The sequence below is a fragment of the Nomascus leucogenys genome, chromosome 16, assembly GCF_006542625.1.
Source record: "Nomascus leucogenys isolate Asia chromosome 16, Asia_NLE_v1, whole genome shotgun sequence".
NCBI classification, from domain to species: Eukaryota; Metazoa; Chordata; class Mammalia; order Primates; family Hylobatidae; genus Nomascus; species Nomascus leucogenys.
This window is the reverse complement of record NC_044396.1, coordinates 14293246-14581603: the sequence shown is the minus strand read 5'-3', so window position 1 is coordinate 14581603 and position 288358 is coordinate 14293246. Positions and strand designations below refer to the sequence as shown.

General features: G+C 39.6%; 3 protein-coding genes and 1 long non-coding RNA gene across 14 annotated transcripts; 3 read left to right on the top strand and 1 right to left on the bottom strand.

Moving 5' to 3' along the window:
• Window positions 1–156266: 156266 nt before the first annotated feature.
• FAM92A (family with sequence similarity 92 member A) lies at window positions 156267–181441 on the top strand. 6 transcript variants are annotated; one of them, XM_030795031.1, is made up of 11 exons: window positions 156281–156428; window positions 156668–156858; window positions 156977–157211; window positions 158281–158304; window positions 159385–159453; window positions 160673–160774; window positions 163764–163769; window positions 165516–165620; window positions 170854–170967; window positions 178610–178729; window positions 180394–181207. In XM_030795031.1, the coding sequence occupies exons 2-11, from the start codon at window positions 156821–156823 to the stop codon at window positions 180481–180483; spliced, it is 903 nt and encodes a 300-aa protein (XP_030650891.1). In that variant the 5' UTR covers window positions 156281–156428; window positions 156668–156820; the 3' UTR covers window positions 180484–181207. The 6 variants fall into 6 exon arrangements, with proteins under 6 accessions (XP_030650894.1, XP_030650896.1, XP_030650895.1 ...); XM_030795032.1 differs by lacking the exon at window positions 156668–156858; XM_030795034.1 differs by lacking the exons at window positions 156668–156858; window positions 158281–158304 and having other exon boundaries at window positions 156267–156428; window positions 180394–181441.
• A 1325-nt stretch (window positions 181442–182766) lies between these two features.
• Window positions 182767–193218, bottom strand: RBM12B (RNA binding motif protein 12B). Of its 4 annotated transcripts, XM_003268304.4 has the most exons (4): window positions 193081–193196; window positions 192829–192896; window positions 189510–189558; window positions 182767–188643 (listed from the first exon to the last, which is right to left on the bottom strand). In XM_003268304.4, the coding sequence occupies exon 4, from the start codon at window positions 188613–188615 to the stop codon at window positions 185610–185612; it is 3006 nt and encodes a 1001-aa protein (XP_003268352.2). In that variant the 5' UTR covers window positions 188616–188643; window positions 189510–189558; window positions 192829–192896; window positions 193081–193196; the 3' UTR covers window positions 182767–185609. The 4 variants fall into 4 exon arrangements, with proteins under 4 accessions (XP_003268352.2, XP_003268351.2, XP_030650888.1 ...); XM_003268303.3 differs by lacking the exon at window positions 192829–192896 and having other exon boundaries at window positions 193081–193218; XM_030795028.1 differs by having other exon boundaries at window positions 192829–193196.
• A 150-nt stretch (window positions 193219–193368) lies between these two features.
• LOC115830632 lies at window positions 193369–196805 on the top strand. The gene is made up of 2 exons (XR_004026160.1): window positions 193369–193643; window positions 196465–196805. It is a non-coding gene; the product is annotated as an uncharacterized LOC115830632 (long non-coding RNA).
• Window positions 196806–207330: 10525 nt separating this feature from the next.
• TMEM67 (transmembrane protein 67) lies at window positions 207331–274862 on the top strand. 3 transcript variants are annotated; one of them, XM_030795258.1, is made up of 28 exons: window positions 207331–207599; window positions 208239–208327; window positions 210927–211020; window positions 216239–216338; window positions 217802–217871; window positions 217968–218042; window positions 224974–225036; window positions 232956–233110; window positions 233237–233345; window positions 234019–234105; window positions 234763–234828; window positions 237582–237738; window positions 238598–238721; window positions 240208–240313; window positions 242366–242422; window positions 244301–244399; window positions 246488–246586; window positions 246951–247037; window positions 248174–248273; window positions 248371–248510; window positions 250959–251099; window positions 255264–255344; window positions 256393–256509; window positions 265460–265576; window positions 265677–265781; window positions 266406–266508; window positions 272026–272168; window positions 273113–274862. In XM_030795258.1, exons 1-28 carry the CDS (start codon window positions 207377–207379, stop codon window positions 273191–273193), a joined length of 2988 nt encoding a protein of 995 aa, XP_030651118.1. In that variant the 5' UTR covers window positions 207331–207376; the 3' UTR covers window positions 273194–274862. The 3 variants fall into 3 exon arrangements, 2 of the variants coding, with proteins under 2 accessions (XP_030651118.1, XP_030651117.1); XM_030795257.1 differs by lacking the exons at window positions 207331–207599; window positions 208239–208327; window positions 210927–211020; window positions 217802–217871 and having other exon boundaries at window positions 216249–216338; XR_004026216.1 differs by lacking the exons at window positions 207331–207599; window positions 208239–208327; window positions 210927–211020; window positions 216239–216338 and having other exon boundaries at window positions 217716–218042; window positions 273113–273257; window positions 274452–274862.
• The last annotated feature ends 13496 nt before the right edge of the window (window positions 274863–288358 follow it).

The following is a 288358-nucleotide window of genomic DNA, read 5'->3' as shown; positions in this document are numbered from 1 at the left end:
TAATGATAACCAACACTTAATTATACAACATTGACTATCCATCCAGCACTATTCTAAGGATCGCATCTACATTAACTCATATAACCCTCACATAAGGTACAATTACCCTCTCCACCTTACAGATGAAGAAACAGAGGTACACAGGGGTTAAGTAACTTGTGCAGGGATTTGAACCCATGCCACCTGGCTATGCCACCTGCGTTGAATAATTGCAATACATTCATGTCCGTCAAGTTTAGTATTTTCAGCCCAGTATTATTCACTCCCATTCACCAGGCCAAGTAACTTAGATCATTTTTGACTTGTCCCCTGCTGGCACACCTCACTCCCCCACACCCAGACCATCTTGGATTCTAGAATCCTGATTCGTTTTCATTTCCTGGTGATGGAATCTAATGATGCCCCCTTGAAGATAATTTATAAAATTCTCAATTATGTTAATGCTTCAAAACTTGAAGCCTCTGATCTCTGTTGGTGAGGGTCAGAGCGGGGGCTGGGGGGAGGATGAGAGTGAGTTTGAAGGGGAGAGGGCACTCCAGCATCTTCTGCCTCTTGTTTTTATGGGTTTGACTTTATAAAATTTGCTAGAGCAGCCTTTGGTTTCTTTATCAAGCACTGTGCCTGCAATGGTGGTGCCACCAAGATGGAACTGATTAATCCTTTCCCTCTTTCCCTGCTGTTGCTCCAGCTTAACTCTATCCTAACACTTTATTTCTTGCCTGTTGGTCTCCTTCCAAAACTTGGAAGCTAGAGGTAATGATAAGGACTGTGGCTGATGCAAAACTGTATCCTCAAGGCCTCAAATCGTGTCTGATTCATTAGTGCTCAATAAATGATTGATGATTGAGTGAGTTCACAAATGACTGAAAATAGGCCAGCCCCTCATCAAGAAGCATAAATGAGAGTATACAGCATGTTCTAGTCATATTTTTTTCAGCATTACACAATTAGATTATAAGCGTCTCAAAACAGGGTCCAGAAAGAAAGCCTTGTCTATATATCCTACAGCATCTGAGTGTCACCCACGTAATCTGCAAGGAAAGAGCAAAGTAGACGTTCCAAAAGCTGAGTCAAGCTGAACACATTTGTTCTTACATCATAATCACCAAATCAAGGAGAAAATGCAATAAAAGCATAACCGAGAACTAGAACCAAATGTGGAAGACAGGAGACAACAAAATGTGCATCAAACTAGAGGACAAGGCAAAGGCATGAATAAATGATACAGGGAAAGGTCGGTAACAAAGGACATTAAAAGGAAGTAGTGAAATGAGTTAGCAACCATACACTTATTTCCCAGTTCTGTCTGCTGAGAGGGCCTAAAGATAATGATACCCCAGTATCAATGGGGCACAACCAGCACCCAGGTCTTGGTCTCTACCACTCTCTAATAAAATGAACCAGGGCTCTTTGAGGAAATAGATGATTCTAGGACTGGGACAGAGAATACACAAGATGAGAGTGGACCACCTTGTAGAGCCAGAAAGTAAGGAGGTATTCAAAAACCAAAAGTCTGAGAGCATGGCAAAGGGACAGAGGGGCCCAGTGAAAGAGCTCACAATTGCTAAAGCTTGGACAATGTGAGCAACAAAATAAATAATGCAGTGCTGAATTATAGCCCAAAGTATAAAATAAATATCCATGGGTCTATACTGACATGAACAAGTGATTGAATAGATAAATCAATAAATGGGGAAGAGACAAATCTCCCACACAGCAGAATTCCAAACAATTCTAAATAATTGATGTAGATCCTCCTCCTCTCAAGAAAGTGAAGCTTAGCTCCCCACCTCTTGCGTGAGCTGTGCTTAGTGACTTGCTTCAAATAGTAGAATATGGGAAAAGGGAGAAAAAAAGGGATTTGACAGCAGGGAGACCTGGCAAACACTACTTTATCCCAGGGTTCAAGGTCAACATCAACAGGGATAAGTAATGTTGATAATATGTGTGCTTAGCATGAGGTGATGAGAAGACACCTTACCTCTGAGGGCTTCTTCCCCAAAATTAATAACCCAGTCTCATCATGAGAAAAACACCAGACAAACCCAAATTGAGGGACATTTTACAAAATATTTGGCCAGAACTTCTAAAAACTATAAAGGTCATCAAAACTAAGGAAAGCCTGAGAAATGTCAGGCAGGAGGGGACAAACAAGACATGTCAACTAAATTTAACAGGATAATTTGAATGGGATCCTAGAACAGAAAAAGGATATTAGGGAAAAATTAGTGAAAGCTCAAGAAACTGTGGGGATTAATTAGTTAACTAATTAACCCATGTAGGTTCCTTCGTTGTGACAAATGTACCACGGTAATGTAAGATGTTAACAATAGGGAAAATGGACGATGTGGTATATGTGAAGGCTTTTTTCTTTCTTTTTCTTTGACACAAGGTCTCACTCTGTTGCCCAGGCTGGAGTGCAATGATGCAAACACAGCTCACTGCAGCCTCAATCTCTTGAGCTCAAGCAATCCTCCCGCCTCAGCTTCCAAATAGCTAAGACAACAAGCGTGCACCACCACACCTGGATAATTTTTATTTTTTATTTTTTGGAGAGATGGGGTTTCACCATGTTTCCCAGGCTGGCCTCGAACTCCTGAGCTCAAGCAATCCTCCCACCTCAGCCTCCCAAAGTGCTGAGATTTCAGTTGTGAGCAAGAACTCTTTACACTATCCATGCAATTTGTCTACAAATTTAAAACTATTCCAGAATTTAAAAGATATTTTTTCAAAAGCGATAAATAAAAGAGTAAGGAGCAACATATAGGCAGAGAATTATGCACCTAGTTCAGCATCTAAGTAACCGAAAATTGAGCATCCGCCCAACATTTCTTTGTGTCAGTCTTGGTGCTTCTCAGTGGGCCTAGAAAAAAGACATGAAGAAGTTAAACTGGTCTGGACACATGGCAGGCTTTTAAAAATTTTATCATATTGCAAAATAAACAACAGTGTATAGATACTGTTTATATTTTTGTCTTCCCATATCATTTTCTTTTGCAAACTGTCCCCAGGAACTACCCCCAAGGAAATTTTTAATTAAGGAAGCTTACTTTTCATTACTTTTCATTAGTGTTTGCATGTGACCTGAACTGACCAATCAGAACACCCTATCACCCTAGGAACAGTTACTGGTCCAAGGGTGAATGTCATGTGGAGCCCAAGTAGAGCCAAGCATAGTCATTTTGAGTGGCTTCCTGTAGATATTTAGTATCCTTCTGAAATTGTGAGTTGTGCTGCACTATATAAGCCTAGAGCTACCAGGACCATCCTTTATAGTAGAAAGAGTCCTTGCTGGATAAAATCACCCCAGAGGAAAAAGAAATTAGATCTGCAGAGAGACAGATTTCTGATGGCATCATCTGAGACTTGGATCCAATATGTCCATAGTTCGCACCCCTCTTTAGACTCTTACTTATTTAAAGTGGTAAATTCCTGATTGTCCTATAGTGAATTTGAGATGTTTTTGTTACAAGTTAAAAATCTTGACTAATAAAAACAGATTGAGATTGAATATATGAATACTCAACTGATAAATCACTTGTTCATTAATTTTAGTTATTTGTATATTGAAATATTCAACATTAATAAGTACCTACTATTTGCCAAGTACTGTGGTAGGTCCTGGAAATACAAACATGTAAGAATCAATATCTCCCTCAAGGAACTTATAATCTACAAGGGAGACAGACAAGCAGCTGAGCAAAAACCACAATACAATGTGATAAAGACATAGATAAATGTGTTACTGAATGCAATGGACCTCACAAGATGGGCATTCATTGCAGACTAGCGTGACGTCCTGACAAAGAGACCTCGGAACTGGGTTTAGAAGAATGAATTAGTTACCAAGCTCAGTCAGGGGTTGGGGAGAATGCTGGGATGGGACAAGGCTGATATCAAGCTGTAAGAGCAGCCCATGTGATACATAGGTGTGAGGAAGCCTGACTGCTTTTAGGAACTGCAAGTAATTCAGCACTACTGATCTGCGGGGCAGAAGGAAGGAACTCCCAGCAGGTCAATTATTTCTGTCAGTGTGGATAAATGATCCACATCTTTTAATGTTTATTCACACACATGCGTGCGCACGTGCACACACACACAGACACACCTACCTGCAGCTAACTGAGCAACATATGCTTTTCCAGATCTTGTCCTGACAGGTTACCAGCTCAGAATCAAGGGGATTGCCTTGATCAGCAAGGAATCAGGACAGACATGGCAGACAGGTTCCAGTTGTAGCAGATAAACTATTAATGGATAACTTAGAGCTGATATTCATTCTTGCACATTTGATCAGTACACACTTCAAGTTCTTTTTTTTTTATATATATACTTTAGGTTTTAGGGTACATGTGCACAATGTGCAGGTTTGTTACATATGTATCCATGTGCCATGTTGATTTCCTGCACCCATTAACTCATCATTTAGCATTAGGTATATCTCCTAATGCTGTCCCTCCCCCCTCCCCCCACCCCACAACAGTCCCTGGAATGTGATGTTCCCCTTCCTGTGTCCATGAGTTCTCATTGTTCAATTCCCACCTATGAGAGAGAACATGCGGTGTTTGGTTTTTTGTCCTTGGGATAGTTTACTGAGAATGATGTTTTCCAGTTTCATCCATGTCCCTACAAAGGACACGAACTCATCATTTTTTATGGCTGCATAGTATTCCATGGTGTATATGTGCCACATTTTCTTAATCCAGTCTATCGTTGTTGGACATTTGGGTTGGTTCCAACTCTTTGCTATTGTGAATAGTGCCGCAATAAACATTCAAGTTCTTAATAACAATTTTTGTAAAACTTTTCCCTTGATTCAGATAGGTATTCATCATTGTCTTTTCTCCCTTAGGCAATGGACCCTAGCCTAGCAAAAGTTCACTTACTACTTAAGGGGACAGAGAACATATTACCACTGATTCATGACATGCAATGAGAATTTACTAACAAGAAGTGTTGTGTCTGAGAACTAATTAAAAAAAAAACAAAACTGTAGATCTGGTTCAACTGGTTCAATCCAAAAACTGCCCATCAGTTTCTACCCTGTGAGAGCCCCTGTTCTAGAGACTCTGGGGTACGAGCTGAATTCCCCATGCAAAAACAAATTCTCTCAATCATGCCACGAAGGGTTCTTTATATATCAAAGTTGGCAGGAAATAGAGGACTAAAATTGTTTCAAACTGTTGTTGGCAGTAAGCTTCTGTCTGTGTTAATTACACTCTATGTTTGGTGCTCATCATTCAGTCAACAGTTAACGCATTGTAGCCTTTCTGTGATTGACTAAATACCAAATTACTGTATGCAGCTTTTTGGATTTCTGAGTTTATCAAATTTATATCATTCACAGACTTGATGATCTAATAGTTTGGGGGTTTTTCCAGCCCTACCTCCTTTGATAAACAACTAGTCAATGAAAATATTAGGTACACTCATGAGGATGGCCCTAAAAGCTTAGAACCCTAAAGAAATACAGATATTTAAGGAAGTTCTTTTAACTTTAAATTTGAAAGGATAGGTGACTTAAGAAAAAACAAATTTGCACCACATTTTATTATAATCTACTTATACATGGTTACATAATGCATAGACATCCCAAAAAAATTTTAACAAAATTTTGGTAAGTGTATGTACATATACGTGTTTGTGTGTGTATGTATTTGGCATAAGGTAAGAAAGTTATTTAAAAATAATTCCAAGTAAAGACCATAATAAACAGAAATCAAATAAAAAACACATTTTGTGTTCTTAGTTTTACATTCAGTATGCAGTTCTCAAACTATATATTAAAATAGGTATTTTATACTGGCAAGCCAAATCCAGCAGCACATCGAAAAGCTTACCCACCACAATCAAGTTGGCTTCATACCCAGGATGCAAGGTTTGTTCAACACATGCAAATCAATAAATGTGATTCATCACATAAATGGAACTAAAGACAAAAAACACATGATTATCTCAATAGATGCAGAAAAGGCCTTCAATAAAATTCAACATCCCTTCATATTAAAAACTGTCAATAAACTAGGTATTGAAGGAACATACTTCGAAATAATGAGTCATATATGACAAACACACAACCAATATCTTTCTCAATCGGCAAAAATGGAAGCATTCCCCTTGAAAACTGGCACAAGACAAGGATGCCCTCTCTCACTACTCCTGTTCAACATAATATTGGAAGCTCTGGCCAGGGCAATCAGGCAATAGAAAGAAATAAACGGTATTCAAATAGAAAGAGAGGAAGTAAAATTATCTTTATTTGCAGATGACATGATACTATATCCAGAAAACCCCATCGTCTCAGCTCAAAAGCTTCTTAAGCTGATAAGCAAATTCAGCAAAGTCTCAGGATACAAAATCGATGTGCAAAAATTGCTAGCATTCCTATATATCAACAACAAGCAAGCAGAGAGCCAAATTATGAATGAATTCCCATTCACAATTGCTACAAAAAGAATAAGATACCTAGGAATATAGCTAACAAGGGAAGTGAAGGGCCTCTTCAAGAAGAATTACAAAAAACTGCTCAAGGAAATAAGAGAGGACAAAAACAAATGGAAGAACATTCCATGCTCATGGATAGGAAGAATAAATATTGTAAAAATGGCCATACTGCCAAAAGCAATGTATAGATTCAATGCTATTCCCATTAAACTACCACTGACATTCTTCACAGAATTAGAAAAAAAACTATTTTAAAATTCATATGGAACCAAACAAGAGCCTGAATAGTCAAGACGATCCTAAGCAAAAAGAACAAAGCTGTAGGAACTATACTACAAGGCTATAGTAACCAAAACATCATGGTATTGGTACAAAAACGGACACATCGACCAATGGAACAGAACAGAGAACACAAACCTGAGAAATCTGACAAAAACAAGCAATGTGGAAAGGATTTTCTTTTTAATAAATGGTGCTGGGAGAACTGGTTAGCTATATGCAGAAAATTGAAACTGGACCCCTTCCTTATACCTTACACAAAAATCAACTCAAGATGGATTAAAGACTTAAATATAAAATATAAAACTATAAAAACTCTAGAAGAAAATCTAGACAATACCATTCAGGACATAGGCATGGGCAAAGATTTCATTACAAAAATGCCACAAGCAATTGCAAGAAAAGCAAAAATTGACAAATGAGATGTAATTAAACTAAAGAGTTTCTGCACAGCAAAAAAGACTATCATCAGAGTGAACAGACAACCTACAGAATGGGAGAAAATACAATCTATCCATTTGGCAAAGGTCTAATATCCAGAACCTATAAGGAACTTAAACACATTTACAAGAAAAAAAAAAACCATTAAAAAGTGGGCAAAGGACATAAACAGGCACTTCTCAAAAGAAGACATTTATGTGGCCAAGAAACATATGAAAAAAAAGCTTAACATCACTGATCATTAGAGAAATGCAAATCAAAACCACAATGAGATACTATCTCATGCCAGTCAGAATAGCTATTAATAAAAGTTAAAAAACAACAGATGCTGGTGAAGTTGTGCCAAAAAAAAAAAAAAAGAATGCTTTTACACTGTTGGTGGGAGTGTAATTAGTTCAACCATAGTGGAAGACAGTGTGGTGATTCCTCAAAGATCTAGGGGCAGAAAAACCATTTGAAGCAGCAATCCTGTTACTGGGTATATACCCAAAGGAGCATACATCATTCTATTATAAAGATACATGCACACGTATGTTCATTGCACCACTATTTGCAATAGCAAAGACATGGAATTAACCCAAATGCCCATCAATGATAGACTGGATAAAGAAAACGTGGTATATATCCACCATGGAATACTGTGCAGCCATAAAGAGGAATGAGATCATGTCCTCTGCAGGGACATGGATGGAGCTGGAAGCCATTATCCTCAGCAAATTAAGGCAGGAACAGAAAACCAAACATTACATGTTCTCACTTATAAGTGGGAGCTAAATCATGAGAACACATGGACACTTTGTGGGGGGAACAACACACTGGGGCCTGCCAGGGGTAGGTGGGGAAAGGGAGAGCATCAGGAAGAATAGCTAATGAACACTGGTCTTAATACCTAGGTGACGGATGATCTGTGCAGCAAACCACGATGGCACACATTTAGCTATGTAACAAACCTGCACCTCCAGCACATATACCACTGAACTTAAAACAAAAGTCGAAGAAAAAAATCGGTATTTCAGACCAAACACTGCATGTTTTCACTTATAACTGGGAGCTGAACAATGAGAACACATGGACACAGAGAGGGAAACGACACACACTGGGGCCTGTCAGGGGGTCGGGGAGAGGGAGAGCATCAGGATAAATAGCTTATGCATGTGGTGCTTAATACCTAGGCGGTGGGTTGATAGGTGCAGCAAACCATGATGGCACACGTTTACCTGTGTAACAAACCTGCACGTTCTGCATATGTAGCCTGGAACTTAAAATAAAATTAAATTTAATTTTTAAAAATAGGTATTTTAGCATAAAAGAGAGATGGTAGCACCCAACAGTCTATATTCAGTGGTGTGCTCCAACCAACTTGTATTGCCTTGCAAGAGAGTCTAGTTTGTGTATCTTTTCTCAGCTCCACGTTCAGTGACTCAACTTGAGTAGCTTGAATTGGCTATGGTGAGAGTAGTTACACCACAGAAACTGGCAAACGCTATAAATCAGGGCTTTTTTCTTCCAGGAGGGCTGACTGGAAAACATTTATAAAACACCACTGCATATATATTTGTGCGTGAGTCTGTGTGTGTGTGTGTGTGTGTGTGTGTATATAGGTATGTGTATATACTTATACATGTATATAGATGTATACATATGTGTATGTACATATATGTAGTATATATGTGCACAAATACATATACACAAAACATACATAGGGATTGTTTTATTTTTGTGTCCTTACATTGAACATTGGGCAGCTTTTCTTTTTAGTATTTATATAGGTAGATAGTATATAGGTGATAGATTACGAAAAACAGAGATATAATGAGTAACAAAATTATTACTATAAAGAAAAATAATAAGACTGAAATGAAAAGACACAGTAGCTAACAAGTATAGAAAAATACTAATGGCTTTACTAAAAAGAAAGAAAGTTTCTTAAGCACCACAAAAACTTCTTAGAGCTAGAAAGGTAACTTAATCCAACTACCTTTAGTCTAATCCAACTGTCCTTTTCACCATTAAGGAGACAGAGGCGCAGAACATTTAAGTGGCTTGCCTACAACTTAAAACTAGTCAAATGGCTGGGAGCGGTGACTCAGGCCTGTAATCCCAGCACTTTGAGAGGCCAAGGTGGGCAGATGGCTTGAGCCAAAGAGTTCAAGACCAGCTTGGGCAACGTGGTGAAACCCCATCTCTACCAAAAATACAAAAATTAGCCAGGCATGGTGGTGCAGGCCTGTAGTCCCAGCTACTCCAGAGGCTGAGGTGGGAGGAGGGTTTGAGCCTTGGAGGCAGATGTTGCAATGAGCGATAGAGCCTGGGCAATAGAGCCAGACCTTATCTCAAAAATAAATAAGTAAATAAATAAATATAAATAAATAAATAAAATAAGACTAGGCAAGTGAGAAGGTCAGAACTGGACTCATGTCTTCTAACTCAGGTTTCTAACAGCCCCATTAGACCTGTTGTGCTCCCTCTTGAGGCATCTTAACAGACTGAATGAAATTGCCAAAGCCAGCATCAATTTTTCCAGTAAATGTTTTTCATTATTATAACGAAAACAACAGTTGCCTTTAGGGCCTGTTAACAGATCAGAAATATACTACACACTGTTTAAGCCACCTGCTATGGGTTCTTCCAAGTCTTAACCAGAATCACCAGTACCTTCTAGATGGAAGACTAGAGCACAAAATTTGAGATAGGCAAAGTGTCTTCTTGTACAAAATTTATCTTGTAATTGATCATGTTTGCAGTTTCCTCATAATTTAATGCAACCACACAGACATAGTTTTTCTCATCTCAGAGTGTTAAGCTATTTTCAATCTTTAAGGAGATTAGAAACTGCCCAATACCACTGTAACATATTATCTTAATTTTGTGCTGCTGTAACAGAATGCCACAGACTAAGTAATTTATAATGGACAGAAATTTTTTGGCTCATGGTTCTGGAGGGCTGAGAAGTCCAAGATCAAGGCATTTGGTGAAGGTCCTCTTGTTGTGTCAAAACATGGCAAAAGACACCACAAAGTGAGAGACAGAGAGCAAGAGGGGGCTGAACACCTCATTTTATAAAGAACCTACTAACCGAGATAATGGCATTAATCCATTTATGAGGGCAGTGCCCATGTCCCAAAGATCTTTTATATGTCCCACCTCCTAACACCTCTACATTGGTTATCAAGTTTCCAACACATAAACTTTGGGGACGCATTGAAACCACAGGAGACATGAATTTTTCAAGGTACAATAAAAAGATCTGCCAGATTTAAGGCTAATTCATGAATTGCCTAATGTTATCTAAAATACCCTCTGTTCACAGGAATGTTTACACAGGATGGTTTACATAAACTGCTAGATTACTGGAAACTTCATTTCTAGGAAAAGGAGGAAGCTGATTCCATCTCTTCCAGTTGAAGACTTCCCTTATCAGGCATTTCTGATGGCACTCTATCTACTCTGTTGACTAAAACATCTGTTCATTCACTAAAAATAAACTAGGCAGCAGTGCAGAAAAAAAGTATAGGTTTTAGAGTGAGACACACAGGTTCAAATCCTTATTCAGCCATTTCCTAACTGTGTAAACTTGAAAATGTTACTGAGCCATTCTGAGTCTCAATTTCCTTATCTGCCAAATGGAAATGACACTACCTAGAATTAATTTGATTTCTTAGGATTAAAGAGAAAATATTTCTAAAGTATCTGACACAGTATCTGATGCACAGTAGATATTCAAATGAAAATTTATTCCTTCTTCTTTCCCTTCCTACCCTCTTCATTGGCTAGGTGCTGAAGATACATAAATTAATAAAGTATAATCTCTATACTCTAGATATTGACAATATAGGAAGAGGAAAGATTTCCAAATGACCAGTTTCCAGATAACTTGATTAGGATCTCATCAAGAAACAGATGGTATCTCAAACTGGGTAATTTGAGGAGGGTTTAATACGGTGACTATTTACAAAGGTATCATTTTGGTGAGGAAAACCACAGGAGACAGTGCAGTGTCCCAGGGCTAAAAATAGTGTGGCACAGACAGGCCTGAAAGAACAGGACTGAAGGGCTGGGGAAGAATGGAGACAATTCACTGGAGGGAAAGAATGGGACAGTGGTGTGCTGGATCTGACTCATGCCAGCTGGAGGGAACAGACAATACCTTGAATGACATCACATTGGTAGCTTGAAATTGGCCATGTTAAGAGTATTTACACCATAGAAATTGGCAAACACTAGAAATCAAGACTTCTCCAACCTCCACACCGATTAATCATGCACCAGCACATCACTATGTGTAATCTTTGTGGTGGGAAGTAACCAACCCAGAGCAATCCCACAGGAAGGAAACTAAATAAACAAATACCCCAATTTTATTCTCTATATTCCCCCTTTTCTCCTAACAATGGCCAAGCCCAATCAGAAGCCATAGGTCAAGAGAGTCCATTGCTATCCATTCAGGCTGACCTGACCCATTCAGGCCAACCTGATCCATGCGGGCCAACAGCAAAGCAGAAAGGATGGGAGAGTAGATCTGGAGGTGCAAACAAAAGTACACGAGCATGGGCAATAGTGGAAGAGAGGATGAAGATCTACTGAAAACTAACCAGGTTGTGACCTAAGAAATAAATAAGGTACTATTGTAGCTCAGAACTTTGTGCATTCAAAAGACATTGTTCCTGTGCAGTTAAAGTCTAAGATCTATCTCTTTGGGATGACATCACATATTTCTTAAGGAAGGAATAATATATTCCCTGGGAAAGTCAGGTAAGATAGAGAAGAGATGGGTCTTGAAAGGTTACTAGGAGTTTACCAAATGCAGAAGACAGCAAAGGACATTGCAGACAGGGAAAATTTGGAGGAAAATCCTCCAAAAGGCTGGTTTTCCTCCAAAGGGCTAGCCGGACATCCCTGTCCTCATGCAGTCTCCTGGCCTCTCGGTGTGGTCTCTCCACCTGGCCATCCTCACAGCACAGTGGCCTCAGGCATTGTGACTGCTTACCTGGCAGCTTAGGGATCCACAGTAAGTACTCCAGTGATTTACGGAGAAGCCGCACCACCTTTTATGATCTAGTCTCGAAGTCACATGAAATCATAGTGGCCGCAATCACGAGCCCACCCAGATTCAAGAGGCAGGAACATAGACCCCCGTGTCTCAGAGTGTCACATTGTAAGAAGAGCATGTGAGAGGGAACTATTGCTGCAACTGTCTGTGGAACAGACAGTCTGTCAAAGACACCAAGACAGGGCTGCTCCAAAAATATCTCTCCCCCAAAACAGCCACGGTCCCCAACTTCTACCATTAATTTCCCATCACTTACTATTTGTACATAGGTAAGATCTCATGAAAGAAGGTACAGAATATGATTCCAACTTGGCAGCAAGATGCCAAGAAGAAAGGAAGAGATTTTACCTTCTTGAGTCACACAGTAAGTTTTTTAATGAACCATCACTCTATGTTGCAGAAAATAAATTGGAGAAAAAAACCAGAGGTAGGAAAATCAAATTGGATGTTGTTTGACTTTTGCCTCTAGTCTCTCTAAGTGTGCCTCAGTTTGCTTGTTTTTAAAATGAGAAAAATAATGGTACTTAGCTCAAAAGGTAACTATGAGAATTAAATGTAGGTAAGCTCATATGGGTCAGGTGCGAGGTACAGTGTTAGGCACATAGTAAATGCTTGACGCACACATATGCATTTGCTATTATCATGTTCTCATTTCATTAATATTCATGTGAAAGATAATGATGGTCTAAACTAAGGAAATTGATACATTTTAAATATCTATTGTGCGGAGGGTGAGAAAGAGGGAAGAATCAAGGATGACTGCTGTTTCGAGTTTGATCAAGCAGTTGGGTGATAATGGATAAAAAACACAGAGGGAGACAGCTCTCCCAGGCCAGCCACAAGCCTACACATTCCCCAGGGCTTGCTTTCAGAATGCTTCGTTGTTAAAGCTTAGAGAAGCTGACAAGTTTCTGAACTGCTCTAAGCTTCAATTTCTTCATCTGTGAAAAGGAGATAACAATAAAGTGGAAATGTGCACTTAGTTAATGCGAACTTAACTGTGATCTCAGCCAAAGAGAGAGAATAAGAGTAAGTATAAGCACAGGAAAAAAAAATAATTTAAATGCTGTAACCACAATTTAAAACATTTCACTCAATGAGCAGAACTCTAAAATGAACGTAATAAGAATGAGAAGAACCTGCTATTGCTTCAGTCAACTGGATTCCCCATGCCCCTCCCATACTGTTTGATTGCCAAGGTATAACATACATGTTTTTACATAACATGGTCCTAAATCAGATCTAGTACAACTGGGACCAATCTTTAGTAGGTTGATCAAAATGCCATCTAAGCAAGAAATTATAAAAAATAAAACACATATATTTTAATAATTTATTTTAGCTTAAAACCAGTGATAAATTTATCTTGCTTTTTCCTACAGAGACAAGACTTTAACATTTTTGTTTTAATGTCTTTATTCTTTCCTAGTATGTGGATGCACTGATAGGAGTTCCACACCACATTCCTAGAGTAAACTTTAATGCTTTTAAGTTTGCAGCAATAATGCAACCTTGAGAGTCAAAAGTAGCAAGGTTGAGACCTAAGAAATAAATAAGGTGGTATGGTAGCTCAGACCTTTGTGAGTTCAAAAGACATTGTCCCTATGCAGTTACAGTCTAAGGTCTACCTTTTTGGGATGACATCACACCTTTCTTCAAGCGTGTTTTCTGCCTATACACCCCTCATGCTATTTCCATTCCTGCCTGGCAGAGCCTCTCCCTGGGTTCAAACACACTGGACTGGATGCATTGCTGGATTGGTGCTGTGCTGCTATGTATTTCTCCTTCTCTGGATTTTAATCATAACTCGGACATCCAGTGAGCAAATAAACCACCCATATAAAATGCTTCCCAAAGGATGCACAGGAATGATATGACTCCATTTCAAATGATCAAACTAAACAGAATACTCAGGAAGCATCAGGGAGGATGCTGAGCAGAGTGTCTTCTAGCCACCAGCAGAATCAGAGCAACTCCCCATCACCAGCTGAAGGGAGAGCCAGAAATGAAAAATAAACAAATGTAGGCAGGCACTGGAGCAAAAGACCTCTCAGCTGGGACATTCTGGGCTGACAAGAGTGACTGTTGGACCCCGGGCAGCCAATGAAGCCATTTAGCCCACCTCCACTGTTGAGCTGGACACTCATATTCATATCTTTCCCTTTCCACAAACCACTATCCAACGTGTCCCTCGCCCTCCCTCCCTGTCTCTCTTCCTCTCCTCCCCCTTCTTCTCTTTCTCTCTCTGAGTTGACTCTGTTTGCCATTCTAAGGCTAGGTACAAGAGGAATATTGTAGATTTTCAAAGCCTTCTACAAGCTGTCTGGAGTGCAGTTGCCATCCTAGTTCACACATCACTTGACTACAGCTCCCTATGTTCCCTCAACTTGGTGTCCCATCAGTTTCCAAGCGCAGTGCATTCCCTCATTTCCTCTTCTGTATTCCCACAGCCACATTCTTAGGCCAAGCTCCATGAGCTCTTCTGTGGGCTTAGGCAACAGTTTCCTCTGGAGGCTCCCAGCCACCCACTCCTTTCCAACGGCATCGTGCAAGTTGAGTTTCCATCTCATTATGTAAGTCTCTTTCTTAAAACCATGGTTCCAATGCTTGGGATAAAGGCACAATGTTCCAGCAAGACATACAAGGCTTTTAACAGTGTCCCATATGACATGTTCAGCCTCTTCTGTAGCCAGTCCACCTCCCCATCACTCTTCGCTTGGGCCTCAGTGATGTACCAATTTATACTGGCCCTTTCTCCATATGGCTCATGCTATTGCTGTCCTTCCAAAATGCCTTTCTCCCCATTCCCACAATGACCTCCTGCTGATCTACCACGATCCAGGTTAAATGGCACCTTTTCCTTGATGCATCCATCCTCTTATATACTCATTCACTGAGCCCCAGCCCTGGGCCAGGTACTTCCCTGGGCCCTAGCAGTGCAGTCGTCTGCAGAACTGGCAGGCAGAGCTTACAGTCAAGCAAGAGACCCAGGCTTAAAACACACAAACATAGAACTTCAATGACACAGCAAGGGTAAGACTGAAACTGTGACCAGTCTGAAAAAGAAAAGAAGTGCTTCCAGCTGAAGAAACAGCATGGGCAAAAGCCCTCTGATGCAAGAGACCCCAGCAAGCAGGAGACAGCAAGAAAAAGCTAGCATGGGGAGAGGAGAGAGCTGCAGGGAGTGGCTATGAGTGCAGCTGAGGCCACATGAGGGCTTGATGTTCACAAGAAACTGTTTCATATTTTTTAGAGCAATGGGAAGATGTTGCAGAGCATTCCATGGAAGAGAGTCTGCTCAGTTTTGCTCTCCGAAAAGATCTTTTTGGCTGCCATCTAGAGAATGGATGTGGAGGGGGCCCTGGCAATGCAGGATGTACAGGGGGCTGGGGTGAATAGTGACTAAAGAGGAAATTAAGTGTAATTTCTCTACCACATACCAACTGAAAGTGTGGAAAAGAGACCCAACCTATTCTGCATGGTATAGAAAACCACCTCGAAATTCTATATTTGCTGTGAATAATCCCCAAATTAGGATGAAGTCTTCATCTGGTTCTGACCAAGAGACCTCCATCCCAGCATCCCTGTGCCTGTCTCACACCAGCCTAGAATTAGAGAAGATTGTCACCTCGCTCCCAATCTCCAGGACAAAGAAAAATCACCAAATATACCAGCCAGGCATGGTGGCTCACACTTGTAATCCCAGCACTTTCGGATGCCAAGGCCGGCAGAGCACTTGAGGTCAGGAGTTCGAGACCAGCCTGGCAAACATGGTGAAACCCCATATCTACTTAAAAAAAAAAAAAAAATATATATATATATATATATATACAAAAATTAACCAGGTGCCATGGTTCATGCCTGTAATCCCAGCTTCTCAGAAGGCTGAGGCACAAGAATCGCTTAAACCCAGGAGGCAGAGGTTGCAGTGAGTCGAGATCATGTCACTGCACTCCAGCCTGGTTGACAGAGCGAGGCTCCGCTCAAAAAAAAAAAGAAAAAAGGCCAGGCGCGGTGGCTTACGCCTGTAATCCCAGCACTTTGAGAGGCCGAGGCAGGCCGATCACGACGTCAGGAGATACAGACCATCCTGGCTAACGCAGTGAAACCCCGTCTCTACTAAAAATACAAAAATTAGCCGGATGTGATGGCAGGCACCTGTGGTCCCAGCTGCTCAGGAGGCTGAGGCAGGAGAATGGTGTGAACCCGGGAGGCAGAGCTTGCAGTGAACTGAGATCGCGCTACTTCACTCCAGCCTGGGTGACAGAGTGAGACTCCGTCTCCAAAAAAAAAAAAAGAAAGGAAAGAAAAATCACTAAATATTTATATTCACTTAACCATTATATTTCTGTGTTGATATAACCATGAATATTTCCTTCTCAAAACAAAAATGTTATGTTGACCCTTTCTTACAGATGGTTCTTGAGATGATGTCATCATTAATATTCCTAAATACCTGTATGTTTGGCATTATTTATTTTACAAAACATTTTTATATTTGAGAATTTTGTTCCTTATATGAATACTTGTTATGTTAGTTGCCAAAATACACACACACACACACACACACACGCACATATACAGCAGGAAGAAATAAAAAGTATTTGTGGCAGATTAATAACCTGAGACATCAAGCAACAGGTAGTATTCATATTCCCTGCAACATCCCCATTCAGTCCATGAGACACTGAGTTGCCATTTGCCATGGGGAAGTAGTTGCCTAGGAGGAGTCAGAAGAAATGCCTAAGTCTTGAGTTTGCGGTAAAAGCCTCAGATGTGAGAAAGGAGACTGATGCATATTTTTAAAGCAAAGGAGCTAGTCTCTACCCTTCCTGCCCTCCCCACACAGCACCCCCGTCCTGCGTCCTGCTGCCATTCCATAAGAGTTTGAGCACATGAGAAGAGGAGAGATAGAGAAATCCAGATGAAAAGAGCAACGAGGATTTTTTTTACTCTTTTCTTCCTCTGGCCAAATTAGAAACCTGAGGAATACTAGGGCATTCTCCTGTGATGTTTGAGAATGTGTGAGAGAAAAAAAAAAGATTGCAAATATATTTTCCAGATACAGTTGGAGGGCAGCAGTCTTTCCAACCATATTCAGCCCTATGAGACTTAAAGGAAATAAAAGTGTGGGTGGCATGTACACACAGATGTGAGAAAGGCCCTGACCACCATCATCAGCCACAAGCCGGCTGTGGAGGTCTGTGAGTATCTCATGGGCCCAACACAAGGACAAGCCAACAAGCAATCCTGGGAGACCACCTGGGGAAGAATTCCCAAAAAGAGAAAAAGGAGAATGTAGCCACCTGTAGCATGAGGAGAGGAATATTTGCTTCTCTGTGTGATTTCCCCGGATGTCAACCAGCATAGGATAACAGACAACAGGAACATCAGCAGAATAGAAAAATGGATGCAGCATCTCTCCACCATCAATTTCAGGAAAGCCATTCCCTCTCTTCTTGGGATAATAAAGAAATTGGATTAGGAGAAAGGAAGAGGAAGCAATATGGTTTGGATGTTTGTCCCCTTCAAATCTCATGTTGAAATGTGATTCTCAGTGTTGGAAGTGGGCCTGGTGAAGAGTAGTTGGATCATGGGAGCAGATGAATGGTTTAGTACCATCCCGTTGATGATAAGTGAGTTTTTGCTCAGTTAGTTCACACGATATCTGGTTGTTAAAAAGAGTCTGGGACCTCCCCCTTCTCTCTCTCTTGCTCTTGCTCTCACCGTGTAATATGCCAGCTCCCAGTTTTCCTTCTGCCACGATTGTAAACTTCCTGAGGCCCTCACCAGCAGCAGATGCTGACTGACATGCTTCTCATACAGTCTGCAGAACTGTGAGCCAAAATAAAAAAACTTTTTGGTTGGGCGCGATGGCTCACACCTGTAATCCCAGCACTTTGGGAGGCTGAAGCAGGTGGATCGCTTGAGACCAGAAATTTGAGACCAGCCTAGCCAACATGGTGAAACTCCATCTCTACTAAAAATACAAAAATTACCCCCGTGTGGTGGTGCACGCATGTAATCCCAGCTACTCATAAGGCTGACACACAAGAATTGCTTAAATCCAGGAGGTGGAGGTTGCAGTGAGCTGAGATCACGCCACTGCACTCCAGGCTGGATGGCAGAGTGAGACTCTGTATCAATAAAAAATTTAAAAAAAAAACTTTTCTTTATAAATTACCCAGCCTCAGGTATTTCCTTACAGCAACACAAGAACAAACTAACACAGGAAGAAACTCGATGGGGAAAACAGTCTTGATACAGTTGAACACTGAACTCATTAAGCTTTGAGCTGGACTATATTTTATACATCTTGATCAAGAAATGAGGAAACTGGACTGGTTTAATTTAAAAACAGGTTGAATATTCAGTGGCAGAAATTAAAATTCATCTAGAAATAAAGTTCCTTTTTGGAACAAAAATATACAACCATAAACTAATACCAATTTCATGTAGACATCACACACTACAGGATAATATAGGCGTTTCCTGGCACACACTTTTGGCCTGACTACTTTGGAGGTGAGTGAATGAGACGTTAGCATGATAAAAAGAAATGCTTAAAGGTCCATTTGATTGAGAATATAAGTACTATTTGCTGCTGAGGTTTGGTTTGCCAACAAGAATCAGAAGCCATGAGATTGAGCCAGGTAATCCAAAAGTTGAAGCTTTAGTCTGTTAAAAAGCAACACTCCTTATGCGACAGCAACCCAAAGGGGCAAATAAAATTCTTATTATACATCTCAGAGAAAATATAGTTGATTTATGGGTGTAAGACGTCCTCCTCTCAACCGAATCCTGGCCCCTCCATAAGATTCACTATAATTGTTGGCAAAAGTGCCACTTGAGACAATTACGGTAATCTAGTCTGGCTGCAATCAAAGAAGACGACTTTGTTTTCAAATCTACTGAAGCCAACCAGCATCTCTTTCTTCTATATTTTGAAGATGATCATATGTATGTTAACTACATTTAAACTACTCTTTTCAAAGCTCCTAAAAGGTGTAATTTCCCCCACTCCATCCCCCTCATGAGAAAGAGAGAGAACAAAACCAACATCAAAGTCCCATTTACTAAAATCTGTGAAAGTCAGCTTTGGTTAGTTGTTTTTACTGCCGAAATTCAAATGACTGTCCCCTTCCACCTCTTTACCACCTCTATTCGGGCTCTGTCCACTGGAAATCATCAGGGATTCACACCTCAGCACCAACGGGATGTGGCGGGGAAGGGTTTTGCACTGAGGCAGGGAGGAAAAGGAGGATGCCTCCCAGCTAAAGTCGGAATCAAAACATTCATAAAGGCAAGCACCATCTGCAAGACAGAGTGCTGCTTCTCGGGAATGGCTCCTAAGGGCAGTGCAGAAACACGAAACAATAAAGAGGCAGACACCTGCTGGGCAGCAGGAAGAACAAGTGCAGAGATGGGCACCTCCAATATCAAGGTGAAATCGGTCACGCGGATGTTCTTTACAGAAAGCTAACATGCTGCCTGAAAGAGCCCGTGCAGCTCTCCAAGTGAGAAATGCTCCTGGATTGTTATTATTTATCTAGAGCCCCAGGTGTACATTGAGCTCTATAATAGGTAGCATGTGCCAAAACAAAGAGCAGAGCCCTTGCCCCAAAGAGTTTGCTGTCTAAAGGCACATTTGGGTACAGTTATACTCCACGAATCAGCAAAGCAGAAAATAAACACAGCACAGACAGACACCAAGGAATAGATCTTTGCTGAATGTGTCAGAGCTTTTGGAAACAGGAAGGCTTTTAAAGGAGTTGTGGTTTGTATTTCATGCTGTATTGAATTTTTTCTGAAAAAAAGAAAAAAGAAGAATCTGCTGTCAATAAGAATTTAAAGAGATTTTGACAGGCTAGAGCAATAGGTTAAATATACCAAGATGACTTTAAATAAGATGTGAAAATCTACATTTGGGGACAAAATATAAAAACAGCTTAGGAGCTGATTACAAGTTAATACCATCAACACCACGTTATATTTGAACACCCCAAACAGTAAGTTAGTATCAGGATGAACTCATAAAAGGAAAGTCTCTAGGATGAGAGAAGTGAGTTGGTTCAGGGCAGTCTCTGAACAGGGTCTGGCTCAGATATAACATCCCAGATCAGATTACTGAGATGCCATGTGGCACAGTCATTACAAGACCAAGCTCTGGACAGTTTATAGATCAGGTCTCTATCTGCCAGTTATGTCATCTTGGGAGAGTGCATTTACATCTCTGTGTTACTGTTTCCTCATTTGTAACACCCAAAAAAAGGAATACGGAAAGAAAAGAAAGAGAAAAAAGAAAAGAAGGATGCTAAGAACACTGAATGTATGGGAAAATCCTCACAGTGTCTGCCATGCAGTGAGCTCTTCTTATAGCTAAGCCTCTGAAACCACCCAGTCTCTCCTTTCCCTCCTCCACTGAAACCTTGTTGCAACTGAATCTCCCTTGGCCCTGTTTCTGAGCTTCAACTCTGATAACCTTCAGGTTGGGAAGCAAGCCCAATGCAGCAGCAATATAGCACTCCATGACATGCCCTTCCCCGGGTCTTCTTTGTCCTTAATTTTCAGCTTGGTGAAAATTCACCCATATTTATACTTCTGCAAAATAAACAGAACCAAGACTTATGTTTCACAATTTACATCATTGATTACATGTGCAGTCACGGTTCATGACTAATGGGCTTCTAGCAGTTTCAGAAATGTTTCTTTCTCTGTAATTTTGAGACACTGGGAGTGGGTGTGCTACAGTATAAATGGGAAATTTATAATGTAGGAGATCTTGTGTCCCACCAGTTTGGCCTTTGCCTAGGATGCGTGCCCTGTCTGGTTCTCACAACTCTTCCTTCTGGGCCCAAGCCACTGCCATTTGTTGACGGGACCTCTAAGATGTTGCCCTATCTCTGTACTTCATCTACCTGTTGGCGTAGTCCCCTCTTCTATTGGTGTATTAGCCAGGGTTCTCCACAGAAATGCAACAAATAGGATATATATATATATATAGAGAGAGAGAGAGAGAGAGAGAAAGATTTGTCACAAAAATTAGCTCATACAATTATGTGGGTCGAGAAGTCCCATGATCTGCCATCTGCAAGCTGGAGAACCTGGAAAGCCAGTGGTGTAATTAAGTCCAAATCCAAAGGCATGAGAATTAACAGCACTCATGTCTGAGGGCAGGAGAGGATGGATATCCCAGCCCAAGCGGAGAACAAATTTGCCCTTCCTCAACCTTTTTGTTCTATTTGGGCCCTCAATGGATTGGAAGATACCCAACCACATTGGTGAAGGAGATTTTCTTTGCTCAATCTACTGATTCAAACACTAATCTCTCCCAGAAACAACTTCCCAGACACATCCAGAAATAATACTTTATTAGCTATTTGGGCATATCTTAGCTCAGTCAAGTTGACACATAAAATTAGCCATCACAGTTGGGATCCCTCTTGGTCTACCGTCTGCCTAAACTGGGACCTGCAATCTCCACTCTCCCTTAGGCATGGTGTTTCCCTGCAAACTGAGCTTGCAATGGCATTGATTCTGCCAGGACCCCATGCCAGCCCTGATCTGCCATAAGTAGTCTGCTTCACCAATTCCTAAGTTGCCCAACCTCAGCTAGTCAATACTTCAAAGCCCCTGCCTCTCTTAGCAGACACTTGTCTGGCTGAGGGAGGGAATGTGCCCCAATAAGACATCTCAGTCTCTTCTTGAATCTTGTATCACACCATTACTTCCAACAGCCTGTTATTGCTACCACAATGAAAAGAACACTGTATCAACAGAAGACAAGCTTCAACTCCAATTTCTCATTGGATGCTACATGTTGATTCTATTGTTATTAAAAGGCATTTGTGTTGTCTAACTTGTAATAACATTTTCTCATTGCTGTTTGCCATTTTTCCCAGTGACTGCTTGTGCCATCACAGCCTGCTCAGAGTCCTAGTATCATTACCTATTCATGCATTCTACATGCCATCTTCCTCCTTTCTCATTATTGGGTGACTTTTCACTTGGCCTTTTCTGCAGATCAGCCCCTCAGAATATGCCATCTGGAAAAATGGAGAGTGAAACACTGCTTTAAATTAAAAAGAAAAAAAGAGAGAAAGAGACTTTTCATCACCCTGAATTAGACCCAATTTTCCCACTCTGTCACCACCCTCACAGGAGCTGGCACACTCTTCAGAAGCTGTCCGTGTTTCTTCTAACTATGACAGAGGGGGCTGAGGAGAAACAGGAAAGGAGGGGAAAGAGACAGAGAAAGAGAGAGAGAGCCATCCAATCCAATGCATTGATAGATTTGGCTAGATTGATGTCATTGCTCATTAAGAAAACAGGCAATCTGCTTCTCGTTCTCATTGGAGAAAATAAATTTGCACAGAGCCCAGCCAAATAATGTGTAGCAAATGATCAATGTTATCTGAGGGAGAAGATGATTGATCCTTTATTTCTTACACCCTCTCATGCATAATGCATACAACCCAGGATGTCCTCAGCTTGCCTCAGGACCTAGCAGGGATGTACCGCATTACCATGCAGAACACTCATGCTGAATTTCTAGGGACCGTCTCCACATCCCTAAGCAAGTGAGAGCCAGGAATGCTTCAGAAATCAAGAGTCCCTGATAACGGTGTGATGGATTCTTGAATCTTTTCCAGGCCTTTTTACAAACATATGCATGACTCAGGGAAAGTCTCAGAGAGACTTCAGACCTCAGCATCCCTTAATGCAAAACATAATTGGTAATATTGGCTTCTTTCAGAATATCAGTTAAAAGATTAGAAAAATGGAAATCTTTCAAAGAACCAAAAATGCGGGAGATCTCTATAAAGGAAAATGAACTGTGTTAACTTTGTATTATAAGGATTCCATTTCAGAGAACCAAGGAAATCATTTGTGATTTTGAAGAAAGCTGGCTTTTCAAATGTTGTATGTTAAGTTTAGACTATTGTTGCTAATTCTGTATACCCATTAAATAGTGATGATGATGGTGATGATAACAATAATGGCAGCTAACATTTTTAAACTCCTATTTGCCAGGCTTTAAGTTAAGGACTGTACATCTGTTATCTCATGTAATGTAAACTGAGGTTTAGAGAATTTCATTAATTTGCCCAACGTTCATAGCTAATAATCAATAAATTCCAGAGCCAAGAGTACCAGTTCCTACACGTGAATGCTACTAGTCTGGGGTTGGGGTCAAAATAGAGGAATGAGAATATAAAGTGGAACTGGCCATCCTCAATAACTACAACTGGCTGGCAGAAGATTTTGTAAACTAACAAAAATTGAAAAAAACTGATGAGTTTCAGTCCTTACTATGAGCCTGTCGCAATACTAGATTCTTCACATAAATTTTAATAATAATAATGAATAAACTGATAACCAATCTATAGAGTAGATGATATCTCGCCGTGTTGGTTATTAAGTGAGCGTTTCTCAGTTTAAAACCAGCTCCTCTACTCTGCTCACAAGATACTGGGGCTGCAACCCTGGAACTCTGCAGACCACGTCGTTTCCGTTTGGCCAGAGGCTCCATTAGGCTCTGCCAAGAGGGGGCGCCAGAGAGACCACGACGCTAAAGGAGTAAGAGGGATTTTGATCCTTCTTGTTTTACTTCCTGTTCTTGTCAGCAGCATCTCAGCAATACTTCTTAGCCCTGACAGCAGCAGCTCATTCCAGCTTCCAGTAGCAGTTTTCATTCCAGTAGCAGCAGTGATTCAAGTGTGCAGATTTTCTAACACTCGCTGAACCGGCCTCATTGTGCCACCTCTGGGGACCAGCCCAGCCAGACCATACACCCTCCTCAGAGACCTGCATCCCAGCTCTGTAAGACCCTTCTCCTCCAACCTTCTGAGTTCTAAGTAATCCCAACTTCTGTCTTCTGTTTCCTCGGCTGGGAAGTGGTAGCTGCCTCCTGCACGATCATCTCCATTATATCTAGTTGTTTGTTTTTTATCTTTTCATTTCTCTATTACCCGATTAACATGTTTTAATACTAAATTATCTTTGTTACTAGAACTAGTAAGGTTTCTGTCTGCTCTCTGGAACCCCAGTGATATAACCCCCAATTCAGTGCTAAGGATAAATTGCTCATATTTACTACTAAGTCAATAAAGGAGTTGAAATGGAATCCAACCCCAGGTGTTTCTGGTTCTCAATCATATGCTCTTTTCAGTACCCCAGGATGCCTCCCCAAACTAGGCAATGGTATCTCCTCTGCCTATGTTGAATAAGAGGACACACACAAAAAAAAAAAAATACATCGTGCAAATGAAAGTCTAAGAAATACCTGGATAGAATGTAAAATGGTGTGATTGCACACACTGACATTTCTTTTCAATATTATTAGTGACAGTAATGACTATTGTGTATATACAAAGTAGGTTCCATTGCCCTGAAGTACCTTGTCCAATAACTTAACCTGCTTCTGTGCTTGATACAATGTCAGTTCTTCTCAGGGTTCAAGAATATGTCATGGCATTCCTCTACCTGGGTAGCTTCAAACTCCGCTAAAATACTTTGAGCAAAGAATGAGAAATGACTTGTAACTAAAGCCATCATCATTCTCACAGTAAAAGAAGTACTCAGAACTTCAAAGAGATTATGGTAGACTTGTCACTTTTGAGTATATAGCAGGCCTCCATTCTGTAACAACAGATACCCCAGAGACCAAAAGAAAGTAGGATCAAAAGATACATAGTGTGTGCTGACATAGACAGACACCTCAGACCCACTAGCCCAATAGGGTGATTGTAAAGCACAGCTACATCTACACTGTGAGACTTAAGATGATTGTTGAATCCAAAGACCAGGAAAAGTGAGAATTCAGAATCTATTCTGATCAGAAGCCAGGAAGTCAGAAACTATCCCTGGAAGAGAATATTAAGGCCTCACCAGAAATTTCAGCATATCATGTGTAATAAAGTAAGCTAAGTTTATTTCAGCTAATAAGTCTAGAAATGTTTACAACTCTCATATTAAGTTCTACAGCATACATATTAAAATGGAAGTAGAAGTTTTTATGCCACTTGAAATGCACACACACACACAGATGGCACACATGTAATTTCTTTCTCCTTTCTCAAAAAGCTATGCTGCTTTCCAAATCATTGGTGCAAGGTACCAGTGTTTCTTGCCTTTCGTTGTATGTTAAAGTTAAAATAAAAAGGGAGGGACTATCTTTTCTTATTACATTTGCAAATTCATATAGAGGCCATATTGCACTGAGCCCATCTAAAACACATGACAAATGCACTCATATTTCTAGGAAACCCTAACAGGGTCTAGGTGACAAAATGAGCAATTACAACAACTTGTTAATCTAAACCACAATGAAGCGTAGAGCCGTGGGCTGTAGAGAAAAAGTCACCCTTCCTGCCTTCTTTGTGATGCTTCTTTCTAAATAAGAACCCCAGACAGTGCCTTTCCCAATGTCATTCATCCAGTGGATGCCTGAAAATTTCTCTGATAACACTGTCAGAACACAAGGCATTATAATGAATAGTAGGTGATAAATATATAGGTAATGCCTTAGCAGTGATTGTATCTTTCTACAGCAGTTTAAAACAATAAAGCCCGGGCTGGGCATGGTGGCTCACACCTGTAATCCCAGCACTCTGGGAGGCCAAGATGAGCAGATCGCTGAGCCCAAGAGTTCGAGACCAGCCTGGACAACAGAGTTCGAGACCAGCCTGGACAATATAGTGAGACCTTGTCTCTACAAAAAACAAACCTCTAAAAATTATCCAAGCATGGTGGTGGGCGCCTGTAGTCCCAGCTACCTTAGAGGCTGAGGTGAGAGAATTGCTTGAGCCCAGGAGGCAGAGGTTGAACTAAGCCAAGATCACACCACTGCACTCCAGCCTGGAAGACAGAAACAGACTCTCTTTCAAAAAAATAAATAAAGAAAATACAGCCTGTTATTATGATATAGATAGATAACGCTAGATGTGAAAAGCTGTAACTCCCTTGTCTTGTGTCACCCCAGGAAAATGGAACTAGGATGCAACCACAGGATTCCACTTAGTAACATAAAAGAAGTCCCTCTACTCACTTGGGGGGCTGTACTCAAATGTCCACACCCTCTGAACTTGGAGACAGCATCAGGAAACAACCACCCACTGAAACTGAAGGTAGAAAAAGTTGGCATATAAAGGATTAACATATTCATATTCAGTGATTGTAAGACTTGGTATGTAAATGGCTTGCTGCATAGACTTAGGAATCCAACAAGTTCAACAGCTAGAATGTAGGGAATGAAAGTTATAACCTAATCAACTGTATTTGAGAATAAATATAAAGGAGAGATGTATCCACAGAAGAGAGGTCTGTGTGTAGTAAAGGAAAAAGAAGGCTAAAGAATATAAATTTGCCAATGCATTTTCAGTAGTGAATGAGGGACGGCCAAGCGCAGTGGCTCATGTCTGTAATCCCAGCACTTTGGGAGTCGGGGCAGGTAGATCACTTGAAGTCAGGAGTTCGAGACCAGCCTAGCCAACATGGTGAAACCCCATCTCTACTAAAAATACAAAAATTAGCTAGGCGTGGTGGTGGGTGCCTGTAATCCTAGCTACTGGGGAGGCTGAGGCAGGAGAATCACTTGAACCCAGGAGGTGGAGGTTGCAGTGAGCCGAGATCGCACCACTGCACTCCAGCCTGGGCGACAGAGCAAGACTCCCTCTCAAAAAAAAAAAAAAAAAATAGTGAATGATGGATAGACACTGTATTAATAAATAAATATTCCTGTTACTGAAAGAATTACTCTATTTCAGGGTGCAGGTATAATTAATCCAGGATGGGTGGCTAGCATAGGAAATAGCTGAGGAACAGAAAAGGAGTCTAATAAGTAGGTCATATCAAGTCATTTTAGAGTCACCTAGGGCATTGAAGGCAAGCCCTATAGTCAAAGGAAATTCATACCATAAATAATGCAGATGACCCAGATTCCATGAGGGAGAGGGTACCAGGTAAGTTACAACTGCATCTGAACACCTGCAGTGTGCACCACCCATCTGATTCAGGAAACTTGGACATCATAGTGATTGGTAGATGGAGAAAATGGGGAGGAGGACTTGTGCTGTGCTTATAAAAATGGCCAGCAACCAGCACAGTAGTTCATGCCTATAGTCCCAGCTACTCAGGAGGCTGAGGTGGGAGGATCACTTGAGACCAGGGGTTGCAGGCTACAGTGAGCTATGACTATGCTAGTGAATAGTCACTGCACTCCAGCGTGGTCCACATAGCAAGCCTCCATCTCAAAAACAAACAAACAAAAAACTAGCCAGCAGAAAACAGGTCTCTACACTTTCTCAACAGGGCATATGATCTGAAAGTAAGCCCTGTTTAATTAGGGTTGTGCATCATCTTGGATCAGATTAACACTCAAAACATATATTTAGTGGATGTAACTTGGTACTCCAAATCTCAACTGACTCCAGATCAACGAGAACACAAAAGCTGAGAATCAATTCCTGGACAAGAGTTACCAAACCAAGGCCCCACTTGCCTGAAATACCTGGCTTGAGTAGCCAGCCACCTTACCACATCTCTGTACCTGCTATAGTGGCCCCGAGTCGGCCTCCTCCTAGGAATAATGGCTGGAATGTGAGTATTTACCTTACGGTGTATTATCATCTCCCTTTTCACATCTATGTCTAATCTCTCCAATGAAGTCATAGGCAAAATCATAAGAAGGACCATGTCCTAAATTCTTTCCATTATGAACTAACCATGATTGTGGAGCATACTATATTCTAGGCCGTACACTAAGAGCTTTACTTTATTTCACTTGTCACAACAACTCTGTAAGCTAAGTATTATTTTCTTGATTTTACAAGGGAAGAAATAAATGCATGAGTTATTTAAGAGACAGTTGGATAATATCACCGTGATTTTATTTAGTAAGTAATGGGGTTGGATTCAAGTCCAGGCAATCTTAACTCCTAAACTCATGCTCATAACTACTATGGAAATGTGGTGTAATGTAATGGCTAAATAGACAAAAAGATATGCCTCCCAGTTACTCAATATATTCTGTTACAGTTTTTTGAAAGGGCATGGTACTGGTACCAGAATTGATGGATTGATAGAAGAGTAAATTTAGAAATAGACCCATAATGTATCAGAATTAATAATCTGATAAAGAAAGTATCTCAAAACAATAAAGAAATTAAGAAAAATTCAACAAATAATAATGGAGAACCTGGCTAACCATTTACAGAGAAAAAAATTAAATTCTTGACTTATGCTGTATACCATGAAACATTCCAGTTAAAGATTCAAATAGGAACAAACAAATAATAAAAGTATTAGAAGAAAATATAAGAGAAATTGATGTAATCTTGTACTGGGAATTACACCAAAAGTAGAACTTATGAAGGGAAGAGATGGATAAATGTGATTACATATCATTTTTAAAGTTTCTGCTTGATCCAAAACATCACTCACAAAGTTTTAGAAAACAATTGCCAGACAAACTGAGACTTATAAGGTAGAATTAATGACAAAATAATTAACCTTAATACATAACAAACTTAAAAATCAATAAGGAAAATATAAACAACCATATAGAAAAAAGTGAGCAAAAGTTATGAAGAGGCAGACCATAGAGAAAGAATAAAAATGGCAACAAGAATATAAAAATATTTTCTTACAATTGTATGGTAAGAAAATAAATGAAAATCAGAAAAACAAACTGATAATATTTTTAATCTAACAGAGTAATGTAGTTTAAAAAAAAACACACACAAAATCTAATGTTGGCAAGGGTTTCAAGGAACACAGGCATTCCCATATACTATTGGAAAGAATATAAATTAGTTTAACATCTTTTGATGACAGTTTGGCTATAGTATTAATTTTTTTCCAGAAACTATGTTTCCTAATATAATTTGTCAAATGTTTTTTAAAAAGTATTGCAAAGGTATTCATCGTAGAACTTGAGGCCAGGTGCAGTGGCTCACACCTTTAATCCCAACACTTTGGGAGGCCAAGGCAGGCGGATCATTGGAGGTCAGGAGTTCAAGACCAGCCTGGCCAAATGGCAAAACCCCATCTCTACTACAAATACAAAAATTAGCCAGGCGTGGTGGTGTGTGCCTGTAATCCCAGCTACTCAGGAGGCTGAGGCAAGAGAATCTCTTGAACCCAGGAAGTGGAGGCTACAGTGAGCCAAGATCATGCCACTGCACTCCAGCCTGGGTAACAGAGTGAGACTCTGCCTCAAAAAAACAAAAAGAATTTGTTATAATAGCAAAATAGTAAAAACAAATGAAACGTCTATTGGTAGGGAAACAGGCAAGTAAATAACAATAGATCCATAACATTGAGGACCACGTGGCTATGAAAAATTATGACATATGCTTAATGTATTGACATGAAATAATGACCATGGTGTATTGTCAAGTGAAAGTAGCAGATTGTCAGACAATATGGATGTGATTATCTCATTATCATAAAACAATGTAAGTGTATGTGTAAGGGGTGCTTTACACATGCATAAGAAACAGTATGAAAAAAACATACACCAAGATATGAACAAGAATTACCATTGGATGATGGCATTACAATGCAGAGATACTTTATTCTCTTCATTTTTTTCTTTCTTTTTGTAATCAGCATATTTCACTTTTACCATTAAAAAGGTAGACAAAATTGATAGTACTTTATGAAAAATGAGATTTTTCTCATCTCCTGAGACTCTTTTCATTACAGATATTACACCCATATGTAATTTGTTCATCCACCAAAGTGCAAAAAGTGTTCAGTCATTGGAAGGGATCAAGCCTGGCACTTGGGTGGTTGGGAAGCTTCTGTCACCTGCTATACTAAGAGTAGAATTAAGCTTCATGGATCAGATTATTTTGAGCAAAAGTTCTCAGATGTTGTCCAGAGAGATTATCTGAGTGAACTCTTGTTCTCTGCCCATGAAAACTCTATAATGAACAAGGTATTTGATTCATCCTCGCACATTTTCCATTTACTTCTGAGTTGTTGATTGGCAGGTGGATTAGCAGTGAGTATTGAATTGTTTAAGTAAAGTCAAAGACTGGACTCTCAGTGCTATTCTTATGCCATAAGTGTCTTAAATTTGGGAAACAAAGGAAAAGCTAATAAAACATTGTGTGACCCTCAAATCTACCACCTGCCACCCTCCCTGTTTGCCCATACATACATCAATATATACCCACGGACATTATTATTCTTGCCTCTCAGAAGTCTCAGGCAGAAAAGCCAGAGATGTCATAGAGAATCCTCCTAGGGGTACAACCTGTGTTCTCTCCTGGAGTAATTACAGCCTGTGTTCATCCCGGCTGGGCAGGCTGACCTCGTCTCTTAAGTTCTTTATTAAACAACATCTGTACCTCACTCTCCTATTGTGGTGAGGTAAGACATAGATTCTCACACAGCCTGATAACAGCTGTTTTATCATTCCTTCTACAATCTCTGAGAACACCAAGGAAAAACTCCCAACTGTGAAGCTAGGATGATTGGAAACACCCTGAGCTCCAGATTAAAAGCAAGAAAATTGCACCAAACCTCAGAGAGGTTTTTTTTTCTATACTTCACACAGAGGCCCCCCACCATCCCTGATTCCTTGATTAAATTGTTAAAGTTTAATAAATTATCATGTTCCTGTGGAAAACTATAACTGAAAACTGTTTTGTTTGTTTTTTAACTAAAAGCTTTATGTACCAGCTGGCAATTTTTCCACTAATGCTGATTTTTTAAAAAATTCACATAAAAACACTCCCCACAACATACCTAATGACTGCATTCCTCAGGCATACCTGACTCAGTTAGATTCCAGATAAGTAAAATTATAGTTCATCCTCACATCAGCGATTGTTACATCAAAAAGAAAAGACAGAAACATAAGTGAATTGCACAGAGAAAGCCAAGTGGATAGAGAGAGACAGCTTTCATTTGCACATTTATATAGTTCAGGAATCTACCAAAGGTGTATAAGAAATGAAATCTGAAAACTTGTTACCTATGGTTTTTTTTTTGCATTTGTTAGAAAACTTCAGTTTTATAAAGGTAAAGGATAAATAGTTGAAGGGAAAAGACTATATGGTGAATTATTCATTCTAGCTGGGCCATTCCAGGTCACAAGACAGGAGACTTCTTATAATCTTACACATAATAGAGATCTGGGATGACAGAAGCTCAGTTAAATCAACCCATACTGCATACAATTCTTCAGAACGCAGTACTGATAAGGCACTGGTAGACCCAGGAGAAAAATATCTGAGACGAATTGTCAGGAATCACAGAAAAGCAGGTCAGAATGGAAGCCTGTTTTATATAGCAATTTGTCCAAAAGGCCAGACAAAGAGAAAATATTGTCAAAACTTCCTTCTCTTTCCCTGACTTCATGTCCCCACTATTAAGGTGACTGCAATAATAGGCTAAACAGCATATTTTTAGGGGAAAGGGGAAAGGGAAGAAATCCAGGCCATGATTGGTTTGCAGGACATTTTGAATGATTGTAAAAATATTATGTGTGCATAGAGGAAATTTTGAAAAATACAGAAAACCAGAAGAAATAAGTAATTTCTCCTCTCACAATTCAGAAATAAAAACAATCATTAATACTTGGTATAATAAAATAGACCAAATCCTTTTGGTCTATTTTACTTGGAGATATATGTATTTGATGGTGATAATAAATCTAAAATATACATTATATATGTATGTATACATACACAGAAATATACATACATAATTCTCCCCCAAATTAGATAAAGATATATATATACATATATATACAATTCTCCCAAAAGTTTGATTTACACTATATATACTGTTTGTGATCTGCTTTTTTCTCTATTCAGTATTTTAAATTCTGAGTATTTTAATTAAAATATTACAATGCTTTAGATTTATCACCACCATCAAAATGGTTTTAAGCACCAATACGCATATAATAGGTTAATATCGTTTAAGGCTTTAAAAAAAACTTGATACAGAATCAAGCAATTTTCTGGCATTTAAGGAATGTATTTCCAATCTCCGTTTTGCAGTATCCCATTGTGTATCATGGAACTGTCTGGTAAAAGAATACAAGGTACGTAACTTCTCTAAGTTTCAGTTTCCTGTTTATAAAATGCAATGGTAGTATTGCAGGCTCCTTATTCTGCACAATTCAGTCCTGGAAGTGGTCATAATATCAGTTAAAATAGGAGTCCCAAAATGATATAAATATACCTAAAACATTTTACAATAACTAAAAACACATCAGTGAACATTCACTAAGCTTTCGAAATAGTACTAATGCTTTTTTTTTGTTGGGGGGGATACAAATCTTAAAGAGTCGTCCTTCTTGCATAAACCATACCCATAATGTATCTACAATTTCCAGCTCTAAATTTTTTTAAGGAGGAACAAGAATATACAAACACTTGTGAAACAATCGAAGTACAAAATCCTTCCAGATTTTCTTACTTTTTCCCTGTACTAAAGTTAAGAGCAACTTGTTTAATGACTTTCCTTATCAAGGCCTTTCAAACTTTCCACTTGGTTTTCATAAAAACAATACTTCTTCCTTTCCCATTCGTATATCATTATTGTATATAATATTTAATAAATTCATATAATTTCAACAACACCACACATTTGAAAAACAGATTGGGAACAAACTCAACTGGCCCTCCTGAGCTAATCCCCCTCAGCTGAGGGAGGCTGAGAAGTGCAACACACCAGAGAGCCACCCACTGGCCTTGAGCATTCAGTGTGCTGGGAATACCAGTCAATATGTTTTGGAGCAGCAGCCCTCAATCCTTTTGGCACCAGGGAGTGGTTTTGTGGAAGACACTTTTTCCATGGACAGTGGGAGAAGGGAATGGTTTGGGGATGAAACTGTTCCACCTCAGATCATCAGGCATTAGATTCTCATAAGAAGTGTGCAACCTACATCCCTCGCAAGCATAATTCACAATAGAGTTTGCGCTCCTATGATAGTCTAATGCCCTCGCTGATCTGACAGGAGGAGAGCTCAGGCCAGAATGCTCACTTGCCCACGCTCACCTCCCACTGTGTGGCCTGGTTCCTAACAGGCCATGGGCCAGTACCAGTCTGTGGCCTGGGGGTTGGGGACCCTTGTTTTACAGGGATGGGAAGCTTCAGATAAGACAGCCATGGGCTAAGTGCTTAAGGTTGATGTAAATATTAAATGAGTCAATGCACTCAAAATGCTCGGCACCATCCTTGGCACTTAATTAGCTCTCAATAAACATTAGCTGAAAAGAAGTAGAAAATAAGAAAATGACAACAACCCTTTCTACAGTTTTCTCACAATCATTGGAATCTAGTCAGGTTTTAGCCAAGATCAAGAAAAAAGAAAAAAAGCCTAGATGTAGAAGACTTGCTGTCAGGCTAGATCATCTGTGAGGATGACGATCTGATAAAAATCAGCTGCAGCAAGCTGAAAGTACTATCCAGAGCGTAAGTTGTCCAACTCGGATGACAAGGTATCTTAGGACATTGGATCCCAGACTCAGATGGAACCATACAGACTTACATGTAATGAAGCACCCATGAAGACTTAACTTAGAAAAAATTCTAAACCTGCATCATTTTGGTTTTAATCAATTTTTATAATCAGCTTTCTCTTTTCTAGAAAATATACCTCATACCACCAACCTAAGCAGAGCTGATTTCTTTTAAATTTTACCATCATCAAAAAGGATAATAGTTAATATTGGGTTTCACCTAGCTGCACTAAAAGGACATGGGAATGCAATGCAAGAGCAAGTAGACAGAGCTCAACTTTCTATCAAATACAGAAGTAACAGAGAAGACACTAACAATCAGTGGTGGAATGTCAATGATGTAAATAAATAATAATAGTTTGACAAATTCAGCCAAAATCCTAGAAAGCAAGAGTTGAAGCTGATTTCTTTTGCAGATAATCAATGCTGAGAAGATTGGAAGATGTATAGAAGGAGTTAGGACCACAGTTGTAAATAACAAGGAAATGTAATCAAAGAACTTGTTCAAGTTTTAGTATGACATGCCCATGAGTAGCCGAAGAAAGACTGAAAAGAGAGCAGTTTCCTTATTTAACAACTTCAAGCAAATTTATCCTGGGTCCCAGGCCAAATTTGGGTCATGTCGATTTGGTTCAACCATCTTAGAGTCACAGCCCCCTTTGATAACCTGTGAGAAAGCTATGGACCCCAAGATAGTTTCTCAGCATTTTGTAAAGCTGCATGCACTTACCATGTGATCTAGCAACTGCACTGTTGGGCATTTATCCCAAAGAAATGAAAACTTACATCCACACAAAACCCTGTAAACTAATGTTCATGGCAGCTTTTTTGTAACAGCCCAAAACTGGAAACAATTTAAATGGCCTTCAGTGGGCAAATGGTTAAATAAACTATGGTCCATCCCAATTGTGAATACTGTTCAGCAATAAAATGGAAGGAACTATTGATACACTTAACAGCTTGGATGAATCTCAAGGGACAACATTGAGTTAAAAAAAAAAAGTGAATCTCGACTGCAAATTATATAATTCCATTATATAACATTCTTGAAATAAAATTATAGAGATGAAGGCCACATTAGTGGAATATTAGTGGCTGCCAAGGATTAGAAATGGCAGGGAGGGAGGTGTCTGTGGTTATAAAAGGGGAAGCAGAAAGAATCCCTGTGGTTATGGAATAGTTCTGTGCCTTGGCTATGTTGGTGGTTACTCTTATCTACATGTAACACAATTGCACAGAGCTACACACACATACACGCACACACGTGCACCCACATGCATACACATGTGAGTACATGTAAAACGTGAATTTCAATAAGCTCATGGATTGTATCAATGTCAGTTTTCTTGATTAGGTACTGAACTACAGTTATGCAAGATGTTACCTTTGGAGTAAACACAGGACGTCCTTTCTTTTAATTGCCTGTGAATCTCTAATTACTGCAAAATAAAGTTTTAAGAAGATACATATGTATACTGATAGAGAAATGTGTACTTATATTACTAAACTCAATTGCCAAATAGAATGACAGTTTGATCCCCTTATAAGGAGGGCACCTGACGATGAAAAGAGTGAAAAGCAAAGAAAAAGGGCTTCTAACTTTGTATTTGATATACTTCTGTGCTCTTGAATTTTTTTAGTTGATATTCTCTGTACGGTTTGAATTTTTATAGTGTGAATATATTACTTTTATTATTTAAAAAGGCAAATGAGGATAAAATGAGAAATTCTTTTGAAAAAAATCTGTGGAGTCTCTTCCCCCAAAAAAATTCACAAAAATTCTGTACACAATTATAGCAATCTTGTGGACCCCAAAGCCTATCTGTGAATCTCCTGAAGGGTTCATGTCCCTGACTAGGAGCTCCTGCTTTCAAAAATGGATGCCTGTACAAATGGAGAGAAGTGAGGTCAGGGGACCTATTAAATATATTGTGTAATCACCCTGGGCTCTATTTGCTATGATGCTCTCAGCCTTCCTCAAGCGGGAAATAAAGATGCAATCCTTTGTTTCTTTGGAAGTGACTAGATGGAGAACTCTGTATTGGAACTTTAGGAGCCACACCAAGGGTGATCATAACAAACATGTGGGAATACATTAACATATAAATAACTTATTACTAAGAGTACTTAGAACAACATGAGGAAATAGAATAGTTCTTTGAGCATTTGTTTACTAGCCATATTCTGGGCAATATGCTAGACACTGAAAATAAGGCAGTGAGAAAAACAAGCTTGTTTTCTACCCAGAAACTACTGAGTGCCTAAAGGCACAGGAAGGTTCTTTCCCTGCTTAATGCAAGATGTCCCATCTTGTTAAAAATCTGCAGTTTATGAACTACTTATGTAAAGGATACATAAGAATTATAGAACCAGAGTCAAAATATTTTATCATATCAGTCCTTGAAGAACATATAATATGCAAATATATGAAGAAATATCGGATATATATATTTTATTATTTTACACTGTATTTTATATACATTGCATTAAATATATATGAATATATAGACACATATAGCTTTTCAGAAAAACATTGGTTTTAATCTTCTGACTCAAATATGTCAAAGAAAGCTAAATGATTCAATAATCCAGCCAAAAGATATCTTGTTGGTGTTTTCTTTTTTGTTTAATGGATGGTTTGGTAGAGAACTGTAGTAATATGTTAATAGGAACAAGATTGGTGGGAAGACACATGAAATATTTAAAATTTTGAAGTTGAGAAGCAGTATGGCCCAGAACACATGAGGCTAATATTACCGATTCTGCAGCCAAACTAACTGTCTGGGTTAGAATCTCGAATCTTCCACCTAACAGCCGTCTGACCAAGAGAAGTACCTACTCTCTGTGGCTCAGTTTCCTCATCTATAGAATGGATGCACGATTGAGTTGTAATAAAGGTTGAATAAATTCGAGGGCTATGAAAGTGCTTGTGAAATTTTTCAACAAGTATTTTGTATTAGTCAGCGTTCTCCAGAGAAACAGAATCAATAGGATATAAAGATAGAAAGAATCCATTATGAGGGATTGGCTCACATGATTATGGAGACTTGGGAAGTCCTTTGTACTGCCATTTGCAAGCTTCGGACCCAGGAAACTCAATGGTGTCATTCAGTCTGAATTTAAAGGCTTAGGAACCAGGGAAGACAATGGTATGAGTTTCCGTCTGAGGGCAGGAGAAAACTGAAGTCCTAGCTCAAGAAAGTCAGGCAGAGAGAATACTTCTTTGTTCTATTCAGGCCCTCAACAGATTGGATGATGTTCAGCCACACACTGGGATGGGAAAACTGCTTTACTCAGGTCACCAGTTTAAATAGTAATGTGTTCCAGAAACACCCTCACAGACACACCCAAAAATAATGTTTAACCAGATATCTGGGCATCCTGTGGCCCAGCCAAGTGGACACATAAAATTAACCATCATACATCTGTTGAACTAAAACCAAATACTATGTGTGTTCAGTGAAAACAAATTCCTGGAAGATGAATTATTTGAATGGGAAGGAATTCACCAGGTGGGGGGTGTGCGGCGGTGCACTCTCCCAGATGGAATCCAAGCAAAGGCCAAGGCAGGAAGGTGAGAGCAGGTTTGGGAAAAAGTGGACAAGCACACTTAGCTACAGCCCTGGAGCTGTGCCTCAAGAAGACAGACACTGGCCTGAAAGAGTAGATTAGAGGCTTAGCAACACCCTGGCTGCCAACTAAGGATTAGGATTTCACTGAAAGATTTTAAATAAAGGAGACCCCTGACCAGTGCTATACTTGGGGAAAGTCAACCTGTCCCATTGATTAGATGAGGACATGGGGACACCAGTTATGAAACCATTGTGTAACAAAATATCAGGAGAAGTATAGTACAGGCTAAAGCAGAATTTGAGGGCGAAATAAATAAGAAACGGAAATGAACAGTAACTGAGTAAAGAGAGTGATGGAAGAAATGGCATCCCCAATACACCAAGCCCAAGGTGTCATTCATTCCAAGTTTGAAGGCTTAGAACCTAGGGAGCCAGAAATAGAAGAGAAGACATAGAAAACAATGACAAGAAAGCTGAGAAGTAGAAAAGAAAGAAATAGAAAACTGTGGAAAGAAACCTAAGAACATGCTACATGTCAAACATACTGATCACTTTTCTGTAAGTTTTCCCTTTTGATACATAAAGATAACTGTGGAAACTGGTAAAACTATCCCCTTGTTTACCCAGCAAGAAGCCGAGGCTCAGAAAAGTGAAATTATTTGCCTATATCACATGGCCAGTTAGAAGCAAAGCCAGGGTTTAAACCCAAAGCTTCCTCGCTCCAGAGTTCATGCTTACTACACTAGACCACGCTAGTTAGGGGATGCAGAGGGTAGGAGATTCCGCCTCTTTTTTGGACACATCACTGGACTTCCAGATGAATTTGTTGAATGGGTGGCAGCTGTAAAAGCATGAAGAGGTCTGAGGGGAGAAATGAGGGTTAGAGAATGGAATCCAGAAGCTTCATGGAGGTTTTGTAAGAATTAGTGAAGCCACTGAAGTGAATAATCAATAACAGATCATTTATAATTATTAACTTGCACGTTCATGTGCTGGAATGTAATCATGTTTGTCTGAAGGGCCAACACAGCAGTTTTAAAGGGATTCACAAACAGAAGAAAGCTGCCGTTCTCTCCAGTAAGCAATATTTTAGTGGCAAAACACTCTGTGAATGGTTTGTGAGTACAAAGCAGCAGCATGTGAATAGCTTTTTACAATATCACGTTCTCTCCTTCCACTTGGGAAGGAAGCACAATGCTACCATAAGCAGATACTAACAGAGCACAGATGCTGGCGCTGATGTCAGCGTAAATGCTGTCCCGCACCAAAAAAAAAAAAAAAAAACTCTCAAAGTACTGTGCCTGCATAAATCTTATATTTTTATGAATCACTGCCATCACTGCAACCTCACACTGAAAATTTGTGTTTTAGATGTGAATGGATTATTCCAGATAGTTTAGTTTCTCTTAGGCTCATAATTTATACTTGTCCACATATCATATCCAAACAGGGCTTTGCTTCCTAGGTTGCCCAAGTGGCAGCCTGTACCCAGTGTGGCTAAAGTTCGAAAATATCATTTAATTTTAATCCAGAGGAGCAAAATCGGTCTGATGCCTCTGTTGTAAACATCCAACCACAGATTCAACATCAATATTTCCACTTCTTATCAAAAGCAGTTTTCCAGAGCCAACAAATACATTCCACTATACAATTTTATGCTTTGTAAAAGGTGACCTATACTTTCTTTTTCAAATGCAGTTTCTTTAATGAAAATATTGTAATGTCAGTCCATGCAAAGCAAATGCATATTAATATGCGTTTACATCTGTCTCATATTAATATTCATGCCTGAATCCACATCCCTACACAAAGCCAATTTTCTGACCATCTGTGTGATGGCTGGTGGATGCAATGAATAAATTTTATTTGTGAGGGGAGTGATAAATCATGTATCTTCAGTTTTTCACCCACAATCTTTCCTCTTAGGTGCAAAAATGTTTTTATCATGGTTTGGAATATTTAAGTAAACGAAATGGATTAACCCTTTAACATTCCTACAGATACTGGCAATTTTATAAAGGCCATGAAAATACAGTCTCAACAATTCTAACTAAAAATACGAAAAAGGAACTATGGATTTACTTGCTTAGATTAGACATCCTTTGTTCCTATGTGAGTTCCAGTCTTTTACATTAATCTTTGATATTGTTTAAAATGTACTCTACTTGTTTTTGAAAATTTCACAGATGAAAACAAGACCCCTGCAGAAAGAGTGTATTCCTAAAGAAACTCCTGATAGTCATCAAGTATCTTAAAAATCCTACTATGAAGTGTAACCATACATAAAGAAGATTTCAAACAGGAAAGATTATGAACAAAGAAAGTGTATTAGTATTTACACAATGATCTTGGTACTTTCAATTTCACCCTAGTGAAATATCAACATTTCAGTGGCAACAATGTGTTTGTCAATTTGGTGATCTGTTGAGGAATATCACATCCTAATCTAAGAAGCAATTACCTTTCAGGATGCAACAAATACAGTTAATTAACCTGGCAAACAGAGCTCAAAGGATTAAATTGAAAAGTAATCATATCATGATAGGGAGAGCATGAAAATATTGCACGCCGAAGAAAGAAGCATGATCTGATGTCTTAAATAATGAAAACCATGCCAGGTGGTCTAAGATGGTTTCCTTGCCTCTTCCAGAAATGCTTTCTATGAATTCTAGATGAACGGGCCACTAGATTGAATACAAACCCAAAGTTTCAATTTGATTTCATTTACCTTCTCTGAGTTAGACAGGGCTTTTCTAAGGTCACTAAAATTGTCCACAGTCACAAGTAGCACAAACCATAACTTCCAGGTCAAAGCAGAAATAAATTGGAACTTACTGTTCTCACTTACAGGCTGCTGAAAGTTTCTACTTCTATTGTAATGTCACTGAACCAAATGACAAGGTCAAATGAGAACTCTCAGAGCTATCAATCTACTGTAGATACCCACGTGGGCCAATGGATAGTCAAGTCATAAATGCAGTAGGATCAGAGAATTGTTAGCTCAAATAAGCAAGTTACTTATTGAACACCTGTTACTGGCGAGGCACTGTGCTGAGATGCAGATCAAGATGCCACATTGGCCTCAGAAAGCTTACCACCTCACTAATAACACAGACAGGTTCTCCCACAAGATTCTCAGCCATTAAGTTGGTGTATGATAAATATGAACTAAATACTATAAAAGGAATTTAAAAGATGATGAGATTCCCGCTGTCCCAGATAATTAAGGAACTTCTTTAAGAGGAATTTAAGATCAACCTCGAAGGCTGAAAAAGTTCAGATGGTTTTAGAAGTCTCATCAGGTGGGAGAAGCTTTACAACGGTTCAGGGCAGGAAGTATTTAGTGGGAGAAGTAGGAATAATTGGGAGGAATTGCAGGTAGGCCACTCTGGTTACAGCTGAGAATTAATGTCCAAAACAATGGGAGTTCAAGGAAATGATTTTAGGCAGTACCACAAGTAGGCATTAAATAACACTGAATTACAAAGTCAGAAAAATAATCCCATAGTAACTCTGTTAATTCTCTTCATTGCCTCGAGAAGGTAGTCTGTTTGGTGCCAATATAACTTTAACACCGCTGCAGTACTTGCTAAATCCCCGTTCTTAACAGAGAGCCAGGCCCAAGGCTCAAAGTCTACAGACTAAAACTTGATAACATTGTTTGGTTTCATGTGTTTATTTTTAGTATTACCTCATGTTATACCAAGTAGTACTCACAGGTCTTCCATTTGCGTGGTAATATAAAATTTCCTTTCAAGAAGTGTATTTAAAATGTTAAAGATTAGTTGTTTTTTTAAAAAAATAGATGATAGAACTGGTGATAATGAAGGCAAGTAATTTAAAATTTGTATCTAACAGGATAGAGTAACCAGCAAGATACAGAGATGAGTTGGTCTCAGGCCAGATTTGACTCAAACCAGATTTGACTGGTTTCTAGTCTAGCCTTTGATTTCAATTCAATTTGATAATTCTAAGTACCTCTGTTTTCCTCATATGTGTGGTGCTAAAAGAGGCATTGCTGAGGTCACGTTTGTGAAATCTCCTTCAGGCCTAGAATTTTAACAAAAATATACCTAAACCAATTATATATAAATGCAAAAGAAACATTATTTATACTGGCAAGAGAGAGAAAAGCATAATAGGTCACCAAGCCTTAGAGATTTACCATAAAAGATATAAACTAAAATACTTCACCTGAAGCAAAAGGATATTGCTTTCATTAGATCACTCAGAATTTCACACCATATACTTAAGTATGATTTAGCATAATATTGATACTTGTTTATATTTGCCACCTACCTATTTCACGGTAACATTGTAAGGATTAGTGATATGTAATGTTTCTTAAGCTTTCTCAGCTCTTAAAAGAAAATATACACCATAAAATCAAGGTAATAGTAATAATAGTCATCATCATAATAGCAATAACTGCTCATGCATTTTCAAACATGGGTTCTGGGTTGATGGAAAAGGAAATTAGGTTGCAAGCTAAAAATGCAGGCTTATCAGCTGATTAGAACAGAAAGGCTTAGGATGGGATAAGAGTGATGCTATCTACAGTTTATCAAGGTCTCAGATGGGTTCTGAGATTTGGCATTTGTAACAACTCCCAGTTTGCTGATGCTGCTGGTGTGAGGCCACCCTTCGAGTAGTAAGACCTTTTCCACTCTTTCAGGGTCAGGTCTAAGATATACACCATTGACCGTCAGAGGACTTAAGGGAGTGTGTCTGAATACATCTTGGCGAATCTATCACCACTGCTTAGACTGCCCCATTTGGGTCACCTTTGTACCTGGCATTCTGTCTCCATTGTCCAATCTACCTCCTACAACAAAATTATTTTTCTCATTTTCTCCCTGTTCCACCCTCACTCCCAAACAAGATGTGAACTTTTTAAGAGCAGAAAGCATGATACATTTTAAAAACTGATCATGAGTAAACAGACAACCTATAGAATGGGAGAAAATATTTGCAAAGTATGCATTTGACAAAGGTCTAATATCCAGCATCTACAAGAACTTAAACAAATTTACAAGAAAAAAAAAATCCCTGACTTGATCATGACACATTCTATGCATGTAACAAAACATCACATGTACCCCACAAATATGTAAAATATTAAGAATCAATAAAAATTATATTTTAAAAGGTGTTAACATCTTTAGTGTTTCAGTCATAGCAAGAGTGAGCAAGCTGAACCTTTATAGGATGGGGATGATTTAAGGGTCATGTGGGGCATGGCCCAGACTCAAGGAAAGAGTTGGATTCCTGAAGCCTGGGGAGAAGCAGGAGTCCAGGGATGAGCTGCTGCTCCCTGGCCCTCTTTGATGTGTCCCACGTGGGCATGGCTCATGGAGACCTGAGGCCTGAACAGCAGTCCCTGGTGAACCATAACACCTGGTTGCCTCCATCATTGAATGGTCCCTGAGGGCTGGGGCCACAATGGGCTAGAAATCAGAAGGCTTCCCAATTTTCCCAGATGGTGGAAGCTTTTGGGGTCCTTTACAACCTCATGGGAACAACCAGACAACCCAAAACCAAGTAGGTTAGGGGCTATGTCAGATTTAATGAAAAGTGGTTTAATGAAAAAACCTACGTGATTTTTTTTCTTACTTGACAGATTATAGAGCAGTACATATACATGCACATGAAACACTGGGGAAAAACATGCCAAGTTGTTAGTAGTTAACACTTGGGGGTTGGTTTATAAGTGATTTGGTTTTCTTCTTTAAACATTTCTATATTTTTCGGAAATTCCTAACAACACCTAAGTTGCATTTAGAATTAGGAAGAGAAAATACAAGAAATGTCATTCTTTAAAATCAAGTGGCACTTTGGGAAGCTAAGGCAGGCAGATCACCTGAGATCAGGAGTTTGAGACCAGCCTAGCCAACATGGTGAAACCCCGTCTCTACTAAAAATACAAAAAATTAGCCAGGCATGGTGGTGCGTGCCTATAGTTCCAGCTACTCAGGAGGCTGAGGAAGGAAAATCACATGAACCCGGGAGGTGGAGGTTGCAGGGAGCCAAGATCGCACCATTGCACTCCAGCCTGGGTGACAAGAGCAAAAGTCCATCTCAAAAAAAAAAATCAAAATCAAAGTGCATATCTTATTCACCTTTTTTATATGCAGCACCTAACACTGTGCTGGTATACAGCAGGCAGTGAAAAAATGATAACTAATTAAATAAACAATTCAAAGCCCATGTCATAATGGTAAGTTAATACAATTTTTCTGGTATGCAAGAAATAGTCCATGCACATTTGAAAGAAAATAAGTTATTCTCAGAATAGCTATTCTGAGAATAACATTTTATGTAAGATTATTAAAAATTATGAGAGAGGTGTTATGGAAAGCATTAAGTAAAGGCAGCCTGGGCTCAGGAACAATGTCCTTTATTTGATGACAGAGGCTTTGTTTAGGTTTCTGTGTTACCTGCTAAGTGTATCCCTTTGGCAAGTCACTGACCTCTCCAAGCCTCTGATATCTCATCTACAAACATAAGTTCTATCAATTTAAGTAAGGCATCATTAAAATCAAGTGAAGTATAGAAAAGTGAAAGCAATTTTAAAACTATGATGTACTATATCAGGCTATTTTGATTATTAGAGCCTATGTTTGGTAGAACGCAAAAGAAAGACTAAAAATATAGGTAATTCTTTTTACATCATTTATCAAGTTGAAAAGTCAAACTAAACATGTATCTCATGTTCCTGCCTCTTTGTCTAGTGAGTGATTTTACAAGTCAACTTGCAATATAACCACCAACAAATGTGATAATAAATAAATAAATTTAGACAGAAATGGAGGTTCGTTAGTAACTTCCATACTTTGCCATTTGGTTCACTCATGTATTTATTGTTTCAACAATACTTTTTGTGTCAGACACTCTTCTAGGAGCTAGAGATTCAGAAGTGAGTGAGATCAAGATCTCTGTCCTAGTATAACTCTCATTCTAGTGGGCAAGAGATTAATAATCAACAAATAAACAAGAGAATTCAAGATTGGGATAAGTGCTATGAAGAAAATAAGCAGGACCATGGTCAGCAGCCTCCAAGATGGCCCCAGTGCACCACCCTTGGAAAGAGCATGGATACCTGGAGGCAGGAGCACTGAGGCCATCTTGAAGAGTTGGTGACCACAGTCAGTGGCCCACCTTGTAGAGTCGGTCTGACTGGCCAATAGAATATAGTGGAGGTGATGGTGTGTTATCTTCAAGATTTGGTTATAGAAGATACCGTCGTTTCCATTTTGGTCACTCTCATGCTCTGTCTCCCTCTGAGAGAGAAGCCAAATGTCATGTGATGAGGAAACTCAGACCCTCTGGAGAAGCCCGTGTGGCCAACAACCATATGAACAGTCTCAGAAGTGGATCTCCATTCCTTCAGATGGCCCAAGCCCCAGCTGACCACTTGACCACAACCTCAGGAGAGATCCTGAGTTGGAACCACTGGATCCCAGATTCCTGTCACACAGAAAGTGTGCGACAGTAGATCTTGTTGTTTTAAGCTGCTGAATTTGGGGGCAATTTTACATAGCAATGGATAACTAAAACAAGGATAATGCAAAGAACTGCATCATGGTTCGAAAAGACCTACTTGAGGAGATTGTATTTGCTCTAAAACCTGAAGGACAAGAATGAACTGTGCAAGGAAAAGCCAGCTTAAGGGAACAACCAGCAGAAGAGGGAAAGGACATGGAATGTCTGAGAAGCAAACACACATTTCTCCCCAGAGTGAGTCTGTACATTAACCAGACACATCTCCATTCTGCTCCCATGGACCTACTGCTGGTGATTCCCATCTGCAGTCGCCTAACCTACTACCCTTATGCTGCTCTCTGCAGTGTTCCACAACCATCAGCATTTGGGGCAATTCTTCACAGCACAGGACTGCCCTCATATCGCGGAATATTTTGCACCGTAAATCTCTCCCACTAAATGCTGAGAGAACCTCCAATTCATATGATAACCCCAAACTTCCCCCCGCCCCCACTTTTCAAAACACCCTCCAGGGGGCAGTATTGTCCCCCATGTAAAACCACATGGTCTGGACTACAGAGACCACAAGGTACAGCAACCAAAAACACTCGTGGGCGTCCGAGGTTCTTAGATATGAAACGCAGCCCCACTACCCATCAGAAAATGGACTTTCTCTCTCTCAACTTCATTTTGCTTAGTTGTTAAATAAGCCTTCCAAGGATTAAATCGAATAACATGTGTAAAATAGCACAGGTCTGGCACATAGTAAATACTTAGAATGGGAGCTATCATTAAATATTTCTCCTACTGGCCTAGCCAAATCCCTCTCACTCTTTAAAATCAAAATGAAGCCAAATCTCTTCCGAGAAGCTTCAGTGGCTCCTCTTACTCTTTTCTTTGAATTTATAATGCATGCATTGCTGATTGATGCCTTCTTTGGGGACAAACAGCACATGACGGCTATTGCTCTCTGTGGAAACCACAAGGTTTCTTAATTTCTTAAGCCACATATGCAGGCTTCCTTTTTGTCCCCACTGCAGGCCACAGTGCTGGAAAGTCGGCTTGCTCTCCTGTTCTCCTATATCACCCTGTCAATCCCTTGAGGTTTTTTTCCTTCAAGGTTGGTTGTTGAGTTGGATGGTCTCTGTAGTACCCAACACTCCTTCCTTGCTGCTCAGAGAAAAATGCAGGGGATTTTATAACCAAATAATTAACCATCAGATGTCCCCATAAAACTTCCTGGCACTGCGGGGGCAAGGGTGTTGGGACAGCCTAAGCTTCAATTTAAAAAAAAAAAAAATCCTCAAGCATGAATTAACATCACCCCCACTATCTCAGGACTCTTCGAAGAATTCTGTTTCCCTGGTTCCCTTTTGCTTTGATTTTCTGCTTTCAGTAGTTCTCACTATCTCAGTTTTGTATCTTTCCTCCTTCATTCTCTTCTCTTCAGCCCACATCACCAGTGTGACATGTGGCCCCCACTTCCCTTTTACCCTCCCACAAATTGTCAACAACATACAAAGGTGCGAGGCAGAGCTTTGGAGTGACAGAGGGAAGTCCAGCACAGCCAACAGCCGAACACTTATTATTAGAATTCCTGTAGTAACAAGCCACCAGCCCCCAATCTCCTGAAATGTGTTTCTCTCCCCAAACCATACTGATAATCACTGTGGAGAAAAAAAGCTTAAAAAATAAAATGCAGGAAGCTTAAAAGATAAGAAATGTTACAAATTCTTAGCATGGATCTTAGATCTATCATTCTTTCTTTCTCAAATCATATCACAGTTCAATTAACCAAAGATTTGCCTTCTTTTCATTGTTGCTATTTTTTTGGTTTTTTTTTTTTAAAGAATGAAGCCCAGGCTGGGCATGGTGGCTCCACACCTGTAAACCCAGCACTTTGAGAGGTTGAGGCAGGCAGATCACCTGAGGTAAGGAGCTCAAGACCAGCCTGGTCAACATGGTAAAACCCCGTCTCTACTAAAAATACAAAAAATTAGCTGGGTATGGTAGTGCACTCCTGTAGTCCTAGCTACTGGGAAGGTTGAAGCAGGAGAATAGCTTGAACCCGGGAGGCAGACGTTGCAGTGAGCTGAGAATACGCCACTGCACTTCAGCCTGGGCAATAGAGCGAAACTCCATCTCAAAAAAAAAAAAAAAAAAAAAAAGAATGAAGCCAAAATTGCCTTTCCACAATCACTTACCTTACATTGGATGAAACCATTCATTTTTTCTTTTTTTTATGAATCCTTAACCAGAAGCCAAGTCAGAGGTGTAAACCATTGTCTTTGGTCAGGTGCAGGCATGGTGGCTCATGCCTGTAATCCCACCACTTTGGAAGGCCAAGGCAGGAGGGTCACTTGAGGCCAGGAGTTCAAGACCAGCCTGGGCAACATAGCAAGACCCTGTTTCTACTTTTAAAAAAAAGAAACAAAAACTGATTAAAAAAAAAAAAACTATTGTATTTTACGTGCGTACCTTCCTCCAGCATGCAGGCTTGACCCTGCCAGGCTCCTCCATACCGGAGGGTCTCACTTCCATGGGTTTCCAAGTTCTCACCTACTCTAATGACTCCTCAGCTTAGCCCTCCTTTCCCTTGCTATCCCTTGGGGCTGGAGCCTACGCTTTTTACTTCATTTGTCCCTGGGTCCCTAACACCTTGTTCCAGTCATAGAAGAAGGCCTTAATGTACTTTCTGAATGATTGATCCTTAAAATCACACCCAGGTATCAATCAGTTTTTGCTTACTTCGTAACTGACCTCAACCACATGTACCCATGGCAAAGGCACCATATGTTAGTTCTTATGTTGGACTAAATAAAGAAAAGAAATTTAGAAAGTTTCACACATCATCTGGGTAATCATCCTGTATTTATAAGAGAGCAGATTAATGTCCCTGCTTTAATATATGACTCAAATGCTGCCATGAGGTCTGAGCATGATTATCTGAGCTTGTTACTTAACCCACTCAATTTTTTAAAAAATTCTGCAATCTGATGTGGCAGAACAGACTCCAAATGTTCTTGAACTTCAGCAAGGAGCAAAGCTACCTAAATGTGGGAGTGGGGAATGGTCGGCTGATCTGCAAGCACAGCCACAAGAGCCCTAAAGAGAGGGTGGTTTTGTGGTGGGTCTTGGCTTTCCGTCTGGCTTCTTTCTTCAAACCTAAATCCAGGAAAGCCTTTACTGTGAAATCTGTCTCTGCTGCAGTCTGACACCAGGCTTGCCCTCTTGCCCTAAACTGGGGAAGCACAAGTAGCCTTAAGCCACCAGCCTGGGCATTGGTAGGACTTCATTCTGGTTTCCAGGTTCACCCTGGCATTGGCCGATAAATGGGTTTCCCAGATGAATGGGTTTCTGCGTTGTAACCTGTGGCAGTATCTGCCCAAGAGGTAAGTCCCAGCCCCCAAACCCACTGGCTGGAGTAGAATTTTCACCTTCAAACTCCAGGCTTCATCTGACCTGACAGCTAGACCCCCATACAGGATCTCTTGCATTGTACAACTTCAGGGGGCACCATTCACAGTGTGCTCTATCTGGGCAACTCTGGCAACGAAGTTGTCTTTCTGGAAACCTGGAATTCATCTATGCTGTCCCTGCTTGTGCATGATAAATCTTGAATATAGTTTGAGCTTTTTAATGATACTTTACCCCTCACTTTCCTCCTTCATAGACAATCCTGCCTGTTATAGGCCTAAAGTGCTCAATCCTTCAGTCATAGCTTCAGAACCTTTTTCACATCATGGCACACATGAAAAATAATTTTTGTCCTTGCTGGCACAGGCACAGTAGCTCACTCCTATAATCCCAGCACTTTGGGAGGCCAAAGCAAGAGGATCACTTAAGGCCAGGAGTTTGAGGCCAGCCTGGGCAACACAGCAAGACCCTGTCTCTATATACAATTTTTAAAAATTAGCCAGGCATAATGAAGTGAGCCTATTGTCCCAGCTACTGAGGAGGCTGAGACGAGAGGATCACTTAAGTCCAGGCATTGAAGGTTACAGTGAACTGTGATTGCACCACTGCACTCCAGCCTGGGCAACAGAATGAAACTTTCATCTCTTTAAAAAAAAAAAAAAAAATTGTCCTTGATGATACAGCTGTTACCAGTCAGAGGCAACTGGTCCAGGGAGGAGCCTCCAGCTGGCTTGGGCCCTTCTTCAACCACCCTTAGGCTGGGGGTGCCACTATTTTGTCACATTGTAACCCATCCACAGCCTGTCTGCATACTCAGTCTTTGGATAGCCCTGCCTTAAGGCGCTAGCTGGCCGCCAGCCTGGGTCCATTGTTCTAATTGTATGTCTTTGGGTCAGCCTGCATTTTAAGGCCTTCCTATTCTTTAGGCTTGATTTTCTCTGTAAAGTAATAATGTTTCTATATCATATATCAACTCAGAGAAAAGCATGAGGGGTACTGGCAGGAAATTAGGAATTTTTTTCCAACCTAAATTGGCCAGTGAAAAAGCTTTCCAATTCAAAAGAATGAGAATCTCAGAGATAAGGCAGAAGACTTGAAAAATAAATCTCTGTTTTCCTACCTCCAATTGCCCTATTTCCCTCATACACTTATTGTATTACATTTCCCACATACGTTTATTGTGCTTTTAAATAATATGAATAGCTCCCAAAGATTTTGCACCCACTCTATGCCAGACGATATGCTAAGCCAGGGGTGTCCAATCTTTTGGCTTCCCTGGGCCACATTCAGAAAAGAAGAATTGTCTTGGGCCACACATAAAATGCACTATCACTAACAATAGCTGATGAGCTAAAAACAAACCAAAAAATGCCATAAAGATCTCATGATGTTTTAAGAAAGTTTACAAATTTGTGTTGGGCTGCATTCAAAGCCATACTGGGTCACATGGGGCCTGTGGGCCGCAGGTTGGACAAGCTTGTCTAAGCTCTTTTCATGTATCACCTCACCGATTCCTCAATCATATTTGAGGCAGAAATTATTAGTACCATTTCACAGGTGAGCAAACAGAAGGTAAAGAGTTAAATGACTTGTCCAGGAAGTGGTGACCATTATTTGAACTCAGATCTGGCTGACTCCAAAATTCATGCTCTTAAGTGAGATAAATCGCGTGAAGCATACAGTAGGTGTAAAACTTATTCCACGGACTCTGCTTTTAAGAAATGTCATATTTCTATATTTCTTTATTTTCTTTAAACCAGACTAAATCTGATTTCAAGTCTCTATTCCATGACAGGATTTCAACCTCAATCCATGTTGAAGTTCCTTCTGTTGGGAGATGGTTCTCCATGGGTCTTTTGGGTTTCTGTACATTTTGTGAGGCACTGACTGCCCTTTGTCTCAGATGATCTTTTCAAAAATATTTCTATAGCAAACAGCCTTGAAAGGTAGCGATGGTGTCTCCTTCAGAGCAAAGGGCAAGCATGCTGACTGCCCATGATACAAGATTGGCAATCCCTAGGCTCAGACGTCCTCTCCTGTCATGCAATCTATTTCATGTGCAGGTATCATCCAGCCCTGTTCATATCACCCTATGGGCACTGGGCCCCAGGGAATCAATGCAAAAGTGCTAATACTCTGGCTTCTGGTATTGCTGTGAGTAATAAACTACCCTCCATCTCTGCCCCAAGAGTCTCATATCTGCCAGATTTATGAAACAGTCATAAGTTAACTTATCAGCTTGCAGGTAGGGTAAGCTCTCAGACCCTTCTTAGTTCTTGACACCTTACTGTCTCCAGAATCTTACAGAAACCTGAGAAGCTTACATGGTATCCAGAAAATAGAGATAAGCTGCCAGTTTTCCATCCCTCTGATGACAGCTGGTTCTTTACAGTCCAGGCTCACTTTGTTCATAGAGGGACATTGACCCCACGGGTCTTGTGTCAAAATAGACAATGAAATCTTTGCCTTGACTGGCGAACCCTATGCTTAGGATCTAGCTTTCCATATTTCCATTCCCCTCTGAGGCCCTGCCACCTCCTGCCACTATATGGGAACAGAGCACAGATATCCACTACTCCAAGATCTGGTCAGTCTTGGAGGATCCCATCTCTCTCCTGTTATTCCTTCTTTTACCTGTCCTTTTACATCTCTCTCCTGACATCCAGGGCACATTAGTATAATCGCCTCAAGTTAAGGCTTTCACCAAAGACAAGAAGAGAAGTTCCCTTCTGGTCCAAACTTTCCCTAAGGCAAGTGGACCCAAAGAGCAGCCTCCTTCTTTTTGTGCACAGGAAAGGCAAAACAGGTCATAGCTCAACAAATTATCTACCACAGCAGTAAGCATTCTGTGTGATGAACTGTGGCTAACTTTTGTTTACTCGTGGCATCTCTTTACCTTTTGTGTCTTTGGCTTTAGTTGTAGGAAATGTTTCCCTTGGTCTCCCCCTCAGTTACATTGAGCTAGTGGTTAGGAAACTATCTCAGCTGTCTTTCTTCTGGTCCATCAAATTAAGAAGAATACTATCTGAAGTACCACAAACACAAAAAATACATAAAATAATAATGATGATGATATAACAATGAACACCCTCTTTCTCTCCTATGTATATTTCTTCTTCCTGCCTGGCTGCCCCCAGCAAAGAGGTGTAGAAAAATGAAGAGAAATAAAGTGAAACCAAGTCTGCTTTGAAAGGATTCTGGGCAGCCTTTGGATTTTGCCTTATTTGCAACCAGTTATGTCAGTGTTAGTGTCCTTTTAGCCGTGGGTTTTATGCTGAAATATCTGTGACAGTTAATATAACTGGAGTGGCAAGATTTCCTGTAGGTGCCAACTCTTGTTCTCCCAGGTTTAAATAAATCCTCAATTCTCCTAGTCCCCAAACAGTCCTCAGTATGTGTTCACTATTGGCAGTAATGGCATTGTCTACATCTACCTCTCCTGTGAGGCACTGGCAATGCATACACCCATGGGGATACAAGCTTGTCTAGTTATGAAGAAATGTGGCCCTAGTTATATTTTCAGAAATCTCACATAGATAATTCTGGCCTGCAAAAAAGAAAAAACAATTAAGTCATCTGTCTCATGTTTTATATCCTTTTGGAACCTTGGGGTTGTAAACTCCCTCTTGTATGAGGACAGAATCTTGGCTTATCTTGTTCATGTTGTGTCTCCTAAGCCTAGAGCAGTGCTTTGCCCACAAAAAGTGTTCAATCACTATTTGTTGACCAAATGAATGGCCATGAAAATAAATGAATAAATTGTGTGAAGAACTAGAAGATTAAAATATCCTTGATTCAGATACAAAAGTTAAAATGCTACCATTTTAGGTTTCTGTGGAATCAACTCTTAAATAAATTATTCCCTGTAAGTCTGACGCTTAGAGAGGGTCAAGAGAAAATATTTTCTTCCCTTATTAATAATATTTGGTAAATATATAAAAGTATTCACTTCTTGGACCCTGTAAATATTTGGGGGCTTTCTTTCAAGCTTTTAGTTAGAGTTTTTATGCGATATTTCTCAACTGGGGTTCTCACTGCATGTTGTGTTGAATTGTTCCATGCACTGCAGTACATTTAGCACAATTTCTGTCCCCCACCAAATGTCGGAGGTGCTGCTAGTCAGCATGACCTCCCAGGGCACCCCCACATACTACTCAAGCCTCTCCTTAAGAACCTATTCTAAATGTTGGTTGAATGAGTGATATCCAAGGACACTCCCATTTCCTTAAGGAGAGAGTTCAAATCTCATCACACCTGATCAAGTCCTTCATGGCTTGTCCCCATTGCTGCTGGCAGATTTATCTCCTATGATGGCCCCATATACCCTTGCCTCCAGCATCACCAATATTCATGCCATCACACGAGCATACCTTGTCCCTTCACACCCCTGAACCTCCACCCATACTGTTCCCTCTGCCCAGAATACCCTTCCAATTCCTGCTTCCCACACTCGTCTGACTAGCCAGTACTTATCCTGCAAGGGCAGCTCAAGAATCTCCTCATCTTGCCTGCATTTTCTGACAATTTTCCCACCTCGGCTTCCACTCAGAGGCTTGCATCTGTTTGTTTCCTTGTCAGTCTCCCAGATAAACATTGAGCTCTCTGAAAATAGACAGCATGGCTTCCTCATTTCTGTATCCCCAGTACTTACTACTGTGTGCACTGGAATATTTGACATACCACCCTGTTAGCATGTAGTATGCACTATACACATAAAGCATATTAATCAGGAACACTGCACTGGGAGCTTGCCATGTGCCACCCCTATGCTGGGAGCTGGGGGAGCCGTGATGAGGGAATAAGACAGACGTGAACCCTTTCCTCATGATGCTTACAGTCTAGATAGAAGGGGAGACATGAAACAAGTAATTTCAACTTCAGTGTGAGCAATGAAAGAGGAGGTAGAGAGGGAAGGGAAGGAGAGAGGACAGCTAGGGCCCTGTCATTATAGGCCCCCACAAGGAAAGAGCAGTGTGGGATGAGTCGGTGTTAGCTAGGCAAGGAAGGGCAAAAGGAGTGTCCCAGGCAGTTAATGGAGGAGTCAAGAGTGACAGACAATGCATTCCCTTTCACAGATTCATTAATTCATTGAGTCAAGTTCTGTGGTCCAGCTGTCCAGGTCAGAATGCAGGGACCACTATTCACCATCTGCATGACTTTGGGCAGGTTGCCAATCAGCCTCATTCCCCATTCAGCAAAATGGGAATAATGATCTTATGCTTGGTAGATTTACTGTTAGGATTAAATGTAAGAATCCATTTAAAGTGCCTACCACATGGTCTGGTGCCCAGCAAGTGCCCCCTAAATACGATCTTTGTCATTTTCTCTTATTATTACTCCACAAATAGTTACAACCATGCCCACCATGTGCCAGGCATCAAGCTAATCACAGAATAAAGAGGAGTAAGACATTATTTTTGCACTAGAAAGGCAAGAGACACATGTGGGCAAAACAAGGGTAATGCACACACAGAAAACAGTCAAAGATGGCTTAGGTTGCTGTTGTTGTTGGAGCGAACAGTAATAATACACAAGTGCAATAAAGTACCCCTAGAGCTATGATAGAAGCTGGGAACTCAGGAGAAAAGATGTCTCCTGGTTTTGTCTGATGGATCCTACCTGGCATCTCCGCCCTACCACCAAGGCTCTGGCCAGGTGGCCTCTCCACCCACTCTCTACTGTCCTCCTGCTGGCATCTGCCACCTTTGAGTGTCAAAGACCTTACTCCAGGCCCACCTTCTCCACAAAACTCCCCACCTATTCCAAGCCTCATTGGCCTCCCTCTCACCACTCTGATTTAGTGTTAAATGAGAGTGTTCTTGTCTTGTTTGCTGCTTTTTCACAAGTGGGACTAGAAAGACAGATATCCCCTTAAGTGGTGTGTTGCACAATCATAAAATAAGGGAAACAATGGGTCCATGGGCCCATTCCAAGTAATCAAAGAAATATGTTTGTCATGAAAAATTTATAGATCAAAATTGGCCAACAAATCATGTGGCATCTTAGAGTCATTTTCATACAGTTAATTTTCCATACTGTTTGTTAAGAACAGATTTCTCCACAAAGTGGTACAAGGAATATAAAAAAAAAAAGAGAGAAAGAAAAAAGAAAGAAAGAAAGAAAGAGAGAGAGAGAGAGAGAAAGAAAGAAAGAAAAAAGAAAGAAAGAAAGAAAGGAAGGAAAAACAGATTTCTCCACCATCACCCCACCCTCAGATTATTAAGTCAGAAACTTCCATGGGTGAAATGCAGGAATTTATTTTTAACATATTCCCCAAGTAATAATTATTTTAAAATAAGTTGAGGAAATCTTGATTTGTCCCAGTCACTACTGTTACAAACCAAATACCCCAAAACTTAGCAGAATAAAATATAAAATAACAACTTGATTACTCTCACCTATTTTTTTTTTTTTTTTCTGAGACAGAGTCTCACTCTTGTCACCTAGGCTGGAGTACAGTGGCGTGATCTCAGCTCACTGCAAACTCTGCCTTCCTGGTTCAAGCTATTCTCCTGCCTCAGCCTCCTGAGTAGCTAGGATTACAGGCACCCGCCACCACGCCTGGCTAATTTTTGTATTTTTAGTAGAAATGGAGTTTCGTCATGTTGGCCAGGCTGGTCTCGAACTCCTGACCTTAGGTGATCCGCCCACCTCGGCCTCCCAAAGTGCTGCAATTACAGGTGTCAGCCACCACACCTGGCCTATTCTCACCCTTCTATGGGTTGAAATTTGGATAAGGAAAACAGAGTATGGCTTTGTCTGTGCACCTCAATGCCTGGGTCTTTGTAAAAATGCATACTGCAGCAACCTGGAGGCTCAACTGGACGTCCGTGTCGGCTCACTCACAGCTGGCAGTCGATGCTGCCTGTCAACTAGTGCACTTATATGTGCCTCTCCAGCCTGGCAGTCTCACGGTGACAGCACTTCCTTACATGGCAGCTGGTTTCTTTGAGAGTGAGTATCCCAAGAGAACTGGGTGGAAGCTGCATGGCCTTTACTGACCAAGCCTCAGAACCAAGTGGCACCACTTTCACTGCATCCAAGGGGCTGAAGCAGTGACACAGCCACCTAGATTCAAAGGCAAGGATCACAGACCCCTCCTCTCAATGGGTGGAGTATCAAGGAATTTGGGGCCAATTAGTTAAACAGTCACATGTCTTGTTTTAATCCTTAGTGGGCACCTACAAACTTTCTCTTTCTCTAGATATTCTTCAATTTTGTAAGATTTTGACAAATACCAGAGCAAAGCTATGGGTTACTGGTTCCTTGGGACCCATCAATAGTCCCAAATTGTGCCCAAATCCACTTGTGAGAATACACTGCTTTGTAAAGTTGGCTTCTAATGCCTTCAATTCAGGAGCAACTCTTGTTAATCCTGTCTTTGAATCCATTGTCACTAATCCATCCTCTCTTTGGACCTCTTCAGAGAGGTTTAAAAACACTAACAATGTTTTATTCATCTTTTTGGTTTGCATAAAACTAAGGATTAAAATCCTTGTAGTTCACAGGTTATAGATTATGCCTTTTTTCCCAGATATTTCCCATAAAGTATTTAGACTTGTATAAAATATTGTGATCCAAAGTCTAGAAGAGATTAAAGGATGAATTTTCATCCTAATTCATCATGCACATATACAATTATTTTGGCTGGTGTCTGCCTTATGTATGCATTTAAACATGTTTTATTCATGTTCCTGTATATAATTGTCCACGCTTATGTCACACAATCCATTCAAATGCCTAAGCATTATAAATACACGTATAATTTTTTACTACTTAGGATTACATAGAAATTAGATTTGTCAGGTTTTTGTGTATTTTGATGATATGACACTAAAATAGTTGAGTCCATAAGTTCAAATTTTGAAGCATATTAATCACTTTGTTACAGTAAAATGCACAGACACAGTAGAATAATAGCAGTCTGTGTGATTACTCTAGCAAGTTCTATTAGAAATATGTGTATTTGTTCCTGAAAGCCATCTTTATTTCTTTCTTTCAATATAAAATTGGTTCGGGAAAAAAAAAAGATTCAAATCCATATTGGCATTTTCAAGGAATCACACTATCTAATGTGAGACATCTTATCACATTAGTAATCATATTCAGAGAAAAAATTTTTTTGGACATGTGAAATTTTCCATTCAGATCTAGAAGCAAATCAGTGCCCTGCAGCAAATATAACCACATAGGCCCAGTCACAGACTAATAACCCTTCCATACCACTCCACTAATTTGATATTGCTGCCCATTCTAAATTACTAAGGAGTTTTTAAAAATACCATCTATTTGCTTTTGAATACACAGTATATTTTCTTCTAACTGCATTCTGATCACATTTCACAGAGGAAAATACATCTGGCCTATCAGGGGCATAAAATGGGTATTTCCTCAGGGGTGTGTAAAGTGTATATAAATCTCAGCTTCTGCCTGAGATTTGCAGAGATGCTAATACACAGGTCACTTGTGCGCTGATTTTTCTTTGTGATTTGGGAGCTATGCTTGCAAGCTCTCTGTGGTGTAATGAGATCATGGGCAGTTTAGCTTACATGCATAAAGATTTCAGTCTTTTGCAAGTAGTCCCTCTGCCCCTGTACATTAGGTTCCTACATTGCCTTAATGTACCAGCCTCCCATCTACATTTATTTGGAAAAGAATAAAAGCATTATTTTCTTTCGTTTACTCAGACTAAGAGAAATAAATTCATATCTATGCATACAGTTGTGTGCTATGCCGATAATATTAAATAAATACATTATAGCAGCTCTTTTTTTAATGGCTCAATTTTTTTTCCTTTGATTGCTTTCACCAATAAAAGTGTAGTCTGTGGAAAAGCACCCTTCTGGATAATCCGTTGCCTCATTTTAACTCATTTTTATCAGGGAATTCCCCCTGCAGCAATCCCCACTGCCAGCCATTAGCTGTGCACATCTGCCCGCAGTAATGACCGATCCTGTGTACATACCTGACTGCCATCTAATTTAGTCTTCACCCATAGGACACTAATGCAGCATCTCCAGGGCCATCTAAATTCTGGACTGTTGACACATTATGGTTATCACTTCATTCAGTCTTTGGAAGTGAATTAAGAGCGCCTGAGGTCGCAAATAGGTCAAATGCCTATGCCATGGGCCCTCAGCTTACCCATGCCCAGCTTCATGTATGTTCAGACAGAATGTGTGTCACATCACAGCCCCCATAACTTTATTGCAGTCATGACCTAAATTAAAGATGTTTTCATCCATTCCCTTCTTCTATGCAATACAAACTATTATGAGTATGTCAGTGTGATCACAAAGAAACATGTATCTCACATCAATAAATAGAAAGGCCATATATTAAAATTTGTTCTACCTGAATTTTATTCCTCTTTAATCTGTTTTCATCTTTAAACATGTTCTGGTTTAAAGAGATCATTTAATTAAAGCAATGGAAATGAGAGCAATTATTTTAAAGTTGTTATAAAACACATTCACAACATTGTCTCCAGACCCTGAGCCTTTGGTCTTTTCTACTAGATTGCAAGGGACTAAAGGACAAGGGCAGTAGCAGGATGCCATATCTATACTAAGAGGGCTAGACAGTCCTAAGACAAGACCTAGAGGATCTCCTGAACAAGTACGTTACTGCAGATGAGGAGAATGGTCAGCAGACCACTGCAATGATTCAGACAAAAAGTCACCATGCCCTGAACTAAAGCCGAGGATGTCTCAAGAGATATTTTGGAAATAGACATAATAAGATTTGGATATGGAAGACAAGAGACTAGGAGTTGAAACAGACTTAGATCTCAGCTCTGACATGTAAAGATCTTGGAAACCACCACTCCTATCCTTAAAACAAGAAAAAGCAAACTGAAAATCAACAACTTTTCTTGGACCTATCATAGAATGAAGGCAGCAGATCAAACCACCATCCCAAAACCTGGAAAAATAGGTGCATCCTAAAGATACAACAACCAAGATCTGTTTACTTAGAGCAGCAGCTGCAGGAATGGGGAAACTGGTGGAAACACCTAATTGGTAAGTTTGATGAATTGCTAGAGGCTGAGTGTGAAATTCCTGGGGGCCATAGTCTTGGGGGGTCACACTGTCTTGGATTTTTTCCCTTCAGATCCCTTTCAAGAATCCACTAGGTTTTCACAGTGAGGATCTGAGCAAGATCTCCTTCTCGCCCTGGCACAGGGAAGGGAAGAGTCATTGCCATGAAGCCCACCCAGAGCCTTCCCCAAAATGAAGGCCTATTCTCTAGGGAAAAGACTTCACCTGTGTACAATTCCAAAACCTTATCTCACCTGGAGGAAAGGAATTCTCCTCACTCCAGCTCCCTCAGCCTTTCCATCTCACTTAAGACAGAAAAGCAATCCCATAGTCATCAAGGGACAGTGCTTCAAGGAAATAGACTGGGAAAGCTGCAGCCAGGGATTGACCAAGGACAAGGTGGGAAAGGCTATGCCATGGGAGGAGGGATAGAAACACATGTGAAGGCCACAGCCTCAAGACACAGGCCCCCCAAACGACTGAGACCTAATCAGAAGATTGTAGAATGCTCCCCTTCCTTTCCCCATACCCTACCGCCACGCCAACAGGCTCCAGTGTAATAACTGCCAATTACAGCTGAAAGAGGTGCAAGACCCACACTGTCTCTAAGAAACAGTGTATAGGGACGCCTCAAAGCCAAGAGAGAGGATAGAAATAAGGACACTAGAGAAAACTGATCCTCTGGCACCTGCAAGTAAAATCAAGATTTAACACAGCCCAACTCCTTGCCAGATTAACATAAATCCTTCCACTAAAGACCTATTTATCACACTTCCTATTACCCAACATAATGTGTCCAGCTTTCAACAAAAAATTCCAGCGCATGCCAAAAGGCAGGAAAAAACACAGTCTGTAGAGAAAAGGCCATCATCAGAATCAGACTCAGATATGACACAGATGTTGGAATTATCACACAGTGAATTTATTTCATACAAGAACTCTGTTAAGGGCTCTAAGGGAAAAAGTGGGTAGGTGATATGCAAGATGAGATGGACAATATAAGTAGAGAGATGGAAACTCTAAGAAAGAATCTAAAGGAAATGCTAGAAATCAAAAACGCAGTAACAGAAGTGAAGAGTACCTTTGACTGGCTCACTAGTGGGGAGCTGAGTCTCACTCTCAGGTGATAGGATAGATGGTGCTGGCATTCATCAAGATAGAGATATATAGGGGGAGGAACCGGGTTAGAGCAAAGATGATGTTTTGTTGTGGTTGTTGTTGTTGTTGTTGTTTTGCCTAAAAGAGATGGTTTCCAAAGTAGATATATATAGGCCATGAGTGTTAACAAAGAGGTGAGCTGAAAGAAGACATTCAAAAAAAAGGAATGGTCAAGATACCAGAGAGAGATTGACTAAAATGGGCAGTAGAAAGTGTGCTCCGGATTTGGCATTAGGTGATTGTTGGTCATTAGAGCCACAGCACTAAAGCCGGGGCAGCTTCCATGGAAATCTGAGTGTCTGGAAATCTTCTGATGGAAGAGAGAAATGACAGCTGACAGCCTGACAGCTAGGGAGGTGACAGCAAAGCTTTCACCAAAAATGCAGGGCTGCTGCCACTAGCTTGGAATTATCAGGTTTGTCTGCAAGGTCAGGACAGACTCAGTGGGGACTGCCTGCAGATGCGACACACAGGAAGGGGACATTAGAGGGCAGAATTCGGATTGCAGGGCAAGAGAGGTAAAAAGAAGGGAGAGAGTGTAGACAGGGAGCTCAGGCTTCACTTGCAAAAACTTGGCAGGGTGTTGTGGGGGAAAAGGACAAGAGATTCAAGATGAGAGTTGGAGAGTGTTTCTTAAGATGGAAGAGTTGTGAAACTATTCATACATTGAGCCAAAAAGCAGTTAACATGTGAGTGAGGGAGAGAGAACATATTTATGAAGTAAGGCTTCAAAATTAACTGGTGGGGCTGGGACCCTGAATGCAAGTGGAGGAACCACCCTCAGAAGGAGGGCAACTGGCCACTCCTTCCATTAAAACACATCTTTTCCATAGAAGAGGCATGAAGGGGGAAAACAAGGTTATGGATATGGGTACATTTGCACATAAAGTTGGAAGAAGGAAATTGAAAGAATTCATGTAGGTTGTTGGATCAGGCTATATTACTCTGTAGGCCAGTCATTTCCAAACACTGTTTATTTAGTACTTGAGTTGAGCACACCCCCAAATATATGTATATTTATTTATAAGTTTCACGCAAATGCTGTCAATTTTTATTTAATTAAAGCTTAATTTCTTTCTACATTTGTATAAAAAGGTGTTAAATGCTGTACATATCACTTAGCTAAGATTATCACGTGCCCTTCCTAGAGGGTACATTCTCCATGTTGAAAGTACTGGTCTATGCCAAATTTTTTTAAATAGCTATATAAAAGGAACCCTGCCACAAAAACCCAAACTCTTTAATTGTAGGGACAGGGTCTCTCTATGTTGGCCAGGTTGATCTTGAACTCCTGGACTCAAGTGATCCTCCTGTCTCAGCCTCCCAAAGTGCTGGGATTACAGGCATACAGGCATGAGCCACTGTGCCAGCCCCAAACCCTTCTATTTTAGTTTCTAAACAACCCAACCACCCACAATCACCTTAATCTACTTACTAGCATTCATGCCCACCTACCTTGGAAACCGTATCTTTTGATCTTCCAGCATCCAGTTTGTGCCAAGAAATATTTACTCAGTTTCCCTATCGCAGCTTCTTCCCCAGGCATAGCTCTTTAACTTGGCAAATTCATAAACACTTATAGAGATTAACATCCTCCCACCTTAAGCCATGCCCTCTAATGTCCCTTCCCGTGTGTTACATCTGCAGGCAGTCCCCACTGAGTCTGTCCTGGCTTTGCAGACAAACCCGACAATTCCAAGCTAGTGGCAGCAGCCCTGCATTTCTGGTGAAAGCTTTGCTGTCACCTCCCTAGCTGTCAGGCTGTCAGCTGTCATTTCACTCTTCCATCAGAGTGATTCCAACTTGCAACCTCCTCTGCCCTCTGCTTCTTAGCTTCTCTGGGCTGGGAAACAAGACAATTGGAAAGGCTGAAAGTAGAATACTAAACGGAAATCAGTGAAGATTTTAGGAAGTGCTAAAGAGCTTGGCTTTAACACAGGGACAATGAGTCTATTGCTTTGTATCTCGAAGGCCTTTTTCACTTATTGTTTCAGATCAAAGCTGTCTTCCAGACTGACCTCTATATGCAGGAGATGCTACAATATTTATCTTGGGTTTTCTTAGAGCAAATACATACTGGCATTCCTAATGATGCCAGCATCATAATAAAGCTACAGTAAGCATTGCATTGCCCCCTAAGACCTGGGTGAAGGGAATATGTCTTAACAAAACATATTTTTCATCCTGTATTGGCAAAATATATTCCTAAAATTAGTATAAATTGCCACAATCTATAACATATTCTCTTTCAAGCTTTTATGTTGGGAGGTGGTCCTAATCCTTTCATCTGTTTTCTCACTGTACAATATGAACCAATCCACAGAATTGATGTCCACCTTCCAGATGACCCCAACTTAGTGAAACCCAGAGAAGAGTTAAGGAAGCAAATACCCATTTTTCTGATTCCCCAGGAGTGCGCCAGCTACAAGACAGAGAGGAGAGTCTAGTAACTGCTTCATCTGTGCCTGCTGTCCTCATTTCCATTATGAGCCGCGAATGGCAAAATCAATGGGGAGAGATGAAACTAGAATACAAAGAGACCTAAAACTGCTATAAATCACTGCTCTACCCTGGGAGGCCTGGGCAGAAACTCCTTGGAGAGTTTCCCTGAGAAAGACTCTGCTATTCAACCAAAGTATGAAGTTTCTCCTAAAGGACTTTGGTCCCAACGGACAAACAGGCTCTCAGTGCCTGCTAGCCCATCCTAAGGAGGGAAAGTCATCCTATGCACCAAGCTCCTGTAAGCCCTTTCTTGGAGAGACCCTTTGCAGAGCAGAACTGCAAAAAAGCAGCGCTGCTCTGCTCAGTGATGGCCAATCAGGTGCTTTCCCCTAAGCCTCCAACTCACAGACTAGGGGTCGCACAGGCAGGCAATAGGTGGGTAAGATGGAACTGGGTAAGATGGAACGAGGTGGGGAGGGCTCCCTCAATCAGGCTTGCTTTGTTCCCTGAGGGAGGCAAGTTTCCTTTTGCTGTCGAGGGAAGGGACTCACTCCCAGATACTGCCTTCCATCTCCCTTGCTTCTCTCACCAGAAGTTTTTTTGGAAATATCCAACTCCCTTCTCCCACATTCATTTTTAATTCTTCAAAAATGCATTCATTCATTGATTCCAAATATTTAGTAAAGTCTTAATATGTGCAGTTGTTTTTCCAGGTGCTGAATTCCTGATGCCATGGAGCTTATATTATAGAGAGAGAACAGAAAACCAAATAAATGTATAGCAAAAAAGTCAGGTGCCTTGAAGGAAAACAGAGTTAGAAGACAGCAGAGACTTGAAGAATAAGGAGGAGCAGTCATGGGCAGGTCTGAGAGAAAAGTATTCCAGGCTGCAGGAGAGCTGGCGGACAAAGAGTCTCTGAGGTGGTAGGCAGCTGTGAGTGAGGCTGGAGCAGGAGGGAGGAGGCCAGTGGACCTGAGACAGCAGGCAGGGGAGAGATGAAGTAATGACGATGGGGAGGCAGCCATGGGCCTGGCTGTGAGGACCTTGGAGGCCACAGTGAGACACCAGGCTGTGTCTTGAAAGTGACACAAAGCCACCGGAGTTGACTAAGAGCAATGGCATGATCACACTGGCTGCCTGCGGAGAACATACTGGAAGGAGCGAGGGAGGAAGAGACCAAAAAGAGGCTCTTGTAGTGGTCCGGGCAAGAAGCAATTGTGGTATGGACCTGCCTGGGAATGGAGAAGGAGAAATTGTTTGAATCAGGACAAGCTAGGAAGGTAGAACTGACGGGATCTGTAGAGAATGAGATGTGGGTTAAGGGAGCAAGAGAGTAGTCAGGAAAAACTCCAAGGTAGTGGACCTTGAAACAGAGATGGGTGGTATCTTCCCAACAGAGACAGGACAGACTGAATGCAGGGATGGGAGGTGGTCCTTCCAACAGAGATGGGACGGCCTGAACACGGGGATGGGAGGTGATCCTCCCAACAGAGACGGGGCAGCCTAAACACAGGGATGAGCGGTGGTCTTCCCAACAGATACAGGGCAGCCTGAACACAGAGATGGGCAGTGGTCCTCCCAACAGAGACAGGGCGGCCTGAACACAGGGATGAGCAGTGGCTCCCCCAACAGAGACAGGGCAGCCTGAACACAGGGATGGGAAGTGGTCCTTCCAACAGAGACGGGGAAGACACCCTGAGAAGCACAGATAAAGGGGAGGAAAATACAAACCCTATTTAGGCCTTTGCATTAAAATTTATCAATTCCCACTGTTAAGGAAATTGTGGCCATTAGAATTCTGTCACTCTGAAATATATTCATAACATAATACTTTCCCCACTGGGAACGAACAAGTGAAGAACAGAGAAGAATATATACTAGGCCCAGCATACTTGTACAAGGTCATGAGACACAAAGAAGACCAGAAAGAGAGAGACCAACAGGGAGCAATGAGATCAGGTCTGTAACATAGGACCTGACCTTAAAGGCAAACTAGCTGTGTGGACAAGTTATTTCACTTTTCTGTGCTTCAGTTTCCTCATCTGCAAAATGGGGCTAATTATAATAGTACCTACCTCACAGAATTAGATGAGTTAAAATTTGCAAAGTTCCTAGAACAGTGCCTGATATGCAATAAGGGTTATAGAAATATTTTTTATAAATTTAATGAACAAAGTTTTATTTTTTGCCTAAACAATGGGAAGAAATGGAAAAGGGAATAGCTGAATGGATCCTACACATTAAATGGAAATAAATTAACATTTAAATACACTTTTGGGTGATAGATAAAATGGTGATGAAGATTATGCTGTCTGTATTTCAGAAGTCACAAAGATAACTAGTAATACATTCCTTTTAAGTACACTAAATTATAGCTTAATAACCTAAAGGATCTTAGGCCTATAAATCATGTATTTGGAAACCAAAGCTTATATCCATGGTATCTTCCAGTATCTTCACAGGGAGAGTGTCTCCAGAGCCCTTCCATGGATTTCTGCAAATCCTCTAGGCTTTGCTTTCATTCCTCCTGTGTACACCTTGGTAAAAATGGAATATTTACGAGGTGAAAAGTGCAATGGAAGCAGAAATTAATGGTCCCAGAGAGTGAGGTTCTAGTCCCCCTCAATCTCTGACCATTTGTTCTGAGTAACCTCAGTGTTGGGGGCTCCCTTACCCAGGTGTTAGTGCACCCCATCCAGCCACCACCAGCATACTCATGTACTCCAGAGATAACACAAGATTACTGCCACCAAAGGCACATCTTCTTCCTTAGACAGAATGTAATGACAAAAAGGGCAAGATTCCACAGGGCCTTGCTAAAAGCAGTGTAAAGGTAAGGGAGTTTTCATGAGAAAAAAGTATTTCGGCTTATGTTTTGGACAGATAACCAGCAGCTGTGTGGAGTTTAGAGAGGCGGAGAGGAGTTAAAAGGCTGTACCTATCATCCAAGCCTGCTGATGAGGACCTGAACTAAATCCTCAGCCATAAGAAAACAGAGAGCAAGATGAATTCTATTGACTTTATAGAGGTAGACCCAAGAGAGCTTGGCAATTGTTTGAATACGGGTGTGAGGTGTCCATATTAGGATGCTGGGGGAATAGCAAAGATGTGAACAGAGGTTCAGAAAAGAGACATGGTTCAGAGATGGTAGTTACTGATTTAGAGGTCCATGTGGCATCTCCACATTCTCAAGGAAAGCTCAGGGAACATACACGATGCCTACCTCAAGCTCCATAAGGAAATGCAAGCCAAAGAAATCAAGTGGCTTAGCCCAAGCCACCATACCAATTATCATCACAGACAGAAACAAAATCTGTGGTTCCAACTCCTAACACAGTGAGCTTTCCACTATAGCATGCCGACTCCATGTTCTGCTCTCCTCTAGGTCACTGTGAACAGTCACTTTGATCATGCAATCCTATTAGTAAAAAAAAAAAAAAAAAAAAAGGAAACATGCTATGTGCAAATTATATAACATTCTACTATACTAACACATTAATTACATCACAAAACCTTAAAAGAACTGTAAGTTTAAAAGTTGAGATGATATATTTTTTTCCTTACCTCAACAGATCATCTTATGCACACCCTGGAGTGGATGGCCCTGACTCCCTTAGAAGACCACAGCACTGGATGTTGTCCCAGGCAGCCAGTGAAAACAGTGTGGAATTTGGCATCACCTGCATCACCACTGAACAACTTTGTGATTACACTCTTTCTATTTCTACTGTTACAAATACCACAAACTTAGTGGCTTAAAACAATAAATTTATTATCCCACAATGCCCATGGATCATAAGTCCAGGCACCACCTGGCTCAGATGGTCCGCTGGTAAGAGTCTTAGAGAGCCGAAATCAAGCTGTCAACAGAGGTGGTTCCTTTCTAGAGGTTCTAGGAGAAAATATGCTTCTAGGTTCATCCAGGTGGTTGGCAGAATTCAGGGGTTGTTCTTAGCTTCTAGAAGCCATGTTCCCTGACTTGTGGCCCCTTCATCTTCAAAGCCAGCGGCAGTGGATTGAATCCTTCCCGCACTTTGAATCTCTCTGACTTCTCCTTCTGCCTCATCCCACCAATAGTCACATCATTTCAACAAGTCTCAACTTCTTCAACAGCAAAATGGAAAGAATAAACCCCTACCTCAGATGACTGGTTTGAGAATTACATAGAGTAATTGATATGAAATTATTTGAATATTCTAAAGCAATAGGTGTGGGGAAAGGTGGGAACTGGGAGAAATTAAAAAAGAAAAGGAAGGACAAGAGATTTCAGTGCACTTAAGATGACCAGTATGATTCTGACAATAGAATAGGTTGAGTGTCAACAGAACACTAAAATTAAGGGAGATATTGCCTATAAAAGCACTTCATGAATACTACAGTGGCATATAAATGTTGAGAATTTTCATAAAATATTATATGCCATACTAAACGCAAATTAACCTTAAGGTTTTTTGTTTTGTTTTTTTGTTCTTTGTTTGTTTGTTTTCTGAAACAGGGTCTTACTTTGTCGCCCAGGCTGGAGTGCAGTGGCATGATCATGGCTCACTGCAGCCTCAATCTCTCAGGCTCAAGCAAATCTTCCCACCACAGTATCTTGAGTAGCTGGGACTACAGGCATGCACTACCACATCTGGCTTATTTTTTTTTTTAATTTTTAGTAGAGACAATGTTTCACTATGTTGCCCAGGCTGTCCTCGAAAGAACTCCTGAGCTCAAGAAATCCTACCCACCTCGGCCTCCCAAAGTGCTAGCATTACAGGTGTGAGCCACTGCGCCTGGCCAACTTTTAGGCTTTTTGAGATTTAGTCTGTACCCACAAAAAAGTCATAATTTAAAACATTTATAAGTAAAAACGGAATGTAAGCTAGCACAATACCATAGAGCCTGTAGATATCCTGCCATTTGATGATAATGATTATGCCCTGGGCTGTACAGATATTGTCATGGGGCCTGAAGTAGTCAAGGTTCTCCAGAGAAGTGGAATCAATAGGATATATATAAATTTATAGAAAGAGATTTATTATGAGAGATTAGCTCACATGATGATGGAGATAGAGAAGTCCCATGATCTACTGTCTGCAATCTGGAGAAGGAGAAAAGCCATGAGTGTAATTCCAAGCCCAAAGACCTGAGGACCAGGGGAGTCAATGGTGAAACTCCCAGTGTCCATGCCCAAAGGCCCGAGAACCAGGATATCAAAGAGCAGGAGAAGATGGCTGTCCCAGTTCAAGCAGAGAGCAAATTCCTCCTTCCTCTGCCTTTTCTATTGGGGCCTTCAATGGATTGGAGGATGCCTACCCACATTGGTGAGGGTGATCTGTACTCAGTCTAGCAATGCAAATGCTAATCTCTTCCAGAGACATCCTCTCAAACACAGCTAGAAATAAATTTTACCTGATATCTGAGTATTCCTTAGCACAGTCGAGTGGACACATAAAATTAACCATCACAGGGTCAGTTACTCAAGTTCATTACTCATCTGTAAAATGGGAATAATAATGGCACCTACCTTAAAATTTTGTGAGGATTAAATAAGAGTACATGTGGAATACTCAAAACAATGCCGGACTGGTAAATATTATCTATTATTTTATCATTGAATTGAGAAGAATGATGTTATGATCATAAGGCCAAAAATATGACAACAAATCATCTACTTCTAGCTCACAGCCCTTCTTAAGACAATGAAAAGACTCATATCTCCCAAAAGCTAACGTGCAAGAGAATAAATAAGAATAAAAATATATCTTTCAGGTCACGGTAAGAAATAGGTATGTTAACTATTTGACCCAGCAATCCCATTACTGGGTATATACCTGAAGGATTATAAATCATTCTACTATAAAGACACATGCACACATATGTTTATTGCAGCATTGTTCACAATAGCAAAGATTGGAACCAACCCAAATGCTCATCAATGATAAACTGAATAAAGAAAATGTGACACATATACACCATGGAATACTATGCAGCCGTGAAAAAGGATGAGTTCATGTCCTTTGCAGGGACACGGATGAAGCTGGAAATCATCATTCTCAGCAAACTAACACAAGAACAGAAAACCAAACACTGCCATGTTCTCACTCATAAGTGCGAGTTGAACAATGAGAACATATGGGCACAGGAAGTGGAACATCACACACTGGGGCCTGTTGGGGGGTTGGGGGGCTAGGGGAAGGATAGCATTAGGAGAAATACCTAATGTAGATGATGGATTGATGGGTGCAGCAAACCACCATGGCACGCGTATACCTATGTAACAAACCTGCACATTCTGCACATGTATCCCAGAACTTAAAGTATAATAAAAAATAAAAATAAAGAAATAGGTATTTTACCCATTATGTCCTCTAACCTGATTCTGTCTTTTTATAGCTTGCAGGACACAGAGCAATGATTTAGCTAAAAGCAAGGGTTATGTGAATTTGCAGCTTCAGCAACTAGCAGTTCTGGAAGATGCTTCCAGCAGGTGCACCCTCATCCTGAGAAGATTTAGTCAGGGCATGGTTGCCTAGATTGTTGACACCTGGTGTTTATTACAGCAAATTTTCAACTAAGAGTAATGCCAAAAGAGAAGAGTGGATTTAGGCAGATGCATTACACTGTGGGCTTGTGTAGACCCCACATTTTCCAGCTGCACTGCACACATTCAAGTACTACCCACACCACTGCAACTCCGTCCAGTCCTCAAGGGGCATATAAGTTCAAGATGCTCTGAACTTATATGCCCCCCAAGAGACCTGTTGAGGAACTAAAAGGAAGTAAAAAGGGAGATTTAAAATATCAAATGCATTACTACTTGTTGTATTGCTGTTTAACGGATGTAATTTAAAATGAAAATCCAAGGACTTTTCTCTTCACTATGACAGGCTCTGGGGAAATTCTTAAATAGAAAACATGAAGCAAACCCAAGTAAAGAGCCTAAGAGAAAAAAGGTGTAAAGAAAACACCAAACAGAAGTTCAGTGAAAGAAGAAAAACTGTAAGGGAACAACAGTGAGATTTTACAGAATGGCTGTAATTGAGAGAAGAAAAGCAATTTGAAAAACCTTGGTTATTTCTTCATAAAACAAACATTTATTAAACATGTACTATGTGTCAAGCACTATGCTAGGAGTCCTGAAAGAGCGCACCTAGTGGAGGAGACAGAAAACAGGCAATTATAAAATAGAAAGGGAAATTTTGTGACATGGATAAGTAAAAACAGGATGATGTGGAATGGGTCAGGGGTGGAGGAACACTGTCAAACCCATTTTGTATTGCTATAATAGAATGACACAGACTGGGTAATTGATAATGAACAGAAATGTATTGACTCACATTTCTGGAGGCTGTGAAGTCCAAGATCAAGGGGCTGGCATCTGGTGGGGGCCTTCTGTTGTGTCATCCCATGGCAGAAGGCAAAAGGGGAAGAGAGAGCAAGAGATCAAACTGCCAGCCTCAAGCCCTTTTATAATCAGCATTAATTCATTCCTGAAGGCAGAGCCCTCATGGCCTAAACACCTCCCATTAGACCCCACATCCCAACAATATTGCATTCGGGATTCAGTTTTCAGCACATGCTTTTGGGAGCACACATTCAAACCATGGCAGGCACCTAGCTCTGTGGACTCACAGAAGCAAGAAGATTAACTCAAAAGAGCAAAGGACAGTAAATGGAAAAGGGAGACAGAGCTGTGCCTTCTAGACCAGGTGCAGCCATTCCTTGCTGCTGGGACCTGGAACAAGTCACTCCTCTTACTTCTCTCATACTTCAAAGAAGGTTCTTCGGCTATGTGATTAGCCTGGGAACTCTGTGAACCCTATGAGCAGACAGGCATCCTTGACTCCTCTCATTCTTCATACTTCACATTTATTCTGTCAGAAATACCTATTGGTGCCACGTTCAAAATATATATCCAGGATGTGTCCTCTATCCCTTTCTCTATCCATCACTATTACCATGGTGCGGCCTGAGCCAACATCACGTCTCATCTGGATCCATGCAATGGCCTCCTAACAAGTCTGCTTCTGCACTCCATTATCAAGAGCAGCTAGAACAAGCCTATTCTCTTGAGCATGGTGTTGATCTGTTCAGAATACTACAATGGCTCCCCATTGCACTTGAGCTAAACGACCCATGCATGATCTCTCTCCCATCCTCACCTCATCTTTTCTTCTTCTTTTTTTTTTTTTTTTGAGACAGAGTCTTGCTCTGTCACCCAGGCTGGAGTGTAGTGGCATGATCTTAGCTCACTGCAACCTCTGCCTCCCTGGTTCAAGCAACTCTCCCTCCTCAGCCTCCTGAGTAGCTGGGATTACAGGCACATGCCACCATGCCTGGCTAATTTTTGTATTTTTTTAGTAGAGATGGAGCTTCACCATGTTGGCCAAGCTTGATCTCGAACTCCTGACCTTGTGATTCACCCGCCTCAGCCTCCCAAAGTGCTGGGATTATAGGCATGAGCCACTGGGCCCGGCCCCTCACCTCATCTTCTGCTCCACACGTACACACTCCTGTCTGCTGTCTAGCATACTGGAGCATTAGAATAAGAAAACAACCAGATCATGGGATCTGCTGAAAGGACTCCTCAACACTCCCTCTTCCACCCAGCTCACTCACTGTACAACTTGAAAAACAAGAGGGGGGAAAGGCCAAGGCCCTAGCAAAGCCAGCACGTCAGACAGCATGGTAGAATGGAGACAATACTCCATAGGATGTCTGAAGCAGGATTCCCGTGTTGATTTTGCCACTATCATGTGACCTAAGCCTCGGTTGTCTTATTTATAAGAGGAATGGTTAGGTTAGACCAACAGGCAAACATCTGCACTCAGACCAAATCCCTACCACTTCCTGGTTTTGTAAATAAAGTTTTGTTAGAACACAATCATGCCCACTCATTTCCACATTGTTTACAGCTGGTTAAGTGCTACAACAGCAGAGTTGGGTAGTGATGATAGAGCCCCCTATGGTTCACAAAGCCTAAAATATTTACCACCTGGCCCTTTACAGAAAAAATTTGCCAACCTCTGGGCTAGACCACAGGACTATAAGAGCCAAAAAAAATAAAGACTGTGTTTTGTTCACCACCATGTCCCCCGCACTTCGAACTGTACCTGTCACATAGTAGGTATTCAATAAATATTTGAATAATTCAGAGGTTTTCAAGCTGCTTCACTGAGTCCTTACATAGGTCAAATAATAATAGCAGTAGCTGATAGAAAGTACCAAATGCAAAACATTATTCTAAGCTTAACTTACATTAAGTCCTTTCTTTAATGCTTAGCAAAACCCTACGAGGTAGCTTCTATTATATCATCCCCAACATAAGATGGATAAACTGAGGCACAAAGAGGTTAAATGACTTGCCTAGTTCCATAAGGAGGAAAAACTTGGGACCCAAACCCATTCAGTCCGACACCACAATTTATTCTTTTAACCACTGCATCACACTGCCTCTTAACTGCCCAGAGAGACTAAAGTGGCTACTATTTTATCTGTTTCATCTGTTGGCTTCTATATACACGTTTCTGTAAAGAAGGGATATGTGGATTTTTAAGAGTATGAAAACTACTGAACTCAATCTAATTAAGTCACTTTCCACCTTTACATTCTAAAATCTCCTTCTAACAAGAGCTACTCTAAAGAAAAAATTTAATGAAATTACAACCCGCATCCCTGATCTTCCCTCTTCTCTTCACATCCCAAACGACAACCTTGCAAGGGTCCACTACAGAAGACTCACCCCCAACTGCAGAAAAGGAGAAGGCTAATTGCTTCTGAAAGAAAGAGTAGCTCAAAAAAATCAATTGCAACTTTTATGTCCATTGCGCTTTCCAAAAAAATATAGAAAGAAATAGAATCAAAGGGATTCAAAATCTAATCTAATTTTTAATTGCTTCACTTTTTGCAAAAGCTTAGAGGATGAGCTGGAAAGGTGACGACACATGCAGAATCCCAAAGATCAGCTCTGCAATTCCAAGGCTGCTGCTCTCAGCCCTGAACTGCTCTTACCCTTCAGCATGTGAGCACATGTTTTCCAACACACAGACATCAATAAGTCAGGCCAAGGATAATCTAGGTCATTAATTAAACCCTGTGTACAGGCATGCACACGATATCATCATACATAGCATACGGAGCCATAAACACTATGTGGAACCAGCAACTATAAATTATGAGTGTATAATTCCCTTGAGCTTCATAAACCATAAAAATGGTTTGTGTAGTCATTTGAATCCCAGAAGGAAATACAGCACCGTGATTCAAAAGTTGCTTATTGTTTATTTTTTTATAATGGATGAATCCTACTTCTCAATTCACGTGCCCCTCCTCCCACTGGGACCATCCATCTGCACACTGACTTGCCCTGTCAGCCATCCCCTCCCAGCCTGACTCCCTGCAAAGCTCTCCCCTCTGAACAGAAAAGGTCCCTCCATGGCAAGACAGAAACAGCAGCCTGGTGGGAGTTTTGGTCTGCTTGTCATCTCATTAGCAAATTTTAATAATTCACAAGAGCAATGTAATTCTTGTGAATAATCAATAGCTTTTTGCATGGAATGCAGCATATTTAACATGCCATGTATTATGACACACAGACTTGGAAAAACAATGAGAATTGAGCACTGATTTATTTGTTAAAGTATTATTTTAAATCATTTCTTTCCATTCCCCTGTCCTCAAAGTCCTCAAGTCTCCATTCAGAACTATTCTATCCTTTCCCTGAACTCTATACATTTGTCCACTTTTTAACCTAACTATGAGAAATCAAATATTTAATGATCATTGGCTATGTGCTGAGAAATGTGCAGTAATCAGAAGGAAGTTTTCTTCTCTCAAGAGTGTGTGATCCAGTAGAAGAAATAAAACAAAATAAAGATACTCGGCAGGGGAAAGAGCATGGGAACTGGAGTCAGGTGAAGCAAGGGTGCATTTGATTTCTGCTGTTTCTGAACTGTGTGGTATCAGATATGCCACTTGGTTTCTCTGATAGTGATTTTCTCATCTGAATACATGAAAACGGTAACATTTGTCTTTCTGGGTTGCCGTGAGAGTTGATGAAACGTGCCCCTTACTAGCTATGTGTCCTTGGGAACATTGTGCAACTGCCCAGTGTCTCCATTTTCTCCTCTGGGGATAATAAGTGTTCATCTCATGATGTTATTCTCAAGATTAGATGTGTTACTACATGTAAAGCCTTGAGAACAGTGTCTAGTACATAGTAAGTGCTCAATCCGTGTTAGTGGCTATGGTTGTTGCTGTACATGAAGTGCCTATTCCATAACACTTAGTAGGTGTTCAATAGCATTATAAAATAATATCAGCAATAAATGAGACAATTAATGATTTCATACCAAATTCTTAGCAGAGACGAGGTCTCGCTTTGTTGCCCAGGCTGGTCTCAAACTCCTGGGCTCAAGCGATCCTTCTGCCTTGCCCTCCCAAAGTGCTGGGATTACAGATGTAAGCCATCACTTCTGGCCTGAAAAATCTTTCAAAAGTTTAAAAACACCCCCAAAAAAGTGAAGGCAGAGACCCAAACAGGTATGTGTACACCCATGTTCACAGATGAATGGATAAATAAAAGGTGGTACGTACAATGGAAAATTACTCAGTCTTGAAAAGGAAGGGAATTCTGCAACATAGATGAAACTTGCTATGCTATTAATACAGATGAACCTTGAAGACATTATGGTAAGTGAAAGAAGCCAGTCACAAAATGGCAAATCTTTTATGCTTCCACTCATATGAGGTACCTAGACTAGTCATAGAGACAGAAAGTAGAACAGTGGTTGCCAGGGGCTGGGAGAAGGGGGAAACAGAAAGTTCTCGTTTAATGCGTATAGAGCTTCAATTGCGGAAGATAAAAAAGTGTTTGATATGGACAATGGTCAAGGTTGTACAATATTGTGACTGTACTTGATGCCACTGAACTGTACACCTTAAAATGATTATAATACCTTTTATCTTATGTAAATTTTATTATCCACAACAAATTTTAGAAACAGAAGTACTGTAAAGAGGACCATAGAAATCTAGGCAAGCTGTTTCGAGCAGGTGGCTTAAGAATCACACCTTAAAAGATAGGAAGATCTGGGAAAATGGCACATTCCTACTGAGGGAAACCTGAGTGAGGGCCCAGGCGCCAGAAGGAGCAAAATGGCAGGAGATGGGCCTGGTGGGAGCTGAGGTCCTCTGCTGGGAAGATAAGAACCATGGTCGGCCCAGCCAGGCTCCAGCCACCCCTCTTTCCCACCCTTCTCACTTGCAGCCCCTCCTATTCAAGTCATCCTGAGCTAACCTGTAAAATCATGCCAGCTCTCTATTCGGTGGCCTTTTGTCTCTCTTCACACACTTCCTTCTTCTTGGAAAAATCCCCTTTATCTGATAAATTCCACTCCCTCAAGACCAGATTCTAAGGGCACCTCCTTTGCAAAGCCTTCCCTGATTCTGGAACTTCCTCCCTTATTACATATCTCTTTTCTCAACAAGAATCGATGCTCATCAAAAGTGAGGCTCATAGCCGGGCACGGTGGCGCATGCCTGTTATCCCAGCACTTTGGAAGGCTAAGGCGGGGGGCATCACCTGAGGCCAGGAGTTAGAAACCAACCTGGGCAACTTGGTGAAACCCTGTCTCTATCAAAATTACAAAAATTAGCCAGGGGTGGTGGCATGTGCCTGTAGTCCCAGCTACTTTGGCAGCTGAGGCAGGAGGATCACTTGAGCCTGGGAGGTCAAGGCTGTAAATGAGCTCTGATCACGCCACTGCACTCCAGCCTGCACAACATAGCAAGACCCCCTCTCAAAAAATAAAAATAAAAAAGAAGGAAAGAAAAAAAAAGGTGAGTTTTTTTTTTTTTTAATACAGAGTCTCGCTCTGTCACCCAGGTTGGAGTGCAGTGTCGTGACCTCGGCTCACTGCAACCTCCATCTCCCGGGTTCAAGCAATTCTCCTGCCTCAGCCTCTTGAGTAGCTGGGATTACAGGTGCCCACCACCACACCCAGCCAGTTTTTGTCTTTTACTAGAGATGGAGTTTCATCATGTTGGCCAGGCTGGTCTCAAACTCCCGAGGTCTGATGATCCACCCGCCTCAGCCTCCCAAAGTATTAGGATTACAGGTGTGAGCCACCGCACCCAGCCGAAACTTGTATCCTATATCTAGGTCCTGGCACCATGCCCGATGCATTGTTGATTCTCAGTAAGTGCATGTGGAGGACACGCATCATGGAGAAGCCAAGTATTAGAGTTGAGACTTGACACACTGGATACCAGTTAATTTAGGGACGATGATGATATGATGGGGGTGGAGAAAAGATAAATCCAAAAACAAATACATAGAGTGAACTGGAAGGGAAAGAGACTGAGGTTGAGGAAGCAAACTAGGAGAGTCATGCCTGAGTCCAGTCAAGAAGTTATGAGGACCTAGATTACGTAATTATGATGAGAATGGAGATAAATACTTGGAAAGAAGCCTCCTACACTTAGTAAATGATTGTGAAAAGTTGAGAGCAGGGATAGATTTTTTAATGGATTAAAATGTGTGCTGTGGGCGGCTGAAATTAGATGGTCTCATCATTTAAGGCCTAGGGATTTGCAGGATAAAAATTGTTAAGAGTTCTAGTTTGAGTGAAACTGGGCTTCTGTTTCTAGGAAGAAGGAAGTATACAACACAAGAGGAGTGGTTGGAGGTCTTGGCTGAACAAACACACATCATTTTCTAGGCTGCCACTCTCTCAATCTATTACATGCCCCTTTTCTTTGTTTTCCCACCTTTGAAGGGTCCTGCCTTCACCAAACAAAGAAGCTATTTTTCAAAGCTAATCCATTACCAAGACGAAACTTTAAAAAAAAACAAAAAGACAATATTCTTAATTATATATGACATTCAATTGGAGGAAAGTAGAATGAAATTTCCACTTAATGAACTTAACATCCTTCTTTGAGGGAAAGAGTAACCTAGTATAAACATCAGAAGGATGACTTTTAAGCCCCCGGTGTGACTTTAAACAAAGGGAGACATGTCTTTTACCTAACTTCTCCCCACTGCACCATGCCTATGGGTCAAGACTAACTTTGGCCTTTTGCCTACCAAAATGGACTGACCAGAAAAAGTCCAGGACCCAGAGGACTAACATATGCTAACAGCAATAATCCAAGGTAATTTCTAGTTTCTCTTAAGGAACATTTATTATTATACCACTATACATACTATGACTTTGCAGAAGAAATTCTGGCTTCAGCTAATGGGAAACTCCTACAGTAAATATACATTGGTAGGGAACTCAGTAACGTCAGAGAATCCGGAAGGGGCAGAAGGAGGCTCTTATCCATGCCGCCAGGAAATAACTGTCTGGTTGTTATCATCCTTCCAGATACAAATGGGGGAGAAAACTGAGCCCCATCCAGCAGGCTTTCACACTCAAGTGTAGCCTGATTCACACAGACAGTACTACTAGTTCAACGTTATTGAGTGCCCTCAGAACACAGAAAGGCTACCTACCCATGATCACAAAGCTATGGGAAAATAAGCACAATGGCTTAACAATTAAATCAGTGCTATGTCAATGTTAGTCTTCCTTGGGGAAAAATTATTTCTCAGACAATCAACATATAATTTTAGATGGGTGGGCTACCCGCCGACCGATAATAGAGATTTTCGCAAAATTCAAGTCATAAAACTCCAGGAAATGAAATAAAAAGGCAAGGTAAATCACCATCAGTTTATTTATGTTATTCATACCATTCTAATTGTAGAACTCGATCTAAAGATGATAATCCCAGCAGGGTTACAAAGGTTCCATCTCAGTGCTCCCCACTGTGTCCAAAGACACATGTGCTCATACACGCATTCCCTCCGCACACAAAGAGCAGCTCAGCTAGTTTCCCTAGAAGATTACAAACACAGAGTTCTTCTTCCCCTCCCCACCCTGGATTAATAACAGCCTAGACATTAGCCTCAGGATTTTACACAAGGCTAGGAGAGCTTCGCCCAATTGCTCTCCCCCAGAAAATACAAACAAGACTCATAGAATGTAATTCTGGAAAAGACTCATTGGTTTCCAAATGCCAGTCTTAGGACCCATAACCATATAAAATGACTCTTTTTATCAGCTCAAGAAAAAGCAAGAAAAATAAGGACAATGAGATGAGTTTTCCAGAAGGTAAACTTTGAATTCAGAGGACTGTCTTTTTTCTGATAATATATGCTTCTCATATTTTATGTATTTGAATGTCATTTTTTGTATAAAATGAAGGTAATACACTAGATTGTTTATGTCCTTACTAAATACAATTTGTCGATTCTCAAACATTGCTCTTGCGTGTGACTAGTTGGTGAGATTTAAAAGATTGGGAACCACTTGTTTTGTCCAGCTCTCTTTTTTTGTTTCTTCATTTTTTTAAAAATTTTGGGCCCAGCCAGGGCAACATAGTGAGACTCCACCTCTACAAATAAATAAATAAATTAGCTGGCATGGTGGTGCATGTCTGTAGTGCTGAGGTGGGAGGATCACTTGAGCCCAGAAGGTCGAGGCTGCAGTGACCCATGATCACACCACTGCACTCCAGCCCAGGTCAAAGATGGAGACCCTTTCTCAAAAAAAGGGGGGGCGGGGCCTGAGTAAAGAGAGTTGAGCTAGTAACACTCCTGGGCCCACAGCACTCTGTTGTTATCAGTGAACATAATGCTCCCTCTCCTATATTGTATTTCCCCTTCATCTCTGATCCACACTGTATTCCACTCACCCGCTTAAGTATCCACTTCATAGTGATGAATGGAAAAGATATGCAACAGTCTATGTACATTGAAAACATATTTACATGCAAAAAGCATAATGTATTTTTATGTATTCATACAAATCTAAGCACCTATGTCAGCATTCTCATTTTAAGAATGAAGCAACTGAGGATCAGGGAAGCCAACTGACTTGCCCATGGCCACAAGAAGGTCAGGTCAAAGCTGAGCTAAAACCTAAGCCATTTTGTACTCTCTGTTTTTCAGTAAGATCTTTGGCTATTTCCCTAAATAAAAACACAAACATACACACTTTTTAAAAAGATGGAAAAAAATGAAATTAATCACAAACATTCATGAAAACATCTGTAAAATCCCAAAGCAAAAACAACGAGTCTAGCTATTTCTAAAAGGTTCTGACAGTCACTTGAAAAGTCTTATGGACTTGATCAATCTAGGATATTGTGAGTTAGAAGACAATTTATTAGGCATATTTTTAAGAACCCTCCGCATGTTATTTACATAAATCCCTTACAGGTAGGTCATCAGAGGTGTTTTTGAAAAAAAAAAGTGAGGGGCATATTAATCACAACAATCTAGAAACTTGTCTAGGATGATGTTCTGAGTTCGCCTTGGCACTTGCAAGCCTGGCATCTCCTTTCCAGATCCCAAAAAGAAAGCAATTTTCTCAAGTCCCACCAACACTTGCGGTCTGTTTTTACCTTCAAGGTTGGCATGCAAAATTGTCTCCTTCATTTACGTCAGTGTCTGTCAGAATCTATTGAGACTCTGCCATGGGTATATCCTGCAGAAGCTATAGGCTGAGGCATTGCATAATCTTTTTGCACACTCATATTAGAATTCATGAAGTGACTGATTCTATTATATGCTCCTAAAACATTTTCTTTGTCACTTCCAAGTATATATTGTAGGGTAATTTTATTGAACTGTTCAAAAAATTACTATAAAATAGCATCCAGTTTCCACAAGCCCTTCATCCACAAGAAACAATGCATTCATTGATGGGCCCCCTGCCTCTGTAGGCTCTGACAAAGGAAATCACTTCACTGGAGACTTATTTATTTTATAGTTAACAGTGAGGAGGGGACACCACTTTTAATTTGGAGATTCCAAATTTAAATGGAATGCCCTCCAAAAGCTAGTAACCAATTCTATTACCTAACAGAGTCCCACAATGTATCGCCATAAGTCTGTAAAGCCAATAGCAACCTTAAACAGCCACATTATCTGAAGAGCTTTAGTACTCTTTGGTTGAGAAGTGTCCCAAGAATTAGGTTCTCCAGTCACCAACCTGAGACTAACACTGTACAGTTTATTTCAGCATAAGTGATGATAGTTACACAGCAAGGCTGGCTTTCAGTGCCATATGAAATAACTTCCTTGCTTTTACTATTTGCATCTAGCATTAATTGTAGCGTCTGATATGGTTAAGCTCCCTGTGTCCCCACCCAAATATCTTGAATTGTAATCCCCATAATCCCCATAATGCCCACGTGTCAAGGGAGAGACCAGGTGGAGATAATTGAATCATGGGGATCATTTCCCACATGCTGTTCTCATGACAGTGAGTGAGTTCTCATGAGATCTGATGGTTTTATAAGGGGCTCTTCCCACTTCACTCGGCTCTTCTCCTTCCTTCCACCTTATGAAGAAGGTGCCTTGCTTCCCCTTCACCTTCCACTGTGATTGTGAGTTTCCTGAGGCCTTCCCAGCCATGGGGAACTGTGAGTCAATTAAACCTCTTTCCTTTATAAATCACCCAGTCTCAGTCAGTTCTTTATGGCAATATGAAAGCAGAATAATAAACCATCCTACTCCTTTCTGTGAACCACTCTGATCTTGGTGGGACTATACATCTATTAAAATGCTTTTTGCTTAGATTCACCCTTCTTACCCTAATGAAGTATGCTTTAGTCTCTTATACATTGCTTCCACTGTATTTGTATAAGACAAATCTTCACATACAGTATTCTACCTTTTAAAAGACAAAAAGTCTCTACAAAAAAATTTTAAAAAAATACAAATAGTCTTCAAAGTGAACATATTTCAAAACTTTCTCATACAACTTGATTAGTTTACTATAACCACATAATCACTAATCTGGCCTCTATATCATTTAAGAAAGAATGTCTCAGTGCCTGTCTGCTTTTACCCTTTATTGGAAGGAAGGAAAGAAGGGAGGGAGGGAAGGAGGAACCTGCTGGAATAAAGTTATTTTCCCAAGACAAAAATATGTCACAAAACAGAAAAGTCAAACCTAGACAATAGAAAAAAAACTACTGCACTGAGTTAAAAGTTATTCTGTAGATAGAATTGAATATATTAATCAGAATTAATGAGGAGTTTCTTTCCATCTAGTTTATCACAAATAACAGTACACAAAATATATATATATGTATATGTATGTATGTGTGCACATGTGCATGTATACACACATTCCAGTTTTCTCTATACTATAGGCACAGTCCAAAGCAAAGCATTGGAGTTATCCTTCATATTTCATATCTACTAAGATCTACCAGTTCTGTGACCTTGAGTAAGTTACTTGTGACCTTGGCAGTAACTTAGTATCTCTGAACTTCAGTTTCCTTATCTATTAAAAAAAATTATCCTGGCATAATAGGACATCTCTGTAGTCCCAGCTATTCAGAAGGCCAAGGTGGGAGGATTTCTTGAGCCCAGGATATCAAGATTACAGTGAGCTGTGATCATGCCACTATACTCCAGCCTGGGTGACAGAGCAAGATTCTGCCTCTTAAAAAAAAAAAAAAGATTATAGTTATTCCTAGCTCATGAGTCATTGTGAGGATCATATGAGATAATGCTGGCCCAGTGCTGGCATGTAGTTAAGACTGTAAGTGCTAGCCATCATCATCGTCATTGCTATTACTGTTATCATCATCATTGTCATCATCATCAGACTACAGTTAGAACCTAGACTACCAAAGAGAGTGGTGTGTTTGAGAAAAATGCTCCAGGGAAATTCTTCTCCATGCCTTCCTGTTCTCTGCTACCCTGTCTTGAGACAGATAAATTCTCCAAGTATATAGGTTGGTTCCTGTCTCAAAGAGAAATGCCGAATCCTTTGGAGAATGTCTGTAGACATGACACAGTGATTTATATAGTGCTCCCTAAGAATATAACTAGTGATGCTACTGAATTTAGAAAGTCAGCAAGTCACTCCAGTTATCAGTGGACAAATCTCTGTTAAGTGTGGCTCATATATAACTCACCATACTAGAGTCAATAGCCTACACCAAAAAAAATACAAGGCATGGGCTGTGTTCTCAAAGACATTAGAAACCACCTGCACAGTTAGGAACATAAGATACATACTTAACTAGCAGTACATAGCAACATAAAGTAAACATGTGCCACACTGTGGATGTGATTAGTCAGGAAGTGCTCTCCAACGTAAACAGAACTCAAGATTAACCTTGAAGGAGCCAAAATAAGGCACTGGTAGGAGCTAACGACCCTTATCTCATTTAATCCTCATACCAACACTTCAAAGATTATATATTTATCCACATTTTACACATGAAGAAAGTGAGGAGCAGACATGTAAAGTCACCTGCCTACAGAGACACTAATGAGAACTAGAATAGTGACTCAAAGCTAGGGTTTTCACTCCAGCCTCCAACTATGTCATCCTGGGGACACTTCAGTCATCACCTTGAGTAAATTACACCAGCGTCTAATAATGGCAATTACAGTTTGCACATGGTCTCTTCTTCCTCAAGTTTGTTCTTGTCTTTTGAAAAGTTAGACTAGCATTGACCTAATGTCTAAGTATATCAAAATAATAAATGCAGCAAATGTTATAGAAGACCATTAAGAAAGATTAGTTATAACCAAGAAATGGTTAGTTATGACCAGAGCCACTTAGACAGTTTTTCTAGGATCAGCCCACCTCTGTCTCCTGGGGTACCAGAGGCAGGTGGAATACTCCATTCGAGCTGCTTACCACCTTTTTGAGCCTCTTCTTTTTCCCTCATGCCCTTAACATCAGAGAAGAGAACATCAGAGAAGGGAATCAGACATCCAATGCCTGCTTTGAAGGCAGGATGTATGTCCCCTACCTGTATGCCTTGTCATGTATTTCTCCATGGGATAGAAACCCGGACTGGTGCACACGAATTGCTAATCTTTCTTCAAATCCAATTTCCCACCATTCTGAACAATCTTAAACTAGGATGCTGATGGGAAAATAAACAGAAACTACCGATGGCCCAGCGGGGCCTGCAGGGTCATGATTCCTGACTTCTTTGTTTCTGCATCCACAGCTTTTTTAGCATTCACTAACCATGTGAGTCAAAAGCCACATTACCAACTCTAGGCAAAGCTGCAACATCAGGAGTGGCTGCCCCTCTCCTGCAGGCCACTGCCAGGCTTAAAAATTGGTGAGCAGAAGAATGAAATAGAATGGAATGAAGAAAGGAACAGAATAGAATAGAATAGAATAGAATAGAATAGAATAGAATAGAATAGAATAGAATAGAATAGAATAGAATAGAATACGTTTTCATCCTTCCAGACATATAAGCCTCTTTTATTAAGTAGAAATAAAATATATTAAAACTATATGAAAACAATGCCTCATAATCTTGTCATATATTCTTTTTTTCTTGTCATTCATGTTACAAACAGCATAGATATCTTTAGCCTAAAATGACATGATTTGGGAGTAGGTAAAATGTCACACAATTCTCCCTAAGAAAAGATAAATAATTGTGGAAATAGAAAGGCGTGGATACAGAGGAAATGTAATTTTCCTCTTTTTTTTTTTAAGGGAGATAAAGAGAGAGAGAGGAAAAGAAACAAAGAAACATTGCCAGAGTCCTCAGTGACCCACACATATCAAATTATACAGGATGGGGTAATGTGATTGCCCATTCTCAAATCAGCCAGCAGATGTGCCGCTGCATTCTGCATGAGCAGCAAGTGACAGAAAAGCCCTGCTGGAGGTCCTACTAAAAGAGAATTACAATAATCAAGCCTGCGCGCCATCAGGGCATGCGTTACTGCAGCAAAATTAAATACAGGAGCACACCCTGCCTAAGGCCTAAAAAACACAAAGCCATTGTTTTAACCTTCTAAATACCGTTTATCGAAAGAAGGAGCAGCGTTAAAAAAAAAAAAAAAAAAAATGAGATCAAGCACAGCAACGTGATTGGGTTTTATTTTTCTTTGTGCCATTAAATCATTGGCTTCCACAATCTCTGCTCTTTTTTTCCTCCTGATGGCCTTTTCCCTTGTTTATGCTGCCCCCGCGATCTTGACTTTCAATCATGAGATGTCAATCATGAGGCCGAAAGTAAGGATTTAGAAATTATTTCCTCCACACAACACTTTAAATAAAACATGTGGTAAACAGTTTTTTTGTACCTCAGAAAATACACTTCCATCATCAAAAACTGTCTTGTAACTTTGGAATATGACAAACTAGAATTTTAGCTTTAGAACTGCAGATCTAACCACTAGGTAATGTGATCAGTTCAGTCAAATTATTGTTACGTGTCTGAAGTTTGCAGTCAACCTCTTTTTGCACGCTATGAATTAATGCTTTTCAAACTGCATTCCCAGAGCAAAGGGCTCTGCAGTGGTGAACCATAAGGACAAGCAGAGAACCACTCCCACACTCAGCCTTGCTGATTCTATGGGCACAGTCAGCCGCATCCCCACTCCGTCCTGTCACCCCCCAACATAAGCCACCGTCCTTTCATGCAGACCAGTACAGGAGCCTCCTTACCGCTCTCCTTGCCTCTTCTTCTGCTGCCTCCATCTGTTTGTCACACAGTAGCCCTGTATTCTTTTTAAAATATAAATTAGCTTATATTTCTCATCCTGCCTAAGCTCCTTGAACCACCTCCAAATTCATTTCAAAGAAACTCCAAACTCCTTGCCTCACCTTGAAAGACCCTACAGTCCTGGGTACAGTGGCTTACACCTGTAATCCCAGCACTTTGGCGGGCTGAGGTGGGAGGATTGTTAAAGCCAGTAGTTCAAGACCAGCCTGGGCAACACACCAAGACCCCATCTCTCCAAAAAAAAAAAATTTGTTTAAATTAGCCAGGGGTGGGGACGAACACCTGTAGTTCCAGTTCCTAGGGAGGCTGAGGTGGGCGGATCACTTGAGGTCAGGAGTTGGAGACCAGCCTGGCCAACATGGTAAAACCCCGTCTCTACTAAAAATACAAAAAATAGCCAGGCATCATGGCGGGCATCTGTAATCCCAGCTACTCAAGAGGCAGGAGAATCACTTGAACCCGGAAGGCAGAGGTTGCAGTGAGCCAAGATGGCACCACTGCACTCCAGCCTGGGCGCAGAGTGACACTATGTCTCAAAAAAAAAAAGACCCTGTATGGTCTGCATGCACCTACCCATCCTCCCAGTTTGTGTCACTCTCCCTTACTCACAAAAAAGCTCCAACTGTGTAAGAAAGTCATTTTCTGTGCCTTGAAAGTATCAAGTTCCTTTGTACCCCAAAGATTTCAGAGCTCAAGGCTTTTGCCCCTGGTACTCCCTCTGCCTGGAATGTTTTCTTCCTCCTTCTCTGCATGGCTGACTTCTCCCCATCTTCAGGTTGAGCCTCCATGTCCCTTCCTCAAAGAGGCTGTCCCTGACCACCATGGACATTTGAAACCATGGATATTAACTCCTATTTACAAGCCCCTCATGGGCTGGACCACTGCCCTTTTTAAACTTTAGCTCCTAGCAAAATGATAACACAGTTAACATTTGACAGCTGAATGAAGGAAGAAAGGAAGAAATGAAGAAATGAATGAATCAATCAGCCAATTGGTAATGGATGCTAAAAAGGAGGACATAGGCTGGGTGTGGTAGCTCACACCTGTAATCCCAGCACTTTAAGAGGGGGAGGTGGAAGAAGCGCTTGAGACCAAGAGTTGGAGACTAGCCTGGGCAACATATTGAGGTCCCATCACTACAAAAAAAAAAAAAAAACCTGTTTTGAATTAGCTGGGCATGATGGTGCATGCCTATAGTCCTAGCTACTCAGGAGGCTGAGGCAGGGGCACTGCTTGAGCCCAGGAGTTTGAGGCTGCAGTGAGCTATGATAGCACCACTGCACTTTAGCCTGGGCAACAGAGTGAGACACTGTCTCTAAAAAAATAATTAAGAAATAAAATAAAAAGGATGACATATATAACAGGCAGGCCTAACTATTTCAGTGATGTCACTAGGGCCTGAAATTTAAAATTGAACTGAATTCTGCATAATCTGAACGATTTATTTGCATGGCCTTTCCTCCCACATCCTCAGGGAAGAGGACATCGAATGGAATTGGGAATAAGCTTTGGATCTGGTTCGGCACACCCTGAGTAGCCTTGCCTCCTATTTGATGGGGCAAACTAACACAAGCATCTGGGGGGCTCCTGAGCTTCCTCCTACAGCAGCTTTTGGCAGGCTTGATTTATGCGGCAATCTTTCCTTATTGGCCCGTGGTCCCTCCTTGTGTGTGGCTCAGGCAGCATATTCTTACCCAATTCTGTGAGGTCTCCTGGAACACATATAACATCTGGCAGCATCCTGAAATCACACGTCTGGATGCTGCAAAGGTATCTCCATATATTACCTTCCTGCTTTGCAGGGAGAAATGTTATTTTTGGTTGAAATCACTTTTTCATTTATCCCAGGTCAAAGGAAGTTCATTTTCCCCATTGTTCAATTTTCATCTAAGTCAAATTTTTTAGTTTTGTCTCATTTTAAAATAAACCATTTCTAAATGTGCTATTTTACATATATATGTAGTTAGAAACAAGGGCATGTGATTAGACAACTGATAATGATTGTTATTATTATAACTATCATTTCATCATGTATCAGGCACTTACTCTAGGCCAGCCTCTGTACAAGGCACTTCACATTTATTATATTTAAACATTCTATCAACAAATGTAACTTATGAGAATATACATACATATTATGAAAATTAAGTCATTTTAAATTGTAATTCACCATGCAATGTCAAGGCTTTTCCTCACACACAATTTATCAATACACTTACCATTTTTTCCATTTCGAAAAGATTGTTAATTCAAGTCTGCCATCATTCATATTGGGCAGAAACTCACCTACCAGAAAGTTTCAGCTCAGTAGAAAAAAGAAAGAAGAAAACGATTTATTGTAAAAATTCTAGTACCAAGTGATATAACAACTTTCACAAAAGATGTTGGTTTTAAAATTGAAAGTCCACACCCAGATTTTATGACAAAACTATAGAGCCTTCCTTCACCTCCACAAGCTGACCAAATTATAAAGTAATGCTCAGGCCATTTGGAAGAAATCCATGTTTTTCCATTTCTGTTTCAATAATTTGATCAAATGTTGAGAAGATGGAATCTGAAAAAATCATAAAGTATAAAATAGAATGATGATTTAGGTCTTTTAAATACTGAAGCTAAGATGAAGCCAAATGGATTTTCTTGAAAAATAATGTGTGGCATATATAATTTAGCCCCCAAAATATTTTGGAGAGGAACAAGTTATTCAAGAGGACCTGATATGTTTGCATAGAAAAGTATCTGGTGGTCAGTCCCAACTCTGTTATAATTATTTCTTAACCCTTTATCCTTATGTCCTTGCCAATCTGTACGTACTTTTCCTTCTTGTGCTTTAAATTCTTTCTTTTCCATGTTTTTCATTGCTTCCTGGGGGAATGCGAGGGGAATTAGGGGCAGGGGAAGGATTCATCAATTCGTAGTTTTTCCTGGCTCATGTGATGAGTAGTAAGCACCAGGATATTTCCTATCAGAGCCAGTCGCCTGCAACCTCAGGGCCCGAGAGCATTGTCTTTAGCAGTCCTGCAACTCCCTTCCTAGGGTCCTCCTCACAGCTGAAGAAAGGCCCCTTCCTCTCCCCAAGAGACACACACTCCACCCCAACCTTGCTCATGACCTATTACTTCAAGGCTTGTTCTCTAAGAGGTGCCTGGCTGTGGCTTGCTCACTCTCCACCTCTTTACTTACAGTTATTTTGTGGCTCATTCTTCCAAAAATTGCCTTTCCAGGAGTCACTGAGCCTAAGTGGAAAAGACATGGGCTTTCAAGCTCAATGTCACTAGATTTGAATCCTAGCTATGCAGCACATAGCTGTGTAATTTTGGGCAACTTACTTCATATTTCTGAGACCCAGGATGTAAAATGTCTCCTGGATATAAAATTCAGTCTCCCTGGATGTAAAATGAGACTAATAATTTTTTCTACATTTGTTGATAGAATGTTTAAATATAATAAATGTGAAGTGTCTTGTACAGAGGCTGGCCTAGAGTGCCTGATACATGATGGAATGATAGCTATAATGATAACAATCATTATCAGTTGTCTAACTTTCAGGTTGGAAAATGTCTAATCAACAAATAAATGTAAGCATATGAGGAGTTATCATCAGGTTGGCACTAAAGCTATCTAGGAGCATTTTTGACCCAGGGCCATTAAGGTTCTTTGAAGAAATACTACGCAAACCTTCATCTACCATTTTTCATCCTAAGATCAGGCTTAATTCATTCCCATAAATATCATTTAAAAAGGTTTTGTACCCAGCAGATTCTAGAAAACATTGGTTGCAAATTAGGGTGACAAAACTGAGATGAACAAACATCTAGAAAAAGAGCACCAGAAAATAAAACCCAGAAATGATCCATGAACCAAGAAATTTAGTCATTTATTCAATAGTGTTCATGTCAGGGCAGCAAACCTTTATAAAGTACCTACTGCCTACCAGACACTGGGAATACAGAAATGATTAAAACATGCGCCCTGCCACCAAGGAATTTGCATACCAGTGAGGGGACACACACCCAGATTAACTCAAAATGATGAGTGACGTGATAGAAGTGAGCAAGAGGTCTCATGGGAGTACAGAAGAGGGGTCTTCACCTAACCTGTGGTCAAGGAAAGCCTTTCTGAAAAAGATGACACCTGGACTGTCTTGAAAGAAAAATCAAAATTACCTATGCAAAGAAAGATGGAAGGACAACCACTGCAGGAATATGAACTGTGTGAAGAGAAGCATGAAAAATTATGGTGTGTGCAGAGAAGCATACAGCAGTAAAGTGTTCATAAAACATCAAATGTGTGGGGAGATTGGCAGGAAATTGGGCCAAGGTATGAGCAGAGGGCAGGACACGGGGGGCTTTGTCTGCTCTGTTGAGAAGCTTGGCCTTTGTTCTCGTGGTGGAGACACATTGAAGGAAACTGACGTGGGTGGATTTAGTTTCGAGGGATCACTCTGGCTACCTAGTGAGGATAGGCTCAGGGCTGGAGTCAGGGGAACGGGCACAAGAGTGGAAGCTGGAATATAAGTGAGGATTGTCCTACTAAAAAAAATCCAAGAGAAAGATAATGAGGACTTGAGAGCTGGGCAATGATAAGAGGACAGACTCAAAAAAGATTTAGAAGGGCTGGGTGCGGTGGCTCACACTGTAATCTAAACACTTTGGGAGGCCAAGGCAGGTGGATCACTTTAGCCCGAGTTCGAGACAAGCCTGGGCAACACGGCGAAACCCCATCTCTACTAAAAATACAAAAATTAGCTGAGCGTGGTGGTGTGTGCCTGTAATCCCAGCTACTCAGAAGGCTGAGGCAGGAGAATTGCTTGAACCCAGGAGGCGGAGGTTGCAGTGAGCTGAAATTGCACCACTGCATTCCAGCCCAGGCAACAGAGTGAGACTCAACAAATAACAACGGAAAAAGATTTAGAAGGTAAAATCCACAGGCTACACACAAAACCCTGAAGAAGTAATAAAGAAATAAACAAATCAATATGTCAGCCTCTGACGAATGGTTTCCAAATATTAGAAGTAGTCACAAGTGCATAAGGTACCTAGATTGACTGCAAGTCCCGATTTGCCGTCTACAAATCAGTGTCTTTACTTGCTACCACGCCTATCTGTCAAATAAAATGTTTTAAATTACTATTGTCAATTTTCGATAAACACATGAAGCTTTGGAGTGAGACACATAGCTAGGTTCCTAAGTGATACTCCTTTCAAATTATTTGTTATATTATGTCCTATGTCTCTGCCACCAACTTTTTAATTAATTAATGCAGATGTAAGACTATATGCACACAAATTATGTGATAATTTTGAATAAAACAGCAATTGTTTTTGATCAAATAATCACTTTTTTCAGTGTTGTAAAAATCAAGTGGACTTATCTGTTCAATAAAGATGATTGAATTAGTTGTCCTATTGACAAAAGTTTCTCGTTAAAAAAAATCTACAATTGCATAAGAAGTGAATGTTCTTACATATTGGAGTTTGATGTATCAAAAAACAAACAAAATTTCTAAAACTGGAATACCCAAACAATAGCTTGAAGCATTCATAAGTGGTGGGGAAATTTATAATAGAGTAAAAGATCCATCAAAAATTGGTTAATAGTTGTGAGGTCTAGACTTCTGTATGTAAATTTAAAAAAAAGAAAAAGAAAGAAAAGAAAAAGGAAATTGGTTAATAGTGTTCCCTCTCATCAGTAGCCATACTATTGAATGGAGACTTTGCGAATCACTCACTGTTTTAAAATATTGGTGTGTTAAATGCCAGTCGATAAGGGAGTGACTAAACATGGGAACAACATTTCTTCTGGAGGTCATGGAAATATTCTCAAATTAGGTTGTGGTGGAGGTTACACAACTCTGTAGATACACTAAATTTCATTGACTTGTACACTTAAAACAGGTGCATTTTATGATATGTGAATTACATTCTCAACAAAGCTGTTGAGAAAAGTCAATCAGTAGAAGCTATGTTTCCAATCACACACCAGTCCTCTTTCTTTCTTCAAAAGAAAGGAACCTGCAAACAAATAGCCACCACCTTCTCCTGTGTGAAGAGTGCTCCAGGGAGCAGTCCTTGGAATCCTGAGGGAGAAAACAAATGTCATCAACAACCACAACAAAAACATGGTGGGCGACTTGGAAGATTATCAATAGTCTCAGCCTTCACAAGTTTGAAATATTCTTGGAGATGTAGCAGCAGTCATGGGAGGCCATAGGAAGAATGCAAGGAAAGCCATGGAATGTCCATCAGAGATGCTAGCAAGAACTTCCAATAGGAAAAGGGTCGGTTGGGCACTCTCAGGGGAACAATGCAGCACTGGGACTTGCAATGTGACTGGAATGAAAAAATACTGAATTTGAATGGGCAAAAAGAAAACTTGGGCAGAGATGGCATGAACTACGGCCAAGAGGTGGAACAATCGCAGAAAGAGGTGCAAGGCAGGGAGGAGGTGTGGTGTAAGAGCAGCCTTACCATTGTTGGGGGAAGAGTGAGGACCATAACAGTCATGTCATGGTCTTCAAACTATACCAGCAATGGCCGGGCTCAGTGGTTCACTCACACCTGTAATCGCATTTTGGGAGGCTGAGGCAGGCAGATCACTAGAGCCCAGAAGTTCGATACCAGTTTGAACAACGTAGCAAAACCCCATCTTTACAAAAAACACAAGAAATTAGCTGGGCATGGTGGTGCAGGCCTGTGGTCGCAGCTACACAGGAGGCCAAGGTAGGAGGATCACTTGAGCCTGGGAAGTCAAGGCTGCAGCGAGCTATGATCATGCCACTGCACTCCAGCCTGTGCAACAGAGTGAGACCCTGTCTCAGAAAAAATAAAAATCTACGAGAAAAGTCAGTATTTGCTCTCACCAGCAATAGGGTCTAAACTCTAAGTTCTAGAAAAGATGAAGAAAAAGATAAAAAGCAATGTTGTAGATAAACTAATTTGAATCTGACCTGTCAAATCCAGTGTGAGAAGGAGAGAATGACATTTATTTTAATGATCCCAAAGAGGAAATATTTTAGAGAAAGAATGTAGTGAAGGTTTACAGGAGGATCAAAGGAGAGGAAAGATTTCAAATGGCCACTGATTTTTGAACCTGATGAAAGAAACAGAAATAAATTTTATTAAAAATACTATTGTTTGGAAGAGAGAAAGTTTGGTTTATGTCTCCAATATTGAAATTGAAAACAGAACTTCTGAGCAAAACTATTCTATCCAATAGTGACTGCTTCTGAGAAGGGGAAGGGAGAAAGAGGAAATAATATAATACCTGCATCCTTACCCTTCCTTGTCTCATTCTTAGGTATGAGGCACTGAGTCTGGCTCCAGAAAATATTCTGAGTCCTCAGAACTTCAGCTTTTAAAGATATTTGGTTTCTTCAAGTAAGTTGAGTTATGAAAGAGTTAAAGTATAAATTAACAAGAATTCCAATGTCTTGAACATATAATTCAATAACTGTGTTATTTCTAGTTAAAGCACTTTTCAAGGCATGCAACTGTATTGGTTCTACAAGTAGATTTGCTTCATGTGATTTTCCTCTAGAAAATTAATAATTTTGGCACTGTGTTTTCGATGTTCTTTCTAACCTGTGTTGTAGTAGGATATTGTTACAACTGCTGCTTTGTGTATTCTGGCTCTTGAAAATGATTTCTCACTTACTAAGTTTGAAATCTAAATCATGGGTTTCGCTGAGGCTGTTGCCAGACAGCAATATCGCCGAGTTAGGATGAAGTTAAAAAATTTGTGTTGTCGTTTTGGATTTTTAACTTTATTCAGAAAAAAAAATCCTGCATAATCTTAGAACTGCAGGCATGTGAGGTGTAGACTAATATTTTGTCTCAGATGAACAGTTTTTGCTCGTTCTGAAGGATCTGCAGGGCATGCGCTACCGAAACGGCTCATTCCCAAACTAAGCAATAAATCTAGAATTGACAGCTACACGATTCCATCATAAGTCAAGGAGGCATTGTGTTCGGTGCTCAGGCAGTCAGGTAACTAGAAACTAAGAGGGGAACAGGAATAGCCTCTCCACTGTTAGGAGAGATGTCAGAGATCATTTTTAGATTATAATCTATTCAAAATCACTAGATTTGAGAATATATGGGATACTTTTAAGTGTTCTTAATGCTAATAGCAGAACTCATCAAAAATTCAGCTTAGCTCCTAAAATTTAGTTAGCTTACCCTCTTAAATAACAGCATCAAGAACTGATTGATTGATTTTTTAATTAGACATTTTTAAGAAAAACCAATATGATTCAAGGTTTTGTGAAAAACAATGAATTTTTTTAAACCTTTTAATGGAAGTTAAATCCTCCTTATTCTAATTAATGCATTTAGGTTTGGGGCTATAAATATCATTTGGTCAAATACCACCCTCCCTAAAAAAAGAACTTATATTTTAAATACACAGATTCACATTTATATAAATATAATACATTTATACTTAACTAAGAAAAAATCGCTAAAGTAGATTTAATTTATACTTAAACCAACATTTAGTAAAATAAATAAAATTATATATTGGAATCATCAGTCACTAGAGTTACAAAAATTACAAGTTTATTAATGATAAATTTTCTTCACAATTTTGTTTTTCATGAAAATGCTTAAGACATTTTTCATGAAGTCATCTTTGGAATTTTTACAAAATGTAGGCAGATATTTCTAATGGTGGTATATCATTTTATTTATCTATTGTGCAGATGTATACATCTGCTCTGTAACACTCTCTTTAGCTTATTGCCACAGCATTAGAAAGAAAATGGCAAGCTGTTTCCAGAAAACTGATTCTCATCTGCATCCTTTAAGACTAAAGGATGTCTTCTGGCTTAAAAAGAAAGGGAAATATACAAAGACAAAAAAATCAAATGGGTGATACAATTTGAAGTTTCTTTAAAAACTATTGTTGGAACCAGAATTGCGAATTTTAGCTGGAAGATATTGTCAATTATACAGATTTTAAAACAACAACAACAACAACAACAACAACTCCAAAAGGCAACTCATGGGGAATGGCATGATTTAATGAAGATCTCTAAGGCAGAGAGCTAGTTTTCCCTACCACTTGGCATCAGAATCAGAAAATAACTCTTCTATAGAAATATCCAAAATGCGGAGGGACTATTTGCAAATTTTACATAAATTTGTGAAGTTACTTCCTAGAAGATGTGATTACAAACAAGTAAAAATCTAGCACATCTAACTCTCAGGTAGTTCGACATCGAATTTGTTATATGAGACATCAGAACATTTATAAATGGACAATCAGGAAGGCTTTTTTGACAGTAAACCAGCAACATCTACTGTCTGGAAATGGAAATAGCAATGGAAGGCATTTCCTACACTGTATGAATGGGGCCCTGGGAAAAGGCAGTGCGTTGTCACAGGTGCAGCTAAGATGTGAAGCAAAGTGAGCCTGGCTGGTGAGAGGTTGAGTACTCTGCAGAATAAAGAGGAGGAAGAGAAGAAAAACAGAAAGAGGGGGGTTACTTAGCACAAGCACTGAACCTGCAAAGATACCAAGTAAGGAGGGAGAAAGGCAGTGTGCTGGGGACAGTGTCACCAGCAAGAATTATTTTTTTTTCTCTGAGCACTTAGCTCTTTTCAGAGAAAATCTCCCTCCTGTGCCATCTACTTTATATCTTTCTGTTCTCTCCTTTCCGACTCTCCTCCCTAACTGCATCTCCTGCAAATCTTTTTGAACTGAAAACTATTGATGATCTGAGGTTTTTTAAATTGCTTCATAAATCAAGGAATTTCTAGCTTTAAGATAATACAGAGAACATTTACAGCTAGACCCACCCTTGCAGGCCATCTACTCTGTATTTAACAGATGAAGAAACAAGCTAAGAAAATTTGGGTGATGTTGGGGTCACTCCACTGGTGAGCGACAAAACGCAATCTGGATACCAGATTTCCTCACGGATTGGGCCCAGTAAGAATAAATTTCCCTGTAAGGTGGCCATACCTACAAAAGAGTCCTCAAAAGTTTCCACACCCCTACTTTGTTTCTATTTCTTTTGCATATGCTTGGAATTTCAGAAGCTAAACAGAATTATACATTTTCCTCATACACACTTTCCTCATTTTCTTTGAACTATTTTGAGGAAAATCAGAATTTAGTATGAATACATAGCTTAGAAAGAAAATAAAATGGGCAGTTATCTCTAAGTCAATGTATCTAATATGATATATTTCTGAAAAGAAGAAATCTAAATTTTAAGTTTTTATGGTCTTTTTTTAACACACACAACAAAAGGAAACACGTAGCTTTTTATCTTTAATTCCTTCTATCTTTATGCAATTTTCTGCCATAACACTGTCACTCATTGTGGAATGAAATTTCCTAGACGATCAGGAAATAGTCTTTTTTTTTTTAAAAAGCAAGTAGCTTAAGATGGGCTGGGTGTTTGGCTTTATGGTAAAGTTTCTAAATGATAATTTTAATTAATCAGTGTTCTAAAGATGATGTATCTCCTAATATGTACTTTATCTGCAAGTATAAAGCTCTAAACAAACCTTTCCTTTTTAACACCCTTTTATTGTAAATTAGTTCAACCATTGTGAAAGACAGTGTGGCGATTCCTCAAGGATCTAGAACCAGAAATACCATTTGACCCAGCAATCCCATTACTGGGTATATACCCAAAGGATTATAAATCATGCTACTATAAAGACACATGCACACGTATGTTTATTGTGGCACTATTGACAATAGCAAAGACTTGGAACCAACCCAAATGCCATCAATGATAGACTGGATTAAGAAAATGTGGCACATATACACCATGGAATACTATGCAGCCATAAAAAAGGATGAGTTCATGTCCTTTGCAGGCACATGGATGAAGCTGGAAACCATCATTCTCAGCAAACTAACACAGGAACAGAAAACCAAACACCGCATGTTCTCACTCATGAGTGGGTGTTGAACAATGGGAACACATGGACACAGGGCGGGGAACATCACACACTGGGGCCTCTCAGAGGGTGGGGGGCTAGGCAAGGGATAGCATTAGGAGAAATGTAGATGACAAGTTGATGGATGCAGCAAACCACCATGGCAAGTGTATACCTATGTAACACACCTGCACGTTCTGCATATGTGAAAAAAGAAAGGCTTTATTCCCCTTTTTTTCCAGAAACACCCTGGAGAGGAAATTTTGAATGTCAAAATTTAAGAGCTATCCAGTTGTTTTTTGTGGTCCTTCTATAAACAACAGATAACAAGGCCAGGGTATTATTCAAATCCATTCTAGGTTTAGAAGATAACAGTGTTGAATTTTACCTGACCCCTGTCCTCCCAGAAGATATCTAAGGTTAAATGATTAATGCCCCCACCTTTTTGTGTTCCATAAAATTGTTTCCTGCAAAGAACCACCCTTTCTACAGGACATAGGTAAGACTTATGGACACCTCTTTTTCACCTATGACAAGATCAGACACAGACCCTCCAAAGTATCTTTTTTTGGCTCATAAATGATTAGCTTACAGTAAATGAACTTCTTGTCCCTATTGATCAATAGGAACAAAATGATTGTTGGCCAAACTAATCCTTCCCCCGGGTCCCTGAACTTTAGCCCACCCTCTGCCTAAGCCAGGGTCTCACCCCTATTTATGGCTGTTTACTGGAAAATAGGCTGGATCACGATAAAACGCTCCCTGTTCCATGGTCCTATACACTACTTTCATTCCACTTCCTCACACCAGCTCTTTCTTGCCTCATTCACTCCTCTTATTTAAAAAACAGAACAAAAAAAAAAAAAAACCTTTTTAGGGCTGGGCATGGTGGCTCATGCGTGTAATCCCAGCACTTTGGGAGGCTGAGGCAGGTGAATCACCTGAGGTCAGGAGTTCGAGACTAGCCTGGCCAACATGGTGAAACTTCGTCTCTACTAAAAATACAAAAAATTAGCCAGGCATAGTGCCAGGTGCCTGTAATCCCAGCTACTCGGGAGGCTGAGACAGAAGAATCTATTGAACCTGGGAGGCAGAGATTGCAGTGAGCAGGAAAAACATCCTTTTAACCTAATTCTTGAAATACCAGAAGATTTTATGGTCTCAGCATTCTCCTTATTGCAACAGTTCCCCTCTCCCTACTGCAATAATCTCTTCCCCTCCTTGCAATAAAACTTTTGAATAAACTGTCTCCTTAGTAAGCCTGGATTTGTTTTTTATTTGACAAAACCAAGAATTCTAATTTAAGCTGAAGTTAATCGACTAAATAAATCAGAGTTTAATAAGATAAAGCCTTCTTGCTCTAGAAGCAAAACTCTATAATGTTCCTAAGATTATTCCTATTTCTCTTATTTTTTTCTTTACTCCAAAATAAAATTGCAAAACTTTTCAAGGGCAAGGCTTTATGGGAAATATTTGCATTCAGATTAATGAAAGGTGAAATTAATTTTCATTTTACAAATTCTACTAAAACTCTCAGTATTTTCCAAGTCTCATCGTGGCATATCAAGTTACCCAAATTTGCCCAGATCCAAGTTTACCTTCAATGAATGAAAGAACTGCTTCTTTAGTATAGGCTCACTAGAACTTCATGCAACTCACTATTTTGCAATAGAGTGAGAAATCTAAATGTTTCCATTCAAAATTCCTGTCAACAGGCTTAGTTCTCAGTTGTTTACCAGCAAAGAAATCTAATTTTTCAATGACAGAAAACCACATTGTGAGGGCTAGTACTACCGCAAATCTTCAGGACACTTCTACGGCCAGAAGTGACCAATACCATATGCCACATTATGTAAACAAATATGTACCAATGGGCTCAATTGTATAAACCACAGGAGGAAACAAAAATGATGAGCTGAACAGATGTCTTTGAAACATAATCATTTCTCTGGCAATCCAGGAGACAAAGACCCTTTGGTCTGTGGAAATAAGTTGGAAATCTTTATACACTCACTCTTTATTAAAAAAAAAAAAAAGATTGCAAACACCAATGAGACAATTAGTTGGCTTTTCATAAACTTAACTGATCTAGGTAAATGTGAATTAATTTAGCTAGTGCCTTTCTACACATGTTGGAAGGAATATTCATTTCCCTTGACATTAGTTCTAGGCTCAGATCCAATGCCTATATACTCTGATTCATTTCTACTGTATTTATTTAATGCTGTGATCTATTTATTCCTTTATTTATTAAATATTTGTAGGCCTCCTACTGTGTGCTAAGCACTAGGGATACAGCTGTGAACAAAATACACAAAAATCTCTATCCTCATGGAACTTGCAATCTAGACAGGAAATAAACCAGATGAGTTTTTAAAATATAGAATGCTAGATGTATGATGTGCTAAGGAAAAAATAGTAATGAAGCAGAAAAAGGAGCTACAAAATGTTGTGGTACAGGATGATTTTAGTCACTGAAACGGTGACTTCTTTATTTTTATTTTTTTTTTATTATTTTATTTGAGACAGGGTCTCACTTTGTCACCCAGGCTGGAGTGCAGTGGAGCAATCATGGCTCACTGCACCCTCAACCTCCTGGGCTCAAGCGATCTCCTGGCCTCAGCCTCTCGAGTAGCTGGGACTACAGGTTCCTGCCACCATGCCTGGCTAATTTTTGTATTTTTTATAGAGATGGGGTTTCACCACCTTGTCCAGGCTGGTCTCAAGGGATCTACACATCTCAGCCTCCCAAAGTGCTGGGATTACAACTGTCAGCCACTGAACCCAGCCAAAAAGGTGATTTTTGAGTTAAGATCTCAATGAAGAGAAAAAAAACTAGCCATGCCAGTATGTGGGGGCAACACTCCTGGCCAAGGGAGCAGCAAGTGCAAAGGCCTGGAGGTAGAAACTCTGCTACCTGCAGTGCTGAGCACCACAGAGGATAGAAGGAGAAATCAACTCCAAGAGCTTAACATCTAGTCAAGAAGGTTAGCACACAAAAGTCCCGAAACTAACACCATGTAAACTTTTTAAGAGTTAAAAGAAAGATGCAAACATGACTCCATAGCAGTTCAGGAAAGGAAGCAATCATATTGTTGAGAAGGCTCAGCTGGTAGGGCCAGGTGGGGTTGGGAGTTAAAAACACTCCATAGAGGGGCCAGGCACAGTGGTTCACACCTGTAGTCCCACACTTTGGGAGGCTGAGGCAAGAGGATCACTTGAGCCCAGGAGGTCAAGACCAGCCCGGGCAACATAGTGAGATGTGAGACCCCATCTCTACAAAAAAATTAAAAATTAGCCAGACTTGGTGACCCACAACTGTAGTCCCAGCGACTTGGGAGTCTGAGGTGGGAGGATCACTTGAGCCCAGGAGGTTGAGGCTGCAGTGAAATATAATCACACCCTGCAATAGAGTGAGACTGTCTCAAAAACAAGTTAAAAAATAAAATTAATATTTTTTTCAACACTCCATAGGAGCTTAAGTTTAAGAGGAGTCTTTACAGAGGATGTGGGTCAATGAAGTGGGACCCAGAGGCCAACTAGAGTCAGGACCAAAAAAGGGAAAAACATATAAATATTAAATATTATGCAGATATATAAATGTACAAATATTATATGTAATATGTATTGTACATATAAAATGTCGTAATATAGATATATATTGTACATATAAAATGTTATATTACATATAAAGTGTACAAATACTATATGTAATACAAATATGCATTTATATTATGTAATATTTGTATTACATATAAAATGTTTGGCCATATATTAAATATATACTATTTCCCCATGCATAGAACTTTCCTTGGTATCTCAAATGTGTTATGAGTAGGGCTTCTTCTTACATTCATTAATTGAGAAAAAGAGGTGGAAAGTTATTTGTCAAATATAAAGTCCTCACTGAGTTCAGTGGCTCACACCTGTAATCCCAGCACATTGGGAGGCCAAGGCAGGTGGATCACTTCAGGCCAGGAGTTTGAGGCCAGCCTGGCCAACATGGCAAGACTAAAAATACAAAAATTAGCCGGGTGTGGTGGCGCACGCCTATAATCCCAGCTACTCAGGAGGCTGAGGCACAAGAACTGCTTGAACCTGGGAGGTGGAGGTTGCAGTGAGCCAAGATTGCACCACTGCATTCCAGCCTGGGTGACAGGGTGAGACCCTGTCCCACAAAAAAATAAAAAAAATAAAGTCCTATAAGTGGAAGGTGAGGGGAGGAGAGAAAATGGAAGCCAGCTCTTAATTTGGAACCCAAAACGGTCCAGATAATTATTTTCTCTCCCTTTGGCCAAAGACAACTATTGAGCAATATCAGGAAATGTATACCTCCTTTCATAGTTCCCTTCATACCAACTCTAGACCTCTGACTTTACTACAATCATCCTTTCTTATGTCCAGAATCGATACCTTCCCTCCCTTGGCGGGAAAACATCTCTCTTCCTCCTCATCCTTGTGGACTCCTTTCCCTTCAGTTATCAGTCTGTGCCAGGCATTTACTAGGGTCTGGGGAATTTAATTATGAACAAGAAATAATTATTGGCCTCAACGAGGTGGAGGCCAAGACAAGTAAACAGACAACTGAAACATCGTGCGACAGTGATGACAATACAGAATGATGCCACCTACAGGGCTGTGGAAGCATAGGAGAGGAGAGAGGAAGACCCCAGGAGCAAGGGATTTACAAGCTAAGACATGGGGAATGAGTCTTGGAAGAAAGGCTAACTCTTCTTCCCTAATCTGAAGAAGGTTGGCCAAGAAAATAAGCCTCCTAAAGTGTTAATAATGAATGGTAGGATAATGCATTTTCCTTCAGGAGTGTTTACTTTTTTTTTCTCTTTTTTCTTTTTTTTTTTTTTTTTGGACAAATTCTCACTCTTGTCTCCCAGGCTGGAGTGCAATGGTGCAGTCTCGGCTCACTGCAACATCCGCCTCCCGGGTTCAAGCGATTCTCCTGCCTCAGCCTCCCAAGCAGCTGGTATTACAGGCGCCTGCCACCACGTCTGGCTAATTTTTGTATTTTTAGTAGACACGGGGTTTCACCATGTCGGCAAGGCTGGTCTTGAACTCCTGACCTCAGGCAATCCACCCGCCTCAGCCTCCCAAAGTGCTGGGATTGCAGGTGTGAGCCACCACACGCGGCCTCTTTTCTTTTTGCAAGGCAAGTGGTTTGGCTGGGATAGTCAAGAGTGGGGTTCTCTCGACTTCCTTTCTGGTGTTTTGCACATTTCTTATTTTTAAAGAGTAGTCGCTGCTCTTTTAAAGTCATTAAAAACAGCTAATATGAGAGTTATTCTAAATAAAAGAAATGGACCCCGGGTGGTGGCCCTATGAGAGGAGACATTTTGGAAGAAAGTCTTTAGATAATACCAAGAAGCCCCCTCCTAGCATAAGGCTGCCTTAGTTATGCCCGTGCCATCAATAACCCAGCCCGAAAAAGAGCCTCGGCAGGAGTTAGACCTCTCCCACCACTCAGCAGCCTGGAGGGTAAAATTCTTCCAAGGCCCCCCTCCACCCTTCCTGTAGCACTGACTGTCCCGGCCCAGGCACCCCTACTCTTCTTCATGAGTAATGCCTACCCTCCTCACTTTGGGTTAGTGTCTGCACAGTGGTTAATAGAGAACTATGGATTTCCTCAACTTTAAAATTCATGTCCTTTAGAATGCTAGGGATCTTGTGTCTCACTTCCAATTCTTCCATTTGATTTAAGGAAATTAGATTTAAGGCTAAGTTTGCCCATAAGGTTATCTAAGAATTAGTGATAAAATCTAGTAATTGATAGCACAACAGGGTGACTACAGTCAACAGTAATTTATTGTACATTTTTAAGTAACTAAAAGTACAACTGGATTGTTTGCAACACAAGGAAGAATAAATGCTTGAGAGGACGGATATCTTACTTACCCTGATGTGATTATTATGAATTGCATGCCCATATCAAATTATCTCATGTGCCCCATGAATATATATACCTACTATGCACCCACAAAAAATAAAAACAAAAGTAAAACTTGTAAAAAAAAAAAAAAGAATTAATAAGTTGCTATTTATTGCTATTTTAAGTTCTTTAAAGACTAAACAGAGATAGTACTATTCTATGTATTATCTCTTTTAAAATGCTCTAAAGGTACCCCCTAAATCTTTATTTATAGTATGTGCAAACATACTTTTTTACAACCTAGAAAACCTAAATTAATACTTACGTTGGTGGTCATTTTTTATACTTCTTTCCTTCTTTAATATTTGAAAAAATATTTTTACATACATGAATTTTTTTATAGAGAGAGACAGGGGTCTTGCTGTGTTGCCCAGGCTGGTTTTGAACTCCTGGACTCAAGTGATCTTCCCACTTCAGCCTCCCCAAAGTGCTGGGATTACAGGCACGAATCACCATGCCCAGCCAATATATGGATTTTTTTTTTTTTTTTGAAGAGGCAAGGTCTTGCTCTGTCACAGGCTGAAGTGCAGTGATAAGATCATAGCTCACTGCAACCTCAAACTTCTGGGCTCAAATGATCTTCCTGCCTCAGCCTCTTGCATAGCTGGGACTACAGGCATGTGCCACCACGCCCAGCTAATTTTTATTTTTATTTTTGTAGAGACAGGGTCTTGCTATGTTGCCCAGACTAGACTCGAACTCCTGGCCTCAAGGGATCCTCCCACCTCAGCCTCCCAAAGTGTTGCAATTACAGGCATGAGCCATAGTACCAGGCCATGAATTTTAAATTGCATTGCTAATTAAAAATATATCAGCATAAATACATACCCATTTTATTCCATTCTCTAGTTGTGATAAAAGCAATTAAAATATTTTTAAACAATACTCAAGACCTGGCATATTAACATATTATAAAATCAAAGTGAAAAAATATTAGTGATGCTGACATTTATATTAAGATTCAGATCAAGATGACATTACATATTCTTTGTGTAAATTTAATATTTTAAAGCAATACTTTAAAGTTTTACTTTTAGCTTGAAAGTAATTTTATTCTGAAAGAATAAAGAAAAGACCAAGGAAGATTTCCATTGTCTTATTTGGGGGCTTATTAATTACAATTAAACAGAAAGGCTACATCTACAATTTTCATTTGCCCTATACATAGTTCAAAAGCAATCGTTTGCTGCCCCCTGCTGTAAAGATTCCTTATCTTTCAATAAAACTGACTTTAAAAGAAAAAAATTACTTTTGCAAAGAATTGCAGTATCATACTTTATTGTATTTTAAGTCTAAATATCAAATATCATGGCTTCTTTGGCATGCGGATTTAGAATTTTTTCTTTTAATTTTCATTTCTATGACTTTTTTTCTGGTTATCTTTTGGTCATTGTTTGCTAACTTCATTGCTCTGTGGTCAAGCATTTTCTGGGACAAACGTGGCCCCATGTGTGGTTGGATTTTATAGTTAGGAAATGCTGTTTCATCATGTTCAATCTGCATGTAGTTATTGAACTGCCTGCTTGAACTGTATTTATGAGAGCTCTGGTGGTGGCTTCATCATTTCTCCTTAGAGTTTTGTCCCTTTATTTTTTTGTTTTCATTTTTTTGAGGCTATGTTTTATACATACACACACCTCTTTCTTGATCTTTTTATTATGTAATACTTTATTTTTCTCTGTGAGCCTTTTTGCCTTAATCTATTGTTTGATACTAACATTCGAAGCAGCTTTCTTTTCTTTTTCCTTACCTTATATATTCTTTTATTTCCATTCTTACTGTATTCTATTTTAGATGTCTCTTGTACATAACACAAAATTGGATTGATCTATTCTGTGAATATTTATATTTTAGTTAAAGCATTTAATCCATTAACATCTTCTGTATTAATATATTTGAATGTTACATTTGTCTTCTATTTTTTCTTTTCTCTAGCTTCATTTGCATATTTTTGTCATTTTCCTTTTTTATTTCCTGTACATTTTGAATTTATTTACTCTATTATTTCAGTGGTTGTTCTAAACAATTCTTACCCATGCTTGTTCATTAAATCTAGGTTCAGATATATCTTAGTCTCCTGATTTACATGATTTTCTTATCATGCATTTTTGGGTTTTTTTATTGATATATCATAGTTGCACATATTTAGTTCTGTCTTTTTTTAAATATCAGAAGAAATTTTTATTGTTGCTGCATACTGTCATTTCTTGTTTCATTATACTTTCACATTTGCCATTTTGAGTGCTTTACTTGATTCTTACACTCTGATGTAATTCTTATACTCTTTGCTTTGGTTAAGTAATCAAAGGATTAGTTCTTTCTCCCTGAAGTACATCTTTGATAATGTCTCTTTTCTGTGGGTTGCAAGCCCAAAGATACTGTTTTTCCCTCTTTCTCGTGGACATTTTTGGTGGTTATAAGATTTTATATTTTATTTCAGAACTATGAAGATGTTCCACTATCTTCTGGCTTCCACGGTTGCTAATGAGAAGTCAGATGTTGGTCTAATGTTTGTTTCTTTAAAGTAGTGGTTCTTGGGGTGTGGTCTCCTGACCAGCAGCATCAGCATCACCTGGGAACTTGTTAGAAATACATACTCTTTGACCCCACACCCCAGATCTTCTGAATCAGAAACCTGGGGATGGGGCCTAGAAATGTGAGATTTTTGTTTTGTTTTGTTTTGAAACAGGGTCTTGCTATGTTGCCCAGTCCGGTCTCGAACTCCTGCGTGCAAGTGATCCACCCACCTTGGCCCCCCAACATGCTGGGATTACAGGTGTGAGCCACTGTGCCTGGGATTGGTTTGTTTCTTAATAGAGAGATATTTACAGTGTGTTTTAACAAGACCTCCAGGTGACTTTGATGTAACTTAAAGTTTGAGAACTATTGCTTAAAAGGTAACCTGTCTTTTTTCCTCTGGTTGCTGCTAAGATATTCTTTTTACCATTGGTATTCTCTGGTTCCTTGTGCCTAAGATTTCTTTTTATCTCTTCAATCTGTTTACATTTTTCCTCCTGAAATGAAAAATCTACAGCCACTATATTTTGCATTAATTGCCTGTGCGCCTTCTCTGTCTCTCATAGGTAACTCCAGTTAGAAATGGTTCAGTTCTTTATCTTCTGCCCCCCCATGGTTCTTAGCTGTATTTATGTTTCTCAACTCTTTTTCTGCTTGCCTTTCATTTATTGCTATGAGTAGCTTTTAAACTTCAGCCTTCATAAAAATTTCATGTAGAGTTTGTTAAAGTACTAATTCATCAGCCCGCCCCAAAGAGTCTTACTTAATTGAATGTCGATATGATCTGGGTATCAGAATTACTTAAAGTGCTCCAGGGGACATTTATGCAGCAGACTGTATTTAAGAAACAACTTCTTCTTTTTTTTTTTTTTTTTTTTTGGCTGTGTGTAATCTAAAAGCTAGTTACTTAGGGCTTTTGTTGTGGGTTTCCATTTTGCTTTTATTTTAGCAGTTGTAATTGTCCTTTAGAAATCATAAATTTTTAATTTATATATTTATTTATATATTTATATATTTTATATATATAATTTAATATATATATTTTGGGGGGGGTTGAGACAGGGTCTCATTCTGTCACCCAGGCTGGAAGTGCAGTGGCATGATCTCGGCTCACTGCAACCTCCACCTCTCAGGTTCAAGTGATCCTCCCACCTCAGCCTCCCAAATAGCTGGGACTACAGGCATGCACCACCATGCTTGGCTAATTGTTTTGTATTTTTAGTAGAGATAGGGTTTTACCATGTTGGCCAGGCTGGTCTTGAACTCCTGACCTCAAATGACCTTCCTGCCTCAGTCCCCCAAAGTGCTGGGATTACAGGCATAAGCCACCCTGCCGGGCCTACATTTATGTGAATAAAAGTGGTAGAAATAGTCCTAGCAAGGACAGAAATACCAATCAGCAAAAGTAACAAAAGAATTATTCTCTCTGTAATATTTACATCTGCAAATTCTGAATATCCTGGGACACTGTGATTAAGTTGAATATGGGGATAAAATCAAATATTGCAAGAATTATGGTCACAAGAGAGCTCATAATGGAACAGTTTGGAGCAACATTTGTTTTGGACTACAAACTTGATGGAGGAGGAAGATCTAAAACTGAGGAGCAGGGCTGGGTCGAGGGGGAGGTTTGTGAATGCAGTGTCAGACGCCACTCACTCTGAGCCAGCCCTGTGCTTGTCTGACTGGCACTGGAAGTGCCTCCTTAAATACTGCACACTTATCTAGCAGCCTGGGTTGCCTCATCCCAGTCCTGGCCCTGGTGAAAAGAAAAACAGATCCCAATAAGAATAGAGTAAGATTTGTAGAAACAGAAAAATAGAACTGCTTTTGCCATGCTGTAAAGAAAATTAAAAGAGAAATTAAGCAGCCTTAACAGCTCTGAAAAAATTAACCTATCTGTTCTAACTTATCCATGGTGACAGTATTCTGATTATCCTGGTTTTGTTTCTTGTATCACATAGAAACGGGGCAGAACGTCTCTGAGTTCATAGATCCTACAGCTGTTCCAGACTCCCTATTCCACATCCTGCCAGAGTCACTTAGATGCCGAAATCTTTTGCATTTGTATTCAGGGCCACTAGTTCTTTGAGACCCTCTGATATAGTTTGGATGTGTATCCCCACGCAAATCTCATATGGAAATGTAATTCCCAATGTTGGAGGTGGGGCCTGGTAGGAGGTGATTGGATTGTGGGGGCGGATTTCTCAGGAACAGTTTAGGAGAATACACACCAGGGAGAAGGGTTACGAGTGCAGCGACTGCGGAAAAGCCTTCAACGACCCTTCAACCCGTAGGAGCCATGCAAGAACTCACCTCAAAGAGAAGCCCTTTGACTGCAGTCAGTGTGGAAATGCATTCTGGACCCTCTCAGCCCTGAAAATCCACATGAGACTTCACACTGGTGAGAGCCCTTACAAGTGTGATAAATGCAGGAAGGCATACGGCCGGAGCTGCCACCTCATTGCACACAAAAGAACGCACACTGGAGAGAGGCCCTGTAAGTGTCACGACAGTGGGAAAGTTTTCCGGCATCTCTCCACCTCAAAAAGCACGCGAGGAATCACACGCGGGAGAAGTCCTACGCATGCGCGCAGTGCGGCAAAGCCTTCCGCTGGAAGTCGAACTTTAATTTGCACAAGAAGAACCACATGGCGGAGAAGACCTATCGTGTCCCGGAGGAAACACATCAGAATTCACAACGTCAAGAAAGCCGTGGAATGTCGGCAGTGGAGGAAAACCTTCCGAAACCAGTCCATCCTTAAGACTCACAGGAACTCTCACGCTGGAGAGAAACTATACGGGTGCGATCTCGGCGGGAAAGCCTTCAGCGGGAGCTCAAGCCTCACTACGCGCAGGAAGATACACGCACAAGAGAGACGTTACGAATGCTTCACCTGCAGGAAAGTCTTCAGTGATTATTTATCCCGGCGGAGGCACACGAGCATTCACCTTGTAAAGAAACGCGTTGAGAGTAGGCAGTGTGACAAAGCCTTCAGGAACCAGTCAACGCTGAAGACGCACATGCAAAGCCACATGAGAGAGAAACCGTAGGAATGCCATCACTGCGGGAAAGCCTCCAGCATCAGCTCCAACCTGAACGTGCACAGAAGGATCCACACCGGGGAGAAACCCTATGAATGCCTTGTCTGAGGGAAAGCCTTCAGGAGCCACGTGAAAACTCACGGGGGAGAGAAGCTCTTTGAGTCGTCCGTGTGGAAAAGGCTCCAGTGAGCAGGCCTGCTTTAAAGAAACAGGATTACTCAGACCAGAAACAGATCTCACGGGTGTAGGAGGAAGCCTCTGTGAGCCCGCACCTTACTGGGTGCAAAAGAATCCAAGTAACTTGGGAAAAGTCCAATTCCTGTAAAAACTGTGGGAAGACGAGGTGTTCTCATCCCATAGGAGATTTGTGAGAACTCACGCTGGGTGAGAGAGGGTGAAAATGTACATCTGTAGCATGGAGAAGCCTTCAGGGCACATTCAGCTCTTAACAAACACAGAAGGACTTAAGGCGAGAAACCCTAGCTTGGCATTTAATGTCAAAATGACTTCAGCACCACTTCTAGCCTCTGGGCCCATGAGTAATAACAAGCACACTAGGGAGAATCTCTGTAAATGCAGTGGCTGGGGAAACCCTTCCTGGTCTCACTCTATTCCTCATGACAGAAATCACACTGAAGAGAAATCAGTGAAATAAGGAATGTGGGAAGGTCATGAAGAGGTCCGCAACCATGGCTGGCTGTCTATGGTATGGTTTGCAAGCTAACAATAGCTGGTCCATCTTTAAAGAGGAAGAATGTGTGATAGAGAACATATATGGCCAACGAAGTCTGAAATACTTCCTGTCATCTGTCCCTTTCCGGAGAAACTTGGCTGACCCTTTGTCTACAGCAGGGGTCCTCAGCCAGGCCGCAATTTTTCTGTCCAGGTGTCATTTGGCAATGTCTGGAGACATTTTTGGTGTTAGAACTGGGAGAAGATGCTCCTGACTTGTAGTAGGAAGATATCAGGGATGCTGCTGAGTACCCTCCAGTGCACAGGAGCCCCCCACAACAAAGAGTTATGTGCCCCCAAACGTCACTGTTGCTGAGGTTGAAAATAATCATGCAGCCATTCTTCAATTATTGCCTGCAACAATTCCTCAGTTTTCTGAATCTTCTGAGCACTTACACTAGGAGAAATTTCTTTTACAAAACCTTTAAAATACAATCAGTGCTGATATTTCCTATGTGGAAATGATTCCAGCCATGGTCCCCTCAGTTGTGCATGGGAATATTCTCCCCGGGGGATAACCCCAACAGGATTTTTGTGTGAATACAGGATTGCACTTATTCTCTCATCATGAAAACAGAGCCCCGCTCATAAATTTTTCATCTTTATTTTTAAGGTTACACTCCTCTAAATAACCCTAAAGCCTCATCACAAAACGTTTGTATATAGTATTTTTACTATAGCTTCATCCTTGGTAACGTCCTAATTGCCTTTTGGACAACCTACTCGACCAATCACGTATTTAGATCCATGTGACATGTGGGTATTTCTCAGTATTGGTTTGTTACTGGCACCTAATTCACACGCATTGTGACCAGAGCATGATGTCTCCATCAAGTGGTGGTATGTTTGCAGCCTGCTGTCCAGCCAAGAGTGGCAGATACTTCTAGTGGCTTCCCCGGTGTCCATTCTCATCTTCTTCCCATATCAAGAAAATCCAGGTTCTGTCAGATTAGTAAGGTGTGCTATTTTAAAAAAATCTCTTACAGGTTTTCTTGCAACTAGACCATCCATATCCCACAACCCTGGCCACTGACAAATCAGCAGATTCGCTGGATGGGCTTCTGAGAAAGCTCTTGAACGGGGGTCGTTGTTAAACCTGAATTCTTCCCTGTATGTTTTGCTCTTTGCTTTACCCCCTACTTCTCACCTTGCAAGGAGATCCAGTACCTAGTGTTGGAAGATCCACCTTATGACCATGCGGATGAAAGCCACAGTCTAAGGAAGTGACTGCAGAAAGCCCACAGCGACCCTGGCCTACCCTGTGGTTTCTTTGATGTCTGCACCAGCCCTGGACTTGTTACTTCCAGACGTCCTATCACATGAGAAAAAATAAAACTGATTATTGGTTTAAGTTGCTATGGCTATTTCATTGTTTTTCTTTTAAATTTATGTATTTTGAGATGGGGATCTCACTATGTTGCCTAGGCCAGACTCAAACTCCTGGGCTCAAACAATCTTCCTGCCTCAGCCTCCTAAATAGCTGAGAATACAGGCATGTGCCACCACACCCCAGCTTTTCCATTTAATTTATTTATTGGTGGGAGGGGGGCTCTACAACCAGCTGGATGCTGCCTGGAGCCCATACACCTGGTCATTGATGAGTTTTATAACTAGTACCTAAATGTGTGGGCACAGCATGTATACTTTTAATTGTAGGATATAGGTTTTTTCATTTGTTTAAACCAATCTTTTACATTGTATTTCAGGTCTTTGATATACCTTCATATTTTCTTGACTTATTGATAGTAGTATATTGGTTTTCACAAAAGCTCATGGAGACAGGTACTGTCAGCATCTCTGTTTTGCATATGGGAAATCTGAGGCCTGAAAGCTGAGATTTACTTGTCTGAGGTTAACCTGTTAGCTGGTAGCAGTGTTTGCCTTTGAACCCTGGTGTCTGGCTCTGGAGCTTATACCTCCTTTATGCCTGGCACAGGCACTGCTCTGTGGTGTCCAGGGTCTATAGCAGAGATTCCAGATTTTTGCCCTGGTGGTGCTTGGGGCTGGGGCACCTGATAAACAAACCAGTAAATATATTGTGTATCGGGTGGTGGTAAATGCAATGGAAACAACTATGGAGGGAGCATGTAGGTTGAAGGAAGCTATAGGGTGGGTAGGGAAAGCCTTGCATTTAAGCAGAGGTGTCAGGGAACTGCAAGCATGTGCCCTTAATCTCAGGAAGAGCACCCTTGGCAGCTCAAAGGCCATGAAGAAGAATTGTGCTTGGGGAAGCCATGCAACAGCAGAGGGGTTGGTGTGGTGGAGTGAGGCAAGCTTGGGCATCGTAAGAGGATGATGATGTCAAAGCTGCATCAGAGACTGTTCAGAAGGGCATCTAGCTGGTTAACTAGATCTTGAACAGAAGAATGACAACTATCCGATTTCAGTTTTCAAAAGGATCACAGTGGCTTCTGGGTTGATAAGCTAAAGAGGGATGAGATATGAACAGAAACCAGTTAGAAGGTCATTGGAGAATTCAAGTGAAATGTAATGGCAGCCAGATTAAGTAGTAGGAGGAGTGGTTTGAGAGTCACATTGATGAATATAGTCGGAGTTTCATTTTAACTTCCAGACTGTGATAATTTTATCGTTATCCCACTATTATGCTTTGTACTGCTAAAGAACAGTCAGTTTTTCCCATTTTTCCCAATTATGAACAGTGGTGCTGTAATGTGACATGCCTTCCGGAGCACTGGTACGTTTTTCCAGGAGTGCGAGGTTGCTGGGTTGTAAGGTCTCTGCATGTTCATCTTATCAGTATAATGCCAAGGTCATTTCTACAGTGGTCATGTAATAATACCGTGTGTGTGTGTGTGTGTGTGTGTGTGTGTGTGTGTGTGTGTGTGTTTTAAAACAGGTTTTATTGAAATGTAACATACATATAGAAATGTGCTTAATTCATAAGTGAACAAACCAGTTATCACATGAACACTTCCACATAACCACCAGGTCAAGAAAGAATATTACCAGTATTCCAGATAACTCCTCTTTTTTCCTCCAAATTACACACTCTTCTCTACTCTGTAGGTAACCAGTATTCCGACTCTGATAGTATGGTTTGACTTTTTGTTTTGAGCCCTGTGCAAATGCAGCCATACAGTATGCATTCTTTCTTTTTTCCTTTTGTCCATCTTAATTTTTCCAATATTTTCGTGAAATGATACATATTGTTCCCTGTATCTCTAACTAGTACATTTTATTCTGTTCCTTTGTTTGAATATTCCACAATTCATTAAAGCATCTTATATTGATGAACATTGAACTTTGCAGTTTGGGGTTATTGTGATTAATACTGCTATGAGCACATTTTAATATTTCTGGTTGTGCATGGTGTGTGTACTTATCTTGGGTGCATAACTTGGACAGAAATTGCTGAGTCGTATGAGACACATTTGTTCATTTTCGGTGGATACTGCCAGTTTTCTACAGTTTATATTCCAACAAACTATTTTGTGCAGTTAGACAAGAAGATACTCACGTTGCCTTCCTTGTCTTATTGATTTATATACATGTGAGCCCATTGGGTGGATGTATGTTTTGTAGGTATTTTCTCCCACTCTGTGGCATGTCTCTTCATGTTCACTGATTCTTTGGCCATGTTCAGATGATTAGCCTATCAAAGGCATTCTTCCATTTCTCTTATGGTGGCTTTGATTTCTAATATTTCCTTCTGATTCTTTGAGTTTCCATTTTTCTACTGATAATACAGGGCAGATGAGTCCCCAAACTGGGGATTAGCCCAGGTGATTCTCAGCTTTGCTCAGGAAAGAATTGAAGAGCCAGCGGTAGAGAAAGAAATTGGGTTTATTAAAACAGCAGGGCACAGCGGAATAGCTGCCCCTTGTGGAGCAGGGGTTAATCATAGGCAGTGTGCCCAGAGTAGCAGCATTTGGGCTGTTGGCTAGCAGTATTTATACCCACTTTTAATTACATGCAAATTAAGGGATGGGCTATTCAGATAGCTCTAGAAAAGGAGTGGTAACTTCTTGGTTTGCCATGGCCATCGTAAACCGTCATGGTGCTGGTGTGAGTGTCTTATGCTGATGGGCAGTGAGCGCACCTGGAGTAGCCTTCAGCACCATTTGCTGGTTCTGCCACTTTCTTTATTTCATTCTGTCTAGACTAGGAAATAAGCCCTGCCTGTCTCCTACCACATTTAGATTACCCACCTGTTCTTGCGTGTTGTCCACTTTTTCCGTTAGAACCCTTAGTATATTAACTATAGTTATTTTAAACTCCCAATCTGATGATTGCACAATCTCTGCCATATCTGAGGCTGGTTCTAATGCTTTCTCTGTTGGCTTAGACTTATGTGTTTCCTTGCCTTTTAATGTGCCTTGAGCTTGTTATTGAAAGCTGGGCATGGTGCATTCCGTGATAGGAACAGCAGTAAAAAAGGCCTTCACTGTGGTTGTTCTGGCTAGAAGTTAGCCTCTGTGTACTGCTTGCTGTAGTGATGTTGTCAGAGGCTAAAATTTCCTCTAGTGTCTTTACTCTTATTCCCTTTGTTGTCTTTCAGTGTTCCTAGAGACTTGAAATAGGAGCTAAGGCTTGCAATGCTTCTAACTGTAGTCCTATTACTATATAGGAGCCCTACTGATGTGGTGGTTACAGTGCAGAGAGTGAAGTGTCTATAATACCAGGAGTAGGTCTCAGTCTTTAGTGAGCCTAGTTGGATATTTCTCTTCCCCTAGGTAAGTTAGGTTTTGTTAAAACCCTGGTAGTTTAGTCTCTGGCAACATCATTTCCCTTGAGGGCAGACCTTACCAAGAACAGAATGCTCTGGGTGTAAATCAGAAATACTCTTTCCTCCCCTAGGTCAATCTTCACAGTAAGAACCTAGTTGGGTTCCTGGAGGGAAAACTCAAGAAAGGTAAAAGAGTGGTTGTGAGTCTTTCAATTTGGTGTTTGTCTTGGAAGACTGTAAAATTTTCTCTTTTTCCTTCACCACCCAATTGCCAAAGGATCCTTCTCCCTTTGTTTCTGTCTTCCAGAAGCCTTGTGTTTAGAAGGCTCTTTGATATGGTTTGGCTGTGTCCTCACCCAAATCTCATCTTGGATTGAGCTCTCATAACTCCCATGTGTTGTGGGAGGGACCCAGTGGGAGGTAATTGAATCATGGGGGCGGGTCTTTCCTGTGCTGTTCTTGTGATAAGTGAGTAAGTCTAACGAGATCTGATGGTTTAAAAAGGGGAGTTCCCCTGCACAAGCTCTCTTGCCTGCCACCATGTAAGACGTAACTTTGCTCCTCATTCACCTGCTGCCATGTAAGACATAATTTTCCTCCTCATTCGCCTTCCACCGTGATTGTGAGGCCTCCCAACCATGTGGAACTGTGAGTCCATTAAGCCTCTTTATAAAGTCTTGGACATGTCTTTATTAGCAGTGTGAGACACACAGTTGCTCCGGCCTATAAATGACACATAGTTTTAAGTCCATTTCCTCAGTTCTCTTATGATTGGCCAGGGTTTTTTTGTTTTTTTTTTTTTTTTTGCATTTTCAAATTAAGGGTAGATCAGTTAGAGGGTCTTGCTCCAGCTCTGTCTCAGGCCTCCCACCAGCTCTCCCCCTTTCTTGCAGTTTACCTCACAGAGCCTTGGGGTGGGCATGTGTGGAATGGTGGTGCTAAGATTTCATGCTTTATCTCATTTTACTCATAGTTTTTTGCAATTTTGGTCTTCTCTCTGTCTTAAAGGCAGTGTTGAAGGTATAGTTTTCTGCAGAAGATTCATAGTTGTGGAGTTACTTCATAGCATTTAAGAGATTTGGGGAGGTTGCTTACCACTCAGTGGCCATTGTTTTTAGTTATCTGGAAGTCTCCTCACCTTAGTTTTTGAAAATACTTTGGCTGGATATACTTTTTTATTTTATTTTATTTTATTTTATTTATTTTTTTTTTTTTGAGACAGAGTCTCTGTCACACAGGCTGGAGTGCCATGGCATGATCTCAGTTCGCTGCAACCTCCACCTCCCAGGTTCAAATGATTCTTGCACCTCAGCCACCTGAGTAGCTAGGATTACAGGCGTGCACCACCACACCCAGCTAATGTTTGTATTTTTAGTAGAGATGGGGTTTCACCAGGTTAGCCAGGCTGGTCTCAAACTCGTGACCCCAGATGATCTGCCTGCCTTGGACTCCCAAAGTGCTGGGGTTACAGGGATGAGCCATCACAGCCAGCCTGGATATGATTTAAAGAGGTCATTTCTTTGTCTTCTGGCCCCCATTGTTTCTGACTAAAAGTTAGTGCTATTCTTAACAATACCCCCTGTATGTAATGTGTTGTTTGTCAAACAAGAGAAGCCAGTGACAAACAACACATAAATGTATATGCTTTTATCTTTTTAACCTAATCATATATCAGTTTAATTCTTGGGCCCAGCTAGGATCCTAAGATGATGTAGGTGAAATTTTGTTGCCCCTACAATATGGACATTAGTTTGCAAGTGTCTGTTTGATTTCCTGCTTTCAATTCTCATGAATTTTCATAAATTGTTTTCTTCCTCATTTTATCCTTTTGGGACTCCAGTTGTGCCACAGGACTCTGAGATTCCTGTTTCATTCTTCTAATGTGTTTGTTTTCCAGTTTGTATGACTTCTACTGATATATCTTAAAGTTTACTAAATCTTCTGTCCTTTTCATCTGTCGAATCCATTTAGTGACTCCTTAAAATTTAGATGTCTGGGGTCCTTAGGAAAACAGGTGCTTCTCCCCAGTGTAGCTTGGATTTGCTCTGAATGTGGCGGTCCCCTAAGCCAATAACACACTGCCTGCTGGCCTGCCCTGGCCACCCAGGAAGGAGTGAAGGGAGAGATAAGTGTAGTGGTAATAAGCTTTGCTGTGCACAGCCTTGTGTAACAACTAGAAAAGGCAATGTGTTTTTCTGCTCCCATCCCCAAGCTTGATTTCTTCAAGATGCAGTAACTGACACCCCCACACATGCCCTCCCCTCTACCTCCCATTATTCCACCAAGAACCCTGTCTAAGGAACAAGGAAATCTTACAAAAGAAGATGTCTCAGTTACCCATCAGCAGCCATGACGTCATGACAAGTGGGTCTGGTGTCATTAAAAAGGTTGTCTTCAGCCGGGCACGGTGGCTCACGCCTATAATCCTAGCACTTTGAGAGGCCGAGGTGGGTGGATCATGAGGTCAGCAGATCAAGACCATCCTGGCTAACACAGTGAAACCCCGTCTCTACTAAAAATACAAAAAATTAGCCGGGCGTGGTGGCAAGCGCCTGTAGTCCCAGCTGCTTGGGAGGCTAAGGCAGGAGAATGGCATGAACCTAGGATGCGGAGCTTGCAGTGAGCCGAGATAGTGCCACTGCAGTCCGGCCTGGGTGAAAGAGCGAGACTCCGACTCAAAAAAAAAAAAAAAAAAAAAAAATTGTCTTCAAACTACCTTCTGCTGCAAGCAGAACCCAGTTGCATAGGAATCAAGCTCCATGACAGAGAGGCTAAGATTGAGCCTGGAGGGCCGGTGGGGACCTCATGGCTGTGAAGACCCTGGACTCCTGTGTTGCTGGAGATGGTGTCCATGTCCTCACATGGTCTGCTCAGCCCTCTTTCTGACTTATGGAGAGGCAGCTGCTGCGGTTCAGCACAAACAGAAGATGTAGTGTGTCTCCAGGGTGGGAGCCTGCGAGTGGTGGACTCTGACTTTGACTTTAAGGACAGATTTATTCCTTAATGTTCTTCCTTATATGATTGGTTCTTCTAAGGGCCTCAGACTCCCTCTCCAATAGCCTTCTGCCCTCTCCCATTTTCACATTTTCATTTTCGAGCTTCCTTAGCTAAGTGATCTTACTTTTTTTTTTTTTTTTTTTTGGAGACAGGGTCTGGCTCTGTTGCCTAGGCTGGAGTGCAATGGCATGATCTCAGCTCACTGCAACTTCCACCTCCTGGGTTCAAGAGATTCTCCTGCCTCAGCCTCCAAAGTAGCTGGGACTACAAGTGTGCACCACCATACCAAGCTAATTTTTGTATTTTTTATAGAGACAGGGTATCACCATGTTGGCCAGGCTGGTCTCGAACTTCTGACCTCAAGTGATCCTACCACTTTGGCCTCAAGTGCTGGGGTTACAGGTGTGAGCCACCACACCTGGCCTTACATTCTTATTCTGTGCATATTGGCCATTGTGGGCATCATTCCTCACCTGAGTGAACACATCCATGAGTGAACATCCTGAGTGAACACATTCTTAATATTTGTGTCCTGGGATCTGGGTTTGGAGTTTGGAGTTAAGAGGCCAAGGGTTTGCAGTTAGGCAGTTTATATCCAAAATATTTATGTATTGTGCTTTCTTCTTTATAAAAACCCTTGGGGGACTGTTAAGTGTGTGTCTAAGCATGGATTTGGGTTTTCTAGACCAGAGATCCCTAGTCCCTTTAAAGCTGTGAGTGTGAGGGTATTGTGTTTCTTGAGAAGGTCTAAGAGTTGCTCTCAGTGTGGTTGCAGAGTATGTTGTACTTAGAGACCTCATCAGAATGGATAACCCATTTTCCTCCATCACTTACGAAACAACGACTTTTAACAGCTACATTAAAATGCCACCGGTGTCATACTACATTCTCATAAATACTGGGAATTAACTGATGACTTTCTTGTCCAGGTATTCATAGGCTTTGGCAATGCAGCAGTACAAAAAACAGGTCACATTCATAGGATTCTTGACGTTAAACTTTGGAGCCAGAGTACAAGCAAATATATAAACACTAGGAAGAAAAGTAAATACTGGCAAGAATAAATGCTATGAGGAAGAGTGAAGTTGAATAGGAGTATAGACAGATGGGATTGACCCATTAAATTTGTACAGGGTACAGCATATACTCATTTTTGGTCCCTTTAGCTTTTTAGGAAACAAAATCATCACAGAAATTCTCAAGAGGCAGCTTTCCTGTATATTTCAGTTTCCCCTAAAACAGACGAGGGCTCAGAATCCTTACTGAGGAATCACCCAAGCATTTCTTTCTGTCATGACAAGAGCAATTTCAGTTTGCTCCATGACACCCTGTTTCTCTCACTATATCTGGTTTTCAGGTTGCAAGATTTGAAAAATGCTTGCAAAACTTGATGGTTATTTTTGTTTTCAAAGGCAGTTGGATCTGCATTTTCTTCCAGTCCACTCAGTTCTACCTGGTTTGGCCTCCAAGATCTTAATCTTTTGCCCAAGAAAATCCTTCCATCTAAGCAACATGAGTTCCTTGATTTGTCTTTAACTAGCCCACTGCTACTTTTCTGACTTCAGAATAAAAGCTTATTATTATTTTTAATTATTATTATTTTGAGACAGAGTCCTGCTCTGTCACCCAGGCTGGAGTGCAGTAGCATTATCCCAGCTCACTGCAACCTCTGCCTCCTGGGCTCAAGCAATTCTCCTGCCTCAGCCTCCCGAGTAGCTGGGATTACAGGCATGCGCCACCACGCCCAGCTAATTTTTTTTGTATGTTTAGTAGAGACAGGGTTTTGCCATGTTGGCCAGGCTGGTCTCTAACTCCTGGCCTTAAGTGATCCGCCCACCTTGGCCTCCCAAAGTGCTGGGATTACAGGCGTGAGCCACCATGCGAAGCCTAAAAACTGATTGTTAACCCGATCTAGCTACTCCTCAAGAATCTAAATCAATCAATTTGCTTCCTAGAGACAGAAGTTCCAGCCTTGGACCTTGACAGTTATTTTGACCTAACATTGGTGATAATTTTTCTCCACCTCATCCAAGAAGATGGCAGATTGGAGCTCTTTTTACATAGCTTCACCAGTCTTCCCAGTAACACGGGGGGTTAGTCATTTATTTTCTGCAGAGAAAGAGACAGGTGCAAAGAGTTAACTTACCAGCTGGAAACTGGGACGAGTATCAATTTCTTACTGTGACATTCAGCCCTCACTTCACCTCTTGATCCCTTTCATGCCTGCATCAACCAGTAGTTCTGTTGGGCTCAGAGGTCAAGACAGAGGGGCTCACAGTCTTCCATTTGGCTTCCTGAAATCCCTTCCTTTCCCCCTTGCAGTGCTTCCATGCAGGACTTTGGGTGTGTAGTAAGGGCAATTTACATACCTGAGAGAAAATGCTGAATGTTCAGCAAGACTTGGTCAAAAGATTTCCTAGGCTCATTAGTGAAGAAATAGCAATTATTCACTGGATGTTGCTGGGTTTGAAAAAAAAAGAATGTGTACCCTAGAGGCCAGGCCCAAAGGGAAGAGCGTACTTTCTCTCAGCATTGAGTAAAATGCATTGAGTAAAATTTCTCTCAGCATTGAGTAAAATCGGCCATTTTTTAAATGAGCCTTGGAATCCAGCATAACTATTCCCTCTATGCCCAATTTCTCTGTCACAATAATGAATTCCATGGACAACCTAAGTGACCCATGACTGTTGGATCTCACTGCACTTCGCTACCAATTCTCAGAATAGACAGAGTATCACACAGTCTCTGGAGGGAACTTCTAATTACAGGAACACAGTCTTCTTGTCTGAGTCTTGTTTTCAGTTCTTGGAGCCTCTCCAGCAGGGACCATCTCTGTCTTGTGTAACATTTGGGTAACATCCAATCCACTCAGGAATTCTTCCCTGCTAGGGAACCTACTATATACACCCAATGAATATCAGCTAACTGCCCTCCACTTTTAATTAGGTTTTGGGAAGAAAGATCAATAAGACATAGTCCTGCCTTTAAGGGACTAAAGGTCTAGGAGAAGAGGGATATCAACAGTAAATAGTATGGCAGGTGAATCCATTTGGGAGGCCCCAAATGGGGAGGATGTTGAACTTGGATCATAAAGAAAATCTAAGTAGAAGAAATGATACAAGCTAAGTGTAGGCTTAGTAAGAGTTCAGGAGTAGAATCAAATAAGCATGCTAATCCTGAGTGCAAAGGCACAGAAAAAAATGACAGTGTGTTACATTCTGTAGATAAAAGACAATCTTTGGAGTAGGAGGCAGGCTTGAAGGGTAATATGGGATAGATTGTAGAACACACACATATCCTTTTTCTTTTCTTTTTTTTTTCTAAAGACCGTCTCATTCTGTCGCCCAGATTGGAGTGCAGTGGCATGATCATATCTCTCTGCAACCTCAACCTCCTGGGCTTAAGCAATCCTCCAACCTCAGCCTCTCAAGCACTTGGACTATATGCACATGCCACCATGCCTGACTAATTCTGTTTTTTATTTTTGTAGAGACAGGGTCTTGTTATGTTGCCCAGGCTAGTCTCAAACTCCTGGGCTCAAGCAATCCTCCCACCTCAGCCTCCCAAAGTGCTGGGATTAGTCATGAGCCACTGTGCCCAGCCCACACACATATATCAATATGTTAGTCTATCAGTTTCAATTTAAGTGTTAGTTGGAAATTGATGAAAATCGATTGACATTTGATGAAATTTGCAATTGAGCAAAGTAACTGGTTCCCAGTTGGGGAATGGAATGAAGAGTCCTGTTTCTATGAGCTTTTGTTTCATAGCCACCCTAAACATAGTAGTTTAAAACAACCACCAGACTGGGCTCAGTGGCTCATGCCTATAATCCCACTATTTTTGGAGGCCAGGCGTGAGGATCACTTGAGTCCAGGAGTTCAAGACCAGCCTGGGCAACATGGCAAAACCCTGTCTCTCAAACAACAACAACACCCCACCACCATTTATTTAGGGTTTGTTGGTTGACATTTTAGGCTGTGCTTGGCCTGAGAGTTCTATTGACTGGCTTCTGCAGTCAGTTTCTAGGTAGGATGGGGTTTATTGTTCTTCACTCAATGTCTCATCCCCCAGCCATCCAGGTTAGGCCTGTTCACACATTGCTGGAGGGTTCCATTGTATTGGGTTTGCCTATACCCCATCAGCCAGTGCAATCATGGGTGAGCCCAAAGTGAAAGGGCCCTCAGTTACATGGAAGGGGCTTGGATATAGGAAAGAAAAGACACAGTGGCCATTCTTTTCTGCAGTTGGCCACAAGGCCAGTGTATTATTGCAAGAATCTAAGTAAGGGGAACAGCTTTATTGAGATATGATTAACATGTGGGAAATTCGCATTTTTTAAGTACACAACCTGATAAATTTCAGCCTGTGTATACACCTATGAAGCCATTATGAAAATCAAGATTGTGAACCATTGGCCAGGCATGATGGTGTGTGCCCATAATCCCAGCTACTCAGGAGGCTGAGGTGGGAGGGTCACTTGAGCTCATGAATTCAAGACCAGCCTGGGCAACATAGCAAGACTCCATCTAAAAAAATAGGAACCCTCCAAAATTTCCTAATGCTCCTTTATGTTAACAATTAATATAAACAATAATAATAATTTTCCCCATTCCTTCTCCAGGCAACCAATGGGAGAGGATCACACTTCTCCCAGTGGCTCATTCCGTTATTGAACAGCCATAACCATGTTTTCCTGTAAAGAATCAAAGCCTGACTTCCAACCACTGCTTTCCCTTCCCTGCTCTTCTCCTCCCCTCTCCCCCAATCCTTTTCTCACCACCAACTTAGTACACTGTGGAGCCTCTCACAGTGGAGGTCTTATTGTGCCCTTAGTGGAAGGTGTGGAGCTGCAGAGATATGGGCAGGCACTCAATTAGAGTCCTTCTTGTTTCATTGGAAATTACACATGGAAAGAGCCACAAAGAGCATCCTAGAGATGGAAACAGAACATTGCACACAGGTGGAAGAAAATTTGGTTTATGATTCTGGGAGGCTGAACATGAAATCATGCCAGCAGACCAAAGCAGCTTATTTTATGTGACTGAAATTCTTTATAGAGATACTCAGATCCTAGGAATAAACAGCTCATGTTTAAAAGGCCTTGAAACCATAAATCTCACTAATTTCTTGGTTTCTCTTTATGGCTGGTACACAGCAAATCCTGCCAGGGCTACTCAGCAGCCCTAGGCTTCTGCCCCTTTAGATATCAAAGCGTGCAGGTGAAAGCACAGCATTTTCAAGACACCTGAGGGCCACCATTCATTTGTTTTTAGAGACATTAGACCTCCTACTTTATAGATATATATATGTGTGTATACATATATATGTGTGTGTGTATATATATATATATATATATATTTTGACAGATGCTACTGTGTGGAAGATCCTAAGTAGATATTTGCTTGCAGGTGTTGGAGATAGGAGTTGTCCACAGATGGTATCCTATCTGGTTAAATGATAGAAGTCTCCTCTCTTCTGCAGAATAGTATGACCCAGAATTGGAAGACAGTAGCCTTTGCTCCTGTGTTTCTCTTCCTGGGCTGGTCTTCCATATTTGGAGTGGGATTTGTAGTTTACAGTGAAGTTAGGAGATGGTCCTGTCTGATATGGTTTGGCTGTGTCCCCACTCAAATCTCATCTTGAATTGTAGTTCCCATAATCCCCATGTGTAGTGGGAGGGACATGGTCGGAGGTAATTGAATCTTGGGGGTGGGTTTTTGCCATGCTGTTCTCGTGATAGTAAATAAGCCTCAAGAGATCTGATGGTTTTATAAAGGGTGGTTCCTCTGCACATGCTCTCTTGCCTGCAGCCATGTAAGACGTGCCTTTGCTCCTCCTTCACCTTCCACCATGATTGTGGAGCCTCCCCTGCCATGTGGAACTGTGGGTCCATTAAACCTCTTTTTCTTTATAAATTACCCAGTCGTGGGTATGTCTTTATTAGCAGTGTGAGAATGGACTAATACACTGTCCTGGATAGAATTGAGTTTGGCCAGTTGATAGAACTATGGAGTGGGAGACTCCACATCCCTAAATAAAGGCCATGGAGACTCAGCCAACTTCATGCAGACATACTCCTCAGTCCTTCAGCTGGTAGAAGGAATTGCAACCTATAGGCTGCTGGAACCTACTTCCTGCACCAGACCTAAGGAGTACAGAACTCCTCCAAGAAGATGGGAGGTTAGCAGGAGGAAAGACATGTATCTTTCCCTCAAACAGTCCCCAAAGCAGAATTTATGGGAAAGTCTTGCCTTAAAGATCAGCCAGTGGACATTTTTTAGATAATATAGTGACAAGTCAGTGATTTCCATGAATCATTTTGTGTTGCTATTTCTCTTTTTGCAAAATGGAGATAACAGTGGGACCCACCCCATCCAGTTTAGATTTGTGTCCCTTCTAAATCTCATGTTGAAATGTAATCCCCAATGTTGGAGGTGTGGCCTGGTGAGAGGTGTTTTGGTCATGGGGGCAGATGGTCCCTTATGGTTTGGTGCTGTCCTTGCAATAGTGAGTCGCAAGATCTGGTTGTTTGAAAATATGCGGCACCTCCCCTGACCCTCTTTTGTTCCTGCTTTCACCATGAGCCGTGCCTGCTCCCCCTTCACCTTCTGCCATGAATAAAAGCTTCCTGGGGCCTCCCCAGAATCTGAGCAAATGCCAGCACCAGGCTTCCCATCAAGTCTGCAGAACCATGAGCCAATTAAACCTCTTTTCTTAGAAATTACCTAGTTTCAGATATTTATTTATAGCAAGAATGGCCTAATACAATGCCACATAGGCAGTTGTGAAGATTAACTGAGTTAACATGTGTAAAACACTTAGAGTAATGGCCTAACATACTGAGCACAGAATGAATATTCAATTTAGCAAATATTTATTTAAAATCTTCCACACAGTAGCATCAGGGTTAAAAGCAGATATCAAGAACAAACAAGGGGCCAGGCATGGTGGCTCACGCCTGTAATCCCAGCACTTTGGGAGGCTGAAGCGAGTGGATCATGAGGTCAGGAGATCGAGACCATCATGATGGGGTCATGAAACCCTGTCTATACTAAAAATACAAAAAGTTATCTGGGCATGGTGGCAGGTGCCTGTAGTCCCAGCTATTCGGGAGGCTGAGGCAGGAGAATGGCTTGAACCCAGGAGGTGGAGCTTGCAGTGAGCCAAGATCGCATCACTGCACTCCAGCCTGGGTGACAGAGCGAGACTCTGTCTCAAAAAAAAAAATAAACAAAAACAACAACAACAACAAAACAAACAAACGAACAAAAAAAATAACAAACAAGGTTTCAGCCAGGCATGGTGGCTCATGCCTGTAATCCCAGCCCTTTGGGAGACTCAGGCGGGTGGATCACTTGAGCTCAGCAGCTTAAGACCAGCCTGGCCAACATGGTAAAACCCCATCTCTACTAAAAATGCAAAAATGAGTTGGGTGTGGTGACGTGCACCTGTAATCCCAGCTACCTGGGATGCTGTGGCAGGAGAATCACTTGGACCCAGGAGGCAGAGGCTGCAGTGAGCTGAGATCATGCCACTGCACTCCAGCCTGGGCAACAGAGCGAGACTCCATCTTAAAAAAGAATAAAGAACAGGCAAGGAGGCCGGGTGCGGTGGCTCTCGCCTGCAGTCCCAGCACTTTGGGAGGCTGAGACGGGCGGATCACAAGGTTAGGAGATCGAGACCATCCTGGCTAACATGGTGAAACCCCATCTCTACTAGAAATACAAAAAAATTAGCCAGGTGTGGTGGTAGGCGCCTGTAGTCCCAGCTACTCGGGAGGCTGAGGCAGGAGAATGACATGAACCTGGGAGGCGGAGCTTGCAGTGAGCTGAGATAGCACCACTGCACTCCAGCCTGGGCAACAGAGCAAGACTCCGTCTCAAAAAAAAAAAAAAAGAACAGACAAGGTTTCTTGTCTTCTGGAGTTTTGAGATCAACCTAAAAATGTTTATCTGTTTATTCAGCAAATGTGCTTTGGTGTTTCTTCTACTCTGGACCTAAGGCCTCATTCTTCATGAAAAGACTCTCTTAACTAGAGGCCAGTATCTTAGGTCCACTCTGTTCTGGGCTGTAAGACACCCAGGGTCTTCCCCTCACTTTTTCCTGCATTTTCCTTTCCCTTGACTGTTCTGGGTCATGGCAGATCAGTGACTCTCATCCATGGGCAACTTTGCCCCAAGGGGGACACTGACAATGTCTGGAGACTTCTTTGGTATCCATGACTTGACACTGGGGAAGTAAAAGGGGATTGCTAATGGGTTGAGGCCACATATGCTGCTAAATGTCCTACAGTGTACAGTTTTATAATTTTATAATGTATCATTTTACTATTTAACAGAGACAGGGTCTTCCTATGGTGCCCAGGCTGGTCTCAAACTCCCGGGCTCAAGTGATCCTCCTGCTTCAGCCTTCCAAAGTGCTGGGATTAAAGGTGCCCCTGGCCAATGTCTTACAATATACAGAACAGCATGCCCCATGGGGAATTATCTGTCAACAGTTCTCAGGTTGAGGAACTCTGTGATAGAATAACAGTTTCTGGACCAGTAATTAAGGGAAAGATGGAGGGTAGTCAGCTACTCCTTAAGGCTCATAGGATGATACTCTTCTGGTCCCATCTAGTTATACCCAGCTCACCAGGCCCAGGGGTTCCACAGAGTAGTTGGAAGCTAAGACCTTATTGCACCAAATAAAACCTTTTTTTCTCTCCCAGTAGCAATCAATTTGTATCTCACCTTTACTCACCTGCCAGAGAAGAATGCATCCAGACAGAGCTTCCAGGGGTTCAGGATCCTGCCAATAGATTTTCGCATTTTTCTTTTAATGAGCTTTCCCGGTTTGAAAGAACCTGCCAATAGATGTGCCTCTTGGAACAAATTGAATAGTCAAGAAACACGCTAGCCAATGTAAACAAAAAATAAAACTCTAAGCGCCCCAACAATCTAAATGAACCCCTCCTTTTGGCCAAGGACATTCCAAAGTTAACCTAAAAAACTAGTCCAGGCCATGATGAAAAGTGGGGGTCAAACATGACTCTATCCCTCCTCCCTTTGGAATTCATTATACCCTTCTCTCATTGGAAAATATCTTCAATATTCCTGCTAACATCACAGTGGGTGTACACCCTGGGATATTATGCAGAATACATCTCTGATATTCCTGCTAATATCACAATGTGTATACACCTACACCCTATGATATTTTGCAGGATATATCTTCAATATTCTTGCTAATATCACAATGGGTGTACATCCTGTGATATTTTGCAGAATATATTTTCTATATTTCTGCTAATATCACAGTGGGTGTACACCCTGTGATATTATGCAAAATTTATCTTCAATTTTCCTGCTAATATCACAGTGGGTTTACACCCTATGATATTATACAGAATATATCTTCAATATTCCTACTAATATCACAGTAAGTGTATACAGTGTGTGTGCACCCTATGATATTATGCAGAATATATCTTTGATATTCATGCTAACATCAGCTTGGGTGTACACCCTGTGACATTATCCAGAATATATCTTCAATATTCCTGCCAGTATTACAGTGGGTGTACACCCTGCGATGTTACGCAGAATGTGTCTTTGACATTTCTGCTAATATGCCAGTGGGTGTACACCCTGTGTGTGAACCTGGTGATATTATGCAGAATGTATCTTCGATATTCCTGCTAATATCACAGTTTGTGTAAACCCTGTGACGTTATGCAGAATATATCTTCGATATTCCTGCTAATATCACAGTGGGTGTACACCCTGTGTGTACACCTTGTGATATTATGCAGAATATATCTTGAATATTCCTGCTAATATTATAGTGGGTGCACACCCTGTGATATAATGCAGAATACACCTTCGGTATTCCTGCTAACATCACAGTGGGTGTACACCCTGTGATATTATGCAGAATACATCTCCAATATTCCTGCTAATATTACAGTGGATGTACACCCTGTGATATTATGCAGAATATGTCTTCGATATTTCTGCTAACATCACAATGGATGTACACCCTGTGATATTATGCAGAATACATCTCTGAAATTCCTGCTAACATCACAGTGGGTGTACACCCTGTGATATTATGCAGAATATATTTCTGATATTCCTGCTAATATTATAGTGGATGTACACCCTTTGATACAGAATATATCTTTGATATTCCTGCTAATGGAACCGTGGATGTACACCCTGTGTGTATACTGGGTGATATTATGCAGAATATATTTTTGATATTCTTGCTAATATCATCCATATTCCTGCTAATATGGATGTATCATATCTGTAATATGCAGAATGTATCATCCATATTCCTACTAATATCACAGTGGGTGTACACCCTGTAATACTATGCAGAATATGTCTCTCATATTCCTGCTAATATCGCAGTGGGTGTACAGCCTGTGGTATTATTCAGAATATATCTTCAATATTCCTGCTGATGTCACAGTGGATGTACACTCCATGATTTTATGCAGAATATATCTTTGATATTTCTGCTAATGTCACAGTGGGTGTACACCAGGTGGTATTATGCAGAATATACCTTCAATATTCATGCTAATATCACTGTGGGTGTACACTCTGTGATATTATGCAGAATATATATTTGACATTCCTGCTCATATCACAGTGGATGTACACCCTGTGATATTATTCAGAATATCTTTGATATTCCTGCTAATACCACAGTTGGTGTAAACTCTGTGTGTACACCCTGTGATATTATTCAGAATATCTTGGAGAGATATTTTTGCTAACATCACACAATGTGTACAAACAAGGTGTACACCCACTGATATTAGTCAGAATATCTTGGATAGATACTCCTGCTAATATCACAGTGGGTGTCCATGTGTGTACACCTGGTGACATTAGTCTGAATATCTTGGATAGATACTCCTGCTAATATCACAGTGGGTGTACACCTTGTGTGTACCCTCGATGATATTAGCCAAAATATCTTGGATAGATACTCCTGCTAATATCACAGTGATAGTACACCCTGTGTGTACACCCTGTGATATTATTCAGCATATCTTCGATATTCCTAATTTCACTGTGAGATAGTTGATAAACACCTGAGCAATATTTCTTTCATTCATATCACAGTGAGTAAACACTCTGTGTAAATACTGTGAGATGACTGATGAACATCTAAGTGATATTTCTTTCATTCATATCACAGTGAGTAAACACTCTGTGTAAATACTGTGAGATGATTGATAAACATCCAAGCGATACTTCTTTCATTCATATCACAGTGAGTAAACATTCTGTATAAACACCATGAGATGATTGATAAACATCCGAGTGAATTTATTTCATTCATCTCACAGTTTGTAAACAGTCCATGTTAACACTGTGAGATGATATGACTATTGGAGAGATATTTCATTAGTATCACAGTGTGTAAACACTGTGATATGATATGAATATCAGAAGGATATTTTATTAATATCACAGTATATAAACACTGTGATATGATGAACATCCGAGTGATGTCTCATTAATATCACAGTGTGTACACACTCTCTGTACACACTATGATATGATGAATATCAGAGTGATATTTCTTTAATATGACAGTGTGTAAACACTGTGATATGATGAATATCGGAACAATATTTCATTCACACTGTGTGTACACACTATGATACTTCATTAATATCAGTGTGTAAACACTGTGATATGATGAATATTGGAGCGATATTTCATTCACACTGTGTGTACACACTATGATACTTCATTAATATCAGTGTGTAAACACTGTGATATGAATATTGGAGCGATATTTCATTCACACTGTGTGTACACACTATGATACTTCATTAATATCAGTGTGTAAACACTTTGATATGATGAATATCAGTGCAATATTTCATTCACACTGTGTGTACACACTATGATACTTCATTAATATCATTGTGTAAACACTGTGATATGATGAATATCGGAGCGATATTTCATTCACACTGTGTGTACACACTATGATACTTCATTAATATCAGTGTGTAAACACTGTGATATGATGAATATTGGAGCAATATTTCATTCACACTGTGTGTACACACTATGATACTTCATTAATATCAGTGTGTAAACACTGTGATATGATGAATATCGGAGCAATATTTCATTCACACTGTGTGTACACACTAACTATAATATCGGAATGATATTATCATTCACACTGTGTAACACTATGATACTTCATTAATATCAGTGTGTAAACACTGTGATATGATGAATATCGGAGCGATATTTCATTCACACTGTGTGTACACACTATGATACTTCATTAATATCAATGTGTACACACTGTGATATGATGATTATCAGACCGATATTTTGAGTCTCTGTACATTCTCTGTACATGCTGTGATAGAATGAAATATCGCTATGATATTCATCATATCAGAGTGTGTACACAGAAGATGAATATCAGAGCTACAGTTCATTAATTACTATCACAGTGTGTACACACTCTGTGTAACCAGTGTGAAATGATGAATATCAGAGTGATATTTCATTACTATCACAATGTGTACATACTGTGATATGATGAATATCAGAGCAATATTTCATTAATATCACAGTGTATACACACTGTGATATGTACACACAAATACACAGGGTACACACTGTGATATGATAAATATCAGAGCAATATTTTATTAATATCACCGTGTGTAAACTCTCTGTGTAAACACTGTGATATGATAAATATCAGAGCGATATTTCATTAATATCACAGTTTGTAAACTGTGTAAACACTGTGATATGATTACTATCATCAGACAGATATATCATTAATGTCACAGTGTGTAAACACTGTGATACGATAACTATCATCAGAAAGATATTTCGTTAATATCACAGTGTGTAAACTCTGGATATTATAAATATCTGAGTGATATCTCATTAATATCACATTATGTGAACATTGTGTGTAAACTTTGGCTATTATAATTATCAGAGCGATATTTCATTAATATCACAGTGTGTCAACACTGTGTGTAAACCTTGGATATTAAAAATATCAGAGTGATATTCCATTAATATCACAGTGTGTAAACTCTGTGTGTAAACCCTGGATATTATAAATATTAGAGCAATATTCCATTAATATCACAGTGTGTAAACACTGTGCATAAGTACTGGATATTATAAATATCAGAACGATATTTAATTAATATCACAGTGTGTAAACACTGCATGTAATTACAAATACCAGAGCAATATGTCATCAATATCACAGTGTGTAAACACTGGATATTATAAATATCAGAACGATATATCACCAATATCACAGTGTGTAAACACTGTGCTTAATTACAAATATCAGAGCAATATATCACAGTGTGAAAACACTGTGCATAATTAAAAATATCAGAGCGATATGTCATCAATATCACAGTGCATAAACACTGCGTGTAATTACAAATATCAGAGTGATATATTGTCAATATCACAGTGTGTAAACACTGTGTGTAATTACAAATATCAGAGCTATATGTCATCAGTATCACAGTGTGTAAATACTGCGTGTAATTACAAATATCAGAGCAACATATCACCAGTATCACAGTGTGTAAACACTGTGCATAATTACAAATATCAGAGCGATATGTCAATATCACAGTATGTAAACATTGTGTGTAATTACAAATATCAGAGCGATATGTCGTGAATATCACAGTGTGTTAACACTGCATGTAATTACAAATATCATAGTGATATGTCACCAATATCACAGCGTGTAAATACTGCGTGTAATTACAAATATCAGAGCAATATGTCATCAATATCACAGTGTGTAAACACTGCACGTAATGGCAAATATCATAGCGATATGTCACCAATATCACAGTGTGTAAACACTGCATGTAATTACAAATATCAGAGCAATATGTCGTCAGTATCACACCGTGTAAACACTGCGCGTAATTACAAATATCAGAGCGATATGTCATCAGTATCACAGTGTGTAAACACTGCACGTAATTACAAATATAGCGATATGTCATCAATATCACAGTGTGTAAACACTGCGTGTAATTACAAATATCAGAGCGATATGTTGTCAGTATCACAGTGTGTAAACACTGCATGTAATTACAAATGTCAGAGCAACATGTCACCAGTATCACAGTGTGTAAACCATGCATGTAATTACAAATATCAGAGCGATATGTCATCAGTATCACAGTGTGTGAACACTGCACATAATTACAAATATCAGAGCGATATGTCACAACATCACAGTGTGTAAAAGCAGCACGTAATTACAAATATCAGAGCGATATGTCGTCAATATCACAGTGTGTAAATACTGCACGTAATTACAAATATCAGAGCGATATATTGTCAATATCACAGTGTGTAAACACTGCGTGTAATTACAAATAACAGAGCGATATATTGCGAGTATCACAGTGTGTAAACACTGAGTGTGATTACAAATATCAGAGCGATATATTGTCAGTATCACAGTGTGTAAACACTGGGCATAATTACAAATATCAGAGCCATACATCGCCACTATCACAGTGTGTAAACACTGTGTGTAATTACAAATATCAGAGCGATATGTCAGCAATATCACGGTGCGTAAACACTGCACATAATTATAAATATCATAGTGATATGTCACCAATATCACAGTGTGTAAACACTGCACGTAATTACAAATATCAGAGCGATATGTCGTCAGTTTCACAGTGTGTAAACACTGCGCATAATTACAAATATCAGAGCGAAGGAGTGATGTATCGCCAATATCACAGTGTGTAAACACTGCGTGTAATTACAAATATCAGAGCGATATACTGTCAATATTACGGTGTGTAAACACTGTGCATAATTACAAATTTCAGAGTGAGGGAGCAATGTATCGCCAATATCACCATGTGTAAACACTACGTGTAATTACAAATATCAGAGCGATATGTCATCAATATCACAATGTGTAAACACTGAATATTATAAATATCAGAGTGATATTTCATTAATATCACAGTGTGTTTTCACTGGATATTAGAATATCAGGGTGATATTTTATTAATTTTTTCCTTAAATTCTTTAAGCGATGTAAAGAATTTAGGGCATTTATCACCTCCCATAGATATTCGGGTGCTAATTAATACTAACTAAGAACCTGAACTTCTAGATCAGACTGCCTGGGTTCAAATTCCGGTTGTACCATGTGTGACCTCGGTCAAGTTGCTGAACCTCTCTTCTCTTCATTTCCTAATCTGTATAACGAGAACGATATGATTAATATCTGCCCCATGTGGCTATTATGACCAGTATGAGAATTAAATGAGCTCAGAAAGTGCCTAGACTATTTGGCTCAACTGTTGGATTTTACTGGATACTGTACTTAGAAAGCAACAATGGGGGGACTCCAAGTTGCCCACCATGACACAGTGCTCCTCATTATTTTTCTTTTGTTGTAGCACCTCTTTCCTTCTAATATACTGTAGAATTGAATTATTTATTACATCTATGATTCTTTGCCTGCATTCGTCACTCCAAGAGTACAGGGATCTTTGTTTTGTTCACGGACATATGCCAAGCAGTTTATCAGAGTCTGGCACATAGTAGGTGCTTAACAAATATTTGGTACTGAATAAATTTGCTGTCATAATTTCCCTGACATTCGTAGAAACTTCAACTCTTAAGACTGCCAGAAATTTTAAAGGGCAGCACATTCATTCAATAACCTCGTGTCAAAGATGTATTCTGTGATTAGTGTACAAGGCACCTGGTATACAAAATGACTAATGCATGATTTGTGATCAAGAAGCAAACCAAGCTCAAAAATGAAGCATTTCAATACAATAAACAGTAATAGATTTAAGAACAAAATGAGGATTGAAAAGGAGAGAGTATAAATCTCTCCAGGAGAGTCAGAGACGACTGAGCTGGGATAAGAGGTATTCCCCAGGCAGAGAGTGCAGGGTACAGACAAACAGAGCAACAGCATGAAGCAGAACCAGGAAAGAACACAGTGTGTCTGGGAGACACAGAGCAGTGTAGGGTGCTCGTGATGGGGAAGATTTATTACTGTGATTATTGGCTGAGATGGCCTCAGTTCTGCAAGGACCATGTTTGCGATTATAGGCATTAACAAAGATTGGTTTGGTTTGGTTTCAATCAGGCATGACTAAATACTGAGAAATGGGGTATCAGTGAGGGGCTGGGACCATGCAAACAGAGGCCAGACTGTCAGCAGCAGGTATGCAAGATCAGAACTCAGCAAATACAAAGAAATGAGAGTCAGAGGAAATCCTGGGCAAGATATCAAGGAGATGACAATGGCTCTCTTTTGTGTGGGGGTCTAAAGAAATATAAAAGTGTTTTATGAAAGAAAACAGAAAAAATTATGGGTCTGTCAGAACAACCAGACTGGCCAAAGCTGGGATAACTTCAGAAGAAAAGCAGAGGAGCCTTGGGCCAGAGGAAAGCCTAGCTAAGTAGCCCCACAAGAGCAACGGCATTGAGGAGGATTTCCTGTTAATCCAGCACCACCCCCACTGTTATGGCTGGATATTATCATAACCTTGTTTTATATTTTTTAATACTTACATCACCTAGTTATCTAACTATAACTCATTTCCACAATGTGAATACAATTTTTCTCAATAAATCATTCTGACATCTCTGAAATCTCAAGTTAAACAGTCTCTCCTATTATTAAAAAGAGGAGCCTGAACTGAGTGAACTTATCATTGCAGTCACCATCTTAGGGTCCAGAGAGAGCAAACCAGCAAACTTCAGACTATCCCTGACTAGGCGTAGTACTACCCCCTTCAAAGGCCGGGCAATGCACTGAAAGCCAGGTGAGCCTGCTGACAACACAGTAACAAGAAGGCCAGAGTTTATTGAATCACAGAATAATTCAATGGTAGGCTAGCACTGAGCTTTAATGAGCATCGCGTCCAGCCTTCTCACTCTGGGAACCTTATGATGTTCATTACCCGGCTAACTAGTAACTCTTACTACACTGCCACCTTGATTCGAGCAAGACAAGGCAGTTGCTTTAGTGAGTTCAGGAAAATAAAAAAAAATTTTAAAAACTTCAAACTTCAAACCAGTTACTTTGTGTACAAAATAATGAATTGGTTGATTAATTTTTCCATCTGTATAATTGCTTTTCTTGGCACAGAATGAATCTATAATATGATCATTTTCATAGGAAAATGGAATGGATCATATTAAAAATCATGTTTATATATATCCTGGATGATCTTTATGCCAAGTTTCTTAAAGGCGGGGCATTTCAACAAACATACCATTGAGAATATTTTCAGGTTTACAATTGCAAAATGGTGTACGTAGTTTGCAATTATTTCCTATTCTTCTAAAACTAGTAAAAGTTGTATAACGCAGATAGTAGCATACAGGGCCAAGCACAATATCTTGTAAAGGGCCGAATAGTAACTATTTTCTGGTTTTCAACCCATATGGTCTCTACAGCAACTGCTCAACTCAGCCATCACAGCACAAAACCAACCGTGGACAATATGTCAGTGAAGAGGCTGTGTTCAAATAAAACTTTATTTACAAAAACAGGCAGCAACTGGATTGTTTGCCAACTCCTAATCTAGATCATGTGTCATGTTTTTCTGTCTTAACAATTTTTTTTTTTTTTTTTTTGAGACAGAGTCTCGCTCTGTCGCCCAGGCTGGAGTGCAGTGGCGCGATCTCAGCTCACTGCAAGCTCCGCCTTCCGAGTTCACGCCATTCTCCCACAGGCGCCTGCCACTACGCCCGGCTAATTTTTTTGTGTTTTTAATAGAGATGGGGTTTCACCGTGTTAGCCAGGATGGTCGCAATCTCCTGACCTCGTGATCTGCCCGCCTCGGCCTCCCAAAGTGCTGGGATTACAGGCGTGAGCCACCGTGCCCAGCCTGTCTTAACAATATATCTAAAAGTAAATTTTATATCAGGACATCAGAGACGTCTCATTTTTAAAGGAATACATAGTAATACTATATGGATGTATCATGATTTATTTAGCCAATCCTATAATGATGGATGTTTTGGTTGTTTTCCAGTTTTTTGCTATTATAAATATTTGCTGCAGTGAATTACATTTTACATATTTCTGTGTTCACATGTATGAACAATATATATGTTGTTTTTTGTTTTTTGTTTCAGAGACGGGGTCTTGGAAGGGCACGGTGGCTTACGCGTGTAATCCCAACACTTTGGGAGGCCAAAGTGTGCTGATTGCTTGAGTCCAGGAGTTCCAGATCAGCCTGGCCAACGTGGTGAAACCCTGTCTCTACTAAAAAATACAAAAATTAGCCGGGCATGGTGGCTCGCACCTGTAGTCCCAGCTATTCAGAAGGCTGAAGTGGAAGGATTTCTAGAGCCCGGGAGGCAGAGATTGCAGGGAGCCAAGCTCTTTGCCACTGCACTCCAGCCTAGGTGACAGAGAGAGACCCCATCACAAAAAACGAAAAAAGAGATGGGGTCTCCTTCTGTCACCCAGGCTGAAGTGCAGTGATGCAATCACAACTCACTCCACCCTTGAACCCCTGGACTCGAGTGATCCTCCCACCTCAGTCTCCCAAATATTGGACCACGCAATAGCCACTAGCCACACATGGATATTGAGCACTTCAAATTTGGATAGTGCTCAACAGGCAGCACCATGCTGGGCTTTTTTTTTTTTTTTCTGTAGAGACAAGGATGCACTATGTTATCTAGGCTGGTCTCAAACTTCTGGCCTCAAGCAATCCTCCCACCTCAGCCTCCTAAAGTCTTACCATTATAGGCATGAGCCAGCCAAATATGCATGTTGAATAAATTCATAAAATTGCAAGCATACAAGTTTCATCAATATTGCCAAATTTCCCTCCAATTTTCATACCCCTCCAACCATGTGTGAGAAAAAATGTTCTAGTTCCACATGGCACTATGTCAGTATAGAAGAAAATTTGAGATCCAACTTTATTATTTTACAGTTCCACATATGAGTGCTCAGTTGTCCCAAGATAATTTATTAATTATATTGTCTTCACCCACTAATTTAAAACGTTACCTTATTAAAGGCTTCTACCTTTTATAGCAGCCAAGAAAAATGTTCCCTATTGACGTATTTAATAAAGAATTTAAAATCTGAATGTCAGGTTGGGTGCGGTGGCTCACGCTTGTAATCCCAGGACTTTGCAAGGCCAAGGCAGGTGGATCACGAGGTCAGGAGTTCGAGACGAGTCTGGCCAACATAGTGAAACCCCGTCTCTACTAAAAATGCAAAAAATTAGCTGGGCATGGTGGCATGCACCTGTAATCCCAGCTACTTGGGAGGCTGAGGCAGGAGAATCACGTGAACCTGGGAGGTGGAGGTTGCTGTGAGCCGAGATCGCACCATTGCACTCCAGCCTGGGGGACAGTGTGAGACTCTGTCTCAAAAAAAAAAAAAAAATCTGAATGTCATTTTCACCAAAGCTACCTTTCTTCTTCCCCTACTCAAATCTAGGAGTGAGCAATTTTATTCTGAAGTTGTATTATATCAATCTATTAAGGGATATGGAAATCAATTTAGATAAACATATTATCCATGATCTAATTTTGAAAACATCACAATTAGCTGTTGATACCATAAGCATGAGAAGCAAGTCGTTACATGTGTATTTTTTTATTAAAGTACTACTATGTTGTCCTATCCATCTCCAAAATGCTGCAGTTCTATGTAAAGATTTGTACACACAACCCTGAGATTATGTCAAAGTCAGGTGGAGAGAAGAAACCCTTCTCTGGGTCATTTGCCCTATGGCAGCTGATACTGAATAATGCAAAGCACAAAGATGACGGATTATCAAGGGTCATTCTATACCTGCACTGTCCATTATACATACTGAATATTGGACCACGCAGTAACCAGTAGCCACATGCAGATACTGAGCACTTCAAATTTGGATAGTCAAAATTGAAATGGGCTGTAAAATACACACCAAATTCATAAGACAGTATGAAAAAATAATATAAAATATCTCAATTTTATATTGTTTACATTTTGAAATGCTAAAATTTTTGATATATTTATTAGCTAAAATGTATTATCAAAATTAATTTGACTCTTTTTTTGTAATATGACTACTATAAAATTTATAACTACAATCATGGTTCATATTATAGTTTTATCAGACAGAGCTATTGTTTTTTTTTTTTTCAACTTTTATTTTAGGTTCAGCAGGTACATGTGCAGGTTTGTTACATGGGTAAATTGTGTGTAACAGAGGTTTGGGGTACAGATAATTTTGTCATCCAGGTAATCAGCATAGTACTCAATAGCTGGTTTTCCATCCTCACCCTCCTCCTATCCTCCATCCTCAGATACGCCCTGGTGTCTATTGTCCCTTTCTTTGTGTCCATTTGTAGCTCCCACTTATGAGCGAGAACATGCGGCATTTCGTTTTTTGTTTCTGCATTAATTTGCTTAGGATAATGACCTCCACCACCATCCATGTTGCTGCAAAAGACATTATTTCATTTGTTTTTGTAGCTGTGTAATATTCTGTGGTGTATATGTACCACAGTTTCTTTATCCAGTCCACCACTGATGGGCATCTAGGTTGATTCCACGTCTTTGCTATTGTGAATAGTGCTGCAATGAATATTCGTGTGCATGTGTCTTTATGGTAGAATGATTTCTGTTGCTTTGGGTATACACCCAGTAATGGGATTGCTGAGTCAAATGGTAGTTCCATTTTAAGTTCTTTGAGAAATTTCCAGACTGCTTTCCATGGTGGCTGAGCTAATTTACATTCCCACCAGCAGTGTATAAGTGTTCCCTTTCTCCACAACCTTGCCAGCATCTCAGACAGAGCTATTTTACATGATTCACACCAACAGAAATTGGAACTTCAGTATATGGCTTAGAGGATTAGCTGTGACTTCCTAAAAGTTCCTAAAGCTTCCTAAAAGTTCAGCATGGATAGTGGAAATCACAATGCACTAGGAGGAAAGAGTATCATTCACTCCGCAAATACAGACTGAGTACCAGTTACTGCCAGGAAGAGGCTTGGCATTGAATCAGGGTTATAGAGTCCTAGATGACCACATAGCCTTGAACTGGTTGAGGCATTAAACTTCTCTGAGCCTCAAGGCCTCATCTCTAAAATTGGCTTCTGCTCAAAGAGAAGGAATTGGAATGGATGAACTCCTGAAATTGTTTTCTACATTAAGATCTATGATTCTGTACATACTTCAATTTCATAATCAAGGTCTCTAACTGAATATAAAACTACATCAGAAAAGCTTATATCATAAACTTATATACCACATTTGTACACGTAATTTACTATGAGCATTTTCTCTCAGCACGTAAATATATTTTCTTAGTATTTAAAACATTTAAAGCAATAAGATTCTGTCATCAATGGTAAGCTAAAAAGAGAGATACAATTAAATAATCTACATGCCATATTTTGACATCAGTTTTATTTGGGGGCACATAGACTTTTATTTTCATTCATTTATTCAATGCTTAGTTAATGAGCATAAGGCAAAGTGCCATGTAGCATAAAACATCTATAAACGTGGTCCCTATTCATGAATGGTTTATTTCTGTGAAGCTTCCCCAACATCCCTGACTAGAGTTACTCCTGAGGGTAGATTTAGTTACTTCACTGTCCATGCTTCCATTATAGCACTCAACAATGCTATTGTCATTTTTCTGTTACATTTTTGCTTCATCTCTAGGCTATAATCTCATTAGCAAAGGAATTATCTTATTCATCTTTCAACCTAGAACTTCATATATATCTGCCATATAGGACAAGCTCATTAGAGACTTGACATAAGACTATTACAGTCACCAATAAGAACTATTGGCCACGACCAGGCATGGTGGCTCACCCCTGTAATCCCAGCACTTTGGGAGGCCGAGGCAGGAGGATCACTTGAAGCCAGGAGTTTGGGACCAGCCTGGCCAACATGGTGAAATCCCATCTCTACTAAAAAAATACAAAAATTAGCAGGGTGGGGTGGCAAATGCTTGTAATCCCAGCTACTTGGTCGGCTGAGGTAGGAGGATTGTTTGAGCCCAGGAGGTGGAGGTTGCAGTGAGCCAAGATCCCACCACTGCTCTCCAGCCTAGACAACAGAGCAAGACTCTGTCTCAAGAAAAAAAAAAAATTACCATCACCAATAACGGAGAGATGAACAACATGTGCCTCCAGATGTGATATCCTGAGAATGGCACAATATTAACTATGCAGAACCCCGGCCAAGAATGCATAACTCCAACTTATTGTAAGAAAACATCAGACAAGGACAAAATGATGAAAATTCTACCATATAAATTTCTTTCTTAGAAAGTCAGTTGGGGAGGATAGAAACTATATTTTTATAAAATATCAATGACATAAAAGACAAAGAAAGGCTGTGAAAATGTTTCATATTAAAAGAGGCTGAAGAGACATGACAAATGTAATAACTTGCCCTAGACTGGATTTTTTTTGCTGGAGGGGAAAAATGCTATCAAGAACATAATTAGGTCAGTGAACAAAATTGGGATATGAATGGTAGATTAAAGTATTGCATTTTAGATGAGATATATGCATCCAAAAAAAGAAAAAGTATATTTTTAAAAAGTATTATACCAATGTAAGCTTACAAAATTGATAGGTTCGTTGAGGTTATGCAAGAATATTCCTTTTCTTATAAAATATACATGGAAATACTTAGGAGTAAAGGACTATAATATTTGTAACCTTCAAATGGTTCAGTAAAAAATTACACACACAACACACACACACACACACACACACAGAGCTATGCATGCATACACATAGAGAGCAAATGATAAAGCAAGTGGGGTAAAATGTTAGCAATTCAGGAACCTAGGTAAAGGGTGTATGTCCCTTGTATTGTTTTTTATACTTGCAACTTTAGTTAAGTTTGAAATTATTTCCAAATAAATTGTTTTTAAAAGGAACCAGAAATCATGTATTTTAAAAGATGCTCAACTTCACTACTATTCAAAGAAATGTGAATTAAAATATGAGAGAGTGGGCCAAGCAAGGTGGCTCACACCCATAATCCCAGAACTTTGGGAAGCAGAGGATCACTTGAGCCCAGGAGTTCAAGAACAGCCTGGCAATATAATGAGACCCCATCTCTAAAGATGATAGATAGATAGATAGATAGATAGATAGATAGATAGATACACATACATACACACACACACACACACACACACACACACACACACACACACGGTAAAACCACATCCCTCCAAAAAAAATACATATATACAAAAATTAGCTGGGCATAGTGGCAAGTGCCTGTAGTCCCAGTCACTCAGGAGGCTGAGATGAGAGAATAGATTGAGCCTGGGAGGTCAAGCCTGTAGTAAACTGTGATGGCACCACTGCATTCCAGTCTAGAACACAGAGTGAGATCCTATCTCAAAAAAAAATTACAATTAAATTTTTTTTAAAAAATTCTAGCCAATAGAAATGAAATATTAATGTAAAAAATGACCACAATAATACAGTGGCTGGTAGAGTAGCCATGTTGCCCGTTTGGCAGACAGTTCTTTGAAGTACCAGGATATTGTGCAGAAGAGGGTCTTAACAGGGCAGACCAAAGAGCCAGAGCTGGTAAGCCACATAGCAGTGGTCAGTGGAATGACTCACAATGAAGTAATCTGGGCTGTGAAGTCCAGAAGATCAGGGACTTTGACAATAGACAATTTTTGGAAAGCCAAGCAGAGAAGACTCTTCCAAAGTTGTGGAAAGGGGATGTGATAGTGGAAGAATTTGTTGCGTGCTGACCTTCAATATATGATCTCTGACCTGGCAAGGTGGCTCAGGCCGATAATCCTGACCCTTTGGGAGGCCAAGGTGGGTGGATCTCTTGAGCTCAGAAGTTTGAGACCAGCCTGAGCAACATGGCAAAACCCCATCTCTACAAAAATTAGCTGGGAGTGGTGGTGGTGCATACCTGTAGGATCAGCTACTGGGGAGGCTGAGGTGTGAAGACCACTTGAGCCCAAGAGGTCAAGGTTGCAGTGAGCCATGATCTCAACTATGCTCCAGCCTGGGAGACACAGTGAAACCCTGCCTCAAAAAAAAAAAAAATATATGATCTCTAAGTAGCCTTGTCTATTGTACACAGTCTCATTTTATGTGCATACATTCTGAAAAGAAACAAATAAAATTGTGCAATACTTTTTAAAAGAAATGTCTATGTAGGCACCAACTAGCTCATTGTTGACAGTGGAGTATGTATCCATTGTAAGAGCTTATAGGAGCATGAAGTCAGAATTCACCAATGTCTATCATACAAATAGGAAGGTGTACTAATTCTCTAGATGTCTTTCTTCATCAAATAACAATAATGATGGAGGCAAAGAATCCATGCCAGAGTGGCTGAGTTTGAGTCTACATAATGAAGACTCTTGGATATTTTGTACACAAGGACTGGATACAGAATCCAACAACCTGCTAGCTGAAAGTGGATTTGCTGATTTCCCATATCTTTCAGTGTATCCACTTTCAGTTACATGCCATCTTTCTGTGCCCTTGCTATGGTTTGAATGTGTCCCTCAAAGTTCATGTGTTAGAAACTTGATCTCCAATATGATGGTGTTGGGAGGTGGGGCTTGATGGGAAGTGTTTGGGACATGGAGGGAGCACCATCCTCAAGAATGGATTGATGTCATTATGTCAGGAGTGGGTTCGTTATCACAGGAGTGGGTTCATTACAAGAGGGCAAGTTCAGCCCCCTTTTCTCTTTCTCTATCACTCTCTCACCTTCCACCATAGGATGACACAGCAAGAAGGCCCTCATCAGATGCCAGCACTTGCTTTTGAACTTCTCAGCCTTCAGAACTGTGAGAAATAAGTTTCTGCTCATTATAAAATACCCAGTGTCAGATACTACGTTATAGCAACAGAAAACAGACTAAGACACCCCCATCATGGCATTGACCATACTTTGAAAAGCAGGAAGCCTGTTTAAGGAATCTACAATTTGGTAGGTGCACCAGAAAATACTATTGTCCATGTCAGATTCATTCTTCTCTTCTTTATTAATAGGACCCCAATTTTATTCAGATAAACAATGTTCTCTGCTAAAAGACCACATTTCTTAGCTTTCCTTGCAGCCAAATGTGACCATGTGGCTAATTTTGGCCAAGGATATGTAAGCTGAGGTTGTGTGGGACTTTTAAAAGACTCCCTTAAAAGACCTTTAGGGAACACCCTTTTTGCTCTTAGCCTTTCCAAAAATTGGTGGAAACCAGAATTCTATATGTAATGGTAACTCTCTGCAAAACAGAAAGAATTCTACATTCTAGAACTCTGTGGAGCCTACATAAAAGACGCAATGCCTACCTGTGTAAATCTTTGATGTGAGAGAAAAATAAATTTTGATCTTGTCTGAGGCACTTGCATCCCTGTTATCTGCTGTTGAATGCAATTCCCAAAGAAGGAATGCCAGAATATTATCTATTTAAAAAATGAAAACTTTTCTCAAGGCAGACCTGACAACACAGAGCTAGCTGGGTGTCCAAAGTGACCAGAAGTTCAGTGCCTGTTTCCACTGTTTCTAACAACTCCAGCATTCCTGGAGCAAAGTGTGCAAAAATGAAGATCAGGATAGGGTCAAAAACACTTTTGTGATTGAGGATTTGAGTCTTATTTCTAGGCCTATACTTTAGAAAACCATCTGTGAGACTAATGGGAGGGAAAGAAATTATACATGGGGCCCCAAATTATCAGGGAAGGGACACATTACTAAACCAATGGTACTGGGGGAAATTACCATTTAGAGATATCATATAACACTGTTCCCTCCCAACTTACAACAAAATAACTTTTGGATGGGTTTAAAAGTTAATTGCATAAAACAAAACCTTACAAATGCTATAGGGGAGAAAAAGTGAACATTTAACTGATATCAATTTGGAACAGCATTTTCAAAATATAAAAGGCAAATTACAACAGAAAATATTACCACTAAAATGGACTGCATCAATTTAATAATCTGCTAGTTTGAAAGCATAAATTTAAGAGGCAAATTACAAACTGGACAAAATATTTTAGCAAATATGTGTTCAACAAAAATTTATTGACCATCTAGTACATATAAGAACTGCCCAGTGCCAGGCACAGTGGCTCATGCCTGTAATCCCAACACTTTGGGAAGCTGAGACAGAAGGATTACTTGAGGTCAGGAGTTTGAGACCAGCCTGAGCAACATAGTGAGACCCCACCTCCACAAAAAATACAAAAATTAGCTGGGTTTGGTAGCACCAGCCTACAGTCCTAGCTACTGGGGAGGTTGAGGCGGTAGGATTGCTTGAGCCCAGGAGTTCAAGACTTCAATGAGCCATAATCACACCACTGCACTCCACCCTGGACAACAGAGCAAGATCCTGTCTCCAGAAAAAAAAAAAAAGACACTGGAGACTACAAGAAGGAAGGAGGGAGAGAGGAGAAGAAAGGGTTGAAAAACTACTTAATGGGTACTATGCTAGCTACCTGGGTGAGGGGTTCAGTCATACTCCATACCTCAGCATCATGCAATATAACTTTGTAACAAACCTGCAAATGTACCCCCAGAATCTAACTAAAAGTTGAAAAAGGAAAAAAAAGTGCCCTAGTTCCTGGGCATCCAGTGGTGAACAGTGCAGCCACATCTGCAGAGATGCAATCTACAATCTTAGAGAGTGACAGGCACAAATAGTGCTCATTACCAAAAAGTATTTACTTAGAACTGTGATCAGTGCTACAGAGGAGAATTATGACCTATCAGATACCGAATGATTAACAGTGGTTCTACACCTCCCAGGGTTTTTTTTTTTTTTTTTTTTTTTTTGAGACGAAATCTCGCTCTTGTTCCTCAGGCTGGAGTGCAATGGTGCAATCTCGGCTCACTCCAACCTCCGCCTCCCGGGTTCAGGCGATTCTCCTGCCTCGGCCGCCCGAGTAGCTGGGATTACAGGCGCCTGCCACCAGGCCCAGCTAATTTTTGTGTTTTCAGTTAAGACGGGGTTTCGCCATGTTGGCCAGGCTGTTCTCGAACTCCTGACCTCAGGTGATCCACCCTCCTCGGCCTCCCAAAATGCTGGGATTACAGGTGTGAGCCACCACGCCCAGTCTAAGTATTACAACTTTTATAGTAATTACAAAGCAACAGATACGTGGGAAATTTTTTTTAGAAAATAAAAGTTTGAAGTACACTGTCATTTTTAAAAATGAAAAAATATATTTTTATATAACATCATCTGGATTAAAAAGTAAATGTTTCTGAAAATTATGTAAATGCTTCAGTTAGTAGATCTAGACACATTCTGATAAATTACTAAAACTTCTTACTTCACGGTATTTGTAAACACTGTATTTATTAGATTCTCTAACTACCAGAATGAGAAGTATTTGTAAAAACTGATGATCTGAAGAAACATTACTTTCTTCCCATTCAGCTAATTCTGTATGTTAAAGTGCATAAACGTGCACACAGATGATTTTAGAATTTCGCTACCTTAGGTCAAGAGTATAACAGCCCAATGAGCTATAGATTTATCTCAGTTTTTTCTTACTGTGACAGTCTATTATTAAAAAGATACACATGTTGTTTCAGTGACCAGTGCAGCTAGCAGTCAAAATGGATGCTTTCAACTCTACTCAGCAAGCTAGCTATTCCCAAAATAATCTTGAGAGAATAGTTCAATAAGGAATTTGGAGTTTTCAGTTTAAAACGATGTCTAGCTGTTTCTTGGAGAACTGGCTGTTTTCAATTCTTGAGCAGAAAAGTTACAAGGTGAGCCTGACACATCTTGTACCAAAACACAGGACAAATTTAAGAAAAAATGGAAATGTGTCACCACCAGTGCCAGCTGGATGGGCTCCCACCAGCCAACTCTTGGATTATTGGAGCAACAAAAAGAATAATAATTGCAATTGGTTGTCATACACTGATTAAGTTAAAAATTCAACTGCTCACTTAAAATATCTCTAAAAACTCAGAAAAAGAGAAAACTCATACCAACGTTGAAAATAAAGAAAAAATGAATGTGGGTAGAACGATGAAGCTAAAATGTAAACTACAGTTGATTGCTAATACACGCTTTTCTAGTTGAGAAAGATAATCTTCTAGTCCAAAGGACAGAGAAAAAAAAACTTATAAAATGAACCAAAATAGAGTAGTTTGAGTATTTTTACATTTTTCTCAGAAAAAAATAATTTTTATATCTAATTCTATCCTTTTTTAAAATTAGTGTGACCAGTAAATAAAACTAATGGGCCATGAGTAGAACACAGATAGTCTGCCCTTACATGGAAGAATGACTTAGTTAACATTCACTGAGCACTGGTTATGTTCTGGGCATTATGAAAAATGTCTTACACACATTATTTCATTTCATCTTCACATCCACACATGAGATAGGCACCATTACTGTCGCCTTTTTGCAAATGAGAAAACAGGAATCCGTACAATGAAAAATCAGTAACTATAGTAATTGATAACTACTAGTAATAATAGTAGTTATGGCCAGGCACGGTGGCTCATGCCTGTAATCCCAACACTTTGGGAGGCCGAGGGGGGCAGATCATGAGTTCAGGAGATCGAGACCATCCTGGCTAACATGGTGAAACCCTATCTCTACTAAAAATACAAAAAAAATTGAGCCGGGGATGGTGGTGGGCGCCCATAGTCCCAGCTACTCGGGAGGCTGAGGCAAGAGAATGGCGTGAACCCGGGAGGCAGAGCTTGCAGTGAGCCAAGATTGTGCCACTGCACTCCAGGCTGGGCGACAGTGAGACTTCATCTCAAAAATAATAATAAATAAATAATAATAATAATAGTTGTAGCAGCAACTTCATAAGGTTATTGTGAGGATTAGAGAAAGGAGTATAATTCAATAAGAAGTTTAAAGAATTTCAGGTAAAGATGATAGAATAAAGTTAGATCACAGAATCCTTTACTTCCAATATCTAACAAAATAAACAAATAAATAAAGGTTGTAAAAAAATAACCAAAAAATACAATAAAAAATCAAACACAGTAAGAGATACTGAATTATGTTATAGACTGAAAAGTTTCAGCCAAGACAGGATCATAATCCCCATACCTTCTTCCAAGGAATGGTTATGAAGAAAAATGTTAATTTCAACTAAATCCCAGGAATTCCCCCAAACTTTGAGAGAAGTGAGAAAAGGTAGTCGGCAGCTCAGAGAAACATCAAGGAAAATCCATGAAAGTAGAATTTTCTGCTTCTCATTCATCATCTGCCCAGAGGCTACAATCTAGTCGCACGCTAGAATCATCTGGGAAGCTTTTAAAATTATCAATTGCCAGGATACAATCCAGATAAATTATAATTTTTATTGGTAGGATACAGGCATTGGTATTTTTAAAAGCCCTTCAGGTAATGAATGTGCATTCAGAGTTGACCACCACTATGACAGAGCAATCCCTTGTGGTAATCATTTCCCATGGCCACATGCTGAAGTGGAGCCAGAAGATGTCTCCCATTATAGGCATAGTATAAACTCCAATTACATGCAGTAAGCCTGACTCAGGACATTAACAAAAATGTCAAGAGGCAGTAAGACCTAGGTCTTTCAACAAAGGATACATAGAATATATTTTTAAAAACAACTAGAAAGATGGTAGATTTTAATATTACTAGATCCATTATCACATTAAATATAAATGGTTGGCCGGGCGTGGTGGCTCATGCCTGTAATTCCAGCACTTTGGGAGGCCGAGGTGGGTGGATCACAAGGTCAGGGGTTCAAGACTAGCCTGACCAACATGGTGAAACCCTGTCTCTACCAAAAATACAAAAATGAGCTGGGCATGGTGGCAGGCGCCTGTAATCCCAGCTACTCAGGAGGCTGAGGCAGGAGAATTGCTTGAACCTGGGAGGTAGAGGTTGCAGTGAACTGAGATCGTGCCACAGCACTCCAGCCTGGGCAACAGAGCAAGACTCTGTCTCAAAAAAAAAAAAAAATATATATATATATATGGTTTAGGCTAGGTGTGGTGGCTAATGCTTGTAATCCCAACACTTTGGGAGGCTGAGGCAGGAGGATCAGGAGTTTTGAGACCAGCCTGAGCAACATAACAAGACCCTGTCTCAAAAAACAAACAAACAAAAAGGTAAATGGCCTAAACACACCAATTAAAGGCAAAGATTATCAAACTGGATACAGAAACAATACATAACTATATTTTCTATATAAAACAATACATAACTATATAGTTTCTACATAAAAACACAGATAAAAGTAACAGGAAAAAAGAAAATTGGAACTCTGATATATTGCTGCTATTAGAGCACTGTAATGTAAAATGGTGCAGCCATTTTGAAAAGTGAAGTGGCAGCCAGGCACGGTGGCTCATGCCTGTAATGCCAGCACTTTGGGAGGCTGAGGTGGGCCGACGACCTGAGGTCAGAAGTTCGAGAACAGCCTGACCAACATAGCGAAACCCCGTCTCTAATAAAAATACAAAAATTAGCCAGGTGTGGTGGTGGGCGCCTATAATCCCAACTACTCAGGAGGCTGAGGCAGGAGAATCGTTTGAATCTGGAAGGTGGAGGTTGCAGTGAGCCAAGGTCATGCCACTGCACTCCAGCCTGGGAGACAGAGGGAGACTCCGTCTCAAAAAAAAAAAAAAGAAAGAAAAAAAGAAAAAGAAAAGTGAAGTGGCTGCACCACTTCACAGTCTAGAAGTTCCTCAAAAGATTAAACATAGTATTACCATATGATACAGCAATTTTACTTTTTTTCTCCCCAAAAGTAAATAACCAACCAAAGTAATTTCACTCTTAAGTGTATATCCGAGAGAAATGCTAACATATGTCCACACAAAAACTTGTGATACACAAATACTCATAGCAGCATTATTCATAATAGCTAAAAAATATAAACAAGCCAAATATCTATCAACTGATGAACGGATAAATCAATCCGGAATATGCATACAATAGAATATTAGTCAGTGATAAGAATGAAGTATTAAAACACATTACAACATGAATGAACCTTGAAAACATTATGCTCAGTAAAAGATGTCAATCACAGGTGACCACATATTTTATGATTCCATTTGTATGATATGCAGAAGAGGCAAATCTACAAAGACAGAAAGGAGATTCCTGATTTCCTAGAACTGGGAGGTCTGGAGGGAAATAGGAAGTGAGTGTTAATGTGCGCAGTTTCTTTTTGGGGTGTTGAAAACGTTCTAAAATTGATTGTGGTGATGGTTGCACAACTCTGTGAATATACAAAAAATGATTAAATTGTACATTTTAAATATGAAATATATACTGGGTAAATTATGTCTCAATAAAGCTATACAAAAAAGTAGACTAGGAAAATAAACTATGTTTGCATCCATTAAAAGATTTATTCAAGTTAAAGCTAACGTGATTTATCTTACAAATCTATAAACAAGTTTCTCATGGTTTTGAGTAACTTGATCTATTCAGAATATCCCTAATTAAAATGGGTCGTTATTGGCACAGCAATAGACAAATAGGCCAGTAAAAGAGAATGCCTAGAAAAAGGCCAACCTATGTCTAGAAATTTGGTATATCACAATAGTAGTAATAAGAATCAGTTGGTATGGGAATAAACAATTCAATAAACAAATTTGGCACAAATGGCTACCCATATGGAAAAAGATAAAGTTAGATCCTTAGCTCACAGGATATACAAAAATAAATTTCCAGCTAGATTGAAAATCCAAAATTGAAAACTCCTAGGCCAGGTGCAGTGGCTTACACCTGTAATCCCAGCACTTTGGGAGGCCGAGGCAGGTGGATCACCTGAGGTCAGGAGTTCGAGACCAGCCTGGCCAACATGGCGAAACCCTTCGCTACTGAAAAAAAAAAAAAAGTTAGCCAGGTGTGGTGGCATGCACCTGTAATCCCAGCTACTCGGGAGGCTGAGGCAGGAGAATCACTTGAAATTGGGAGGCAGAGGTTGCAGTGAGCTGAGATGGTGCCATTGCACTCCAGCCTGGGCAAAAAGAGTGAAACTCCGTCTCAAAAAAAAAAAAGAAAAGAAAACTCCTGTTCTGCAAAACTTATTACAAACAATAGACAAGCCTATTCTATGTAGATCCTGTAGAGAAAATCAATTACATATGCATTGCAGCATATTTGGCAATAGAAAAAATTGGAAACAACTGATATCCATCAGAAGAAAGCAACCATTGTGAATTATTCATAGGATAGAAATCTATACAATACTAAATGTAACAACATGGATCAGTCTCTAAGATCTAATGTTGTGTTAAGAAAGTAAATTTCAAAAAGGTATATTAAATATTATACCAATTATATAAAGTTTAAAAACAAATATATATGTATAGATCATGAATACATACATACATATAAAGGAAAGTATAAAAGTAGACATGGAAAGAATACACACCATCTTGAAGATAGTGATCATCATGAGAAAAAATCTACTGGTCCGAAGAGTACTTTTTATCATGAGAACTTTTGATTATTAAAATTCTGAAACAAATTTAGTAAAATCTTCCCAGTGAATGTATAGGTGTCTGTTATTTTCTGTATGTTTGATATATTTCATAATGTGAAAACATTTTAAAACCCTAAAGTAAATTTAGAAATCAAACACAAAAATTATATTTTTATAATCCTATTTTTATAAGATCTTCCTGTCTGCTCTACATATAACTATATAACCTGTATAACCTATATATAACTATAACTATATAACATATATACATATATAACTATATAACTTATATAGATATGTTATATATATGTAGACAGGAAGAGACATGTGTGTAACATATATATTATATATAACATATCTATATGTGTTATATATGTATACATATGTATATGTAACTTATATGTATCTTACTGCACAATCATGGCTCATTGCAGCCTTGACCTCCTGGGCCCAAGTGATCCTCCCACCTCAGCCCTCCAAGTACCTAGGAAAACACGCAAGTGCCACCACACTTGGCTAAGTTTTTTTTATTTTTGTAGAGCTGAGATCTCCCTATGTTGCCCAGGTTGGTCTCAAACTCCCAGGCTCAAGTGATCTTCTTGGGAGGATATACCTTATCAGAATTTTATCTGAATTGTATTCAGATTTCCATATATATGCAAATTTGAATAAAATATGGAGAAACAAAAAAGCAAAGCTTTTTGTCTTTTATTTTATGTATTTATATGTTCCTCTCATTATAAATACACATATATAACATATATATAACATACGCATATATAAGTTCTACCTTTACCTTCCAGATAAATACATAGATCTAGAAAAATGTTCACGCAATATTAACATTTTATAATGAAAACTGGTATTTTTTCCTATATTATGCTTCTCAGTATTAATGAAATTTCTAATAATGATCATGTATCAATATTTTTTCTAAAAGACAAAAAGGCTAGGTGCTGTAGCTCACACCTATAATCCCAACACTCTGGGAGGCTGACACAGGAGGATCACTTGAGCTGTGGAGTTTGAGATCAGCCTGGGCAACATAGGGAGATATCATCTCTATAAAAATTTTTTAAAATTGCCAGCCATGGTGGCTCACATCTGTAATCCCAGCACTTTGGGAGGCCGAGGCGGGCAGATCACCTGAGGTCAGGAGTTCGAGACCAGCCTGGCCAACATGGTGAAACCCTGTCTCTACTAAAAATACAAAAATTAGCCAGGCATAGTGGTGTGCACCTGTAGTCTCAGCTACTCAGGAGGCTGAGGCACAAGAATCGCTTGAACCCAAGAGGCAGAGGTCGCAGTGAGCTGAGATTGTGCTGCTGCACTCCGGCCTGGGCAACAGAGTAAGACACTGTCTCAAAAACATAAAATATACCTAGGACCACTTGCCTGTGGTCCTAGGTACTTGGAGGGTTGAGGTGGGAGGATCACTTGGGGCCAGGAAGTAGAGGCTGCAATGAGCCATGACCATACCACTACACTCCAGCCTGGGTGATGGAATGAGACCCTATCTCAAAAATAATTAATTAATTAAAAGAAAAAAGGCTTTGCTTTATTTTTCCCCATATTGTATTTAGATTTCTTTAGTTTTACCTGATGCCCATTTTCTGTTCTGGGTTGCCACATTACACTTAGTAGAAGTTTATGTCTCCTTAGGTTCCTCTTAACTATAATGGTCTCTCAAATTATCCTTGTTTTTTGATGATCTTGACAGTTTTGAGGTGTACTAGTCAAGTATTTTGTAAAATCTCCCCCTATTGGAATTTATCTGTCATTTTTCTCAAAATTACACTGGGGTCATGGATTCGGAGGTGGAAAATCACAGGTGTAAGATACTATTTTCATCATGTCATGAAAAGGGTACATACTAGGAACATAACCCATAGCTGTTGATACTGACCTTGATCACCTGGCTGAGGTAGTGTTTGTCATGTTTCTCCATGGGAAAATTACTTTTTTTTCTTCCTTCCATACTGTGCTTTTTGGAAAGAGGTCACTACGTGCAGCCCACACTTAAGGAGACAGGACTTTTACTCCACCTCCTTGAGGATGGAGTAGCTACATAAATTATTTGGAATTATTCTGTGGGAGATTTGTCTCTTCTTCTCCATTCATTTATTAATTTAATCTCAGCATGGACTCAAGAATATTTAATTTTTTACTTTGGGTTATAATTCATTACTACTTTATTTTCTTGCTCAAATTGTTGGAGCTTTGGCCATCCAGAGCTCTTTTAATTGACTCCCATGTCTCCTTAACATACCCTCCCATGTGTGTTTTTTCTTTTGTGTTGTATCAATTTTTCAAATCAATTCACAAAAAGGTTTAATGTATTAATAATTAGACTGATGCTAATAGGTTTATTAACGGTGCTTATGTAGTGTTAGGCACATAGACCTTAATGATAAGACGATTATACATACAAATCAAACTTTTTTTTTCCAGCAAAAGATTGAGTGTGTGTTTATTTACTTAGCTAACAATATTAGCTCAACAATATTACAAAGTTCTCCCTTTTTGAATTCTCCAAGTTAGAGAAACACTGACAAATCTATGGTATTAGTAGGCGCTAACATTTGTGGACCACTTACTATTTCAGGCACCATACTAAGCACTTAACATCTAGTACTCTGCTTAATCTTCACAACCCCAGAGCTAACCCCTGAGGAATGTGAGGCACTCCAGGAGTCTAGGCCAGCAGTTCCCAAAATGTGGTAGAGACCAGCAGGTTCAGTGTCACCTGAGAATTTGTTATAAAGGCATATTCTTGATCCTCACCTCAGACCTAAATGAGAAACTCCGGGGCTGGGGCCTAGAAAACTGTGTTTTAACATGTCCTGCAAGTAATTCTTGCTAATGCTTGAGAGCGTGGTGGAGCCAGACTTTAAATCCAGATATTAGACATCAGAGCCCATCAAAGCCCATGTACTTAATTACTTAATTGAACTCTCTCCCTGTTATACTAAGAAGAAGACCAGTAATAGGTGATTTCTAGTTAAAAACTGGTCATAAAAGACATAGTAGTCCAGGGCAGTTTCATTCTATTCCCTTTGTCTTCCAGTGCTTGACCAAGTAACTTTAAGTATTAAATTTACCACTAGAGGGAGTCCCGACATTCCTCAAATGCTGAACCTTTTAAAAGCATGTAAATAAACACACACTCAATCTTTTGCTGGAAAAAAAAAAGTTTGATTTGTATGTATCATCGTGAAAACAATTTGTTTAAGCTACTTAACGTGGAACAGCTGCATTTGGAGTGATATTGTTAGGCACAAATCTACTTTTAACAAATAAATACAATATACCATGATTGGTCACTTAACATCTTCATTTCTAAAACAGAACTGGAGAAGGGAAGGAGGAAACTCCAATTAGCAAAATAATAATATACTTTAAATTAAAATAATCTGGTTTAAACTACATCATCATCTCTAAATTCCTGATGAAATAAGACTGGAAAAGAATTCAACAAAATTAGCCAGTTGCCTCTATAGTGTCTCTTTCCACATTGCTCTGAGCACTTGAGTTCAGGAATGTTAAATTCAGCACCTAGTACATGCCAAGTTCTCAGCAAGTAATGCTGAATAAATATGTAAATAAAGCTAATGCAACTCTCCGCCTCCACTAGGACCCCCTTAAAACATGCTAAATAAATTGGAGTTCATTCAATGTTACATGAAAAATATTGTGCTGTTTTCACAACAAATATACAAATATCACATAGTAGTTCAGAAAAGTCAGAACCTATAATGCTTATAACCTGAAACAATAATTTCCAGAGATTTTGAAATGCTACACTCAGCGACAGATGGATCCTATAACACATACCCTCCTTCTTCCAAATATGGAATGACATTAAAATGTTTCAACTTGCTTACCATCTTTGCAAAAAAATCACTTTTTTGTATTTTATTTAATTTTCCATTTCAATAGGTGTTTGGAGAGCAGGTGGTGTTTGGTTACCTGAATAAGTTCTTTAGTGGTGATTTCTAATATTTTGGTGCACCCATCACCTGGGCAGTGTACGCTGTGCCCAATGTGTAGTCTTTTATTCCTCGTCTCCTCCTCCCAATTTTCCACCGAGTCCCCAGAGTCCATTGTATCATTATTATGCCTTTGTGACCTCATAGTTTAGCTCCTACTTGTGAGTGAGAACATCTGATGTTTGGATTTCTATTGCTGAGTAACTTCACTTAGAATAATGGTCTCCAATTCCATCCAGGTTGCTGCAAATGTCATTATTTTGTTCCTTTCCATGGCTGAGTATAATCCACTCATATTCCATGGTATATATACACATTTTCTTTATCCACTCATTGATTGATGGACATTTGGGCTGGTTCCATATTTTTGCAGTTGTGAATTGTGCTGCTATAAACATGCATGTACAAGTATCTTTTTTGTATAATGACTTCTTTTCCTCTGGGTAGATACCCAGGAGTGGGATTGCTGGATCAAGTGGTAGATCTACCTCTAGTTCTTTAAGGAATCTCCACACTGTTTTCCATAGTGGTTGCACTAGTTTACATTCCCATCAGCAGTGTAAAAGTGTTCCCTTTTCACCACATCCACGCCAACATCTATTATTTTTCGATTTTTTGATTATGGCCATTCTTGCAGGAGTAAGGTGGTATTGCATTGTGGCTTTGATTTGCCAAAAAAAAAAAAAAATCACTTTTAAGAGAGAAAGAGATCCTGGTACTCTGGAAAGAACATTGAAGAAAGAAGACAAAGATTCAGTTCTAGCTCTTCTGCTATCTAATCATGCAATTCTGGCCAAGGCACTTGTCCTCCTAGGCCCCCAGCTCCTCTTTGATGAGATAATGTATCCTTGGAAAAAGTATAGCCTATAAGAAAGAACATGCCTCCAAGTAGTAAAAAGATTTGAGAACAATTGCGTTAATGCATATTTTTTAGATATCTGTTGACAGAAGAGTAAAATCAAGAGCCCATATCTTAGGAGGAAGTTTCCTTGAGCACTTTCATCTCCATATATTGAGTGCAGATTGAAGAGGGATAATTCAATATACATCTGTTCAACAATCATGATACCATTTACCAAGCATTTGCTAACAGCTTTAAGAGTTACACAATAGATCCCAGCACTTTGGGAGGCCAAGGCGGGCAGATCACCTGAGGTCGGGAGTTTCTGACCAGCCTGACCAACATGGAGAAACCCCGTCTCTACACCCGGGAGGCAGAGGTTGCAGTGAGCTGAGATCACGTCATTGCACTCCAGCCTGGGCAACAAGAGTGAAACTCCATCTCAAAAAAAAAAAAAAAAAAAAAACAGAGCTACACAATAAATAACTTGCTTTAACACATCAATAGCTTCACATTGATACAAAGACAATGACTGTAATGGTTAATTTTATGTGTCATTAGGCGTTCCACCAAACATAATTCTGCATGTCTGTGAGGGTGTTTATGGATGAGACTAACATTTGCATAAAGGAGAGCGCCCTTCTTAATGTGGGCAGGCCTCATCCAGTCAACCGAAGGCCTGAATAGGAAAAAGTCTCAGTAGGAGGAAGCTGCTCCCACCAGACTGATTGACTTGGGACATCATCTTTTCTAGCCTTCCTAGTAGGACTCAGTCATCTGTTTTCCTTGGGTCTCCACTCTGTTTGCTTTCAGACGGGAAATAAACCATCAGCTCTTCTGGTTCTCCAGCCTTTGGACTTGAACTGAAATGACATATTGGCTCTCCTGGGTCTCCAGCTTGTGAACTGCAGATTTTGGGACTTCTCAGCCTACATAATTACTTGAGCCAATTCCTTATGATAAAATTATACAATATATTTTGTATTATATTATATTATATTTACAAACACAGACTATTAGTTCTGTTTCTCTAAAGAACCTTGACTAATACAAGAACCAATCTCTAAACTCCTTAGCATGGCCAAAATGCCTTATACAACCTGGTCCCCATCTACCCCTCCAACTAAATCTCAGACAGAACATGATGCCACCTCCTCCACTCCACCCTCATCGGCTTTCTTCCATGTCCTCACACATACTGTGTTCCCTCTGTCATGGGGTTTTCACTCATTTATTTATTTATTTATTCATTGATAAACTCAACTAATTATTGAATTTCTACTATGAGCCAAGCACTGAGGTTGTACTGGGAATATAAAGTGAACAGGTAACAACATGGCTAGTTTCATGGAGAATATATTCTAGTCACAGAAGACAGAAATAGATCGACAGCCATACCTGAACATGCCTGATCTTGGAAGCTAAGTGGGGTCCAGCCTGGTTAGTACGTGGATGGGAGAAGACAGAAATAGCATGTAAATAAACAGGTTAATTTCAGGACGTGACATATGCTTCAAAGGAAAAAAAATAGGGTGAAAGAATCATTTGGTGATCAGAGAAAGCCCCACTCATAGGTGTTTTTTAAGCACAATTTTATATGAAGGGGCCATCCATGTGAAGACTTGAAGAAGGAGCATTCCAGGCAGAGAGAATTACAAACACAGAACTAATTGTGAGATAAGTTTATCTATAGATAAACAGAGAGAGAGAGAAGCTTACATATATGTGTGTATATATATATATATATATATACACACATATATATATATGGCGTGTGTCTATAGCACAGTGGGGCAGCAAGAGAAGGTAGATGGGTAAGCAGAAATGAGATAAAGCCTTAATAGCCAGAATAGGATTTAAATTTTTATTTGACACACACTGAGAGGCTTTGGAGGGTTGACATCATCTGATTTAATGTTTGATTTCACACTGCAATGTTTAACAGTGGACATGGGGGGACTAGTAAGGGAGATTTGCAGTAAGGATGACTGGTGGTAGTAGTTTGGATTATGGGGATATAGAAAAAAATGAAGAAAGAATGATTCAGGATATATTTTGGAGATGGAACAGATAGGAATTGCCCATGTGGCTGGAGAAAAGAAAGGGTAACTCCTAGGTTTTTGACTTGAACAATCAACTGGGCAATAGCACCATTTTCTGAGATATGAAATTCTGGGTAGAGATGGGAATGGGGCTAGGGGAGGCAAGGGGGCAAACTGCTCATACTGTCCTTCTCTCGGGACTGTTTTTCACTCCCTCTTCACCTAGTTGACTCCTTCCTATTCTTTGGATCTCAGCTCAAATGTCACTTTCTCAATGAAGTCCTTCCCCGACGAGTTCAAACCAAAGCTCTATATTAAGTATACACTCAATTGCTGCCATGTAGTTTCCCCTAATAGTAGACTGGAAAAGTAGCCACCAATTCCTCTACCAACCACACCATCCATAACATTTCCACTGCCCTCTCACTCTGATCCCTCTAGTCTAGGCCACATGGCTTGCATACGCCAATAGGGTTTCAGCAAACATAACATACGCAGAGACTTGAAAGGCACTTGGGCAGTTGACTTGTCCTGCTCCACTGTTTTGGAACTCTGAAACCATGGAAAGAAGCCTGGCTGACGTGCTAGACAATGAGAAACACGTGGCCCCTGCTGACGACCTGCCAATGCCATGACACAGAAGTGAGGCCCCTTAGATCACCCAGCCGCCAGCTGACCAGAAAGGCAAGTAAGAGCGCAACTGAGCAGAACCAAGGTAAAAGAACCACCCAGCCCACTCAGAATCCCAAGCTAGCCAAACGATTGTAAAAAGTCACTAAGTTTTGTGGTGATTTGTTACACTGCAAAAGTGGATACAGTAGCACATACCTCAGTGGCAATTTTACACATCTTTGTTTGATTAGCTTCTATCACTGCCACATGACTGTGAGCTCTCTAAAAGCATAGACTATTCTGACCTTAGGTTACTGTGCCAACCTCAAAGCCGAGCATAATACCTGGAACACACCAGGCATCCAACCAATAACATGCTGAGCGAATGCAAGGAGCAAAAAGACGTACACAAGCGAATAGGGGAAGTTCAAAACAAAGGATTTGAAGACATCTATTCGTCCAAAATAAAAACTGTTAATCAGGGCCGGGCGCGGTGGCTCACGCTTGTAATCCCAGCACTTTGGGAGGCCAAGGCGGGCGGATCACGAGGTCAGGAGATCGCGACCACGGTGAAACCCCGTCTCTACTAAAAATACAAAAAATTAGCCGGGCGTGGTGGCGGGCGCCTGTAGTCCCAGCTACTCGGAGAGGCTGAGGCAGGAGAATGGCGTGAACCCGGGAGGCGGAGCTTGCAGTGAGCCCAGATCGCGCCACTGCACTCCAGCCTGGGCGACAGAGCGAGACTCAGTCTCCAAAAAAAAAAAAAAAGAAAAAGAAAAAAAACTGTTAATCAGCAGCACACGGCAGCGAGGAATACAAGACCAAAATCACACTTCCTCTGTCTCAAACGGCTCAAATCAACAAAGTGTACTGTTTGAGCATTCCAACACTTCGCTCCTTCAGACAGTATTAGGGCCCCGTCCCAAAGCGTTAGGGCAAAGCCCTAACGCTGTCTGAAAAAGCGAAGTGCAGGAGGATCCCAGAGAGGTTTCTTGAAGCAGATAAAGTCTGAATTGAGGCCGGGCCCGGTGGCTCACGCCTGTAATCCCAGCACTTTGGGAGGCTGAAGGGGGGCGGATCACTTGAGGCCAAGAGTTCAAGACCAGCCTGGCCAACATGGCGAAACCCCGTCTCTACTAAAAATACAAAAAAATCAGGCCAGCATAGTGGTGCACGCCTGTAATCCCAGCTATTTGAGAGGCTGAGGCAGGAGAATTGCTTGAACCCAGGAGGCGGAGGTTGCAGTGAGCCGAGATGGTGCCACTACACTCCAGCCTGGGCAACAGAGCGAGACTCCATCTAAAAAATATATATAAATAAACAAAGTCTGAATGGAGTCCTTGCAGTATTTACTGGGAAAAGCAGCACACGCCAAGGCCAGGAGGGTCAAAGGGACGGAGGCGTTCAAAGGACAAAGGAGAGCCTCCTGTTTGTTTGGGTTTTTTTTTTTTTTTTTTTTGAATTTTTGTTCCCCCAGGCCAACCCTAAGAGCCAGAACTGTTCGTTATTTGTCTCAGCACAGGTTCCGTGTAAGCGACGCCTCCTTATCCGACGCTCAGGCCCTTCAGGTACGGGACCCCTGCTTCTTAATTATGTTTCTATTATTCCCAGTGTCTAACACAATCTCTTCCCCGAAGTCGCACCTTGATATATATTTGCTGAATAAATGAAAAGTTAAAGATGAGGCAGAAAGCACCGCTCCTTCCAATGGCAGCTCTCAAGAGCCCACGTTTACAGATTCAGCAGCGAAGCGGACGCGTCTGGTAAGAGACTACAAGTCGCAAAGGCGGAGAGGGGGCCCCCGGGCCTCTGGTTTCACGTCTCCCTCCCGGTCCCCGGCTAACCGGCGTCTTTTCTTCCCTGCTCCGAGTAGCCGAGCAGCGCTGGAGGCTGGGTGTCTGGTAAGCGCGGCTGTTAGAGAGGATGGAGGCGCCGTAGCCCCGCGGTACTTCTCACAGGCTTGGGCGGCAGGGACGCGCGGGACAACCGCGCAGGCGGCTCTGCAGGGGTGGGCGCGCCATCACCCCGCTCGGTCCCTCCCTGCTTTGCGCTTTCGGAGCCCCAGCCGCGCTCAGGCTGTCTCGGGCATTGACCGCGGGGGCGCGCGCCCCGTTTCCATAGAAACGCCCGGGCTGGCGCGGCGGCGCGAGGGGCGGGCTCTCAGGCTCCCGGCGGCTGCTTGCGCCCCAGCGCGCGCCCAGGCGCCTTGGAATCCCCTTCCTTGGGCCCCCGCAAGGTCCCCTGCCGTGCGCGAGGCAGCATGATGAGGCGCACCCTGGAAAACCGGTAACAGCCCGAGCCCAGCTGCCCAGGGCCGCCCACACTGGAGGACTGGGGTGAGGGAAGTGGAGCCTCTGTCCGTGGGGCCTCTGCGCCGAATTCCGACCCTGGGCGGGAGGCTGCACGGTCCCCGCTGTGGCCTGGGGCCTAATTCCCTGGGCTACAGCGACCGCCGGCGGCGAAGGGGAGCCTAGGGCCCGGCCGGCTGCCACCCACCCACGCCTCCGGGTCTCAGGTCCCCACAGTGCCGGAAGGCTAGGAGGCAGCCGGGCGCCCAGGCCGCGCTGCGCGGAGCAGCCGGAGCAGCCACAGCAGCCACCTCCCCAGTTAAGGCCAGGCCCACCCGGCCTGGGCCTTTTCCTGTGCCTACACTGTCCGGATAGTGAGGTCAGGACCCCATGGAGAGCACTCCGCGCCGGGAGACGCTGGATCGTCGGTGGGTTTGCACCTTCAGAGCTGCAGAATGCCCGGGAAATGTTTGCATGTTAAATTAACGTGAAGCCTTCTCATCTCTAAGGAGAATGTTTTGCCTTTTGTGTCACCTTTTTCTGTAGGAACGCTCAAACGAAACAACTGCAAACAGCTGTCTCAAATGTGGAGAAGCATTTTGGAGAACTGTGCCAAATCTTCGCTGCCTATGTGAGGAAAACTGCCAGGCTGAGAGACAAAGCAGACCTCCTGGTTAATGAAATCAACGAGTATGCTGCTACAGAGACCCCGCATTTAAAGCTGGGCCTGATGAACTTTGCAGATGAGTTTGCCAAACTTCAGGATTATCGACAAGCAGAGGTATGAAGTGAATCACAGTGTGATTGTTATGAATGAGCCATCAAGTAGTGGATGAAGGAACGGTGGAAACTTTCACTTGTAATCTACCTAACTGCACAGGTGGATACAAACTTGGTAAAACGTAACATTTTCATGTCTATAAGACTGTTTGAGTCTATTAAAGAGAAGCTTTCTGTGTTTTATTTTACCGTTTTCAAGCTAACCTTTAGGGCATCTTGAAGTCTTGAATTTCCCCACTTTATTTGCCAACTTTTGGCCAAGGGATGGCTGTTTACTGGGGGTAGTGGGAATAGTACCCAGGGGGAAGAAAATAAGCATAACTTAATGTCTTGTGTGGCACGTAAGTACGTTTTAAAGAATGACTGGAGATGGAAATGTTGGGAATGGTAATGTGGATGGATAAATTATTAATAAATGGGCAAGAGACCATTGCTGCATCCATGCTCTGGAAAATTGACCAATGGTTTACTAACAACAACCAAATGCTATGAATTATTTCATGGAAGCAAACCAATACTGAGATACCGTGTGGACATTTTGCTCTGTGTAGCAGGAGAAGTGTCCTTGTGATTGTTTTCTTTCTAAAAGCCCATTTTTTTCCTTTAAATACTTAATAAGCACTTTTACTTGTATTTATTTCCAGTTTCACGGCATAGGTTAGCTTATCAAAAGTTACCCAGTTGGAACTGCGTTGCTTTTTTGTACTTTTCTCATCAGAACCTAAAACGGAAATTTCAATTTTCAAAAAATAGAATGAGTATAAAAAAAAATTGAACTCATCATTGCTATCCATACAAATTTGAAGAGTAATCATATTTGGAGGTACTTTTGGAAAAATGTTGAGTCCTTGTCATGAAACTTCTGTAATAAGTAACTCTCAATTATATATGATAACTGGGGACTTACTGTTTCAAAGATAATTTATATTCACAGGTAATCCTAAAATCTTATTTTAGCCAATAATTTCAATGCCCCTTTGTAGAAAACCTTTATGCTATTTATCAAATAGCAAAGTGAATTGATTTGCATTTGTTCTCCTTTTATTTCCCTTGCTTACCAAATGGTGGAGGTCCTAATGAACAATGACAAAAAGGTAGGCAACAAAATGGAGAACAGAAAAAAGACTTAGATAATCCTTAAACTGAATAATCAGTATGGATTATAAGAAATGGTGTAAACCAAACTGTCCTGAATATCCATGATTTTAGGATTCCTAATATTTGAATACTTGATGGGAAGTCGATTTTTATTTTCCTAACATATTTTAAAATGAAACATTCATATACATTTTGTTTACAGAAATTAAAGAAAAATCAATATGAAATTAAGCGTATTTGTCAGTTATATAAATATGTATCATTAAAAAGCCCTTTTCCTGCTATTAAAATAATGTTCATTTTAAGCAATTGAATACATGTCACCTATCTTGAGAAAAAAAATTTTAATGTCCAAGAGAGTTATTTTTCTTATGCTATATTTAAATACTTGCCTTAAAAAAAAAATCTGTCTCTTCAGTGCCTTCCACTAGTACTACTTGTAAAAGAAGTAATTACTCAAAATGTGATTTAAAAACCTATAATGTTTAAGAAAAACTAATTCTAAATGAAACAGAGATGAGACATACAGTTTGACAGCTCAGCAACGCAGACCATTTATCTTGTTCTGTAGGCTTCGATAATTCACAAATGGCTTCTCAGAAAAAAAATGCAGCAAATACAATGATCTCTAAGCTTTTTTGCTTTTCAAGGTTATGTTGCTTTAAATGTTTCCAAGATGCTCTGGCTTTCAGCTTTGATTTTCTTTTCTGAAAAGTTGAGCTATTACAGTTCAGAGATAATATACACAAAGTATCCATTACTGTGCTGAACACACTGAAAATGTTAGCTGTATTAAAATTTGAGCTGTCTTAACACCCTTAAACTACTACTTTAAGGTAAAAAAGTAATCCTAAGATGATGATGTGGCCAGGATGAGCTCCTGGGAAACCTGAGACATTTTCGTGTCATTTTGCTCACCAGGTGCTTTTCTACTTTTACTATTACTGTGCAGCTTAACAGTTTTTAATGTGTTTTGAGTTTAGATTCTGAGTCTTATCAATTTCTAGTGATTAACCTTTTATTTATAGGTTAAAAGGTTAAACATTCTAATTTAAAATTTTAATAATTTTCAATAGGTTGAAAGACTTGAAGCCAAAGTAGTTGAACCCTTGAAAGCTTATGGGACCATTGTGAAAATGAAACGGGTAAGTAAATCCATTTTCTCACTTACTGTGAGTTACTCTGGCAAAGAGTATGAGGTTTCCAATTGTTTTTTTAAATAAGAAATACAAAGTAGTGGCCAGGAGTGGTGGCTTACGCCTGTAATCCCAACACTTTGGGAGGCCGAGGCGGGCAGATCACGAGGTCAGGAGTTTGAGACCAGCCTGGCCAAGATAGTGAAACCCTGTCTCTACTAAAAATACAAAAAATTAGCTGGGCATGGTGGCATGCGCCTGTAATCCCAGCTACTCAGGAGGCTGAGGCAAGAAAATCGCTTGAACCCAGGAGGCAGAGGTTGCAGTGAGCTGAGATAGCGTCACTGCACTCCAGCACAGGCGACAGTGTGAGACTCTGTCTCAAAAAAAAAAAAAAGAAAAGAAATACAAAGTAGTATATAGTCATTCTTTTTACTCTGAAAGATCACTTAGATCTTTAAGAATAATGAAATAGTTTTAGTGAGCTTATTAAGTATAAGCAACATAGACATTATTATGGAAACCTTAAAATAATTATCATGAAAAATATATGGACAGAAATTGCTTTACTATATAAGTTTTTCTTTAAAGCAGGTGATAGCATTTAGACTTTTAAAATGTGTGAGAGAGTTCTATTTTTAAAACTAACTTTATTGAAGTGTAATTTACATCAGCAGTCCCCAACCTTTTTGGCACCAGGGACTGGTTTTGTGGAAGACAATTTTTCTTTAGTTCACAATAGGGTTTGCACTCCTATGAGAATCTGATGCTGCCTCTGATCTAACAAGAGGCAGAGCTCAGGCTTTAATGCCAGCTCGCCCACCACTCACCTGCTGTGCTGGCCCAGTTCCTAATAGACCTGGGGGTTGGGAGCCCTTGATTTAATGCAATAAAATTCTTCCATTTTAAGTGATCATTGAGTTTCGACAAATGTTTATACCCATGTAACCACTACCGCAATCAAAATTACACATTTATATACATATATCTATTATGGTTAATAGTTTTGCACTGAAATTGTATCATTATTTTGAGAGAATATTAAACACATTCTCACATACATAGACACTAATTATGTAATACTTGTAATTCCTGTGGTAATGGTACCAGGATCACACAAGAAGTATTCTTCCATTCTTAAAACAATTCTTAAAAGAATTCTTCCATTCTTAAAACTGAATTTTCTTAAGTCAGACATTTTTACTAACAAAAAAATGCCAATTTGCAGGATGACCTCAAGGCAACATTCACAGCAAGGAATCGAGAAGCTAAGCAATTAACTCAGTTAGAAAGAACACGTCAGCGAAACCCATCTGATCGACATGTTATTGTATCCTTTGAATTTGGGTCTTTAAAAAAAATTTTAAGGTATGGAGTACAAAAGTAAATGTATATAGAAATTGTGCATTTTTATTTTTATACGAGTAGAGAATTTGAATATAAAGATTGAAAAGAAATACATTTAGGAATTCTCACTATAGAAATTGGCTAATTTTAAAGAGGTTACACCACCTAATTCAAATCCCCTTATATCGTTTTACACAGTAGACTTTGCAAACAACAAACAAAAAATTCAGATGTTTTTATAAAGAGTAAATTCAAATTTCTGAATTTTATTTTCACATGGTGATGACTAAATATTAATTCTACAATTAACTTAAAGATCTATTGTTAATCCTAATATATCAGCGTTCTCTATGCCCTGCTCTGAGAAAAGGAAAGAAAATTTTCCTGTTTAATTTCCTTCATCTTTTAGAAATAAAACAACTATGTGACATCATGACTTCCAGCCAGTTAACCTCAGGAGACTTAAGAGTATAATTAAGATCCAAGTTGGACACAAAGAAACCTAGATAGGACTGTCTACTATAACGAGGTTTTTCTGTTAAACATGACTGTTTCTTAAACTACAATGTGCCTTGTTCGTGAGTAAACAAAAGCATGCAAAATAGTGCCTAATTGCCAGCAACTGAGATAGGTAGGACTGTGTAGAAAGCACTAACATCTGGCTGGGCGTGTTGGTTCACGCCTGTAATTCCAGCACTTTGGGAGGCCGAGGCGGGCAGATCATGAGGTCAGGAGTTCGAGACCAGCCTAGCCAACATAGTGAAACCCTGTCTTTACTAAAAATACGAAAATTAGCCAGGCATAGTAGCACGTGCCTGTAGTCCCAGCGACTTGGGAGGCTGAGGCAAGAGAATCGCTTGAACCCGGGAGATGGAGGTTGTGGTGAGCTGAGATCGCACCACTGAACTCCAGCCTGGAAAACAAAGCGAGACTGTCTCAAAAAAAAGAGAAAGAGAAAGAAAGCACTAACATCCCTACTGCCTCTTTTTTCCATTCCTTCTTCTATGTGTCTCCTTCCTGCTTCCTTAAGGTTGTTACTGCCCAGCTCAGCCAGAAACTACATGAGGAGTGGCTCTTTGAGAGCATTTGAGGTTCCAGAACACCTCCATTCCTGAGGGGAGTCTCTTGAGCAGCGATTTGGGGCTGCGCCAATTGCTTGGTCCTTCTTCCTTTGGACCAAAGGTACAGAAGCCCAACTTTGTACTAAACAAAAATGGGCAGCCATAGGGCTGGGAGTGCCCACTGGAGACTGGGACAGAAACATCTAGATAGTCATAGTGGCATAAGATCCGCAAATGGAGATGATAGAATCTGTGTTTTAAGCAAGTCGGACAAACCAGAGAATGCTGGAAAATTTATGACTGATAACTAGAGATCAAGGCAGAGGCTATGGGGCAGGGCCCGGGGGGTTCACCAGTGTTTAAGAATTAAGCTAGGGATGAAAATTTTTTGTTTTGTTTTGTTCTTTTGTGGCCTGGAGTGGGGGAGGTGGTGATAATATGAAGACATCTGGAATCCTGAGTAGTTGGCAAGATTGAATCAGGAGTACTGGTGTCTACACTAAACACAGAAATGAATCTATTCCTAAGACAAACATTTTTCTGACTTGGATGCTGTGCTGTAAACACTGCTGTGGAAGGGAGATAATCTTAGAGCACAGATGAAGCAGGTCTGTGGGTTCACATGGTGGGGAAATAAATATAACCTAAGAGATTATTGCCACAGGTGAATCAGTGTGCTCACTGGGTAAGATCTGCAACTTGTGTATTTTGACAACCTGAGACCAAAACATGAAGGACAATCTACATACAAATGTAGTCAATATAAATATACAAATATTCAATCATAGTATTATGGAAAATTCATCTGTGTAGAAGTATGTTGAAGTTTGATATGTAAGATAAAATGGAGTCCCTCTGATAGAGAGGATAGGGAAAAGAAGAATCCCAGGGCTCTGCCTGCTCACCCCCCAAGTAGGGCTCCAGGTGGCTTCTGAACAAGCTTCCTGTAATGCAGTGTGAGAAATACCAATCTGGCTTACCCTTTTAAAAATCATTTTGAACTCTTAATTAATTCCATTTAATATACCGATATCTTTATTCATGGAGTTGTATCTTAGTATTTTAATCCAAAGCATTTCCTACTCAAGTTGGTATATTATAGAATTTTGAAGAATTTTCAATGAAAAGAAGAAATATTAGAAATCCATATTCTGTTTGCTAAAAATGGATGTGTTACTTTAGGTGAGTTGCTATGCTCAGGTAAAGGGATTTGAGACTTTCAGAAATAAATAGTAGTTGCTGGAGGGTAATAGAAGATGAAGCTACACATATCCCAGTTACGGCTTCTGTTTCCCCATGCTTTCCTGATTTAGCCAACTCTACTTACCCTTCTAAATTTTAAAATGAAAATATCAATAAATGAGGAGGGTAAAGACATGAGTCAAAAGGAAGTAGTCACAAGTAAAGAGCTGCATCAGTCATGTGTAGTAAACAGTATTAGGAATTAGTCAGCTTGAATATTCTCATTAGCACAAGGTTAATGTGTATCAAATAACTGTTAAGAGATTTTTTCATAGTAGTAAGTCTTCAAAGGAGTTCTATTTTATCTTTGAATTTCCTGTAATGAAGTTGTAGTTTAAAGAATCTCAAACACAGAAATATAGAGAATTGTTTTTGATTCCTGGTTATGATTAAGTTGAAAGTTTGTATGATTTTTAAAAACTCTACACCCCATATTGTAAATGTATATACAAACACAGAGAGGTATAAATGAATATAATTTTAAGTACTTAGTATCTTGAAAATGTGTAGTTGAATGAACTGAATTACATAAGTAACCATAATTGATATATGGTTACAATTAATATATAACCTAATTGTAAGTGTATGTAATTCTATGAGTATATAAATTTATTGAAAAAACTGTTATACTCTCTTTGAAATGTATTTTTTCCTTTATGAAAATTTCAGTCACAGGTGGGTAATAAAGTGGTGTGTCAAGAAATGGATCCTTATAGTAAACCCTTTTACTTGTTTCAATTTATACATTTTCTTGAAAAAGAAAGCAAAAGCTAAATGTCACAGTATTACCTATCACAGAACTTTGACAACAAATGCAAACTTTTTCTATGATTAATTATTAAATGATGATATATGTGACTTTTGAGTAAATATAATATTAGCACAAGAAACAAAACTTTATTAGGAAGAATTTAATCCGAAAACTGGGCTGTGTCTTTTTAAATTTCTGTGTTACCTTTTAAGAAAAACTCTTAAATGTTTTTGGGCAACTTTTGTTCTAGCAGACGAGATGCTTAAAGACAGATACACAATTAGATTAGAAATATTACTATAGCCACTGACTATATATGGCTATTGAGTTCTTGAAATACAACTAGAGTAACTTTGCAGTTAGTTTTTAATTTTTTATTTAATTTTAATTAGTTTTAATGAAAATAGCCCCGTATGGCTAGTGGCCACCATATTGATTGGACAGTACAGATCAGATAATATGAGTACATGTCCGAGTGTGTTAGACTTGCCATCTAATTCATTAGTTACTAGTGTGTTTATTTTTTGTAATAAGCATTAACTAAATAGAAGCAGTGTAACATGGTTGTCTTGTAAAGAAGAATCTGCAAGTAGAAATCCCATGCTGAAATATTTGTAGTGTATATTGTATTCTACCTGATGAGGATATTATAGAATTAGGAATATTTAATGCATTTGGAGAACAAGTAGAAGTAAGCAAGGTAGAAAGAAAGAGTCTTTGGTTATATACCTGCTAACCCAAAATACCTCAATGTTGTAATGATTTTAAAAATCAAACTCTCAGTGGTAGAAATTGTCATAGCTGTCTCTCTACTGTGTGCCACTCTCCTTAGTCCTTTCCAAAGATGATTTAATGTAATCCATACAATAGTCCTATAAGATAAGCATAAAGAGTAAGAGATAATAGGCCAGGTGCGGTGGCTTACACCTGTAATCCGTGCACTTTGGGAGGCTGAGACTGATGGATCACTTGAGGTCAGGAATTCAAGACCAGCCTGGCCAATGTGATGAAACCCCATCTCTTCTAAAAATACAAAAAATTAGCTGGGCGTGGTGGCATGCACCTGTAATCCTAGCTACTCAGGAGGCTGAGGCAGAAGAATCGCTTGGGAGGCGGAGGTTGCAGTGAGCTGAGATTGTGCCACTGCACTGTAGCCTGGGCAACAAGAGCAAAACTCTATCTCAAAAAAATATAAATAAATAAGAGATAATCTGTAATTGAGAGAATTGAAATAATTTTTTACTAAGTCATAAGTCCTTTTCAGGGGAGAAATGGCTAACGGAGAGAGACAAAAGAAAAATAATTTTTGATAAATGGCACAGGTAGTGAAATAGAGGGAAGCAGTAGAAAATATGGGAAATGGTTTTACAGTAGGTTATCCTAAGGTGTCTGGAAAAAAAATGATTTTGTAGACAGAAAGGGAAGGATTTGGGGGTAGTTTTTGTTCTTGGGGTTTTTTTTCTAGATCGTGAATCGTATCACCAAATAAGTTCTTTATTCTGCATGTGCTTACATACATCATTTTATTATATATGGTAAAATATAACATTAACAATTTACACTGTTATGCCAAAAAGCCAGTACTGCAATGGTAGAATTTACCAGTAGGCTCAACTGAATGAATTCTCATTTGATTTTTTTATATCTTTGGTTGGGGAATACTTTTGTAGGCAGAAACGGAATTGCAGAGAGCTGCAATGGATGCTAGCCGAACAAGTCGTCATCTGGAGGAAACTATTAACAACTTTGAAAGGCAGAAAATGAAGGATATAAAGGTAATAAAGTAATTGTTAGGGTTCAAAACATGTTTTTAACCTTATTTTTTACTTTAAACTCATGAAAAATTTAAATTACTCTAAATTTGAAAGCCCGTAATACCCCTTATAAAGAAAATATGATTAATAAGGGGGTGGGCACAGTGGCTTATGCCTGTAACCCTAGCACTTTGGGAGGCCAAGGCAGGTGGATCAGTTGAGGCCAGGAGTTTGGGATGAGCCTGGGCAACATGGAAAAACCCTGTCTAGTTGCAGCACCATTTGTTGAAGAGACTATTCTTTCCTCAATTGAATGGTCTTGGCATCTTTGTTGAAAATCAGTTGACGTGGTTTTACTTCTGGGCTCCCATTCCTTTTCATTGATCTGTGTGTCTATCCTTATGCCAATACCACACTGTCCTAACATTGCTTTATGGTACGTTTTTAAATCAGGTAATGTGAGTCTTTGTACTTTCTTCTTTTTTAAAATTGATGTGGCTATTCTGGATCTATTGCAATCCTGTATGAATCTTAGAATCAATTTGTCAATTTCTACAAAGAAGTCAGTTCAGGTTCTTATAAGGATTGTATCAGATATGTAGATCAATTTGAGGAGTATTGACATCTTAAGAGTAATTCTTCCAGTCCATGAACATGGGATGTTTTTCCATTTATTTTAATATTCTTTAATTTCTTTAAACACTATTTGTAGTTTTCAGAATATAAATTGTGCATATCTTTTGTTAAACTTCTTCCTAAGTATTTTATACTTCCTGTTGCTATCGTAAATGGATTTGTTTTCCTAATTTCATTTTCAGATTGCTTGTCACAAATGTATAGAAATACAATTGTTTTTTGTGTACTGACTTATGTCTTACAACCTTGCCAAACTTGATTATTAATTCTAATAGTTTTTTAGTGGATACGTTACAATTTTCCACATATAAATTTTGTTTTCTGCAACAACCTACAATTTAAATGCAAACTCCCATAACCCTAGCAGACTCCCAGAAATATGAGCATTAATCAATACCAGTCTGTTAGGGTTCTGAATCTCCATTCTGCACATCATTCCTCATCACTGTCAAATTGCTTCCTTTCCAAGTAAGGCCACATTTGGGATCTTTTATAATAAAGAGGGATGTAGAAATCTCACAATGGTGGCCTCAAAGATCAGTCAAAAGGGTTACATTACAGCCCCCTTACTTTTTTTTTTTTTTTTTAATATAGAGCTGGTGTCTCCCTGTGTTGCCCAGGCTAGTCTCAAACTCCTGGGCTCAAGCAGTCCTCCCACCTCGACCTCCCCAGGTGCTGGGATTACAGGCGTGAGCTACCGTGCCTGGCTGGCCCCCTTATTTCTAATAAAAACAACATTCAGATATTGCCATGTTGATCTTAGCATGTCTCATAAACATTTCTGTGAGATAAATACTTGGAAAAGTCAGATTATTGATACCACTCTTAATGTGGGGAGAAACAGAACATTCCTATTCTTACCTGTTATCAGGCTACTGCTTCTGATAAGGGCAGAGTTTGTGGCTCCTTTAACCACTCTGGAAGCAGAAATGATTGGCAGTAGCGAGCACTGCTCATAACCATGTGTGCATTAACTGTGTTTGAGGTGAGTTTAATTGATAAGTCCATTTGAATTTTGGTATTGGTATTAAACAGCAAGGTAATACATTTTTGACAGACTTTTCATAGGAACTTTGCAGAGTGTCTCTCTGAAATCAACTGGCACAGAACTTAGTGTACAAAATGAGAGAAAAATCACAATCCCGTTTGTTTCCATGTATTAGGAAAAGTCATCAGTATATGATGAATGTCAAGGGAATTTCACAATTACAAAAAAGGTACTTAACCAGGAGTTACTCCTGTAACAAACAGGGATGGGAACTCAGTATGTAGTGAAGTAGCTGACATGAACAAGAAACATCATAATTAATTTTTATAGCTTTATTTTTATTATAAATATAAATCATAAAACTTATCATAAAATTACAGAGAAAAATTTAGTCTCACCACCCAAAAATATTTACCATTTTTTATTTTATCCTTCCAGATTTTTCCTGTGCATATATACAGAGACATAATAATAACAATAACAAGCATTTCTTAAACATTGACTGTGTGCCAGGTACCATTCTAAGCATTTTGCATGAATAAACTCATTAATTCCTCAAAATATCATTATGAGGAAGGTACTATCTTTAGCCCTAACAGTTATACATTAATGGGACCACTGTATATATAGCATCTCTTATTAAAACTTATGGATATATTTATGCCAAGAAACAGATCCATATCATTTTTTGTTATCTTTATGGTATTCTGCAGTATGGTTATACTAGTTCATTTAACCAGTCCTCATTGGTGAATGTCTAGGTTATTTTTGCAATTGTAGCTGTCACTGCATCAATACACATTGTTAAACAGCAGCCTTTGTGCTGGCCCAGTTATTCTCTTGAGATAAATTACCAGAAGTGGAGCTCCTCCTTCAGAGCATACTTTTAATTTTAATATATATTTTTAAAACTTCTGTCCACAAAAGTTAAACCAGTTTACATTCCTACGAAACCTTGCATAAGCACAGGTACAATGATGAGTTTGTTTTTTTGTTGTTGTTTTGAGACCAAGTCTCACTCTGTCACACAGTCTGTAGTATGGTGGCATGATCTTGGCTTACTGCAACCTCAGCCTCACAGATTCAAGTGATTCTCCTGCCTCAGCCTCCCGAGTAGCTGGGATTACAGGCATGCACCACCATGCCCAGCTAATTTTTGTATTTTTAGTAGAAACGGGGTTTCACCATGTTGGCCGGGGTAATCTAGAACTCCTGACCTCAGGTGATCCACCTGCCTTGGCCTCCCAAGGTGCCAGGATTACAGGCATGAGCCACTGCACCCAGCGTGTTTTTGTTCTTTTTGTTTTTGTTTTTTGTTTGTTTGTTTGTTTTTATGACAATGTTGACACCATAAGTTGCAGTATTTTTAATAAGATGATAGGTAAAAGATCAGTATCATTTGCATATTACTGCTGAGCTTTTTAAATGTATTTAGCGATACATTTCTTTAGTAAATTATATTTTTCCTTAACCTGTATTTCTGTTGGATGTTGGAATTTCTTACTAATTTCTAAAAATTCTTTATATGGAGAAAATTAGCCCTTCAAATTAAAGAGAAAGTATATTGCAAATGTATTTTCTCATTTTACTGTTTACAGTGTTTTTGCCACCTCTAAGTTTTCTTTTTATTGCCAAATCTGTCTTCTTTTTGGTTTCTTCCTTGGTGTCATGCTTAGAAAGGTTTTCATCTCCTAGGTTATATAAATACTTGCTTATATTTTCTTGAGTTTTAAGATATTTTAAACATTAAATATTTAGCTGGCAACTGTGTTTTGCATGTGGTATGACATGGATATATAACTTTAATTTTCAAATGGATAGACAGTTCTCCTACATCCTTTATTGAATATCCTATACTCTGGAGAGCTGTCATTTCCTCTTTCAAAATGTTCTTAAAACCTTTTCTTTAAAGATCTCTTTTGTTTATCAAACAAGATGGAGGCTTTACTGTTAGTCACTACGTCCAATTTAGCTAGTTGACTTTGTTGTTCTTGTTGAGACAGAAGTCTCCAAACATTGCCCAAGCTGGTCTGGGACACCTGGACCCAAGGGAACCTCCTCCCTCAGCCTGCCAAGTAGCTGGGATTATAGGCACATGCTATTGTGCCTGGCTAGTTTACTTCTTGAGCATTAAAAATGGGTGTTTTGGCTTGTCATCAACTCTTAGTTCAGTTTTCCCTCTAGGAGTTTCCACACTCAAGAAAACCTGACTGCTTTCTGGTTTGCAACTATCATAAGGACACTAACAACTAAGAGTAGGTCTCAGCCCTGGTCAGAAGCCATTCCTCCTCTAAGGTATTCCTGGGTATCTAGAGATACTTTAATATGAAATCCAAAATTGTATTTTAGCATAATCCCGTTTATCAGTCAGTTGCCAGCCCGGTATACCTGAGCCCTCTATAATTTACATGAAGTGACAATAAGGGTCATTGTGAATCATAGTTACAAGTCTTTTTTACCTAGGCCCTGTCCTCTCAGACTGACATATATCACTGAGTAGCAGTCAAAGCCTCTTAATGCTCCCTTAAGTGTTTTTCCAATCATCTAGGAAGAATGGGACTGGAGGAAGGAATCACAGGCCACTGATAATTATCTATATGGCTATCCTCCAAAGTATATGACCACTCCTTTCTGGGTTATCTTAGGAGAGCAGGGATGAAGGGAAATGTGTATTTGACTACTGCCTTCTAATTAATCCATGCTTGAGTATTGTCTGCCTTGTTCTTATTCAGCCCAGTTCTCTCTACATTGCTTATTTTGTTATAATTAACAAAATAAGATCATGTTTATTAAAAACTTGCCTGGTTTCCATCTTTTCCGTACCTACTGATTACCTCACCCCCTGCTTAGATCAACAGGCACGTCTTCACTCATACTCTTTGTTCATGATCTTCCTTGTCATAGGTTTCCATCATGCTTATAGAGGTTACCTGCACAGTTTATCTGTGAAGGAAATTACTGATTCCAGCAAGAACAGCACAGTTCAGTGGGCAATAGAAAAAAACCTTAAATGAGCTATAACCTTATAGCCTTAGAATAAGATCTGTGTCTAAAGAGTCTTACCTGTGAGCAACACTGGGCAAGTCAATATTTGTAAACTAGAACGCTGTATGCAAATATGTGGTGTTATCATCAGTGGCAGGGTGTCATTACTACCAAGTAACTCCTTTATATTTAGAGAATACAAGTAGCATACAGTGTGGAACATAATTCCTGTTTAAAAAACATTCTACTGTTTAAACATCAGTTGGAATTGCTAAAACACCAGCTTCGTAACTGAACTGCTCTAATACTTAATAAGCATATGGTATTAAAAGTATATAGTAGCATACATTTTAGTCAGATCTTATGTTATTATAAATGTCAATTACTAGGTATAAAGAGAACTAACTAAAATAAAAAATAAGAGGGAAGTGAATGGTGATAAAGGAAATACTTTGTATAATTTGAAGGTTTGGCAGCAAAAGGTCTTCATAACTGTTTTTCAGTTATCTTTTGTACTTTATTTGCCCTATAGAAAAACAGATACTTATGTATTTTATAAAATACCAAGACTATAATGAGGAATGAAGTTACTATATTCATAAAGAAATTTAAATCATTGTTTAAATTCAATTCTTTGTTTTTTAGACTATATTTTCTGAATTTATCACAATCGAAATGTTATTTCACGGCAAAGCTTTAGAGGTCTACACTGCTGCCTACCAGAATATACAAAACATTGATGAAGATGAAGATTTAGAGGTAGGACTATGTCTAAGCTCAGTTCTTCTGTTAATGTGGAAATATTTAAAAGAGAACATTAGTATGTGATTAATGTCTTTTTTTTTTTTTTTTTGAGACAGAGTCTCACTCTGTTGCCCAGGTTGGAGTGCAGTAGCGTGATCTCAGCTCACTGCAACTACCGTCTCGTGGGTTTAAGCAATTCTCCTGCCTCAACCTCCCAACTAGCTTGGATTATAGGTGCCCGCCACCATGCCCAGCTAATTTTTGTGTTTTTAGTAGAGATGCGGTTTCACCATGTTAGCCAGACTGGTCTTAAACTCCTGATCTCAAGTGATGCGCCCACCTCGGCCTCCCAAAGTGCTGGGATTACAGGCATGAACCACCGCGCCCAGCCATGATTAGTATCTTAAATTTGAACACTACAGTGGTTATTATCCACTGTAATGGTAATATCCAGTGTAATCCAAAATAGATGAACTTTTATGATTTTCTGTTTATTTTCAATTTTTCAAATTAACCATGGCAAAAGTTCCAAGAGTTAATTTATTAATAGCTAGTAAAATATAATTTACATAAAGCCATTAAATAAAATACACAATAAAGCCACAATAAAATAAAATGTGTATCATTTTGACTGGTGATAGAAGCCCACTGAAGTCTGCTAAAAAATAGCTAATGTTTGTTGACTTCAGTAACATTTGAGTATTTACATCATGCACAATGCCCAAAGCTTTACATGCATTTTCTCATTCAAACTTCAAAATCTTAGGTGGTAGGTGCTGCTATAACTCTCATTTTACAACTACAGAAACAGGCTTAGAGGATTTAAATAACTTATTTGTGGCCACTTAGTAAATAGCAGAATCAGGATTCTGACTATGTAATGTAATCACTAAGCTATGAAATAAATGTAGGTTATGTAAGCTTGCTTTATGCTGATGGTTTTAGTTAAATGCAAATAATTCTGATTGGCCAACTAACATTAGAGCAAGTAAATATCAAAGCCTGGTCCTCAATGAGCAATTCTGTAAATATCCAACCCTCTTACCTTCCAAACGGAAAAAATAAAGGTACGAAAGTATTTATGCTGAAGTAAACTGTTCAAGACATACTTTCCCCATCTCATCTCTAATATAGAAGTGAAAAAAGCCATGTAATCCCAACATATAACAAGAGTTCTGTATTAATAAAATATGGAAGTGTCTACCACTTAACAATTTGAAGACTCCCCCAAATTTTTTTTTTTTATATCTCCCCCCCCCTTCCAAGACAGAGTCTTGCTCTGTCACCCAGTCTGGAGTGCAGTGGTGCGATCTCGGCTCACTGCAACCTCCAGTCCTGGGTTCAAGTGATTCTCCTGCCTCAGCCTCCCTAGTAGCTGGGAATACAGATGCCTGCCACCATGCCCGGCTAATTTTTCTATTTTTAGTAGAGATGGGGTTTCACCATGTTGGCCAGGCTGCTCTCAAACTCCTGACCTTGTAATCCGCCCGCCTCAGCCTCCCAAAGTGCTGGAATCACATGCGTGAGCCACTGCCCCGGCCTAATTTTTTTTGTATCTTAACTGTCAGTAAAGGGACCCTCTGAGCCTTCCTGTCCCATTACTCCACGGGCTCCAGGAAACTTAAAACCAGAATATAGGTTAAAGAAAATGAAGAAAGTACATATTACAGTATATGTATATATGTTTCTAATGTCAAAATCTATTTGTTCTATATCAGTTATATATACATATTTATATTTCTCTATTTGTCATTAATGACTTCCCAAGTGTTACTTCCAAACACTACAGCTAAGGTTTCTTAACTTTCACTCCTTTTCATGTCCTGCTTTTAAAAATTGATTATGAAGGCCAGGCGCGGTGGCTCACGCCTGCAATCCCAGCACTTTGGGAGCCCAAGGCAGGTGGATCACCTGAGGTCAGGAGTTCAAGACCAGCCTGGCCAACATGGTGAAACCCCATCTCTACTAAAAATACAAAAATTAGCCAGGCTTGGTGGTACGCGCCTGTAATCCCAGCTACTCGGGAGGCTGAGGCAGGAGAATCGGTTGAATCTGGGAGTTGGAGGTTGCAGTGAGCCAAGATTGTGCCACTGCACTCTAGCCTGGCAACAGAGTGAGACTCCATCCAAAAAAAAAAAAAAAAAAATTGATTATCAAGCTTTCATCTGTCATTTATAAAATAATAAAATAGCAAATGTTTATATAATTGAGTCAGCTACTGATCTTTGCATTTTAACTATATCATTTTAATCCTCTCAACAACTTTGATAAAAGTACTTATATCTGATTTCTGTGGATGAGAAAACTGAAGCACATTGAGGTTAAGAAACTTCCCAGAGATCTCATAGCTAGTAAGTAGCAGAGCTAGAAGTCTAATCCGGAAGTCTGACTACAAGGCCCATTATGCTTTAATCCTCTCTACATTAGACTTCCACAAGTATGGTTCTTGATGAGTGACATTAACCATTTCCTGCAAGAAATAACACTGCATTTAGTGGCAGGTTCAAAAGTGATCCCCCAATTCTCCTTCAAGACTGTAGTCCACTTTATAAGTATTTTCATTCTTCTTTGTATAATACCTTTGACATACCATTTGTTAACTGACCTTAAAGTTCCTTCAAGCCCTTCAGTCCCCAAGGTTTTCCTTCTCATCCCAGAGGTCCTAGATATTTTTTTGTCACACCACTTCCTTTATAACTTTTTACCACTACTCTTAATCAGCCATCTAAGTAGTTTGTGGGAGAAGAGCTCTATGTAAAACTAAAGGTCTCAGGAATATGTGGTAGATTTTTTTTTTAATATCAACTCCCCTACTTTCTAGTGAAGTAATACTGAGCAAGTTAACTTCGCTCTTCAGCTTCCTCCCTTCTAAAATGGAGATACTGTAGTACTTACCTCATATAGTGTTTGTTCAACAACTGTTTATCGAGCACCTCATATGCACCAAGCACCATTCTAAGTGTGAAGGATGTAGCATTCTAAGTTAGAAACAGTCCAAGTTGTCAAAGCAGTAACTTTAAATCTACCAGGGAATTCAGACATTAAAAACTGTGTAATGATTTTTTTATATGACCAGTCCTATAAATAAAAAAAAAATGTATTGTGTGTGATGGAGGGTTACAAATAGTCTGGAGAATCAGAGTGATTTCTTAGAATCTTGAGGGATGCATGGGAGGATGCCTGGCAAAAACTTTCAGGTAGAGGGCATAGATAGATATACAAAGGTCCTGAGGCAGGACTGTTGTGAAGAAAGAACAGTGTATTTAAAACAACACAGTTGAGAATCATGGCATGTCATGGAAAAAAACAAAACAGCACAGTATAGGGCACGAGCACTTGTTCAATAAACCACGGGCATAAACTATTATTATGCCATTATTGTGGAGAGAACAGGCTGGAGAGAATTGTGGGACCAGGGGAAGTAACTAATTGATGTAACTGATATAATATCAAACAGGTACCTACCAAGAGGAAGGATCCTGTAAATACAGGTTTCTTGGAAAGAAGTAAAGAAAACATGCAGAAAAGACTGAGAAATAACTTGTTATTCTTACAGATAGTCCATGCTTTATAAGAACCACTGAGATTTATTCCAGCTGCAGCCAGTGTTTTGTAGTTAGGTACCTCTAGTTATATCACAAACCATCTTAATGGTTCTTCACATAAAAAGTATTGTCGGCCAGGCGCGGTGCCTCATGCCTGTAATCCCAGCACTTTGGGAGGCTGAGGTGGGTGGATCATGAGGTCAGGAGTTCGAGACCATCCTGGCCAACATGGTGAAACTCTGTCTCTACTAAAGATATAAAAAATTAGCCAGGCATGGTGGAGGGTGCCTGTAATCCCAGCTACTCGGGAGGCTGAGATGGAAGAATCACTTGAACCTGGGAGGCAGAGGTTGCAGTGAGCCGAGATCGCACCAGTTGCACTCCAGCCTGGGTGACAGGGTGAGACTCCATCTCACAAAAAAAAAAAAAAAGTAGTCAGGTCACCTCTGTATTAACTTCAGAGCACATTCAGATCTTGAGAACTGCTCTTAGAAGAGATCTTGGACCATGTTGGGAAATGTATTATTGCCAATAAATTGGAGTAAAATGTTAATTGTAATAAATATTTAACTGGTATAGACTTGTATCCCAAGGGTTACATACTGTTTTCCATTTCCCACTTTAAATTCCATCTTTGCTAGAAAAGTTAATGTTTTAAGAAAAATATTTCTCCTCCAAATACCAGTTGATTAATGAGTCATTGCATTTATTTTTAATTTTTTTTTTTTTGAGACGGAGTCTCGCTCTGTCGCCCAGGCTGGAGTGCAGTGGCACTATCTCAGCTCACTGCAAGCTCCGCCTCCTGGGTTCACGCCATTCTCCTGCTTCAGCCTCCCAAGTAGCTGGGACTACAGGCACCCACCACCTCGCCTGGCTAATTTTTTGTATTTTTAGTAGAGACAGGGTTTCACCATGTTAGCCAGGATGGTCTCGATCTCCTGACCTCATGATCCACCTGCTTTGGCCTCCCAAAGTGCTGGGACTGCAGGCATAAGCCATGGTGCCCGGCCCAAGTCACTGCATTTTTATATCATACCAGGATGTCAGTGGTCCATGTCTGGCACCAAAATTGAATTTGGTCGTTGGTAACGTGTTAACCTAATTAGCACCCCTGAATTACTTTAAAACATAAGTCTCACCTCCTGTCTTTTATCCTTGATTCCTTCCGTGTCCTGCAGTTCTCTTAAAGGAATGTGTAGCCATCCCCTAATTTAGGTCTCCTTTTCCCCCCCATAGAAGATGTTAATTAAATTCACTTTTGCCAAATGATGTTAACTGTGTTTGCAACTTAACTGTTAACATCATTCATTTGGCAAAAGTGAATTTAATTAACATCTTCTATTTGCCAGGGAGGAGATGCATAGATAAAACAGGGCTCCGTTGCTCTACAGAACTTAAGACTCGTTGAGACAGATATGTAATCAATTACAAAACACTGAGTTAAAAGCAATACTTGAGGGTATGAACAGTAGGTGCTACTCAGACAATAGGGGAATGCAGAAGAAAGATGGCGTTTTACATTGTTCTTGAAGGACAAGTAATTCTTGAAGGACAGTTTGTTGTAATTCTAGGCTAAGGAACCAGCATTGCAAAGGCATAGTATAACTTAGGTTCTGCATTTACAGTCAAGAGCCACAAAAAGTTTTAGAATAGAGAAAGAGGCCAAGCGTGGTGGCCCACGCTTGTAATCTCAGCATTACAGGAGGCTGAAGCAGGATTACTTGCGGCCAGGAGTTTGTGACCAGCCTGGGCAACATAGCGAGACACTTGTCTGCACAAAAAATGAAAAAATTAGCCAGAGTACACCTGTGGTCCCAGCTACTCAGGAGGCTGAAGCAGGAGAATCACTTGAGCCCGGGTGTTCGAGGCTACAGTGAGCTATGACTGCACTACTGCAATTCAGCCTAAGTGACAGAGTGGGTCCCTGTCTAAAAAAAAAGAGCAATAACATATTTTGGCCTTAAATAAAAAGTAAGCTATAAAGGGTATGTAGAGTAAATAAAAGAGAAGTGCCTCAGGTGAGAAATGTATAAGTTTTATATACATATATATTTTTTTAAGGCAGGGTCTCATCCTGTTGCCCATGCTGGCATGCGGTGGCACAGTCGCGGCTCACTGCAGCCTTGACCTCTCAGCTTAGGTGATCCTCCCACCTCAGCCTCCCAAGTAGCTGGAATTATAGGCACGTCCCACTGTGCCTGGCTAATTTTCATATTTTTTGTAGAGATGGAGTTTCGCCATGTTGCCCAGGCTGGTCTTGAACTCCTGGGGCTCAAGCGATGTGCCTGCGTTGGCCTCCCAAAGTGTCAGGTGAGAAATTTAGGGAGAATGCCCAGGCTTATAGTTCGGTCTTCTAGGTAAAAGATAATGTCTTTCATTTTAATAGCTAATCCAGAGCTACACTGTTCAGTAAAGTAGCCATTAGGCATATATATATAACTATTTAAAGTTCAATTTAAAAATTCAGCTCCTCAGCCACATGAACCACATTTCAAGTGCTTAGCAGCCACACATGGCCAGTGGCTACGTTTCTGTACAGTACAGAACAGCAAGCATTTCCATCATCTCAGAAAGTTCTTCTGGACAGTGCTGGTCTAGAGCAGGAGATAGTTGGGAGCATGAATACAGCTGTCACAGGGTATGCTTGTCAGGGGATTAGTTGAAGGGTAGTCATTAACAGTGTAGATAAGATCTTTCAGAGAAACTTTTTTTTTGAGACAGGGTCTCACTCTGTTGCCCAGGATGGAGTGCAGTGGCGTGATCTTGGCTCACTGCAACCTCTGCCTCCCAGGCTCAAGTGATTCTCCTGCCTCAGCCTCCCAAGTAGCTGGGACTACAAGCATGCACCACCACCCCTGGCTGATTGTTTTTTTAATTGTTTGAAGAGATGGGGTTTTGCCATGTTGCCCAGGCTGGTCTCAAACTCCTAGGCTCAAGTGATCCTCCTGCCTTGGCCTCCCAAAGTGCTGGGATTATAGGCATGAGCCACGGTGCACAGCAGCATTGTTTTTATATATAATAAGTGGCCTAAAGGAAACCCTTTAAAAATATTTTAGGTGTAAGTAGTAGAAAAGGAGATATAAAGAAATAGAGAAGCCAGGACAATGAAAGAGTTTAGTAGCATTTAAGTTTCAGGAAGGGGGTCAGTGAGGATGAAGAGGAAAAAAAGACCTTGGTGATGTGAGCAAGACCAATTTTAGTGGGAGGTGAAAAGCTCAATTGTAGTTTGTTGATAAATAAATGGAAAAGAAATTTTTTAAAAAAGAAAATGGAGATGAAGTTGAATATTCAAGAAAGTTTTTTAAGAAGTTATACCTTGAGATAACTAACAAAAAAAAAAAAGACTGATCTTGAGCTTGTTTTCTAGGAGAGGGGACCTGTGGACAACAAAAGCTTTTGTTTGTTGGTTGGGTTTGAAGTTTTGGTTAAAGGAAAAATGCACATTGGAAATAAATCAGAATGGTATTTTTTGAGAGAAGGAAAAGGAGGGGCGAAAAGCTTGAGGGAAAGGAGGAAAGTTGAAGAGATTCGTATCTGATAACCTTACCTATTAGTCTATATAGAGACATGGTGGGGGTAGGGTAGAAAAGATGGAGCTAGAAAGGCTTAAGAGTTAACATTTGGAAATAGTGCCTTAAGGAAAGAGAACTGACAAGTCATGGCATTACAGATCCTAGTAAGGTTGGAATCCATAAATTATAATGGTTTCAATTTACTCTTAGGTAATTTTCATAGCAGTACTGCAGAGTTAAATTGGTAAGAGTTGAGAATATGCAGAACAGAAAGATTCAAAGGTATGAGTCGCAGCCTCCCTACTAGCTTGCATGCTCTTTAAGGGTCTCAACTTTTGCAGTTCTCCTGGCAAAAGCATTTAAATGATTGTTTCATGACTAATTACTGTTTAATATCTGTCATCATCTTACATAGTTCAAATAGAATTTTTAGCTTTCATCTTTCTAGCTTATTTTTTTTATTTTACATTTACAATAATTGGAATTTTGTCCATTTGGGGGGAGTTGTTTTTTAAAAAAAATCTTAATTAAGGAACTTAATTTGACTGTCTTGATTTTGTTTAGCATCTACTTTATAATGGTATTTTATCATTACAATAGGTTTTCCGAAATTCTCTGTATGCACCAGATTATTCATCTCGTTTAGATATTGTAAGAGCAAATTCAAAGTCACCTCTTCAGAGATCACTGTCAGCTAAGTGTGTATCTGGAACAGGACAGGTGAGCAAGAAACCGTACTCTAAAGGAATTTGGGCTCTGCTGCCTTTGGAATTGTTGAGTTCTAAAAATGTTTCCCCTCAGTCGTATCACCTCGGTAAATTACCCTCCCCTGGACCTATTTCTACTCTTCTATAACATGACGGAAGATTGCACTAAGTGCAGCTCTGTTACTTCTTAATTATCTTTTATACTGTAATTACATATTACTCTCTAAAGCATAACACTTGAGAGCAGAAGTGGAAAAGACGAAAGAATGCTAATGCAGATGTGTTATCTGCTATAATATGAAGAGCACAGATTCTGAAGTCCAACTTAGTATCAAAACTTAGTGGATCTCATTAAATTATAAAGTTAAATACCAAATTATACCAAAAAAGGGCTTTTACTGAACACAGAAATCATTTCATTTTTTTCTATATACAGAAAGCCTGAGTTTCCCAGTATCTAGAGCAGGGGCTGACAAACTTTTTCTGTAAGATGTGGAGACTAAAGTTCTTAGGCTTTGTGGGCCATATGGTTTCTACCCCAACAACTATAAATAACAACTATGAGTAACACATAAAGCAGTATGACTGTGTTCTAATAAAATTCTATTTATTTACAAAAGCAGGAGGCTGACTGGGCCACAACTTGCCAAACCCTGATCTAGAGAGCTATGCCTTTTTCATATCTAGCCTTCAGAATATAAAATTCAACAAACTATTTTCAAGATACAACTTTTAGGTAAATTTGATACCATACCTTCTATTTTCATTTGATTCTCCTGTAAGCATTTATTTTGTTTTATATGTATGTATCTGTCCCCCAACCCAATTATATTTTTATTATTCCGGCATTAAGTGCCTTGAACATAAATTCCATAAATTTATTTTTACAGTCCATATAAAGTTTTGAAACCTAATAATGTTACCTTAGCTGACACTTGTATAGCACTTCAGAATGCATTATCCCAGGGTTTCTCAACCTCAGCACTGCTGACTTTGGGACAAATAATTGGGCCCACCAGGGAGGAAAAAGGGGACGGAATACTGTCCTGTATATTGTGACGATATTAAGCAGATATTAGCATCCCCCGCCTCTACCCACAACATGCCAGTAGCACACATAAACAGCCCCAGTAGTGACAAACAACAGTGTCTCTAGACAGTCCCAAATGTCCCCTGGGTTAATCATCCTCAGAGAAGTTTTAAGCAATATGTCCCACGTGGCAGCAGTCAGGCAACTTAAAACTGGTGAATTCAGATTCTCAACTCATTCCATTTAAATCACACTACTTTTACATCAGTATTTCTGTCCCACTGCCTAGCTGAAATATCCTTCTATTTTTGCCATCCATTTTATGATTCTCAAATGCTGTTTTTGTGACCCAAAATTTACTTTTAACTCATAATATAGTCTATACTTCTAATGTTTTTGAAGTATTGATGGCTATCCAACTAAAATCAAATGGCTACACATTTTTATTCAAAAAAAATGATGAATGAAAAACCTGGCTTCTGAGCTTAAAATTCATAGGGAATTTTCACTACTAAAAGTTACGACATGGACTTTTTTTGAAATATTTGTTGTGTGCCCTTTTCTTTAACAGCATAAAAAGATACCAAGCATGTAAAATTTTTTTAAGTTAGTATTTTTATTTTAAAAAGAGTGTTAACTTTTAACAGGTATCCACTTGTCGACTAAGAAAGGATCAACAAGCAGAAGATGATGAGGATGAAGAGTTAGATGTTACAGAAGAAGAAAATTTTAAGTAAACTACACATTCCCATTTTCATCATAAACGACATGAAATCCACAATGACTAAATTGTAGAACTTTATACTCACTTTGCTATGTTAAGCCTCAAAGTGAAGTCCAACTGGAAACAGAAAAATAATTAAAGGAAACTTATGCTGACCAAAAATGAAGGCTTTAAAAAATATTGCATACCAGTCATTTCAACATCCTACCTAGTGTTACATGATTTTTGTGTAAGTGCCTTTTTTTTTAAAGATGGTGTATTTCACAGTATTTCATATTAATGTACTATATCTACTTGAAGTTCCAATAGTACATTATGACAGAAACCAAAAAATCTAACAATTCTGCTTAGCTTTTTGGTTAAGACTCCATGCTTTCATTACCAGAAAAGGGTCTTATGTAGTCATTCTGATTACATGTAATTCTATTCCATGAAACCTTAAGAAAAAATATTTTTAACTTTCCCTAAAACTTTATCATTTGATAAGTAAATTTACTTTTCAAGAAGAGTATAATCAAAGAGTAAAGATAATGTGACACTAAGATATCAATGTTTTATGAATACACATAAGGCATAAATTTCAGCTGTGAAAAAGCCACATTCAATCTGACTCTGGTTTTCAAACAAAACTGCTGTCATAATTATACATGATACTGCAACTTTTGGAAGGCTAATTTGGTGGAATGTTGCCTCATCATAGAACACCATAGATCATTAAAAATTCCATCAAAATTTTACCAAGCTACCATATAGTTTTTAATAAAAGGGTATACAGTCACTTTTATTTCTGAAAATATAAAACATGGAGCCGAATTTCAGTGTATCTGATGCTTCTCTTTTGGTAAGGAATTATACTTTTATTTCATGGATCCCAGGCAGGCATATAAAAGTTACGGAATTTGTAAAATCATTTGGGATAATTAGAAAGTGCAATTATTCATAACAGAAAAATAAAGACTTTCTAGAAAGCTTTTGACTTTGTCATTCGTGGCTCTGTTCTTAACAAAGCACTCCTTCCTGAGAGTAGTCCTAAGTGACAAAGTTATTTCAGTACTTTTTTGTAAAATATTTAAAACATTTTAAAACCCTAAATTGATATTCTTAAGAAACTCAAGATATCACTGGATATTTACTGCTTCCTCACTCAGTATTTAAATTTGGTTGTAGTTCGGAGGAAAACAACCAACAGAGTTATTATTTTGCTGCTTACTAAATAGCAACTTCTCTTGAGCATTATTTGCCTTATTTGTAAAGTTAAAACTGCATAAAACAATAATTCTGGAATAAAACATACATTCTGCCTACCTCAAAGAAAAATTCTAACAACAAAAGGAATACTATCCATGAAAATACTTTCATTAATGTAAAATTTTCATTATTTAGACCAGTCCTAGGTTGGCAAACTTCTTAAAGGGCCAGATAGCAAATATTTTTATTCTTCGTGGGTTGAAGCAAATTCAAGACTATTATACGGGTACCTATGTAACCATTTAAGACTTAAGTACACTTAAAAATGTAAAAAACCATTCCTAGCTTCCCACTACAACAACAACAAAAAAACAGGCAACCAATCCAACCAACCCAGCCTGTAAGTCTCCAACTCTTAGCTCCAAAATAGGAATACAAATTGAGTATCCTTCATCTGAAGTGCTTGGGACCAGAAGTATTTAAGACTGGATTTCTTCAGATTTTGGAGTATTTGCATTATACCAGTTCAACATTCCTTACCCAAAAATCTGAAATCTTAAATGCTTCAATGAGCATTTTCTTTGAGCATCATGTTGGCACTCAAAAAGTTTGTGATTTTCGGAGCATCTGAAATTTCAGATTACCAGATTAGGAATACTCGACCTGTAGTACATTTACTAGGATTATCAGAATTAAATGATAGTTAATTCATACATAATTATACATCATATAGTATCTAATACAGCTCAATAAACAACAGCTAATATTTACTGCAAAAACAGAGGCAGTAAGGTCACTACTTAACAGGTGATATATGGATCAAGAATCACTACTGTTAACAGTGATCTCAGTCAATTAATAGAAATGCACTCCTAACATGATTTTTACCTATCTCTTGGTTGTGGGATTGACTTTCTAGACATGATCTACATTTTTTTAGATAATTTCTAGACAAAAATGTTTGGCTTTAAGACAAATGCCACTGGATATCAGGCTAGAGAATACACCTCCAGTGTACCTGGTATACCTTGAGGAAAGGAGAGGAAAAACTGGCTATGAGATGACAATTACTGAAGCTGAGTGATGTGTACATGAAAATTTACTATTCTTTTTTTATATTTGAAATTGATGAGGTGCTGGGAAGCTGGCTGTCTGAGCGGACAACGGGAGGGGAATTCCTTGATTTGCTGCATTTATCAATTTCCATGGTGTAAAATACTCCTGCCATGGCCAATTTGTTATTGACATATCACTAAAGGCAGAGTTGGAGAGAGATGTGTGAAGATGGCTCCCAACTAGAAGATACCACTTTCTGTAATCAACTTTTTATAATGAAGTTTAAAAATATTAAGCCCTGATATAGAGTAAAAGCAAATATTCACATAAATTAATTTAAAAATCAAAATACAAGGCTGGGCACAGTGGCTTACACTTGTAATGCCAACACATTCTGGGAGACCAAGGAGGGAGGATTGTTTGAGGCCAGAAATTTGAGAACAGCCTGGGCAACACAGTGAGACCCTGTCTCTACAAATAATTAAAAAATTAGCCAGACAAGGTGCACGCACCTGTAGTCCCAGCTCTCAGGAGGCTGAGGCAGGAAGACAGCTTAAGCCCAGAAGTTAGAAGCAGCAGTGAACCATTATCAGACCACTGCACTCCAGCCTGGCCAGCAGAACAAGACTCTGACTCTTAAAATAATAAAACTACAAAGCTTATGTTTACTCTAGCTGGCCTGTTATCTACCACCACCATCCCACCTCAGCCCAGTTTGAAATGCAATTCCACAGTAAGTAATCCCTCATGTTAAACTTCATCTTAGCTTTATTCCTTTGTATTTGAGAAGTATTTTTTAACTTTCCATATATTATTCAAGATGGGTGATCAAATGAACCATCTATACAATCTTTGCTCAATTAAAAATATCATTTCTTTCTACTTTCTTCATTGTGCTTGGTTTGGATAGTCCAAACAATCAATTTAACATTATCCTAGCTACTTACAAGCTTATACTTTAAAGAATCATACTGAGGTGCTTGTTCATATCAAATTTACCTGTTTATTCATTCCATAGTGAGCAGGATATTCACTATTTAAAACAAATTTAAGCAGATTTCTGTTAGATTTCTTTAAATCACTGAAAAGTAACACAAAAATACATACAGGTAGTAACTAAGTACTAACAAAGTATTCTGCCTATGCAATATCCTATTAAATGTCTAAATTACCATATGTAAATTTAATTGTATTATTTACTCAATGGGGAAAATCTGGATTACAGAACGGAGGAAAATTATGTTTTATGTAAATTATAAAAGGCCAACCAAAGTCAATCATGTTGAATAAAATGAACAATTTTGAAATATAAGCCAGTAATACACAATGTGAGTATCCCAAGAGAAACCCTGGATAGAGAAACTTTTAAAGTCACTCGGTTTTTTTTTTTTTATTAATAATGTTTGAGCATGTTTGAGCTCAGTGTTTGAGCATGCTGGTTTTACCTATTTATGCTAATTTTAAACCAACAATTGAAGTGAGAAAATAATCACTTATCCTTGAAAGTATCTTTAGCATGGTCTTCCTAATTAAAAATACCATTTAAAAAAGGCAGCAAAAGCATGAACTGGAGTCAGTGGTCTGTCTGGGTTAAAACAGGCCCCATGATTTACTACCTATGACTTCAAGCAAGTTGCTTAACCTCCCACTTCATCCCACGTCATTATCTCATTTGTGAAATAGAGGTAAATAATTAACCCTGTACTCATAGGGAATACCGAGATTATGCATGTAAAGTGCTTACAGTGCCTAGCACATAGTAAGTGCCTAATAAATGTTAGCCATAAATATTATTATGGGTATAGAAAATCAAATTCCCTAGTTGCAAAATGTATGCACTAAATGCTGAATATCAAAGAAGTCAAAATTCAACCACACAAGTCTTAACAGTTATAGAGTCTTTGCATGGACACAAAGTTTTGAAGCTAAAAAATCAGAACCTAATATTACATGCAAGTTATGTGACTCATCAGTAAATTCTTCCTAGAAAAACAAACTATACCATTTGTCAGATTCTTCCCAGCATAAGCCTGAGTCCCCTTGCACCTATAATTAGATTCTTATTTTGCTGTCTTTTGCGTATGTTGTATTTATTAATTTTACTTGGTTGATAAGATGTTGAAGAAACCATGGAATTATACACAGCACTATACATTATTAGTATAGAATGTCTGGTCCCTCCCATCATAAATATGGTTTAATGAAGTTATTGAAAAACTTCACAATATCAAGCTGCAATTCTTTTTTCTTTTTATACAAATACAAGTTAATTAGTTCTATTAAGCTGCAATTTTATTTTTATAAAACTTTGTAAAGTTATGAACATGGAAACCCTAAGAATCACCTAAGGTTTTTACATAAGTAAATTTCAAGTTGACAGTCTGTCCATTTTGAACTATTTATAATTAACAGGACACTTAACACAGTAATATCTCAGACAAGGAAGAGGGCATTAATTCTGCCGGCAGGTAGCAATGAAAATGCCAAACCTGAACAATCGGTCACTATTTCCTTATACAGTTTGAGTAAAAGATGTAGACTACAGAATGAAAAAAAAAGTGAATATAAAATGCATCTTCCCCAAATACAACTCTACTTCAATAAGTCTTGAAGCTTACCCATGACATCAACAAAAATGAATGAACTCAGGGAATTAGTTCTTTCTCCCCATCAAAGAGAAAAACAGCATGTGTAATTTTAAATTAGAAAAAAAAATGAATGGCAATTTGCAAGCAAAAGAAAACCAGATTCACATTCTACTATTTACATTTGTTCTATTCACAGGTCAAAATATTTCATTAGATAATTAAAAGAAAAAAAAACCACTTTTTTAAAACAAATGTATTTTACTCCAATACTGCAAGGAAGATAACTGAATTTAGAAATGCTCTCTCTCTACAGCAAAGTTAACTTAACTTTTCGGGGCCCAACTGGCCTATCATTTAGATCTTTAATAGCAGCCATAGCTTCATTATAGTTTATCACAGCAACAATGGCTTCCCCTGTAGGTAAGCCTTGCTCATTATACTGTATTGAAACTGAATCAGGTATGATTCTGTAACCATGGAAAAAGTCTAAAATTTCATTAACATTAGCTTTAAATGGAAGATTCATTATCTTAATAGGAGTTACTCTACCTGAACCACAATTTATCTTTGGATCAGGCATAAATCTCCCCTCAGGAAAACTTCCCATGTTATGCTTTCCAAAATCAAACTTGCCACCTTCTGGACGACCAAAATTCACAAAAGGGCGGTGACTTCTAAAATCATCAGGCGGGCTCCTAAAATCCTCACCAGGAGGTCTAAAATTGTCAGGAAGTCTAGGGTCCTCCTCTGGAGCTTCCCTAAGGTCTTCCTCTGGGAGCTGCCTGAAGTCCTCATCAGAAGGGCATCTAAAATCTTCCTCCTGGGGGCTCCTGAAGTCCTCATCAGGAGGGTGCCTAAAGTCTTCATCGGGAGGGCCCCTGAAGTCTTCATCTGGTGGGTGCCTGAAATCTTCCTCTCGGGAGCGCCTGAAATGCTCCTGAGGCGGCCGCCTGAAATGATCCTGGGGCGGTCTCCGGAAGTGCTCCGGGGGCGGGCGCCTGAAATGCTCCGGGGGTGGCCGCCTGAAATGCTCTGGGGGTGGCCGCCGGAAATGCTCTGGGGGAGGCCGCCTAAAATGCTCTGGAGGTGGTCTCCGGAAATGCTCTGGGGGTGGCCGACGGAAATGCTCCTGAGGTGGCCTCCGGAAATGCTCCTGGGGTGACTGCCTGAAGTCCTCCTCAGGGGAATGCCTGAAATCCTCCTCTGGGGGCCGCCTGAAGTCATCCTCAGGTGGTCGCCTCCATTCTCCCTGAAGAGGCCGCCTAAAGTCTTCCTCTGGGGGCCGTCTCCAGTCCTCCTCAGGTGGCCGCCTGAAATCTTCCTCTGGGAGCCACCTGAAGTCCTCCTCAGGGGGTTGCCTGAAGTCCTCCTCGGGGAGCTGCCTGAAGTCCTCCGTGGGAGACCGCCTGAAATCCTCCTCCAGTGGCCGCCTCCAATCCTCCTCAAGGGGCCTCCTCCAGTCCTCCTCCCTAGGGTGCCTGAAGTCATCCTCCGGAGGGCGCCTGAAATCTTCCTCCCAAGGACGCCTGAAGTCCTCCTCAGAAGGCCGCCTGAAGTCTTCCTCCCTAGGTCGCCTGAAGTCCTCTGGGGAGTGCCTGAAGTCCTCCGGGGGAAAGCTTAAGTCCTCTGAGGAGTGCCGGAAGTCTTCTGGAGGGTGCCTGTCAGGCTGCCGGAAATCCCTCTGGGGATGCTTGAAGTTATCCAGTTGCCTCAAGTCCTCTAGCTGATGTCTAAAGTTTTCAAAAGCACCAACTGAGTATATTGGTGGGTCTTTTGAGTCAAATAAATGGGAATGGTCACCTCGCTCACGTGACTGTGAGCGAGCTTGCATTTTTTCACTGGACATCAAGGAAAAATTTACACCAAACTCCTGCATTTGTGCCTCAGATATAAGTCTTAATAATACCTCTGTCCCTAAGAATCTTCGTCGGTTTAAACGTTCAGCTTTCATGGCCTGTTCTTCTGATTTAAATTTCACTAATGCTTCTCCCAGACCAACACCTTTGTCATCATAAAGCAAGTAAATGTCATCCTCAGCAAGGAGAAAGTCTGCAAAGAACTTCTGCACTTCAACTTTTGTAACATCAAATGGAAAATTTCTTATATAGATGCACAGCTTCTGGCCAGAGTTACCTTCTTGAGAGTATTTTTGTGAAACATGTCCAGGCCTCTCTCTCTCTGGTGACCCTGATCTCTTCTTTTCATAACGTGCAATGAACTTCAGCATTTGTTTTCTAGAAATTGGATCAATATGAACTGGACGATACTGTAAAACAGTCTTATGTAAACTCAGAGCAGTATTATAGTCTTTCAGAGTCTTGAACATCACAAAGGCATATCTTGTTCTATTTTCATCTTTATATAAAAACCTAATCTGTTCATCAGTCAGATCAGTACCTCTAAAGAAATTTCTTAAATCTCTTTCGTCAATACTGAGGGACAGATTTTTTAAGTGAACATAAAATCCAAGAGGGGAACGAGAACGTGTTCTTCTGGGAGATTTTGAATGAGACCGTTTTCGAAAATGTCTATCATTAATTCCTCTTGGTGGAGAATGTTCTTCAGATCTCCTAAGAACGTCACCCTCCTTAACTGCATTACCACCAAACTCAATCCACTGTTGTTCTGATCCTTGCATTACTTCTATAAATCTTGAACCCATAAAACTTCTATGACATTTAAGACCTCCTGAAGCATCAACACATGAAGCAAATTTTACTATGGCATCACCATTATTTCGGCCATCGTGATGTTTTAAGAAAATTACTCCATCCACGCACAAACCAGAGAAAAAGACACGTACATCATCTTCATTTACTAGGTAAGGCAAACCTCGTAGAAACAAGTAAGGATTCTCGGCCTTCAATGGCCTTGTCTTTCTTGGCTTTAAATTACCATGTCCTGTACCATTAGTATGAAACCCAGCATCTTGATTAATTGAAGAGCCATATCCAGAATTACTTGCTTCTTCCTTAACAGATTCAATAAAATTAGACAGGCTGCCAACCCCTGATGTCCCAGATCCTGGACGCCCTCTTCCTACACGATCAGTTCTTTTCATTTCTATAGTCTTCTGCATTTCTGTCTTGCTACTAAGAAAGAGCTCTACAGATGAATCCTTGATAAACCCTCCTGAACGACTTATGGCACGTCTTGCATCTTCATCTGTTGCAAAAATAATAAAAGCCTCCCCAATTTCCCCTCCAATTATATGCACTCCTCCATCAGGAATAGTCAATCCCGTGAAGAAGTGACGAATATCCACAGGCCCCGCAATAAAAGGAAGCCCCAGTAAACGGATGACTACAGCCATGCTGAGCTCAAACCACAGCAATAATGACCTGCAGACAAAAAGGTACAAATAGCAAGTCTTATTTTTGAAGTACCTTAGCCCAAACTAAGCTTAATAATTACCTGGTTCCTGCTTCCTTCAACATTTATAAATGAAAACAAGATACAAGTTCACAAAAATACTGATCATATCTACTTATTAAAGAAAACAAGGGATAAACTTTCTCCCATCTAAAAATACAAATCAACTACCTTGAAGAAACATTTCGTATCACCTATTCTATACAATAGGAACATCAAAAATATCAAATCTTCCTTTGTAAGTCTGCCAAATGCTGCTTCACAAGAAGACCAAACTACTTTCAGACTCATTTAGAATCTTATCTTCTACTGAAACATGAGAGCTTTGTAGATTACTTTATCAACTGCAATGAATTTTACATATTTAGAAAAGTCATCTATGGTTAGTATATAATTTCTGCTCATGATAATAAATTGCCTACCACTGGCCAGACACAGAGAACAAAAGCCAGGGCCAGCATGATGACTCATGCCTGTAATTCCAGGCTTTGGAAGGCCAAGGCAAGAGGATCGCTTGAGGCCAGGAGTTCAAGACCAGCCTTGGCAACAGAGCGAGAGCCCGTCTCTAAAAAGAAAAAATTAGCCGGGCATGGTGGCATGCACCTGTAGTCCCAGCTACTCAGGAGGCTGAGGCAGGAAGACTGCCTGAGCCCAATTTGAAATTTTCAGGATACAGCAGGCTGCAGCTGTGCCATTCCACTCCAGCCTAGAGGACAGTGAGGCCCTGTCTTTAAAAAAAAAAAGAACAGAAGCCATGGATACCTAGATTTACTATTCTACTTCACATGTTTTTTGTCAAGCCTCTGTAAAAAGCCTTAAACTCTGGATATCTTACCTTTTTTAAAATTTCTTGGAGACCTGTTAATTCTGTAAAAGCAACTTAACTGTGGAAAGAAAATGAAATACAATTAATCCTTGAACCCTGTAATTTATCTTAAACAACGCCAGATTAGGATATCCATTTCAGAATTACCTATCAAAAGTGAAGCAGAATAAGGAACCACAATTACGGGTGTTACAAAATGGTCTTTTGTTCCAAGGGGAAATTAATCATCCTTCTGCAAAAAGGAGATACAATATCCAAATAGACATAGAAAAATTATTTAAAAATTTGAAACTTGCCGAAAATTGAACAACTGCTCCTTGATTGGAAGTAGCATGAAGGAAGGAGTGACGGAAATGTTACATATTTTGAGTGCAGTAGTAGCTACATGGGTGTATAAATTTATCAAGGTTTACTGAATTCTGTCCTTAGGGTCTATACATTTTGCTGTACACAAGTTTTACATCTACTTCAAAAAACTGTTCTACAAGTAAAATCTCAATACCCAAAGTTCAAAAAAAAGACCTTCAATCATTTTGCCACATGAAAATCCAAAAATCTAGTACATATTTATATCCAACTCTCGTGCTGTTCTCCTCCCTTTCAAAACATAAGACCAAATCAAATTAAGGCAACCATTCAAAATTACACAATAATGAATAAAACAGCAAAGCCTGAAATTCAAAAATCAATTTTTAAAACAATAAATCCAAACCTATGGGCTACTGTTTGGATACAATTTAAAGGTCTACATAAACAGCTCATATGTCCAAGCACAGAACCAAATTTCATGAAGCCAGTATAATTAAGGCAAATACTACAATATCCCTAAAGTTAAAAATCTCAATACCACTCCTTCTATTGCAAAAATAGTAACTGTTAAAATTCATCTCTAGCCAAACAGAAAATGCTATTTATCTTATTAATGGCAATAGCAGATTTCCATTTCAAACAACTATTCTGCACTCTACTAAGGAAACCCAAATGATGATGTAGAAAAGTAAAATTAAAAATTAACTTGGAATACTGGGATTATCCATTTACTGAAAAATCTCAATGTATTTTTTTTAAAGAAGTTTGTGTTTAATACTTTCAGGGATACCCAAACTATTTCATGAAGACTTGCCAAATAAATAATTATAATTTACACTCACTTTTTTTGGTGGGGGAGACAGGGTCTCTCTCGCTGTGCTACCCAGGCTGGAATGCACTGGTGCGATCTTGGCTCACTACAGCCTCGAATTACCCAGGCTCAGGAAATCCTCCCACCTCAGCCTCCCAAGTAGCTGGGACTATAGGTGTGCACCACCACGCCCGGCTTATTTTTGTATTTTTTGTAGAGCCAGGGTTTCACCATGTTACCCAGGCTGGTAGGGAACTCGTGGGCTCAAGCAATCAGCTCGCCTCAGCCTCCCACAGTGCTAGGATTTACAGATATGAGCCACTGCACCTGGAGTAATTTACACGTTTTTAATGTACAAATAAACGTTGCGTTAATCCAGAATCCAGTACTTACACTTAAGTACCACTGTTCCCCAAAGTGGGGGTCTGAAGATAGATTCACTGAGGTCTGTTTTCCGTTAAAAAGTGTACGTAGATTAACTAGAAGCTAAACTAGCAAAGACATCAAATCACTTCACACATTCTACATCTGAAAAATATTAATCAGGTTTGCTATTAAAGTATTTGCACAGTAACAAAAAAAGAAAAAAAGCCTATTTTCTTCAACAAATCAATATCCATACTAACACTTCAACAAAAACTACAAATGGCTTCTGGAATACTTATCCATATTAAAGTCCCAAGACTCCCTCCTATGCAAATTGGCTTAGCTACTCTTTTACTTTTAAGATATTTTAGAAAGCACCATAAGCTATACATATTCTTGTCTCTCCTAAGATTTTTAAAAAATTTTAAAGGGATTTACCCTGGGAACATAAATTCATCTACAAGAGAAATTAGAGACGTTTCAAGGAATAATTATATCTCAAATTCAAAAAAACTCTAGTAATTTATCCTACCTCACTTAAAAATTATCTTTTAACTAAGTAGTTTCATGAGCACAAATCTCATGAATTCCAATTCAAGCAGACTATTTAAAAAGTTTATTCTCATTTGCCACAGTTAAACAAAACTAATGCTTAAACTTCTCTGCCCTTGAGACAGTAGGGTAATGTACCATTTATGCCTCTACAATAACACACCTTGGAGACCAACTGTTAAGAGACCAGTTCTCAAAATGGGCACTTCTGTGGTTCCAACATGCTGTACTTCCTTAAGCAAATTCTCCAGAAATTCAACTCTTAACACACTAAATTACACAAAAGCAAAACACGAAAATTACCCTCAAGTAGTCTGCAATTAAAATTTTGCATTTTTCTAGTTATGAATGCAAAAAGTATTTTTGTGCCTTTGTGTTCATTTGAAGACAATAATCTGTTAAAATTTCTATGAAAAGAAGAGTGGGTCCCTAAAAGGTCACTTAAGAGTAAGTCAGTGAAATTAAAAGCGCATTTTAAATAACTGCTATTTTTATCCAACGATTCATCCCACTTAATCACCATTATAACTAAACAATATGTAATGTGCATCTTCTAATCAAGACTTAAGGTGATACGGAGAGGTAAACAGGGGAGGGAGGCAGAATTTGAATAAGAAATATCTCATCAGATCCACTTGATTTTTAACTAGCGAAGAAAAAGTCATTTTCCAGATATGGTGAGGGAGAGAATTTTTTTAACTCTGCGACTACTTCGTAAAGCCCAAAGTCATGATGTAGCATATTCACACCCTAAACGTGAGTTTCCCCTGCCGAAAATAATCTACACCAACCCATAATTATTCTTTACGATGATCCACCTTTTATAATGTAGATGTTTAAAATAAAAACCAAAGGAATGACCAATGAGAGCCACAGTCCCTAAGAAGAACTGTAAATGAAGACGAATCCACATGGCACAGGATTTCTCCCAACATCCTCAAACGGGAATCATCCGAAGGCATCGATTCTACAGCCCAAAGCCTTTGTCCACAACTCCCAGGGGTCAGAGCTTCCTTCTTTCGCGCCAGGCCAAAGTTGCTACGTGGGATCCGATGTTGTCGCCAGACTTTCAGCCAAAATCAGCCTTCAAATTAACCTGGACCGCCCAACCTCTGTGCCTTTCCGTTATTCCGTCTCAAGGGCAAACATTCCACCCTAACTCGCCAGAGGGTGAACTGCCCCCAAATCTAACTGAAAACACTTGCCCTTCTCAAGCCTAACGAGCCGGGCCTAGCAATGCTTATCTGCCACCACTGACTACGATGACATATAGCAAAGAAAAAAAAATACCTATTAAATCCTTCGAGATCTTCACTCTCAAGATCCCTGGGAAGCGCAAATACACCACCACATGGAAGCTGACGGGAAAGGGAGAGTTGGTGTTTTAGCAAGAAAAGAGAGTGCCCTAACGGCAGGAGCTACGCTAGATACTGGAGCGGCCGCCGGTCCCGCCTTTCCCCGTTCTTCCGGCTTGGTCGCCCGGCCCTCCCCACCCCCGGCGCCCCGAGGGGAACTGCTTCGCACTTGGCAATAAACACACACCACTGCTGCCGAGTCGGACACACAAAGCCGGAGGCCGAGGGAACTCCTCGTCGCAGCAGCCTCCCCAAAACAGGTGGAACCCTCAGTGAGCCTAGAAGAAGATGGCGCCCACTGCCCCTCCGGTCCGGACAAACGGACGTACGGTTTGTCTGCCCATGCGCTCTCCAGGCGCAACCCACCACCACGCTTGCGCACGCGCGCTGCCGCGCACCCGTTTCCCCTTCCTAGAGGAGGGGAGACGGGGCCCCGGGTTGGCTGAGCTTCTGCGCATGCCCAAGGACCTGGACTTTCAACGGGAGAAATTCGGAGACGCATTCAGGGCTCAGCCGGTAGATGTGCTGAGAATCTTCGGTAGACAACTGTCGAAGTACGGCGGACAAATTTTCAAGATTTCCAGAAGTTAAGGAAAGAGATGCAAAAGCAGAGAAAAGGCGACTTGTCTTTTCAGTGTTGCATTGCTGTGTGGCGTAAAGCATCTTCTAAAAATCTCCTGTGGCCGGGCGCGGTGGCTCACGTCTGTAATCCCAGCACTTTGGGAGGCCGAAGCGGGCGGATCACTTGAGGTCAGTAGTTCGAGACCAGCCCACCCAAAGGGCGAAACCCCCGTCTCTACTAAAAATACAAAAAAAAATAGCCTGGCATGGTGGCGGGCGCCTGTAATCCCAGCTACTCGGGAGGCTGAGGCAGGAGAATCGCTTGAACCCGAGAGATGGAGGCTGTAGTGAGCCGAGATCGCACCGCTGCACTCCAATCTCGTCAAAAGAGTGAAACTCCATCTCAAAACATAAAAATAAAAAAGCTCCTGTAGACCCTAGAATACCACAGAAAAGGTAATTTTACTGCCTTAGATCTTCGCCAAGTACAATCCCAACACCTAGGGGCTTAATAAATGCATGCTTAGTCGGTTTTATAGATATTAATAACCTTGTGAAGTGTCTTTATAAATTTGTTCCCATCTTCTGGATTTTTAAAACAAGAGAACAGATGAGCCAATACTGAAATTTCAGTAATGAAAAAGCACTGTTACAGGTATACTCTATGATGCCTGCTACATAATAGCTGGTGAACAACCTTGTGTTTGGTTTTATCATTCGCAAATAACAAAGTTTCCCACCATGTTGTATAGCTACTTGATACATTTGTGGATGGATTCAAAGCTCATTAAGCAGAAAGTACGTTTTAAAAACATTGTTACAGATGACAGAAAAAGTGAGTTGTGGATCCCTTTCTCACTGCAAAATACCCATTCTTAAATGATATGATTATAAGAAAGAAGAGGTAGTTTAATAAGTAAATAAAAAGATAGTTAACACAAATGAGAGCCATCTTTTACTCACTGGACAAATTATTCAGCTTCTCTGTGCCTCAGTTTCCTCATCTGTAAAATGGGGATACTACTAGTACCTACCTCTTAGGGTTGTGGGAAACATTCAGTAAATATGTATGTCTCAGATATATGTAAATAAGTGAGACTATTATAAGTATTTGTGACTTGTTTGAAATGTCAAGGTGATCTATACAGAAGCAGAGGATGTCACTCTGAGGAGGTAGGCTCATTGACTAGATATCATTTACTGTGATAATCCATAGTTTGGTCCTGGCCTTGCAGTCTCAGGAACAGTACCTTAAAAGTTAACATTTATTGGCCAGGCATGGTGACTTACGCCTGTAATCCTAGCATTTTGGGAGGCCGAGGTGATCGAATCACCTGAGTTCAGGAGTTCGAGACCAGCCTGGCCAACATGGTGAAACCCTGTCTCTACTAAAATTACAAAAATTAGCTGGGTGTGGTGGCGGGCACCTATAATCCCAGCTACTCAGGAGGCTGAGGCAGAGGAATCACTTGAACCTGGGAGGAGGAGGTTGCAGTGAGCCGAGACTGTGCCACTGCACGCCAGCCTGGGCGACAAGAGCAAAGCTCTATCTCAAAAAAAAAAAAAAGTGAACATTTATTGAGAGTTTATTATGTGCCAGGACGTATGCATTGTCTCAATTTATTCTTACAACTACTTTTGGAGGTAGGTACTATTATTATTCCTATTTTATAGATAAGGGAAACTGAGGCATAGAGGATTACATAGCTTGCACAAAAAAGCCAGGCAAAATTGAACCCTGCTTGTTTGCCTGCAGAAGCCATTACTCTGTGTTGCACAGAAAGAGGACTCTGTCCTCAGAAGCAGACTCCTTTAAACAAGTATACAGAAGCATTACTCTAAGAAATAGAACATGAGTTACCTAGTCTCAAAAGGTGATTCTCAGTTAAGGCTCCCTGGAGACATCCTCACTCATCTTAACAAAAATAACAGTCATCATTTAATGACCACTTACTGTAGGACTCACCTGGCCAAGTGTGCTCAGGTCAGACTCTGTCCCCTGAGCAAGCTCTGACAGGCGTTTCCAGCCTCCCATGGCCTCATTCATTGTTCTGGGCTGACCATCCTCCTTCTATTCACACAGACTTTCTCCAGCAAGGACACTATATTGAATGTCTCTCCATTTTGGGTTTTTTTGAGACAGAGTCTCACTCTGTTACCCGGGCTGGAGTACAATGGTACAATCCTGGCTCACTGCAACCTCTGCCTCCTGGGTTCAAAGGATTCTCATGCCTCAGCCTCCTGAGTAGCTGGGATTACAGGCATATGCCACCATGCCTGGCTAATTTTTTCTGTATTTTCAGTAGAGATGAGGTTTTGCCATGTTGCCCAGGCTGGTCTTGAACTTCTGGCCTCAAGTGATCCACCCGCCTCTGTCTCCCAAAATGCTGGGATTATAGGCATGAGCCACCGCACCCGGCCTGAATGTCTTTTCTAGTCTGCCCGTTGCCTTTCTTAGATGATCCTACCATTATAATCAGAACAAGAAAATTCTGATCAAGGTAATTTGAGCATAATCACATGATATTCTGGTTATTGAACAGTTTCCTGTGCCTTTGGTGTGTCAGCATGAAAACCTAATCATTTTGGGGAATCGAGAGAAAATGAATTTTCTCGAATGGAAAAACAGAAGATTAGCCCCTAAACATGGTGGCCACATTGAGCTGTGACCATTCTGTGACTCTGCTTGGATAATTAGCCTTCTGGGTGTTTTGCCACACTGCACCACCACCCACCCTTCTTGGACAATTTTGGTGTCAGAGAGTTTTCAGTTGCCCTTCCTAGGTCTTCAGCATCCACACGAAGAGCCTTTTATCACTTGGTCTAGAGTTCCTTAATCTTCTCAACTCCTGGGACCTTTATCTTCTCAACTCATGCCTTGATTTCTACTCTGAGAGCCTCCATACCTTGACTTCCAGTCAATTTGTAACCCAAGGTACTGGGTTTTGGTTATGCACGGTGAAAAAGTACCCACTTGTAACTGTTGCACCTTGCATTCTTGTTGTCTCAGAAAAGTTCTAGGAAGAATCCCAGCCCCAGAAAAAAACCAAAACGCTTGGATCCAGAAATGCCTGAGTGAAGATGAACTTTGGTGAACTCCCCTGCAATCCTGCTAAAATCCCCGCCCAGGGAAGAGCTTATTCACCATTTTCTATACATGCAACGTATGTAGAAGCATGATTGGCAATTGTGTCTTTGCTGCCTTTACTCCACCTGTACGTACAATGACTGAGCTAACCAGCCCAATAAAAGCACTGTTTTCACTGTTGCTTGGAGAAGCACTGCTTTAGGAACTATCCCCAGTGTCCTCCTTACTTGTTGCAAGTAATGAAATCCCCTTGTTAAATCCTCTTTGGTTGTGATCATTGGACTGTCACCTTCCAAGCTAACAAATCCACCTGTTGTGTAGGTAACAAATCTAGCATTTATTAAGCATCATTGACTATGAGTCAAGAACTTTGCTAAGTCCTCTGTATCACAGTTCCATTAAAAAAAAAGAAGAAGAAGAACCTTGCTAAGGCTCCTGAAAGACAAAGATAAAAAAGGTATTGTCCTCTTTCCTCAAAAAGCTTACATTCTAGCAGAGGAGAAAGCACACACAATCCACTGGTCATTACACACAGGAAGATGTGTGTATAATGAGATTAAGAGAGTGGGCTCTCAGGGCAGGCAGACCCAAGTGTGAATACAGCTCTGCCACTTCATGACTGTGAACAAATTCCTTATATTTCTTCATTGAAAAAGATAAGGCCGGGCACAGTGGTTCATGCCTGTAATCCCAGCACTTTGGGAGGCCAAGGTGGGTGGATCACCAGGTCAGGAGATGAAGACCATTCTGGCTAATATGGTGAAACCAAGTCTCTACTAAAAATACAAAAAATTAGCCAGGCGTGGTGGCACGTGCCTATAGTCCCAGCTACTCAGGAGGCTGAGACAGGAGAATCACTTGAACCCAGGAAGCGGAGGTTGCAGTGAGCCGAGATCGCGCCACTGCACTCCAGCCTGGGCGACAGAGCGAGACTCTGTCTCAAAAATAAAAAATAATAAAAAAAAAAAAAGCAAAAGAGTAAAGATAATAGTACCTGCTGTACAGGGCAGTCATGAAAAATGAATGAAATCATTAACACTCAGCACAATCCCCAGCACATAGTGAACTCCAGTATAACTTAGAAATCAAGAAGGTTGGCTCAGAAATCAGAATATCATAATTCCAAGCCTAACTCTGCTACTTGCCAGCTATATCACTTTAGTTGCTGAATCTCTCTGTGCCTCAATTTCATCATGTATCAAATGAAGATGACAATAGTAGAGTTGTTGTGTAGAAACAATTAGCACACATGTACATATACATATAAACATTAAGCAAGACATGTAGTAAAACACCAAGAAAGCCAGATAGCATGTTTCTCTGATGTCCCTCTGCTCTTTACCAACTTGTCCCCTGCAGTGGTCTTCAGAGATGCAACTACAAAACTCCTAGGGATTACTGGAGCACAGGTTGGACTCTGCTGATCAAATAAAGGAGCTTGGTCTGGTCAGTTGTGTGTGACAGAAGCTAGATTCAAGAGACTCAACAGAGTTAAATGATTTATGGTAAATAGAACTGAACAGGACCTCCACATTCCAACTTGGATAATTTTTTGCCTGAGTTAAATGGGAGTCTTGTCTCTGGGGTCTTGACTGACAATCTATCAATGTTATAGGTTCAGAAAGGAGGTATGTAGGAAGGATACTGGATGAAATCTCTTGGTTTACTGCTGGAGCTTTGGATCACAAATCTCAGGAGAATCCATTTAGTGAATGGGGCAAGACCCCATGTAAAACAGGATGTCCTTCTGCTTAGCGTTCCTTTCTCCCTGGGTACCATCCAATCCCAGGTATATAAAACAAAAGGAAGCAGCAAGAGGAAGACCTAAGGATCTAAAGACAAACTCTAAAGAGAGAGAATTTAAGGAGAAAACCAAAAAGTGTAAACTCAAATGTTAACAGCAATAGGTTCTTGGACTCCCAATGCAATGTAATAGAAATTGACATGAGGCCAAAAAAGTTTTCCCAGGCAAGGCTTCATTGGAGCTTACACCAAGGCATAAGAGAGAGAGAATTCCCTGACTGACTCTCCAAAGAAAAGAATCAGTTGGGCTTTTTTATTAGGCGAAGCGTGGGAATTGTCATCAGGGATAGGGTGTGCAGGTCAGCATTATTGGTTGCAATGCTTATCTTCAGTAATGGGCCACCTGGTGGATTGGCCTGAGGCAACAAGGCTATAAATAATTTTGTTTAGTATTCATTCTCAAGGTAGGGCACTGCACAACCTTGCTTATCTCCTAAGGCCGATTCCTGGAATTCTTTAAGTAAAAGGACTATTAGCATTGTGATAGTGGTGTGGATTTTGTGATCAGTGGGAATGCATGAAAGAATACTCTAAGTGAGGGTGAGCTGAAACCGTGTCCTGTTCCTACTCTGTCTCACAAAGACCATGTCATATGGTCAAAAAAAAACTTCTGTCCTTTAGGACAGTGGCCAGAGATGTGGTCGCCTGAGAAGTTTCTACTGCCCACTGCACTGACAAAACCAATTCACTGAGCCCATGGTATTGCAGTAAAGAAAGAGTTTATTATGCAAGACTGGCCATATGAGAGATGGAGTTATTATTCAAATAGTCACCCCAAAGGCTTGGAGGTTAGAGTTTTTCAAGGATAGTTTGGTGGACAGGTGATTAGGGAATGGGTGCAGCTGAATGGTTGGGGATGAAATCATAGAGGTATGGAAAACAGTCCTCTTGCACTGAGTCCACCTCTAGGTGGGGGAGGGGTTGGGGGTGGGCATAGGGCCAATTGAGTCATGAGTCATGAATCCAGATGGAGTCAGTCTGAAAAATATCTTGAAAGACCAATCTTAGGTTTTACAATAGTGATGTTTTCTATGGGAGCAATTGAGGAAGTCACAAATCTTATGACCTCTGGCCACATGACTCCTGGGCAATAAGGGATTATAGAAACTACATTTACAGTTTAGCAAAATTCAGGCCCCTCTCATAATCTTAATCTTGTGGCCTTTCATTAGTTTCACAAGGGCAATTTTTGGGCCCTGAGCAAGGGGGGTTAGTTTTAGGAAAGGGCTATTATCATCCTTGCTTTGAAGTTAAACTAGAAACTAAATTCCTCCCATAGTTAGCTTGGCCTTCACCCAGGAATGAGCACCCCCAGCCTGTGAGGCTAGAAGCAAAATGGGGTGAAGCCATGTTAGATTTCTCTCACTGTCATAATCTTTGCAAAGGCAGTTTCAGAGGCTCTGTTGTCCTGGACCCAAACCCACATTGGCCCTCTATCCTCTTCCTTGTGATGAAATGAGAGGAGAAGACATCAAGTTCCCCTCAGGGTTTGGAAGTCAACAATAAACTAAAGAAGGAAAGGAATAAGACACGTTTTATTTTCCACTGCAACAAATGTGTATTAAATGCTTACAATGTAAAACAGTTGTGATGGTGCGCACCAATAATCGCAACTACTTAGAAGGCTAAGGCAGGAGGTTCGTTTGAGTCCAAGAGTTCGAGGTGAGCCCTGGGCAACATAGTGAGACACCCCCAACCCTGCTTCTCAAAAAATTTAAAAAATAAAACAGCCAGGTGTGGTGATGCACACCTGTGGTCTTGGCTACTTAGGAGGCTGGGGCAGGAAGATTGCTTGAGCCCAGATGTTCAAGGCTTCAGTAAGCTATGAAGGCACCACTGTACTCCATCCAGGGTGATAGGCTGAGACCCAATCTCTAAGAAAAAATAAGAAAACAAAATAAAATTGGCCAGGGGTGGTGGCTCACATTTGTAATACCAGCACTTTGGGAGCCTGAGGCAGGAGGATCACTTGAGCCCAGGAATTTGAGACCAGCCTGGGGAATGTGCCAAAACCTCATCTCTACAAACAATACAAAAATTAGGTGGGCATGCTAGTGCCTGTCTGTGGTCCCAGCTACCTAGGAGACTGAGGTGGGAGGATTGCTTGAGCCCAGGGGACCGAGGCGGCAGTGAACTGTGTCCGTGCCACTGCCCTCCAGCCTGGGTGACAGAGTGAGACCCTTTCTCAAAGTAAATACAAAAATAAATAAAAATAAAATAATGATAGAAATAAAAGCTTACAATGTGCCAAGCACAGTGCTATACTGAGGAGGCAGTGACCAAAACACACACACACACACACACACACACACAGAGTCCTTGCTTTCACAAAGCCTGCAGTTCAGAAAAGTAAAACCAATGAAAGAATTACCCAACTAAATGTGAATTTACTACGGGGTTAAGTGCTATGGACAAGAAGTCCATGGTACTGTGAAAGTATTTCACAGGAGACCCTGGCCTGGTCAGGAAGGGTGGGAGATATTCCCTGAAGAAGTAATGAATGAGCTGCTTGGAAAGGAGGAGTTAAAAAGATAAAAGGAAATTGCTGGGAAGGGGAGGGAGTGGTCCAGGCAGAGAAATGAAAAGGCTTGGCAGCATCCAGGGAAGGAAAAGAAGGCCAGTGCAGGTACAGAGCACAGGAGCACACAGGACAATGCAGGGCTGCAGGAAGAAGTCAGACCATGCTGTGGGTTAGGGTTCATGTTAAGGACTTTGATCTTTCCATCGGAAAACCAGCAGGCAGATGACATATTAGGACTTGCATTTCAAAAGAGTACTCCAGCCGGGCGCGGTGGCTCAGGCTTGTAATCCCAGCACTTTGGGAGGCCGAGGCGGGCGGATCACGAGCTCAGGAGATCGAGACCACGGTGAAACCCCATCTCTACTAAAAATACAAAAAAATTAGCCGGGTGTGGTGGCGGGCGCCTGTAGTCCCAGCTACTCGGAGAGGCTAAGGCAGGAGAATGGCGTGAACCCGGGAGGCGGAGCTTGCAGTGAGCCGAGATTGCGCCACTGCACTCCAGCCTGGGCGACAGAGGGAGACTCCGTCTCAAAAAAAAAAAAAAGTACTCCAGCTGAGGTATGGAGAATGGATTAGAGAGTGGTAAGAGTATGTTCATGAAGACAGGTTAACAGGTTATTTTGGCTTCTAGTTTAATGTGACAGTTTAAACACAGGTATTTATCTCCACTCCTTCCAGAAATTCTAATAAAATAACAGAGAAGAAACTTTTAAAAAGACAAAAACTAACAAGAATAAAGAGAATAGGGTAAGAGGAACAGCAATAAAACTTTGCAAGCAGGAAGCAAGTGGATAGGTGATCATTTCTTCTATGGATGCAAGAGAGCTGAATCCTACATTAACAGTGGGAAGAGCTAAGAAGCAAGCAATCTTATATGCACCAAAGAAGTCCTCAGAGGCTTAGGAGACATTAGTATCTTGTTTGTGGAGGGGAGTGAAAACAGGAGAAGTGGTTGAACATCAATTTTCAAAGCACTTTCCTTCCAATACCTGGAAACCTGTCTCTCCCCAACTCCAACAGAAGATTGAAGGTTTATTCTCAGTGCATTTGCAAACAAGGATTCTATTTAATATATGTAAAAGAAGGGCATTATGTGAACGATGAGACTCACACCCTCTAAATATTACACCCAGGCTGAAAATCTCCAAGGAGAAGAATCTTTCTGAGAAATTTGATTAGCACAGTAGGATAGGGAAAGGGGACAGGAAGAATGAGGGATTGCCCTAAGAAACAACCCAGGCAAATCACTCCACACATTGTAGCCCAGTCAACAAGCCCTTCCTATCTTTGTAGAGCTTCTAATTAGCTTGTCAGTGTGCCTACTTTTTTTTTTTGAGAAAAAGTTTTGCACTTGTTGCCCATTCTGGAGTGCAATGGTGCAGTCTCGGCTCACTGCAACCTCCACCTCCTGGGTTCAAGCAATTCTCCTGCCTCAGCCTCCTGAGTAGCTGGGATTACAGGCATGGCACCATGCCCAGCTAATTTTTGTATTTTTAGTAGAGATGGGGTTTCACCGTTTTGGTCAGGCTGGTCTCGAACTCCTGACCTTAAGTGATCCACCTGCTTTGGCCTCCCAAAGTGCTGGATTACAGGTGTGAGTCACCGCACCTGGCCGCCTACTTTTGTATTTGTGTAAATGGCAAAAGGTCTCAAGATTTAGGAGGAAAGCCTTTTATACAAAACATAACTTTGAAGAAACAGATTATGCAACAGAGGGAAACTTTAAAACACTACTAGTAATGTATTCCGGGAAATAAAATATTGCAGCATGGAAGAATTCAAGAATGTCATAATTAAGATATAGCCAGAAAACAAAAGAGAGCTCTTAGAAATTAAATTTATAATAGAAGAAATGAAAAGTTCAATTCAATGTTTGACAGATACGCTCAGGAAAATCTTCCAGAAAGTAGAACCAAACAAAATAAAATGCAAAATGAAGCCTGGGCACGGTGGCTCACACCTGTAATCCTTGCACTTTGGTAGGCTGAGATGGGCGGATCACCAGAGGTTGGGAGTTTGAGACCAGCCTGACCAACATGGAGAAACTCCGTCTCTACTAAAAATAACAAAATTAGCCCTGCATGGTGGCACATGCCTGTAATCCCAGCTACTCGGGAGGCTGAGGTAGGAGAATCACTTGAACCCAGGAGGCAGAGGTTGTGGTGAGCAGAGGCCGTGCCATTGCACTCCAGCCTGGGCAACAAGAGCCAAAAAACTCTGTCTCTCTTTCTCTCTCTCTCTCTCCACACACACACACACACACACACACACGCACACACACACACAGAGGCCTGGCGCGGTGGCTCACGCCTGTAATCTTAGCACTTTGGGAGGCCGAGGCAGGCAGATCACGAAGTCAGGAGATTTGAGACCATCCTGGCTAATACGGTGAAACCCCGTCTCTACTAAAAATACAAAAAATTAGCTGGGCGTGGTGGCGGGCGCCTGTAGTCCCAGCTACTCTGGAGGCTGAGGCAGGAAAACGGCGTGAACCCGGGAGGCGGAGCTTGCAGTGAGCGGAGATTCTGCCTGGGTGTACTGTACTCCAGCCTGGGTGACAGAGCGAGACTCCGTCTCAAAAAAAAAAAAAAAAAAAAAAAAAGAAAAGAAAAAGAAAAAAAAAGAAAAGAAAAATGAAAAAATAGTCTGAGAAAATTAGAGGAACAGACCAGGAGGTCTAGTATCTGAAAAATAGGGTGTCCAGCAGAAAAAAAAAAATGGAGAGAAAGTCTTCAAAGGAATAATTAATAGAAGAGATCATTTCCCAGTGTTAAAGGACATGAGTTTCTTTGCTGGATTGCAAAGTTACAACAGGTGTTCCACACAAAAGATGACAACGAAACATGCCCAGACACATCACTGTAAAATTAAGAAAAATGAGAAGGTGGGGCACAGAGAGGAACATCCTGAAGACTTCAAGAGAGTAAAAAACAAGTTACACACAAAAGATTAACAAATCAAAAGGGCACTAAGTGTCTGGAGATTGGGAATGAACACAGGGTTTACCACACAAAGTGCCCCAGCTGTAAGATCTGAACCTCACTAATTCCCCTTTCTCACCACAACCTCCACTTGTTTTTCACCTTCTTTGTAATATTTTAATGCATTAATCTCATCTTGAACTTACTTGCCTTTAGCTTTTCTTTATTCCTTCCCAGAAAAGCACATCCAGAGATTCAAAGGCAACAATAAAAAGCAGGGCTTAAGAGTGTGGGCTCTGCATTATCCAAAGCGAACTTGTCACAGAGAAAACCTCAAAATTAGGGTTCAGCCTGAGTGGCCATGTGGGTTCTCAGCTTCATGCAGGAAGGAATTCAAGAGCAATCTGACAGAATAAAGTGAAAGCAAGTTTGTTAAGAAAGTAAAGGAATAAAGAGTGGCTACTTCACAGGCAGAGCAATCGCATGGACTGCTAGAATGAGTACATTTATGGTTATTACTTGATCATATACTAAACAAGAGGTGGATTATTCATGAGTTTTCCAGGAAAAAGGTGGGGAATTCCTGGAACGGAGTGTCCTCCCTTGTTAGACCATGTAGGGTAACTTCTCTAAGTGGGCATGGCATGGGCAAACTGTCAAGGTGCTGGTGGGAGTGTCTTTTAGCATGCTAATCCATTATAATTAGCATATAATGAGCAGTGAGGATGACCAGAGGTCGCTTTGGTCACCATCTTGGTTTTAGCAGGTTTCAGTCCTCTTCTTTACCTATCCTGTTCTATCAGCCAAATCTTTATGAACTTATCCTGTGAAATCAGTCCTGCCAACCTCCTATCTCAAACTAACACAGGAAAGAAAATAAAATACAGTGTTCTCACTTATTAGTTGGAGCTAACATTGTGTGCAGATGGACACAAAGAAGGGAACAATAGATACTGGGTACTACTTGAGGGTGGAGGGTGAAAGGAAAGTATGGATCAAAAAACTACCTATTGGGTACTATGCTTATCACATGGGTAAGGAAATAATCTGATCCCCAAACCCCCGAGACACTCAATTTACCTATATAACAAACCTGCACATGTACCTCTGAATCTAAATTAAAGTTTAAAACAACAACAACAAAACCCGAAGAAAAGTATGGGCTCTGGTGTCAAATTACCAGGGTTAGAACCATGAATTAAGTGTGACCTTAGAAAGTCACTTATACTTTCTAAGCCTTGGTTATTTCATCTGTAAATTAAAGGTGATGATAACAGTCCCAATTTAGGATCAAATGAGATATTGCAATGCCAGACACATTAAAAGTGTCTCCATGGGACTAGCCCAAACTGAGCCTACTCTGTTGATAACAAAATGTCGTGTTACCTTTTAGATATAACAAAGCCAAAAACTGCAAGTCATGTAGCCCAGTCATGTGCAATAGAAAAAGCTTGGACCTCTAACAACACCCAAAACCAATGAATCCTTTCCTTGGAACCAAGACCGGGACATGACTGGAACCTGAACTTGGAACTCTTTCAAAAGTGATGGGTCCATTTGCCTGGAGGATCAGGCTTAAAATCGGCCTCTACTTACCTTTTTCTAAATGGTCAAAATTTAAAGTCCTCCAATCAGCCTGCCAAGACACATTCCTAAATCCTTCCCTTGGCTTTCCAAGCCCATAAGTTTACCCCAGACCCCAAATCAGGGAAACAGATTTGAATGCACTCCTATCTCCTTGCTGACCAGTTGTGCAAATAAAGACTTTTTTTCCTCAAAAGCTTGTGCCACATAGTATTGGCTTCTGTGCGTGCATTGGATAGAGAGCTCATTTGCTTGATAACAAAAACAAGCTATTAATACCTATTATTTCTATTATTATCCATACCCCTAGCTCCCACCATGTTAAATATTCCTATAACTTTGATTTCTACCTTAAAATTTTATTTATCCAATAAGTTTTCGTTTAGAAGCTATCTGCCACAGGTATCTTCCTTTAATATCACAACCATCTACCCAGCCACCCAAATCAGAAACTTGGAAGTTATCCTTGATTCTGTTTGTTTACTTCCTATGTCCAAATCATAAAATTCTTATAATTCTTCTTCCTGAATAGCTCCTTTATTCATCCTCTCCTGCCTCTCCCTTCCTCCATGGCTCCAATTTAGACTCTAGATTTCTACCTTAGCCTCGCAAGTGGTCTCTAACTCTAAAAGTTTCCGTATATTTGTCCAGGATTTTTTTTTTTTTTTTTGAGATAGGGTCTCTGATATCCAGGCTGGAGTGCCGTGGCACGATCACAGCTCATTGCAGCTTTTGGGCTCATTGACCTCCTGGGCTTAAATGGTTCTCCCGCCTCAGCCTTCCAAGTAGCCAGGACCATAGGCATGTGCCACCCACCCAGCTAATTAAAATAAATTTTATTTGTAGAGGTGAAGTCTCACTATGTTGCCCAGGCTGGTCTTGAATTCCTGGGCTCAGACAATCCTTCCGCAGTGGCCTCCCAAAATGTTAGGATTAGAGGCATGAGCCACAGCACCAGGCTTAGAATCCTTTATTCACAAAAGTTGTAAAGGTGATCTCATTTTATATGCATGTCAACTAAAGAAAAAAATCAGGCTTTTAAAGACTCAAAGTTAGTTTTATTCGGAGTCTTACTGAGGAATGCAGCCCTGGAGAGTCTTTCAAAGAGTTTATGTTATACTGCTCCAAAGCAGCTGTTCTGCCCCTAGTTTCTATATCAAGGGATGGAGTTCTGCATGTGCTCAAAAGTTACATTAAACGTGCTCAGAAGTTACATTGGAGCAAAATCTCATCAAAGTTTTGTTTGGAGAGTACATCTGGTTATAGATTACAGAGGCATAATCATTAATCCTGTCATACGTTATCTTACGGACAGGAAGAGGCAAGAGCTAGGATCACTGACTGTATCTTTTTTAAAAATGAAGTGATTCAAGCAACAGATGTGGAAACCTGTGCTCTATTCTACTTACTGTCTTCAGGGCATTCTTCTGGAGGACTGCGTTCAGTCACTGAGTCAGGGGCTTTGTGAAATTTCGCTGGCAACAGAGTAAGCAAACATGGTTTCTTCCATTTCCTACTTTGTCTCGCATACATGATTTCCTATGCTCAAACCTGAGGAAAGTTTTTTTTTATTTTTTCAGTCCTTGAGCTATAGTAATCTTTCACTGGGTTTTAAGTCAGTGGGGTTTTTTGACATCAAATTGTTAAACTACAAGTCATGTTTCCTTTAACGTGAAAATTACCTATTCTGAATAAATTCTGATGTAACTATAACTCGACAAATTACGATATTTTCAACTTACGATGGGTTTATTGCGGGGAGGGGGCAGCCCTATCGTAAGTAGAGGAACTCTATACACGTTTGAAAATATCGCTGGGCTCCTGGGTTAGCCGGCCTCTAACCCATTCTTTACTGGACCTGCCAACTTCGCGCAGGGTTGGTAACCTAGCAACCAAGCAACAGGAACAGCGACTTCCGGTACCCGGACTTGGGTTGTCCAATCAGCTCAGCGGAGCCGCCGCAGAGGCTGATGGGGGGGCCTGTGAGGCTTCCAGCGTTGGTACCATGGCGACGCGCGGTGGGGCTGGGGTGGCAATGGAGGCTTGGTCGCTCTTATCCGCTCGGGCGGTGACCGCGTTCCTTCTGTTGTTCCTCCCTCGCTTCTTACAGGCCCAGACCTTCTCTTTCCCTTTCCAGCAGCCGGAGAAGTGCGACAACAACCAGTACTTTGATATCTCCGCCCTCTCCTGTGTTCCGTGTGGAGCTAACCAGAGGCAAGATGCCGGAGGTAAGACGGTTTGAGGTGGGCCCTGGCAAAAGTAACACTCCCGCCTTAGTCGGCCCCTAGTCCCTGTAGATGGAGTTTTACCATGTTGATCAGGCTAGTCTCGAACTTCTGACCTCAGGTGATCCACCCGCCTCCGCCTCCCAAAGTGCTAGGATTACAGGCGTGAGCCACCGCGCCTGGCCCGAATACATGTATATTGTTTCGTGACGTAGAAATGTAAAATTTCCAGCAGCAGTTAAGTAGTTTAATAGTTTAGTTATACTTACACTTAAAATGGTAGCAACACAATACCAGCTGTGTGCCAGTGTAAGACCTTTACGTATAATAACTAATTTTGTACTCATACTAACCCTATGAGGTAGGTACCAATTTTTTTTCTCCATTTTATTGTAGAGGAAGCCAAGGCAGAGAGTTTAGTAACGTGTTCAAGGTCATGCAACCGAGTAGGAGTACTACGATTGGAACTCAAGAAGTGTGTTTCTGTGTTTGAACCCAGGCAGTACTGGCTCCAGAATCCTGCTGTTAATCACTATACTGCCTCTCAAGATCCTAAGGCTTATTAAAAGTTTCACTATCTTGGAACTTTATTTTTATTTATCAAGGATAAAATTGACTTTTTTTTTTTTTTTTTTTTTTTAGGAACCTCATGTGTATGTCTACCAGGATTTCAGATGATCTCTAATAATGGAGGACCTGCTATTATTTGTAAAAAGTGCCCAGAAAACATGGTGTGCATAATTTATTTTAAAATAACTTAACTGTAAAAAGTAGTAAGTTAAATATCTTTATTTTTCAAAATATAATTTAATGTTTACTCTAATGTTTCCCCACAGACTTTAAAATTACTATGCTAACTTTATTTTTACTAGAGTAAGTTTTGGGAGATCAGCGAAATTTTATGCAAACTTGGAGAAACAGAAATGTATTTCTTTTAAAATCTGAAATCCAAAAAACCACAAAGCTGTAAAAATTTAAGTTTTTGTTTTTACTCGTAGAATAACTCGGTTATGAAGAAAATTAGATGAATAAGGCATATATAGAGCAGTTTGGGATGTGTACAATTTGGGATGTGTATATTCTTTTGACTGATGCAAGTGGAGTTGTCTTAGACCTACCACGTCAACAGTTTATATGATTATTGATGTTCATAATGTTATCTAAGGTGTAATTATTTCATGAAATACCAATTGCATTAATAGATTAAATAATGTGTTTCTGTTTTGTTAGTAATTTCATTGTATCGTAATTTTTGAAAAATTAGTAAACAGTTACTATATATAATTCTCAATTAACAAATATATTTTTCAATCATGTTGGATAATTAAAAGTCTGTGTAACAGTTGTGACATTTACAGTAATGTTTCTTCTCATTGTCATATAAAAAAACATTAATTCTGGGAATTTAATATGAAGTTATCAATTGTCCCAATTTACAACTATCTGTATTACTTGTAGGTCTGATTACCATTTTTTATATTACCATTTATTTTATATCTTTATAATAGATTATAATAGAATACCATTTATTTTATATCTTTGCAAATATTGATCCTAGCTGAATTACCCATGATAAAAAGCTGCTAATAAAAAGTGGTCTCACAGCAGATTTCTTTTTCAGTGACATTGTTTAAGTTATTGTAATTTTTAAATTGTCCTATATAGGCCAGGCACGGTGGCTCACGCCTATAATCCCAGCAATTTGGGAGGCTGAGGCTGGTGGATCATGAGCTCAGGAGTTCGAGACCAACCTGGCCAATATGGTGAAACCCCATCTCTACTAAAAATACAAAAATGAGCTGGCTGTGGTGGCACATGCCTGTAGTCCCAGCTGCTTGGGAGGCTGAGGCAAGAGAATCACTTGAACCCGGGAGGCAGAGGTTGCAGTGAGCCAAGATTGCACCATTGCACTCCAGCCTGGGTGACAGAGTGAGACTCTGTCTCAAAAAAATAAATAAAATATAAATAAATAAATAAATTGTCCTATATAAATGTATTGCCAAATATAGGAGTATTTCTTGATAAATTCAGTCTTTTCAACCAAAATTTAAAATAATTTGTGGCATTATTTTTGTTCTTTATAAACTTTGGTTACATCTGTGTTTGTAATTATTGTGTTTTTTGCCCCAGGCTTTTCCTAAACCATATAATATAGTAAGCCCAATTTTGAATGCTGTCATACTTTATCAAAAACCTTTACTAAGCCGGGCGCGGTGGCTCACACCTGTAATCCCAGCACTTTGGGAAGTTGAGGCAGGTGGATCACGAGGTCAAGAGATCAAGACCATCCTGGCAAACGTGGTGAAACCCCATCTCTACTAAAAATACAAAAAGTAGCTGGACGTGGTGGCACGTGCCTGTAGTCCCAGCTACTTGGGAGGCTGAGGCAGGAGAATTGCTTGAACCTGGGAGGCAGAGCTTGCAGTGAGCCAAGATTGTGCCACTGCACTTCAGCCTGGTGACAGTGCGAAGACTCTGTCTCAAAAAAAAAAAAAAAAAACCTTTACTAGTACAAGCCATAAATGGATAGAAGAAAATATTCTCATAAATCAATTTTAACAACTATGTGTATAATGTATATTTCATAAAATTTACCCATTTTGAATCATAAATGAATTTTTTTTTGAAACAGAGTATTACCGTTGCCCAGGCTGGAGTGCAGTGGCACGATCTCAGCTCACTGCAACCTCCACCTTTCTGGTTCAAGCCATTCTGGTGCCTCAGCCTCCCAAGTAGGATTATAGGCGTACACCACCACGCCCAGCTAATTTTTGTATTTTTAGTAGAGACGAGGTTTCACCACATTGGCCAGGCTGGCCTCAAACTTTGGCTTCAAGTGATCCACCCACCTTGGCCTCCCAAAGTGCTGGGATTACAGACGTGAGCCACTGTGCCTGGACTAAATTTTTTATGTATTTGAATTTTTAAAAATTAGAATAGTGTTTTAGAACAGGTAAGATTAACCTATTAACTGACTGTTGATTCAATCTTTTTGTGTTGTGTTGTGTTTTATATTTGTAAATGGAAAAACGAAATGACAAATAATTATGAAAGTAGGCATCCATTTGAATTAAAGATCCTGAAGAAGAAAGAACTATTATCCAGAGTTAATCCTTTAATAGTTTTCAGGACATAGTGATAATATAGAGCTTAATTTTGGAATAAAAGCATGAATTATCTCTCCAGGGAATTTTTATGTGGCTCATATATGTATGATTTATTTGAATATTCACTGTAGTTACATACTCTTATGGCATTTTGAACTTACATGATTAAGAAGAAAAAAGTTAATTAAAAAAGATAAAAGCATTTTTTTTTCTTTTAATTTAGAAAGGTGTTACAGAAGATGGCTGGAACTGCATTTCTTGCCCTAGTGGCTTAACTGCCGAAGGAAAATGTCACTGTCCCACTGGCCATATTTTAGGTAAGAATTAGATTCCTTACAAAGAAGTAGTGATAAATCTTCATTTGTGTTTTTGTTTTTGTTTGAAAAGGGCATTAATTTAAATAGTTAAGTGATTACTTAATATTTTTGCAGTGGCTCAAGCAGTTCTCCTGCCTCAGCTTCCTGAGTAGCTAGGACTGCACACATAACACCACTGCAGCTGGCTAATTTTTAAATTTTTTGTAGAGACTGGGTCTTGTTATGTTGCCCAGCCTGGTCTTGAACTCCTGGTCTCGAGAGATCTTCCTGCCTCAGCCTCCTAAAGTGCTGGGATTATAGGCATCAGTCACTGTCCAGCCCTTAATAGTGTTTATAAAATTATTTTTGTACAAATTTAGTGATACTTAAAACATCAGCAGGCATAGAGAAGAAAATACAAAGTTTTGTCTGAGTTTTTTAAAACTCTTAATATTGTAGGATTAGATGGTTATTTCCTTAACATAACATGACAAAATATGTCTCAACTCAAAAGCCAACTTGATGCTTAATAGGGAAAAAGTGTAAGCATTCCTATTAATGTCAGGACGTGGAAAAGGATGCAAACTATGCACTTAAGAGAAAAAAAATATTTATCATCGGAAAAGAAAAGGTAGGCTGTTAATCCCAGCACTTTGGAAGGCCAAGGCAGGTGTATTGCTTGAGCTCAAGAGTTTGAGACCAGTCTGGGCAACATGGTGAAACCGCATCTCTACAAATAAAAAAAAAATTATTTGGTTACGGTGGCATGCACCTGTAGTCCCAGCTACTCTAGAGGCAAAGGTGGGAAGATTGCTTGAGCCTGGAAGGTCAAGGCTACAGTGAGCTGAGATGGCGCCACTGCACTCCAGCCTGAGTGACAGGGTAAGACCCTGTCTCATGAAAAAAAAAAAAAAAAGTAAAATATCATTGTTTACAGATGATTTGATTGTATGTTTAAAACACCCAAGAGAATGACTAAAAATTATTATAAACAGTGATGGAAGAAAATACCTCATATACAGTAGCAACAAAAAAGAAAAAAGTAGGCATATCCTTTTTTTTAATTTTAATTTTTATTTTTGTTTTTTTCTGAGACAGAGTTTTCACTGTTGTTGCCCAGGCTAGAGTGCAATGGTGCGATCTCAGCTCACTGCAACCTCCCTCCCGGGTTCAAGCTATTCTCCTGCCTCAGCCTCCCGAGTAGTTGGGATTATAGGTATGTGCCACCACGCCTGGCTACTTTTGTATTTTTAGTGGATAACAGGGTTTCTTCATGTTGGTCAGGCTGGTTTTGAACTCCCGACCTCAGGTGATCCACCCGCCTCAGCCTCCCAAAGTGCTGGGATTACCGGCTTGAGCCACCGCACCTCACCTTGGCATATGCTTTAGAAGGAATGTACAACATAATTAATTGAAAAAATTTGTGAGTATTACTGAGGGATACGAAGGCAGGCTTTTATAAGTGAAAATGCATTCTTTATTTTTGGATGGGAAGATTAAATATTAGAAAGATGCCAACTTTCCTACCAGTCTGTATATTTTAAAGGACCCTAATAAATTCTATCAGGATATTATTTGTTTGTTTTGGGGTAATATACAAATAGAGTCTGAAGTTTAACAGTAAAGTTATATGAAAAGCTAAGAAAATTCTGGGAAGGGAAAGAAGGAACTACCCCATCAGATAATATATATGTTATATAGCTACTGTAATCACATATATGACAGGCTTATGGGTACACAGACTGATTGATGGAACTTAAAACAGCCAATCAGAATGGATTCAAAATGGGAATTTGGCATGTGAAAAAAGTGGCATTTCATGTTAAGTGGGGATAAAACTGATTAATGGTGCTGAGAAAACACCAAGTTGGGTTTCTACCTTATTTCTGAGAAAATTAAACTCCAAATGAGTCAAATACTAAATATGAATATATGAAAGTTCTTAAAGAAAATGTAGGAAAAATTTGTGTAGTTTTGGTGTAATAGGCCTAAGTATGACCAAAAATACTCAGTCACTTTGGAGGCCTAGGTGGGAGGATTACTTGAGCCATGGAGTTCCTGACCAGCCTGGGCAATATAGAGAGATTCTGTGTCTACAAAAAAAAAAAGAAAAAAAGAAAAACCACAGAAGAAAAAATTGGTAAATTTATAAAATGCCATAAAAATTATAATACCAAAAACCAAACTACAAACTAAAGAAAAATATTAATGCATACAATAGACAGAGGTCGAAGTTCTTCAGTAAATGTAAAGCTCCTACAGATAAATAAAAGTAAGATGAATAGCCCAATTTTTGAAATAGCCAAAAGTCGTAAATAAAATTCACATAGAAAAAATATTTTAACATGAGAAAAAGTGTTCAACTTTACTCAGTGTAACAAAATGTACATTAAAGCTAAAATGAAATTTTATTTTTAACCTACCAGATTTTATTATAAAACTTTTTCGACCAGGCACAGTGGCTCACGCTTGTAATCCAGCACTTTGGGAGGCCAAGGCGGGTGGATCACCTGAGTTCAGGAGTTCAAGACCAGGCTGACCAATGTAATCGCTACTAAAAATTCAAAATTAGCCCAGCATGGTGGCACATGCCTGTAATCCCAGTTTCTTGGAGGCTGAGGCAGGAGAATCGCTTGAACCCGGGAGGTGGAGGTTGCAGTGAGCCAAGATCGCGCCATTGAACTTCAGCCTGGGCAACAAGAGTGAAACTCCATCTCAAAAAAAAAAAAGAAACTTTTTCAACTTTGACAATGTATTTATTAGGATACAGGGAAATAGTTATTCGTGTATTAATGGGAAAAATTTTAAGTTGGTGCAACCTCTGTGGAAAGCAAATTTATGGTGTTTATCAAAATTAAAAATACAGAGTATCTTTGCCTAGAAAGCTCTCATCTAGAAATTTCTCATTTGGATACACTTAACTGTATGCCTGAAGAAGTGTTGAATGTTTTTTTCTTGCAACGTTATTCCTAAGACGAAAGATTATAAACAAAATAAGAGTCTATCAAGATGAGATCAGTCAAATAAATTATGATATAGTCATACAATGGTATAGAATGCAATTGTGGAAAAATAAACAGGCAGTTCTACACATAGTGCTATGGAAAGAAATCTAAGATATATTGAGTAAAAAAGCACGATATAGAATAATTTATTCATTCATCTACAAATATTTATTGAGTACCTGCTGTTTATCAGCACTGTTTTATGTATTTGGTATTCCACTATTTAGCTTTTTAAAGACCATTATATATGCATATGTGCTTGTATATGCACAGGCTATTTCTGAAAAGACTCATAAGAAACTGTTAACAATGCTGCCTCCTGAGTGAAGAACTGAGTGCCTGGGAATAGTGGGAAAGAGACTTAATTTTCATTTTAAATCTTTTTGTGCTTGGTGTGGTGGCTCACGCCTGTAATCACAGCACTTTGGGAAGCCAAGGCGGGTGGATTACCTGAGGTTAGAAGTTCAAGACCACCCTGGCCAACATGGTGAAACCCCATCTCTACTAAAAATAGAAAAATTAGCTGGGCATGATGGCAGGTGCCTGTAGTCCCAGCTACTTGGGACACTGAGGCAGAAGAATCACTTGAATCCGGGAGGTGGAGGTTACAGTGAGTGAGATCATGCCACTGCGCTCCAGCCTAGATGACAAGAGCGAAACTCTGTCTCAAAAAATAAAATAAAATAAATCCTTTTGTGCCTTTTATTTTTATATTTTATATATTACCCAAAGATTAATTTTTTAATTATCTTTTTTTCTTACTTTTTAACAATTTTTTTTTTTGTGTGGTGGTGGGGGGTCTTACTATATATCTCAAGCTGGTCTCGAACTCCTGACCTCGAGCAGTCCTCCTGCCTTGATCTCTCAATGTGTTGGGATTACAGGTGTGAGCCACCAAGCCTGGTCTTATTTTTTCAGAGATGAGGTCTTGTTATGTTAGCCAGGCTGGATTCAAACTCCTGGGCTTGAGCAATCTACTGCACCCGGCTTCTTAGTAGTTTCATTGGCACTGTTGCCTCCATTGAAAATATTAACTTTATTCTCACGGTATTTGGGGGGTGTATTCTTAGGGATGGGACTAATGAAAGTTTTATGAGTTGGATGGCAATATGAAATTTATTACACTTCATGATGTACTAATTTTGGTGTGTGTGTGTGTGTGTGTGCACATTCAGAATTTTTTTATTATAAAGATCTACATTATATAGCCACAGGAAACATAAGTGGTATGTTTGCATAAATGTTTCATACACAAATATTGTTCTAGCATACTTTTCAGTTAACAGTATGCTCTGATGCTCTATTAGATTTACCTGATTCTTTTTTTTTTTTTTTGAAACAGGGTCTCACTCTTGTCCAGGCTGGAGTGTAGTGGTGTGATCTCAGCTCACTGCAACCTCCACCTACCAGGTTCAAGTGATTCTCATGCCTCAGCCACTTGAGTAGCTGGGATTACAGGCACGTGCCACCACGCCCAGCTAATTTTGTATTTTTTTTTTAGTAGAGACAAGGTTTTGCCATATTGGCCAGGCTGGTCTTAAACTCCTGGCCTCATGTGATCCACCCACCTTAGCCTCCCAAAGGGCTGGGATTACAGGCATGAGCCTCCTCACCTGGCCTTACCTGATTCTTTTTAATATATTCTATAGTATTTTGTAGCATGGATATACCACCATTCTGCTATTTTAAATATTCATGTTGTTTCTAACAAATAATGCTTCAATGAATATCCTTATATACATGTTCAAGTGTTTCTGTAGGTCAGGTATCTAAAAACAAAATTGTAGTGTTATAAGGATGTGAATTTGAAACTTTAATAGATACTACTAAAAGCCTTCTAAGTTTCAGAAACTTATCAGTAATCTATGAAAATACTTGCTTCCCCATCCTAGTGTGACAGAAATGTATAGATAAGAGGTAAGAAAATTTTTGAGGAAAAAAAATACTGACTTAATTGTTATGATGACTTGGAAAATGATTTTCTATATTTTACTATGTGAGAATAGGGAAGGCATCACTTCTCTTTTTTTTTTTGGAGACATGGACGGGTACGAAGGGATCACTTCTCTATACTTTATTATGGAGATACTTGTTATGCCTTTAATGCAAATGAAGTGTTTTGAGAATTAATAGAATAATAGTTACAATTGGGTTTTGTTAAATATTTTCTGAATATGTAGAAGCTTATATGTTTACTATGAGTTACATCTTTATTTTGTTTCTAAATTGTTTAGTGGAAAGAGACGTTAATGGAACATTGTTGTCTCAAGCAACTTGTGAGCTCTGTGATGGAAATGAAAACTCTTTTACGGTAGCAAATGCTTTAGGAGACAGGTAAGCAGTGTGATGGGGGCTAACTTCATTAATATCATATTAATGTATAATTTGTACTTTTAAGAGTGTTTTCCTATCATATCACTTAGTTTTCACAGTAACCCAAGGAAGGATAGAAGTAGACATTAACAGATACAGAAGCTGAGGCCCAGAGCATGAGACACACTAGGGTTCAAATTTTGGTCCAGTCTGTTAGTTGTCTGACTTTGAATAGCTCACTACCTCACAATCCCTTGTCTTTAGAATGGTAATGTTACCATCCACTTCATAGGCTGTAATGGCTCAGAAATAATAAGTAATAAAGTAAATAGATACAGTTCTTAGTATAGTGCTATATAGTAACCACTCTGTACAGGGTAGCTATTTTTGTTTGTTATTATGTAATTTGTATATAATCTGTAATATAATTACGTGTTAAGTATTGTACTAAAGCCCTTAGGTATTATAATGTTACATAGAAAAACATAAATGTATACTAATAATAGCCCAGGTACCCTGATTTATAGTCCCATTTTCTGTTGCTTCCTGTTCCCCCTTTGTGCATGTGTTTGTGAAACACACACACACACACACACCCCTGCCTGCCTATATACTTCCCTCTAATTTAAGCACATTATACCAATTTCAGCTTCTTTAATTTATTAGAGGCCTACATCATGACTTCCCTCCAGGCACAGTTTTTTCTTTAGTTTCCAAGTTTAATATAGAAAATAGTTGAGCAGCTTTTCTGAGGGCTACTTAGTGTTGGATCATCTTTCCTCTAAGGCTGACCCGAGTTATGGCATCCAAATACCGATTTTTTTTGCCCCTCTAATATTTCCCCAAGCCTGGTGTGTTTTATGTCATGCCCCAGCCCGACTCCTACCTGCTCTATTTTGCAAGTGATGAATACACATATATTCACTCATCACTGTCCTCATTGGTCCAGTACCCTCCCTCCCTCTATCTCATTCATTAATGAAAAATATGAAGTATTTTTCTAAAATAAACAAAGATGGTAAATAGAATTTATTTAAAAGTGTTGGCTGTAGGTTTGATAGGAGCTAGAGATACATTTCTCTTCAGCTTATGCTACCTTTTTACTTTGTGGCACATAAAATAAGGAAAGTATATTTGATATAACTAATTGTAAACATTGATTGCATTTCATTTATATGAGTTCATTGGTCTCTTGTTAGTTGAGTGACTTAATTATCATTGATATTCAGAATTATTCATTATGTACATTCCATGTAGTTAAAAAATACTCTTCTATTATTGATTAGTTTTACTTACTTTATACTTTGTAACACAGAATGGCCTAAAACTATTCAAATCAGTGTTATTTTAAATTTGTTTAACATATTTACATAATTGCTTACTGAATGAATCTACTCTAATCCATTGTTTAGAAAGAGAGCTTTTCTATTAGGTTTAGTATAATTTATTAACATTTTAAAAATTATTTTTGTTATATTGAACAGGTGCGTCCGATGTGAGCCAACATTTGTTAATACCAGCAGATCCTGTGCATGTTCAGAACCTAACATTTTAGTAAGGCTAACCAAATTGATAAAGTATATATATTTTTAATTCAATTGCTTATGCCTTTTCATAAGCTTCTATTTTTTCCCGCGTTTATTTATGAAGACAGGGGGATTATGTTTCAGCAGCACAGGGAATTTTCCTCTACGTAGAATTTCAACTGCACGTTATGGAGACGTTGTGAGTATGTTTCAATTTTTTTGTTCTGTTGTTAAAAAACTTTCTACATTTCATCCATTAGTAATTAATTTCAGGCTAGAATGAGAAACACTTTTGTGTAAATCATTTTAAAACAGAAAAAAATCAATCTAAGAAGCATTAGTCTAATAATTCAGCAGTATGATTTCTAAGTACAGTACTCAGCCTGTACCATAGCCTGTTTGTTTTTCAGTGCGCTACAGAATGTTTACACCAGAAATATCTGGTATATGTTCTGTATAGGATGCAGTATAATACATTTAAGGGCACCAGAAACTCTAGATTTGAACCCTGGATTTGCAAGTCATTAGTTTTGTATCCTTGGACCTTGAGAAGATTTCAAAACTTCAGTTTATTGTCTGTAAGTTGGACATAGTAAAAATACCTTTATCACAGTGCCTGTACATGGTAATCATTAGAGAAATCAGGATTATTCTTATTTGGCCAGATTTTTCCTTTTTTTTAATTTTATTTTTGTTTGAGACAGAGTCTCGCTCTGTTGCCCAGGCGGGAGTGCTGTGGCGCAGTCTCGGCTCACTGCAACCTCCACCTCCCAGGTTCAAGCGATTCTCCTGCCTCAGCGAGTAGCTGAGATTACAGGCGCCTGCCACTACGCCCGGCTAATTTTTTGTATTTTCAGTAGAGATGGGATTTCACCATGTTGGCCAGGCTGGTCTTGAACTCCTGACCTGGTGATCCACCCACCTTGGCCTCCCAAAGTGCTGGGATTACATGCATGAGCCACTGCGCCCAGCCAATTGTTTCTTATTTTGTGGATGAGAGCATTGAGGCCTAGAGTTAGCGCTTTGGCAGCAGATGCTGGTGATAACCACTTCTAGGGTATAAAATGGAAAGTAAGTAGATGAATTGGAACTAAAGAGGTAACAAATCCAAGAGAACAAGAGTTAGATGACTAGGAGTTACAATAGAAATTAATGAATGAACATGGAAGATGCCTAGAATGCCAGAGTTTGGGGTGGACAGGGTGTGATCTGGTTGTTAATATTATCGTTAATGTTATTATTGAATATAAGAGTGATTAAGAGGACTGTGAGGATAGCAATGATGAGAGTGGGATCTAGGATCTTGATGAATCAGGCAAAAATTCCTCTCCTCCAGTATAGTCTCGTGAGGAAGACAGGCAAGTATCAAGTAGTTACAAGACAACAAAATAAAAGCTAAAATACATAGGTAGCTCTGGGATTATCCCAAAATTGGCTCATCTGTAACAAGATACGTGTCTTCTGGGGCATTCTTCTCCAGATTGGAGTGAATATCTGTATATGATTATTAAATTTGCAGGCCTTTAATTTTCCTTTTTTCCTTTTTCAAATAATTTAATTTGAAATAATTTTGCTGGAAGTCCCAATGATGACTCTTTGTTCTTTCTGGTCTGAGATCCCCAATCATTTAGTGGTCATGTCCCTTTAGCTTCCTCCGATCTGGAACTAGGTCCTCAGTATTTCCCTGTCTTTCATGAATGCAACAGTTTTAAAGATTACAGGCCTTACCATCCTACAGATACTTTCCTCACACTTTGTACCTGCTTAGATGAAAGCCACAAAAAAGATGTCATGTTCTTTTCAGTGGACTGCATCACATCCAGGGGCACACAGTGTCTACCTGTGCCACCACTGATGCTGTTAACCTTGATTACCTGCCCTAAAGTCACCATGACTACCATAAAGTTACCATTTTTCATTTGTAATTGATTAGTATTTTGTGAGGAGTATTTCTGAGATTACACTTCCTCACTAACCCTTAACTCACTAGCATTAGTCTCCATTGTTGAACCACTACTGTGATGGTTGCCAAAGGTTAATTTTGGATTTCCATCCACATTTGATTACTTCCACATTTATTAATTGACATTCTATTGTAAGGAAGAACTATCTCTTCTTCCCCATTTATACACTTATTTTTTAAAATTAATATCCATGTGGATTTGTGGGTTCCTAATTTATTCAGTTGGTTATAATCCAACATACTCATTATTTGTTTTGATGCTCAAATTGTCCTATATCTGGCCAATAAAAGTCCCTTCAAGTTGGCTCCTGCATGGTTTTTTTTTCTTTTTGACATGTCCCCATCATTCTTTGAACATTTGCTTTATGGTACAACAAGATTTCTAGGCTAATCTAGGCTAATCTTGTAATTTTCCTGCCTCAGACCTGGAATCAGCCATTTCTTTTTTTTCTTTTTTTTTTTTTTTGAGACAGAGTTTCATGCTTGTTGCCCAGGCTGGAGTGCAATGGCACAATCTTGGCTCACCGCAACCTCCACCTCCCGGGTGCAAGTGGTTTCCCTGCCTCCGCCTCCCAAGTAGCTGGGATTACAGGCATGCGCCACCACACCTGGCTAATTTTTGTATTTTTAATAGAGACAGAGTTTCTCCATATTGGTCAGGCTGGTCTCGAACTCCCCACCTCAGGTGATCTACCCGCCTCAGCCTCCCAAAGTGCTGGGATTACAGGCATGAGCCACCACACCCAGTCGGAATCAGCCATTTCTTTAATCATTTTTGTAGGATAAATATTTAGAAACCAAGATTAACACACTTAGTATGTCCTGTCAGCAAACGTGGCTAGGAAATATGCACATACATACATACACACATCTATGACTATTTCTGTGTCTGTGTATATATATTAAAAGGGCTGGGCGTGGTGGCTCACGCCTGTAATCACAGCACTTTGGGAGGCCGAGGCAGGTGGATCACTTGAGGTCAGGAGTTTGAGACCAGTCTGGCCAACATGGTAAAACCTCGTCCTTACTAAAAATACAAAAATTGGCTGGGTGTGGTGGTGCCCTCCTGTAATCCCAGCTTCTTGAGAGGCTAAGACAGGAGAATCACTCAAACCTGGTAGGTGGAAGTCGCAGTGAGCCAAGATCACGCCACTGCACTCCAGCCTGGGCAACAGAACAAGCTCTGTCTCAAATAAAATAAAATAGCTCATACTGATCCCTTTAATTCTGAAGCAATACTTCAGGGTTCTTTCTAACCTTTCCCTTTGATAAGTTTTAAGTGTCTTCTCCAGGAGTGAGAAATCTTGGGTTCATTATCCTCAATTTATTTATATGCTCAATGTGACCAATCTTCCAACCCCCTCACTTTGTATTCCACCTCCACATTCTCCCCCCTCTGCTAGCACCATGCAGTTGACCCATTATAGACTTCTTTGATAGGTGGGTAGGGAGGAACTGTTCCATCCTTAATGTTGTTCTGATTCAGTTAATGTATTTCATTTAAACATACCAGATTTTTTTTAAATTAAAAATAATAAAACATTTAAAAAAAAACAAATCTGCCTCGACCCTTCCCAAAACTTTCCCAGTCCCACATGCAGACACTGTAGCCGCGACCGGAGGTTGGGGCACTGGGAACAGGAACAACACAACTGCCCAGCCTGGGGCACCTGAGGGACAACCTGGAGCACTCCAGGAGCACTGCAAAGGTCTAGCAGAACCAACACTGGCGCGGGCAGGGAAGGGCAGCCTGACGGGCTTGTGGGGCAGCTCCCACCACCTTGAAGAAGGGCTGCCTGCAAGGCAACGGCCATAAGAGGCGAGCAAGGGGTGCCTGCTGCCTCAGAGGACCCCCCAGTCCTGCCGATGCCATGAGGCAGAGGGTGGAGGAAGCAAGGTCAGCCGGATTCCACATCCCTGCATCCCACATACTGCCCAAGGGCAGGGAGGAGAGGTGAGGGGCCCATAGGAATGAGAAGAGCGGTTCCATTTGCCATGAATGTCTGTCCCCCATCTGTCGCAGCTCAGACCTGGCCAGGGAGAGCATGACATCACCACAGCAATTGTGGGCTAAACATACCAGTTCTGAACACTGATTCTTTCCTAAGGACAGATTTAGGAACATGATTTTAAGTCATGTTGCAACTGCTTTTCAGACTGGTTCCATGTAGCCAGTGTATAAAACGTGTAAGCAAAATCTAGTTAAGATGGTTTGATTACCCTTGCCTAGTCTGTTTGCAAGAATAAGAACTCAGTTTTATCCATGTACTTGTAAGTCAATCAGATTCTAAGGGCTTGTTTACAGTAATTAAACTCAGATGAGATTAGATTAATTGATAAACCAGAATACATGTTTATTAGTTTATGTTGAGACTGTAATTGCCAATTAGACTGAAATATTTGTATTGACTCCATAACATACATTCTTCCTAATTGGAAAAGTCTACTTTGAACGTTAAGGTTGGAAGTTTTCTTAGAGAACAAAATTGGACCATAATTCTGTTTGTATAATTTTACAACAAGGCATCCAATCCTACTCATCCTGCTCTTGGAATATACTTGCCAATCAGAAAAAAATTTTCACATACATGAGTTAGTGTCTCCCCATTCCCTTTCCCTCAAATACATTAATAGTGAAATAGCTTCATGGTTTTTGGTTGTCCCAACTTTTATTTTGAAAAATTTCAAAATTGCAGAAAAGCTGAAAGAATTAGACAGTGGCTATGCCTATGTCTTTCACCTAGGTTAAAGAATTATTAATGTTTTGCCACATTTGCTTTATCTCTCTGTATATATGTAAATATATACACAAACACAATGTTTTTTTCCCCTGAGCCATTTGAAAATAAGTTGTAGACATAATGACATTGCACTCCAAATACTTTAGGGTGGATCTCCAAAAAATAAGGCATTTTCCTAGAATCACACCCAAGGAATTTAAAATTAACATAATAGAATTAAATGATATCCATTCATACCCAAATTTTCCCAGTTGTTCAAAAATGTTCTTTATTCTCCCTTCCTTTTTGGGGGGAACAGATACCTAGGATCCAATCAAGGATCCCACATTGCAGTTAGTCTTTCTAGTGTCCTTTAATCTAGAACATATCCCTGCTTCACTTTGCTTTTGTGGTTTGTCTCCTCTGTATTTTTCTGATTGTTTTCTCATGATTAGACGCAGTGAAACATATTTTCGCAAGGTGTTATATAGATGTTGTATACAGCTCATTGCATCCCAACAAGGGGTATGTAATGTCTGTCAGGTTGTCCAGTTATTGGTGATAGTAAATTTGATTGCTAGGCCGGACATGGTGGCTCACTCCTGCAATCCCAGCACTGTGGGAGGCCAAGGCAGGTAGATCACCTGAGGTCAGGAGTTCAAGACAAGCCTGGCCAACATGGTGAAACCCCATCTCTACTGAAAATACACAAATTAGCCAGGCGTGGCGGCAGGCTCCTGTAACCCCAGCTACTCAGGAGGCTGAGGCAGGAGAATCGCTTGAACCCAGGAGGCAGAGGTTGCAGTGAGCCAAGATCGCGCCATTGCACTCCAGCCTGGGCAACGAGAGCGAAACTCCGTCTCAAAAAAAAAAAAAAAAAAAAAAATTGATTTCTTGGTCATAGTTGTGTCTGCCACTTCTCTCCGTTGTAAAGGTATTGTGATTAATACGTTAGTCTGAGACTATGTAAATATCCATTTTAGCAATTAATGAATCTTGCCTGTATCAGTTATTAAACTGGTCATTTCTAATAACAATTCTGTTATTCCCTCTACATTTATTAGCTAGCAATTGTCTGTAGAAGCACTTTACTTTTTCTGTGTTTTTTTTTTTAAAAAAAAAAGCTTTATTATTAACTCATAGAATCTTTGTTTACTCATTGTGTTATAATCTGTTACTGTTATTCTTCTTTTAGAAGTTCAAGTTTTACCAAATTTGAACTTCCTTTCAGCATAGCTCCTGTGTTGTTTTGACGTGACTTTAGACTTTAGGGATTTCCTTGGTTTCTCTATACCATGTTCCAGACTCACCTTGTATAATTATATTTTTTAATAGTTCCATAATATTCTGGCTTATGCACTAAAATTTGTATAATGGTATCTCCAGAGAATATTTAGGTTTTCAGTTATTAACTATATTGCTGTCAACCATTTTATGCACATAAATATGTTTTCCCATTTAGAGGGATTATTGCTTTAAGATAAATTTCCTAAGTGTTCCTAAATTTCTGGGTTAGAGTATATGGATATTGCTTTATAAAAGTATCATGCAACTTTCACACTATCAGTGGCATTGTATGTGGCTCCATTTTACATGCATTTGTCAGTACTGTTGTGTTGCATTTCCTTTTTTACCAGTTTGTGTGCATGTGTTCCTCAGCCTTCTATGCATTTTTCTTACAAAATAATTTTTGCTTATTAAATATACACAAATAGTACCTCATAGTTTTATTATAGATTTCTCTGATCACTGTGGTGCCATGTTCATATAATTTAGTTATATCACTTATGTGTGTGCTCAGACAATTTTCTTTGAATGGTGCTTCTTAGTTTCTCATATTTTAGCAAGATGTACAGATAAGCTTTAAAGTAATGTTTTTTAACCAGAGGTTTGTTATCTGTAGTCTTCAAAACCCATGTAATTGCCTTGGTCTCATCTGGAGATGCTGATTGGTTTTTGTTTGGGATGAAGCCAGGCATTTTTTGTTTTTAGAAAGTTCTGCAGGTGATTGTGATGCCCACCATTGTTTGGGAACCACCACTTTGGAGATTTGAAATTATTTCCCCCCATTTTTTTAATTGCTCGCCAATTTGGTACAGTATTTATAATAATTATAAACCAGTAAATATTAACCACTCAATACTAAGTCAGGATCTGTTATTTTTTCTTTTGTTTGCCACTTTATTTTTTATGTTAGTGAAATAGGCGTGTAGTATTTTTTGATTACAGGCACATTTTGTCTCGTTATATCTTTTGCCTCAGTGTGATTATTTTGTAATGCAGTCCTATTTATAATAACTGACATTGGTTAAAATCAATTCTTGTATTCCTATTAGTATCTGTTTTTCTACTAACATTGTGAAAGTAATGTGAGACATTTCCCATTCAACAATATGCATATTGGGGTCATTTGAACTTAAAAATAAAATGTATCTTTTTGTTTACAGGGCATGTCTTTAACTTCAGAATGGTTTGCAAAGTATTTGCAATCATCAGCAGCTGCATGTTGGGTAAGTTTGAATTTTTTAAATAAATTTCATTTTATTTTGAAGAATTATACCATTTATTTACCCAGATAATAAAAGTTTTATTTCTAAGTAGCTATAGCTTCTTTGTCATAATCTTATAAGAAGAATAAACCCTTTCTTGTGGGCTGAAAGAGAATACATGAAGAAGATGTTATTTAGTATACACAAATTGAATGTCTCCAAGCTTTTTTAGCTGAAACGGAGTGTTAGGGGAAACTGTCACTTAGTAAATGTTTATTGATGACCTACTGCGTGCCAGGCCCAATTCTTAAATCAGGTTAGATATTTCAGAAAAAGAAAAAAACAGTCCTTCATGGAGTTATAGCCTAAGTAAATGTCAGGTTGTGCTAAGTGCTATGAAGGCAAATAGTTAAGAGTAAAGTACATAGAGGGGGTGGGGGATGCTATTTTATATAGTGATCAGGACAGGCATCTCTGAGAGGGTTATAGTTGAGCAAAGAACTGAAAAAAGTGAGAGTGAGCCATGTAAACATCAAAGAGAAGAGTGTTCTAAGCAGAAACCATAGCAGGAGCAAAGATCTCAAAGCAGTTTACTGGCTTATTCATGCTTAAGAGAGAAGGAGGAGGCTGAAGTGGCTGGAACAGAGTGAGCAGGGAAAGTGGAGTGGAGATGAGGTCAGGGATGTAGGGAGTGGCTACGGCAAGGCCCTGGAGTTTATTTTAAGGGAGATAGAAGGATTTCATGCAAAGGAAGACATGATAGAACTTCAGTTCTTGAAAGGATCATTGTAGCATGGAGAATAGAATTTGTTGGGGTAAGGGACCATTTAGGAGAGTATTAACAGTAATCTGAGTGAGAGATAGTGGACCATTGCACAAGGTGGTACTGCAGAAATGAGAGAAGCATTTATCTTCAGCTATGCTTTGAAGATTTAGCTGACAGAATTTACTCATTAGCTGGATAAGGGGCAAGAGAGAAAAAAAGTTCAAAGTTTTTCACATGAATAACTGTAAAAATGGAATTGCCTTTTCCTGATAGGGAAAACTGAGAAAGATGGTTGAGAGGCAAACTCAACAAATGATCTCATTTTGTTGTTTATAAAGCAGATTACTTAAACAAAATGGATTAGATTTTATGTGTAAGATCTAATATACAAATTACTGTTCTTTCAAATATAGTCTATTCGTTTTTTAATGTCATGCTATGAGTTTTTCCTTAGTTCTTTCAGTTTCTTGTCTTTATATTTTAACCTAAAATTTACAATTAAAATGTTTGTGTTACTTCTCTTCCCAAGTGGAAAGTTTATTTTCTCCTTAAGCTAGAGGGAAGGTTTTAAAAAGCAAAAGAATACAAAAAAAGTTATTAGTAAAATAGGTAAAAAAAAAATAATTTTTTTTTTGAGACGGAGCCTCACCCTGTTGCCCAGGCTGGAGTGCACAATCTTGACTCACTGCAGCCTCTGCCTCCTGGGCTCAAGAGATCCTCCTGCCTCAGCCTCCCGGGTAGCTAGGACTACAGGGGCATGCCACCACACTCAGCTAATTTTTCTATTTTTAGTAGAGACAGGGTTTTACCACATAGGGCAGGCTGCTTTCAAACTCCTGACCTCAAGTGATCTGCCTGCCTTGACCTCCCAAAGTGCTGGGATTACAGGTGTGACCCACCATGCCCGGCCTAGAATAGGCAAAATGAAAACAAAATAAACTTTTTTTTCTTTTTTTTATTTCTTTTTTTATTATACTTTAAGTTCTAGGGTACATGTGCACAACATGCAGGTTTGTTACATAGGTATACATGTGCCATGTTGGTGTGCTGCACCCATTAACTCATCATTTACATTAGGTATTTCTCCTAATGCTATCCCTCGCCCCCCACCCAAAGACAGGCCCCAGTGTGTGATGTTCCCCGCCCTGTGTCCAAGTGTTCTCATTGTTCAATTCCCACCTATGAGTGAGAACATAGAGTGTTTAGTTTTCTGTCCTTGTGATAGTTTACTCAGAATGATGGTTTTCAGCTTCATCCATGTCCCTGCAAAGGACATGAACTCATCCTTTTTTATGGCTGCTTAGTATTCCATGGTGTATAATGTGCCACATTTTCTTAATCCAGTCTACCATTGATGGACATTTGGGTTGGTTCCAGGTCTTTGCTATTGTGAATAGTGCCACAATAAACATACGTGTGCATGTGTCTTTATAGTAGCATGATTTATAATCCTTTGGGTATATACCCAGTAATGGGATGGCTGGGTCAAATGGTATTTCTAGTTCTAGATTCTTGAGGAATTGCCACACTGTCTTCCACAATGGTTGAACTAGTTTACACTCCCATCAGTGTCAAAGCATTCCTATTTCTCCATATCCTCTCCAGCATCTGTTGTTTCCTGACTTTTTAATGATCACCATTTTAACTGGTGTGAGATGGTATCTCTTTGTGGTTTTGATTTACATTTCTCTAATGGCCAGTGAGGATGAGCATTTTTTCATGTGTTTGTTGGCTGCATAAATGTCTTCTTTTGAGAAGTGTCTGTTCATATCCTTTGCCCACTTTTTGATGGGGTTGTTTTTTTCTTGTGTATTTGTTTAAGTTCTTCGTAGATTCTGGATATTAGCCCTTTGTCAGATGGGTGATTGCAAAAAATTTCTCCCATTCTGTAGGTTGTGTGTTCACTCTGATGGTAATTTCTTTTGCTGTGCAGAAGCTCTTTAGTTTAATTAGATCCGATTTGTCTATTTTGGCTTTTGTTGCCATTGCTTTTGGTGTTTTAGTCATGAAGTCCTTGCCCATGCCTATGTCCTGAATGGTATTGCCTAGGTTTTCTTCTAGGGTTTTTATGGTTTTAGGTCTAACATTTAAGTCTTTAAACCATCTTGAATTAATTTTTGAATAAGGTGTAAGGAAGGTGTCCAGTTTCAGCTTTCTACATATGGCTGGCGGGTTTTCCCAGCACCATTTATTAAGTAGGGAATCTTTTCCCCATTTCTTGTTTTTGTCAGGTTTGTCAAGGATCAGATGGTTGTAGATGTGTGGTGTTATTTCTGAGGCCTCTGTTCTGTTCCATTGGTCTATGTATCTGTTTTGGTACCAGTACTATGCTGTTTTGGTTACTGTAGCCTTATAATACAGTTTGAAGTCAGGTAGCGTGATGCCTCCAGCTTTGTTCTTTTTGTGTAGGATTGACTTGGCAATGCAGGCTCTTTTTTGGTTCCATAGGAACTTTACAATAGTTTTTTCCAATTCTGTGAAGAAAGTCATTGGTAGCTTGATGGGGATGGCATTGAATCTATAAGTTACCTGGGACAGTAGGGCCATTTTCACAATATTGATTCTTCCTGTACACGAGCATGGAGTGTACTTCCATTTGTTTGTGTCCTCCTTTATTTCATTGAGCAGTGATTTGTAATTCTCCTTGAAGAGGTCCTTCACATCCCTTGTAAGTTGGATTCCTAGGTATTTTATTCTGTTTGTACGAATCGTGAATGGGAGTTCACTCATGATTTGGCTCTCTTTTTGTCTGTTATTGGTGTATAGGAATGCTTGTGATGTTTGCACATTGATTTTGTATCCTGAGACTTTGCTGAAGTTGCTTATCAGCTTGAGATTTTGGGCTGAGACAATGGAGTTTTCTAAATATGCAATCATGTCATCTGCAAACAGGGACAATTTGACTTCCTCTTTTCCTAATTGAATACCCTTTATTTCTTTCTCTTGCCTGATTGCCCTGGCCAGAACTTCCAACACCATGTTGAATAGGAGTGGTGAGAGAGGGCATCCTTGTCTTATGCCCGTTTTCAAAAGGAATGCTTCCAGTTTTTGCCCATTCAGTATGATATTGGCTGTGGGTTTGTCATAAATAGCTCTTATTATTTTGAGATATATTCCATCAATACCTAGTTTATTGAGAGTTTTTAGCATGAAGGGCTGTTGAATTTTATTGAAGGTCTGTTCTGCATCTATTGAGGTAATCATGTGGTTTTTGTCATTGGTTCTGTTTATGTGGTGGATTACGTTTATTGATTTGCATGTGTTGAACCAGCCTAGCATCCCAGGGATGAAGTCAGCTTGATCGTGTTGGATAAGCTTTTTGATGTGTTGCTGGATTTGGTTTGCCAGTATTTTATTGAGGATTTTTGCATTGATGTTCATCAGGGATATTGGTCTAAAATTCTCTTTTTTTTTGTTGTATCTCTGCCAGGCTTTGGTATCAGGATCATGTTGGCCTCATAAAATGAGTTAGGGAGGATTCCCTCTTTTTCTATTGATTGAAATAGTTTCAGAAGGAATGATACCAGCTCCTCTTATACCTCTGGTAGAATTCGACTGTGAATCCATCTGCTTCTGGACTTTTTTTGGTTGGTAGGCTATTGATTATTGCCTCAATTTCAGAGGCTGTTGTTGGTCTATTCAGAGATTGAGCTTCTTCCTCATTTAGTCTTGGGAGGGTGTATGTGTGAGGAATTTATCCATTTCTTCTAGATTTTCTAGTTTATTTGTGTAGAGGTGTTTATAGTATTCTCTGATGGTAGTTTGTATTTCTGTGGGATCAGTGGTGATATCCCCCTTATCACTTTTTATTGCATCTATTTGATTCTTCTCTCTTTTCCTCTTTATTAGTCTTGCTAGTGGTCTATCAATTTTGTTGATCTTTTCAAAAAACCAGCTCCTGGATTCATTGATTTTTTGAAGGGTTTTTTGTGTCTCTATCTCTTTCAGTTCTGCTCTAGTCTTAGTTATTTCCTGCCTTCTGCTGTCTTTTGAATTTGTTTGCTCTTGCTTCTTTACTTCTTTTAATTGTGGTGTTACGGTGTCGATTTTAGATCTTTCCTGCTTTCTATTGTGGGCATTTAGTGCTATAAATTTCCCTCTACACACTGCTTTAAATGTGTCCCAGAGATTGTGGTATGTTGTATCTTTGTTCTCATTGATTTCAAAGAACATCTTTATTTCTGCCTTCATTTCATTATTTACCCAGTGGTCATTCAGGAGCAAGTTGTTCAGTTTCCATGTCATTATCCGGTTTTGAGTGAGTTTCTTAATCCTGAGTTCTAATTTGATTGCACTGTGGTCTGAGAGACAGTTTGTTGTGATTTCTGTTCTTTTGCATTTGCTGAGGAGTGCTTTACCTCGAACTATGTGGTCAATTTGGGAATAAGTGTGAGGTGGTGCTGAGAAGAATGTATATTCTGTTGATTTGGGGAGGAGAGTTCTGTAGGTGTCTATTAGGTCCACTTGGTGCAGAGCTGAGTTCAAGTCCTGGATATTGTTGTTAACCTTCTGTCTTGTTGATCTGTCTAATATTGACAGTGGGGTGTTAATGTCTCCCATTATTATTGTGTGGGAGTCTAAGTTTCTTTGTAGGTCTTTAAGGACTTGCTTTATGAATCTGAGTGCTCCTGTATTGGGTGCATATATATTTAGGATAGTTAGCTCTTCTTGTTGAATTGATCCTTTTGCCATTATGTAATGGCCTTCTTTGTCTCTTTTGATCTTTGTTGGTTTAAAGTCTGTTTTATCAGAGACTAGGATTGCAATCCCTGCTTTCTTTTGCTTTCCATTTGCTTGGTAGATCTTCCTCCATCCCTTTATTTTGAGCCTATGTGTGTCTCTGCACATGAGGTGGGTTTCCTGAATACAGCACATTGATGGGTCTTGACTCTTTATCCAATTTGCCAGTCTGTGTCTTTTAATTGGAGCATTTAGCCCATTTACATTTAAGGTTAATATTGTTATGTGTGTATTTGATCCTGTCATTATGATGCTAACTGGTTATTTTGCCCATTAGTTGATGCAGTTTCTTCCTAGCATCGATGGTCTTTACAATTTGGCATGTTTTTGCAGTGGCTGGTACTGGTTGTTCCTTCCCATGTTTAGTGCTTCCTTCAAGAGCTCTTGTAAGGCAGGCCTGGTGGTGACAAAATCTCTCAGCATTTGCTTGTGTGTAAAGGGTTTTATTTCTCCTTCACTTATGAAGCTTAGTTTGGCCGGATATGAAATTCTGGGTTGAAAATTCTTCTCTTTAAGAATGTTGAATATTGGCCCGCACTCTCTTCTGGCTGTAGAGTTCCTGCCAAGAAATCCGCTGTTAGTCTGATGGGCTTCCCTTTGTGGGTAACCCAACCTTTCTCTCTGGCTGTCCTGAATATTTTTTCCTTCATTTCAACCTTGGTGAGTCTGACAATTATGTGTCTTGGGGTTGCTCTTCTCAAGGAATATCTTTGTTTTGTTCTCTGTATTTCCTGAATTTGAATGTTAGCCTGCCTTGCTAGGTTGGGGAAGTTCTCCTGGAAAATATCCTGAAGAGTGTTTTCCAACTTGGTTCCATTCTCCCCATCACTTTCAGATACATTAATCAAACATAGATTTGGTCTTTTCACGTAGTCCTATATTTCTTGGAGGCTTAGTTCATTTCTTTTTACTCTTTTTTCTCTAACCTTGTCTTCTCGCTTTGTTTCATTAATTTGATCTTCAATTACTGATACCCTTCCTTCCACTTGATCAAATCGGCTACTGAAGCTTGTGCATACATCACGTAGTTCTTGTGCCGTGGTTGTCAGCTCCATCAGGTCATTTAAGGTCTTCTCTACACTGTTTATTCTAGTTAGCCATTCGTCTAATCTTTTTTCAAGGTTTTTAGCTTCCTTCTGATGGGTTCGAACATCCTCCTTTAGCTTGGAGAAGTTTGTTATTACCGACCTTCTGAAGCCTATTTCTGTCAATTTGTCAAAGTCATTCTCCATCCAGCTTTGTTCTGTTGCCGGTGAGGAGTTGCGATCCTTTGGAGGAGAGGAGGCACTCTGGTTTTTAGAATTTTCAGCTTTTCTGCTCTGGTTTCTCCCCATCTTTATGGTTTTATCTACCTTTGATCTTTGATGTTGGTGACCTACAGATGGGGTTTTGGTGTGGATGTCCTTTTTGTTGATGTTGATGCTATTCCTTTCTATTTGTTAGTTTTCCTTCTAACAGGTCCCTCAGCTGCAGATCTGTTAGAGTTTGCTGGAGGTCCACTCCAGACCCTATTTTCTTGGATATCACCAGCAGAGGTTGTAGAACAGCAAATATTGCTGCCTGATCCTTCCTCTGGAAGCTTCGTCCCAGAGGGGCACCCACCTGTATGTGGTGTCTGTCGGCCCCTACTGGGAGGTGTCTCCCAGTTAGGCTACACAGGGTCAGGGATCCACTTGAGGAGGCAGTCTGTCCCGTTCTCTGAGCTCAAACGCTGTGCTGGGAGAACCACTGCTCTCTTCAGAGCTGTCAGACAGGGATGTTTAACTCTGCAGAAGTTTCTGCTGCCTTTTGTTCAGCTATGCCCTGCCACCAGAGGTGGAGTCAACAGAGGCAGCAGGCCTTGCTGAACTGCAGTGGGCTCTACCCAGTTCGAGCTTCCTGGGCTGCTTTGTTTTCCTACTCAAGCCTCAGCAGTGGCAGACACCCCTCCCCCTGCCAGGCTGCTGCCTCTCAGGTTGATCTCAGACTGCTGCGCAAGCAGTGAGCAAGGCTCTGTAGGCGTGGGACCCGCCGAGCCAGGCGTGGGATGTAATCTCCTGGTGTGAGGTTTGCTAAGACCATTGGAAAAGTGCAGTATTTAGGTGGAGGTGTCCCGTTTTTCCAGGTACAGTCTGTCACGGCTTCCCTTGGCTAGGAAAGGGAATTCCCCTGACCCCTTGCGCTTCCTGGGTAAGGCGATGCCCCACCCTGCTTCAGCTTGCCCTCCGTGGGCTGCACCCACTGTCCAACCAGTCCCAGTGAGATGAACTAGGTATCTCAGTTGGAAACACAGAAATCACCCGTCTTCTGCGTTGATTACGCTGGGAGCTGCAGACCGGAGCTGTTCCTACTCAGCCATCTTGGAACAGACCTGCACAAAGTAAAATTTTTATATCAATGTTTGCATAGACTGTTCAGGTTCATGTTACTTTTCTTTGCCATTGTTCTGTTGTAGGTATATGCCAATCTAACATCTTGTCAAGCTCTTGGAAATATGTGTGTGATGAACATGAATTCTTATGACTTTGCCACGTTTGATGCATGTCGACTGTTTCAGTTTATCTTTGAAAATACTGCTGGACTGAGCACTGTTCATTCTATTTCATTTTGGTAAGGATATTTTGATTGACGAAATGTTATTTTGACTGAATTCAGTGCAGTTATTAATATATTCACAAATATTAATAATAAGAAATATTTATTCTCCATTATTAAAACAGTTGTAACTGTTTATAGGAGACAGAATCTTCCTTGGCTGTTTTATGGAGACCACTTAGGATTAGCACCTCAAGTGCTCAGTTCTACCTCTCTTCCTACAAATTTCAGTTTTAAAGGAGAAAACCAGGTAAAAAGTGTCTAATATCATTAGAGGATAACTACATTTTGATTTATAATTTTAAAAGGTAATAAAGTTACAATTCTTGCCTTTTTAGGTTGTTGGTACAAACTCAGTTACTAAACTAAATATAAATGTCAACAACTTATAAAAACTAAACAGTATAGAGTTTAGCTGTCTTATTGAATATGTGGATACTTCTGGATTATGTGGTTATGGCAAGAAGTTGTACTTGTAGGGTTGGGAAGAGCAGTTTTCATCACCAAATGCAAAAAATCTCTGTCCTGTTTTTCCACACCTTAAAGAAGTGCTTCCGAAGATTGACTGGGGCTCTGTGACGTTGCTCAGCACTTCACAGGGCCAAATTCCTACCTGTCACTTTTTGACCTTCCAGAATGAGGAGATACTATTCTCCCACACTGCCTCCTATTTAACAGGTTCGAAAGGAGGCTATCTGTCACTAGTGCTGCCTCTCAATTCTAAAATAATAATTTTCATGCAAAAAACCAGTCCAATTCTTTTAGGTGTATTTAGTCATAGAAATAGATTAATTGAGCCTCAAAATAAAGGTAATTGTAATTTTTCAACAAAAAGTATCAGTCAACAATGAAAATTTCTTTGTAGGATATTGTATTACTTTCAGAGTATTTGACCTGATTTTGCTCTTGTTTTCTGTAATCAGAATACAAAACTGAAGTTTGTTGCTGCTTCCTATGATATAAGAGGAAATTTTCTCAAGTGGCAAACTTTAGAAGGAGGTGTTTTACAGGTAAGCATGATTCTAGTTAAAGAATTAATAACGTGCATTATTTTTGCCTGAGGCAAAGACAAGAGGAAAAGATTAGATTATTGTATGAATAAAGCATCAGTTACATACTACGCTTGATTTTTTTTCTGATGCTTTAAATTAGAATTTCTTAAGGTTTTTTTTGTTTGTTTTTGTTCTTTTTTTTTCTTTTTTTTTGAGATGGAGTCTTGCTTTCTCGCTCAGGCTGGAGTGCAGTGGCGCAATCTCGGCTCACTGCAAGCTCCGCCTTCCGGGTTCACGCAATTCTCCTGCCTCAGCTGGGAGCTGGAACTACAGGTGCCTGCCACCACGTCCGGCTAATTTTTATGTACTTTTAGTAGAGACGGGGTTTCACCGTGTTAGCTAGGATGGTCTCGATCTCCTGACCTTGTGATCTGCCCGTCTTGGCCTCCCAAAGTGCTTGGATTACAGGTGTGAGCCACCATGCCTGGCTAAGTTTTATTTCTTTAAAGTTATGACTTTCATTTATAACAGATGTTCCTTTAACTTTTCATATCCTTGATACATTAAATAAGTATTATATGGAGCATATATCCATGTTTGAGTTTGAGAACTCTTGAGTATAAGAGTAGAAAACATTGGTGAGAGGTATTTATCTGTTGTATTCTTTTACTATAGCTTTGTCCAGACACAGAGACAAGGCTAAATGCTGCTTATTCATTTGGAACAACTTACCAACAAAATGTAAGTTTGAACAATATTAGTCTATATTTTAGCTTTATTTTTCAAAATATCATATCAGCAGTAATTGGAATAATACTTAAATTTTTGAGATTGGAAATTTTTTTTTCTTGTTTTTTTTTGAGATGGAGTTTTGCTCTTGTTGCCCAGGCTGGAGTGCAATGGTGCAATCTCAGCTCACCACAACCTCCGCCTCCCAGGTTCAAGCGATTCTCCTGCCTCAGCCTCCCGAGTAGCTGGAATTACAGACATGTGCCACCACGCCCAGCTAATTTTTTGTATTTTTAGTAAAGACGGGGTTTCTCCATGTTGATCAGGCTGGTCTTGAACTCCCCACCTCAGATGATCTGCCCTCCTCAGCCTCCCGAAGTGCTGAGATTACACGCATGAGCCACCGTGCCCGGCCGGAAATGTTTTTAATAGTGATGAATAATTTCACTATTTAATATAATTTTTTATTACCTGGGTACAGAAAAGCTTAATTTAAGTGGCATAAACAGAGCACCTTGTTATCTATAGAGTTTTTTTGTTTGTTTGGTTTTTGAGACGGTGTCTCACTCTGTTGCCGAGGCTGGAGTGCAGTGGTGCAATCTCGGCTCACTGCAATCTCTGCCTCCTGGGTTCAAGCAATTCTCGTGCCTCAACCACCTGAGTAGCTGGGACAACAGGCATGTACCATCACACCCAGCTAATTCTTGTATTTTGCATAGAGATGGGGTTTTGCCATGTTGACCAGGCTGGTCTGAAACTTGTGACCTCAAGTGATCCACCAGCCTTGGCCTCCCAAAGTGCTGGGATTACAGGTGTGAGCCACCTCGCCCGGCCTAGAGTCTTAAACATCATATAATATTACATCTTCATAATAAATTGTTTATCTGCTTCTAGGCTTATAGGTCTTAAAAAGTAATACTTCTGAGCATTTTGAAATAAAGTAAAAATACTACTTTTTTTAATGACTAATAAAAAGTTACTCCCTTCTTCTACCCCCTCATAACAAATAAAAATAATTCCTTCATCTTCCTCCATTCTTTTCTTTCTCCTTCCTTCTCTGACTTTCCTTACTTCGATACCTATTTTGAAATTACATTATCTTACTAAGGAATATTATGAGCCATTAAATACTTGAAAGACATGCATGTATTAGTCCATTCTCATGCTGCTAATAAAAACACATTTGAGACTGGGTAGTTTACAAAGAAAATAGGTTTAACTGACTCACAGTTCAGCATGGCTGAGGAGGCCTCAGGAAACTTACAATCATGGTGGAAGGGGAAGCAAACATGTCCTTTTTCACACGGTGACAGGAAAAGAAGTGCTGAGCAAAAGGGGGAAAAGCCCCTCATAAAACCATCAGATCTCATGAGAACTCACTCACTATCATGAGAACAGCATGAGGGTAACCACCCCCATGATTCAATTACCTCCCTCCGGGTCCTTCCCACGACACATGGGGATTATGGGAACTACAGTTCAAGATGAGATTTGGGTGGGGACACAGCCAAACCATATCAATTAATTAGTCTGTAAAAGTACATCTTGATAAAGTTCCACGCACAACCATAGAACAAAACCGTAACAAAAAATACCATTATGGAAAGTAGATTGGAAGAATCTACTAACAGTGGTTACTTCTGGATAGTGGGGTTAGAAATTATTTTTATTTTCTTCTTTATAATTTCCAAATTTTCTACCATGAACATGAATTTACTTCTTTTGTCAGAAATGATTTACATGTTGTTGTTGCTGTTGTTGTTAAATGTTATTGTGCTTCTAACATAGGCCAGAAAGATCAACACTTATGTAATGCCTATCTCTGTGTGCTCAGCATTTTATCATCATTATCCCATTTGATTCATAAAATAACTATATGAGATACATAGTATCTGTGCTTCACAGATGAGGAAATTATGCCATGTAATTAGGTAATTTACTCAAAGACTTGTGTCACATAAACTGTGGAGCCAATGTTCCATCATCAGGTTTAAAAAGCATTTTTATTTCATTGAACCTGGCTAACTCTCAAGTCCGTCATAGCCTAGTGGGCAAAACAGTTATACAGACAAAGAATTGCAAAGAATGTGATAAGTGTCATTCTATAGGTATGTACAAGGTACTGATTCCTAGGGAATTATAGAAAGGCTTCACAAAGTAAGTGATACTTGGGCTTGTATAATGAATATGAGTTTTCCAGAAGAGCACAGTGGGGAAGGAAATGTCAGACAGAAACCACATTTACAATGACAGAGAGACATACAGTAGTATGGCATATTTAGAAACTACAAGTAGATTAGTGTGAATAGAGCACCATAGACTGATAGGGAGTAATGAGAGATAAGCCTGGCTTGGTTAATGGAAGCCAGATCCTAGACATCATTGCACAGCAGGAGAAAAAATTGGGAATTTATCCCATAGGACAGTAGTTTTAAACCTTTTCACTGATGTACCCTTAATATTGAGAATGAAGGTATATCTCCTTCATCTGAGTTGAAGCTCAAGAAGTTCTCAAAATTCTCAGAGCAGTTCTTTACTGTTAGTGTTTTTGGTCCTTATAAAATAATCACAGTATTCACGTTTTGGAAGACAAATGAAAATGCATATAAACAAGGTAGTATAAAGATATTTTGCAAAACTAGAAAAACACTCTGAAGATAATAAAAATGCTTGCTAATTTTCAATTGTGATCTTTTATTTTATTTTTTACTTTTTAGTACTTTGTTGCTGTTTTATGTGCTTTTATTTTTAATTTTACTTTTCAGTGTGAGATTCCTATCTCTAAGATCTTAATTGACTTTCCCACTCCTATGTTTTATGATGTGTACCTTGAATATACTGATGAAAATCAACATCAATATATTTTGGCTGTGCCTGTGTTAAACCTAAATCTTCAACACAATAAGATATTTGTGAACCAAGGTAAGACATCCATACATACTACTCTTTTCCCTGAGCAGAAATCAATAAATAAGTTAACCTACATGATAATTTAATAAACCACTGATTATAAGAAAGGTCATGAATTCTCTCTTATATGGTTCTATACGGTGTGCCAAAAAATGAAACAATAAATTGCTGGTGGACTTAGAAACTGTTACTAATTTTATTGCCAGATATATTGTTAAGAAATTATACTGTTGCTAAGGGTATATCCTGAGAAACATTAGTAGAACCGTAAATTGGGGCTTTTTCTTCAAGCTGTCCCTTGAAGATAAATTAGAATATGCTTTTTTGGACAAATTAGTTTCTTTTGTTGTTATTCATGTTATAAAATCCTGCTTCTTCGGGTAATTTGCAGGGGAAAGCCTTCCAAATTTATGAAAAGTTCAAACAATCAGAAGACATTCAAATCCAAGGCACGGTGGCTCACACCTATAATCGCAGCACTTTGGGAGGCCAAGACGAGAGAATTACTTGAGCCTAGAAATTCAAGACCAGCCTAGGCAACATAATGAGAACCTGTTGCTACAAAAAAAATATTTAGCTTGGTGTGATGGTGCATGCTTGTAGTCCCAGCTACTCTGGAGGCTGAGGTGGGAGGATCACTTGAGCCCAGGAGGTTGAGAATGCAGTGAGCCATGATCATGCTACTGCACTATAGCCTGGTCAGCAGAGTGAGACCCTGTCTAAAAAAAACAAAAGAAGACATTCACATGAGTTAGAGAAGGCCATTGTCAGGTGTTTCTTATACTAGTAACTTTTTGCAGCCATCTTATCTAAAACAATAATTTTATGTTTTAAATTTGTGCAGTAAACTTTTTTCTTTTTATGATAAAAGACAGCAACTCTGGCAAGTGGCTTCTAACTCGGCGCATTTTCTTAGTGGATGCAGTAAGTGGACGAGAAAATGACTTAGGAAGTCAGCCAAGAGTAATTCGAGTTGCTACTCAAATATCACTGAGGTAAACAAATGTCTAATGATATTATTTATGGGAAAATATCATAATGGAAGTGTTTGCCAGTCATTAGTAGATGAAAACAATAAGGACAACTGAATTGGAACAGTTGGTCAGGTTATTTTAGGTATATGTGTAGATTGGCATAGACCAGTAAAAGTGAATAGCCAAGGGGGAAACTATAACAGAAGAGTGTGAGGAGTTAAGTCAAAATGCACATTCTAGGTCCCACTCTAGACCTGCTGAATTAGAATGGGTTGCGAATAGCTAAGTAAATACCAGTGAGCTGAAATTGGTGTTTCAGAAAGAGCTTGCCAGATGATTGTTAATATTTAGGACTCCCCTGTCCTCATTTCTTTCAGTGGCTTTTGTTCTAGGTTTACCCAGATTAATTATCAACACCTCCCTCTTCCTAGGATAACCTAATTAGGATCCTACGTTAGGATAGTACCGTGCCACTTAAATTTCTCTTTCTTTTCCAGTGTGAGATCTCTAAAATCTTAGTGACTTTCCCACTATAATATTTTATGATGTATACCTTGAATACACTGATGAAAATCAACACCATCATCTCACAGTAGTTTGGTACTTTGAAGTACTTCAATATACTTATTTTTGTTCATTTTGATTCTCATAATCTTATAAACAGTGCAGAAACTTTGTTATTTATTATGCTGAAATCCAAATGTACTGTGTTTCAGCCTTTCTTCAGTCTGCTAATTTGGTGTTCCCAGTAAAAATGAAAATGCACCTAGTCAGACTTGATGTGTTCTTGATGAAACCATGCTGGCCCCTAGTGATTGGCACTTTCCTTTTTGAATTCACAAACTGTGCAGTACTAATGCATTGAATTTGGCAAAATGAACCTCACTTTGTGCCATAACCATATTACAGCTGACACTTTTTTTTTATTTTAAAAATTTATTTGTTTGTTTATCTTGAGACAGGGTCTTGCTATGTTGCCCAGACTGGTCTTGAACTCCTGGGCTCAAGCAGTCTTCCCACCTTGGCCTCCCAAAGTGCTGGGATTACAGGCATGAGCCACTACACCTGGCTTGACACATATTATTTTGTTAAGAATTCATCTTTCTCTTTTGAAAATAAAGATCTTATCTGCCTTTCTTTAGGCTTCATGTAGCACTGTACTTTTGATTATTCCTCAAAGATAGTTTATAGTGCTTCAGTGATTTCATTTGTAAACTTCATAGGACTTGGATTGAGCTTCTAATTTTTCTCAGATGGTACCTTTTTGGTTTGTTTTTTCTTTAATCTTACTCCATCAGATGATATATTTTAATGTTCAAGTCTTGATCACTGAAGATAGCTTTTGTTGTCATCATTAGTTTATGTGTAACCTTCCTTAGTCCTTGTTAACTACTTGGTTCTGAGATCATCAGACAATTCATATTAAATTCAAAAGAAATGGTAAGTTAAATGTATGTTTAAGGGCCCAGATATACTGATTACTGTAAATGTATTTTCTTTTAAATAGCGTCCACCTTGTACCCAACACAATAAATGGAAACATCTACCCTCCCTTAATCACCATTGCCTACAGTGACATTGATATCAAAGATGCCAACAGCCAGTCTGTGAAGGTGCGTTCCTGACCTATCAGTGCCCTTATATGTATAAATAGAGTATAATACTGATTCAGTTTACATTTTGGTCAAAAGACAGTCTTTTTTTTTTTTTTAAGTTCTAAATAAACCTTTCTCTACATATAGTCAAGTCTTAATTATTTTTTACTAATAATGGTAAGAGGTGAGTTCTTATGGATCCTGAGTATAAAAAAGTAAGAATGGATTATGTTTTTCAGTAGAAGCCTCACCAGCAGTTGAGTATCCTTGTTAGGGATCCTGGGATATGCTGAGATGTTCAATGTCTGCTCCTGTTCTTTTTGGCCACCTTGCTTTTGTTAAGATTTTGTCAGTCACACGCAGTGGCTCACGCCTGTAATCCCAGTACTTTGGGAGGCTAAGGCGGGTGGATCACGAAGCCAGGAATTCGAGACCAGCCTGACCACCATGGTGAAACCCCGTCTTTATTAAAAATACAAAAATTAGCCGGGCGTAGTGGCGCGCATCTGTAATCCCAGCTACTCAGGAGGCTGAGGTAGGAGGATCACTTGAACCCGGGAGACGAAGGTGTAGTGAGCCAAGATTGCGCCACTGCACTCCAGCCTGGGTGAAAGAGTGAGACTCCATCTCAAAAATAAATAAATAAATAAAGATTTTGTGTCTTTGCCCAATTAAGCCAGGAACTCAGACTTTACATGGTGAAACGCTGTCTGCTAAAAATACAACAAAAAAAGAATTATCTGGGCATGGTGGCGGGTACCTGTAATCCCAGCAACTTGGGAGGCTGAGGCAGGAGAATCACTTGAACCTGGGATGTAGAGATTGCAGTAAACCAAGATTGCACCACTGCACTCCAGAGTGAGACTCTGTCTCAAAAGAAAAAAAAAGTTAAGTCATGAAACTACATTGATAAAGTCCACCTCAAATTATTCTAATTATAAAATATACAATTCTTTCATCATTTCTTAATTTCTCATGGCAGCTGTTGCAAAATTTTACATCAGTTGTAAACATCCAGCTATGTCTCTGCTCTTTATCTGGTCTTGAGCAGATCAGGACCATCTAATATGAATTCCTTAAGACTTCCTCTTTAATATTTCAGAATCTATGTTTCATTGTCCTTCCCATTTCTTGTTCCTGTTTCTAAGAAAGAAGGTCCCTTCCTCTCTTCCTAAACAAGTCTTCTATCTAAACTCGTTTACAGTACCTTTTCCAATATCCTGTTCCATCCCTAATGTCTTATTCAGCCAAGTCTCTCTGCAAGTCCCTTTCCTTTGCTTATAAAAACTCTCAGATTGCCTTATCTTAAAAACAAACTAAAAACAACCAACCAAACAAACAAACATTTTACTCAGTTCTGCTAGTTGCCCAGCTTGCTATTGTATCTCTTCTTCATTTCCCAACCATTTATTCTTTCATCATTTGCAGTCTGGCTCTTGCCATTTACTTCTTTGAAAACCTCTTTCATGAAAGTCAGCAATGATTTCCCCATATAGTAGCTTTCTTTACCTTGACATTTATACAACATTTGACACTGTACTCAACCTCCTCCTCCTCCTTGAAACTCCCTATTCTGTGACCATGGTAAGACTTAGGTATCTTCCTCTCCTACCCCTCACAGTCCTCTTCTCTGACCCTTTACTAGGTTCTTCTTTCTCTTGTCTCTTAATGTAGTGGTATCTTTAAGATTTTGTTCAGACCTTTGATTAATCTGCGCTTTAGCAACTGGTGGTTTACCCAGTTGCTAAATTCCTGATGCACCAGTTTAGTCAAATTCCTCAGTTACAGAAGTCTATCAGAAAATGAAATATGATTAGTTTGTGCATGAATTTAACTTGTCTCCTAATGAGCCCCTTTTTTAATGTGTGTGAAAGAGATATTTAAAGCAGCACAAGTAATTCTCAAAAGCATTATCTATTTACGTGTAAGTAAAGGTCAACTCTAGTAATATTGATAGTTAAAAACTATAGTGTTTATGGTAAAACCCAGCTACAAATGTATTTTTATAACAAAAGTAAGTTTGTATTATATAATTTCAGTATAGCTAATTTGTTTTGTTTTAAATATCAGGTTTCTTTCTCAGTCACATATGAAATGGATCATGGAGAAGCACATGTCCAGACAGATGTAAGTTTATTTTAACCTATTAAAATATATACAGTGTATTTTATAATTAAATAATTTCAGATGTGCAAGAAAGTTGCTAAAACAAATTTGCCAGCTATTCTTTCCCCAGCCTCCCCTAATGTTAGCATACAAAACCTTAGTACAATGATCATAATCTGGAAATTAATATTGATGTAGTCCTATTAACTAATCTACATACTATTTGAATTTCACTATTGAATTTTTTTCTGTTTCAGGACCCAATCTAGGGTCACATATTGCTTTTAGCTGTCATATCTCATTAGTGTTTTACAATGTGTGACAGATTCTTAGTCTTTCTTTGTCTTTCATGACCCTAACACTTTTGAAGAGTACTGGTCCATTATTTTGGCTCTCAATTTGGGTTTGTCTGGTATTTTCCCATGATCAAATTGAGTTCATCTAGTTTTGGCAAAGATGCCACCAAAGCGATGCTATAATAATAAATAAAAATAAGTATCTCATGGGGGAGATTCTTTGAAATTATGCAAACATCCTGCTTCTTCTTATTCTCCCCCTCTCATTTTCTTTTTTTTTTTTTTGAGACGGAGTTTTGCTCTTGTTGCCCAGGCTGGAGTGCAATGGCATGATCTCAGCTCACCGCAACCTCTGCCTCCCGGGTTCAAGCTATTCTCCTGTCTCAGCCTCCTGAGTATCTGGGATTACAGGCATGCGTCACCACACCCAGCTAATTTTTGTATTTTTAGTAGAGATGGGGTTTCTCCATATTGGTCAGGCTGTTCTCGAACTCCCAACCTCAGGTGATACACCTGCCTCGGCCTCCCAAAGTGCTGGGAATACAGGGGTGAGCCACCATGCCCGGCCGGCCCTCTAATTTTATTTTATTTTATTTTAGATGGAGTCTCACTCTGTCGCCCAGTCTGGAGTGCAGTGGCGCTATCTCGGCCCACTGCAACCGTCACCTAGCTGGTTTAAGCAATTCCCCTGCCTCAGCCTCCCTAGTAGCTGGGATTACAGGCACACACCACCACACCCAGCTAATTTTTTAATATTTTTAGTAGAGACAGGGTTTCACCATGTTGGCCAGACTGGTCTCGAACTCCTGACCTCAGGCAATCCGCTCGCCTTGGCCTCCCAAAATGCTGGGATTACAGGCGTGAGCCACCATGCCCGGCCCTCTAATTTTATTAAATAGCATCCATTGATGATTTTGCCTGCAGAAAGTTTCACTGTGATATTTGCCTGATGGTGATTTTCTGTTTCCCTAATTACTTTTTTATTTGTTAATTTGGAACTTTACTATAAGGAGAAACTCTCCCTTTGCTCACATTATTTATTCAATTATTTATTTTTAAATCAGTGTGAACTCATATTTATTTTATTCTAGTAATTATAATATATTATTATTTGTTTTCTTGTTCAAATTGTCCCAGATTTGGCCATTGCAAGTTCCTCCAACTTGACTCCTGTGTCCTTTCTTTTTTTTTGAGATGGAGTCTTGCTCTGTCACCCAGGCTGGAGTGCAGTGGCGCGATCTCAGTGGCTCACTGCAACCTCTGCTCCCGGGTTCACGCCATTCTCCTGCCTCAGCCTCCCAAGTAGCTGGGACTACAGGCACCCGCCACCATGCCCAGCTAATTTTTTGTATTTTTAGTAGAGATGGGTTTCACCATGTTAGCTAGGATGGTCTCAATCTCCTGACCTCATGATCCGCCCGCCTCGGCCTCCCAAAGTGCTGGGATTACAGACGTGAGCCACTGCGCCTGGCCAACTCCTGTGTCCTTTCAACATGTCCCACCCCACCATTTTTTTGAGCACTTCCTTACTTTCTGTTCACAGTGCTTTTGAACACCGATGAGAGAAATTACATAAATTCTCAATTGTTCTTTTGTTTTTTAGATTGCTTTGGGTGTATTGGGTGGGCTAGCTGTTTTAGCATCTCTTTTGAAGACAGCAGGATGGAAGAGGCGCATTGGGAGTCCCATGATTGATTTACAGGTATAATCTCAGGAGTTTTTTAAGAATATTTTTATCTTTTGACCATTCTGGATCCTTCTCATAAGACACAACTAGAGGATAAGTAAAAAAGTTGCATTGAATTTTTCTGGGGTATGTAATTAGGATAAGTATTGCTGGGTCATATGGTATATGCGTACCTCATTTTCTTCCCACCATACTATATGCCAGTCTATATTCCCACCAGCAATGCTCTTCTTATTTCTGCACATACTTGGCAAAACTTGATATTTTTCCAACCTTTTCATTTTTTGCCAATCTCATGGCATGTAGTAGTATGTCATCCTTTATTTCATTTTCATTTCTCTGTACTCTTCATATACATTTTAATTGTTTGGGTTTCTCCTTCTGTGAACTGCCTGTTTATATCCCTTGCCCATTTCTCTATTATGTTTCCAGTTTTTATTGTTTATTTGAAGAATTTTTTTTGTATTTTCTAAATAGTAACCCCTTTTTGGTTTCTGATGTTGAAATATATGACCAAATAAATATGTGACCCATCTGTTATTTTTATCCATGTAGTCCTTTCTTTAACAGAAACTTTCAGGTTTGTTTTTGTTTTCATTTTTGGTTTTTTTGTTGTTGTTTTTTTGAGACGGAGTCTCACTCTGTCGCCAAGGCTAGAGTGCAGAGGCAGGATCTTGTTTCACTGCAACCTTTGCCTCCCGGGTTCAAGTAATTCTCCCGCCTCAGCTTCCTGAGTAGCTGGGATTACAGGTGTACACCACCATGCCTGGCTAATTTTTGTATTTTTAGTAGAGAGAGGGTTTCACCGTGTTGGTCAGGCTGGTCTTGAACTCCTGGCCTCATGATCTGCCCACCTCAGCCTCCCAAAGTGCTGGGATTACAGGCGTGAGCCACCATGCCTGGCCAGAAACTCTTGGTTTTGATATCATCATATCTGAATTTTTTTCATGTTATGATACGTGCTTTTGAGATCTTGTTTAGAAAAACCTTGCCTGTATCAAGATCACAAAGATAGTCCACATTTTATTCTATTAACTTTATACTTTCACTTCACGGTTAACCTTTTATTTTTATTAAACATTTAAAAAATATTTACCATGTACCAGGCACTTTTTAAAGCTTTATGTATGTAATTAATCCTCACAGTAGCTCTTTGAAGTTCGGTTATTATTATTATTTGCATTTTACACGTGATGAAATTGAGGCAAAGGTTAAATTTTCTACTCACTTGATTTTTGCAACTCAGTAATAGGTATTTCCATTTTGCTGATGAAGAACATGAGTAGCTTTAACCAAAGTATCTTTCTGATTCCAAAGCCAGTGAGCTAAGGAATCAGCAGGGGGACTTGATTTACTACTTGGGATAGTCCAGAAAGGCTTCCCAGAGAAGTGAACTTTAAGTGGGATTATCTGTTCATTCCACAATAGTCACTGAGTCTCTATTGTCTAAGTGTCTGGCACTCTACCAGGAGCTGGAGAATGTGATAGTGAGCAAAGACAGACATAGTCTGTGCTCTCAGAAATCATGAGAGCTTACCAGAGAAAGGAAGAGAAGAATATTTGGTAAAACAATGCCCATTTTATTCCACAAAGTATTCGAGATGAACGTATGGAGTGGTTAGTCATTGACTACATGGCTGGAACTGGCAGATGAGGCTAAAAAGTTAATTTTGGCCCATATTGTGAAGGACCTTGTGGATCAGGAATTTATATTACAGTGAGGAGTTGTTCATTTTTAACAAGGGGAGTGACACAATCCAGTTTACATCGTAGAAAACTAACTCTGGTGGTAGTGTGGAGGAGGGATTAAAAGGGAGGATTCCCAACTAAGAGAAAATTAGGAAGCAGTTCAATTTTCTGAGATAATGAAAGATGAGAAGACTTGAAAAAAGAGGCTACCAGGAATGGCCAGAAAGGTAAGGAACCAAAAGGTAGCAAGGAAGAGGAAACAGGTGGTCTTTATAGCCGGATCATATGGGGATATGTGAAACAAGGCTTCAGGCTTAAGAAATGGAGTGGATGATGTATAAAAGTGGTAGTGTTACTAAAAGTGGTATATACATGGAGTCTTAAACAGCTGTAATTCTTTTTTTTTAATTGCAGACAGTTATGAAATTCTTGGTGTACTATGCTGGTGATCTGGCCAATGTTTTCTTTATCATCACAGTGGGAACAGGTCTTTACTGGCTTATTTTCTTCAAAGTGAGTGAGTTTCTGAATTTACTCCAACTGCCAATATCTGAATAGTTGAAAAGCTTTCTTTATAAAGGAACTTTTTATTTGAGAGAATTTTTGATCAACAGTATTAAGAAAAGTGCCCAACTCCCCATTCCTTGAGTGTGCTGAGCTTATCGATTACATCACTATCTTCCTCTTTTATGCTTTCTTTGGTTTATAAATTGTGCTTAGTAAAAACCTTGTTCAATTGGAAGACTTAGGTGGGAGGATCCTATGAGTCCAGAATCGAGTCCTGCCCGGGCAGCACACTGAGACCCTCCTTTCCGCCCCTCCCCCCCCAAAAAAAAACTTTGTGTGATAATATTTAATCAAGTAATTTTTATTATAGGCACAGAAGTCTGTCTCTGTTTTGCTACCAATGCCAGTTCAGGAAGAACGTTTTGTCACTTATGTTGGATGTGCCTTTGCTCTGAAGGTAAGTTTTAAAGGACAGGTTACCAAATTTAAAAGGCCTGCTAATCAACTAATAAGTCTTTAAAATTAAAATGCTTTCAAAAATCTTTGGCATGAAATTCACTTTGGTTTTGAAAGAAAGCATTAATTATTTTATGTGGTAAATTTACTTTTATTTATAGTAGATGCTCAGTCGGAAAATCTGCCTTAAATATTTTTTTCAAAGAAGCCATAAATTTGTATGGCTTATTTGATAAAATGATATTTCAGTATATAACTTTCTTTAAAGTCTGGTGATACATCACAATGGGACAAAATGTCTTCAGGCATGAATTTTGTCTCCATTAATTAAGGGTAAAATGTACCACTCTGGATAAAGTGTTGAGATCTTAAAAGTTGTTTTGTCTGTCTCCAGATTCCTTTGCTCCTTTCTTCTATGGCCCCCCAATCCCCAACTCAGTGTTCTCCATCAATGTACGTGAATCTCTTTATATGCCTCTTGGTAGTCCTTATCCTATTTTACTGTGAGTATTAAGTGTCTGCTTTTCCCACTGACTGGGAGCTTCTTGAAGTGAAGTATCCCATACTTAAGTTTTTATCCTTTATTTGATGAATAATGCAGCAACTAGAAAGAATGCCTCAGTTTAAACATATTGCTTCTATAAATAAGAAAGATGTGTTTCAACAGCACATTCTTTAAAAATCAGAAATCTGAATAGCAGAAATAGAAAAAAAAGACAGGGCATTTGAAAACTTTAATTAGGAAAAACAAACTATAGTTGAAAATATCTTTACTTATAAAGAAGTCAGCTGATCTACAAAACAAAGTGTGCTTCTAGAATCTTTGGGAAAGAGTCAATTACATAAGTTCCTATGTGAGGAGGAGGAAAAATGTCTCCTCTTTTCATATTCCTATTTTAAAGAAAGAAAAAGGGAAGGTAAATTAATATGTATATGAAAATTCTGTGAATTTGATGATTCCAGGTTATCTGATGAGCTTCTAATGATCCCTTAGTGGTATTATAACTTCATGTGAATTCACTCATAAAATTATATGTTCTTGTGATAACAGTATGTTTCTTAAAGAGTCAATATTGGTTTTATAAGCAGGCTTAACGCTGGTACTTTTTCAGGTGTTTTATTATATGTCATTCTCAGGCACTACAATTTTTGCATAAGCTCATATCCCAGATTACAATAGATGTATTCTTTATTGATTGGGAGCGACCTAAAGGAAAGGTTCTTAAAGCTGTTGAAGGTAACTGAAATAAAAAACATTTGTACCAAAATTCTTTTGCTACCCTTGCAGAGCAAAGGAGGTAAAACTCTTTTACTCATTGTATTTTCCTGACCAGGTGAGGGTGGTGTACGAAGTGCCACTGTTCCTGTAAGCATATGGAGAACATATTTTGTAGCAAATGAATGGAATGAAATTCAGACTGTGAGAAAAATTAATTCACTCTTTCAAGTACTTACTGTCCTCTTCTTTTTGGAGGTATAAACTGTTTGATGTGATTATATGCAACTTACATGTACCTTATAAATATTAAACTAACATAATTCCAACTAAGTTTTCATGACAGTGGAAGATTTCTCTAAAGGTTGAAATATTGTCGTGAAGCCATTAAAAAGGAGTGCCTTTATGTTATGTATTTTACCACAATTCTTTTTTTAAGTTTACCATCTTAAGCATTTTTAAGTGTAGAGTTTAATAGTGTTAAGTTGGCCAGGCACAGTGGCTCATGCCTGTAATCCCAATACTTTGGGAGGCCAAGGCAGGCGGATCACCTGAGGTTGGGAGTTCAAGACCAGCCTGGCCAACATGGAGAAACCCTGTCTCTACCAAAAAATACAAAATTAGCCGGGCATGGCGGCACATGCCTATAATCCCAGCTGCTCGGGAGGCTGAGACAGGAGAATCGCTTGAACCTGGGAGGTGGAGGTTACAGTGAGCCGAGATTGCACCATTGCACTCCAGCCTGGGCAAAAAGAGCAAAACCCCATCAGAAACAAACAAACAAACAAACAAACAAAAAGTAGTGTCAAGTACATTCACATTGTCATGCAAAATCATCATCACCATTCATCTCTAGAACTCATCTTGCAAAACTGAAACTCTATACCTCTTAAACAACTCTGTACCCATTCCCTGCTACACCTAACCCCAGGCAACCACCAGTCGATAACACTTTCTGTCTCTGTGTGTTTGACTGCTCTAGGTGTAAGGAGTAGCTTTAAAACCACTGGTTTGTATCAGAATCCTTTGGGGATTTTTTGTAAAATACCTATGCTCAGGCTCACCCTTAGAGACTATGTGTTGATTTAGTAGCTTTGAGGTAACTCCAGGTATCTGTATTTTGCAAAAGCTCCCTACCCCCGATCCATATTCTCCCCTGCATTAGATTCACTATTATAAGTGTGATATTTTTCAACAAATTTTTATTGAACACTTACTGTAGACTATGTTCTGTGCTAACAGCTGGGGCTAAACTGAACAAGACACAACATATTTGTGACACATTTGCAGTTATTTCATGGATTTGGTTGGAATTATTAAAGGAAGTATTCAGTACTGAGTATGACTTAACATGGAAACCGTTTATATGGGAATAGGTTTTCTCAGGAATTATCTGCTTAATTAAGATTGAATATAAATCATTAACTCTTAGGTCTGTCTGTCTGCCTTCCCTCTTTTTTCTTCTTTCTTTCCATTCTCTTTCCCCTTTCCCTTCCTTTCCTTTTGTAAAACTAGTAGAAGAATGTTTGTATCCCTAGGGCTTTAAAATAATACAAACAAGACTTCCAAAGTTCACTTGAAGTAGTATTTTGGTTTTTCTTAAATGGACAGATAAAAATTACATATGTTTATAGTTTACAATACAGTGTTTTGATATATGTATTCATTGTGGAATGGCTAAATCAAGCTAGTTTATCTGTTACCTCACATACTTCTTTTCTTTTTTTACTAAAGTAGTGTGTGTGTGTGTGTGTGTGTTTGTGTTTAAGAGCTTCCTCAGCTTTAATAGGTGTTACATGAAAAAGTTTTATAGTCAAGTAAGTTTGGAAAATATTGGATTCAGTATAATCATGTAGCACCTTTTACTGTAAAACTTCTCAGAGCCTTTATTCTACAAGGGTGGGAGGCATGGAGGTGAGTGTAATGGATGGACCAAATGTATTTAAATATAGATTCCTTTTTCAAGAACTTAATGTCCTTTAGAAGACATTTTGTAATATACTGTTTTTTTTTTTTTTTTTTTTTTTTTTTTTGAGATGGAGTCTCGCTCTGTCACCCAGGCTGGAGTGCAGTGGCGTGATCTTGGCTCACTGCAAGCTCCGCCTCCCAGGTTCACGCTATTCTCCTGCCTCAGCCTCTCCGAGTAGCTGGGACTACAGGCGCCCGCCACCACGCCCAGCTAATTTTTTGTATTTTTAATAGAGATGGGGTTTCACCGTGGTCTCGATCTCCTGACCTCGTGATCTGCCCGCCTCGGCCTCCCAAAGTGCTGGGATTACAAGCGTGAGCCACTGCACCCAGCCAATATACTGTTTTAAAGTATAAAAATGTTTAGTACAGTGCCTGGCACATGTCAATACTCATGAAATACTACTTGTTGGTTTCACTCATTGGTAGTTTACTGATGAAAGTTTTATCCTTTTAATTAAATTTTTAGTCTTGTCAGTGTGTATGACAATAAGGTTATATTTGGCCCTTAGTCATATTGAGAAGAATGCCAAATGAGCTAACTAAATATTATGTAATAAATACTTTGTAGTTAAAATACTGTATAATAATTATTTTTATCTAGATTTTCTACTGTTTTATATGAACTTGGATATTTTAGTTTTTCAAGGTGAGTAGGGAGAGGTTTTCTATTTTCAGTCTAGAGTACTTTTCTTTATCCATGTCCATTTAAATTATTACTTTTCCTTTTTACTCCAGGTTGTGGGATTCAAGAACTTAGCATTAATGGACTCATCTTCTAGTCTTTCTAGAAGCCCACCTAGCTACATAGCTCCTTATAGCCGCATTTTGAGATATGCAGTGTCTGCTGCTCTTTGGCTAGCCATTGGAATTATACAGGTAAGGAATTATATAGGTAATGTTACTTCTTAGTAACATTGCTTCTTTATAACTCTGCCTAATTACTGATTATCATCAAATATTGACCACATCCTTCTTTCTGTAGCAGAAAGAAGGTGACAAGAACAATAGCTAATGGTCAGTTCTTTTTTTTTTTTTCAAAACAGAGTCTCACTCTGTCGCCCAGGCTGGAGTGCAGTGGCGTGATCTTGGTTCACTGCAGCCTCTGCCTTCCAGGTTCAAGCAATTCTCCCACCTCAACCTCCTGAGTAGCTGGGACTGTAGGCTCCCACCACTACATCCAGATAATTCTTTTTGTATTTTTAGTAGAGATGGGTTTTCACCATGTTGGTCAGGCTGGTCTTGAACTCCTGACCTCAGGTGATCCACCCTCCTCACCCTCCCAAAGTTCTGGGATTACAGGCGTGAGCCATCGCACCCAGCCAATAGTCAATTCTTATGTTGTATTAGTCACTGTACTAATTAATTACTGTTGATCCATCACTTCTTGGCCTTTAGGCTAAGATCGAGTGTAATTACTGTTGATCCTCAAATAGTTCAACCCCATGTTGAACTGTTTGACTGAACTCATTGAGAGTAGAAAATACAGTGTTCACAGAATGCAAATTCTGCATCTGTAGAGGGCCAACTTTCTGTATAGATGGGTTCCAGCAGGACTGAATGTGAGACTTGAATATGGGTGGATTTTGGTATACTTGGGGGTTCTGGACTCAATCCCAACATACTAAAGGACAATTGTAATTGCTTTATACCTAATAATGTCTTAATATTTATATAGCCCTCAGAGATAAGCTCTGTTATTATCCTCATTTTATAGATGAGGAAACTGAGACACAGGAAGGCTAAAAAAATTGCCTGAAGTCATGTGACTAGTAACTGACAGAACTGGAATTTGAACTCAGGCAGCCTGATTTCAGAGTTCACATTCTTGTCGATAGTGGGGCTCTGAAGGGCCTTTGAGAGTCCTCAGCTTTATAGTAATAGGACAGACTCTTTAGTTTAGTTTATATGTAAATACAGGGACAGATAAGCTACCCTAAATATGTTCTTTTTTTTTTGAAACATAACTTACTGTTTACATTTATTTATATATCATGAAACCTCACTCAAATTGCTCGTACCCCTTGTGGAGTTTTTCTTGAAATATTTATTAAAATGACTGAAAGTAAAAATAAGTCTTTTTAGCCTCAGGTCCCATGGATCTAGTAGAGGCTATAAAGAAAAAAAAAAAAAGACGAAAGGAAGAAAAGAAAAAAAGAAGCAGCAGCAAGCATCTAACTTTCAGATACTCATAAACAGAAAGAGTCCTTCTGTTTACTTTAAAATTTCCTTAACTTTTGTAATCAGCACATGAAGATAGGACCGCTAGAGAGACCAGTTTTAACTTCCTATAGCTGGCTAATAGCTATCTACCTAAAACAGCCTATTTTTAAGGATCTTTTGAGATTTTTGTTTGGTTTTTGTTTTTAGAGACAGTCTTCCCCTGTCTCCCAGTCTGGAGTGCAGTGATGCAATCATAGTTCACTGCAGCCTCAACCTCCCAGGCTCAAGCAATCCTCCTGCCTCAGCCTCCTGATTAGCTGGGACTACAGGCACATGCCACCACACCCAGCGATTTTTCTTTTTTTTTTTTTGAGACAGAGTTTCACTCTTGTTGCCCAGGCAGGAGTGCAGTGGCGTGATCTCAGCTCACCGTAACCTTCGCCTCCCAGGTTCAAGCAATTCTCCTGCCTCAGCCTCCCAAGAAGCTGGGATTACAGGCACCTGCCACCATGCCCAGCTAATTTTTGTGTTTTTATTAGAGATGGGGTTTTACCATGTTGGCCACGCTGGTCATAAACTCCTGAGCTCAAGGTATCCTGCCATCTCAACCTCCCAAAGTGCCAGGGTTGCACATGTGAGCCAGATTGAAATATTTTTAAGAGAGCTTATTCTTAGAGAATTAGGTCCAGGTGGTGGTATTCAGTAATCTGTGGATTAACTTTTTAAATATATACTTATTTTAAATTGATGAGACTTACTCAAACTTGAAACTACAGGAATAGAGTTAGTAAAGGACAGCTGACAACTAGAAAAAGAAGACAAACATATTAGAATTGGAAACAAGATAGAATCAAAAGAGTATGGGGTTTGATGTTTATCATCAATGTAATAGTAAGGAAATATTTTGTACAATATACTGATATATTTTGTGAGTATATCAGATTCATCTGGATGTAGAGAGTCTAAAGCAATATCGTCTGAAGCTTTTCATATTTGGTTGAATATAACACAACCAAAATCAAAATAAGAGTGGCTGAAATCAAAGAGAACCTTGTCTTTCCCATGAAAAAGATAAGCAGAGGTCCAAAGTACAGGGCTGGAGTGGAATGGTGGCTTAGTACTACTGTCAGGACCCAGAAGCCTGTCCTTCTGCCCAGCCACAAGGGACTTCCATCTCCACAGTCCCTTCATGGTCCACAATAGCCAAGGAAGTTACAGGAGGGAATTGAAGTAGGTAAGCTCACCTTTTCTTTAAGAGCCTTTTCAGAAGTGCCTTTCAACTTCTTGGCTAGAACTTAATTGCATGGCCACACCTAGCTGCACTAGAATCTTTCAACTGGGCAGCAGTATATCCTGCTCAAGGAAGGGATCTGTTACTAAGGAGAAAGTATTGTTGGGACAGCACCTAGCAATCTCAGACACCACCATCTAACTTCATTCTTTGCTTTTCACTTTGCTGTCAGCTGGATAGTAAAGCATTTCTCTACATGGTAATATTCTAAAATGATCAGTGTTTATATATTTGTCAAGAATCCTTAAGGATTCCTTTAACAACCTGTTACAGTTTTATAAATTTGTCTAAACTCTCCTTGATTCTAATAATTGTTCACTCCTTTTATTTCCTTAAACCCAGCCTCCTCAGCTTTTAAGTGGTGTCTTTTAATTTTTAAACCTTGAATATTGCTGTTTTTCACATCCTTTAAAGAGGTTTAAAATATGTATATAGAGTATGTAGGAAAACATTTTCGGCAGTCGGCTGGTGTAGATTTATTTATCTATTCATCCACATATTTGAGTGCATTTTATGTACTGGATGCTGTGCTGAGCTTATGGATATGCTGTTACAGGAACAAATGACAGATTGTGCCAAGTGCTGTGAAGAGAATCAGCAGGGACATGAGATAGAGAGTAAATAGAAGGGAGGGGAGTGGAAGATAGGAATGGGGGATAGTGAAGACAGCTTTAAATAGGGGAGTTAGGAAATTTTATCTTTTTCCGAAACGTGTCTAAAAAGATGTACCATGTAAAATTTTTATTTGTAAAATTTTTATTTATAAAATTTCTGTTTCTAGTATTAAATCTAAGAAAACACAGGAAACCATTCCATATGAATTTTTAATACTTTGTTGTCAGAATACTGGATATATGCTTTTTATGTGCTGTTCTGACAGAGAAAATTAATTTGAAAAGTAGAGAATTTTCTCATGTCTTGGAATTTAGATGAGCAAAATTGCAAAACCAAACATAAATCTGACCATCGATGCATTGATTTATCCTACATTTTTAAAAGACTTTTTCTTTCTTCCCACGTATTTGTCATAGCTTGTTTTAATGACACAGAAAAGTTTTCGAAACTCAAAATAGGCTCCCGCAATGACTCAACACAATTCTAAAATCCTCCTCCCTTTGACAGAGGAGTCAGAAATGCCAAGTAGGACTTTATCACATAGGAACTGTTAAAGGCCACTGTGCTTTTGGTTGGAACTTTTTTTTTCTTAAGATGCTACACTGTGGCCGTAAAAGAAAATTAAAATCCTGGGCTGGGCGCGGTGGCTCACGCTTGTAATCCCAGCACTTTGGGAGGCCGAGGCGGGCGGATCACGAGCTCAGGAGATCGAGACCACGGTGAAACCCCGTCTCTACTAAAAATACAAAAAAATTAGCTGGGCATGGTGGCGGGCGCCTGTAGTCCCAGCTACTCGGAGAGGCTGAGGCAGGAGAATGGCATGAACCTGGGAGGCGGAGCTTGCAGTGAGCCAAGATCGCGCCACTGCACTCCAGCCTGGGCGACAGAGCGAGACTCCGTCTCAAAAAAAAGAAAAAAAAAAGAAAATTAAAATCCTAAAAGCTAATAAGCATAAACTTGACTTAATGTTTCAGGTCGTGTTCTTTGCTGTCTTTTATGAGAGATTTATAGAAGATAAAATTCGACAGTTCGTTGATTTATGCTGTATGAGTAATGTAAGTACTTTCTGACTTCATCTTGCAACTGTTACTTTCCCTTTTTAAAGGTCATGAGTTTGTTAAGAGAGGCTTTAAAAGTGATTTGGTATGATTGATTTTTTGGGCCAATTTTCCACTGATTGTTAATTCCAGAGATAATTATAATGAGCTACAAGTTAATACTTACTGCCTTAGTTTTTTCATCTTTTTTTTTTTTTTTTTGTAACGGTCTTGCTCTGTCACCCAGGCTGGAGTGCAGCGGCACCATCTTGGCTCACTGCAACCTCTAGCTCCCAGGTTCAAGCAATTCTTATACCTCAACCTCCTGAGTAGCTGGGATTACAGGTGTGCACCACTATGCTGGGCTAATTTTTTTGTGTGTTTTTGGTACAGATGGGGTTTCCCCATGTTGGCCAGGTTGGTCTTGAACTCCTGACCTCAGGTGATCCAGCCTCCCCAAGTGCTGGGATTACAGGTGTGAGCCACTGTGCCCAGCCTGTTTTTCATCTTTATTTGCAGTTTCTTAATTATGAATTTCTTATGCTACCAAGTAGTTCATTCATTCCAGTACCCCTGAAAATTCTTCGTATGTCAATCCTGTTTCTTCTTTTCTTTTCTTTTTTTTTTTTTTTTTTTTGAGAAAAGGTCTCACACTGTAACTCAGGCTGGAGTACAGTGGTGCAATGGTAGCTTACTGCAACCTTGACCTCCTGAGTTCAAGCAATCCTCCCACCTCAGCTTCCCAAGTAGCTGGGAACACAGGTGTGCACCACCAACATTCAGCTTTTTTTTTTTTTTTTTTTTTTTGTAGAGATAAGAGTTTCCCTATGTTGCCCAGACTTGTTTCTCCCTTTCTTGGAAAATATCTTCAGTCTCTTTTTCAAACACTTAAAAAAAAAAACAAAAAACCTTATTATCCTTGATTACTTTGTTATCCTCTTTATATATTTCCCAAGAATACAATCTTCATTATTTTGGGAAAAAGAAAGCAATTTTAAGGAAAACTTAATTTTTTATTGTTTTGCAGATGAGATGCTAATTGCTTCTTTTTATTCTCTTTTTATAGATATCAGTGTTTCTGTTATCCCACAAATGTTTTGGATATTACATTCATGGTCGATCAGTACATGGGCATGCAGATACTAATATGGAAGAAATGAACATGAACCTTAAAAGAGAAGCGGTATGAAAATGTTTTACATCTTTTTGTTTTTAAGTTGAGAAGTGGATTCTTATAAATGTTGGATTTGTTTAAAAAAAAAAAAAGTCTTCACTGATAACTTTTTTTTTTTTTTTGAGATGGAGTCTCCCTCTGTCACCCAGGCTGGAGTGCAGTGGCACAATCTCGGCTCACTGCAGCCTCTGCCTCCTGGGTTCAAGTGATCTTCCCGTCTCAGCTTCCTGAGCAGCTGGGACTACAGGCGTCTGCCACTACACCCGGCTAATTTTGTATTTTTAGTAGAGACAAGGTTTCACCATGTTGGCCAGGCTGGTCTTGAATCCTGATCTCAGGTGATCCACCCACCTTGGCCTCCCAAAGTGCTAGGATTACAGGCTTGAGTCACCGCACGCCTAGCCTATTGATCACTTTGAAAGTTGCTAAGGACTACCAGGCATGGTGGCTCATGCCTGTAATCCCAGCACTTTGGGAGGCTGAGGCGGGCGGATCACGAGGTCAGGAGATCGAAACCATCTTGGCTAACACAGTGAAACCCTGTCTCTACTAAAAATACAAAAAAATTAGCCAGGCATGGTGGAGGGCACCTGTTGTCCCAGCTACTCGGGAGGCTGAGGCAGAATGGCATGAACCCGGGAGGTGGAGCTTGCAGTGAGCCAAGATGGCACCACCGCACTCCAGCCTGGGCGACAAAGTGAGACTCCTTCTCAAAAAAAAAAAAAAAAAAAAGAAAAAAAGAAAGTTGCTAAGGACCAACTCACCCTGGACATTCATAAAAGGAAAGAATCTAATTTTATCTTGTAGTTTCTATATGAACTGTATCACAGTAACCAAATAATTCATGAGGGAAAGTTCCTCCTTATAGAAGAAAGTAGAAGGAATTCTAAGTTAGAAAAATTACCATTTTGCAATGACTAATGGATTGATGAATGTAAGCTGCCATTATCAGTGGATGCTAAACGATTAAGTGATTGTTGACAGGGAACTTTATAATGAGGGATCAGGTTGACGTAATTTAGACACACTGTAAATAAAAATAAGGAAAACTGACATAAACACTTCCTGCCATGATGCAGTAGGAAGTATATAATATCACCAATGAAGTATTTTTGCCTAAAAAACTGAATCTGAGTATAATCAACCCTCTAGCTCTAATCACCAGTTTATAGGAAATACAAGTGATAAAGGGACAAATTAAATAGCACCATAGGAAGTAATTAGCCAGGTCTGGAGTATAGGCTGCCTCACAGGATAAATGACTCAGTGTCTCCAGACAAATCAATGACATGAAAAGAAAAGGAAGGATGATGGTGGCAGTGTATGAACTATTACATTATAAGAAAGATTTGAAAAACAAACCAATCTGGTGCAATGTGTGGACTTTATTTGGATCCTGATTCAGACAAACCAACTATTAAAAAAATCTGGGAGATTTTTAGTGGACTGAATGTTAAGGAATAACTAATTTTGTTAGGTATGAAAATGGCATGGTAGTTATTTATTTTAAAGTCCTTATTAGAAATACATACAAAGCATTTACAGATGAAATGACATGGTCTGGGTTTTACTTTAAAATACTCTAAGAAAAAAGAAAATTTGGGAGGATAGATGAAACAAAATTCATAAAATATTAGTAATTGCTGAAGCTAGGTAATGAATGGTTTACTATTCTCTCTACTATGTACATTTGGAAAACTTCCATAATAAAATTTTTTAAATAATAAGATGTGCTTAAGTGGAAAAACCAAGAGGATTTAGTGATTAAGGGGCCATACCTGTGACTTGTAAGAATGACGAGTTGAGAGAAGAAGGCTTCAGACGATCAAACTACTCTGAGCTACGAGAGGAAATTCAAAACAATAGCAAAGAAGTTAAAAACTTTGAAAAAAAATTAGAAGACTGGATAACTAGAATAACCAATGGAGAGAAGGGCTTAAAGGAGCTGATGGAGCTGAAAGCCAAGTTTCGAGAACTACGCGAAGATTGCAGAAGCCTCAGTAGCAGATGCGATCAACTGGAAGAAAGGGTATCGCTGATGGAAGATGAAATGAATGAAATGAAGAGAGAAGGGAAGTTTAGAGAAAAAAGAATAAAAAGAAATGAACAAAGCCTCCAAGAAATTTGGGACTATGTGAAAAGACCAAACCTACGTCTGATTGGTGTACCTGAAAATGATGGGGAGAATGGAACCAAGTTGGAAAACACTCTGCAAGATATTATCCAGGAGAACTTCCCCAATCTAGCAAGGCAGGCCAACATTCAGATTCAGGAAATACAGAGAACGCCACAAAGATACTCCTCGAGAAGAGCAACTCCAAGACACATAATTGTCAGATTCACCAAAGTTGAAATGAAGGAAAAAATGTTAAGGGCAGCCAGAGAGAAAGGTCGGGTTACCCACAAAGGGAAGGCCATCAGACTGACAGCTGACCTCTCGGCAGAAATTCTACAAGCCAGAGGAGAGTGGGAGCCAATATTCAACATTCTTAAAGAAAAGAATTTTCAACCCAGAAGTTCATATCCAGCCAAACTAAGCTTCATAAGTGAAGGAGAAATAAAATACTTTACAGACAAGCAAATGCTGAGTGATTTTGTCACCACCAGGCCTGCCCTAAAAGAGCTCCTGAAGGAAGCACTAAACATGGAAAGGAACAACCGGTACCAGCCACTGCAAAAACATGCCAAACTGTAAAGACCATCGAGGCTAGGAAGAAACTGCAGCAACTAACGAGCAAAATAACCAACTGACATCATAATGACAGGATCAGATTCACACATAACAATATTAACGTTAAATGTAAATGGGCTAAATGCTCCAATTAAAAGACACAGACTGGCAAACTGGATAAGGAGTCAGGACCCATCAGTGTGCTGTATTCAGGAAACCCATCTCACGTGCAGAGACACACATAGACTCAAAATAAAGGGATGGAGGAAGATCTATCAAGCAAATGGAAAACAAAAAAAGGCAGGGGTTGCAATCCTAGTCTCTGATAAAATAGACTTTAAACCAACAAAGATCAAAAGAGACAAAGAAGGCCATTACATAATGGTAAAGGGATCAATTCAACAAGAAGAGCTAACTATCCTAAATATATATGCACCCAACACAGGAGCACCCAGATTCATAAAGCAAGTCCTGAGTGACCTACAAAGGGACTTAAACTCCCACACAATAATAATGGGAGATTTTAACACCCCACTGTCAACATTAGACAGATCAACGAGACAGAAAGTTAACAAGGATATCCAGGAATTGAACTCAGCTCTGCACAAAGTGGACCTAATAGACATCTACAGAACTCTCCACCCCAAATCAACAGAATATACATTTTTTTCAGCACCACAACACACCTATTCCAAAATTGACCACATAGTTGGAAGTAAAGCTCTCCTCAGCAAATGTAAAAGAACAGAAATTATAACAAACTGTCTCTCAGACCACAGTGCAATCAAACTAGAACACAGGATTAAGAAACTCACTCAAAACTGCTCAACTACATGGAAACTGAACAACCTGTTCCTGAATGACTATTGGGTACATATGAAATGAAGGCAGAAATAAAGATGTTCTTTGAAACCAATGAGAACAAAGACACAACATACCAGAATCTCTGGGACACGTTCAAAGCAGTGTGTAGAGGGAAATTTATAGCACTAAATGCCCACAAGAGAAAGCAGGAAAGATCCAAAATTGACATCCTAACATCACAATTAAAAGAACTAGAGAAGCAAGAGCAAACACATTCAAAAGCTAGCAGAAGGCTAGAAATAACTAAAATCAGAGCAGAACTGAAGGAAATAGAGACACAAAAAACCCTTCAAAAAATTAATGAATCCAGGAGCTGGTTTTTTGAAAAGATCAACAAAATTGATAGACCGCTAGCAAGACTAATAAAGAAGAAAAGAGAGAAGAATCAAATAGATGCAATAAAAAATGAAAAAGGGGATATCACCACCGATCCCACAGAAATACAATCTACCATCAGAGAATACTACAAACACCTCTATGCAAATAAACTAGAAAATCTAGAAGAAATGGATAAATTCCTCGACAAATACACCCTCCCAAGACTAAATCAGGAAGAAGTTGAATCTCTGAATAGACCAATAACAGGTTCTGAAATTGTGGCAATAATCAATAGCTTACCAACCAAAAAGTGTCCAGGACCTGATGGATTCACACACAGCTGAATTCTACCAGAGGTACAAGGAGGAACTGGTACCATTCCTTCTGAAACTATTCCAATCGATAGAAAAAGAGGGAATCCTCCCTAACACATTTTATGAGGCCAGCATCGTCCTGATACCAAAGCCTGGCAGAGACATAACCAAAAAAGAGAATTTCAGACCAATATCCTTGATGAACATTGATGCAAAAATCCTCAATAAAATACTGGCAAACCAAATCCAGCAGCACATCAAAAAGCTTATCCACCATAATCAAGTGGGCTTCATCCCTGGGATGCAAGGCTGGTTCAACATACGCAAATCAATAAATGTAATCCAGCATATAAACAGAACCAAAGACAAAAACCACATGATTATCTCAATAGATGCAGAAAAGGCCTTTGACAAAATTCAACACCCTTCATGCTAAAAACTCTCAATAAATTAGGTATTGATGGGACGTATCTCAAAATAATAAGAGCTATCTATGACAAACCCACAGCCAATATCATACTGAATGGGCAAAAACTGGAAGCATTCCCTCTGAAAACTGGCACAAGACAGGGATGCCCTCACCGCTCCTATTCAACATAGTGCTGGAAGTTCTGGCCAGAGCAATCAGGCAGGAGAAGGAAATAAAGGATATTCAGTTAGGAAAAGAGGAAGTCAAATTGTCCCTGTTTGCAGATGACATGATTGTATATCTAGAAAACCCCATTGTCTCAGCCCAAAATCTCCTTAAGCTGATTAGCAACTTCAGCAAAGTGTCAGGATACAAAATTAATGTACAAAAATCACAAGCATTCTTGTACACCAATAACAGACAAACAGAGAGCCAAATCATGAGTGAACTCCCATTCACAATTGCTTAAAGAGAATAAAATACCTAGGAATCCAACTTACAAGGGATGTGAAGGACCTCTTCAAGGAGAACTACAAACCACTGCTCAATGAAATCAAAGAGGATACAAACAAATGGAAGAACATTCCATGCTCATGGGTTGGAAGAATCAATATCGTGAAAATGGCCATACTGCCCAAGGTAATTTATAGATTCAATGCCATCCCCATCAAGCTACCAATGACTTTCTTCACAGAATTGGAAAAAACTACTTTAAAGTTCATATGGAACCAAAAAAGAGCCCGCATCGCCAAGTCAATCCTAAGGCAAAAGAACAAAGCTGGAGGCATCACGCTACCTGACTTTAAACTATACTACAAGGCTACAGTAACCAAAACAGCATGGTACTGGTACCACAACAGAGACATAGATCAATGGAACAGAACAGAGCCCTCAGAAATGATGCCGCATAGCTACAACTATCTGATCTTTGACAAACCTGACAAAAACAAGAAATGGGGAAAGGATTCCCTATTTAATAAATGGTGCTGGGAAAACTGGCTAGCCATATGTAGAAAGCTGAAACTGGATCCCTTCCTTACACCTTATACAAAAATTAATTCAAGATGGATTAAAGACTTATATGTTAGACCTAAAACCATTAAAATCCTACAAGAAAACCTAGGTAATACCATTCAGGACATAGGCATGGGCAAGGACTTCATGTCTAAAACACCAAAAGCAATGGCAACAAAAGCCAAACTTGACAAATGGGATCTAATTAAACTAAAGAGCTTCTGCACAGCAAAAGAAACTACCATCAGAGTGAACAGGCAACCTACAGAATGGGAGAAAATTTTTGCAACCTACTCATCTGACAAAGGGCTAATATCCAGAATCTACATTGAACTCAAACAAATTTACAAGAAAAAAACAAACAACCCCATCAAAAAGGGGGCAAAGGACATGAACAGACACTTCTCAAAAGAAGACATTTATGCAGCCAAAAAACCCATGAAGAAATGCTCATCATCACTGGCCATCAGAGAAATGCAAATCAAAACCACAGTGAGATACCATCTCACACCAGTTAGAATGGCCATCATTAAAAAGTCAGGAAACAACAGGTGCTGGAGAGGATGTGGAGAAATAGGAACACTTTTACACTGTTGGTGGGACTGTAAACTAGTTCAACCATTGTGGAAGTCAGTGTGTCGATTCCTCAGGGATCTCGAACTAGAAATACCATTTGACCCAGCCATCCCATTACTGGGTATATACCCAAAGGACTATAAATCATGCTGCTATGAAGACACATGCACATGTATGTTTATTGCGGCACTATTCACAATAGCAAAGACTTGGAACCAACCCAAATGTCCAACAACAATAGACTGGATTAAGAAAATGTGGCACATATACACCATGGAATACTATGCAGCCATAAAAAATGATGAGTTCGTGTCCTTTGTAGGGACATGGATGAAACTGGAAACCATCATTCTCAGTAAACTATCGCAAGGACAAAAAACCAAACACCGCATGTTCTCACTCATAGGTGGGAATTGAACAATGAGAACTCATGGACACAGGAAGGGGAACATCACACACGGGGGACTGTTGTGGGGTGGGGCGAGGGGGGGAGGGACAGCATTAGGAGATATACCTAATGCTAATTGACGAGTTAATGGGTGCAGGAAATCAACATGGCACATGGATACATATGTAACAAACCTGCACATTGTGCACATGTACCCTAAAACCTAAAGTATAATAAAAAAAAAAAAGAATTTGATACATGATAATGGCATTTCAGAGAAGAATTTATTTAATACATTGAACTGGATCACTTGATTAAACATTAGAAATTACCTTGTGATTAAAAAGTTCAATGTAAAACCTGAAGCCATAAGAACCTAGAAAAGAATATTTCAGACTGGGGGAAGATATTCTAAGGATAAAGAATAGAAATCACCAAAAAGGGAATATTAATTGATGTTACTTTATTAATATAGTACATTTGCATATCAAGCAATTATAAAAGATAGTGAATTAGAGTAAAATACTTATAACAAATATGACAAAGATATCGATAACAATATTGAAAGTTATGCAAATCATTAAGAAAACACTAAATTAAAATCTCAATGGAAAAATGACCAATAGACACTAATGAAGCTCTAAAAATATTTTAACTCATAATCAAAGAACTGAATATAAAAATAATAATTTTCCCCTCTTCAAATTAGCAAAAATTTTTTTGAAAAGCTAATACTTAATAGCATCAAGAACACAGTGAAATGGGCAACCACAAAGCTACTGGTGGCAGGTTGAATTTATGCAGACCTTCTGGAAAGTGTTTGGGCAATGTATATACCAAGAGCTTTTTAAGGTTCATAATCTTTGATTCACTGATTTTATGAATGCTAACTGAAGGAAAAATTAACAATATGAACAGCTACTTAAATTCAGGATCTTTATCACAGAGATTATTTGTAAAGGGAAAAGTACGTAAAAGTTGGAGAATATTAAATAAATTGGTTTACCTTTGCGGTGAAATCTCAAGTAGATGGTAAAATCATATTTTGTAGAATATTTGATGACATGGGGAATTGCTCAGGCTATAACGTTAAGTGAAAAAGAAGTCATTGTGATCCCAATTTTATGCTATTTATATGTACATGCCTTAGAAAAAAGACTGGAAATGAAATTCCTTAAGATATCTATGTTTCTGGGTGTTGAGATTTTAGATAATATTTTTCTTTTCTTTTTTGTATTTCTCTTTATTTTGTAAATTTTCTGCAATGGCATGAATGTTTTTTAATCAAGAAAAAAATTTTTTAAATAGAGAATTTCACTGCACATATTCTTCCTTTAAGTGTATAGAAAGCCAAGTGCCATATTATGTTTTTGGGTTAGATTTAGACAAAGAAGGAAAATATTAACCTCTGGAGTAGGTAGACAGGCTTTATGAAGGCCAGAGAACTTGAGTCGAACCTTGAAGCATCAATCAAATCAAAATTTTTTTTACATATTTGTGGTTGTCAGGATCCAAGTTGTGTCAGGGAAACCCAAAATGGATATGGATATCTGGTTCATAACATTAACTGTTTGGTCATGTATCACTATGTTTTATTGGAATTAATTAAGGAAGCATCTTAAAAATGTTTAGAAAACAAAAAAGATCATTTGCAATTATAAAACTCGTTAACTCCAAAGCAAGACCTTTCAGCATACATTAAAAGAGCAATAAGGTTAATTATAAAGGAAGCTAAGAATATCAATATACAATAAACATATATATGTCTTTATATCATCCCCTTTACTCTGTTCTACTTAAATATATATATATATGCTCTACCTAAAAATATATATATGCTCTACTTAAATATATAAATATATGTGATAAATATATATATTTACCTATTATGGATTATATATTATCTTATGTATATTATAGACAATAAATTATAGATAATATATATTATAGATATATATTTATCTACTATATAATATTTATATATTATATATAAATATATATATTTCTCTATTATAGATATATATTTATCTATTATAGATTTATTATAGATAAATATATATATTTATTATAGATATATATTCATTATATAATTTATTATAGATAAATATATATATTTATTATATATATTTATCTATAATAGATAAATATATATATATTTAAGTAGAGCAAAGGAGATGATATAAAGACCTGCAAGGGAGTATGAATTAGAATAAAGTAGAAATTAGCAAAATCTGGGAACCTTGGATAATGGTAGAATCTGTTTCTCAGTACAGTTTCAGTGAATTTCACTTAGCACTTGAATCTTGTAATATGTGATAACAGCTAAAAACAAGTTCTGTATTTTCTTTTTGAGGCAAGCAATTTTTTATAATTTTGATCTTAACTTAAATTCTTTAACTTTTCAGGAAAATTTGTGTAGCCAGAGAGGTTTGGTACCCAACACAGATGGTCAGACTTTTGAGATTGCAATTTCTAACCAGATGAGACAACATTATGAGAGAATTCATGAGACACTAATAAGGGTTTGTATAAAGTACAGTTCAGATATATTCTGTCAATATTTCATGTTTTTTAGATACCAAGAACATAAGACTTCGTATTCATTTCTCTTTTTTACATTAGAAAAATGGTCCTGCTAGACTATTGAGTTCATCAGCAAGTACTTTTGAGCAGAATATAAAAGCATATCATATGATGAATAAATTTCTTGGCTCCTTCATTGACCATGTATGTATGTCAACATTTATATTTAAGCTGGGATCAAATGCAATTTTTAAAAAGTTAAGTGGGAATGTCAATTATGTCTTCAAGTCAACCAAGTCGGTAAACTTAGAGCCCCCACCTTAGGACCTTCCCTTATTTTGTCTGTCACATTCAATACTTAGGAATAATATATTTTTAAAAGACATTTCTAGCCATTAACAAACTATGGCTTAGGGATAGATTTAGGTTATGCAAAAGTGAAATGAAATTTTATGTGTCTGTTAACATAATGATGATTCCCTTAAACTATGTCTGCACTGGAATTTTGTTAGCCAGTTACCAAAATATTACTGTATTATTCATTATTGAAATCCTTGTGTTATGCTATGATTGTATTTCCGAAAAGCATTTTATAAATTGATTTTCAGTATATCTAGCCCTAAATACTACTAAGGGCATTTAAGATTTAAAACATTCTTGTAGAGAATTTTGTTATAGGTTTCAATGTAGTAAATTCAGTCTTTTTGAAGAACAGACTTTCTTTGTATACTATTCATTTTTCATTTTCTCTGCTGCTGATTTTACATTAATTGCAAAGCATTTATTTCACTACTGTTTTTGAAATGATGCTGTCTTTTTTTTTATTAGGTTCATAAGGAAATGGATTACTTTATAAAAGATAAGTTGCTTCTTGAAAGAATTCTTGGAATGGAATTCATGGAACCAATGGAAAAAAGCATCTTTTACAATGGTATCTTCTAAATCCCTTTGTAGAACTTGATAACTGTTTTCAAAGTTTGAGAAAAAAGTGCTTGTAGATATTTTTCTTTTTTTAGACGGCATCTCGCTCTGTTGCCCAGGCTGGGGTGCAGTGGCACGATCTCAGCTCACTGCAAGCTCCGCCTCCCGGGTTCATGCCATTCTCCTGCCTCAGCCTCCCAAGTAGCTGGGACTACAGGCGCCCGCCACCACACCTGGCTAATTTTTTTTGTATTTTTAGTAGAGACGGGTTTCACCGTGTTAGCCAGGATGGTCTCGGTCTCTTGACCTCGTGATCCGCCCGCCTTGGCCTCCCAAAGTGCTGGGATTACAGGCATGAGCCACCGCGCCCAGCTGATATTTTTCTTTTGATTTAATAATTTTTTGGCTAGGCGTGGTGGCTCATGCCTGTAATCCCAGCACTTTGGGAGATCGAGGCAGGTGGATCACCTGAGGTCAGGGGTTCCAGACCAGCCTGGCCAACATGGTGAAACCCGTCTTTACTGAAAATACAAAACTTAGCCAGGCATGGTGGCAGGCACATATAGTCCCAGCTACTTGGGAGACTGAGGCAGGAGAATGGCTTAAACCTGGGAGGCAGAGGTTGCAGTGAGCTGGGATCACTCCATTGCACTCCAGCCTGGGCGACAAGAGTGAAACTCCGTTTCAAATAATAATAATAATTTTACATAAAAACAAAGGAAACATAATGAACTCAGTTAACCTCATGAATTATAATTCTTTTCTGTGTTCTATTTTATTATGTCATGTAGCAGGAAACAAATACATAAAAGATTCTGTAAGAAAGTAGAAAAGGTGAATTTCAGAATCAACAGTCCACATGGAAGAGATAGTAAAACAAATAAAATTCAGATTTTATTGGACTGTTCATTTAATGCCAAACATATGAAACACTTAAAAGAAGAATAACGTTTGTGATTAATCTTTAACATTTTATTTTTTATCTTATCCAAGTTTGTAAAAATTGCTATTATTTGTGACAGGAATAGTGATTAAAACTGGTTTCAGGTTAAAAAGATAGTATACATGTCATTTGTAGTATGACTGATAACCTATTGTATGAGTAAGAATGGAAGTGGTATAACCAGTGCCCTGGCCTAGATATCATTTACCCATATGTTACTGCATGCCAGATATTGTGTCAGTCTGAGATACACAGACGAATGATCCCTACCTTGGGTATCTTATTTAACAGACTATAGAAGACAGACATGTGAATAAGCAGGGTGGTACTGGCATAGAAGTCTGTGCAGGCACAGATTATGCTGGAGACAGAAGGGAGCATAGAAAATCTAACCAGATAGGAGGTAAAGCCAGAAGAGGCAACCTGGAGAAGTTTGAACTGGGTTTTAAAAAATCGGTAGCTGTTTGTCAACCAAGAGGATCAAGGTAAGAGAGAGAGGCAAAGACATTCATGCAGACAGGGAAAAGGGGATGCAAAAACAGTGCGCAAAGTGCATTATGCACTTACAAACTTTATAAAGTCTGATATGAAGTGGGACACAGTGGAAGAGAGTACTTGAAAGATAAAGAAGGCAGAGGCCAAATTCCAAAGTCCTTGCCTGATGCACTAAGGAGTTCCTGTCCTGTAAACCTGTTGTTTCCAAAAAATTTTTTTTTTAATTTTTTGCCCCACAAGATGTATATAAATTGATCATGGAGGTGTGAGAAGAAAATATTAAAATGTCTATTTGTATATTTGCAATTTAATCACCCTTAATCTATTTTTAAATTTATATAGAGTAGTAATTAATAAAATATTTCTATTATATCTATTATGGGTTGCATGCTCAACGTCTTATTCTGATAGGGAAATGCATGATCAAAATGATTTAGAAACCACTGCTAGTGAGCACCAAGATCGCACCACTGCACTCCAGCCTGGAGGACAGAGCAAGACTCCGTCTCAAAAAAAAAGAAGAAACCACTGCTAATGGGGCCAGGTGCAGTGGCTCATGCCAGTAATCCTAGCACTTTGGGAGGCTGAGGCAGGTGGATCACCTGAGGTCAGGAGTTCGAGACCAGCCTGGCCAATATGGTGAAACCCTGTCTCTATTAAAAATACAAAATTAGCCGGGCGTGGTGGTGCATGCCTGTAATCCCAGCTACTTGGGAGGCTGAGGCAGGAGAATCGCTTGAACTCAGTAAGCGGAGGTTGTGGTGAGCTGAGATCGCACCATTGCACTCCAACCTGGGCAACAAGAGCAAAACTCTGTCTCAAAAAAAAAAAAAAAAAAAGTAAAGAAAACAAAAAGAAACCACTGCTATAGAACATGGATATCATTGAAGGGTGCTAAGCAGATCTGATTTGTAAATCGGAAGAATTACTCTGTCAGTAGGTTACAAGTTGAGTTGAATAGATGGAAAATTGTAACAGCATAATTTAGACATTAGGATTATAGCTTTCCTCTAGGGCATAGTGGCTCACACCTGTAATACCAGCCCTTTGGAAGGCCAAGGCAGGCGGTCACTTGAGCCCAGCAGTTCGAGGCTGCAGTGAGTTATCATCATGCCATAGCACTACAGCCTGGGTGGCAGAGCAAGACCTTGTCTCTGTAAAACAAAAACAAACAAACAAAAATATTGTAGCTTTCAAAGTCTTCTGGTCTTGGATTCAAAACCTGACTCTACCATTTACTGGCTTTGTGAACTTTGAGAAACTTGCTTAGCCTTTCTGAACTTTAATGCCTTCTTTGTAAAATTAGTTACAATCCTCTAAAAGTTTTGTGGGGTTATTATGTGTTAATATAAAGAACCCAGTAAAGTATCTGTTATGGATAGGCACTCAGAAAGGAAATGTTATTATTATTATTTTTTTTTCTTTTTGTTTGAGATGGAGTTTCACTCTTGTTGCCCAGACTGGAGCACAATGGTGCAATCTTGGCTCACTGCAACCTCTGTCTCCCAGGTTCAAGCGATTCTTCTGCCTCAGCCGCCCAAGCAGCTGAGATTACAGGCACGTGCCACCACACCTGGCTAATTTTTGTATTTTCAGTAGAGGCAGGGTTTCACCATGTTGGTCAGGCTGGTCTTGAACTCCTTACCTCATGTGATCCGCCCGCCTCAGCCTCCCAAAGTGCTGGGATTACAGGCGTGAGCCACCGTGCCCAGCCCTATTATTTTTAATAATACAATCATCACCTTCTTTCTTCCTTCTTCCTGCTTTTTTCTTCCTTTCTCCTTTGTTCCTTCTCCTGCAGTCTTCCTTCCTCTTCCTTCTATCTTCCTCTTCTTCCTAAGTATGTTGTTCCATTTCTCTATCTTCTTTTTTTTGGAGATGGAGTCTCACTCTGTTGTCTAGGCTGGAGTGCAGTGGCGCAGTCTCGGCTCACTGCAACCTCTGCCTCCCAGGTTCAAGCAATTTTCCTGCCTCAGCTACCCAAGTAGCTGGGATTACAGGCACCTGCCACCACACCTGCCTAATTTTTTTTTTTTTTTTTGAGACAGAGTCTCGCCCTGTCACCCAGGCTGGAGTGCAGTGGCGCGATCTCAGCTCACTGCTAGCTCCGCCTCCCACACCTGGCTAATTTTTGTATTTTTAGTAGAGATGGAGTTTCACCATATTAGCCAGGCTGGCATTGAACTCCTGACCTCAAGTGATCTGCCCACCTCGGCCTCCCAAAGTGCTGGGATTACAGGTGTGAGCCACTGAACCCGACCTCACTACCTTCGTCTTCATCAAGAGATGATGAGACTATGAGCTAAGGCAGTAGCAGTGGGGCTAGAGAAGAAGAAAGGATTGCCAGGAATGTTAAGGGAAAAGAGTAGTCAAAAATTATCCAGACTTCTGGCTGTGTGACTAAGTAGGTGGTGGTGCGTTTCAATAACAGAGGCAATACAGAGGGAGGATCAGGTTTTGAGGGAAAGAGGATGAACTTAGTTTTCAGTATGTTGCATCTTGTGGTACTTCAGGACATCTAGGAAGAGGTATCCAGTAGGCATTAAATATAAGGGACCAGGTCGTAGGAGAAAGTAAAAGCACACAATAAATTGAGGAGTTGCTGTGATATGAAGTCATTGCTGGAACAATGTTAGTAGAAAATCACCAAGAGAGAGCATGTAAAACAGGTTTTTTAAGATTATATATGCAAGTGTAATGTGTATATTTTGTAAGGATATAACTTATAGGTCAGTGAATTTTCACAAACTGAATATACCCCTGTAACTAGTACCCTTTCAAGAGAGAACATTACCAACACTCCACATGCCCTCTTGTATAAAGCAGATGTTCCTAACTCGGTGTCCGTGGGCTGCTTCAGTGGTTCTCTGGATTTCCCTGAAATTGTTTGCAAGAGTTGTGTATGTATACTTTTTTTTTTTTTTGAGACGGAGTCTTGCTGTATTACCCAGGCTGGAGTGCAGTGGCGCGATCTCGGCTCACTGCAAGCTCCGCCTGGCGGGTTCATGCCATTCTCCTGCCTCAGCCTCCTGAGTAGCTGGGACTACAGGTGCCCACCACCACGCCTGGCTAATTTTTTGTATTTTTAGTAGAGACGGGGTTTCCTGTGTTAGCCAGCATGGTCTCGATTTCCTGACCTCGTGATCTGCCCGCCTCGGCCTCCCAAGTGTATGTATACTTTTTTTTTTTCCCTAATGGAAGGATCTATAGCTTTCATCGGGCTTTTTTTTTGTTTGTTTTTTTGTTTTTTTTAGAGACAGGTTCTTGCTCTGTTGCCCAGGCTAGAGTGCAGTGGTGCAGTCATATTAATAGCTCGCTATAACCTCAAACTCCTGGGTTCATGCGGTCCTCCCATCTCAGCTTCCCAAATAGCTAAGACTACAGGTGTGTACCAGCAGACCCACCAGACCTAGCTTTTCTTTCTTTCTTTTTTTTTTTTTTTTTTTGGTAGAGATGGATTTTCACTATGTTGCCTAGGCTGGTCTTGAACTCCTGGCCTCAAGCAGTCCTCCTGCCTCAGCCTCCCAAAGTGCTGGAATTACAGGCATGAGCCACTGTGCCCGGCCTCATCATAATCTTTGTAAAAGGGTGTTCACATCCCAATAAGGATGAAACCCGCTGGTGGAGTGAGAAGAGGTCTTAGAGCAAAACCTTCGTGGGACTATTTGAGATAAATTCTTCAACTCTTGAACACTATGTACTTACTCTGTGCCTTGTTGGGTTTTTTCTCTGATTTACCTTATCTTAGGGTAAGATGTTTGTAAGATTAATTGAGCTTTTAGTTGTATGAAGAAATAGAGAAAGGCTATTTATTAACTGGTCTTTGAAACTTACACTACTAGCAATTACCAACCATTGGTCCTAATGTTAAAACTGCTTTTTAGGAGTTTTTATGTGTTTTTTAACTAACCTCTTTTAGATGAACAAATCTTAAAATGTTTGTTTATTTTTGTGTAAGCCATGAAGTATTATATATAGTATGTTTCTAATGTGCTGTTTTTAAATATCCAGATTTTGTCACCAGAAATTTATCACAGACTTATTCCTTTTTTAAATTTCTAATTTATATTTTCTAAATTTTTTCAATAGATGAAGGTTATTCTTTCAGCAGTGTCCTGTATTATGGAAATGAAGCTACCCTTCTTATTTTTGATCTGTTGTTCTTCTGTGTTGTGGATTTGGCTTGCCAAAATTTTATTTTAGCATCCTTCCTTACATATCTACAACAAGAGGTAAATTTTTAAAATTTTTCTACATTTTCCTTCATTTTCTTGAGAGAAATATGTTAGAAGTAGATATTTTCATAGCAGAGAGTAACAATGTCTACTTTTACTACAGTTTTGTAAAGGTTTAGAATATGACTAACCCCACCAAAAGAAGGAATAACATTTCAACCAACTGTACTCTGTCCTTTAGGGTCAATGAAATACTGGGGTCTAGTGGAGGGCATAAGTTGCTTGATTATACATGGAAGAGGAATCCTATAGGAAGACACTTAACTGCTAGTCTCCTAGATGCTACAAGTGAACAGTAATTAGAGTCCCATCCACCCTCTCCAGATGTTAAGTAACAAAAAAACAAGCACTGGAGAGCGAGCTCATGGCTCAGCACCAAAGGGAAGCCCCCTTTAGCTTGCAGCTTTGACACCTCCCCAATCTGTGTGGATAAAAAGCAACTTCATGTATGAGTGTGGACTCTGAAATAGAGATTTCAAGAAATGGCAAATCTGTTCTTGAAGTGGTGTTATTATCAACTAAATATTCTCCACTATGTCAAAGAAGTATATATAAGTAAGATGCAATTTATTAGTCCTTGACAGTGATCTAGAATTGTGAAGAAATTTCTATCCCTAGCGAGTAGATTCTTTTGATGTTTCCGTAGTTTTAGACTTAGAAGAAAGTTGCCTTTCTAAATATTTTAAAGTGTATTTCTGTGAACATGAGAGAATTTGTATTATTAATTCATAAGAATTTACTCTAAATGGGAACATACATTGCTTTGAAACTATGAAAAAATTATCATCTTGAAATAATTTTGTGTATCACCATGGGATTCAGATGCCTGATACATGAAAATAGTTGAGAGAATTAGCTAATTTAATCTAGATATTTTAACTGATGTGCATATTTAATTTTGTTTATATTTCTTTTCATTCTGAATTGTTTTAATTTTCCAGATTTTTAGATATATCCGTAATACAGTAGGACAAAAGAATTTGGCATCTAAAACATTGGTGGATCAAAGATTTTTGATTTAACTTCCTGAATAAATAACTTAAAGACTCAGTATAATCATGGCCAAAAAAACTGTCATGATATCAGGTTAGTTTGCCATATTTTTAAAAACTTATAATGCAAACTACTGTGTTTTTGTTTTTTATTTGCTGAGAGATTTATTTTCATAACTTGGGAATATATAACATGATATAATAGAAAATATTGTTTTCCCTTTGTGTGTGGTATTTAATGCAGTACATAATAAATTAACACTGACAGTGAGGCCAAAAAAAATCTAAATGTTGCTTTCAGCATAATACTTTTTAATGATAATTAAAACAGTCCCCATCATTTGTCTCTGTAGATTATTTTATAAACTGAGAGCTGCCTGAATCTTCTCACATTGATAAAGTAATTTGATTCCAAGTTTAAGACTAGTTTTCAGTTTGATATTTTCATGTTTTATGTGCTTATGGTTAAATAAATGTTGAAAGATATTTTCAAGTTTACTTAGAAATTTTAAATTGTATTATTGCTGATTCAATTTGCATCATTCTAATTGCTCATCCTGTTTGGCAGTGGATTAATTCACTGTTGGATTAATATGCATCTCATGAAATGATATCTTTTCATTCCTTTGTATACCTGTATTAGGTCAGTATACTCTTTCTATGAAATATATTTGCATTTCTAATATAGTTTACATTTATTAAGTTATAATGTATGACATTTTTCCCAATATCATTTTTTATACATTTTAATTACTTAATATTTTAAGAGTTCTCTTCCAGAGTTTTGCTTTTCAATTATGTTTAAAGATTGTAAATAACAAACAGTAAGGCTGGGCACTGTGGCTCACGCCTGTAATCCCAGCACTTTGAAAGGCCAAGGCACGTGGATCACTTCAGGTCAGGAGTTCAAGACCAGCCTGGCCAACATGGCAAAACCCCATCTCTACAAAAAATACAAAAATTAGTTGGATGTGGTGGCCTGTAATCCCAGCTATTTGGGAGGCTGAGGCACGAGAATTGCTTGAAACCAGGAGGTGGAGGCTGTAGTGAGCCAGATAGCACGACTGTACTCCAGCCAGGATGACAGAGCAAGACCCTGTCTCAGAAAAAACAAAAACAAAACACTGTAAATGTATCATGTTTCTTACTGCTTTCTATGTTAATGCTGTGTAAATACTTAAAATGGAATACTGTATAAATATTATTTATATTTTCTCAGATGAAAATATATACTAAAACATTTGGTATTTCTGTTTTCTGTTTCATTAATGTATATCTCATGGAGTAGCATTTAGGAATATAACATTATTGAGGCAGAGGTCCCAGCCATTCCCAAAGTTGAATCTTTTACATTTCCCTGAATCTTGAGGATGACTGAAAAGGAAGTCTTTGAAATTGCAGTTTCTGAAGGATCACAGTACAGGAATGCCTTTATAAAAGCTGCAGAGATAAATACATGTACTGGCATGATTATTTAAAACCACTCACTCAGAAGCATATGAAAGAAATTCAACCATCATTCAACAGAGAAGAAGTTAATTTTAGTGTAAATGTTTTTAAGTATTAAATTTCACAATAAAGGATCAATGTGCTTACTTGCTGATAAATTAAAACAGAGAAAACATTTAAAATCATTCTAAATTAATTTTGTATGATATTTTTATTTGGTTAGGTGCATAAAAATGTGTTCAGATTTTCATACACTGTCGACTCCTTTGTTCACATTGTCACAATTTACATTTCCTGATCATGTGCATAATTATTCACTAGATTCATTACCCTTTGTCTGTTTGTGTAGTACCCAATCACTATACTTTGAATCTTATATCCCTGATTTTACTGATTTTCTAGAAACATTTGATGTCTCTTCATTTCATAATGAAACAAAACCTAGAGAGGTTCTTTATAAGCTGTTGTGTACTTTGTTTGCTCCTTAGAAACGTACAGGCCCCTAAAATACTTCTGTAGACCAGTGCCTCTGTTATTAACGGCAGACTTGTAAATGCTTCCTTCTCTGGCATTGCTGTCCTAACTGCCTTTTCAGAAGGTTTTGCTGATTACCTACATTGAGGAACATTCAAAATGATCATTAACTCGGCGCTTGCAAGCATGAAGCATGTTTTTTTTTTTTGTAAATATTGACAAATATAAGCTGAGGGGAAATAAATGTTAAGTCAAGGAGCAGTGAGCAGTGTGGCTTAATGGAAAGTGCTCCAAATTTAGCAAAAGAAGCCCTGGATTCAAATTAGAATTTTGCCCATCACTTACAAGCTTTGGTATCTTGAACTAAGTCATTTGCTTCATTCTACATCTCTGCAATGAAAATAATATCCTTTGCTTACCACTTGTTGTAAGGATTAGTTTCGTGTGTGTGTGAGAGAGAGAGAGAGGACGGGGTCTCACTCTTGTCACCCAGGTTGGAATGCAGTGACACGATTTTGGCCCACTCTAACCTCCGCCTCCTAGGCTCAAGCAGTCCTCCACCTCAGCCTCCCAAGTAGCTGGAACAACAGGTGTGCGCCACCACAGCCAGCTAATTTTTTGTATTTTTTTGTAGAGACACGGGTTCCCCTGATCAAGAGATTCACCCATCTCGGCCTCCAAAAGTGCTGGGATTACAGGTGTGAGCCACTACACCTGGCCAGGATTAGTTTCTTAAAATGTGCTTTTAACGTTGAGTAAACTATGAATGCTGGAATTTTTATTTTTAGTTTAAAATATCTGCCCCAAAATATATTTTTTATCTTGCTAATAAATTAATAATATGATATTAAAACTCAGATTACTGATCTCAATAACTGACCAATGAAAATTCTGAGCCTGCCTTCTTCCTCAGCCACCCCCAGCTCTGCCAGGAAGAGGCCCAGATGGAGGTCACCGATACACTTAAAACATAAAAGAAGACAACAGCCCTGTGGGAGACACAGTTTGTGATAGAGGGTGGAGAGAACAGGAAGAGTAGAGTATTATCTCTGGGAGGGAGGGTTTTTTTCATTTGCTCATTCATTCCAACAATGTTTCTACCTTTTCCCACTCCCCAGCCCCTCAGAAGGGTCTTATAATTTGTAAGGGAAACAGGTAAATTAACCAGTAATTACAGCAATATGAAACGTGCTGCAATACCGGGGTGTGATATTAGGAAAGCTCTTAACTGTACTTCTGGGTCATCAGGGCTTTGACCTCAGAGAAGTGGATTTGATCTAAGATTTTAAGATAAACAAAAAAAAACAAGTGCAACCAAAGCATGGAACAGTATGTGCTCAGAGACAAAGCAGCACATGGCAGTTTGGGGCACTACGGGCAGTTTGAATACAGAGTACATGTACTGTTTATATTTTAAAAGTTGTCTGTATAAGATATTTTGTCATTTTAAGAAACCTTCCCTTCTGGGGAGTCATTGTCCCTCCTGGGGCTCCCCAGTTCTTCTAGACAGCAAAGGACTCAGGTGGGAGCATACCTTTGATATACAAACTATAGACCTGAGCCACACCTCCTCTGTCTGGCCCTGAAACCCTAGGAGACAATGCTTCTCTTCCTTCAATCATTCCAGGACCAGGTAACAGGCAACTAGGGATAGTCTCTGTAGTTTAGAGCACACCGAAATTATTCCAACGAGCTAATCCCAAACCGTTGACCCTGCCCTGCCTTGCCATTTCCTCAGAAACTCCAGTAAGCACCCAGGCTCTTCCCTGGCTCCTGGTACTACTGCCTCCTGACTGGTGCTTTGCCCTGTGGCTGTGCATGGTGTGCCGTGCCATCTGTTTCTAGGACCTGTGAGTGTAAGAAACTTTCCTGTCTCCCCTTGTCATTCTTCACTCATCACTACATAAAAGAACAGAGAACGGTATGTTTGGGGGCTTTGGAGGGCGATGAGGTTGGAAAGGAAAACAGGAGTCACATCATTAAAGGTTTTTATGTTGGGCCACATCTCCATCACCTGCATGGAGTGTTTAACCAAGTTGGAGATAAGTGTTCCTGCTCTCTGTTGCCTGGCTGCATGTTGTGGTTTGCAAGCAAATACATTGCCCCACTGCCCATAAGAGAGGCACCAAGGGTAGTAATTGAGAGCACAGACCCTGGAGTCAGACTGGCCTGTGTTCAAGTCCTGGCTGCACCACTTACTGGCTGTGCAATTTGGGCAAGTCATGATTAAATTTTCTTATCTGTAAAAGAGATAAATAGTACCTACCTCAAACACTTATTGGGAAGATTAAATGAGTTATTGTGTACAGTGCTTAGAAAAGTGCCTGGCACATAGTAAATGCTATGTGAATATAAGCTGTATAGTAGTAGTAATAGTAGTAGTAGTTCCCATTAATATTTAGTGCAGAAAGAGAGACCCAGATTAGACCCACTAGAGACTACATTAAGACACTCTCTCATCGCTGGGTGTGCTAGAAGTAGCAATAGACAAACTGCCTGCCACACAGTTGTCTATGGGTTTTAAAAAATAACTGCTCCTGTTATTTTTATAATAATTATTGCTTCCATTGTAATTATTATTGTTACAAGGAATACATGGCTGTGGCCCAAGGATAAATAGTCACAGATGATCAGTAGAATGAGGTCCAGGGACAAGTCCACGGGTGTGTGGATATGTGTATACACACACATAACAAGGGTAGCATGCAGTGCAGTAAGGGAAAGGTGTTTTTTAGATGTGCCATTGAATATCCCAGTGGAAAAAATGCATACTTCTATGTCATACTTACACAAAAATCAATTTCAGGTAGATGCTAAATCTAAATGTGAAAGGGTAAATGGTAAAGTTTCTAGAAGATAAAAGGGGAATATATTCATGACTTTCATGTAGGTCTTTTAGTTTTTTGTTTTGTTTTGAGACAGGGTCACTCTCTGTTGCCCAGGTTTGAGTGCAGTGGCACAATCATGGCTCACTGTAGACTTGACCTCCCAGGCTCAAACCATCCTCCCACCTCAGCCTCCAGAGTAGTTGGGATTACAGGCACATGCCTCCATGCTTGGATAATTTTAAATTTTTTTGTAGAGACAGAGTCTCATTATGTTGCCCAGGCTGGACTCAGACTCCTGGCCTCAAGCAATCCTCCAGCCTCAGTCTCCCAAAGCACTAGGATTACACACCTGTGTGTGAGCCACTGCACCTAGCCTGCCAAGATTTCTTAAGACCCCAAAAAGCCTGGGCATGGTATCTCATGCCTGTAATCCCAGCACCTTGGGAGGCTGAGGTGGGTGGATCACTTGATCTCAGGAGTTCAAGACCAGCCTGGGCAACATGGTGAAACACTGTCTGTACCAAAAATACAAAAAATTAGCCAGGTGTGGTGGCATGTGCCTGTAGTCCCAGCTACTCAGGAGGGAGGATCACTTGAGCCCAGGGAGGTGGAGATTGTAGTGAACCGAGATCACACCATTGAACTTCAGCCTGGGTCACACAGTGAGACCCTGTCTGTCTCAAAATAAGACCCAAAAAAGATGAACCATAAAATAAAAGATTGGTAAATTGGACTTTACAATTTGTGGTAAATTTATACTTTTGTAAATTTATATGTGTAAATTTGGAATTTACATTAAAATCAGGAACACTGTACATCAGAAGACCCCATTATAAGAATGAAAAGGCAAACCTCAATCTGAGAAAAAAATATTGCAAACAGATTGGACAAAGCACTCCTGTCCTGAATAAAGAACTCATCAAATCAATAAGGAAGACAGGCAACACAATAGAAAAATGAGCAAGACTCAAGTAGCCTTCCCTCAAAAGGTTTCCAAATGACCAATAAACACCTGTGAAAAGTGCTCAACCTTGTTAGTCATAAGAAAGCAAAATAAAACCATGTGATACCACTACAAAACCAACAAAATGGCTAAAAGTTAAAAATTTAAAATACTATGTGTGGGCAAGAATGTGTGGAGCAAAAGAACTTTCATACTGTTTACTATGTAAAGTGAGGGGATTCGCGTTAATCTGTAACTTTTGGTTGGACTATCCTGAATCTTAAAGACAGGAAGACTCGAAGCCTTTGCAGTTTGTATTTGACCAAACCCATGGCTGACAGCAGATGGCAGTGGAGAGCACAGTAACCATTTCAGGACCGGGCTGGGGCCCTTCTGACTGTAGCTCAAAGGTAGGTGTGCACACAGGACGGCAGAGGCCAAAGGAACGCCATTCTCCCATCCTCCACTTCACTCTTTGTCCCCCTCCTAACTTCTGTCGCCTCTCCCTTTACTGCACCAGAGTGCTGGGCAGCTCAGATGACTACAGCGCATTCTAAATCTAGTGCTGAGTTTTTAAAACCCAGGTTAGGGAATTGATTCCTAAAATAAAGATGATATACTTTCATCCATCTCCTAGGGAATAGGGTCACAAAACAAGTCATGCTTCAGAAAAAATTTAAGAACGAATTATCTAATGATTTGGGAATCTTCCTTCATTTTAATGAAATATATATTACATTAAAATCTCTTTAAAAATCAAACTCTCATCTAAAGTATATAATGCCCTTTTTCTATATACAATTTCCCCAAATGGGACACTAGGTGCTAAGGATATGGAGGTAGATAAGACATTGCCTCTACTTTTACAGAGCTTATAGTTAAATGACAGAACAACAAATCAATAAAAGCATAGTAAGTACTGTGTTCTTATCCTATTGCTTCTGTAACAAATTACCACACTTGAGTGGCTTAAAGCAACATAAAAGTATCATCTTACAATTCTGGGCGGCAGAAGTCTGAAATGGGTTTCACTGCACTGAAATCAACTTGTCAGCCTGTCTGGGTTTCTTCTGGAGGCTCTAAGGAAGACCCCCTCTTTGACTTGCAAGGACTTCTGTGATTACATTGGGCCCACTGGATAATTCAGGATAATTTTCCCCATCTCAAGATCCTTAGCTTAATCACATTGGCGAAGTCCCCTTTGCTGTGTAAAGTAACATATTTATAGGCTCTGGGGATTAGGACCTGGATTTTTTTATTTATTTATTTTTGTGGGTGGGTAGGGCTGTGTGGGGGCGTTATTTTGCCTAATATAGAGCACTATCTGTCTGTAGGGTACAAGAACATAAAACTAGCATACTTAACGATAGTTTGGGTAGTCTGGAAAGGCCTGTGAAAGGGATACTTTAACTGAGACAAAGCAAGAGCAGAAGCTGGCCGGGACTATAGGATGGTAATGTGGCTGAAATTTTCCAGATAGAAGGAACAGCATGTGCAAAGGCCCTGATGTGGGGGCATCCTTGTCTACAGTGGGTCTAGATTGACCATTTGACAGAATTGACCAGATTCGAAAAGGGATTTACTTAGAGTCAAGAATATAGTTTCAAAGTAAGAAGAAAATTAAGTGCCTTACTCCATTTTATTCGGGTTTTTAGTCTTCCCCATTACAGCAAACAGAACAAGATTTTGTCTTTTTTTTTTTTTTTAGCTAGCTGAATGTCGTTCAATCCACTGAACAGTTCTCATTTTTTAGAGCCTCTCTCAAAGCCATCATTACACACAGTTTTCAAAGGATTGTTACCTAGAAGGGTGACAGACCAAGCTCAGAACACAAAGCCAAAGTCAATGAGCTAATCCTGTTTGGGAAAGTTCTGCTCCTTGCTGGGGTCAGCTATTATTCTGATCTTGTTTTCATGTTGGCAGTTTTCTTTTGCAGCTGCTCTCATTGTGAGGAGTTAAGGGACAGCTGGCAGCAGACCAGGACTTAAAAAAAAAGGTTTTAAAGTGAATCATAGAGCTCTTTTTCCTCTTATGTCACTTATTGAGCTTTGAAACTGAAGCCAGCTGATTGGAGATAATCATGGCCAGTGTTTGCATGGTGCTTTGATTTTTGATATTTTAATAAGAATTTAGATGGCTTTCCATATATTCTTGTTAGCTACTTTGTATCACACGAGCACAACAATGCCAGCTGCCAGAGAGACTCATCAAATTGACATTTTAAATATTTCTGTAAATTACTAGAACATTTTAGCTTTAACTCCTGGAGGGTAAAAGGCTATAAGATTTTATGCACAAGAGTATCTGTCCTGTTCTCTAAAGAAAATGGAACTCCAAACCCATTCCTCTTATTCTGTCTGCTCTCCTTGGTTATAAAGCTGCAGGAAGAGCCATCATTTAATCACTTTTTTTTTTCTGCATGCTTAGGATAAAGAGGCACAGTAGAATTATAGCTGAGAGCAAAGACTTTGAATTCTGAAAGGCCTGGCTTTGAATTCCCAACTTCCCTATTTCCTTTGCATATGATCATAAGCAAACTCTCTCACCTCTATGAGCCTCTTTTTTTGTTGTTTTTGTTTGTTTGTTTTGAGATAGGGTCTCACTCTGTTGCCCAGGCTGGAGTGCAGTGGAGCAATCTCGACTCACTGCAACTTCTGCCTGCGGGTTCAAGCAATTCTCCCACCTCAGCCTCCTGAGTAGCTGGGATTACAGGCATGTGCCACGATACCCAGCTAATTTTTTGTATTTTTAGTAGAGACAGGGTTTTACCATATTGGCCAGGCTGGTCTCGAACTCCTGACCGCAAATGATCCACCCACTTTGGCCTCCCACAGTGCTGGGATCACAGGCATGAGCCACCACACCCAGCCTATGAGCCCCTTCTTTATCTGTCAACCTGGGTAATATCTGCCTCAAGAGGGTTGTCATAAGGATTGAAGGAGACAATAGAAGTACAGTTGTTAGCATGGTGCCAGGAATAGGTCAGTATACAACGAATATAGTACGTCATTATGACTGAACTATTAATTTGACAGCCACAAAACAAATTCATGTGACACATTTACTTATTTGACTGCTTCTGTGGTATGCCTGAGGTGAGTGTAGGTGCGACATTCCAGAGAAGGAGAGCTGACGCAAGGACAGTGCTCCAGAAAAAACAGTAATAGTTTCAACTGACCACAGGATCAATATGGAACAACACTGGGATGAGACTGTTAATGTAATTTAAGGCCACATTAATTGAGTGTCCAAAATAAAGAAGGAAATGACCCCACTGGGTGCTATTCACACCTTATTCATGGTATTGTTTCTTTTTCTGAACGTGTCTGGGTCTAAGTACTTTGATAATCAGATTTTATTGGGAGGGTGGTGATCAGGATGGTGAAGGATGCTGAGATGCCCATGAAGCATAATAGAAGGAACTAGAGAAAAAATGAACCAGAACCATGATGGTGTTCTTCAAACATTTGTCCCATGGAAGAAGAAGTTAATATCCATATAGCTCCCAAGTGCAGAACTAGGCTCAATGAATGAAAGCGATGAAGTGGTGAATTTCAGCTCAAGAGGGAAGAATTTTCAGATAATTTAGAGCTGCTCAAATATTAATGGCTTCGTGACATTTAGGTCCTTCTGCATATGCGTTATGGAAATGAGACAGGGATGCTGAGAGAGGTTATCTCTCTTGGGGGAGGGACAGACCACATGGATTGAACCATCCTTTCTCAATTGACCATTTGAGTGTACACATAAAGCCTTCTCATACAAAGTTACAACATCGAAGGAGGCTGACTATTTGGCCTCCTATGATGGTGAGCTCTGAGAACTGAAATAAGAAACCTTAAAGCTAACTGCCTTACAGGCAGAATAACTGGATCATAATAGACTCATTTCTATAGTTGTACTATATTGGGAAGTATAACTTATTCCATAATGATGTGTTCAGGAAGTCATTAAGTAACAAGCGTTGTTAATCCTGTCTTTTTTTTTTTTTTTGAGTCGGAGTCTCGCTCTTTCGCCCAGACCGGACTGCAGTGGCGCTATCCTGGCTCACTGCAAGCTCCGCCTCCCAGGTTCACGCCATTCTCCTGCCTCAGCCTCCCGAATAGCTGGGACTACAAGCACCTGCCACCACACCCGGCTAATTTTTTGTATTTTTAGTAGAGACGGGATTTCACCGTGTTAGCCAGGATGGTCTTGATCTCCTGACCTCATGATCCGCCCGCCTCGGCCTCCCAAAGTGCTGGGATTAGTTAATCAGGCCTTGAGGGACTCTGTAAATAAGTGGGTTAGGAAAGAATCTGAAATGATGGGGATAAAGTGAAAGCTGTGTGACTCAATTCTTCTTCCTCCCAAAAGAAATGGGCTCCAAGGTTAAATACATGTTTAATTGGGTAGTAGAAAGTACACCGAACTGGAAGTTCAAAAGTTTAGGTTTTAGTCCTATTTCTGTTGATAACTAGACCTTGGCTAAATCAGTTACACTTTCTAGGCTTCTGTTTCATTTATAAGCCCAATGATCTCTAAGTCCTCTTCTTTCCCTAATGTCATGATCCACAATTGATAACCTTCTACATGTAAATGCTGGATGAAGATGATTAATGTTCATTAGAGCCCATGTGTTCTTGGACATGTCATTTATCCTAAAATTTAGTTTTATATATTTTTATGTTTATTTATTTATTATTATTATTTGAGATAGAGTCTCGCTTTTGTCGCCCAGGCTGGAGTGCGTTGGTGCAATCTCAGCTCACTGCAACCTCTGCCTCCCAGGCTCAAGCGATTCTCCTCCCTCAGCCTCCCAAGTAGCTGAGATCACAGGTGCATGCCACCACGCCCAGCTAATTTTTTGTATTTTTAGTAGAGACAAGGTTTCACCATGTTGGCCAGGCTGGTCTCAAATTCCTGACCTCAGGTGATCCGCCCACCTCAGCCTTCCAGAGTGCTGGGATTACAGACGTGAGCCACCCCGCCTGGCCAGTTTTATATATTTTTAAATGGCAGATAATAATCTTGAGAAGGTGAGCATGGCAGAATTTATAAAAAGTACATCAGTTTAAACTCAGACAACATATACGAAAAATTGTTATGACCTTGCCATTTAAACATGACCCATAGTATGAATTATGCTGCAGCAAAGCTCTGAATTATTACCTCAAAATAAATCAACCTGTAGGAGGATATTGATAGTTGCCTGTGGAATATCCATTCTCCCTTTCTTCATTTTATTTTATTTTATTTTTTAAAAAAGAGGCAGAGTCTCACTCTGTCATCCAGGCTGGAGTGCAGTGGTGCAATCATAGCTCGCTGCAGCTGTAGCCTACCAGGCTCAGCCTGGGAGGGTGGCAAGCCATCCTCCTGCCTCAGCCTCCTGAGTAGCTGGGACTACAGGCTTGTGCCACCATGCCTGCCTAATTTTTGTATTTTTTCTTTTTTTTCTTTGTATTTTTTGCCTAATTTTTTGGCTGCCTAATTTTTGTAATTTTTGTAGAGATGAGGATCCCGCTGTGTGGCCCAGGCTGGTCTTCAACCCCTGTGCTCAAGCAATCTTCCTGCCTCGGCTCCCAAAGTGTTGGGATTACAGGCATGAGCCACCGTGCCTGGCTTCCCTTTTTTTTTTTTTTTTTTTTTTTTTTTTTTACTATGGAACACTGGTTTCATTTGGGATGGAATCTGCTCAGTTTCCATTGTGGCTAAGAAACCCTGTTTCATGGTGGCCAATGAGAGGCAAGCAGAAGTCTGCTGATGGGGCCTCTGAGAAGGCTATTGATTTCCTCATAAAAAGGAATAAACATGCTAGTATACACTTTTTGCCCTTCTTCTGTCTTCCTGCCTGGAATGTGTTCATGATGCCTGGAGATGCAGGAGCATGAGGATGCACAGCAGGCGGGTAGAGAAGCTGGGTCTTTGACCACTATCTTGAGCAGCTGTGCCAGCCCCAGGCTGCATCCACTTCTTGTTATTGGGAAGGACAAAGCCCTATTTACAGACAAGTCTCTATTCCATGCAGCTTAATGCAATCCTGACTCATAAAGTACCTCCAAACTGCTGCTCCCCAGTTGTTCCATGTCAGGTACGCCATAGTATGAACTTATTTCACTTGACATCCTCCAGAAGGTCCTACCTCTTAAAAGAACATGTAGCCATATGCATTCAGTGTTTTCAGAGAAGACACCACCACCATCACCACCATCATCATCATCATCACCCCCAACAACAACAAGAACAACAAGCAAGGAGTAAGTATTTACAATGTGTCTTAAGGAACTCTTGATTAATTGACTGACTTCAAGCAGCACTACTTAATTCAGGAACACTTACCAAGAGAAAAGAAGCCAGGGGCAGTGGCTCATGCCTGTAATCCCAACACTTTGGGAGGCCAAGGTGGGTGGATTGCTTGAGGTCAAAAGTTCAAGACCAGGCTGACCAACATGGCAAAACCCCATCGCTAATAAAAATACAAAAAATAGCTGGGCATGGTGGCACATGCCTGTAATCCCAGCTACTCGGGGGGTGGGGCTGAGGCAGGAGAATTGCTTGAACCTGGGAGGCAGAGGTTGTAGTGAGCTGAGATCACACCACAGAATTCCAGCCTGGGTGACAGAGCAAAACTATCTCAAAAAAAAAAAAAAAGTATTAACTCACTTTCTTGAATAGCCCTTTTAAGAGTTATACCTATATGTTGTGCCATAAAACTATATTTAACTGCTAAGAAGGCAAACAAAAGTATCGTTAGTCAAGTGTTTAGTTCATTTTTATTATAACATATTTCATGTTATATTTATGTTAACACTAGTTGTTTTAATGGCTATTCATTTTTTAGCATATTGGAGTCTCTTGTAACATTATGTGTATATTACATTTATGCCTATTTTATAGACATTAAGAAATAATTTTACAATTTGAGGTAACTATATAAGTTAATACTTATCTTTGCTTTTATGACATGCGGTTGGTTCTATTTATGGCTTATGTGATGCTGAGTTATTGGTCAGGATGCCACTCTGTTATAATCATTGTCCTAGGAGGAAAATAGGCTCTTCTTTGTACTAGTACACCTGTCGCAGTGTCCAGGAATGCCTGCACTCCATTCAAGGGCAGAAATAGGCATAGTTTTCTTCTTCCTGTAAGGTTTTGTCACCGTATGTCCCAGATGGACAGAATAAACTACTTTCTTGAACTCTCTCAAGTCTTTCCTCAAAATCAAGAGATTTCCTTTATCGGTGCTCTGTGTGTGTGTGTGTGTGTGTGTGTCTGCGTGTGTGTATCTTTTCACTAATCAGCCATGTTCACTTCCCAAGCACTAACACTTGCTACAGCACCTCCACTCCTGCTCACTGGATCTACTCCTCTGACTCCCTCTAAGCATGGCCACATCCCTCAAATGCAGCCAGGGGCCTCTTCTCCCTGTGATCGCATAGGCTTAGAGCTGGTTGGCTCCTCAGTTCCTCTATGGTTCCCACAAGAAATGCAGTTTCACCAAGCGTTCTGTGATTTTTGTTTTTACCTTTATTTCTTTTTTTTTATTATTATTATACTTTAAGTTTTAGGGTACATGTGCACAATGTGCAGGTTTGTTATATATGTATCCATGTGCCATGCTGGTGTGCTGCACCCATTAACTCGTCATTTAGCATTAGGTATATCTCCTAATGCTATCTCTCCCCCCACCCCACAACAGTCTCCGGAGTGTGATGTTCCCCTTCCTGTGTCCACGTGTTCTCATTGTTCAATTCCCACCTATGAGTGAGAACATGCGGTGTTTGGTTTTTTGTCCTTGCGATAGTTTACTGAGAATGATGTTTTCCAGTTTCATCCATGTCCCTACAAAGGACATGAACTCATCCTTTTTTTGGCTGCATAGTATTCCATGGTGTATATGTGCCACATTTTCTTAATCCAGTCTATCGTTGTTGGACATTTGGGTTGGTTCCAAGTCTTTGCTATTGTGAATAGTGCCGCAATAAACATATGTGTGCATGTGTCTTTATAGCAGCATGATTTATAGTCCTTTGGGTATATACCCAGTAATGGGATGGCTGGGTCAAATGGTATTTCTAGTTCTAGATCCCTGAGGAATCGCCACACTGACTTCCACAATGGTTGAACTAGTTTACAGTCCCACCAACAGTGTAAAAGTGTTCCTATTTCTCCACATCCTCTCCAGCACCTGTTGTTTCCTGACTTTTTAATGATGGCCATTCTAACTGGTGTGAGATGGTATCTCATTGTGGTTTTGATTTTCATTTCTCTGATGGCCAGTGATGATGAGCATTTTTGCATGTGTTTTTTGGCTGCATAAATGTCTTCTTTTGAGAAGTGTCTGTTCATGTCCTTAGCCCCCTTTTTGATGGGGTTGTTTGTTTTTTTCTTGTAAATTTGTTTGAGTTCATTGTAGATTCTGGATATTAGCCCTTTGTCAGATAAGTAGGTTGCAAAAATTTTCTCCCATTCTGTAGGTTGCCTGTTCACTCTGATGGTAGTTTCTTTTGCTATGCAGAAGCTCTTTAGTTTAATTAGATCCCATTTGTCAATTTTGGCTTTTGTTGCCATTGCTTTTGGTGTTTTAGACATGAAGTCCTTGCCCATGACTATGTCCTGAACGGTATTGCCTAGGTTTTCTTCTAGGGTTTTTATGGTTTTAGGTCTAACATGTAGTCTTTAATCCATCTTGAATTAATTTTTGTATAAGGTGTAAGGAAGGGATCCAGTTTCAGCTTTCTACAGATGGCTAGCCAGTTTTCCCAGCACCATTTATTAAATAGGGAATCCTTTCCCCATTTCTTGTTTTTGTCAGGTTTGTCAAAGATCAGATAGTTGTAGATATGCAGCATTATTTCTGAGGGCTCTGTTCTATTCCATTGATCTATGTCCCTGTTTTGGTACCAGTACCATGCTGTTTTGGTTACTATAGCCTTGTAGTATAGTTTGAAGTCAGGTAGTGTGATGCCTCCAGCTTTGTTCTTTTGGCTTAGGATTGACTTGGTGATGCGGCCTCTTTTTTTGTTCCATATGAACTTTAAAGTAGTTTTTTCCAATTCTGTGAAGAAAGTCATTGGTAGCTTGATGGGGATGGCATTGAATCTATAAATTACCTTGGGCAGTATGGTCATTTTCATGATACTGATTCTTCCAACCCATGAGCATGGAATGTTCTTCCATTTGTTTGTGTCCTCTTTTATTTCATTGAGCAGTGGTTTGTAGTTCTCCTTGAAGAGGTCCTTCACGTCCCTTGTAAGTTGGATTCCTAGGTATTTTATTCTCTTTGAAGCAATTGTGAATGGGAGTTCACCCATGATTTGGCTGTTTGTCTGTGATTGGTGTACAAGAATGCTTGTGATTTTTGTACATTGATTTTGTATCCTGAGACTTTGCTGAAGTTGCTTATCAGCTTAAGGAGATTTTGGGCTGAGACAATGGGGTTTTCTAAATATACAATCATGTCATCTGCAAACAGGGACAATCTGACTTCCTCTTTTCCTAACTGAATATCCTTTATTTCCT

What these genes read in the sequence shown, in the direction of transcription:
- FAM92A (XM_030795031.1), top strand. Translation starts at nt 156,821, where the DNA reads ATGGAGAGCACTCCGCGCCGGGAGACGCTGGATCGTCG. An exon ending in AGGATTATCGACAAGCAGAG is followed by an intron (nt 157,212 to 158,280) that starts GTATGAAGTGAA and finishes CAAATGGTGGAG; the next exon opens with GTCCTAATGAACAATGACAA. An exon ending in GTGTATCTGGAACAGGACAG is followed by an intron (nt 178,730 to 180,393) that starts GTGAGCAAGAAA and finishes AACTTTTAACAG; the next exon opens with GTATCCACTTGTCGACTAAG.
- TMEM67 (XM_030795258.1), top strand. Translation starts at nt 207,377, where the DNA reads ATGGCGACGCGCGGTGGGGCTGGGGTGGCAATGGAGGCTTGGTCGCTC. An exon ending in GTTTTAAAGGAGAAAACCAG is followed by an intron (nt 233,346 to 234,018) that starts GTAAAAAGTGTC and finishes TTCTGTAATCAG; the next exon opens with AATACAAAACTGAAGTTTGT. An exon ending in CCAACAGCCAGTCTGTGAAG is followed by an intron (nt 240,314 to 242,365) that starts GTGCGTTCCTGA and finishes TTTAAATATCAG; the next exon opens with GTTTCTTTCTCAGTCACATA.
- RBM12B (XM_003268303.3), bottom strand. Translation starts at nt 188,615, where the DNA reads ATGGCTGTAGTCATCCGTTTACTGGGGCTTCCTTTTATTGCGGGGCCT.